Raw genomic sequence first — 285,576 nt, 5'->3', positions numbered from 1 at the left:
AGCCAGGACCGCACTCTCTCTGATTCTCTCATAGACCTGAAAGGGTCTACTACCAAGCCTTCACTACCCAATGGATGAGTCAGCACAGCTGGAGCCCATCCCTTCCTCATCACCCCAGAGCCTGCTAACATCCTAGCCTCTCTTGCTTCCCTCAGGTCTCAGTACCTCACACCCCTGTTCTTGGATTAGACCACGTGCTTCTCACAGCTGGAGAAGAAAGGAGATCACTTGGTAAGCACCCACTTCTGTCATATACAACTGTGAGCTTTTACCACTTCACCAGCTCACTCCTCCCTGGGAAAGCTAGGGCTCAGAGACATTATGTAAAACATACAACATCATACATGCATACCAAGGCCACACAGGTTCCACAACCTGGGAACCATACAGGTTACCTTTGCATCACCTGGGAAGCCACTTGCAATGAGACCCTTCTCTTCCCCAAGCCACAGGAGAGCATGTCGTATGGAAGACAGTAGCATGTTGTCCTGGGAAGTCAGGGTTTGCAACTCATGTGAGAGGTTGACAAGATATAACGGAAAATGTCACGAGCAGAGTTTAGAGATGCTTGCCCCAGACAATACTGGCTACTACAGTCCTCTGCTCCCAGTGTGCTTTTCCCAGTAGATGATCAGAGATGTGCTGGAGAGAGAAACAGGCCCCTGCTTTTTCTCACATGTGTGTATAGGTTCTATGTTTGTGTCCATGAGTGTATGTCTGCCTGTGTGTGTTCACATCTGTGTGGGTACATGGGTGCATGTGTATGTACTTGTGTACAGAGGGCCAAAAGTGGCATTAAATGTCTTTCTGGAAGGCACTTCCATCCAATTTATCAAGGCATGCTCTCTCACTGAATCTGAAACTGTCTGATTGCAGCTAGTCTAGCCAGCTCGCCCCTGGGATCTCTGTCCGTGCATCCTGAATGTGGAGATTACAGGTAGCCTCAGCTACCCAGCTTTTATGTGAATTCTGGGACCTAAACACCCCCGACCCCAGCCTCCAACGTGAGCAACTTACAACACTGGGTTTCTGATCTAGAGTGGATGGGCGGCATCTACCTAAGTATCACAAGAACGGAACCTAAGGATGCATGTAAAAACACCCGCTTGGGTATGTGTTAGGAGTCTCTTCCTGACAGCCTGACTTCAGTGGCTTTCAGGCTCAGTCCCTGCCTCTCTTCAGTCTTAAACACTAAGATGTAGACATGAATAGACTCACCTCAGCTAATCTCTCTCCCATAAAGACATGCTCAACCTGGTGAATTCTTCCTCCTCTTGCAGCGCATCGGGGAGTCACTCCAAGGCACCGTGGCCATGTTATATTTGGCAGCCTCTGCCTTCCTCTTCCTCAGCCTGGACACTCGCCATCGTCACACACTCCCTCTAGCCGACCATTGGCACACAGGCACCACAAGCCAGATGTTCAAGTTGTGTTAAGAGCAGCTTACATAGAGCCTTTAAAGCAAAATTCTTGGCTGTGTATGGGATGCCTCTCTTCTCTTCTGTCTTTTTTTTTTTTTAATAGAAGAAAAGCAGGAGAGATGCAAGCACCCTATAAAGTGGCTGGATCACCAAGCACCGGCTCTTCCATCATCTTCAAAGAAAGAGAAGGGGACTTTGAGTGAGAGCCAGTTTTCCCCAGTCCCTGCTGCATGCCTGCTGCTCCAGAAGGTACCTGGGGGAGCTGAGCAGTTGACAACCATCTGACAAACGTCATGAGCAGGGTTTAGAGATGCTTGCTTCAGACGGTATTGGCAACTGCAATCCTCCACTGGTCTTGGTGTGCTTTTCCCAGTAGACTGCACCATGGAGTCACCATGAGAGAGGAACCGCGCCCACACCCACCTCTGGAGACCAGGGCATCTGGAATAACCACCTGAGGCCAGATGCCCCAAGAAAGGTGACACTGAAATGTAGACAAGGCTGCCTGAAGGTTGTCACAGGCCCCACACCCCAGTGTTCCCAAGAACCACACCACTGCCGGGAGATTGATTCCCAGGGATGGCTGGGCCTGATGTAAGCCCAGGCTCTACCTGACCCAAATCATAGAAGGAGCCATCAACCCAAAGAGGACCGAGGCCTTTAATAAGAGCCAAGCAGTTCCTAACAAACCTCTCCACCCACAGACAACAACATCAGTTTTGGGGTGGGCTACAGGGGGGAACCAAAAGTGGGAAGGAAATGAACTCTTAGAACAGTAGTGGGGGCATCTCATGTTTATCCAACTTTGCTCCACACAAAGTAGCTGGATTTATAGAAAAACTATTAAGTTGCTGGAAGAATCAGAAAATGAGAGTGAGCAAAGGAGAGAGCAACAGGGAGGAAGCCCTGATCTCTGGGTATCAAGTCCACCCAGCCCGGGCCGCATCCTTCAGATGCCTGCACAGGTAAGCGTCAGTCAACCAGCTGAGACTACAAAACTGAACGGACTCTTCCAATGCTGCCTCCCGGGGGTGGGGGGTGGGGGGGGGGGAAATGGCTTGAAGATTTAGCTCAGCAAATTAAAATTTGGCTGTAGCTCAGCAGGCAGTGAGCTTGCCTAGGAAGCCCTGGGTTCCAGCCTCAGCAGCTAGCCTTGGCAGAGGAAAGAGAATCGGGAGTTCAGGGACATCCTCAGCTACATAGCAAGTTCAAGTCTTGGGATACATAAGAACTTGACTTAAATAATGAAAATCAACATACTTCAGGGGAATATAACAGAACCCAGAGTCCCTTCCGCATGGCACTTACAATAGTCTAAAATTGCTAGACATATGAAGAAATAGGAAGATATAGCCTTAAGAAAGAGGCCACCAAGGACATCAGTTATGGGGTAGCTTCAATGCCCACAAAACTGGATGTGAAATAAGAAGCCATTTGTTGGGAAAGTGTCCTCTGAGCACAGGAAACCCCGATTCCGCCCCAGTTCCACCACATGCAGGTGTGCGACCCCAGAAGTTTAGTGTCTTTATTTTTCAGAGTCTCAGTTTTCTCTTCTGCCATCCTGAGAGAGTGACACAGCTTGCCCTCTTATGGTTACTGTGAAGCTAAATTAAGTAACAACCTGAAAGTGTCTAAATAACGATTCCCCAAGTCCCCACCCACATCTCAGGAGTCTTTCACATCCTCTGCATTCCATTCCTGCCAGCTTTCTAAGATGTTTTTGGAGTGGGGCATGGTGGTGCATTCCTTGAATCCGAACACTCAGGAGGCAGAGGCAAGTGGATCTTTGAGTTTGAGACCAGCCTGGTCTACAGACCGAGTTCCACGAGAGCCAGGGCTACACAGAGAAACCCTGTCTCAAAAAAAAAGAAAAAGAAAAGAAAAGTGTTTTTCATCTAATAACCTGAGGTCTGTGAGGTCTGGGAAACTTTCAGACATTCTCACAGAGTGTCCAGCAATGAGAGTGTTTACGTCCAGCCACAGCTTCAGCAGGAGAAATAGGAGAGAAATAGAGGCCACACAGGCGACAAAACCACATTATCTCCTCTCACACAGAGGAAGGTACCTGGCAGATACATCTATAGCAAAGGACAGATCTACAAAGGAAAGGAAAATGTAACAGATGTGTTCGTTTTCAGTTCTACAGACCATGGGAACCTTCTGGAATGAAGGCCAAAGACCCAGGGAAAACTGGGCATGCAGAAGTCTGATTAAGGGCCCAGGTGTGGTACCCTGGTTAGAGAGTAAAATAAATTTGTCAAGGACTGTTTTGATTTTTCTTGGCTTAGGGCTGGGCCCTTCTGGGATGACAGAATTATCAACGGCCATCTTTCTGGGTTGGAGGCAGGAGGATGCCAGTTATCTTCTTGCTCCTCTGGGCTTTCCAGTTTCCCCTACTCAGCAGACCAAGGTACCACATGAGGTGGGAGTATTATGGCCGGACACCAGCACCTACCTAGCATTTGTTTAGTTCAATGGTTAGCTAACATAGTCTCGCTTCTTCCATGTCCTCACACTGCAGGCTCTGCCCTCAGCTGGGAAGTCAAGCTAAGAGCTGCTGTAACTCCGCCACTTCTGGCACTGTGGCTCAAATGCCCAGCATAGAGTGATAGGAGTCAATTCTCATAAGAAAAAAAAAATCTGGGGACAGGGTGCATGTTTAATGCAGAGACTCCTGGATCCCCAAGGAAGATTCATAAAGGAGAACTCCATTGACCAGGTATGGTGGCACATACCTATATAATCAGAGCCCTCAGGAGGCTTCTGGCCTCAGAAAACCAAAAAGAAAGAAAAACACTGGGGCTAGCTAGAGAGATGGCTCAGTGGTTAAGAGCACTGACTGCTCTTCCAAAGGTCCTGAGTTCAAATTCCAGCAACAACATGGTGGCTCATAACCATCTGTAATGAGATCTGACTCCCTCTTCTGGAGTGTCTGAAGACAGCTACAGTGTCCTTACATATAACAAATAAATAAATCTTCAAAAAAGAAAGAAAGGAAGGAAGGAAGGAAGGAAGGAAAGAAAGAAAGAAAGAAAGAAAGAAAGAAAGAAAGAAAGAAAGAAAGAAAGAAAGAAAGAAAGAAAGAAAAGACATTAACACCCCTTTAACACAGCTCAGCAGAACACTCCAAAGACATATTCATGCTTTTTATTTCTACCCGTATTTTGTTTGTGAGCTATAAGGAGGGTTACAGGAATGGAACGCTGGCCCCATTTTACAGATGAATAAATTAAGACCCTACAAGGGGACCTGATTTGTTCCACTGCCACTCTACTCTGTGCGCATCTTTGGTCAGAGGAGACAGGTGACTGGAGGCAGCCTTTGTTAGTTAACAGAAGAGTGAAGCCAGTCAGCTTTCCCACCCTGTGGGGCCCCTAAGCCTTTACTATCTTTCTCTTGGATATGACCTCTGTGTTCCTGCGTTCCTCTTGGGGTTAGACTCCCATGGAGGACCACTATCCACTAAGGAGCACGGCAAAGCTCCTTGAGCAGCTGAGCCCCCCCTCATACACACACACACACACACACACACACACACACACACACACACATGAAGAAGGCCTCTGTCTACCTTCCAGCAATGTTCTGGAAGTCCAGCCAGGCCTCTGGACTCTGACCTAGTGTTCTTCAAGGCTAGAGCATATCCCCTTACCTCTGTTTGTACTCCACCCTTTTGGTACCCAGCCAAGGCCCAATCTCCAGGGGCCAAATTCAGATCTCTGAGCTGACTCCTCTCTCCCTGAGGTCTGAAAGCATTTTCCCCCTCATTTGGCCCCCACCTTCCCAAGGAATCCAGGATACAACTTGCACAGTCTGGGTGCTAAGGAATGGGGTCCCTATGCTTTGTCCATCCCCACTCCCTTAGCTCCTCCCACAGGTGCCCCAGCCCTGCAGACCCGCCCTCCAATCTTCCCCAGCCCCAGCACTCTCTATGCTGCTATTCTGAGCTGCTCATAAATCACCAAGTTTGACTCATTTTTCTTCATAAATTCAGAGCTTCCAGACTCCTGTTTGATTTGTGTTCCTGAATTATCCATGAAATTTTCAGTGCTTTAGTGAACCACCAAGCTGAGGTCCCTTTGGTCCAAAGGAGAAGCTCTAGAGGCTGAGACAAATGACAGAAGGGCCACCCAAGTGGGGGAGACATGCCAATCTCTGAAGAGAGGACAAGTCTGGGTGGAAATTTCTGGAAGGCCACTGACCAGGTCTGAGGGAACCATGGTAAGCTGCCACCAAAGAGGTATAATCTGAAGGGGGTGCCCACCAAGCACACAGTCTGCTTCTAGGTCATGAGCCCCCACATTTCTCCAAATCCAAGGAAGCCATTCCACAGAACAGGAGTACTAGAAGGAAGGTCTAAGAGCATAACAGGTAGTGGGTTACAGCACACTGCCTAGCAGGCACAAAGCCTGGGGTTCCATCACCAGCACCCATGAACCCGGTATGATGGTGCATACCTAGAATGCTAGCACTGGAGAAGTCAAGGCAGAAGGATCAGGATGTTCAAAGTCATCTTACAAAAGTGAGTTCCCGGCCAGCCTGGTATACATAAGATCTCATTTTCAAATAAACTCACAAGCAAACAAACAAACAAACAAAAAACAAAGAAACTGAAGTGAAATCTCAGATCTAACCCTTTTTTTTTATTGCAATAAAACATGTTTGAAGTAAAACATTTTTGGTGCACCGTTCAGTGGTATCAAAGGACATCCATAACCTTGCCGTGCAGCCATTGTCATGGTCAATCTGTGGAGCTTCTGAGCTGCACCTGGCCCTGCAGGCTAAATAAGTCAGTGCAGAAAGAAGAATGTTCAGGGCTCACAGCACATCTGCGGCACTTTGACCAGACTCTCATGCGGACATCCTAAGCCTGTCCTCCAGGAGAGAAGGTCACCTCACGATACTCCCTATCTGCATGAAATGAGGAGCCTTCCTCCTCCCAGCACCTGCTCATCACCTTCCAGTGTGAGGCTGATAAACAGGACTCCAGCCGCATCTGAGCCAGTGAAAACAGTGGGGCTGGATGGAGCCCCGCCGCAGCCACAGAACCCAGCATCCCCAGCTGAAAAAGGAAGGCTTCTGTACCCTGCTCCCTCGTTCCTCTACCCACCTGTCATGAGACTCACAGTCCCTCACTAAGCCATAATCTCAACCCCCTCCCTTCTATATCAAAAACATCAATCCACACAGAACCATCCAAAAATGTTCCCGCCTGCTGCCAGCCGCAGCCCTTCTTTCTCTGTCAAGCAGAAGAAGAGTGGAGTGTAGTTGTGGTAAGACCCAGGTGCCTAAGCTGGCAAGAGGAGAAAATCACTCCCGGGAGGGACCGGTGAATAAAATACATCTCACCAGCAGGCACATCCCCCTGCCCCAGGCACAGGTGAGGAGGGTGTTTAACTATGAGAAGTCGCTTCCTGACAATAAATGCTCACCCCACACGCCGTGTGTGTGTGTGTGTGTGTGTGTGTGTGTGTGTGTGTGTGTGATTTCCAGGTTCCCCTCACTGGAATGGTATCCCTGACTTGACTCCTCAGTCTCCCTGTGAGTAAATCATGCCTGGGCAAAGCTGAGTCTCTAGACAGGTTAGGAGAGACAGGAAGAACAGACAGCTTGAAGTTCAAAAAAGCTTCCTTTAGTCAGATCTAGTAGCATAGCCTGTGATCCTGATGATTTAGAAGGCTAAAGCAGGAGGGTAGGAAGCACAAAGCTAGCCTGGGCTATAAAGTGAGTTCAAGGTCAACCTAGGGGATTTAAGGAGATGCTCTCTCAAAATTTTGTTTTGTTTTGTATTTATTTATTTATTTTTAATTTATTTACATTTCAAATGTTATCCCCTTACCAAGTTTCCCCTCTCCTGGAACCCCCCTATCCCATCCCCCAATCCCCCTGATTCTATGAGGGTGCTCCTCCACCCACCCAACCACTCCTGCTTCCCCATCTTTGATTCCCCTACACTGGGGCATCTACTGAGCCTTCATAGGACCTCTCCTCCCACTGATGCCAGACAAGGCTATCCTCTGCTACATATGCAGCCGAAACCATGTGTACTTCTTGGTTGGTGGCTTAGTCCCTGGCAGCTCTTGGGATTTTGGTTGGTTGATATTGTTGTTCTTCCTATGGGGTTGCAAACCCCTTTAACTCCTTTAGTCTTTCTCTAACTACTCATTGGGGACCCTGTACTCAGTCCAATGGTTGGCTTCGAGCTAAGGCTCTGACAGGGCCTCTCAGGAGATAGCTATGTCAGGCTCCTTCAACAAGCCTTTCTTAGCATTCACAATAGTGTCAGTTTGATGAGTGTATCTGGGATGAATCCCCATGTGGGACAGTGGATGACCTTTCCTTCAGTCTCTGCTCTGCACTTTGTCTCCATATTTGTTGCCGTGAGTATTATGCTCCCCTTTCTAAGACAGACCAAAGCACTCACACTTTGGTCTTCCTTCTTCTTGAGCTGCATGTTGTCTGTGAATTATATCTTGGGTATTCTGAGCTTCTGGGCTAATATCCACTTATCAGTAAGTGCATACCATGTGTGTTCTTTTGTGATTGGGTTACTTCATTAAGGATGATATTTTCTAGTTCTATCCATTTGCCTAAGAATTTCATGAAGTCATTGTTTTTAATAGCTAAGTAGTACCCCATTGTGTAAATGTACCACATTTTCTGTATCCAACAGAGCTAAACAGAGAATTCTCAACTGAGGAAACTTGAAGAGTTGAGAAGCACCTAAAGAAATGTTCAACGTCTTTAGTCTTTAGGGAAATGCAAATCAAAACAACCCTGAGATTTTACTTCACACCAGTAAGAATGGCTAAGATCAAAACCTCAGGTGACAGCAGATGCTGGCGAGGATGTGGAGAAAGAGGAACACTCCTGCATTGCTGGTGGGATTGCAAGCTGGTACAACCATTCTGGAAATCAGTCTGGCAGTTCCTCAGAAGATTGGACATAGCATTACCTGACGACCCAGCTATATTACTCCTGGGCATATACTCAAATAATTCTCCAACATATAACAAGGACACATGCTCCACTATGTTTATAGCAGCCTTATTTATAACATCCAGAAGCTGGAAAGAACCCAGATATCCTTCAACAGAGGAATTTGCTTTTTTTTTAAATGCTGGTGATATAATTCAGTAGCAAAGCACTTATGCAGCATGTACAAGGACCTACACTCAATTCCCAATACTGCACACATACATGCACATATGTACTTGTGCATGCAAGCACTCATGTGAGTGTGATTTCCAGGTTCCCCTCACTGGAATGGTATCCCTGACTTAAATCCTCAGTCTCCCTATGAGTAAGTCATGCCTGGGCAAAGCTGAGGCTGACACACATACACACACACACACACACACACACACCTTCTCTAGAGAGGGTTTCCTCTGTCCTGCTCACTACCTCATGAGTAAACAGCTGGACAGTCCCTCACAGATGGCAGTTACTCACAATGACCATGGCAGGAAGGTCAGGAAAACACGTTGGAATCATCCAGTCACTTCTTCAGTATCACACAGTCTGGGACAAGTCTCCCCTTACCCCACATACCCCATCCCCTGTCTATTCTATCCCCTGAGAGACCCCAAAGAAGCTGAGTGGAGCAGTCTGAGTCAGCACAAGTCTCTCCTGCCACACCTAGAACCCCACTGAAACACACTACTGCAGGCCAGCCTGGCCAGAAAGATATAGGCCCCCAGTGAATACAATGTAGACTCCCAGTCCCCTCAACTACCCTGTCCAGAGCACTTGACCAAACTCTGTTTCCTCATCTGTAAAATGAGCTCAAACACTTGCTTGGCAAGGCTGCTTTGTAGACACGTGGCACAGTGCTTATAGAGCTGACACTCCAAAACCCATCACTAACCGGACATGAAGGTACATCTGCTGTCCCAGCACCAGAGAGGATTGTTGTAAGTTGGTGGCCAATCTGGGCACAAAAGCAAGTTCTGATCCAGCCAGGAATATATAGACATACCATGCACACACACACACACAGAGAGAGAGAGAGAGAGAGAGAGAGAGAGAGAGAGAGAGAGAGAGAGACAGAGAGAGAGACAGAGAGAGAGACAGAGAGAGAGACAGAGAGAGAGACAGAGAGAGAGACAGAGAGACAGAGAGACAGAGAGAGAGACAGAGAGACAGAGACAGACAGAGACAGAGAAACAGAAACAAAGACAGAGATAGAGTAAACAAACAAATAAATTAAATAAAATAAGATTGGCCAAGCCAGCTGATGATAGCACACACCTTTAATTCTAGCACTCAGGAGGCAGAGGCAGGAGGATCTCTGAGTTAGAAGCCAGCTTGGTCTACAAAGTGAGTTCCAGGACAGCCAGGGCTGTCCCTTCAAAGAAACCCTTCTGAAAACAAACAAAAACCCAAATCAGAGTGGTCAGAGGAAAATTGGGGGATCTTATTTTGTCTGTAAAACAAGGCTCGAGCTGGAACGAGGCAGTTGTCTTGGTTACAGTCACTATTGCTGTGATGAAGTACCATGACCAAAGCCACTGGGGAGGAAAGGGGTTATTTCAGCCTCCACCTCCTGGTAAAAGTCCATCATTGAGGGAAGTCTTGCTACAAAACTCAAACACGACAGAAACCCAGAGGCAGGAGTCAATGCTGAAGCAGTAGAGGAAGCTGGTCACTGACTTGCTCCTCATGGCTTGCTCAGCCTGATTCCTTATAGAACCCAAAATCACCAGCCCAGGGGAGGGCCCAGCCCTTTGTGGGTGGGGTATTAAGACAGCATGGCCTCTGTATACCAAGGACCCCAGCACAGGGCCTCTGCTGATTAACCTACTCTTAAGCACCAGCCTCATTATCAACGGGCTGGGTCCTCCCCCGTCATTCACTAATTAAGAAAATGCTCTACAGGCTTGGTGATCTTAGGGCTGCATTTTCTTAATCAAGGTTCCCTCCTCTCAGATGACTTTCATTTGTGTCGAGTTGACATAAAACTAGCACAGAAGCAGAGTGCTTGCCTAGCATGTGTAAGTGAGCAAGGCCTGTGTTCCATCCCAAGCAACATACATACATGCACACACACGCGTGTTCGGGTACGCATGAGGAAAAGGAAGCACATACCACCAGTCATCAGAGTCACACTCAGCAGCTTCTTCTATTCTCCTGTTCCCCTTCAGTCTCATCCCCATGAATGGCCCAAATCTTGGTCTAATACTGCTTGCTGCAAGAAGGAAGCCCCGGGCCGCTGTGAGAGCCATTAAGACAGCATGGCCTCTGTATTCTAAGGACCCCAGCACAGAGCCTCTGCTTATTAACCTACTCCTTAAGCACCAGCCTCATTATCTGAGGCTCCTGGTCCCTGCTGGTCCCTCTGCTTCTATTTTTTTGTTGTTTGTTTGTTTGTGATCAAGGAGCCATACAGCTGCACCCTAAGTCACGAACAGACTTTGGCTGTTGTAATCAAATAAAACTTACAACAAAGCGAATTAGCCCCACATGGGCGCTGCGTGCCGTGATTAGCCTGCTCCTAGGAGATAAGCTCTCTAGTAAGCAAAGGCTGGGAGAACATACATTTGCTTTCATCCTTTGTTGATTCTTCCAAGTCTTGAAATGGTAAAGGCTTTAGATTTAATCCGTGCCCCAGACACACGTGTGGAAGTTCATTCTCAGTGAATTCCAAGGACATCCAGTGTGCTTTGGACCCCACTCCACCCCAACACACACAGGGTGAGCTGTCTGGACCTTTTGAGGGTCTCTCCCTATTCCTCTCCTCCAGGGAAGTGGAGAGCATGGGTTAGTCCTTTAGTCTCAGAGAGGGGTAGTTAAAGCAAACCAATATGGCCTTCTAATTAGTGTGGCTTGCATTCTGATCCTGTGTCACTAGCTAAGTGAAGCAAATCAGTCACTTAGGTTCTTAAAACCACCCTTCCCTTCTCTGTACCTGTGGTGGGTATAAGGATAGGTGGAAGCACTTTCACTTCGGGACACATGGTAATGTCTCCAACATCAGTCACACTGGGTCCCAGATCTGCCTCTTTCAAGCTGTATCCGTTGCTTTCTCCTAACTCAGAGCTCCTTTTCTGTCCAATCAGCATGGAATTGGTGCCTACCACATAGTGTTTCCGGTAGGGACTAAGGACACCCCACAGAAGGTGCAGAGAAGAATGCCTGCTGTGTGGGAGAACACAAAACCCATTGTGTGGTGATTGGCACTGCGGCTTGCCCTGTTTTTCAACCTGTAGGTTATCCTTCCACATCCATGGGGCACAGTAGTCTCAGCACCCCCCAACCCCCACCCAAGACATGTGGCTTGGAGGAAAGCTAATGTTGGCTTCCATCGGGGCAGGTCTGGGTCTGGGAATGGAATCAAGAAAGGGAAAGGTTGGAGAAGAAATGAGACTGGCAGGAGCCAGAGCTGAGGCTGAGGACAGACACCAAGCCTACAGGCTGCAACTGAATGGAACTGGTATACCTGAAAATGTGGGTCTTCGCCCTTGGCGGTTCTGGAAAGAAATACCCAGCAGCCTTGACTTTGAAATGTACTCCACTCAACTGTGAATGAATAATTTACAGCCTTTGATCTTATATTGCTGAGGCGAGGGAGAGAGAGAAGACCATGAGGGCTGTGGGTACAAGAGAAGAACACAGTACTTAACCCTCTCTGCCTACCTAGGCTTTCAAGCCTCCTATAGACCATTCTCGGGATTTGAGCATTAGAAAGCCTGTAGTTTCTGCCCCATTGTGGGTCCTAGGCTCCTGTACCATCAGAACAGGTTGAGGGTAGCACATCACTAAGACCAGAGGAGAAAACAAAAAGAAAGTTGTAAACATAAGACAGGTATTGAACTGTTCTCATCATTGCCAAAGACTCAGTTGGGTTGGGTTGCCCCCACTTAGACCCAGATCTTATGTCAACAAGTCACTCTCTCCTCATGAAGAAAACATCGACAAGTCCTTTCTTCATCAACATAAGTGTTAATGACACTAACAGCTTCCACCTCTGATAGAACCAGCCTCCAGTACCTATCTGCCAACTGGGAACTTCCTAAAACTTGCTCCTGTTTATAGGACCCCCGGGGGTGTCTCATCATGGACCGCTTAGGCTGTCACTCACTTGTTGCTCTGCAGGAGTCTCTCTTCCCTCCAGAGCCCGCAAATTGGCAATGACAAAAATAAAAATCACTAAATGAGCACTTTTAAAATCCATATGTAGCATTGCCTTAACTGAGTATTCAAGCACCACCTTCGTTGGAGGTGGAAAGACTCAGCATCCTCCTCTTAAGGAGGGTGAAAACAACAGGGCCAGAGTCCAACATAGCACTGCCTGGCCTCAAAGACTCAGGGAGCAGAACAACCCCTGTTCTACACACATAGACACACATACAGAATCACACATACTCATACACATGCACATGTATGCACATACACATGTGCACATGCATAACCACGAGCACACACCGAGTATTTCTCTCCAGGGACACATAGTCCACCAATGCCATTGGGTTGGGAAGGGTTTGATGACTGATCATACGTGTATCCCACAACCACTGCCTCCATGGTCCCCAGGCATTGTGAGCATCAGCTAGACCCAATGCCAGGCCTCTTCAGTTCCCACAATGACATCTCTCTTGGGGACACACCCTCTCTAGCATCTGTACCCCAGATGTCTTACTCTGCTAGGAATCAGTGTATAAGCAGGTCTTTAGGATGAGAAGAATCATTGTCACAAGCCAAGCAGAAGAGGCCCTCAGCTTAGGCTTGCTCAGACTGGACCCTGTCATGTCCTCCCTTAACACATGGCTCAGTCCTGACCGACTTCCCAGCCCCTCTGGGAAGAAGCCATGGAGCCAGATGTTGGTGAGAAAGGGCCAAAACCCCTGGCATTGCCTGTCCTGGGGATCTTGGCCATGGCTCTGCTCAGGCAAAGGGAGAGGGTCACTGGGTCTGGTGCTCCTTCTACCCCTCCTCTGTCTGCCTCTCACTTTCATTTGTTTAGGTAACTGTGCCACAAACAGGAGCCACCACCCAAGTCCCAGTTCCGTTTTCAAAGCTGACTTCCATTTCCAGGAATAGTTCTGCCTAACTCCACACCCCCTACCTGAGACCTGCCCCTCAGCATCCGTTGGACCATGTCTGTGTTCCTGGAAATTAGAGGTATGACCTAGGCTCTCCCTCCAACCATGTGAATGCGTTTTTTGTAGTCAGAGAAACCACTCCACCTACCCTGCCCTGAATTATATGTTGCCTTGATTCACAGCATCTGTGTCCTCGGAAAGCCGCCCATTCACACACCAAGAGTCCATCATTGTTCAATCAGGAACACTCCTCCCTGTGACTGAACTGTGGTCCCTGTGAGCAACCACAGGGTTTCATGTAGCGTGGTGCTATTGGCACAGAGGAACTTAGTAAAGGTTGGACGGAGACTTCAGGAAGGGTGGCAGACAAACCTCTGCAGATCTCCCCTGCCCCACGGGCAGTGTGTAGGAGGGAGCCTGGCACTCATTCGGAGCCTGGGTCTCCGCTGGGTCTTACCCACCAGTGGAGGGTGAGTAAGGCCAGCACCTAGCTGGGTGCTTCCAGGGGTGATGGGTGCTGTGCTCAGCACTTAACTCTCATCATCCTAGTTCCTCCTCACAATAGCCAGGTCACAGGGACACCATTAGCCAGCTTTCAGATGAGGGGAATAAAAGATCAGAGAGGTTAATTGAGCTGACCAAGGTAGCACAGTGACTAAGGGAAACGGAAAAGAAGAATGAGGTGTGGCTGGAAGCATCCTGATGCTATCTGTTGGCCGGCGGGCATTCACACCCATCACAGGACCTCTTGTGGCATTTGGTGTGAGGATGGAAAGGATCAGAGACTCAGCTGAGACCAAAAGTTCCCCTTGTGCTCCACCACATCTGGACTCAGACCCCTCCCCTTGTGCTCCACCACATCTGGACTCAGACCCCTCCGCAAAAGCATTAGAGATAAGCTATCCCAGGGAGTCAGTTTCCCAGCAAGAGAGGCTAGTCCTCACCTGATAGGTAAGCGATTTATCTTCACAGAGACATACAAACACTAATGTAAAGACTGGGGATCTGGACCTTGGGAGCTCTGAAGCTCCCAACAGGCCCCACAAGGCAGCTTTGTCTCCTCACTGCGGGCAGCCAGAGGAAAGGGATCAAAGAAGAGGATGATGGGAAGGGAAGAAAGGAGAAGAAAGTGGAAAAGAAACAGTGGGAGGAGGAGGAGGAAGGAAGAAGAAGACAGACTGTAGAAGACAGGGGAAGAAGAGGCAAGGAAGGAGGCAAGGGGAAGGGAGAGAAGAAATGAGGAGAGCCATCTTCTCTGGTTCAGTCAGCACTGGAGGCACCTGCCTGAGACAAGTGAGTACTCGGGACCTCACGCGTGCTGGAGAGAACTCAAGAGCCACTTTTAAGAAAAGGGACAGGACCCAGTGTAATGGCACATGCTTATAATGCCCAGCACTTGGAGGTGGAGGCAGGAGAGTACTACAAGTTTGAGGTCAGCCTGAGCTATATGAGGCTCCATCTCAGAAAGCCTGGAGAGAATGCCTAGAATTGGAGAGCACTTGTTGCTCCTGCAGAGGACTCAAGAGTTCAATTCCCAGCACATACAATAGGGTTCACAACCATCTGTAACTCCGGGACCAGGGAATCCAGGGCCTTCTTCTGACTTCCTCAGGCATCAGACATGCACGCAGTACACATACAGACAAATCACTCACACATAAAATAATTTTTTTTGAAAAAGCATACATTATAGACATTCTCTTTTTTTTACTGTCCTAAATAGTTTATTGGATATGAATTTTACAAATATCACGTGTATTAGCAGTAACGGTGGAGCTGGAGAGTACTGTGCCTTCTCCGGGCTGTACGGCAGTGAGAACCACCAATAGTGTGGTGGAACTTGTGGCCCTTTCCAAAGCCTCGGTTCTTTCAGCCAGCAGATGTCAGCCCACACATCTCTCTATGCTTGTGGACTGGTTTGGTGATCCACTGGGTGTCGGGACTTCTGATAGCTTTATGGAATGGATCAAGGAGGATAACCTCAAAAAATTTATATGGGGAATCTCCACCAACCCAGTAGGGATTCAGGACTCTTAAAGTGCTACAATAGTGCCCAGCTCTCTCCTTAGCAACAACTGAAGGCTTTGGGCAAATTTCACCTGGTTAGCACCACGGTGGACAGGCTTGCCATAAATTGCACCCTTAGGAACCAGGCATTTGCGACCACCATGGAGGACATGAATCCTGTAAATGACATAACCTTGTTTAGCCTTGTACCCCAGTCTTCTTCGTGCTCTACCAGGCTGGGTGGGCAGAGAGCTGGCGATATTGCCAGCAGCAGACGCTCAGAAGAAAGCACATCACGTCAGACGACTTCTTCTTCCATAGCTCCTGGTTGTATTTGTATGCACCCATCTTGGCTCACCTGATGGCTGCAGCCAGAGGAAGGACCATTATAGACATTCTTATGTGCATAAGAGACGCCAGGATTCTGAGCACTTCTGTATGACACCTGAGCCTCCATGTCTGAAGGTTCTATGTACCCATCCAAGGAGAGGCGTGACTCCTGGGGACTCCAGGTAGCTCCTCTGTAAGGAGCCCAGGGTGTGCGGGTATAAGGAACAATGACACTCTTTACAAGTCTGCAGCGCTACTGTAGGGATTTATGGTCCTTCCCTCGCCCTCACAATGGCCTTCTAAGTATGAATGATGTCCCTGACTCTCTAACAGAGGAAACCAAGGCACAGAGAGGGTAAGTGAATTGCCTGTGAGCTGAGCCAGCTGCAGCCATGTTGGCTAATCCTGCTTCCCTATTGCTTAGATCCCAACCTCCCCACCTTCCACACCTTACTCTCCAGTCGCCACCTGTCTTGCCTCCCCAGATCCCATGCCCCTCTTGCACTAGTAACTGGGCATGGGCAGAGAGCTGACACCCTGCCCTGTGTATCCTTGGGTGCACTTCCCTCTCTCCCGACCCAGTCAGCCATCTGCTGCTGCCATCTGCTTCTAAGACCATACCTGAGAGAGGCCTAATGTGCAGGCAGGCACCAGAAGCTCCGAGGTCTGGAAAAGAGCCTTTCCCTGGGGCATAAAACTGGACCTCAGGATCCCTAGATAATCAGTCACATGCCCAACACCCAGATCACCCTGAGCCCTAAAGGCCAAGATCTACTTCCTTCCCATGTGACTTGGGAAGGGAGTAAGAGACCCTGCCTGTCTCCCTCCACCTGCTAGAGCCCCCACCTAACCCTGGGAGCCAGTGGTCTCCACCAGAGGATCTGCAGAGGGTGCGTGGGACAAGGCTGCCCCCAACAGGCAGCCAGAGGAGGAGGTCTCTGGGCTCCATGGCTGAAATCTCTTCGGCATCGGGAGAGGGTGTGGGCTGTGTAGAATTTCTTTGCTGGATTATCTCCGTGATCCTCAACCTCACCCTGAGGCAGAAAGAAATCCATTTAAATGATGTCAAGAGAGAACTCAGATCTGGGGTGGGGCTGAGAGTTTCTAAGCCCTGCATTAGGATGTGGGACTTGGATGGAGTCAAATCTCTCACCCAGCAGTGTCAGGACACTTCCAGAGAAGACATACATAATACTCCTTCCCTGTCCTAGACTGCTGACTCTGTGGTCCGGTCCATCTCCTTCCATCTCATAGCCTCCAGTTGTCTAGAAGTACTTTCAGAGATCCAACCAAGATCTTTCCTGCTGCAGCTGAAGCTGAGTCCCAAAGCCTGGCTAGAGGCCTGGTTGTCCAGGGCAGAAAGGGATGCGTGTAGGGCAGGCACCGTTACAGGAGTACACAGGACAGAGCAAGTGCCAAAAAGGAGTCTTTGGGTGACAGACACTGGAAGCTACAGGCCAGAGATGCACAACACAGCACAGCACAGGGCGCATCTCTGCAAGACAAATGCCTGTGCTTCTGTTGGCCCAAAGCCTGGTTTCCTCAAACACAAGCCAGCTGCTCTTTTGCACCATTGGAACATAATCTGCAGCAAGGAGCGTGGGCCCAATCAACAGTAAAACCTCTAGCCCTTGCTTCAGAGCCAGCTCCAGTCTGGAGATGGCTGTCCCTCCCAGTGAGGCCAGCCAGGGTTTTTTTGTTGGTCGTGTATACTATTTATGTGTTTATTTATCATTGTTAGCATGGTGGGCATGCTCATGCCATATGAGGAGGTCAAGAAGAGAACTTCTGGGAGTCAGTTCTCTCCCTCTACCCTGCTGAACTGCCTTGGTATTTCTGTCATGGGGGAGGGGGGCGGGTCCAAGCTAACTGGTGCTGAGGCTCCAGAGAGATTCCCTGACTCTACCTCCCATCTCTCTAAATGTATGCTAGGATTACAGATGCTTACCACCACGTGCGGCTTTTTAAATGTGAGTTCTGAGATGGAACTCAGATAATCAGGCTTACATCGCACACACTCAGACCCACAGAGCCATCTTGCATGGTTGTGTTTTGTATTTTTGAGACAGGGTCTCATGTAGTCCAGGCTGGCCTGGAACTTGCTATGAGGCTGGCTCTGATGGACAGGGCAGGCAAATCAGTTTCCTTGTCTGAATCTCAGACTCCTCCCCTAGTGGGAGGGGATCTCTCTCCATACAGATTTAGGCACTCCCCTTGTATTCTGACTCTGAGATTCCTGGCACCAACCACAGTGTGGATCTAACTCCTTCAGTCTGGGAATCATACAAAAAAGACAAAATATATGGACTTTCTCCTGGCTCTGTCCAGGAAGACTCCTGAGAGCTGTTCTGCCCTTAGCTAAGGCAGGGTCTTTCAGAGCCCCCATATCTATGGCAGTAGGGCTCTGGCCAAAGACAAGCACCCCTTCTTAGGAAGAGCCATAGGATATCTGGTCAGCAGGGACATTCACAGGTTAGCAGGTTAGAGCCTTGAAGCCCAGCAAAGCCAAGGGGAGGGCCTAAGGTCAAGGAATGAGTGACAAGCTACTTGCTGAGAAACGACCAATGCCCAGTCCCTGTACCCACCTTTCTCCTGAGGCAACTTCCTCAAGCCAAGAACCCTCCCTCCAGAATAGTACCCAGTGCCAATGTATATAGAAAGACCTGAGTTCAAATCCCAGCTCTTATGCTTCCTACATAAACACCTCAGACATTCAAGCTCTCTGAACCTGTTTTTGGTTGTTTTGTTTTATTTTATTTTTTATCTGCAAAATGAATAGATAGGGGTGCCATATACCTATAATCCCAGTTCTTAGGGTACTGAAGCAGAAGGAGCACTAGTCTTAGTATAGCATTGGTTACCTGGTTACCTAGTAAGTCAGTCAGAAATGGGAAAAGGGGCTATAATTGCTGACCTCCAGGGGACCCGTACAGATTCAGGAAAATGATGGCCATGAGCAATGGTAAGGAGGCAGAGTGTACTTGGTTTGTGAAAAGCATGCAACAGGTAAGCCACCGCTGTCTTCACATGCAGGTTCATGGGCACTCTCATGTGTCCTCACACGAGATACTTCACACTCAGAAACTCACCCACACACACACAAACTGAAAATATCTGTAAAAGAACATTAAAATCTGCCAATAGCCTGAGACTTTGTCACATCTCTGCACACATGTAGTCTTGATGACACTAGATGAAGGGACACGGGGAGAGGGAGAGAAGCAGACTAGGATCCCCAGGAGACAGGATTCACCCTAGAATTAAAAAGATAGAGACCAGGCTCACCACAGTCTGGTACCACCTCTCCTAACCCGGCCCCTGCTGGTCACCTAGCAACAAGCATCTCTCCCAAATCCTTCCTAAATTGCCCACTGCCTCCTCTTCTGTAATTCAGCCACCCTTCCCCCACATTTCACTCATCTAGGGTGGGCTCCCAGGCCTAAAGACTCATGGGAGGCTTGCTGGGAACCTTGATGACAAGGTTCTGGAATATTCTATGTGGAGTCCAGAGCAGTTGTCCTAGAATGAGCAGAACAAAAATGTCAAAGGATGTCACAGCCTGAGCCACTCAGGCCGGATCCAGAGCCATGTAAGACTTTGTTTGAAAAATGCTGCTGTAAAATCCTAAAATTCCTTACCACTAGGAAGTGTTGGGGAGGCAAAGCAAAAGAGAGGAAAAGGGAGAAGAGGGAGCAGGTGCTGAGTCTAAACTGCCATAGTCTAAAAACCTATATAATTTCCAGAACTGAGGCCAGGGGAGATGAGCCCTCGGCCCACAGTCTGAGAGTAAACTGCAGTGCTCCCTAGGACTGGGTGTCAGATCTGGCCACCTCCCAGCACACTGCGACTCCATGGCCGGGGCTGGGGCTGGGGCTGGGGCTGGGGCTGGGGCTGGGGCTGGGGCTGGGGCTGGGGCTGGGGCTGGGGCTGGGATAAAGCTTGCTAGAAGGCCTTAACAGAGAGCCCAGCCCACACTTCCATGGTACACAGAATACACCTGCCAGGACCAGGGCATAGGCTGGTCCCTGGACCCTTCCCACGTACCCTCCACTTCTGTCTCCGCTTTGCATTTTGTGGTCCGCCCCTACCACAAGGTGCTAAGACCCTGGCTCTCTGGAGCAGAGATTCTGGCACAAGGATGAACACCTGTCTCCTGTTCTTCCACAGATAAGCTTCTTTAATTGCTTTGATAACCTAGTCCCCTTTTCCTAAGCACCCCATACCAGCTTCCTGGAGCTGGCCCACACAGGCCTGCATACCTGGGATGCCTCCAGTACCCAGAAAACTCCCCCTTGCTTAGCTGCTGCAGAAGACACGCCCACCTCAAGATTAACCAGGTGGACCCCTGGGGTCCTCCCTGACTCAACTCTCCAGCTTCCATTCCCAGGGCACTTCCACTCACTCCCGACCTTGAAGGAGCAACCCTGAGCCAACCTCACAAACTAGACTTGGGATCACATCAGAGACAGTTGAGAGACTTGGGTTCCTGCACCAACTTCCCATGTGATCTCAGGCCAGTCCCTCGCTGTGCCTTGGGTTTCCCATCTGTGAAATGGGTTTAATAATAGTGCTCTCTCCAAAGGATCACTGTGAGGGATTAGCAATGACAGGCACTAGAACCCGGCAGGACAGTCTTGTCCCCTTATGTAGATGGAGGGGAAGCTAACTACTGGAATAGAGCTACTCCTGCCCAACACAAGTCCCTGACCTGGGCTAGGCCGCCAGCAATCGGTTTGACCCAGGGAGGTTCTGCTCTGCATCCCTAACTCTTGTCTGGGGCCCACTGAACTCCCAGCCCCTTTATGTTCTGAGAGAACCCCTGCAATAGTCCAGAGTCAACCCCTGCAACTCCCCTCTTCTCAATCTGTGATGTCAGCCAAAGTCCTCCTGAGCACAGCCTCCATTCCTGCTGCGGGGCGGTGGGCCTCCATGTTCTAATTGAAGGACAATCTCCTTCAGTCCAGGTCGGAATTGTGCTCTTTGGAAAAAAAAAAAAAAAAAAGCAAGAAAGGGAAGGCACACCACACGGCTGCTCTTAGGGACAGTGGAGGGGAAGGTTTATTGTAGATAAAAAGGGAGAGCATAGCCAGGACAGAGACACGTGGAAGAGTCCAGAGTGGACATGACCCTGAGCCATGTCAGGAGAGGTGGGAGAGGAAGAGAGAGGAACAGCAGGTGCAGCAGCCAGGAAGCCAAAGGTACAAAAGGGCAGTGTCTTAGGTGTTACTGCTGTGAACAGACACCATGACCAAGGCCACTCTCATAAGCACAGCATTTAATTGGGGCTGGCTTACAGATTCAGAGGTTCAGTCCATTATCATCAAGGTGGGAACATGGCAGCGTCCAAGCAGGCATGGTGCAGGAGGAGCTGAGAGTTCTACATCTTCATCTGAAGGCTGCTAGTAGAAGACTGATTTCCAGGCAGCTAGGATGAGTCTTAAAGCCAATGCCCACAGGGACACACCTACTCCGACGGGGCCACACCTTCTAATCATGCGAGTTCCCTGGCCTGAGCATATGCAAACCATCACAAGCAGTAACCGAAATGGCTGAACTATATAGGGACGGGTAGCCCAGCCCTTGGCCTGTAGAAGTTTGGGGGTAGGGAGCAGGGCATGCCAGCGGTACCCTATAACTAGTAGAAACTGAGAGATGCTGGGGGAACCTAGTGGCCAGGTCCACTTTGATGTGTTAAATAGGCACCCAGAGTCTGAGACCTAACACTCAACTCAATCCATTCCCCATTTAACTCCCAGGATCCCAGCCTACTGAGATTCTGTTACTGTCCAGAAGTCTTGATTGGGTCTGTTTTCTCTGCCCGTTAAAGGGTTAAAGGGCAGGGGAAACCTAGAGTGGGACAGGTAGCAATCTCAAACAGGGCAAACAGTAGCTGACAGAACTAACGGTTACTCAAGGGGATGGAGTAAGGGGATGGGGGCGAGGAAACACTCAAATGCAGAAGACACCCCGAGGGAAAGACCCTCTACAGCCCAGAAGGGGTCTCTTTAGGGTTGCAGTTTTTAGTTTCTAAGAGTTTTTCCTTCCCTAATTTAGAGTTGGTCAGTTTGAAGAAGGACAGACTGATGGGCCCACAGCAGTTGTGTTACAACAGCAGGAATTCTGGCCAGTCCATCAGCAGGGGGCCTACTGGCAAAAGAAAAGATGTCTAGGAGGCCTTTGTTTTAAGCTGCCAGGCTTTTGTCTCAGGTTAGGAGAGTGAGGAAATGGCCGGCCATCTTGGAAGTTGACTACCTTCATTACTTAGCTGCGGCCCCTCCCCCACCTGCCCGCCTGCGGGGGGGGGGGGGGGGGGGGGGGAGTCTGTCTAACTCCTCGTCCCTCCGTTCTATGACTGTAGCAGCCACGAGCCCATCAACACCAGGACCCTTTTTGCAAAATGCCTGGGCAGTGGCTTTCCTTGCGGTACTTCCCTCCTCCACTTCCTACTGACCATAGCCTGGTTCCATTCCTTCTCGCTCTCTCCCTCCCCTCTCCCTCCCTCCCCTCCCCTTAAACAGACGGGAGCATCAAAGCGCGAAAAACATCGAAAATTGCCAAATGCAATTTCTCTCCGGAGACGACAAATTTGCTGCAATTTGTATTTCCAAACAGGAACTCCAGTTCCTGAGCGGCTCCTAGTCAGGCTCCCTGTCCCCCACCAAAGCATCCTCCCTCCCACAGAGGCCAGTGCAAACCCTACCTCTGCTGCAGGGGAAAGGGTACTGAGGGTTGGGGGGATTGTCTGGTCAGAACAAGAGCAGGAGACACCGCCTCTGTGGAGCAATCTCAGAGCTCCCAGCCCTTAAATGAGCTTCCAAGACCTGCTCTGCATGCAGTGAACAGGAACAGAAGAACCCCTGGGAAATGACAATCTGGACAGGGACTCATTACCTAGAAATCCTAGTACAGTCAGCCATCTATGGTGAGCTAAGTATTCTGCCTCCCCCCCCCCCCTTTTATCTGAAGAGACGCACTCAAGAGGAGTTGTGAAGCTAGACCGCTCTCAGGCAGCTAGTAGTAAGTTGTTACATTAAATTCTGGTTCCTCTGTCCAACTTCCTGTGACATTGGTGACCTTGGGTCCCTCCCACCAATTGAGTGCTCTTGGCTGTAAACTTGAGAGATTGCATGGATATTTCTTTTCCTTTTGTCTGTTTTTGTTTCCTTACACCAATGCCCCTTCAGCAGGGCATGCGGGTTAATTTTCTGTGCCAACTTTACTGGACAATAGACATTGCTCTGGGTGTGTCTCTGAGGGTGTGCATGGTTGACATTTGGGCCAGTAGACAAAGAGAAGCACACGGCCTCACTTAGGTTGATTGAAAGACTGAACTGCTCTGCTAAGGAAGACAGTGTGACAGTGTGTGTGTGTGTGTGTGTGTGTGTGTGTGTGTGTGTCCTCTGGCATTGTGTTGTCATGTCTGCGCCCCTGCTCCCTGCCCCTGAGCCCCCACCAGGCCCTGCCATCTCATGTCTGCCAGCAAAGTGGCTGGGCTTTTTGCTTCAAGGAAATGAGTGTTCCTGTTCTGGGCCTCCCAGCCTTCAGATGGGAGCCACACCATCCTCTCTCTAGGATTCTCAGGCCTGTGGATGCAGAGAGTGTGGACACAGACAGAAGAGAGCCCTTCAGTTCTCCTGAGTCTCTATCTGCCATCCCATCTTAGGTTTGCTTGAGTAATTAGGCTTCCTTAAAAGCTAGATCTTTACCTCATTCCATACACCAAAATAAATTCCAGCTTGCCAATCTTAGGTTTGCATATATATATATATATATATATATATATATATATATATATATATGAAAGTGAGCCAGTTAGTTCTATATGTTAAATGTCTGTGTGTAACAAACAAATGGAACTATGATCTTTGAAGCATCAGATTAGTGCACAGGAATGCACCTTACGATCTATGCCCTCTCTGTAATAGACAGTATGCTTGTTTTCCAAAGTAAAATTCAATTTTCCAAAGGGAATATTCATTTCCAAAGCTCTAACACTGTCTCAGCCTTTCATTCTGTGAGTCCCACACACATACTCCTAACCCCCCCTACCCCACCCCCCAGGAGATCCTGTTGTGGCCAAGCACTGGGTTGGGACCTCACTTGCTGGGGACTCTGGGATATGAGGGAAGCATTGCTTTGTGAGAGATCTGGGAGCTGGGAGCACCCGGCTGTTGTCAGAGCCTGACCTAGGGACTTTCCTCCCAAGGGACAGAGCCTTCTGGAAGGCCGTCTTTCTGCTTAAACACATCTTTAATGGCCCCCACCCCCACCCCCACCCTCCAGATTCCTTATTTGCTCTTAGAACAACAGCCAGCTTGTCCCATGGCTGGCTCCTGTGAAGTTAGTCTGTTGGCCACGCCCCACACTCAGGGCTAAGGTGTTGTTGGCCCTGCAATCTGTGCAAACCCAAACAAACTGCTGCTCTCTCCAGATTTTTTTTTCTTGGTATTTGAGGAACCAGCCATCTGGGAGGCATTTGAAGCTAGATCTTTACCTCACTCCATACACCAAAATAAATTCCAGATGGATCTCAATGTTTAAACATACACAATGAAACAACCAACGTCCCCACAAAGAGAGGGAAATCTTAATATGAGCAAAACTTCTAAGTAGGACACAATCCATAAGCAGAGAGAAGTTGGAGGACATAAATCCCAGCTCCGCAGAGAATTATTAACTTACGTGAAAAAAAATTGAAACAAAATTAAACGGCGAATGATAAATTGAAGGGTGATATTCATTAGTCCATAGTTCACAAATAAATCTGATTGCTTAAAGAACTGGAAATTAACAAGAAACGATCCATTAAAGAGACACGGTCCCAGCCAGGCATGGTGGTGCATGCCTGTAATCCCAGGACTGGGGAAGCAGAGACAGGCTGATTTCTGTGTTCGAGGCCAGCCTGGTCTACAGAGTGAGTTCCAGGACAGCTGGGCTACACAGAGAAACTCTGTCTCAAAAAACCAAAAGAGAGAGAGAGAGAGAGAGAGAGAGAGAGAGAGAGAGACGGTCCCATTTTAGAGATACATGGAGAACACAATCAGGTGGGTGGTTCACAGAGTGGGGACAGAACACGCCGAACATATCGTGAGAGCTGCAGTCTCATTAACAAGGGAGATAGGCAGACGCTGGAGGGGACCCCGGCATTGGTTACCTGTGATGGAAACCAGGAAGGCTGACACTGATGGCTACAGCTGCAGGTTGACAACATTTCTCTTTGGTACAATTTGGCAGGATTTGACTCTGCACACTCTCCTCTAGGATTGTTCTGTGAAGACAGAATAACCCATGTACAACATTTGCCTACTTTGAGCACAACAACCCACTACTGGGCCTCTGGGATAGATGCTTCTCTGGGCCTCAGTTTCCTCTTCTATGAAGTGGGGATATTAAGAGAATCTTGTCAGATTATATTTTATCATGTGTGTACGTAAAGTCATTAGGAAAGAAAGCTGGTGGTCGGGCTAGGTCTCAGGAGTGGTGAGTGCTTCCATTACTGTGATTAAATTACTGCCATGCTCAGGACCAAACAGAGTCTGAAGGAGCAGGTGAGGGAAGACTTGAGAACGAAGAGTCTCTATACAGCAAGGCCAGATGGCCAAGGTGACGAGGAAGTACAAGCCTACTGCAGTTGAGTATGATGTGAGCAGATACTTGGTCAGTAATGGAAAAGGCCAAAATGATCTTTTTGGGAGCCATTCCTGACACAGCCTGACTAGACAACACCCCCTGGGGGATGGGCCACTTTGGCAAAGAAGACCAGCCATCTTACCTGTCTTGGCAGCTCTTCCCCAGTGATGCCACACCCTGCTTAACTGTTTCTAACACTCTCAGAAGGGCTGACAAACTGCTGCTTGTTTTCTAAACGCCAGGTCTTGCTAAGCACCCGCAGTTCATTTCTCTCTCCAACAGCTTTGTCATGTGGCTGTCACATGGGTGTCGCGTGGCTGTCACATGGCCATCACTGTTTTGCCCATTTCACAGAAGAGGAACTGAAATGGGTGCTTCTCAAAGCAGCTCAGCATCAAGGCCACCCACATTGGACCTGAGCCTCTTGGACATCACCTGAGCATATTGCCCACCTGACAGTGGTATTTCTTTGTATGCCCCAGAGGGTCACCTCTAGAGTATGTGTACCTCCTTCTTAGAGCTATTTGTCAGAAAGATCCCCGGCCCAAAGGACCTCTCTAAGTATAAGATCAAACTGTGTGTGTGTGTGTGTGTGTGTGTGTGTGTGTGTGTGTGTGTAGCCCAAAAAACAACCTTGGGTATGGTTCCTCAGGAACTGTCTTCCACCTTTTTTTAAGACAGGGTCTCTCACTGGAACCTGGGAGTTATCAGTTAGAGTAGGTTGACTAGCCAGTGAACTCCAGGGATCTTCCAGTCTCCACCTCCCTAGTACTGGGGCAGCAAACACGCCCGACCACAACCAGTCTTTAAGGAACTCACTTCTCTCACTTGCACGGCTAGCACTTTACCGAGCCATCTCTCCAGCTCTGAGACTGGGTGTTTGAGTCTAGCACGTTATGGGACAGAGCCAGCCCATGTAAAGATTTTGTCTTTTTCTCTATTTTCAGACAGGGCAAGAAACCTAAGTTGGCCCACCCAGGCTGCAGTTCTGACATTCCTGTGTCTCCAGCCTCCTCTGTCCTCGGGGGCTTTGCTCTGTCTGCCTCTCCTCCTTAAGCTCCAGGTCCTCACTCTCCTCCCTTCCTCCAAATAAACCCCCTTTACAGCAGATCTGCTGCACGGTGTGATTTCTCAGGGGGCTCCTTGGCATGGGACCCACCAGGTGCTGTCCCTCGCCATGTTATATTTCATAACAGGAAGGAAGGAAGGAAGGAAGGAAGGAAGGAAGGAAGGAAGGAAGGAAGGAAGGAAGGCAGGCAAGAGGGAGTAACCAAGGCCCCTGCATGCCCTTACCATGCTGAGAAAGACCCTTGCAGAACCAGAATGCCAGATAAGGCCATTGACTCCCCTTCCTCCTTCACAGGAGCAGTGCATGCGGGCTCCAGCTATACCTGCATATTACCTTCCAAATGGATGAGGGCTCAGTTAGCACCCGGCTTCTGGGAATCTTTGCAGTCCCCTTTAGCATAAGATAAATTGTTGCTTCTGATTCAATTTCTTCCTCTCTCTCTCTCCCCCCTCCCCGAGTGGTTTCCTAAAACAATAAGAAAACACATTTCTCATTCCTGCATTCAATGCTTCAGGCCAGCAGCAGAATCTCTGCTTAGGGCTCCCAGTACAAGCAGGCTGGGCGCCTCAAGGCCCAGCCAGGGGTAGTGGAGAGCAGTGGGCTCCAGAGAGGACTTGGAGGTGATTTAGCTCCCCATGTAAGGCTTGGGCAGACAGGGCACAATTTGCCTGTCCTGAATTGTAGTAAGCTTACTGTGTTGTGTACTGGGGAGAAAGGCATATAGGCCCAGGTCATAATGTGAGTTTACACACCTAGATTTCATCATTACACTGTTCTGATAGAGGCTGTGCTGGGTCCCAGAGTAGTGGGATGAGAAGGTTTCAAGTGTGTAGGGTACATTTGTACTGCTCCTCCAACCCAATTCCCAGCCAGATGATGGGGGCAGAAACATGTCATAGTAATTATGACATTTCATACTCCAGTGATCTTTACAATGAGAATGTGGGGGTGGGGCTCGGCAGTCAACACAGAATTGTCACATGTCTCATGATTGTCACTGTGCTGAGAGTGAGGAAGTAAAGATCCTGGGAAGAGACACCAGCCTCGGTCTCTGCGGCCTGTGAATGCCAGAGCTGGAGTTCAGATGCACATCTGATGACTAAAACCTGTGTTCTTCCTCCATCCCTAGAGATGTCCGTGTGTCCCTCAGGAGAAGACTGCTTTAGGGAAAACATTGAAAGGGAACTGGATCCAAATCGAGATCGAGAAGGACAGGTGGACAGGTGACTCCCTGTGAGCCGCTCCTCTCTACACATGTGACTGGGTCTGAGCTAAGAAAACCCTTGCTCTCAGGTTGATCACCTTTCTCAGTCAGCCAGACATAGTGGAGTGTTAGGTCTCAAACCAGGAGAAATGACTAACCGATGTGTCAGTTAACATATCAAAGCAGATGCTGGCTGCCAGGTTCTCCCAGCATCCCTCTGTCTCTTACCTATTACAGGTTTCTCATGGCTGCCTCCTGCCCTGAACTTTCCAACTCAGGTCCTGGGTTGGGCTTTCCCCCACCCCATCTCAGCTTCTCTGGCCCCTATATAATTCAGCCATTTTGGACATGCCAGTCTCTTGGCAACTCTCATGGCACAAGCTACCCATCTTGGTCGGCAGAGAATCGGGGACAGAGAAGGACAGTTCCTTTCCCCACCTCTCCTGACCTTGGCTCAGGGTCATGTCCACTCTGGACTCTTCCCAAGGTCTCTGCCTCTGGCTGTGCTCTCCCTCGTATCTACAGTAAACCTTCTCTGCCATCCCTAGGAGCAGCCATGTCTTCCTTTTTAATTTCCCCTTTTCATTCAGTAAGATTTTGAAGAAGCGTGATGTCTAGTTGATACACACCTTTAGTCTTAGCACTCAGGAGACAGAGGCAGGGATATCTCTGAATTCAAGGCCCCTCTGGTCCATATTGCAAGTTCCAGGCCAGCCAGAGCTACACAGTGAAACTCTTATCTCAAAATAAAAAGATGGCTTCAAAAAAAAAATTTCTGTTCTGTTGACTTGTCTTTGCATTTGCCCTGTAGTAATGGAGTTCTATCTGTGCTTTGGGGGAGAGGGTTCTGTAATCAGTTGCCATTTTGAAATTTGACTGAAGAAATAGGAACATAACTTAAGCTGGCTACTAAGCAGCAATATTCATCTCTTCGACTTTTCTTGATACACTGTCCTGGGAAACATTTAAACTGTCACCATCTCCAGTTGTACAAATCAGGAAATGGTCTCCCAGAGAGGTGACACCACTTGACAGATCTCAGATCTGAACCTGAGCTGATTTTCCATCCTCTAAAGCAGTTGTTTTTAACTAGTGGGCTGCAACCCATTTGGGGGTCGAATGTCGGATATTCTTACATAGCAGATATCTACATTATGATCCATAACAGTAGCAAGATTACAGTATGAAATGGCAATGAAAATATGGTTGGGGTCACTACAACATGAGGAACTGCATTCAATGTTTGTAGCTTTAGAAAGGTTAAGGACTACTGCTCCACGGCATCAGTGTCAGGAAAGAGCAAGCAGAGGTCTGCAGGGCCCAAGGTGCCCAATAGCTACCATGTGACGTCCTCTTGGAAGTCTTTGGAGAGTTCCTTGACCACTCTAATAATATCAGGGTTAGGAGCAACAGTGATTAATGCTAATATTTACTTATGAAAACCTGCCTATGACCATTTGACTACAAAGTTAAACCGAATTGTAAGAGGTTACCCGATTCCGAATCCAAAGGATGCTATTTTTATGCCTTGGAAAGTGTGACTGAGACACAGCAAGAAGGAACTGAACCGTAGACTCCTCTCTACCTCCTCTCAGGAAGACCACACACATCAAGCCTGGTGTATGCTAGAAGCCTGAGAGCTGTGTAAACTGAGAAGTCAGCCAGGAGTAAGGACAAACCTCGGTTCCTGGGGCACTAGCTGTGTGCCGCCGCCGCCTTTAGTCTGTGGTCCCCTACAAAATATCAAGAGAGCCAAGCTCAGTGGGTTCCATCAGTGCTGCTGATAAGAATCCAGCATGAGCTCTAGCAGTTCTTACAGAACAACAGCTTTAGCCATCCGCGAAGGTGACCCCCAAACTACTTGGAAGTTATAATTATCTTTTTGAGGATAAGGATTTCTTTTCAGCCTTCAATATAGAAATGGCTGAAATATACAAACCTTTGAAATGATTAGATGTTGAAGAGTCTGGTTGTATTTGGTACTCTAAGTATTTGGGGTGTTCAAGAATTTGATTTATTTGAGGGACAGGTCTGCTCTCTCCAGCCCCATAAATCCCATCTAAGACATAACTGAGTAACTAACTTAGATTTTTCAATTGAAAAGAGTCATTTACCTTTGTACACACTTAAGGTTCTCTTAGATTTATAAGATTTACTTAATCATTTAGGAAGGCTTATCACTCGAGTGAATATACAGCTTAAACATGTTGAATTTGTCAAGTGCTCTTTTAAATATTTGAAGACGTTTGGCTAATTTTGTGCATGGAATGAACAGCATTCAAAAGTCCCTTAAAGAGATAACTAATGTTTGGTAGAATTGCAAGTAAAATAATAAAAAGTCATGGTGCTAAAATAAAAGAGTAGGAATTTTACAAAGTACATAACTTGATAAATTAATTTTGTTCTTTTTTAAAAAGCTTTGGATTTAGGGTGTGTGTGTGTGTGTATGTGTATACATGTTTTAGGATGGGAAACAATGCATTCCACATATTGAGAACTAATGCTTTAAATGAATTTTGTTTGTGTACTATCCTTATTCATTGTCTGGAACCTAGAGTTGGAACTCCTACCTAAACAGTCAGAATCTCAGAGCATCTGTCTTGACCCTTGTGAGAAGGCAGCTACCTCAGGGGCCAGCTTAAAGTACTGTTACCAACAGCTAGCTGGTAGAACCGGCCTGCTCCTTCCCGCAAAGGAAACACAGTGCGGCCAGTCATTCATCGGCATCCAGGCCTTGGCTCCTGTCCTCATCCCTGACTTCCTCCCATGGCTTTCCTCCTCGGTGCGGTCCAGCACCTGGGGACCTGGGCACCACCTGGGAGGGAACCCATTAGCAGTGCGGAGTCTCAGCCCCTCCACCTTTTTGCTTCAGCATCTGCAATGATGGGTGCCCAAGTGGCATGCTGCCCCTTACAGCCCAAGAAGCCCTGCTCCGTGCCATTCTCTTGGGCCAGACTGACCATAACTAGCCAAACAATCCTGTGTGCTCTGCCCCAGAGGCAGCCTCTGGAGAGAAGAGCATCAATAAAATCGACAGCATGGCAGGCACCCAGCCTGACGCTTAGTGAGCGAGGCTCTTCTGTGATTCAAAGTTCTTCTGAAACCAGCTGCTGAGAAAGGTAAATTTTGCTGAACTGCCCAAGGCCACGCTCATCTTTAATTATCCCGTTAATATCTGTCTCCCCCAGGTAGTCGTTACACCTGTAGTTATTACAGTGCCCAGGCTTGAAACAGCTTGCAGATTTCCTGACGGTATTAATGGAAGTTTTGCAAATTGATTTGGGGAGATGATGTGGTGAGAGACTGGCTGGCGTGACTTGATGTGGAGTCCATTCTAAGTGACTCAGACCCTCCTGACCTTGATCTCTGCTGGGGCAAAGGCAAAGAGCAAGAATCAGAAGATGAGAGTTCCAGGTCTGGCTCTCCTGCTGTGGCCTGTGGCCTTGGACCTGTCCAAGGCATCTTTGTCAAAGAGAGGCTTGGATGAGTCTCTATGCACTGGAGTCTCTTCTGGCTTCCACAACTCTACCCTCTCAAGCTTAGAGACTTTCAGAAGAGCTCCTCCCTCTCAGAACTGACTGGCCTCCTTCCTTCTTCCTCCCCCCCCCCACCACCCCATCCATCTGTCCCTCTAGTTTAAGACTGAGATCAAACCTCTTATGTTGCTCTACAGTAGGCGTTGGCGATAGATACGAATCAGCTACTTTGGGCTGTTAAAGTCAAAGGGCAGCAGTACCCTGTGGCTGGGCCAACTTGGCACCGTAGGCTTATTACAAGCTCCAGAAGAGGGGGAGGATCAGATGCATGCTGTAATATGGAGGGAAGAAGCCTGCCCTTGATGCCAGAGGCCCCGGTGTTTCCGCAGGCACCAGATCCAACTGCTGCCGGACTTTCAACATGCTCCCTTCTATTTCTAGCCATCAATTGCCTTCTCAAAAAAAAAAAAAAAAAAAAAAAAAAAAAACGTGGGAAACCACCAATGAGGATCCTGTTCCACCTTGCTGAAGGATAGCTCACAAAATCATGGCTATCAAGCTGGAGGGCCGTTATCTACAGATGGGAGAAAGCTACTACCTTTTCCCTGTCTGCTTCCACGAAATCAGACATGGGTCAACACAACGGAAACCGATCCAGAGTGAGAAAGCCAGAATAAAGTCAGAGCCAGTATAAAGGTCAGAAGTCTGCCCTGCTCCCTAAGCGGGTCCTCAGTGGAGAGTCCGGACCCTGAGTCCCCATCACGGGGCCACCCATTGCAGACAATCAATGCTGACTCTGGTGTCCTCTGGTGTGTCCCGGGGGCACAGGGCAGATGTTGTTGGTCCCACATAGTATAAGGCAGAGTTAGGATCAGGCCTCCCGGGCTCTCCAGCCCCTGAACTGAGCCATTCATGTGGCTGCCCTTGTCATCTGACTATTTCTACATCTCAGTTCCACTACAGTCTGAGCAGCCTGGCTAAAATCAAAGCTGCTAAATCCTGTTAATGTCACCATCCTTGACTCCAGAGCCTCTGTCAAATACAGACCACCAGATTCACCCCTCTCCCGTCACCATTGTTGCCAGAAGCTACAAGGAAGGCTCAGGTGCCTGGATTTTATTCTTCAAAAAATATATATAGTTTTCAATTACATTTTGGAAATAGGAGCAAATGCAGCCCGGAGCAGGCAGACCCCTCTCAGAGGCTTCCTCAAACAGATGGTTTGTGGCATTTTTAATTAATGAGAGATGGTGCAGATTGGGGGCCCTTAATAGCCTGCAGCAAGACTATAGACAATGGGGAGGGGTAGGTGGAGCTGGCCCTAAGCAGGTTCTAGACCGGGGAGCTGATGCCTGAACAAAGAAAAGGGGTGAACCATGTGTGCCCTCTAGCCCCGCCTCCTCGGTCGTGGACCTAGCATACAGCACCTGGGTCAGCCATGGCCACTTCTGAGCATGAGAAGGTTACATAGCTGAGATGCTTGGCTCTGCGCCAGCCTGTAGGAGGAGGAGGGAGGGCACACAGCTCTGTACAAATCAGATGAGCCTTCCCCAGATCTCCGTATTGAGCAAGTCATATAATGTCGCTAGGCCTTAGTGTCCTCCTGAGGAAGATAACGATAGAAGAGCCGTAAACTACAGGCTTGAATGGATCATAAAGTCCACGCAGTTGAACCACCAGGGCTTGCTCACCTACCACATTCTCCCACAAAGGGCTGCTCTCATCTCCAAGATGGGGATCTCAGGACCACACAGGCTTGCATCAAAATTGCACTTATCTGTAGTCGATCGACACTGCTACAAAACTGTCATTAGAATAAGGTCTGCCTCCCTGAGTAAATTATGAGAATTGTGCCCGGTGTACTGGTGCATGGCCATAATCCTGGAAGTCAGAGGCTGGAGGAGAGGGGGTGCAAGGCCATCCTTAGCTACAAACATGAAGGGAATATCAGAGAAAACAGCATATACAAAAGTTGGTCTGAAAACAGAGCCAGGAGAAGAGAAGGTGAAAGACATCTGCTTGCATCTTGCTATTGACGTTGACCAGAGGTCACCAGGTCCTCTCCACATCCCACCTCACCTCTGCCTATCGCCACCTCTGGGGGTCTCTACTCATCTTGTGATGGGAAAGCACGGCTAGAGAATGCATCCCTTCAGCAATAGGTGGCCATTCTGTCTGTCCAGGAGAGCTCAGCATCTCTGCTACGTGCAGGGACTGCTCTGGATTCAAGAAAGTATATGCTAGTATATTTAGGAGGAGGTGACGAGTACGCAAATGCAGGATTCTACTGAATGTCAGGTAGTGAGGGTCTTAAGGAACAGAAGGCAGGAGATAGAGAACATATCGAGCAAGGCTTTTATTTCATTTTTAAAGTCTAGCAATGCAAGGGTTTGCCAAAGGAATGCTGTAGGGGAGAAAAGCTGGGGGGAAATGCACAAGGCAGAGACAAGCTCGGCAGACAGAGCAGTGAGGGGGTCATTGGGGTTGAAGAGTAGGCAGGGGTTGGGGAGGATAAGAGATGAGGCTGGAGAGACAACGCAGGGCTCTGAGGACCACCAAGACGGGCAGGGAGGGGGTTGCAGAAGATTCCCCCCTTTCGGAGCCTTCCTCTCATGCCCCACAACAACCCCACTCCCATGCCTATGTTCGGTTGCTGCCCGAGGTCTAATGGGGACACAGACACAGCAAACTGTCACTCACTGTGGCATCCCAAAAGTGGACTAGTAGGAGAGAGCTAGAGGATGGAGGAAGGGCACATCGTTATTATGGGACAAGAGAATGCGAGTTCCTATAGGGAAGGGGACAAAAAGGAACTTAAAGTGTGGACAAGCCAGACAGAAGCTAGGAAGATGCCAAATGGTAACGGCAGCAAACACTGTGCCAGCGGAAGCCCTGTGGAATGGGTGCTCGAGGTTACAGATGAGAACAGCAAGGCAGAGCAGTTGGGGAACCAGGCAGGCAGATTTCGGTTTATATTTATAGCCGGGTAGGACATCCAGGACCAGAACCTGGTCAAAGTCGACTCAAATAAGACTGTGCAGAGAGGAAGGGCCAAGGATGGGGAACAAATCTTGGGTCATACTATTTTCTCCCCATAGTCCACGTGGGAGGCTGACAACTCTGTGGAGTGGCAGTTGCCACGACTACAGATGAAGATGCTGAGGCTGAAGAAGTCAGTAATCATACGGCCAGCTAGGTGAGCTTGATGGTGCACACCTGCAGTGCCAACACTCTGGGGCATGCTGAAGGAAGGGGGACTCAAATGCAGGGTGTGCAAAGCTGTGCTACTTTATGCATCCAAATGCCACTTACAGGCCTCTATTTCGTGCCGGGCCCTGAGCTAAGTACTTAAACAAGAAACATTGACCTTGAAGGGTCCCTTGGTTAGTTAGTGCCTCTGTCAGCTCCATCCTCTATTCAGCCCATAACTCCTGGCTAACGCACTACAGCAGGGGAGGAAGGTGTGGGAGCAGCAGCCACTGGCCGGCACCTGCTCCGAGCTTGAGTTTGCTGGTTTTATTTTTCCCATGTGCTCTATCACCCGACCCTTCCATCAACTCAGCAGGGAAGGTGTGGCTGAGACCTTCCCAGTGAACCTGTTCTGCAGCACAGAACTCTGTTTATTGCCTGTGCACCTAACTAAAGACTACATTTTAAAGCTTCTGTTGCAATTAAGTGTACCCACAGGGCTAAAGATTCTGCTTAAAGGAATGTCAGGAAATCACTCAGCGGGGTGTATGGGACAGTTCCCTAAGCGGAAGTATGAGGGCCGCGGAAGTATGAGGGCCGCTGAAGTGGGTCCTCTCTCTGCATCTCCCACCTCCTACCTGGAACTCAGTGACAGTAGCTGAAGCTTCAGAGGACATCGTGAATCAGAAGGCAACCTGGAGGATGAAATTCACATGCTTGACTGGGTGTGGCGGAGCACACCTGGAATCCCAGCTCCAGGGAGGCTGATGTAGAAAACTTGAGAGCTCTAGGACAGCTTGGGCTATGCAGCGAAACCCTGACTCAGAACAACCTCCCTGCTCCCAAGAAAAATATATGATCAGAACAGTTAGGAGCCTTGGCTCTAGGTAATGTGAGAAGTCCTATTCTCTGTGCTTCTGGACTTCTGCATCACTTAAAAGTTGATACTCTTCCTGATCTCAGTTGCTGCCCTCAGGTTGTTGGTATTAGCCAATACTTTAGCTAATCAGTAGTCAATTTTTTTGCTTTTGTTTTTTTGTTTTTTGACACAGGGTTTCTCTGTGTAGCCCTGGCTGTCCTGGAACTCACCCTGTAGACCAGGATGGCCTTGAACTTGAACTCAGAAATCTGCCTGCCTCTTCCTCCCAAGCGCTGGGATTAAAGGCATGTGCCACCACCGCCCGGCTGATCTTAAGGAAGGGTAGTCATTGAGTGAAGGCTCAATGCCCCAGTGTAGGGGAGGGTGGGAAGGCGGGAGTGGGTGGGTGGGTGGGAGAACACCCTCCTAGAAGCTGGGAGAGGAAGGAAGTGATAGGGGGTCTCTGGGGGAGGGGACCGGGAAAGGGGATAACATTTGAAATGTAAATAAAGAAAATATCCAATAAAAAAAGAATATATATATATAAAGACAATGCACTTCTTTTAATTGCTATAAATCTTTTGGCTACTGCATTTATCTTTAATGTATCTACAGATGAAAGAAAGAAAGAAAGAAAGAAAGAGAGAGAGAGAGAGAGAGAAAGAAAGAAAAAGAAAGAAAGAAAGAAAGAAAGAAAGAAAGAAAGAAAGAAAGAAAGAAGGAAGGAAGGAAGGAAGAAAGGAAAGAAAGAAGCCAGGCAGTGGTGGCGCACGCCTGTAATCCCAGCACTTGGGAGGCAGAGGCAGGCGGATTTCTGAGTTCGAGGCCATCCTGGTCTACAGAGTAAGTTTCAGGACAGCCAGGGCTATACAGAGAAACCCTGTCTCAAAAAAAAAAAAAAAAAAAGAAGAGAAAAGAAAAGAAAGAAAGGAAGGAAGGAAGGAAGGAAGGAAGGAAGGAAAGAAAGAAAGAAAGAAAGAAAGAAAGAAAGAAAGAAAGAAAGAAAGAAAGAAAGAAAGAAAGAAAGAAAGAAAGAAAGAAAGAAAGAAGCCACTCACACTAGAATCTGGCTGGGAATGGGAAACTTGAGCACAAGAGAGAAAATCAAAATGGCTTACCTTCCTAAAAATACTTTCAAACAAGGATATGGAAAACAAGCAACTGCTTTCTTGGGGCCAGAGTGGCTGTGGTCCTGAGTTCACTCCTCTCTCCTCACGAACTCTAAACAATGCACACTGTGAAACTTTACATCATGTTCACAAAAATAAATAAATAAAAATAAAAAATAAAAAAACCCACTCGGACAAATTTACTCAATTTTAATGTTGTAATGTTGTGGGGTGTGCCATGGCGCATGCGCAGGGGTCAAGGCCAACTTGGAGGAGCAAGGTCTCTCCTCCTACCACGCGGGCCCCAGGATCAAACTCAGATCATGCTTGGTGGCAAACACCTTTGCTCACTGAACCATCTCACTGTCTCTATTTTTGCTTGATTTTTAAACTTAAAGTGTTATATAGTCATTAAGCCTTGCTGAAAATTACATCCTTTGAGGAATGTAATTTAAGAAGTCACAAAAGTCATACATCACCATTGTAAAGACACCTAAATGTTATTCTTGCTGGAGAGGCGCACACCGTGTTTTAGATGTGATCTGTCCTCTCCTTGTATGTCTCTCTACGTGATTAACTTTTTGTTTCAGTTGCTGTGGGGGCTGGGCTCCTCATATCTCTTGGTACTGTCAGCACGCCCCTCCCACCGCGGGTTCCACCACCATTCCTGTTGGGAAACAAATCTCACTGTTTGGGGAAAGGAGAACGATTGAAACTTGAATCATTAGGACCTCAAAAGCCACAATCATTTCGTCACTTCAGTAAGAGACTACAGGACACTTCCCCCCCAGGATTCATGAGGTCCAGGAATTGTAGAATTGAAAATGGAAACAGTTTATCTACCCTCTTGCTCTTTTCTCAGAGAACTGCACCACAAAGCCAATGTGATGGCGTGGTGTGTGTGCACACACAGCTGTAACCTGAGCTCTGGGGAAGATCAGGAACTTGAGGCCAGCGTGGGCTCCACAGTCAGAGCCTATCTCCAAAAAGCTATTGAAAGGAAAGGGATGGGGAACTGTCTGTGACGTCTGCTTCTACCTACGTGCTCTAGTGAGTAACTAGGCACACACCAGGCCAGCACATTGCCAAGCCTCATCTACACCTCCTCCAGCTCTGCGCCCCAAGCTGCCACTTTCTGTTAGGGCCCCGAGAGAGAAGCCCCACAGACTCATTCTCACTTAAACTCAGCAACACTGGCACCTACGTAATCCTCAGAATGTTCTGGAGGCTAAATAATGTTGTCTGGAAAAGCCATGTTGCCTGTGCCCTCTCACAAAGTTCAGAGGGGGAGTTGTCCAACACTCTTACCTATGGGATGAGAGAGGGTCACGGATTTTGGAACCAGAAAGGTTCAAGCGTGAATCCTGCTTCTTTCTCTTATTTCCCTAACTGCACTGACTGAGACCTTCTGGGCTGTGCTGAACAGTGGATTTGAGCATTCTCTGTGTTCCTGATCTCCAGTGGGGAGCTCTGTTCCTTTCGCCCCTGTGTACAGCCCTCCTTCTTAGGGTTGGTTTTTGTAGAGGCTGTTGCTCAGGTAACGGTTTGAGATTTTTATCCTGATCTTTATGGAGGCTTGTGCATGTATATTTGAATGGCTTTGTGGGTTTTGTCATTCATTCTGTTAACATGGTATTTTACATTAGTTGACCCTTGGATAAATCCCATTAGGTCATGCTGTATTAATTTATGTCGAGATTTGGATTTCTAATATTTTATTAAAGATCTTAGCTCAGGTGTTGTTCATAGTTTTCTTCTCTTGTGAGAGTGAGATTCCCATAGACCACATTGAGATTGAAAGATTCACCAGGAAGGCTCAGGGTTAACACAGAGCACCTGTATGGCTACAGCTTGTTATAAAGAAATGATACACAAAGGAGGGTCTCCAGCAGGAACTGTGTCATGTGAGGTGTTAACAGCCAGGCATCACTAGGATCATGGCTGATCATATAGTTACTGTGGAAACACATTTCCTTAGCTTACCCATATGTATGTGTAAGGTTAGGCACATCCCATACCTAAGATGCACTCGAACTCCAAGCATATTAACAGTGTAGACACTGTGAAATGTTATTATCAGAATAGTAGAATCACTTCCCAAACCCAAGTTTCCAGATCCCATCCAAGGACCAAGAAGGCCCTTCACATGATAATAAATTTTCCCCACACATCTGCATTTAAAACAAAAACTTAGAAAGGAGATAACACTTAATAATATGAAATTAAATGCCAATGTCAGTACGTGAGCCTCGGGAGATGGGAGAGTTTGGCATTTCCTTAGCTTACATATATATATGTGTAAGGTTAGACACATCCCTAGAAAGTTTAAATTAGACTGACAGAGGTGCTTAGGAGAAAATGGCTTCACAGGTCTTGTGGCCTTTCTGCAATTTTAGCCCCGCTAACACAAGCTCACCAGTACCACTCCTGAGGCAGAGACTGAGAAAATGCCACTGATGAGGGAACCAGAGGGCTAACACTCTCCACTCTCTCCTACCTGCCTCCCCCTCCCCCCCCCCACCCCAACCCCACCCCCACCCCCACCCACCCCCACCATCAACACAGCCAACACTGAAGTAGAATTTACAACATCTCTCCACTCACCAACCACCTCCACTCCAACTCTCTCCATCACTGAAGCCCAGATCTTCAGAGCAACTGTCACTCACTGACTTTACCCCATTCATATTAAAAAATGTACATGTGACCCTTGTGCACACAATAGATAATTTAAAAAACTAACTTGTTAAGCTTAAAGAACAGGTTGAGCACAGTGAGAAGCAATTTCTGTGTGCTATTTCTCTCAACACTCCTTAAGATAAGTACATCATCTCTTTTGCAGAAAAGGGATGCAGAAACTGAGTAAGGGCCCTGGGAGTAAGGGCACAGAGAGTGCAGGGGAGGGATGAAGTAAGACCCCACATCCCACTGTGAGTGTTCTCAGCTGTGGACACCACCCTTCTCCACAGGGACAACTCCACGGCAGAGGGATTTCCGGCATTCTCCTCTTCCCAGGCTAGCCTATCACCTTCTCCCATCTGGACTGGGATGTAGTGTAGAAGAAAAGAGCTTTGGAGACTGAAGTGTAGTAGTGGAAGCAAAGAACCAAGCTAAGCAGTCATACACCAGCAGGAAGAACCCTGAGCAGTGAGAGGCATCTTCTACAAGACATCGGAAAACACAGGGGTCAGGGACTATTTTGCTTTTATAAGGAATGAAGGGTGGTACCAGCCTTCAGTGCCTACATTCCAGGAACAGGAAGCATCCTAGAGAAACAGAACAGTCAAACTCAGTGAATGACACTGTCCGATGCAATACACAGCAGCCCACAGACACTACTCTGCCGTCAAACGGCCCTGTAACAGCCCCAGAGCCACTGAAGAAAGAGGCCACAGGAAAGATCCTTTTAGGCTCTCTGCGTTCAAAGCCTTCTGTCTGTTACTCACCACAAGAGTTTTATATAGCACCTGCCAGGTGCGCATATGGCTCAAAATTTTTTCTCAACCTCTGTAACTAAATCTATCTCCAAGGCATGGACAAGAGCCAGAGTCAAGTGCGCAGGCTATTTGTCCAACAAGACACTGGGCTTTGTGCTGGCCTGGACAGTGGGAAGATAGGAGGCGATGCCATCTGATTCCTGGATCAAGCACTTAGAAAATGTTGACAAGGTTCCCGACAAGAGGAAACGGTCATCGTTTCTCATTGTGACTGTCATCATTTCAGTTCTGCATTGTCAAGGACTCTGCTGAGTACAGAGAAGATGGGGCGCCAAGCCCATGGGGGAGTACTCTTACCAAGCGAGCTCTAGGCATGGCTCTGGCTTTTAATCTCTCCATGTCCTTACATATAATATCCTTCTACAAAGGCCTAGGTCAGGTCTCCAGCTAAAGGCTAATATTGTGGCAAGAGCTAGAACTGCCCAGGAGACAAGCTTCTGGGCATGTCTGGGTAGGGGTCTTAGACTACATTAACTACGTAGCAAGACTCACCCTAATGTGGACAGCATTAGCCCATGAGCTGGGGTCCTGGACTGAATAAAAAGGGGGAGGAGTCTTGTGACCAGTGACTTCATGGTTCTGCCACCATACCTTTGTGCTGTGATGAACTGCACCCTTGTGAACCAGAAGGTTCCTTCCTTCAGATGTTCCAATCAGATATTATGTCACAACAACAAGAACATGAATACAAAAAGTTTATAAATTGCAAAGAAGCAGAGTGATTTGGAATCTACAATTTAACCCTATATAGGAATCACTCAGCAGGGTCCAGGTTCTGCTCTTTCCCTAGACCAAAACTCCTCAAAACACTATGGTTATATTCTGATAAACCCATCATAAATGGAAGATATCATAAGTCAAAATGCTGGAAAGATTCCCCAACAGTTAAAAGCACTGGATGTTCTTCAGGAGGACCCAACTTTGACTCACAGCACCCACAAGGCAGTTCACCACCACCACCTGTTACTCCAGCTCCCTCCTCTGGCCTCTGAAGCTACCAGGCAGACAGTGGTGCACAGACAGATGTGCAGGCGAAACACCCACACATATAAAAACAACATAAAATAAAAGTTCTTAATTAAAAGAATTAAAATGCTGAATTATTTTAAGGAGTTTACTATCCCTAACCTACCAACCAGTACACCACCCGTTTTTTACCCTCAGGCGTGGGTGGCTGCCTGGGGCCTGGGCCTCTCCAGCCGCTCAGCATCATTAGAAGGTGTTGCAATGTGTATCACCAGGCTTGAAAAAAGATCAAGACTTTGAAATCGAAGTGCCATTTCTACTAAATGCCTAAATGTGTATCACTTCCCAACACCTTAGAGTTGAAGTATCATAAATCGAACCATAAATCAGGGGCCATCTGTACAGCCTAAACATCTGGCCAGGAAAAAAATATGATAAGAGATGAATTCTAATCCATGGAGTACTTGGTTACCTCCCTGGTACCCCCAGTCTAGAACAGAGTAAGGAGAGAAAAGCTATTTACAGAGTCGCCTCGGATGCCCTTAATGACTGTATCCTTGTTCCCCTAGATCTCTTTGACAATTATATAGGCAGCTGTAAAGGAGGAGTGAATGGATTGTTACGAGGCCTTAATACCTAGAGATATTAAGCTGAATTACGTTCATGAGCCAAGCCCCTGAGGTGGCAGTGGTACTGGGGGAGGCTGGGAGAATGGTTATGTGTGACTATGAGGAAGGATCAAAGCATAAAGCCATAGTGATGGCACCAGTAAAGTGATCGCAGAGAAATAGTTATTGTTACAGAAAGGATTGTAAAAGGGAGAGAGAGAGAGAGAGAGAGAGAGAGAGAGAGAGAGAGAGAGAGGTGAGAAACAAACAGGAGATGGCAAGCAGGGGGATAACGATTCTCTGCTCCGTGATGCTTTAACAGAAACCAGGAGATTTATAAAACAATCTTAGGATAAAGGCTTTTTTTATTTTAAGAGAACTGCCATGAATTTTTTATGTACTTATAAGTTGGATATGCTCCAAAAGATAGAAAAATGAGTTAGACAAATTGCATTAAAAATACAGAGGTCTGGCAGTTCCAGCGCACAGCGACTCTTACTAACGGGGACTACCAGCAACCTCACCCCAATTTACAGACATAAAGATGCTGTGGAAGACAGACAGCTCACAATGAGATGCCATTTCCCATCTATTAAGATGGCTATTACCAGGAGTAGCTGCTGGTGTGGACAGAGAGGAACTCGGGCTTCTTGCCTATTGCTGCTGGGCCTGTGAAGTGTATGGCCACGCCTAAGAAAAATTAAAAGCGAAACTACCATATATATGATCTGCCACTCCACTTCTGACTTCTATGCAGGAGGACTGAAAGCAGAGGATGTACTCTGCTACGTCTGTGGCGAGCAACAGAAGAGCAAGAACTCTGCCATGCTCGCCATGCTTGGGAAATTCAAACCGGGTCCCTGTAGATGGGAACTTGGAGATGGATATCAAAGGGACAAAGAGTGTGGTGGCAGAAACAATGAACCGTGTCTTCAACACATTAGCACCTGAAAGCAAAGCACAGTAGAGACATTCTGAGAGAAGCACAGGGCTCTCCCACCTCAGCTGCACTCCAGGGTTGAGGAAGATGCATCAAATTGATCCCAGAAGAACGAAAACCACAGTAAGATAGCAGTAAGTCTTGTATTAGTGAACGGAGGGGTGAACAATTGTAGAAGTCTCAGCACTGATTAAGAACACACTTCAGGGGGGATGGAGAGATGGCTCCGCAGTTAAGAGCACTTGTTCTTGCAGAGGACCCTAGTTCAACGACCAGCACCCACATGGTGATTTACAGTCATCCATAACTCCAATTTCAGGGGATCCGGTGCCCTCTTCTGACCTTCAAGAGCACCAAGCATTCAAATGGTACACATGGATACATGCAAATGAAACAGTCACACCTAACATTAAAAAAATGAATACATCTAGTAAAAAAAATTTAAAAACATGTTTAAAACAGGGGTTGGGGTTTTATCTTTCTGGGGAGTTTTGTCAGAGACAGAGCACAAGCCCAGCATGCACACATACCCTGGGTTTGAGTTCCAGGAAAACACAAACACACACACACACATACACACACATACACACACACACACACACACACACACACAGTCTATAGCAAGCATGCATGTGTCATAAATAAATAAATACATGCTTTTTTAAATGTCCAAAAAACTTTTGGGAAGAACAGAGAATTATAGATCCAACTACCAAATATGCAAGTTTTAAATTCTCATTGTTTGTATATTTATTATACACAATGCCATATCACATGACTTTCATATAAATGTGTGTGCATATGTATATATGTATCTAGTGCATTGAGCATATTCCCTGCCACCCTCCCACATGCACACCCCCATGTTGTTTTTTCTATTGATTTTGGAATTGGATTACTCTTCATTTTTCAGGACCCTCAGGTCCACTGTTGCTTGAGACTTCCTTGAGCTTTTCATGTGTTTGTAACTAGGAACTTCCCTCTTGGGACTGCGCTCATTGTAATATGTTTTGGTGTGCTGTGTTTTCAACTCCAGCAATTTTTTGTTTCCTTCTTGATTTCTCCATTGACGTGCTGTTCAGTGGGGGTATGCTCAATACCCATGAGTTTTTATGTGTTCTGTAACTTCTCTTGCAGTGGATTTTTAGTTTCATTTTCTTGTGGTCAGAATAGATTAATTTTCCTGTATTTGTAAAGACTCACTTTGTACCATATCATGTGATCTATTTTAGAGAAACTTGAGCAAGCCGCTGAGTTGTGCTGTGTGTTTTAGAGTAGTATTCTATTGCCTGGTTATGAGGCCCATTTGATCTGCATTTACTCAGTGTCTCACTGGTCTGCCTATTGGTGAAAATGGGTGACGTCAACCATATGGTTATGCTAGGGTTGATCCATGTCTTTATTTCTAGCTATTGTTTCTTTTATAAAACTGGATACTGGGAACTTAATGTCCTCTTCAAAAGCAGTAAACTCTATTGGTGTCTCTGGACGTTAGAAGCAAGCATCAGAGCCTCCAAAACTGGGGGTAGGTACAGGGGATTATGAGCCACCATGTGGGTGCTGGGAATTGAAACCAGGTCCTTGTAAGAACAAGTGCTTTTACCTGCGGAACCATCTCCCCAGCCCAGTTTTCTGTTTTCACTATTCATTTACTTAATTAACTCCCTTCCTAGGGTGGATTTTTCTCTTCTATTGCTTCATCTATACGATTCTTTCAAGTGTTTTCTGTAGAGCTGTCCTAGCTGATCATGAATTCTTGTAGCCTATTTTTGCTTAAAGCTTTTCTTTTTCAATTATAATCGTTTTACTAAGCAATACAGTCTAGATGGCAGTTGTCTTGCAGATTTGGTTTTGTTTTTTAACTTTTTATTGTTTCTTTGTGAGTTTCACATCACACACCCCAATCTCACTCATCTCCCTGTCACTTCATATCTGCCCTCCACCCTTGCAATCTTTCCCCAAAAAGAAAACAAAAAATAAAATATTTTAAAAATCTTGTTGTGGAAGCTGTAGTATGTCACAATGTGTCCCACAGCGTACCCTCTTGTCTACACATCTTTACTTGCAAATGGTCACTGCAAGGCCTCTGGCTTCTGCTCCACTCTCAACAGTGAAGATATCATGCTGTTACGTTGAGTCATGAGGACCCTGCAGCTTTGGTTCTGGAGGACCAGCCCTCTTACAAGCTTCAACAGTTCATAGATGGGGCAGATGTTGGGGTGGGCCAACTCACAGCCCTGGCTCTGGGCCTGGCTGGTAGCTGAGTTGGTCAGCCTGGCAGTTCTCCTGCTGCCCAGGGAAGGTGGCCCCCACACACACACCTCCCGAGTGCTGCAGCTGGTGAGAGACAGAGGCTGCTCCCCTGCTCTCATGTCCTTGGGGCCAGTTTACCTGCTTGCTACAGGTAATGAGGGGATGGGGAGGTGAGTCTTTCAGATCTTCAAAGATGTCATTCTAAGCCCTCCCGACTTTTAGGGATTTTGTTGAGAATTCTGTTGTTACTCTGACGGGTCAGTCTTTATGTATAATTGGTTTCTCTTTTGCCGCTTTCAAAATGGCTTCTTTGATCTGTAAATTCGCTGTTTTTAACTATAATATGTATTCTAAATGCCCCCATACCTGGGTGAGCATCTCCACCCGTCTTAGTTAGGGTTTCACTGCTGTGAACAGACACCATGACCAATGCAAGTTTTATAAAAGACAACATTTAATTGGGGCTGGCTTACAGGCTCAGAGGTTCAGTCCATCGTCATCAAGGCAGAAACATGTCAGTATCCAGGCAGATATGGTTCCGGGGGTTGCTGAGAGTTCTACATCTTCATCTGAAGGCTGCTAGTAGAAGACTGACTTCCAGACGACTAGGGTGAGGGTCTTAAGCCTACAACCATAGTGACACACCTACTCCAACAGGGCCACACTTCCTAATAGGGTCAACTCCCTGGGCCAATCATACACGAACCATCACAACGCCTAAATTTGGTCAATTTTCTGCTATAATCTTACTGAAGAATTTCTTTTAGTGTAAAGTTATACTTTTATGCCCATGATTCATACATTTCACCTTTTCACAGTAACCCATAGGATCTCATGGGTTGCTTGTGCCACATAAATGTGGATGGGAGTGGGGGCAGGGGAGAGGTGGTACCTCCGGCTAAAAGGATAATTATAAATAAAAAAGAGGCAAATAAATTCCATTAGGTAAACTAAGCAATGGGCCTCCTGAAAGGCAGAGGCGCAGAGACCTCTTTCAGAAAATCGTCTCATTTATCTTCTTTGGGAAGGTCTATCAAAAGGAAAATGGAAAAGAAAGAATAGAGAACAAAAGAAAAGAGGAATCAGAACAGAGGGGGGCAGGGCTGGTCTGCTTAACTGGCACTGGATATTTAATATAGAAGAGATAAAAAATGAATCAGAGAGATCTGGACAGGGGCTCAGGGTCTGGATGCATCATTTTCAAACCTGCAGAGGAAGAAGAAGGGCACCAGACAAAATTGGATGTAATGAAGGCAGTGGGGTAGGGCAGAAAGATGCCTCAGCTGTCTGAGGGAACTTATAAACGAGGCGTGAGAGAACCAGCCCCACAGTTACCCTCTGACCTCACATGCTCACTGTGGCGTGTGTGTCTCCCCCACACACAATTATGATTTTAAAAAGTTAAGATGATGACTGTAAAGTTTATAATGTAAGAACACTAGAATTGCGTGTTAGAAATAAATTCACCGTGTCAGTAGTAAGGAAAAAAATTAACCAAAACCTTCAGAAAGATATTATCTACAGCTAGGGATGTAGCTCGGTGGCAGGTGCGAGCAACATGCAAGGCCCTGGGTTCGATCCTCAACTCATGAAAAGGAAAGACACAGGAGCTCCCCCGGACAGCTCACGCTATAAGCTGAACATGGGCGGCACCAGGCTTAGACCACGCCCCAGAACGGCCAGAGCGACACTGAGCACATTTGAGAATGAGAGAAATGCATTTGCTGTGGCAAGAGCAAGTCTGCCCGCTCGCTGCTTATTTGCTGCTGTTTGAGTTTTCAATTCAATAAAAATGCAGCCCCCCAAAAAACCTTTCTAAATAGATATTAGCATTGAGCTGGAAATGGATAACCTGTAATATTTCATCAAATCTAAAACGTCACTGCCTATGAGACGTGCCATCTCTTTATATACTAAGAGAAAAATATATTGTCACTTCAACCATGACAACGCTTTCTTGACACTCATACACTTTATTTATACTTACCAGAGGAGCTTTTAGGACTTGTTTATACAGGCTTTACCATAGATCACTGTCAGTGGATTCTTACTAAATAAAGCTTAGGCAAGATGAATAAGGCACTCTGCAAACTTTATATCTAGAGTCCAACTCTTCTAAGTCACCGTTCGACACAGTTGATATCATTCCTGGAATCCAGAGGTGGTGATGCAAGATTTCCTAGGGGTGGGGCTTGTGCGTGCACCTTGCTAGGTGTGCTCCAGCAGGCATTCTGTAAGCTGGCATGCTCAAGGCTTGGATTGCCAGAGATGACACTAGTGAGGCTTCAGTCAACCAAGGGTGATTTTTCTTCCTCAAATGGTCTGGGAAAGGTCTCTCAGGGATGGCAGGTGACCAAGTTTAAGTATAAGAAATTAGAAGACGCCATTGTCAGTAAAGCATGTTCTGCTTACAGAAATGTCAAAGTATGAAACATATGCATGTCACAGCTGATGAAATGGATACAAAATAGGGTTTATCCCAGGAATGAAAAATAGTTTACAAATGTATTAAGATAGGCCAAATGTAGTGGCACGTGCCTTTAATCTCAGCACTTGGGAGGCAAAGACAGGCAGATCTCTGAGTTCCAGGCCAGCCTGGTCTACCTAACCAGTTTCAGACCAGCTAGTAAGATCTGCCCCCCCCCAAATCCATTAAAACAAAACATTGACTAATTAAAAACATGGAGCATGGGGAAGACTACTGCTGTCTATATATTACAACTGTCCATTCTACCTGAAATAATTCATAAAACTGTTGCAATCTTAACAATTATAAGTTCCTCAGTGACCACATGGTAAAACTCATATGTAAGAGAGAAAAGGACAAATCCAGGAATAGCCAAAATGATTTTGAAGAAAATAAAGAACATGTCAACATAGGTATAGGAGTCACACCACTAAGTTTTAAGACTTTTTATGATGTTTTAAGAATTAAAAAAAAAAAAAATGAGCGGGGCAGTGGTGGTGCACACCTGTATAATCCCAGCACTCTGAGAGGCAGAGGCAGGCAGATTTCTGAGTTCGAGGCCAGCCTGGTCTACAGAGTGAGTTCCAGGACAGCCAGGACTATACAGAGAAACCCTGTCTCTAAAAAAAAAAAAAAATCCAAAAACAAAAAAAAAAAACGAAAAAAATAATTAAAAAAGAAGTGGTAATGGGTAATGGCATAATAGCAATCTGACAGAATTATGGAACAAGAGATTCAAGTCAAAACAAACTCAAATAATTAAAATGTAGCTTCCCCAGTCATCTCGTGGCTGGGACCTGATGCGCTCTTAGATCATGAGAGCTGGGTCCAGGTGGAGAAGCCTGTGGGTAAGGACACTGATGGCCTCAGAACCCAGGGTGGGAGGAGAGAACTGGCTTCCACATGCACGCTGTAGCACATGCGCACACGTGCACACACACCGCGGTATACAACAGAGGTATTATCACACATAAGTGGGTATAAGAACACTTAGTTGGTAGCACGACAAATATTTAAAGTCATACCATGTCATATACAAAAATATAGATAATATCTTTATTATTTAAATAGAGGAATTTCTTAAGGCAAAGGTTTTTTATATATATATAATTTATGTACATATTTATATATGTGAGAATATCACATTATATACAAACACATACATGTATATATTCCTATAGAACACCATTTATGATGATTTTTAAAAAATAAAATGGCCAAGAGTTTATGAATAACATGTTCAGTTAGACTAGCAGCCAAATAATTTCCAAATGTGTGATGCAACTGTTTACCCTTCACACTGGCAGAATTAAGATTAGGAGGACTATGAGATTGTACAGACATGGAAATTAAATATATTGCAGAAAGAATAAGAAACTTGTAGAATTACTTAGTAAATATATCAGAGTTTCAACTCTGACACTTCATTTCCCAAAAGACACGTACAAAGATCTTCACCATGAATTGAATAAAGTTATGTAGAATTAGAGAAAACCAAAAAGTCCATTAATAAGATGAATGTGTCATAGTGCAGAAGTGTACTAGGGCACTTCAAAATTGCTAAAATAAATAGATAAATCTCAAAACCATTTAGTGGGAAATAAAAACAGTAAAAATATATCTGCAGAATAACCTATTTATAGCTTTAAAGAGGTAAGAAGAATGTTTTATCTCACTACAGGTATGTGTATACATATTAAACATTTAAAAGACGCTGTATGGAATTCAAAGACTACATCTATGGAGACAGGATAAGAGAGCACAGGATAGGGAGAGTAACAGGTGGTTCTTCAGCATCCTCTTAATACATGGGTGTACATGTATGTGCCCAAGGGCACACGTGTTTGCACACGCATGTGGAAACCATAGGACAACCTCAAATGTCACCTTTAGGAATATCGCCCACCTCCCTTTGCTCTCTCATTGGCCTAGAAAGAGCAATCCCTGGGGACCACCCTCCTCCTGTCTCACTGGTACTAGGGCTGGAGAGATGGCTCACCATAAAGGGGACTTGCTACTCAGTCAAGAGTCTGGATCCCAGCACCCACATTACACAGCTTACAAATACCCCTAGCTCCAACTCCAGGAGAGCCAACAGCCTCTTCTGGCCTCCATCAACGTGCACACACTTGAATATGCATATGTGTGTACACACAAACACATGCACACATGGATAAATAAATAAATAAATAAATAAAATCTTCCCAAAATAAAATATTTCAGCTAGGCATTGTAGCAATTGGAAGACTAAAGCAGGAAAGACTGAGTTCAGGGCTAGCCTAGGTTACATAATTAGTCTAGGCCTCAGCTACTTTTCCCATGGCTTCAACATTTTACATAGTCAAAGTCTTGTATAGACGAGCATGGTGGCTCATGCCTGTAATCCCAACCCTGGGGAGGATGAACAGGAGGACTGCTGAGGATTCAGGTCCAACCTAGGCTATACTGTGAGACTCTTTTCTGAAATCTTCAACAACAAAAGTCTTGATGGACGTGCTATTTCATATGAAAGGCTTACATTGTGGGATGAAGCAGACCAAGATGACTGTTGATAAAAGAAGCTTAAAATGTAAATAAACTAAGTAGAAGTGTATGCTGCAATGAACTGTCATGAAAGAATGTTTAGAAACATTGGGTACTTACTTTAAAAGATGTTGACAAATATATTAAGTAGAAATAAAAACGTGTTTTTTAATGAGATATTTGCTTTATTTACATTTCAAATGGTTTCCCCTTTCTGAGTTACCCCTCCGAAAATTCCCTATCCCCTCCCCCTTTCCCCTGATCACCCCCCCCCCAATTTCCTGACTTGCATTCCCCAGTTCTGGGGCATCGAGCCTTCACAGGACCAATGGCCCCTCCTCATTGATGTCTGAAATGGTTATCTTTTGCTACATATGCAGCTGGTGCCACTGGGCCCTCCATGTCTACTCTTTGGTTGGTGGTTGAGTCCCTGGGAGCTCTGGGGGTGCTGGTTGGTACATATTATTGGTTGGTTAAAACAGGTTTTAAAATGGAAGGTTTTTCAACCAAGGCATGACATAGTCAAAGGAACCTTCTCCTTAAGCTATGAACGAATTCCAAGAATGCACCTGAGATATTTTATATCTTACCAACTTGGATCTGTGCACAGAAGATGAACTAAGAGCCTCCTCATGGTAAGTGTGATAGATTACCTAGACAGCTCTGGACAAATACGTATCAGGACTATATCTCTATAAAACAGCTACATATAGAAAGAACAATGATTTTGGCCACCCAGTCGCCCTAAGACTCCCAGGGATGGAACCATCAACCAAGGGGCACACCTGGTTCCAGCCAAAAATGTGGCAGAGAAATGCCTTGTTGGGCATCAGTGGGAGGAATGGTCCTTGGTCAGGTGAAGGCTCAACAGAGGCCCCAACAAAGGGAAACCGAGGTGGGGAGGTGGGAATGTGTTGGGTGGAGGGACATATAAGTGGAGGCAGGGAGAAGGAGGAGGGGGAGGGGTTGGGGGGTCTTGGGGGGGGAAATATTGGGAAAGGTTTTACCATTGGCAACGTAAATGAAGATGATATTCAATAAACAAACAAACAAAAAAACCCAGCTACATTTGAACCCAAAGCAGCGGTCTCATAGAGCCAATACCACTGAGCTCTGCCTTTCCAGAGGGGCTGCCTGGCCGAATAGTCAGGCCTAGCAGAGCCAGGGCTGAGTGCAGGTCTCTGAAAACAGGGCAGAGTTATAACACCAGCACTCAGAAGCTGAGGCAAAAGGATTCTAAATTCCAGTCCCAGCCACAAAGCCAGACCCCGCCCACATTTTTAAAGGCTAAGCAAACTAAATTAAACTATATAGTAATTAGGTTGGGTCAGGAACTGTGCATGAGAACAACCCAAACCTATATTGCAAGGGCTGCCACACGTGGAAGGGAGCAGCAGCAGGAAGTTTCCGAGGGCTTCTTGAAGAGAAGAGGACGTTTGTCTTGTTATAGCTATGATCTCCGATAAGCTAGACTTGGCTGGGATACTCTCAAGCCTGTGCCCAGAAGCTACAGGCATCACGACACATTTTTCTTTATGAAAACTGAAACAGCATATGTTACAGGGTGGGGAGTTAAGACTCAGAAAATATTACCATTGCTATTTCTTTACTGGGAAAAATCTGTGTGTTCTTTATGCTTTGATTAAGGGTTTTTCAAACATTTGAGACCAAAAGACATGCACGACCTTTATTTTCTAACAGTTAAGGCCATGTGATGCTGCTGGACACATATGGAATCTTGTCTTCTAGACGAATTGATTTCAAATTCAATCTCTGAGAGAAGACATCCCAGCTCGCATAATTTCATCAACCAGGAGGATGTTGGTGGCAATCACGGTGCTGAGGATGAAAGGACCAGAGTGAGCCCAGCCTCCTACAGCATGCCCGTCTCCCCAGCAAGCTTCAGCATGTGCTGGGGGAGGGGGGGCACTTCCCCTTCGGGCATGTTAGAGTGAGAATTCATGATAGCATGACCGAAGCACCCTCCTCACCCTGTAATGGTGACTGCTTCACTGACTTGGTAGAAGTCTAATTTGTACCCAGAAAATCTGCGCCAATTTCCACAGGTCGCTGCTGCTCCCTGCTACTCAGAGGCTGCTGTTACTCCTGCCCCCCCTTCCTACCCAAACACTGAGGGTAAAGCTAGCTTTGCTCTTGCCTTTCCCTGCTGCAAACACAATGTAAAGGGGACTGACACTATGAGGACTGTATGAGTCTCAGTAGCCGGGGACCACAATGTCATATACTTCACAAATGTTTCCCAAACAAAACTAACAGGAACTATTCAAAGTTAACAATTACATCCCTAAAGGTCTTTCTCTTCATTGCCAATTTACCAAGAGTGAAGAAGGTGTTTTTTCACACAGTAATTATCCCAAATTCCGGCTTCTGCTGCTGCCATCGGTTCTCCTGCAAAGTAAAGACAGGCTACTTACTTGAGCAATCTTGACATGCCCTGCGAGTGTCGAGTGGTGAATTCTAACAATATTAATCTCTTACAGAACTCCTTTTGTCAAAGCCACCACTGACACCTGTGCTAAGCCCTGTGGACAATGGCCAGCCGCACCCACCAGCACCCAACAGCCAGCTCATCACAGCCTCAGGCCGTTCCTCCTCGCCTTTTGGGCACCATGTTCCCCTTTCTTTTCCACTATTGGCTCCCTGTCTCCTAAGTGAGCTTACTGCTGGAGCACACATGCAGTCCAAGGCTCTTCTTTTCTCTCCCAGTACATGTCTTAGTCAGGGACACTACTGCTGTGATGAAACCATGACCAAAGCAACATGGGAAAGAAAGGCTCTGTTGGCTTGCACTTCCACATTGTTCATCATCAAAGGAAGTCAAAACAGAAACCCAAACAGGGCAGGAACCTGGGGTCAGGAGCTGATGCAGACGCCATGGAGGAGTGCTAACTTACTGGCTTTCTCCTCGTGGCTTGCTTGGCTTACTTTCTTATAGCACCCAGAACCTCCAGCCCAGGGATATCACCATGCTCAATGGGCTGAGCCCTCCCTCATTAATTACTAATTGAGAAAGTGTCCTACAGGCTTGCCTTCAGCCTGATCTTATGGAGGCATGTTCTCAATTGAGGTTCCTCCTTTCCGATGACTTTCAGATTGTGTCAATTTCACATAAAACTACCCAGCACAAATAATCCCAGGTGGTCTCACCCAGTTTCCCAGCTTTAAACTATCTACACCCTGATTACTCTCTTACCAACAACACATATCTGTTTCTTGAGCTCAATATATTGAACTACTTTCCCCCAAAAGGCCATAAGTACTTCAACCCTGACTTTGCTAAAACTGGACAGTCTCTTAACCCACGCCCCCTCTATCTAGTCTTCTCCACAGCTAGTGCAATTCTAACATGCCAGTTGTTCAACCAATGGCTCTCTGCAGAGTGGAGAGTAACCACAGCCATCCTTTTAAACATGGGCTATGTTGCAAAATTGCCCCTTATTTTATTACAAAGATTAATAAAAACAAAACTGAAGTCCTCAGCCCAGCCCACATGCCACTGTGTAATCTGATGTGTCACGCTGTCACCTCCTTCCTTCGCCCAGCAGACTACTTCCTGCTGTCCCCTCATGGCCGACCCCTCAGTCCCGTCAGGTCTTTAGTAGAACTCTCTTCCTAGTTTATACTGTACAGAGGTTTCCATTTTCCCCCTCCCCTCTCCTCCCCTCACTACTTGGCATTCACGATCATCCTTACAGATGCTAAATAATTTATTTGTTAAGATTGTTGTTTACTGCCTGTTTTCACTATAAGAGAAGTTCACAATTTTAGTCTATTTTGCCCAGTGTGAATCCAAATAATTAGCACTCAGTAAGTCTATCTTTTTAGATTAGCATTGGTGGGGGTAGGAAGACTAGAAATATAGCTAATTCAGTCATTGACTATTGTACAAACACAAGGTCTGAGTCTGAGTTTGGTCCCCAGGACCCACATTAAAAAATTCTTTTGTTTCAGGGCTGGTGAGGTGTCTCACCAGTTAAGAGCACTTGTTACTGCTGCAGAGGACCTGGGTTCAGGCCCAGTCCTAGGGGATCTGATGCTCTCTTCTGACCTCTACAGGCACTGCATGTGCATTATTCACAGACAGATATATAGGCAAAACACCTATGCATATTAAATATGTTTTGGAGTAAGCTGGATTCACTCAAGATTGATGTAATATAATGCTCTAATCCACCACTCCTAAGATTTGGGCCCTTGACCCAGCACTCTGAGAGGCAGAGGCAAGTGGATTTCTGAGTTTGAGGCCAGCCTGGTCTACAGAGTAAGTTCCAGGACAGCCAGGGCTATACAGAGAAACCCTGTCCCAAAAAAAAAAAAAAAAAAAAAAGATTTGGGCCCTTGAGAAACAATCTTTTGAGTAAATAGCCAGTTTTTTTTTTCAATTTTTCAATTTCTTACCTGTATTCAAGTCTATACCCACGAGTTCTTTTGATTCGGCATGTTTAGTCTGAATTTTTATCAATGTTTCCTGCAGGTCATAACCAGAATTCTGAGCAAGAACCTTTATGAAAATACAAAACATGTGTGGAATACCTTCATATATGGATTTGAAAATCAAGTACAGGGGCTGGTGAGATGGCTCAGTGGTTAAGAGTACTGATTGTTCTTCCAAAGGTCCTAAGTTCAATTCCCAGCAACCACATGGTGGCTTGAGATATGATACCCTCTCTGGTGTGTCTAAAGGCAGCTACAGTGTACTTACATATAATAAATAAATCTTTAAAAAAACAAAAACAGAAAATCAAGTACAAAAATGGGCACTATTCTTCAGTCTTGTTAAACACAACCACAATACAATGGCCATCTCCTATAGAAGAATCCCATTACCAACCTAAATCAAATTATTGATTTATCTACCTAACACATTTTACTCTTGAATAGTTCCCATTGTGAACACCACACTAAGTTCTAAGGATATCAGACTTTTCCCATCCCTAGATATTTTTTAGGCAAGGTCTCATATAGCCCAGGTTGGTCTCAAACCCCTTCTTCCCTTGTGTAGCAAAAACTACCTTGAGCTCCTGAGCCCTCAGCTTGAGTCTCCCTAGTGCTGAATGTTACAGGCACAGGCCACTACAGCCAGCATATTTCCTTCCTTATACAATGTGTAAGTCTATTCTATTTCCTCTGGCCTCCTGAGCCACGTGCCTTCCTGTTCTTCCCAGCACTTGCTAAAAAAAAGACCAGAGAATCCACAGCACCCTGCATTCCTAGCTTCAGAAGGACAGCCGTGACCTGTAGCAATTTGGACGGAAATGCCTGTACTCCACACTAGACTAATTTCTAAACTAACAGCTGATAAATAAAAGGGTCACTGTATACCAGGGCCACCAATTCCTGTCAACAAGAATGACTTTGCTGCTTGGAGGAAAAAAAAATAGACATCTGATTCACAAACAACCTACAAATTATGACTAACTGTGATATAAATTATTTAAATATCTGCTAGCTAGCAATGTTAATAATGATTGAATTCATGGTGATAGCATATGGGAAACACCTTTCTATATGTCTACACGGCTGAGGACTAACAGAGGCAAAGAGAAGGGAAGGGCAGCTCTGTCCCCTTGCTGCTTTGCTCCTTCAGTTACAACAAGTTCCAGCCAGTAGTGTTTGGGGACACTAAACATCTAAAGTCCTTCACTTCCCACGACTAAAGTAATAGCATCTTGGAGGCCACCAACAAAGCAAGAATCTCTGCTTAAAATAAAAAATTCAAACAAAACTTGAGTTCCAAACTGCTCATTAGGATTGGTTAGTACTGAACTTTCCAAAGGAGCTTTCGAGACCCAGGGAAAACTTGACTACTCCTGGAGCTCCCGAAAGTCTTGTAAGCTTCAATCCCCGCAGTTTCTCTGCTGGGTTCGTAAAATATTTATGCACAACAGGAAATGTAAATGAGCACATTTCTAACTCTGCGAACTGCTGGGCAAGGTGGCAATTTGTAATCAAACATCTTTAGGTGCACCCAGTTGTTATCTGGCCAGGAGACAGTTGTACCTTCGGGATGATGAGTAAGGCATCAGCAAAGGCTTGGATTCCAAGGCGAGTTCTTCCCTGCACACGGTGCTTGTAGTCAACAAGAGCTTCTGCTATTGCAACTTCCACTGCCCCAGCCCCTGGAACCACACAGCCTACCAAAGGCAAATAACAAAAATATGTCAAGCAAGGAAAAGGAGCGAGAAAAGCAATCACCTACAAAGGCAAGCCTGCTTGAGTACCTTGATGGCTTCTGAAATGTTTAGGACATATTCCGAAATCAAATAAATTCTACAACTCAGCAACTACTAGGCTTCCCTATAAAGCATTCTGAAATTAAATAAGCGCGGTATTCATACTGGCCACAGACATTTTGTTTCATTGTTTATCTTCTGGAAAACAGAAGTGGGATTTCTGGGGTCATAGAGATGGTTCCCAGCACCCACATCAGGCAGCTCACAGCCCCTTGTAACTCAAGCCCAGCGGCTCTGAAACCCTCTGTCCTATGCAGGCACCTGCATTAACACTGTGCTCATGAATTCATGCAGGCACACAGACACACAAATAAAAATAAATCTTCTTTAGGTAGATATTTCTTTTGCTTGCATCTTATAGTTATATGACCACATTGAAATGTTATTTGTAATTTATGGTTGCAAGTAGCCAAATACAATGTCTGATCTTAAAAAACAAAACAAAAACAAAAACAAAATTAAGAGTCCTTAGAATTTCAGCCTTTGAAAGATAATAACTGCTAATCCAGACTACTATGCCTGCAAAACCATCTCTCCTAACTGAAGGGCAAAGAAAAACTTTCCATGAGTCAGCCAGGAATTCATGGTCACTAAGCCAGCTCAACCTAAGAAACTCAAAGGAATCTTAGGGCTGAAAAGATAGACCGTGGTACGACAGGAAAGGGTAAGTGTTGCTAGAACAGAAGCCAAGCAAATGAGAGACTGGACTCACCAAACACCATAAAATCCACACTGTGACAGGAACCAGGGCACATTCTTCAATAACCCCCAACAGCAATGACCTCAATTCCCCACATAGAAGGCAGACTAAAAGACTAGATTTAAAACAGAATTTTTATAGTTGACAAAACAAACTCCAGGCCAAAATTAGTCAAAAGAAATAAATAACATTGCTCCATACTGTCTGAATGAACACTCTAAAAGACAATACTACTTTTGTATTATTACATATTGTAATAATGTACAATATATATGTACACTCGAGTGCACGCAACACTTCCAGAGGTCAAGACACAGATAAATCCAATACAAGGATACTGAGTGGTGGCAGTGCCCCAATCTCATCAATAGACAGGTCATCCCAATGAAACATGAACAGAGAAACATCTGAATTCAATACCTTAGATTGAATGAACCTTGCAGACATCTACAGAACATTCCACACAAATACTGCAGAATACATGTTCTTCTCAGTAGCCCATAGAACTTTCCCTAAAGTAGAACATATTTTAGGACAAGTCTCAAGAAATACAGGAAACCTGAAACAACTACTTGTATTCTATCTGACCACAATGAAATGAAGCCAAAAAACCAACAGTAAAACAAACAAACAAACAAAAAATACCTCACGGAGATGGAACAACTGGGTTACTGATGAAATCATAAAGGAAGTAAATTTTAGAGTTAAATGAAAATGAAGGCATAGCATACCAAAATTATGAGATACAATGAAAGTAGCACCAATTGAAGGTGGAGGGAGGATACTACAACAAAAGCCAATAGAATCCAGGAAGTCCTAAGGACAAACTTTGAAAAAGTATATTCTGCTAAATTGGAACACCTAAGAAAAATGTATGACTTTCTAGAAACGTGATCTACCAAAAAATAAACTGAGATAAGCAATTTGAATATTCCTATAGCAAGCAATGAATCTGACGTAGAAATAAAGCAAATACCTAGTCAAAGAAGCCCAGGCTGTGCAAGGAGCAGGAGCTGCCCATTAAGCCTGATCAAGATGACACCCTCCCAAACCAAGACTTTGTGGCAGAGCCCACTGCAGGGAAGGAGGGAGGGGGAGAGCCAGTGGGGAGCCTGGCCAGGAGAGGTGAAGCCCTAGGCAAGAAAGGGGGCTTTGACGAGGCTCAAGTGGTCCTTGGCCGCGTCTGCTAAACAAAGATGAAGACCTCTTCCAAGAATGGCTGAAAGACATATGCAGTGCCTATGCCAAGCAGTCCAGGGACTACTGCTCTGGGTGCTTTCAAGAAGTGTCATGCCGACTTGAAATGTTCTCTGGAGACCCCTCAGCCCCAGCATAGAGTCTCCAGAGTCTCCAGCAGGGCTGGGCTTCTCCCTGTCCTCCAGGAAGGAAAAGATTGCTCCTGTCGCACTCACCTCCTTTGTACTCCAGGGTCTTCTGGGAGGTTTCTCCCCTCAGCATTTCAACCTTTCTGGAATTCTTTCCTGGATGCCTTCCCCTTCCATCTCCCCCTGCAGTCCCATGGCAACAGTTACCAGCCTTCCTGAATGGATTTCTGGCCCCTTTTCCCTTCCTTCATGATCTGTTGGATGCCCTTTGGCTCCTTTTTTTTTTTTTTTTCCTGGCAAAAATCAGTCACTGTCCTTATAAAGACTTTTAGATTAATAAAGTCAGTGGCCTTCAAATAAAAAAGAGCAATCTTTCCCAGACGATTTCATAAATGGAAAATGGGGGAATGCTCCTAAATTCACAGCACCGTGAAGCCAGCACTACCCTGTACCAAAACCACACACAAAGGAAAAGTATAGGCCAGTCTGTCTTATGAACATAGAAGCAAAAACTTGCAATAAAACACTTGCAAACTGAATTGAATACATCACAAAGAACACCCTTCATTATCAAGTCTCTTTATTCCAGAGATTTAGGGATGGTTTAATATAAATAAAACAATGAATGTAATACAGCATATAAACAGACAAGTCTGAAATCACACAATCATTTCAATAGATGCAGAAAAGGCCGTGACAAAATCTCACATATCTTTTCAAACACTGAACCTGGCAAAACTCTGAAGAGACTAGGACTAGAAGCAGCATATCTCTGCACAATAAAGGCCATACACAATGAAAATACAGCCAACGTCAGGCAAAATAGAGGAACAAGCAGAACATTTGCATTCAGGAATAAGACACAGAGCTTGAAGGTTTAGCTGGACCGTGTAATAAGACAAGAAATAAAAGGGATACAAATAGGAAAAGAAGTCAAAGTAGCTTCATTTGCAAGCCAGAGGTGGTGCCGCATGCCTTTAATCCCAGCACCCAGGCAGGCAGATCTCTTGTGAGTTTGAAACCAGCCTGGTCTACAGAGCTAGTTCCAGGACATCCAGAGCTACACAGAGAAACTCTTGTCTCAAAAAACAATCAAACAAACACAAAAGAATAGCCCAAAATGTCCTTATTTGCAGGTGACTGAAACTATATACCATAAAATTCTCACATCTGATAAACACTGTCAGCAGGATGGGGATGATACAAAACATCGAGTACCCTGTCTGTACACCAATGGAAAACACACTGAGAAGCCAGGAAGCAGTATCATTCAAATTAGTTTCAAAAACTAGAATGAAATACCTTGGAATAAGCATAACCGAGGAAATTAAAGCGCTCTATAGTGTAAGTTTTAAAGCACCACTGAGGAGATAGAAAAACTCCCCATGCTTATGGATTGGAAGAATAGGGTAAAAATGGCTTCAAAAAGTAATCTACAGATTCAAGGCAGTTCTCATCAAAATCCCAGCACTGTTCTTCATAGAAATAAAAGCAAAATTCATGTGAAAACATAAATACCCAAGACAGGCACTGGAGAGATAGTTCAGTAGATAAAGCACTGCTGATCTTCCAGAGGACCTGGTTTTGATCCCCAGCACCCATAAGGCAGCCCATAGCCATCTGTAACTCCAGTCCCAAGGTATCTGGTACCTTCTTCTGGCCTCTGCAGGCACTCCACACATGTGATGCATAGACAAACATACAGGCAAACACTCATACATATAAAATATTTTTTAAAAGACTCCAGCCAAAAGCAATCCTTTGCAATAAGAATAATACTAAGGGTATCACAGAAATCACACAATAAATTCAGTAGACGCAGAAAAGGCTTTTGAAAAAAAATCCAATAACCCTTTCATGATAGAAACACTGAAGAAACTAGGCATATAAAGAACATATCCCAGCCTAACACAACAGAGGCGATATAGTAAACCTTTAACTAACATTATACTAAATGCTAGAAACTCAAGGCAGCTCCATTAGAATCAGGGCATGTTCTCCACTCTTATTCTTAGATAGAGCAATAAAATAAGAGAAGAAAATGAAGGAGATATAAATAAGGAAGATGTCAAAGTGACCTTATTTACAGATGATTTTATACATGAGGCCCTATAGACTCCCCCAGAGAACCCTTTCATAAATAGAAAAACACATCAGCAGAGAGCCAGGATACAAAATGAACAGACAAAAATCATCAGCACCTTCCTTTTTCCCAATAACAAACATGCTGAGAAGGAAATTAGGAAATGATCCCATCCACAATTGGCTCAAAAACTAAAGTACCTTGAAATAAACCTGATTAAAGAGCTGAAAGGACTCTGCGATGGGGACTTTCAACACTCAAGAAACCAATGACAACACTAGATGCAAAGCCTACTTGCATGAACTGAACTGAAGGAAATAATTTTAGAATTGTTACCACACCAAAAGCTCTACGCATTCAGTGCATTCATCAAAATTCCAGCACTATTACACACAGAAAGAGAAAAAAACTTTAAGGCTTCAAGTTGTAAAGCCATGTAGCAGGGGCTGTGGACTCTTGCAGTACATTGGCCCCACAGAAGTCTGCCAGGCTGTGCAGACCACATCACTCATCCCTTTGTCATGTGCGCCCCCCTGTTCCATGGGTGAGGATTGCAAGGAGTTCTGTGAACACGGAGGTCTGGACTGTGGTGAGGGGTGCCCTGCAGACTCTGGGCAACTCAGCAGCAGTCCAGCCGGCTGAGGCCCTAAAGTTCACCAGAAGGTCTTTTATTCACTAGAAGCTCAGTCTGGCCAAGGTAGAGAGGGTAGCAGATCTGATCCGGAGGGCAGCCCAGGGACTCAGAGGCAGCAGGTCCCAAGACAGCTGGATGGAAAGCAAAACCAACCGTACAGTGGGTGGGCAAAGATACTCAAATCAGGGCTCTGGCTCACACCGAGGCCTATATACCAACTTTGGGAAGGGAGATGGCTTGGAAGAGGACATCTTAGAGCAGGCAGATGGCCAAGTGGGGGCTCTGAGGGTGGTACCTGGTGCAAATGCCAGGTGGGCAGAAGCTCTGTTGTGGGGGTGGGGGATGGGGGGCTGTTGTAATCAGTGAATGACACTTAATGCACACAAAGAACAACCCAGTGAACCTTCTCAGTTCAAAGCCTGTGCCCACTGTGTCCCAGGAGCCAGGGGTGCGCTGAAGACCCCCACGGGTCTAGCCATGGTTCCCAGCATTGTGGAGAAATGTAGGCAGGTTGAGGGAAGGTACAAGGCTGCTAGAGCAGGAGTGTGCAGTGAGTCCATCCACAACAGGCTGGAGCAGGCTGGTACCATTCTGCTAATGTTAGATGCCTCCTTCCAGCTTGAACTCCCTAGATACCTTGGGTGTTCCTCTAGAAGCCAGTAGTTCAGATGACTGCAAATGGCACCTCTTGCAGACACTTAATGAACCCAACCTATAACCCTTAATCCTGCTCTATGCCCCGCCCACTTAACTACCCCTGTCATACCTAACTGGGAAGAGATGAACAGCCTTTTGAAGGCCCGAAAGAGGGAGCTGTCAGCAATGGGTGGGCAACAATTCACAGGCCCACCAGGTACTGCTGACCTGGGCAAGGTATCGGCATCACTTCCAGCACTGCCTGGATGCTCTTGACCTCTCTAAGTTAGCCATAGACTTGGCAGTAGTGGTTAGAGGGCATGAGTGACACAGGCACTTGGGCCACCTCACTGGTAGAGAAGACACTGAAAAGATCCTCAACATCACCCAGAACCCACAACTCAGGTCCCATGAGATCTTCACATAGAAAAACTTGATCCAAAATGGCAGAGCCAAGCCACTCCGACAAATATCCTGAGCATCTGAAGAGAGTTGTCAGGGACTCAGGACTTTTTGAACACTCTAGGGATATGAGAGGAAGGATGTAGGTCTTTTATTTTTTAGTGAAATACATAAAAAAATATTTTTCCATGATCATGGTTGCATTCGGGGGCCTCATACATGCTAGGGTGGTACAATCACCCAGCTGTAGCCCTGCCCACTCCCAAGCTAAGACTCCTGCTACTGAGCTAAATCCCAGCCCAGCCTCACAGCTTTCCTTCTCCTTCCCCTTTCCCTTCTTTCCCCTTCCCCTTCCTTCCCTCCCCTTCCCCTTCTTTCCTTCCTTCCTTCCTTCCCCTTCTCCTTCCCCTTCCTTCCTTCCCCTTCCCTCCTCTTCCCTTCTCCTTCTTTCTCCTTCTCCTCCTCCTTCTCCTCCTCTTTCTCCTCCTCTTTCTACTTCTCCTCTTCCTCCTTTTTCTCTTCCTCTTCTTCCTCCTCCTCTTCCTCTTCTTCCTCTTCTTCCTCTTCTTCTTCCTCCTTTTCTTCCTCTTCCTCCTCCTCTTCCTTCTCTTTTTTTATCCTCCACCCTTTTCTCCTCCTCTTTCTCCTTCTTCTCCTCTTGCTCTTCTTCTTCTCCTTCTTCTCCCTCCTCCCTCCTTCTCCTCCTTTTTTTCAATACAGGGTTTTTTCTTTGTAGCTCTGGATGTCCTAGAACCTACTCTGTAGACCAGGCTGGCCTCAAACACAGAGATCTTGCCTCTGCCTCCTTTCCCCAAATGCTGGGATTAAAGGCATATAACACTACCATCTGACAGCTTTTATTTTTCAAATGCCAATGGAATGTGAAAAGTTCAGGTCAATGGGAATGTCTGCATATGAGAACATGCTCTACTTCCATGATCCCTAAGCAGTCAGGGTTTCACATGAGCATTCCCAGAACTTCCCATCTCCCCAGATAAAAAAATCTTAAAATTCTTATGGAAGCACAAAGCTAACTGAAGCAATCCTGAGCACAAAGAATAATGCTGTAGGTATCAACACACCTGACTTAAAGTTATATTACCGAGCCATAGTAACAAAGGCAGCATAGTGCTGGCACAAAACAGACACATAGATAAGTGGAAGAGAAAGCAGAGATATTAACTCACACAGCTACAGCCCCTGGGTTTTTGGCAAAAGAGCCAAAAAGTATGCTTTGGGGGGAAAGATGGCCTCTTCAGTAAATGGCACAGGGAAAATTGAAGATCGTCATGTAGAAAATTGAAAGTAGATCGCCCCCCCCCCCTGTCTGTACACAATTTCAAATGGATCAAACACTGTAACGTAAGACCTGAAACTCTGAAAGTATTTGAGGGAAAACACTTTAAGATAAAGATATAGGCAAGCTGGGGGATCCCAGGGAGGATTTCTGAGTTCAAGATTAGCCTGGTCTACAGACTGAGTTCCACAACAGCCAGGGACACAGAGAGAAACCCTGTCTCAAAAAACAAACAAAACAAAACAAACAAACAAACAAAAATCCCCACCATAGCACTAGATTCCATCTCATGCCAGGAAGCCTAGTAATCATTAAGAAAACAATATCAAATGCTAGTGAGGATATGGGCAAAAGGGAATTGTATACACTGCTGTAAACTGGTAGTGGTGATCCTCAAAAAACTAAAAGTAGAGCTACCATGTAAGCAAACACGTTTGTATCCTCACTAACAGTAGATATTTGTTTTCTTAATGATTACCAGTCTTCCTGGCAAGAGAAGAAGTCTAATGTGGTTTGGTGGGTTGTGTTGTTGTTGTTGTTGTTGCTGTTGTTGTGTTTGGACATGAGTCTGGGAGCAGGTCAAGAAGCGACACGGCTCCTCCATGGTTTCTCCATCAAGTCCCCGCCTTGAGTTCCTGCACCTGCCTTCCTCAATGGATGGTAACCTGTAAGATGAAATAAACCCTCTCCTCCCTGAGTTGCTTTTGGTCATGGTGTTTATCACAGAAACAAAAAAGCACAGTAGAATAGTGTGCTTGCTTCCATGCCTAACAACCTGAGTTCGGTTCTCAGAGGCCCCATGCTGGAAGAAGAGATCAAGACCTGAAGTCACCCTCTGATCGCCATGCACGCATGTCATAACATGCATATGCCCAAGCATGTAACACTCACATATGAATACATACATGTGAAAGGTTAATGGGGAACATTTAACACATATTTAAGCATGGGGTCAATAGTAGGAGACGTGCTAGGGAAGAACAGACACGGCTTCTCAGAAGAGAGCCCTGCTTACATGTCTCAGCAGTAATATCTGAGACATGTGGCTCAGAAATTATAGCTCTTAATGGTTCCTTTCAAAAACCTTTCCTTCTTTTTCTTTATTATATTTATTTATTTACATGTGCACATATGGTGCATGCATGCCACAGCGTTCACTGGAGGTCAGAAGACAGTGTTAGGGAGCCAGATCTCTACATCCACATAAGGATCCCGAGACTGAACTCATCACTTACTAAGCAATCTCGCCAGCCCCACCACGCTCTTACGATAAGTGAGATTATAGGGTAGTGCCAGAGGTGCCTTTGGCTAGGGTTATGATCTCATAACGATAAAATCACCAGCCATGAGGGCTACACAAAGGGATTAAGACATGTGTTTTCTTGTGAAGATTCTTAGGAGAGTCCTAGAAATTTTCAGGTCGGGCTGGAGAGATGGCTCAGTGGTTAAGAGCACTGACTGCTCTTCCAGAGGTCCTGAGTTCAATTCCCAGCAACTACATGGTGGCTCACAACCATCTGTAATGGGATCCAATGCCTTCTTCTGGTGTGTCTGAAGACAGCTACAGTGTACTCATATAAATAAAATAAATAAATAGATCTTTTTTAAAAAAAAGAAAAGAAAATTTCAGGTCTACAGATAGAAGGGGAAAAGGTCACCTATACTTAGGCTTCAGGCATGGTTCACTGCTCTTTAAACTTTCTTATTTGAATCTCCACTAAATAAAAGAAAGACTGTCTCTGTGTAGGTAGCCTTCACAGTGACTGTTGTTAGCAGTGCTGGAATGCTAGCTGGCAAGAAGCTTTAAGCAGACCCCAGGGAAAAGGGCTTCCTTTCCTTCCCATAATTTTCCCTGGCTTTCATCCTGCCTCATGTATGACATAGAAGTCTAAGTAACATTGGCTGGGGGAACACAGAGGATTAATAGGAAGGGGAAAGCAGTAAGGGCTGTATGGAGGGAGTCATGTTCAATAGTCATTACATAGTGTATGGAATGCACTTTTGTAACATAGTACCATGCACAATGAATATGCACAATAAATTAATTAAAAAAGAATGCTCCAGAGCTTGCTGAGCCAAGGCAAGAGGTGACAGCTCTGGACGGCTCTTCCTGTTTCACCACAGCAGCTCAACAGTGACATCCACAACGTGTCCACACTTCTGTTTAATCAAAGCAATGCATAGAGCCATGCCACCCTGAATGTCCCTCAGCATGTGGATGTCTTTGGTGGGGACAATGGCTCGTTAATTTTGTATCATGTTTTTCGTTATGCTTTGGAGGGTGATTACACAGTTACATACATATGGAAACTACTCTATATGTGCAAGATTATGCAGTTCTGGTTTTGCTTTTCTTACTCAGTTTCAAAGTGTGACTCTTAGGACCTTTCCTGGGGTTGGCTGAGTAAAAAATCTATTAAAATAGAGTGGGGATTGGGGCAAGTAATGTGGCCAGAGGTTTGGTTTGAAATTCTTAGGACAAGAATCAGCCAAGTATCTGTTTTTCTATATTGGAACAGAATCTAAACTGTTACCCAAGAAAACAGGTGTCTTTTTAGTCTAAGCCAAAAGATTTTTGTTACCATATACCAATTTTCACAGCTAGATAAGAGCTTTACATCTGTCTGTATAGTTTTGGGTAGCTGTGTACTAGATATTAAACTTAGGGCCTTGATCATGAGAGACAGAGTCTCTACCAATCAACTATGTATTCCCAGCCATGCTTGTATAATGTTATAATGCTTTGGACTTGTTGAAAAATCAATAAACTTGCTTTGGAATTACCTATAATTATAGCTAAACAATATAAAATCAATTACTTCTCAGCTCAGCACTCTTTATGCCCACTTCCCTTCTCTGAAACACTCCGTGGCAAAAACACTGAGGAGTTAGTCATCTAGAAGCTGAGTATATATCTAATCACATTTTTAAACAGCTCCTTCCTAAGAAGCAATACACTCAAAATTTGCATGTGAGAGGTATAAAGACTAAATGTGCAAACAGTCACGTGTACCATGCGCCTCCTGCCCCACCCATCTGAGCACAGACATTAGCGTACCTCTGACAACTCCGAGCCCACTCCTTGTGAAAGCACAACATGAAGTTACAGAATGGTGTGGAAGAGAAACTGATATGACCACCTACATTAGAAAAGAACAAAGTCCTTACGTGTGCAGAGGGATAACATTAGACCTTATCTCTCACCATGTAGCAAAATTAATTGAAAATAGACCAAAGACTTTAACAGTAATATTAAGACCTGGAACTTGAAAGCTACTATGGAGAAAAAAAAACCTCTTCAGGATACAGGCATCTGTCAAATATGATGATACACATATTTGATCCCAGCACTAGGGAGGCAGAAGCAAGTGGATCTCTGTGAGGCCAGAAAGTGATTCAAAAACGTAATAATAATAATAATAATGATGATGATGATGATGATGATAATAATAAATGAAAATAAATACGAAATATAAATAAACAAATAAATAAAACAAAACAAAACAGGCAAATCTTTCTAAATAGGTCCCCCAAAGCCTAACCAAATAGCAAAGCCTGATGTTGCTGTGTGACATTAAAAAGCTCCTGTGCAGCAGAGAAAACAGTGAAGAAGGCTCCGAATGGGGGAAAGACTTCCCTAGTTACTCCTCTGCTGGGAATTAACACCCAGAATACATAAAGAAATAACACCCAGAATACAACAAACAACTCCATCACTAAAGAGGGAAATAGACCCTCCAAACAAATGTAAATGGACAATAAATACCTGAAAATGGTCACTTGTCCTTATCCACACTGCAAGGCAAATTCAAACTGCAGCAACACTCCCCCACCCCACCCCCACCCCAGTCAGATGGTCTCATCAAATGAGGATGTGGGGAAAGGAACCCTTAAACTCTGGCAGTGATAGGAGCTAGTACAGGGATAAGCATATGGAGACTCATCAAAACTAAAAGACGTCAGGCGTTGGTGGTACACGCCTGTAATCCCAGCACTCTGGGAGGCAGAGGCAGGCGGATTTCTGAGTTCGAGGCCAGCCTGGTCTACAGAGTGAGTTCCAGGACAGCCGGGGTTACACAGAGAAACCCTGTCTCGAAAAACCAAACCCAAATAACCAAAAAAACCAAAACAAAACAAAACAAAAACCCTAAAAGACAGAACCGCTGTAGGTTCAGCCAGGAACCACCTGTCCCTCAGCAGCTATTGCCAGGGTGACTCCAGTTTCATGTCTGCCAAAGAAGGACACTTATGCTGAACTTTGGTATTACAGCTTCTGAGGAGTAAGACTACATCTCCTTGTGCTTTCCATTTCCTTTTCCTTGATGCAGCTGTTGAACATCCTTTCATATGACTATGACTCTACATCAAAGGGACGCTTCTATGGAATTACTTCCCTTAACTCCATTTAGATACAAGCAGGTTACAAATTATCAGTAAATTTAAAATTTTAGCTTTCCTTCCTAATCTTTCTTACGATTACACTACACCTGAGGCAAAGGAGCAAGTTCCAAGCTATAAGAGCTCTCATGGTTTTAAAAATAAATTCCTAAATTTGAAAATTAACAGTATATTAAGTGGTTTTCATCTCTTAAGAAAGGGACTAATCAGTGGGGCAGCCTACTACCTTATCTTTACCCTTAACGGATTAAGGAAAGGAAAATCAATCTATAGTGAAATGAAAGAATAATCCTTTGGACCTTAAAATACTATGCCCACCATGACAGACTTATTAGTACTTAAGAAGCATAGGGTTCATTCCCACCACAGAGAGCTTGTTTACCGTCTTCAATAGCATTTTTGACCGCACGAAGTCCATCTCTTAAGGCATCCTTGATCTGTATGAGAGTGTGCTTGTTTGGTCCTTTGACCAATAAGGTGACAGAGAGAGGGTTTACACAGTCCTCAATAAAAGTGAACTTTTCTTCACCCTAACCAATGACAAGAAAAGATGTAACTTTAAGGTCTGGGATAACTTAGGGTTACAGGTGAACACTTTGCCTTGCATGCATGAGTTCCTGACTTAGATCCCCAGTAGCATACACACACACACACACACACACACACACACACACTAACATTTGACACATTGTATGGTTACATTCATAAAATGATGTCATCATGAAATTCAAATCTATTTTCTATTAGAATTCAATCTTCATGTACATTTTTTTATCAAGTATAACTAAAGATATATTTTAAAGTGGTTAAATTATCCCACCATTTGGGGAGGTTGGGTTACAAAGACAGTTCAACTCCAGCCTGGGTCACATAGCAAAACTCTTAACATTTAGGTAAATAAATTGTAAACTCTGTCCTGTCAGACCTCAAAATGTAAAATATGGATTAAAAGGTATAAAATGTCAAAAAGGGGTTTAAGAGTCAAGTTATAGCTGCTATACATAGAAAAACTCACCAATGTGAAAGTGCTTAGGAATCTAGTTAGAGCTGCTATACATAGGAACACTCACCAATGCATACTCAAATACAAGGCCAGCATGACCCAAGCAGTCTTCACTCAGGTCTTCAAAGGAGTTGACAGCCAATCCTCCACAAGCAAGTGTAAGCCTGGAATCACATTATGTCACTCTCACTTTGATTATGGAAAACATAAAGGCTAATATTGGGGGGGGGGATGTTCTGGCCTCAAATTCATAGTTACGCTTCTACTTCAGCCTCTTAAGTGTGGGGACCAAGTACAAGCCACTGTGCCCAGCTAAAGCTAACTTCTAAAGGATGAAGTGTATCTAACACAGACTACAACATGATACAGCATTGTCTGTGTGGGAGCAGGCAAATGAAATGATATGTTTGTCAGGGTTTTGTTTTGTTTTGTTTTTAATATTCTTCAATAATACACATAGTGGCCAGGCAGGCAGTGGTGGCACACACCTTTAATCCCAGCACTTGGGAAGCAGAGGCAGGTGGATTTCTGAGTTCGAGGCCAGCCTGGTCTACAGAGTGAGTTCCAGGACAGCCAGTGCTATATAGAGAAACCCTATCTGGAAAAACAAAATAAAAACAAACAAACAAACAAACAAACAACCTCATAGGAGAGGAATTGAAGAAACAGCTCAGTAACTAAGAACATTCATTCTTCTCCCAGAGAATATGAAGTCCTAGCATCCAGTCAGGTGACTCACAACTACCAGAGGACACTGCTAGCCTCTGGGAGCACATACACACACATGGCAGGCATGCACACATGAAGGAACACACACAAATACACAGGAAAATAAATTGTTTGGTGGGGGTAGTTTTTGTTTTGGTTTGTTTCAGTTTTGATTTTTTTTCAAGACAGGGTTTTTCTGGCTGTCGTGGAACTCACTATGTAGACCACGATGGCCTTAAAGTCTCAAAACTCAGAGATTCCCCTGCCTCTGCATCTGGATTAAACACATGGGCCACCATGTCCAGCAATTGTTTTTTTTTTTTTTTTAATTTTAAAACAAAACAAAATTTTGTGGGTTAAGTTCCTGGAATTACAAACGAAAATTATAGCAATGGCAAGAGCAGCAGAAAGCTCTTGACATACACGGTCTGCACTCACCTTTCAAGATTTCTTCTTTTTGCCCTGCGAAGAGCTACGATGTTATGTTTTGCAAGCATTTCTAAGGAAACTGGATCGATGCCCTGTAGTTAACACAGAAGTTATGTGGTTTTAGTTTCACACCAGGCAAGTGCTCTACCACCAAGCTCTACTCCTAACCTCTAAAAATGTAAGCCAATATTCCTCTAGTGTTTCTGTCTAGACACCACTTTACATTCTTAAAAGTCAAGAAGAATCCATGCTGGGCGTGGTGGCACACACCTGTAATCCCAGCACTCAGGAGACTGAAGCAAGGGGGGTGTAAAGTCCCAGGCCAATACAGACTACAAAGTGAGTTCCACGTCAGCCTAAGCTATATAGCTAGTTGTATCTGTATCAAATCATAAAGATAGGGGCTAGAGAGATGGGTCAGTGGCTAAGAGCCCTTGCTGATCTTTCCAGAGGACCCAGGTTCAGTTCCCAGCACCCACATAAGATGGCTCAGTACTGCCTGCAGCTCCTGTTTCAGACACACACACTCCTAAACAAAAATAAAAAGGAAAACATTTTAAGGGGTTCTTATATTTTAAGAGGACTATTTATTTATTCACACATGGCTTTGTAAAAGTGTATGGTTTTCTGTTGTTTAGAAAGTCCTGGTTCGTTAAGCTGGCCTCAAGTGTCACTGTTGGCAGCACATTCTGTGAGGTGTCTTCCTTGGAATGGTACGATTGCTAAATTTGTTTTCCAGTAAAACAAATCCAGTGAACATCCTACTCTAATAACTATAGTTTATCTGTTGGTCCTTCTTTTAACTAAAAATGGCCTTCCATGAAAAGGTAGCTAGTTTAGCTCAAAATCCAGTTACACAAAGGCTTTCTTCATGTTTTGCTGCACAGAAGCGATTCATGTATATTTCATGTTTTAATCATACTAAATTATAAAAGAATACTTGAGTATTAATGTTTTACAAAAGTAATTACAGTTAACATTTCAAAACATTCTTTTCTTAAAAACTTATGTGTATAGTACATCTGTAAATGGGTATGTGCACCTGAGTGCAGGAATGTCGAGGCCTGAAGACATGAGGTCTCCTGGAGCTGCAGCCCCAGGTAGCTATGAGCCACACAACCATGCGAGCACTGCGAGCTGAGCTCAGATCTGCACTACACGCCGCCTTTCCAGACCCATCATCAAGACATTATTCTTAAAAAGAACAGGGTGGAGAACACAGTTTGGCGCTGCTCTCCTGATCTTCAGGAAGAACCCAGCATCTTTCCCTTCCCTTACAAATGTCAACATGGTACAAAAGGCATTATTATAATGAAAAGAGTTTCCTCCCCAAACTCCCTGAAAATGTTGTAAGGTCATTGAGGGTCAACAGGTCACGCTGAGAAATGCCGAGGAACAGTGACAAGCACTTGAGCTGCCCACTTCTCTCTCACCTTTTGATTAATGACAACAAATCCTTTATTGGACTCAGCACAGACTTTCTGCTTTAGGTCTATTATTTTCTGCACTCTATCTTCAATAAATTTTCTTTCAGCTTTTACCAATTTCTCTTTCTCTTCTACAGTCTTATAAAAGAAACCAGAGCTCACTTCTCTAAAGGATTAATAAGAACAAGTTAGTAAACCACAGGTATGGAGGCTAAAGCAAGAGGTTCACAAGTTTGAAGCCACCCAGGGCAATACAAGTCCCTTTCTCAAGAAAATAAACACAAACAAACAAACAAACTAACAAACAGGAAAAGTTAGTAAAGGAGTAAATAGGAAAGAAAAAGTTTATTAGACACATCCAGAGAAAAGAAAGCTGGACATATTGGCTCATATTTGTAATCTCAATAGTCAGAGACTGAGGCAGGAGGATTGCTGCATGTTTGAGACCATCCTGGACTAGAGAGATGTGGGTGGAAGGAGGAGGTGTGGGGGAGGAGATGGAAATAATAATTTAAAATAATTAAGGTTAGAGAGATGGCTCAGGCTAAGGGGACCTGAGTTCAGTTCCCAGCGCCCATGTCAAATGGCTCACAATGTCAGCTCGAGGGGATCAGTGCCCTCTTCTGGGCCTCCTTGGGCGCCTTCACTCATGCACATACCCACCCACAGATACATACGTACACATAATTAAAAATAAAAATAAATCTACAAAAAAGAAATGTTAAAAGAATTCCCAGTACTGCGAAGACACGGACACGCACGTCTTTTCATACTCCAGGGACACGTTGCAAATGAGGATGTATGCATCTTGTACCTGCTTCCTCATCCTCGGATGGCGGGCGCCATGGTCCAGGACCAGCCCTCGGACCAACCTATCAAAACACGTAATGTTTCATGGAATACAGATTCTCAAATTACAATGCCATTCAAAGCTGGAATCAGCCAGGTCACACATTGTTTCCTTGTATAGCTTCAAACCTAACATATAATTAGCAAAATTGGGAAAAGAAGCTGTTTTAACAGTATGACAGTAAGTCAAGATGAAAAGCCAATCCAGAATTATTCTCTAAGTTACACAGCTCAAAAATAGGTGTAGCTGATCAAATAATAAAAGGTAGGCACACAATGAATTTTTCATAATAATTATATAGAATAACTAATAATTGCTAACCTGAATGTCCAGCACAATAGGATATTGTTCAGCAAGTAATGGCCCAGCTATTCAATGGTTATAAAAACTATGCAGTAACATGGAAAATATTTTCAGCAATAACCAATAAGTACAGAATAACCCACTGTATACTGTATGTAAAACATGATTACAACTATTTTTTTTTTTAATGTTGGCAATTAAAGGGAAACCGTATACTTGGAATGTAGCTTGGTGAATACAGTACATGTGTGGCATGATTGAGATTCTGCATTCTTTGATTCCCAGGACCATAAAAATAAATACATAAGGGCTGGAGAACACTTGTCAGTCCTGTAGAGAACCTGAATTTGATTCTTAGAACCAGGTAGTAACTTACAACCACAGGCTCTGATGCCCTCATCTGGCCTCTCTGAGGGCACTGGGCATGCATGTGATACGCATGCAGACCTGCAGGCAAAACGCCCAGATACATAAAACAAATTTTTTAAAAGTTTGACTAAATAAGTTGGTAGGTAGGTAGGTAGACAGGTAGATAGGTAGGTAGGTAGGTAGGTAGGTAGGTAGGTAGGCAGGTAGATAAATAGGTAGATAAATAGGTAAGTAGGTAAGTAGGTAGGCAGGCAGGCAGGCAGATAGGTAGGTAGGTAGGTAGGTAGGTAGACAGATAGGTAGGTAGGTAGGTAGGTAGGTAGGTAGGTAGGTAGGTAGACAGGTAGATAGGTAGACAGGTAGGTAGGTAGGTAGGTAGATAGGTAGGTAGGTAGATAGGTAGGTAGATAGGTAGGTAGGTAAGTAGGTAGGTAGGTAGGTAGGTAGGTAGGTGGGCAGGTAGATAAATAGGTAAGTAGGTAGGCAGGCAGGCAGGGAGGCAGGGAGGCAGGCAGGCAGATAGGTAGGTAGGTACGTAGGCATGTAGGTAGGCAGGCAGGCAGGTAGGTAGAGGATTCAGAGTATGATTAGATTTGGAAGGTAGAAATGCAGACCATGGGGCTTTTTTCACTTTTCCAAATATTTTTTTCTAGAGTAAATGTTTTCATATCTTTATAAAAGTTACTTATACATATTTAAGTGGTAGCATTTCTGCTTAATACTCTCTTGGAAAGTTTTTTAAAGAATTATTTGTTGCATGTGTGAGTGTGGGCATGTATGTGCCACGGTGCACATGTGGAGGTCATAGGACAACTCTGGGAGTCAGTTCTCACCTTCCACCTTCATGGTGCATGGTCTCTCCTGTTGTTTCTTCCACTGAGCAGCATACTCCAGGCTAGCCCATGCATTCAGCCTTTTACATGAGTTGCAGGGATCAAACACAGATCATCAGGCTTGTTCACAGCTAACATTTTTACCCGCTAAGCCTTCTCTTTGTCCTGGAAGACTCTTTTATGAGTATGTATGTTGCCAGGGATTGAACCAAGGTCTGTACATCTTAGGTCAGTCCTCTACCATTGACCCTTAAGAATTGTTTATGCCCAATTATAAAAGTGTCTTTTGTTTGACTGATCTAATTGTCCTGGATACTTCCAGCCTCCATACAATCTTGTCTAGGCCTAGAATGTTTTCAGCCTCTGAGACTTACTGCTGAATAAGCTCACCCTTTCTAGCTCTTTCTGGATTCTGGCTGTTTTGGCTCAAAATTACTTTCCATGCTGACTGACTCAAATTGGCTCCTTTCCGCTTCTGACTGAATCGTTCTGTTTGGCCTCACACTAACTTTGGTAATCAAATCTTCTGGTCCCTTCTCATTCTCAGGCCCATTGTGTCTTTACCTCTGTCTAGCTTGTTTTCTCTGTAACCTGTCTCCATATGACTATCCAGATAAAACCTCCCTCTCTCTTCTCTCTCTGTGTTGCTCTCTCTTACAAAGCCTCTTTTCTCTGTCTTTCTGTCATCTTTCTCTGATTTGTCACTTTGTCTGCCTCTAGATAGATATCACTTTCAAACATGAGTGCTTCCTTCTGCAAACTTTTCTTTTATTGTTTAAGATTAAAGCTGCATGCTAAGGGAGCGTCTGTAGTCCAACCAGAGTAGCCCTGATGCTGGATTGAAATTCCTTTACACCCAATATTTTCTAAGTACTAAAAAAAAAATGTTTTTACCAGGCATAGCAGCTCACTCCTATAATCTTAGTACTTGGGAGGCATAAGCAAGAGATTTCCACAAATTTGAAGTAAGCCTAGTCTACATAGTGAGTTCCAGGCCAGCCTGAGCTTCAGAGTAAAATCCTGTCAAGAAGGAAGGAAGGAAGGAAAGAAGAAGGAAGGAACGAACAAACGAACAAACGAACGACCGAAGGAACGAAGGAAGGAAGGAAAAAAGGAAGAACATTTTTAAAATGTCCAACATAAGCTGGGCAGTGGTAGTACACGTCTTTAATCCCAGCACTTGGGAGGCAGAGGCAGGTGGATTTCTGAGTTTGAGGCCAGCCTGGACTACAGAGTAAGTTCCAGGACAGTCAGGGCTACACAGAGAAACCCTGTCTCTAAAAATAATAAAAAAATAATGTCCAACATAAGATATAAAGGAGCTTTCAGGTTTTTAATCTGACTAGGAAATCCTAACTTCCAAATGAAGATGAAGATACCTTACTTAGGAAAAAAAGAAGGATATGTTCAATGCTCTCTACTTTTCAAGCTTCTGTCATGCTTACTCCCCTCGTCCTCAGAGAATAAATATGCTGGCTTTGAGAAAACAGGAATTAAGCCAGGCTGTGGTGACACACACCTTAATCCCAGCATTCAGGAGGCAGAGGCAGGTGGATATCTGAGCTTGAGGCCAGCCTGATCTACAGAAGTTCAGTGAGTTCCAGGACAGCCAGGGCTACATGGAGAAGTCCAAAACCCTGTCTCAAAAAAAAAAAGCAAGAAAGAAACTGCCACATCACCACCACCTCCATCACCACCATCACCTCCATCACCATCACCACCACCGCCATCACCACCATCACCACCACCTCCATCACCACCACCACCTCCATCACCACCACAGCCACTGCCATCATCACCTCCATCACCACCACTGCCACCACCTCCATCACCACCACCACCTCCATCACCACCACCACCTCCATCACCACCACCACCTCCACCATCATCACCACCACCTCCATCACCACCACCACCTCCATCACCACCACAGCCACCGCCATCATCACCTCCATCACCACCACTGCCACCACCTCCATCACCACCACCACCTCCATCACCACCACCACCTCCATCACCACCACCACCTCCATCACCACCACTGCCACCTCCATCACCATCACCACCACCACCGTCACCACTACCTCCATCACCACCACCACCTCCACCATCACCACCACCACCACCTCCATCACCACCACCACCTCCACCATCACCACCACCTCCATCACCACCACCACCTCCACCATCACCACCACCTCCATCACCACCACCACCTCCATCACCACTACCACCTCCATCACCACCACAGCCACCTCCATCACCACCACAGCCACCTCCATCACCACCACAGCCACCTCCATCACCACCACCGCCACCTCCATCACCACCACAGCCACAAGTCCTCAGCAGTCCCTCGTTCTTTAAAACAAAGCATCCCTTTCCTCACCCCATTCCCAATCCCCTTGCAGCACAGCCCATCCTATTTCCCTGCTTCTCCTTACAGCTACTCTGAACTGTCTCCATCTGCAATTCCACCTCGAACTAGTAAGGGTTCTCTAGAGGGACAGAACCATGGGATGAGTCTATTATTTAAAGAATTTATGAAGTCAGATTTAAAATAGGAACAAGAGCAGAATTATACCTGGGAGCTGAAAACCCAGGAGTTACTTAAGACTGGGTGCCTTGGTAGTGGTCCCACAGGGGCTACCTCTCCCTGAGGGGAGGAGCGCCCTGTAGCGGCTCAGTCCACAACGTTGGGCACCTCAGCGGTTCAGATCTGGTAGAAGATCAGAAGGGATCTGGGAAGTCACTGGCCCCAGTCCAGGATGAAAGCATAGAAGCAACTTCTGGTATTGACAACGAATCAGAAGCTGAAGCAACAGAACGACAACTGATTCAAGGCCAGAGGGAGGCCGAGCAAGGGCTGGATGCCCTCCTCCTGACACATCCTTTCATCTCTGCTGCTCCCACACGGCGCCCACAGTCAAGGCCAGTCTTGCCAGGTCCATCACGGCGATCAGGGCAGCTTCTCAGGAGGGGCTCACAGCTGGGGTGAGTCTAATTTGTGGCAAGTTGCCATCAGAACCAGCACAATACACCCCTCCCTTGCCCTTCTCTTTTAAGCTTGCCTTCAATCAGGCTTTCATCTCTGCCTCTCTGCTGAAGGGATACGCTGATCACGTTTCAGTTCACAACAATATACTTAAATTTTTTCTCTTTCTGCTTGGGTGCCGAGACGACATCCCTGATCACCCATCCTCAGTCTCCATTGGTAAATTTTTAAAGTCTTTTCCATTTCTAAACAAGTTTCCAATGCTCGGGAATCTTTTTTCCTTTTTCTTTTTTTCTTTTTTGGTTTTTCGAGACAGGGTTTGTCTGTATAGCCCTGGCTGTCCTAGAACTCACTCTGTAGACCAGGCTGGCCTCGAACTCAGAAATCTGCCTGCCTCTGCCTCCCAAGTGCTGGGATTAAAGGCGTGTGCCACCCCCGCCCGGCTGATTCTTTTTTCTTAACTGATTAAGTCAATTTATTACAATAGTTGACTTAGGCAGCCACAATACTAACTTTGGCCTCCACTCTCGGCTCAATGCTGATGGAAGTAATCACTTAATGATCTCAGGACGGTATAAATCAATGAGTGGCTCACAGACTGGGTGAGTCAACGAGTTGCTCATAGATTCTCATCTGGAAACAATCCTCCGTCTTAGAACCCTCACTGCAAGGTATTTTTCCTGTAGTGATTGCTAGCATCGTGGTAGGTGTGTGAACTGGCCCTTTTCCTTTCAGATTCTTTTCTTTTTGCACCTCTGATCAAGGAAACACAAACCAGAAACTTCACATCATGGCTGGTGAGATTGATTTGAATTTGGTTGATCAACAATTCCAATTCTTGCCGGGCATGGTAGTGCACGCCTGTAATCCCAGTACTTGGGAGGCAGAGGCAGGCGGATTTATGAGTTCGAGGCCAGCCTGGTCTACAGAGTGAGTTCCAGGACAGCCAGGACCACACAGAGAAACCCTGTAATGGAAAAAAAAATTCCAATTCTCCTGGCATCTTTCTGGTATCTTTTTTATAAAAGATATGCATGTGGGTTTTTTGTTTGTTTGTTTGTTTGTTTGTTGTCTTGTTTTGTTTTGTTTTGCCTGCATGTATTTTTTCCCTGTGCACCACGTACATGCAATAACAGAAGAGGCCAGAAGATGGCGATAAAGAACCTAGAACTGGAGTTACTGATCGTGAGTGATAGAAATTGAACCCAGGTCTTCGGGAAGCCCAGCCAGCACTCTTAACCCCTGAGCCATCTCTCCAGCCCCCTTTCTGGTATCTTTAAAGGTCATGGTTGAAGCCTCATAATAATAATTCTCAGATATGTATTTCTCATCCTGCCCTCTATTCTGAACACATTCCAGGATCTCAGTTCATGTCATCTACATGTAGAATGAATCCACTCTCATTTAAATCTCTTGATATTCTCTCACAGGTATGCCCAGAGGTTTGTGTCCTGGGCCATCCTAAATACCACCAAACTGACCATCAAAATGAACTATCACATGGTTACATTCCAATATACCATCATAAGTTGAAACTACCAAGTCAAATGCATTTAATCTCCCTAGACTTCCCAACATCCATCATCGTCTATAAATGCTGCATACAGCAGAGTATACACTGGCTGTGTCGTGTCGTGATTGCAGGGTTAGCTGTGAGCTACTGCTCACTCCCACTGCTCGGGGTCACAAGAAAGGGTCGTACAGCATGTATTGCTGGGGGTGGAGGGGAATCAAAATGTTAAATTCAAAGTACAGGTGCTCCTGAATACCACCTTCACACCACTGTAAAGCTAGTGAACTGTATGTCGGGAACCATCTGTAACTGTAAGTCTACTTTAAACCACAAGAAAAGCACCAAAAAGTGAAAATGAAAGCAAACCATTTGACAGGACGCTCATAGAAAAAAATCTATAGGCTACAGCGTAAGCAGAGGAAAGTACCTCAGTGGCCGTTGTCGGAAGGAGGCGCCTTGGTTTCACCTCTGGTCTCAGTAACACACTGTCACATAGAGAACCGTTAACTAAGGAAGCACAGGAGCTTGCAGAGTCATCCACAGAGGGAAGGGAGGGAGAAAAAGAGCAAACTGAGCTCAATGTGTTGGCCCCCGGCATGCTGCAAGGACCAGGAAGAAAGAAGGTTGAGTACTACTTAGCATCCACTGGGGAGCCCGGGAAATATCTCCAGTTGATAAGTGGGAGAGGGCTGCAGTCCCAAGTGGGGCTGAGATGGTAGAAGCCATGAACATCAAACCAAGTTGAACTTATGAAGATATAGCTCACAAACTCGATATGAAATAGCAGTAGTATCAAGTGGGATTTTAAAGAACAGTAACAAGATCATGTTTCAAGAAGAAGTAAATGGGGATATTATCCAGAGCAAAGATATTCCAGCTAGACTCCTATAAGCTACTATAAATTATGTAATTTCTACTAATCGAAAAATAGTAGAAGTGTGAAATTTGCAAATTAGTAGAGGAGAAAAATATAATGATAAAACCAATAAAATGAAAAGTCGATTAGAAGAAACATAGGACAATGGGAAATGAATAGAAAGCAAAAAGACAGGACATGTCAAATCAAATATACTCTTAACAATGCTAAATGTAATAGATTAGCTATTTCAATTAAAATATAAAGACTATCTGATTAAGAATTTTTACTTGCCTCCAAAAAGTAAAACAAAATAAAAATGTCACTTACAAAAAGCAATCTTCCAAGCTGGGCAGTGGTGGCGCACGCCTATAATCCCAGCACTCTAGGAGGCAGAGGCAGGTAGATTTCTGAGTTCGAGGCCAGCCTGGTCTACAGAGTGAGTTCCAGGACAGCCAGGGCTATACAGAGAAACCCTGTCTCGAGAAAACCAAATCCAAAAAACCAAAAAAAAACAAAAAACTTAAATGAAAACATATTCATAGCTGGGCTGTACAGGCACACACTTTTAATCCTAAACACACCAGTGGATCCCTGAGTTCAAGGCCAGCCTGGTCTACAGAGTGAATTCCAGGACAGCCAGGCCTACACCTGTTTGAAACCCTGTTTCAAATCCTGCCTCCCAAAAAAAAAAAAAAAAAAACAAAACAAAACAAAAAAAAAAAAAAAAAACTTAAAAAGAGAAAACTGGAATAGTAACTGTATCAATGTGGGATAAATTATACTTTTTAGACTTTTCTAACCAGATCTGTACAGGTCTGTAATCCCAGATACCTTAGAGGCTGAGTCAGGAGGATCAGAAACCAAGACTTATGTTGCCTACAGAGCGATTCAAGACAAGCCCTGGTAAATCGGTAAGACCCTATCTTATGAGGAAAAGTCTGGAGTTATAGCTCAGTAGTGAAGCATATACCCAGCACGAGCAAGGCCTTTGGTTCAATCCTCAGTACTTGTTCTGGCTGGTTTTGTGACAAGCTGGAGTTATCACAGAGAAAGGAGCCTTCCTTGAGGAAATGTCTCCATGAGATCCAGCTGTAAGGCATTTTCTCAATTAGTGATCAAGGGGGAGGGCCCATTGTAGATGGTGCCATCCCTGGGCTAGCAGTCTTGGGTTCTATAAGAAAACAAGCTGAAGCCAGGCGGTGGTGGTGCATGCCTTTAATTCCAGCACTTGGGAGGCAGAGGTAGGTGGATTTCTGAGTTCAAGGACAGTCAGGGCTACACAGAGAAACCCTGTCTCAAAAAAAAAAAAAAAAAAAAAAAAAAAAGAAAGAAAGAAAGAAAAGAAAAGAGAGCTGAGCAAGCCAGGGGAAGCAAGCCAGTAAGAACATCCCTCCATGACCTCTGCATCAACTCCTGCTTCCTGACCTGCTTGAGTTCCAGTCCTGACTTCCTTTGGTGATAAACAGCAATGTGGAAGTGTTGCTTCCCCAACTTGCTTCTTGGTCATGATGTTTGTGCAGGAATAGAAACCCTGTCTAAGACAGTACTGGGAAAAAAGTACCCTTTCCTCCCCAACTTGCTTCTTGGTCATGATGTTTGTGCAGGAATAGAAACCCTGACTGGAAAAAAAGTCATTATTAGAGAAAAGATAGTCACTTTATGTTGGTACAAAAAGTTCAGAGTTTGAGGGAAAAAACTATATTAAAAGTTTGTCACCAGGCAGTGGTGGTGCACGCCTGTAATCCCAACACTCTGGGAGGCAGAGGCAGGTGAATTTCTGAGTTCAAGGCCAGCCTGGTCTACAGAGTGAGTTCCAGGACAGCCAGGGCTACACAGAGAAACCCTGTCTCGAAAAAAAAAAAAAAAAAAAAAAAAACAAAAGCAAAAACAAAAACAAAAAAAAGGTTTGTCACATCTAAAGCTGGGGAAGGTGACAGAAACCTATAATCTCAGCATTTAGGAGGCTCAAACAGAAGGATCCTAAATTAAAGGCTAGGCTAGGCTATTTAGCAAGACCATATCAAAGAACAAACACAAGAACAATCCTGTATGCACTGAGTAAGACAGTTTTGGTTTTTTATTTGTTTTTCTTTGAGAAGGATGGAACTTGAGGCCTTGAAGATATTACTCAAAGGGTCTGTGCTCAGATACATCTCTAAGCCAAAAGAGTCTCAAAATCTATAAAATATCCTGGCATGATGGCATAGCCTTTAATTCTAGGATTCAGAAAGTGGTAGATCTCTGTGAGTTCAAGGCCAATCTGGCCCACAGAGGGAATTCCAAGCCACCCAAAGCTAGATAGAGAGACCTTGTCTCAAAATAAATAAGTATATGTGATATATAGGTGTATGTTTGTGTATTTGTGTGTTTCATATACATTTAACATTTATTAAAGCTGTCGAAACTAAATGAGAATATAAACAAATCCATGATGATCTTGCTATAATATTAAAAAATGTTAACATGTCTCAGTAATTGACAGACTAAGCTGTCAGAATATTAATAAGGATACTGAAGTTCTGAAAAACAGCATTAACAAAATTGGTCCCTTGACAGAAAATCTACCTCACAACTCCAGCATGCCTTCTTGTCAAGTACATAAAACACTACAAATAAATTTTCCCAAGCCAAGTTCACACCCCAGGACTCACAAGACTGATGAAAAAGGATTACTATGGGCTGAAAGCGTACAACTCCAGAAAAAAAACAAAAACAAAAACAAACTAATTAATTGATTCTATGCTTAAGCCTACAAGCAAATCTCAACAACTTTCAAAACAGTAAAATCTTATAGAATATGTCCCCTACATTATATAATTGAACTAGAAATCAATAACTACGTTCTCCTATGTATTTTGAAAATAAGATACATGTTTAAAATAGAAATTAGAAAATATTTTAAATGGATTTCATTTTCCAGCAAACCTCAGCCTGTCTGTCTGCCAGTGGGACAGACTCCACAGTTATAGGAGAACATGCAGACAAACAAACAAACAAACAAACAAATAAACCTTCATTTTTTTAAGCCAACTTCTCCTGACAACAAGAACTTCTGCAGATATCCAGAAAGAGATACTGAAGGGGGAGTGGAGGAGAGACTGCAGGCAGCCTTAACGGCTGGCCAGAGGAGCAGAGAGAACAGGTCAGCTGAATGGTCTCAAACCAGGTGAGGAACAGAAGGCTCTGTCTCTACTGTGCCTTCACCGGCTGGCTGCACAGGGCTGGGCATGACTCACGCCTGTAATCCCAGAACGTGGGAAGCTGAGCAGAAAGACCGCCACCAACTCCAGACCAGGCTGCGCGACAGAGACATTGCCTCCAAAACGTAAAGCAAAATAAAAATTAATGAGCAAATAAAGAACGCAGAAAATGAAAACAGCTGATGGGGGTTGGAGAGATGGCTCAGCGGTTAAGAGCACTGACTGCTCTTCCAGAGGTCCTGAGTTCAAATCCCAGCAACCACATGGTGGCTGACAACCAACTTTAATGAGATCTGATGCCCTCTTCTGGGGCGTTTGAACACAGCAACAGTGTACTTACATATAATAAATAAATCTTAAAAAAACAAAACAACAAAAAAAAAAACTTTGAAAAAAAGAAAACAGCTGAATGTGACCATCCCAGAAGAGAGATTTTTTCTCTCTATCTAATACTATCTTAAGGGGAAGCTTCCCCTTAAGATAGTATTGTTATACCCAAACCACTCTTCAATGAAATCTTTAGAAGGAAAAAAAAAACAGAAAATGTTTTAAAAGTCACAAAGCACAAGCTTGCCGGGTGATGGTGGTGCAGGCATTTGATCCTAGCACTTTGGATCTTTGTGAGTCTGAGGCCAGTCTGGTATACAGAGCAAATTCCAGAATAGTCAGGGCTGCCTGTCTCAAACAAACAAAAATAAACAAACAAAAAACCTGCACATGCTTGTAAGTAATCACTGCGCTCAGGAGGCCGAGATGGGAGGGTCAGAGGTCCCAGGATGGCCTGAGTTACGCAGTGAAAGCCAAGCCGGCCTCAAAGCCACACCCAAGTAAAAAGGGTGGTGGTTAAGGACTACACAGAGGAAAACTGAAAGCCTCAAATACTGTTTACAAAAGCAGACAACTAAAAAGGAACAGCCTGAATGTATTCTAATGAGAAGGCAACCCCCCATCCCACCCCCACCCCTTAACCAAACATTAATGAAAAGGGCATTAGGAAACAAAACACAAACAAACAAACAGAATGAGTAAAAAGAGAGAAGTTGTGGGAAGAGAGAATGGAGGTGGGGGTGGGGAAATCCTTCAAACAAGATCTTTAGGACCAGTTTGTTCCAAAATTTGAAGATTCAGATGAGATGGACAAATTCTTAGAAATACTGATTTTCCAAAAAGTTTGTGGAAAACCTAACAGATTCTAAGAAAATGGTGTAGGTTGTAAATAGAATATGTAGATAGTGTTTGCATACTAATCAAAATTAATTCACTGAAAAACCCAAACAATAAAATTGAAGTATAAATTAAATGCATAATATATTAATGAGTTAATATTATTTTAAAGGTATATTCATTAATATTGATAATATTTATATCTATTTCTAGATAAAGTATTTTTTAAGATGTCTTAATTTGGGTTTGTATTGCTGTGAAGAGACACCATGACCATAGCAAGTCTTATAAAGGAAAACATTTAATTGGGGCTGGCTTCCAGTTTCAGAGGTTTAATCCATTTTGTCATGGCAAAAAGCATGACAGCGTGCAGGCAGACATGGTGTGGAGAAGGAGAGGAGAGCTCTACATCTTGATCCCCAGGCAGCAGAAGGAGAAGACTCACTGGCCAGACTTGAGCTTCTTAAGACCTCAAAGCCCGCCCCCACACAGTGACATTTCCTCCAGCAAGGCCACACCCACTCCAACAGGCCTCACCAACACTGCCACTCCCTGTGGGCCAAGCAGCCACTCCTATTCAAACTACCACAAAAGTGAAATATTATTTCAAGATTTGCTTCAGAATAATGTAGGTTAGTCCTAGCAGTTGGGAGACAGGAGAATCTCACATCCAGGTCTAGGCTACCCAGTGAGGTCTCAAATATGAGAAAGACTCTCTGTAGGGAGGAGGCTGAAGAGGAGGAGACAGGGAGAAGAACTGTAAGGCTGAAATTAGATTGAAAACTGAGAAGGATAAAATCAGAGGTTGGGTGAGAGATCTCTTGCTTTGTATTTACATAGACTTGGAGTCAAATATTCTAAAGAACTAAATATGCTAAAGAACTGTCCTCATGGCCTCTGTTAGCCCCTGGCCTCGGCCTTTTGCTTTTTCTCCTCAGTTGTGCTGTAGCTGCAATGAAACCTCCAAGGCCTCCCTCCCTCCCCCTTCCCTCCCTCCCTCTGTTTCTGTCTCTGTCTCTCTGTCTCTCTTCTCACTCCCTCTCTCCCCCTCCCTCCCTCTTTCCCTCCTTCCTGCCCTCTCCCTTTCCCTCTCCTTCTCCCTCTCTCTCTCTCCCTCTCTCTTTCTCCTTCTTTCTCTCTCTCTCTCTCTCTCTCTCTCTCTCTCTCTCTCTCTCTCTCTCTCTCTCTCCCTCCCTCTCTTTCTCTCTCTCTCTTGACATAGCTAGATCCTGTTTCATTAGAGGACTTTTAGCTTTGAAGTTTAGTTTCTTATTAGAATGGTTTTCTCTGAAGGCTATAGACCTGCACAGGTGATTGTGCTTCACTCTCTAGTTTGATTAAATGTAAGCTTTCTGAGGAGAGTGTTCTGCTTACTCATTGTAGCACCTAGAAGGGACAGGCTCACTGTAGCTAACTACTGTGTTGAAATGAATACACTGCCATTGAGTAAGAAATCAATGAACGCCAAACATTTTCAGAACTTATGGATTGCCAAAGTGTGGCTGCCAAGATGGCCCGGCAGGTGACACACAGGACAACCTGAGTTTGATTCCTGGGATTCACAACTCACTGAGGGAGACCTTCGAGCCATCATGTAACTTCCATAAGCACAAACATGCTGTGGTGTACACACACATACACAACACACACTTGCTCACATACATTCACACACATACTCACATAGACACACACAGAGACATGCACACACGCATACACAGTCCTGTGCACACATGGGGAAGGGGGATTTTTAATTGTAAATTTTATGCTATTTACTGTGTGTCTGTTTCTGACTTGTGCCTCATCTCCACGATTTCCACCATGAAGAGATCAATAGGAATACCTGGTCTTCTAATAGCCAAGACAGAATCCACCACAGCCTGAAAGAGAAGCATACAAGAGGCATAGTACCTGGACTAAAAGAAACTCCTGGTCCAAGTGACCTATCACCAGACTAGGTAGGGAAAGCGATTCAAGCTTCAGAGTCAAAGGCATGGTCACCAAGTACCACACTTGTGTGTGGCACACTTGTGTTTCTTAAAGTAAATTAATAATGCAGCATTCTCCTTCATATGGCAAAGCCTGTGACTTCCATTATTATGACTTCCTCATTTCAAGTTTCAACACCAATATCAACCAAATGATAACCGCCTGAAACAAGTCTTCTGGAACTACCCAGGCAGTTCTGTCTTTATTCCATATATAGTTTACTTTTAGAAGTAAATCAAGAGCCGGGTGGTGGTGCTGCACACGCCTTTAATCCCAGCACTTGGGAGGCAGAGGCAGGCAGATTTCTGAGTTTGAGGCCAGCCTGGTCTACAGAGTGAGTTCCAGGATAGCCAGGGCTACACAGAGAAACCCTGTCTCGGAAAAAAAACCAAAAAAAACAAACAAAAAAAAATAGAAGTAAATCAAATAAACATGCACATCCCAGATGGGAATCATATATATGTATGTGTATATATATACATATATATATATATATATATAGAGAGAGAGAGAGAGAGATCGATATAGATATATAGATATATAGATATATAGATATATAGATATATAGATATAGATATATAGATATATTCAATCATGCCTCATTAAAGCAGGAACCCTAATGACAAGGCACTGCCAAAATGGCCTGCTCATGTGTCACCTGATATCATCAAATATGGACTTCTAGGTTTAGCCAAATACACTGTCTAAGAGGTTTCACAAGAGATAAGCCACAGGAAGCTAAATTCCCTCCAAATTCCAAGACAGGTAATTGCTACTGTGACACCTTTGGGACGGTTAAAAACATTGTTGTGATCAATTGAATTTTAAATGCTTGCCTTGTTGGTTTTAAATTGTTGTTGGTGGTGGTTTTTAAATTTAATTTATTTGTATGGTTGCTTTGTCTTCATGTATGTCTGTGTACTATCCACACCCAGAGGTATCCTCAGAGGTAAGAAGGTGGCATTGGATCCCCTGGAACTGGAGTTAGAGATGATTGTGAATCACCATGTGGGTCCTGGGAATTGAACCCAGGTCCTTTGAAACAGCAGCCAGTGCTCTTTACCACCAAGGCATCTCGCCAGCCTGCCTTCTTGTTTACATATATTTCTGAAGTCATGTGCCATATTTAGTTGTCTTATAGAAAAAAAGAAAAGTATCACCATGTGCCTGAATTATTCCAGAAAGATGACAGTTTAATCACATACCTCTGTTAGTATGTCGGCCAGCTCAGTATGAACTTTCGTCCGCAGGGATGTTCTAGCCACATCTAAGAGGATATCTCTTTTCATCTCCTTTTGTACTTTAATTTCATCCAAAACTTCAAGTGCTTTCGTCTTTGCAACATCAAATCCTTCAGCTATGATTCTAGGGTGCAGGCCCTGATGTAGCAACATAAATACACAAATTACACAGCAAGCCATGCAGAGTAAAAGGTTGTTATGTTCTCCGAGTAAGAAGTATGTTAAAAATAATGTGGCTCACAGTGATGGTACTAACATAAATGTGTCATTCATAAGTATCTCTTTCTCACACTTCATATCTGAAATAATCTTTTAAAATGTATGTGAATATCTTGCCTGTGTGCACATATATGTACCATGTGCATCCTGGCACCCACAGAGGTCAGAAGAGGGGGTCGGATCCCCTGAAGTTGGACTCACAGATGGATTTGAGTTACCATGTGGGAGCTGGGACCCACTGAGCCATTGCTCCAGCAGTCGAGCTGGAGCCTAGTAATAAGCTCACAGAATAGTTGCAAGTACAAAAAAAAAAAAAAAAAAAAAAAAAAACCAAAACTATAAATTCATTCATTCATTTGCAGATAGGGTCTTGCTACATGCATAATTCAGGCCATTTTCAAATTCCTGACTCAGCTTCCCTAATGCTGAGATAAAAGATGTGTGGTAGAGTGCAAGGCATAACAAAGTCTTTTTTCTAAAGCTACAACTACATCTAGGCACATGGTATTCCTTTCAATGCCGAGGGACAGGGCAGAACAGACTGAGAAAAGCATATCACAGTAATGTGCAGGACAGTCGTCCTATGCCCCTGATAGAATACGTTCAGATCACCACAGAACTCCTGTTGTAGCCTTGCCCAAAATCAATAACCTGAGTCTAATCATGAGGAAATAGACAATACCAAGTGAGGGGCTTTCTACAAAATAACTGGCCTGTGCAACGTAAAAGTAGCAATGTCAGCCAAGCATGATGACACAAACCTTTAGTTCCAGGACATGAGGCAGAGGCAGGCAGACCTCTGTGAGTTTAAGGCCAGCCTAGTCTACATAGTGAGTTCTGGGACATCCAGGGCTATGTTGAGAAACATATATCTCAAAAAAATAAAATAAAAATAAAAAAATAAATTAAGCCAGGTGGTGATGGCGCACGCCTGTAACCCCAGCACTCTGGGAGGCAGAGGCAGGCGGATTTCTGAGTTCGAGGCCAGTCTGGTCTACAGAGTGAGTTCCAGGACAGTCAGGGCTACACAGAGAAACCCTGTCTCGAAAAAACCAAATCCAAAAAAAAAAAAAAGGAAAAAAAAAATTAAAAAAAAAAAAAGAGTAATGTTAGGACTGGAGAGATGGCAGCTCAGCAGTTAAGAGCACTTGTTACTCTTGTGGACAACTTGGGTTCAGCTCCCAGAATCCACATGGTGGCTCACAATCATCCCTAACTCCAGTTCCAGGGGATCTAATATCCTCCTCTGAAGTCCAAGGTTACCAGGCAAATACCTGCTTGTCATACATACATGAAGACAAAAGATGCACATACGTAAAATAAAAATAAATAAATCTACAATAGCTTTTAAGTAGGCCAGTGAGACGGCTCAGAAGGCAAAGTTGCTTGCCATGAAGACGGACCAACATAGTGAAGGAAAAGAATTGACTCTCCTAGGTTGACCTCTGACCTCCACATGTACCCCCCCACACAACTAATAAGTATAATTTTTAGAAGTAGCAATGCCACAGACTATTAAAGACACTTCAGGAACTGCCTCAGCTTCAAGGAGACTCAATGGGCATTGACATCTCAACACAACACATTGACCTAGATGGTCCTTTTTCTGTAAAAGACACTTACGACCAATGGGGAATCTGAAAGAAATCTGCAGACTGGATTACATACATTCATGAACTGTTGATGTTAAGATTAATTTTATACATATAGTGACTCTATATGAGAACGCAGTGATTCTAAAAATTATACGCTAAGAGCTGGGAATACATGGCTGTAACACCAGCACTCAGGAAACTGGGCAAGAAGGCAGTGAATCAGAAGTCAGCCTCCGGACCTAGGCCTCCCGGTATAAATGTAGCAGATATGCAGTGTGGTCTTCATGTGGGTCCCAAACAACTGGAGCAGGAGCTATCCCAAAAGCTGTTGCCTGTACATGGGATATGTTTTTCTAGCTGGGCTGCCTTGTCTGACCTCAATGGGAGAGGAAGCACCTATCCTCGCAGAGACTTGGAGTACCAGGGTGGGGAGATACCTAGGGGGTCCTTACCTGCTCAGAGGAGAAGGAGAGGGTGAGGGGAAGGATAGTGAGAGGGGGTGAGTGAGCTGGATGTAAAGTGAATAAATTTTAAAAAATTAAATTAAAATTTTCAAAAAAATAAGTCAGCTCCACTCACATAACAAGCTTGAGACCAGACTGAGATACATAGTAAAACCATGTCTAAAACCAAAAATAAACATGTGTGTGTGTGTGTGTGTGTGTGTGAGAGAGAGAGAGAGAGAGAGAGAGAGAGAGAGAGAGAAAGAGAGAAGGAGGGAGAGAGAGAGAGGCAGAGAGAGACACAGAGAGAGAGTCACTGAAAAAAATTAGGATACAGTTGCAACTTTCACCCATTTGGAAAACGTTAGACACCTTATATTAATTATGACTCACAGACAGCATAGCAGAGGTGCAGCAATGCACTTATAACCCTGGTGATTCTTTGTAATATTCTTGCAATTTTTCTGTGGACCTAAAATTCTAACCAAAATAATTTTTTGAGACAATGTCTCATTATGAGCTCAAGCTGCCCTCCAAGGTGCCATCTCTCTGCCTCAGCCTCCCGAGTCCCAGAATTACAGACATGGGACACCATGCCTGGCTTGCAAAATTAAAGGTTTTCAAATGCCGTTGAGACAGAGGATGTGGTGCAGAGGTAGGTCAGTTCCCTAGGATGAACAAAGTCCTATGTCTTCGAAACAGTCAACAAAAGAAGTGGTAGCACTCTTTATTCTCTCTTTTGGTGCAGTTATCTGTGTTCTGTCTTTTATGTGTGCTGGAGGAGGTTGGTGAATGTGCATGCCAGAGCATCAGGGCGGAGGTCAGAAGGTGACGTTGGAACCTTAGGTGTTGGTCCTCGCCTTCCACATTGCTCAGGGCAGCATCTTTTATTGCTGTATGTTCCAAGGACATTCTCCTCTCTCTGCCTGACTCTCTGTAGGAGCCCTGGGGTTACAGGCATAAGCTGCCATGCCTAGTTTGGCAAGGGTCCGATGATTTGAACCCAGGTCCTCACACTTGAACAGCAAGCACTTTACCCACTAAGCTATCTCCTGCACAGTATTGCTCATTTTGTAAAATAATGCACAACATTGTCAATGCTGACATGAACCATGGTTAGTTCACATCATTTCTTTACGCCACTCCTAGAAAACTTAAAGGGTGGACATCTGTGCTGGGCATAGTTCTAAGGGCTCTATGTGAATTATTTAATTTGATCCTCTCAACAACAGTATAAAGTGGGCATTATTACTGCTCTATGCAGATAATGCAATTTGTCTTACATTGGCTTTACTGCTTAGAAATGGAGCCAAGACTTATACCCATAAGACCCAACACTCTGATCCAACCTGTGCTATCTATTATTACCATTTGCAAAAATTTCCTTTATCTCAGTTCTCATAATCACTCATTTGGACTACTAGGAGAGCCTCTGACTGTGCACTCATTAACATTGTTCCCAGATATTTAAAATGCCAATCTCTTCCCATCAGTCATTAATATGCTGGTCTTTGGCCTGTTCACTACAACAATAAAGGGCATGCTTCCTGACCTGCTGGTGCTCCTCACCCTCAGAGACCGTCTTCCACTTTCTCCCACAACCTCTTCCCTATCACACACGTCCATCAACTCCAGTAATACTAAGTGCTTGTGGTTCTATACCAGTGCTAAGTGGGGCTTCAGCCTGGAACACCATGTGCCTCACATCCCATCCTGAAGACTTTGTATTCAAGCTCCTGACTACTGCAGGCTAATTTAGAATCTCCATGCTTTCCTGGCATTTCTATCATACCCTGTGTTTCATTTTATCATTGTTCAGACACACACACACACACACATCTCACAATTGCCAGTCTCCTTCCTTACTCCCCCAACCCTAATTCTTGGGAAGCACACCTCTTTCATCTGTGCTTTAGGGGAACACTAATCCTAGCTCAAGCAGTGGGGTCTAAATTAGCCTAATCAATTCCTCTGACAATGGTATTCAGTTTAAAATGAGCATCAGACTAAGGTTGGCCCAAGGAAGAATTCATATGCTGTAGCTGGAAGAATTTCTTTATCTTACCCACACCTGCTGAGTCTTACCAAGAAAAACAAGTAGCACTGGCTTCCTCTGATGGTCTTATCTTCAAGATTCATTTTAGGATGAAGCCTTATTGTGAGCAGAAGAGCTAAGAGATCAAAAGGACCTGTGTACTTGATGGGTGGTTGACCTTTTAAATTTACCAGCCACAGACTACACACCGTTCTCTTATGTATAATGATCATTGATATCTGTATAAGTGAGTTTTGGTTGTTTCCACGGTTTAAGTTTAAATCTAAGTGAGTAAATTACAGACACTGAATAGATAATTCTCAGAAAACAAAGAAGCCAGAATCTCCACCTCCACCAGGTTATACTTTGCTGAGATAGTCTCTGAGGAAGACAGAAAATTCAAATAATTGTAGAAAAGACATAGTTAATGTTGAGAAAAGAATACAGTTAAATAACAGTACAGACAGAAATGTGAATGATGATTTCACAGGCTGAGGAAGAGAGGATTCAGCTAAGTGCTTTAGGAAACAGGGACTAGAAAAAGGCACTCACAAAGTGAAAACCCTCCAGCCATCTTTCCCCAGTTACTTTTAAAGGAAGAACATATTGTTTTAACTTTTATTAGTTACATTTGTTTTTGTAAGCAGGATTCATGGGTACATCGGAGGTTTCTCTTTAACCTTTCCATATATCATTAAATAATTTATATTTTTAAAGGTATATAATTGCAATAAAAGCCATTACTTTGCCAAAAATAAATAAAAAGCACTTTCCATTTACAACTTCCTAAGGTTATCTTAATTAAAATTAGTTCTTATTCTCTAAAATTAAATTTAACAAAATTTGCTCTGTGTGAAAGTTTAATACCTCAGAAATGTAAAGATCAGCTTGCTTTAGCAATTCTCCAATGATCAGAACGTTTGAGGTAGTGCCATCGCCTGTGACATGGTCCTGGGCTGCCGCCACTTTTGCTATGATAGAAGCCGTTGGATGTTGAATTTGCTGGAAAAGGTAAACATCAGATTTAAAAGGACAGAAACCGTGATGAAGAAAGCCACTAAATCTGAGACAGCCCAAGGGTCAACAGTAAAATTAACAAATAAACAGCAAGCCGCATGCTTACAAGGTCTGCATTATCAACATTTAGAAAATGTCAAATCCAAAGTTCTAAAGTTGAGAATTAATGAGGTCTGAACATTGTATGAAAATCTTTGCTTCAAAATGCAATGACATTTCCAAGAAGAGATTAAGCCCTTCAATCTCTAAGAGGAATATATTTATGAACACTGCAAAGGACTTTTTCTTTTTGCATGATTACAGAGTCTATAATGAAGTGCTCAGAAAAAGATATTAATTTGTAAGTCTCCCTAAGCTATCAGACTTTATAAACATTTGAAAACAGCCAAAAATCATTCTTTTGAGGTTTAATCCAACAGCCATATCTCAAGACTGAAGTATTTAGCTGGAAACCTTAAAAATACAAATTGTGGTCAGGTGGTCTTGGGGCAGGCCTTTAATCAAAATAAAAAAAAAAAAAGAAGTAAAGGAAAAAAAAAGAAAAATGTTTGGGTTAGAGAGAGATAGCTTAGCCGTTAAGAGTATGTTCTGGTCTTCCAGGAAGTGGAGTTTGGTTCCCAGCACCCAGAGGTGGTTCACATTTGCCTTAAGGCCAGCTCCAGGGAATCTGACATGCTTTCCTGGCCTCTGCAGGTACTAGCATACTTGCAGCATACACTCATAAAGATATACCCTTATACACATAAAATTTAAAAGTCAATAAATCCTTAAAATTATAAATTGTAAGGTTGAAGGTGTAGCTTAGTGGTAAAGAACACTTGCCTAGCATATGAGGGCCCAAAGTTCAATCTCTAGCATTGCAAAAAAAAAAAAAATTTTTTTTTTCAAGACAAAGGTTTCTCTGTGTAGCCCTGGCTGTCCTGGAACTTGATCTGTAGAACAGGATAGCCTCAAACTCAGAGATCTGCCTCCCAAGTGCTGGGTTTAAAGGCATGTACCATCAAGCCCAGCTGAAATAATTTTTTTCTTTAATTTATGTGTATTGGTGTTTTGCCTGCATGTGTGCTTATATGAGGAACTGGAGTACAGAGTTGTGAGCTCCCACATGGGTTCTGGAAATTGAACCCAAGTCCTCTGGAAGAATAGCTCTGAATCACTAAGTCATCTCTCCAGCCTGCAATAAACAAACAAACCTGAAGCCGTGTACCTCCTCCCACCCCAGTGCTGAACCTAGAGTTTTGCAGTGCTAGGGAAGTGTTCTACCCGTGAACTGCATTCCCAGCCCACGTGCCATTTTTTTTTGTTTTTTGTTTTTGTTGTTTTGTTTTTTGTATATGGTTTTTTTGTTTGTTTGTTTGTTTTTTGAGACAGGGTTTCTCTGTATAGCCCTGGCTGTCCTGGAACTCACTCTGTAGACCAGGCTGGCCTCGAACTCAGAAATCCGCCTGCCTCTGCCTCCCAGAGTTCTGGGATTACAGGCGTGCGCCACCACCGCCCGGCTGCCATTTTTTTAAATTAAGGCTTATATGATCTATCAAAGCCAGCAGCAGCTGGGCACTGTATCTAATACCTGAATCCAACACTTGGGAGGCTGAGGCAGGCAAGAAGGGAGTGGGGATTGTGAATGTGTGGCCAGCCAGGGCTACATAGGCAGATCCTGTCTGAGAAAAGAAAATGAAAAAATAGCATTAGCTCACCATTTCATGAAGCAGTACATTGCCGTCTTTGGTGAGTTTGATGTCACCTGCCCCGGAAACAAGCCTGTAGAAAGAACAATGGTACTTAACTATACCAGTCAAGAAGCAAAGAACACCCCGAGTTCTTGCCATTCGTGGTCCTAAAAACAGATGACTGGGCTTGGAAACTGGACATGGAACCATGGAGTGATATGTGGTAGTGACTGCCACTTGCATCTCATGGAATTAGTTGACCAGATGACCTCATTGTAATCGCATTCCAAATGGAGCATTTGTGGGTTTAAAGGGCAGCTGGTGAGTTATACACATTGGCTAATTAAAAGTATAAAAAGGGCTGAAGAGATGGCTCAGAGGTTAAGAGCACTGGATGCTGCTCTTCCATAGAACCTGAGTTCAATTCCTAGCAACTCCGTGATGGCCCATAACCATCTATAATGAGATCTCGTGCCCTCTTCTGGCATGCAGGCATACATGCAAGTAGAACATTGTAGCCGGGCGGTGGTGGCGCATGCCTTTAATCCCAGCACTTAGGAGGCAAAGGCAGGTGGATTTCTGAGTTAGAGGCCAGCCTGATCTACAGAATGAGTTCCAGGACAGCCAGGGCTACACAGAGAAACCCTGTCTCAAAAATACTAAAAACAAAAACAAAAACAAAAAACCCATTGTATACATAATAAAAATGAATATTTTTTAAAACTATAAAACAGAGTACCAGGGGCTTGAGAGATGCCTCAGCAGTTGAGAGAACTGACTGCTCTTGAAGGTCCTGACTTCAAAAAATCCCAGCAACCACATGGTGGCTCACAACCATCCATAATGGGATCTGACGACTTCTTCTGGGGTGTCTGAAAACAGCTACAGTGTACTTATATATAATAAATGAATAAATCATTTTAAAAAACAGTACAAATCTACAAATTACTTTAAGTTTTTATCTTGGTGAATGTCATGATTCAGTCACTGAATTTAGTTGTCTAATCCTTTGCATTTATTAAATCACCAAGCTCTGTCGATTCCACAATTAGAATGCCTTTGGACCTCTTCTCACCAATTTTATTGTTATCCTCCCTAGACTGCTTAGACAGCATCTTGTCTCCTAATTTGAATCAACCCTCCATGCTATGTCTTTCTAAAAGGCAATGGGATCCAGTTTCCTGATCACCAATCCTTCAAAGATGTTATATTCTCTACCATCTTCAAGATAAAAATCCAGGTAATTTAGCAGTAACATACTTGGCCTTTCCCAAACTCTCGTGTTCCATCGACCATTATTCCCACAGTCCCCTAAGGCATTTCAGTTCCCCTAAGGAATTATAATGTTTATTTCTGATGGATTTACACCATTGGGAGACTTTGATTCCTGTCACTCATTCTTCTACAACTCTGATCAAACATCCCCTGATATCTGAGAGACTTCTCCTTCGATCATCAGTAATTGGGCCCTTTCCTCTGTAAAATCATTAGCATCTATACACAATTGGCATACTTGTCACTGTCATGTCACTTTGAGAACAGATGCCATCTCAAGGGCTAGAAAGATGCTCAGCAGTTAAAAAGCACTTACTGTTTTTGCAGAGGATCTGAGCTTGGTCTCCAGCACCCATATCAGATGGCTTACAACTGCCTATAACTTGAGTTCTAGGAATCTGTCACCCTCTGATCTCTGGGGCATTTGTACACACATGATGCACTTTAACTCAGACAGATATACACACAATTTTTTTTTTTTTTTTTTTTTTTTTGGAAAGAACAGAAACTATCTCATCTGTTTTTCCAGCATCTAATGTTAAAGCGGACTCGTTTACTATTAATGCTACTTTGCTCATTCCTCTCGGGGTGTCTCTTTCCCAAGAGACCTTTTGATCTCCCCTACTCTTCTTCCTTCGTAAAACAGTGGTGCTGGGCTGGAGAGATGGCTCAGCAGTTGGGAGCATTGACTGCTCTTCCGAAGGTCCTGAGTTCAAATCCCAGCAACTACATGGTGGCTCACAACCATCCGTAATGAGATCAGATACCTTCTTCTAGTGTGTCTGAAGACAGCTACAGTGTACTCACATACATGAAATAAATAAATAAATCTTTTTTAAAAAGTGGTGCTAAATAAACATATGTCCAAATAGATGACTAAACATGAAGAGCTCCAGGTGCATTGTAGGTTGCGCAGAGTCGCAACAACTTGGCTAAGTACCAGCAGCTAGAATAATGGAACTTGAATTTGAACCTATGCCTGCCTAGCTCCAAAGCCAGTACCACACTCCGCCACGTCAAAACAATACTGACTGCAGCGGAGCTGCAGCCCAACGTTTGCTGAGCGCGCGCTCAAGGCTAAGTTCATCCCCCAACAGGAGTGGGATGGAGGAAGCATCAGAAGCGTTTTCAACAACGTTTCTAGAGACCCACAGTATGAATAGACTGTGTGGATCTTAGTGAAAAGAGGATGGTGTCACAGCTTCTATTGATGGAGTCTTTTCTTCCGGGAGGCGTTCTTTTCCTCGACTAGAGAACACTACGAGCAGGAATGAGAGGGAGGAAACCGGGTGTCTAAGTGTCGCAGCATTGCTCACAGGTTTTCACTGATCAGCATCAGAGGGAGCCGCGGCACCCCGCACGCCCTAGCGGCATCTCACATTTTTAGCGCGCCCTTAGGACCCAAGCTGGGACGCAGCACATCCTGCAGCCCTCGGGCAGCGCATATATTCACAGCCAAAGCCGCCTGGCTCCGCGTCACTTCAGCCCCAGGGTTGGCGATTTTGATCGCAGCCATGGCTCAACGGTCCAGCCCCAAACTTGCCGACTCCGAACCCTGGCGCCACGCCCACACTCCTGAGTTTCGGCCAATCGGCGCCATAACAGGAAGTGACGCTATCACGCCGCGGAAGCTAGAATCGCCTGAGCCCCGGGCGTAAACATGGCGTCCTCCACCTCCGCTCGGACACCGGCAGGGAAGCGAGTGGTGAATCAGGAAGAACTGAGGCGGTTGATGAAGGAAAAGCAGCGCCTGAGCACCAACCGGAAGAGGATAGAATCTCCATTCGCCAAGTACAACCGTCTGGGGCAGTTGAGCTGCGCGCTGTGTAACACCCCGGTCAAGAGCGAGCTCCTGTGGCAGACCCATGTTCTGGGAAAGCAGCACCGGGAGAGAGTAGCGGAGCTGAAAGGCGCCAAGGGAGCAACCCAGGGCCCATCGACCGGCACTGCACCTCAGCCCATCAAGAGGAGAGCGACGGATGTGGAAAGCCAAGACGCCAAGAAAGCCAAGGCCTCCGTGGGGCCTCAGGTACTGCCGTCCACCTCAGCCTCGTCCGCCAACTTTGAGAAATCGGGAAAAGAGGCCGCTAGTAAACCTGGACTCGGTTTACTCCCTGATTATGAAGATGAGGAAGAGGAGGAAGAGGAGGGAGGTGGAGAAGAAAAAAGGGACAGCAGCAAGCATCTTGCCGATGCACAGGGCAGAGAACACTCGCTTGCCTCTCCGAGGGAGACAACAAGCAATGTGCTGCCAAACGATCCCTTTAATACAAATCCTCCCAAAGCCCCCTTAGTTCCTCATTCAGGGTCAATCGAGAAAGCAGAAATACACGAAAAAGTGGTGGAAAGAAGAGAGAACACCGCCGAAGCATTACCAGAAGGGTTCTTCGACGACCCTGAGGTAGATGCAAAGGTCCGGAAGGTTGATGCCCCAAAGGATCAGATGGACAAAGAGTGGGACGAGTTTCAGAAGGCGATGAGGCAAGTCAACACTATCTCTGAAGCTATCGTCGCTGAAGAGGATGAGGAGGGACGGTTGGACCGGCAGATTGGAGAGATTGATGAGCAGATAGAGTGTTACCGTCGAGTGGAAAAGCTGCGGAATCGCCAGGATGAAATAAAAAACAAACTTAAAGAGGTTTTGACCATAAAAGAACTTCAGAAAAAGGAAGAGGAGAATGTGGACAGTGACGATGAAGGAGAATTACAGGATTTGCTGTCTCAGGACTGGAGGGTAAAGGGGGCTTTGCTGTAAGGCTTTTGAAGACCCAACTTTCCATCCGTCTCCACTGACCCTTAAAAAGTTCAGGGTCCAAGTTCTTGGGTTCCTCTGTCCTTGGGTACCCTTAATTGTTGGGATAAAGTATGCCAGTGAGCAGTAATACTTTGGGGGTGGTACTGCTTGCGGTGCTATTTATTATAAAATGTTTGAGGTAAAAGTGTTTTTGACATTTTTGAAATTATAACCACAAATTGCCAACGTTTTCATCTTTACAGGTTTAATGTGGTTTTTCAGTTGTAAAATCTAAGTTGTAAATATTGCACATAGCTAAGTATATATTTATACAAGAAGTCAGATAAAAAAGACACATGTTTATATGATCTCGATGTATATATATTTTCAAGCCCCAAACTCCAAGGGTTGGAGTTTTGGGAAGGTTGTTTTTAGAAGGCTACTTATAAACACATATTCTTCATAAAGCAGTGAATGAGTATTCTGTTTTCTGGTTTTTTGCTTAAGATTTATATTATGTATGTGAGTACCCTGTGCAGACACACCAGAAGAGGGCATCAGATCTCATTATCGATGGTTGTGAGCCACCATGTTGTTGCTGGGAATTGAACTCAGGATCTCTGGAAGAGCAGTCAGTGCTCTTAACCACTGAGCCATTTCAACCAGCCCGAGCATTGTGTTTTCAAAAGCATACCAATGTCCAGTCTCCTTAAGCACAGTGTTTCTTTTGACAAGACCAATAATTGTTAAGTTGTACACCAATATCACCTGTGAAACTTGATTGTTCATGGAATGTCAAATCGCCTATGAAGCTTTATAGAGTCTGAGCCCTAACCTTAGATTCCATAAATCTAAATGGGATCCAGATGACAATATTCTTGAATATTCACAGGTTATTCTAATATACAATTTGGAGAGGCAGCTGCCCTAAGTGTAAAAGCTATTTATATATTTTTTAAGGCTTTGTTTTCCTTGAACAGGTTCTGTAGTTGCTGTACTCCCTGCCCCCAAGTGGCGTTAAACAGATAGGGCTATGGGCACGTTGGCAAGTACTCTACCACCACCGAGCCGGATTTAGAATGAAGGAAATATTACCTTTCATTACTACCCCATTGAGCCTGAAATTCGATTTTTGTGGTAAATTAGGCTTGTGCTTACAGGTTCTTTCAATGGCAGGAAGATATTTAAGTTGCTGGGAAAGCAATGCCAGTTGCCTTATACTAGTTATTGAAAGTTTAAGGTATTCCTTGCTTTGTAGGATGATGTGTTCAAAAAGGAAGATAATTAGCAGTGTTTTATATGCAGCATCTTCCAATTTACTACTACTACTACTGGCTAAGACATACTGTTCTAAACCTAGGCCAGACAGGATCCTAAGTACTTGACATATATTAATCCATTCTGGTTAAGGTTTTATAAGTAAGGGCACCTGCCAAGCAGAAAACCTTGAGAACTGGATGTGGTGCCTCACACCAGACATCTCAGCTTTTGGAAAGCTGAGGGAGATGCAGCCTGGACTGTGGAGTGAGACCTTGTCTAAAATGAAGGAGAAAAAAATCCTTGGATTCTAAAGAATGGTTTTTACAGGCAATGTGGAACTAAATGGAGGATTTGTTTTGTTTTTAAAAGGAAGAATTCTGTGACAATTAGTTGTTATTCAAGTTGTAGTATATGGTATGGAAGGAGCCTAGGACAAGGAACTGGGAAATCATGTAGATACTACAAAAGTAAAGTGACTGATTAGATGTGGACTAAGGGGGTGGGAAATAGCAAAATTTCTCAGGAAGAGCTAACTTTTTTTTGGGGGGGGGGGTTGGATTTGGTTTTTTTCAGACAGGGTTTCTCTGTGTAGCCCTGGCTGTCCTGGAACTCACTCTGTAGACCAGGATGGCCTCGAACTCAGAAATCCGCCAGCCTCTGCCTCCCAGAGTGCTGGGATTACAGGCATGCACCACTACCACCCGGCGAGAGCTAACATTTTAGTAACTAGAAGTAGAAGGAAAAAATGTAGAAGGGATAAGAACAGGATGTCAAAGGATTTTCTGTTTGTTTTTTTTTTAATGATTTTTTTCATGTACATTGGTGTTTTATCTACATGTATGTCTGTGCAAATGTGTCAGATCCTCTGGAATTTATAGGCCATTGTGAGATGCCATATGGATACTGGGAATTGAACCTGGATCTTCTGGAACAACAGTCAGTGCTCTTTAACCACTAAGTCATCTCTCTGGTCCTGGGATTTTCTTTTAGGTATGAATACCAAGAAGACATTGTCTGACTTGGTATGTGCCACACATAATTAATAATCTTGGTGCCTATGACACATAGTCTGAATTTTTTCAAGACAGGGTTTCTCTGTGTAGCCCTGGCTGTTCTGGAACTCACTCTGTAGACCAGGCTGGCCTCAAACTCTCCCTGCCTCTGCCTCCCAAGTGCTGGGATTAAAGGCATGCACCACCACTTCCCCGGCTCAAAGCTGAAATCTTAACTGGCCACTGATTAGCTATTTCAGTTTTATTAAAATCACAAAAAGAGCGCACCTGCCTCAGATGTCTGTCCTACACTGAGAATTCTGAGTCATTTCAGCATGTAAGGAAGAACAAAGGTGTGCTGAGAGGTGAGTGATGATCTGTAGGAGCACTTTCATTACAAAGCTGGGACTGGGGTCATATCTGTAATCCTAACACTAGGAAAGCAGAGGCAGGAGAATGGTTATTTGGGGGGGGGGGGGGGCATACATATGACAATAAGACCCTACCTCTTAAAAACTAAAGCACAAAAATAAAATACATATTATATTTTAAATCTTTTCGTAACCAGTTTTTTAGGAACAGGTGAAGTCTTAATGTTTTTAGTTATTCTGCTATATCCAAAATAGAGAGGAAATGTTCTGTAGGCATCCCTAAAGGACAGCACCAACCTAAAAGTTACATAGGTTAAAAAAAAAAAGAACATGCAGAGGAAGTAGTGAGCAGAAGGTTCATTAACCACTTGTAGCAGGGGAGGTTAGGAATGGTTAGGTGTGATTTATCACTGGACATGTCATGATGTAAATAAGATTTGCTTTTATTTGTGTGTGTATGTACAGAGACCAGAGAAACAGCAGTAGGCAACCCAGCATGCTTGCTAGAAAACAAACTCAGGTCGTTTAGAAGAGCAGCGTGTGCTCTTAACCATTCAGCCATCCATGCCCTTCAGTTAGTTAACATTTTATTCTTGAATGATTCTTCTAAAGCCATAAGGAATGTTAGGTGTGTAGATGCACATGAACTATCAATACCTTTTAAGAGGACCAAGAATCTCAAAATCTGATTCAGTGGTCCTTATTAAGAGCAATAGAGAAGGACCCATGATTATATCCAGTGCTCAGTGGATATAATCCTTGTTAAATTTGAGATCTAAGGAACAGCTATGGGAGTGAGCAGCTCCAGAAACTTCAAAGAGCTGAGTCAGGTTTGATGTTCAACTGTGCTGTTCCCTATTTAAAACAGACCAGTCCACCCTAACTTGGAAGATAAAGAATGCTACCCAACTGGCCTTCAAATATACATTTATTTGTCCAGTGTCTTAGTTATGAAATGCTTTCACATGTGTTTCACTTATGATGACAATAATAGCTGCCTTTCTGCTACTTGTAGGGGGAAAAATATAAAATTTAGAACTAAAACCTTTAATAGTAGCAAATACCAGATTAATATGGACTGATAAAGCAAGTGGACTGAAAAAGCAAAGCATTGGCAACACAAAGCCCAGTTTAAGCTGTTGCACTTTATTTTGCAGTACAGGAGCTTTGAACCCAGGTCCTTAGACGCTGAGTGGAATCCTGAGCCCATTCCACCTTTCAGTAGTTAATGATCTTAGCTGAGTCACCTCTCTAAACTTCAGTTTGCTCAAATATCAAATGAAAATACATAATCCTCACAGGGATGCAGTGAGAATCTATGAATCATTCTAAATATAGAATAAAATCATCTTAATGAAAAATAAATTTTCTGTCAGAAAAGCACCAACTGAGCCGGGTGGTGGTGGCGCACGCCTGTAATCCCAGCACTCTGGGAGGCAGAGGCAGGCAGATTTCTGAGTTCGAGGCCAGCCTGGTCTACAGAGTGAGTTCCAGGACAGCCAGAGCTACACAGAGAAACCCTGTCTCGAAAAAACCAAATCCAAAAAAAAAGAAAAGAAAAGCACCAACTAGCTAGCAACTTGGCAACAGCAGAAGATTAAGTTTATCAATGGGAATGATGGTTGGATGGACATCAGTTGTCCTTTTAAATGTCTGTGATGGCAGGAATAGGTCTTTTTGTTTTTGGTTTTGTTTTTTTTTTTTTTTGGTTTATTTTTTTATTTTTTGGTTTTTCAAGACAGGGTTTCTCTGTGTAGCCCTGGCTGTCCTGGAACTCACTCTGGAGACCAGGCTGGCCTCAGAAATCCGCCTGCCTCTGCCTCCCAAGTGCTGGGATTAAAGGCGTTCGCCACTACCACCGGGCCAGGTTTACGTTTCAACAGGAACAAAAATCAGATTCATTGAGTTTTTCCTTGTATATTTTACTGTGTCTGCCTTGTGTTTCTACTTGCATTTCCACCTTCAGCTGACCTGATCCAATCATGTGGATTTAAATATCACCTTTGTATTGAAGGCTCTAGGTTTATACCAACCTTGATGACCTTACCACTCTCCCAAGCCATGTCTGGGTTGTATGAGCTGGTAAATGACACTGCTGTCTAAGTCCTTGAGAAGTAGATTTCCATTCATAGGTTAAGATCCTAACTAAAATGGTGGTTTTCTGCCTCTTCCAGCTTCTTTACCTACCTGCCTAACACTGCATTAGAACGTTTAATAAATGTTCTAAATTTAATGAATTTCAAAAAACTGTTCTCAAATGGAGCCATCAACCTATCCAGGAGTTAAGGCAGCCCCTGGGAATTACCCATGCCCTTCCCACCCCTCCAAGTCTAGGGCGTTAGTTAGGTCCTTTTCCATCTCTAAAATATGCCCAGAATCTCTACTTCTGTCTGCCTTGGTTCTAGCCACTAAAGTCTCTTAGTCCATGTTGCTACAGTTGCCCAGCCTCTATCTTTTAACAAAGTATAGTAGTCCTTTTTAAATGTTCAATTGTAGCCAGGTGTGGTGGCACACCCCTGTAATCCCAGCACTTGGGAGGCAGAGGCAGGAGGATTTCTGAGTTCGAGGCCAGCCTGGTCTACAGAGTGAGTTCCAGGACAGCCAGGACTACACAGAGAAACCCTGTCTCAAAAAAAACCAACAACAACAACAACAACAACAAAAAAAAGTTCAATTGTTACTCAAAAGCCCTCATTACCTCATTATGTTTCTATGACACTGAGAAAAAAAGACCAAGCCCTTACTTAATAAGACTACATGTCCTTAAGGGGGTAGGTAAATAGTCCTTACAAGCTGCCTCAAATGAGCCCCACTGAGGACAGAAGGGGATAGGAAAAAATCCTACAAAACAGTAGTGCAGTGAAATTGAATATTTGTGTGTTAGATGGTGTGTGGCTGGGCACAAGGGGTGGGCAAAGAGGAGATTTAAAATGGGAGCTGGCTTTGGGGAAGGAGAAAAAAGTGGACCAAGACAGGCAAAACGTAGACTTCTCAGGAAATAGTACCTTCCAGTAAATGGAAAGAAGTGTGTGAGGTAGGGCAGGTTGCCTGTCGGGGTTAGATTATAGCAGCTTTATACACCACCCTGAGCTTAAACTCCTATTCAGAACCAGAATTCCAGCGTGGCAAAGAAGAGGGCAAAACCACAATTTTTGTCCTTACTCGGAAGACAGTAATACTGAGAAAATGGAATGCTCTCTTCATCTGGATTTTTCTTGCAGTTAAGGATTGCTTCTCTGGTCACAGCTTCTAGAGCCATCCAAAGGACATAGTAAGTTCCTCTTTAAAAACCTTAATATGTGATTAGGGAAATACCTTAGAATTTGACTTCTAGTTCCAAAAACTATTGAAGTGTTGGTAATGAACGTGACCTTGTGCCTTGGGTGAGGATAATTTTCTTGGAATTTTTAATTATGAAATTTAAGCACACAGAAAAGTACAAAGCTAGGCATATGATCCCAGAAGGGGGAGGTAGAGATAAACTGATTAGGTGTCCAAGATCAACCCTGGCTATATGAGTTCCAGGCAAAGCCTCGGCTACATGAAAGCCTGTCTCCAAACAAAACAAAAAAAAGTTTAAAAGCACAAGCCTTAACGAACACTGAAGTTTTAAAATGTGAGATAGGCAGGTTCTGTTTTGCTTTATTTATGGTGCAGAGCCTCAAACCCAGTGTATCATGCCTGGCTAGACAGACACTACCACTGACCTACAGACCCAGTCTCAGGGTCTGCTGGACTAAAGCCTCTTCACATCTCGGTGGGGGCTCTGGAAGGGAGTTCCAGGGGGCTGGAGAGGTGGCTCAGTGATGAAGAGCACTGGCTGCACTTCCACAGGACTGGGTTCAATTCCCAGCAACTACGTGGCAGCTCACACTAATCTTTAACTCCAGTTCCAGGATTTCTGAGAGCCTCAGACATTAATGCAAGCAAAACACTAATAAACATAAGTTCCAGAGGATCCTTTGCTACGGGACACCTAGGTGGCATCTGTAGCATCAGACATCAATGTTATGCTACAGATAATGGGCTGTCTAGTAGTTCAGCCTGGCCTAGATTGCTCGTCATTGGCTCTTCACAGGTTGTGGGAACAGCCCTGTAAAGTCCTTCAGACAGTTCGGCAGTGTCAGAAACCAGTGACTAACATGACAGAGGAACCTGTCAAACTAGGCTACCTCATCATCACTACAAAGATGGAAGCAACACATCCTTGCACACACATAGGAGAAACACTCGATAATACTAACAATAAGCACTGAGTATTCCTTTTCTGTCAACTACCAAAGAGCGATACTGGTCTTGTCAGGGTTTTTTGAAACCTCAGCACCCAAGCCCAACGACATATTTCCTCCCACAAAGCCCTCATCTCTCATCCTTTCAAATAGTGCCAGTCCCTGGTGACCAAGCATTCAAATCTATGATTCTATGGTGGACATTCTTACTCAAGTACCACCAAAGGGTGTTTCTTATTAATTTTAATTATTATTTTGATTGTGTTTGCTCCATATGTGAGTGCAGATACATGCATGTTACTACAGCTTGTATGGAGGTCAGAGAACAATTTGTGGGAGTCTGTTGTCTCCTGCTATGATTCTAGTGATTCAATTCAGGTTGTCAGGCATATGCAGCGAGTGATTTTTTACCCACTGAGCCATCTTACTGTTCCTCTGCATGTGTCTTTAAGGGCATTTTCAGAGAGGTTTAACTGAGGAGGGAAGGGCCCTTCTGAATGTGGATAGAAAGAAGGGGAAGGAGGAGGAGGAGGAGGAGGAGAAAGTAGTAGAAGAAACAACCTCTGCAGCCTTCTGACGGTAAAGAATAGAGCTGAGCTGAATTATTACTATTATATCCCTGCATGCAGCTCTCTTTTAAATACTTATCCTGGCAAACACCTCTACCATATTTCTTTAAAACTTCTTTGTGCCGGGCGGTGGTGGCGCACGCCTACAATCCCAGCACTCTGGAAGGCAGAGGCAGGCAGATTTCTGAGTTTGAGGCCAGCCTGGTCTACAGAGTGAGTTCCAGGACAGCCAGGGCTATACAGAGAAAACCTGTCTCGGAAAAAAAAAAAAAAAAGTTTTTCTTTTGTGTGACTATTAAGCAAACCAAAGTGTAAGATCGGATCTTGCCCTGAGACTTATATGATTCATAAAGCAGAACTTATTAAAAACAGAATCCACTGAGACCAAATCAACTTCCCAAGTACCTGCCCTCTCCAGGAAGACAGGAAGTGTTTGTTCTAGCACTGTGTGGCTTCCAAGTGAGCAACAAACACACTCTATACATTGCTCTGGGGTTTTTGCTGTTGTTTTCTCTTTTTAAGATCCTATGTTTAGCCAGGCAAGGTGGCAAATCTCTTTAATCCCAGTACTCGAGAGGCAGAGGCTGTCGGATCTCTGTGAGTTTGAGGCCAGCCTGGTCTACAAAGTGGGTCCAGCACAGCCAGGACTATACAGAGAAACCCTGTCTTGGAAAACAGAAACAAACAACAGAAGGATCCTATTTTTATTTGTGTGCATGTGCATATGAGTCAAGAGCCTGCAGAGGCTAGAAGAGGGTGCCAGACCCCAGCAACTGGAGTTACAGGCACTCGAGAGACTGCTTTGTGAGGGCTGGCATTGAACTCAGGTCCCATGCAAGAGCTCTTCACTGCTGGGCCATCTTTCTAACCCAGTTTCTCTTAAGAGGATCAACACCCTGGAGAATGTGTGACTAGGGTCTAAGGAATGGAGTTAACTGGAGTTTTAGGTAGCCACAAGGGTGGGATATCCTGATTACTCATCACTAAGGGACTTAGTATCTCCTGATTTGGCTTAGAGAATTACTTTAAGACTTTGACCAATGTCCTCCTTGCAAAAATGTTTTCATGCCAAAACTTTTATGTTAAAATATTTGGAGATTCTAGATGCCCAAGGCTACCCACAGATCCTCTAGGGCAGCAGTTCTCAGACTTCCCAATGTTGTGATCCCTTACTACAGTTCTTTATATTGTGGTGAGCACCCCCAACCATTAAATAATTTTGTTGCTACTTCATATTTGCATATTGATGTTATGAATTGTAATGTAAATATCTGATGTGCATATCTGGTATTTGACCCCCCAAAGGGTCACAACCCACAGGTTAGAAAGCCTCTGCTCTAGGGCTCAGGAGCCTGTTACTTCTTCCTCTCACTTTTGCTAGTGAAGCTGCCCCCCTTTCTCACATAGGTACTGTTGGCTGCCTGTCATCTCCTGCCTTCTCCACAGAGCAGCTAAAGTTGAGAGATCTTGTTAAAACCGAAGTCAGGAGCTGGGTGGTGGTGGCGCACGCCTGTAATCCCAGCACTTGGGAGGCAGAGGCAGGCGGATTTCTGAGTTCGAGGCCAGTCTGGTCTACAGAGTGAGTTCCAGGACAGCCAGGGCTACACAGAGAAACCCTGTCTCAAAAAAATAAAAAACAACAACAAAAAAAACCCAAGTCAGATCATGCCTAGTCTGCATGTACAATCCATTAGCTCTCCCTCTCGGCTGGAATAAAAGCCAATCCTTTATGATGGCCTGCAAGGCCCTACAGGATATGTCTGCTTGCTGACCTCACCTGCTGCTCTTCTCAATCTTGAGCTACTGTAGCCACAGGGCTTGCCTTGCTGCTCTCCTAGCAGCTCTTTGTTGCACTAAATAAGGTATCTGCAAGTGACACTTCCATTCCTTTGAGTCTTCTTCACCTGTCACTTGGTTGCTGAGACCCTGACATCTATTAAAACCTCCAACCCTCCTTCCACTGCCCCATGCCTCTGATCCTGCCTCTCTTTCTTCACGACACCTATTCATATTTTATAGCCTACATATTTTGTTGGTTTTTTTTTTTTTTGTTACCCACATTAACCAGTTAACTCCATGAGGGCAAGGGGATTTGCTGGAATCCAGAAGTCCTGGAATTTTCTCTGACACACAGTAGGCATTCAGTACGCACTGAGTGCCTGACTGAGAAGATGATTCGAGACACTGATAGGAATGTGTAAAGGAAAGAAACTGAACATTTTCTGAAAGAGCTACCACAAACATTGTACAGATCAATAGCTGTCATTTTATTTGCCATACCCAATCCTGGAAGGTATTTTTCTTATTTTCTTATTTCATCAGACCTTTTGAGTGAAAATTTAAGGTACAAATCTAACAAAATATGAAGGCTATTATAAAACTAAAAAACAGATGAAAAAATCTAAGAACAAATTAAAAGAGAAGGCTTGGGAAATAAGTACCTGCCTTGTAAGTGTGAAGATCTGAGGTCACGTCCCTAGAATCCCCCACCCCCACCCTTCAACACACACATACCCAAGCAAGCCAAGTGTGAAGGCATGTAATCCTAGAGCTGGCCTGATGGCCAGCTGCCTAACCTTGTTGGGTCTAGGTCAGTGAGAGGATGAGTCCTAAATAAATAAATAAATAAATAAATAAAAAAGAAGGGTAGCACCTGAGATTGTTCTCTGGCCTCCACATGCGTAGTTGCAAATGCATGAATGCACCTGTGCATGAACACACACAGCAGAAAGCTGGACCTTTATTTTCCTCACCACACTTTACATCTCCTCGATGGCTCAGTCCTTGCTTTTATTAAAGCAAGCTTGGCATGGGTCACACACCTCAATCCTCACTATTACAGACTGAGGTGAGGGGCTGCTGCGCTGGAGATAAGCCTACAGCTACACAGTGAGACTGTCCTCCCCTAAAAAAAAGAAAAATCACTGCATTTAGATTCATGCTAAATGAAAGTTCGGTGCTTTTACAACAAAGAAAGGAAAGGAAAGGAAAGGAAAGGAAAGGAAAGGAAAGAAAGAAAGAAAGAAAGAGAGAGAGAAAAGGAAAAAGTTCAATTGTCAGTTTTCATATCTAGTTATGTTTCATATCAGGGGATCTAAGTCAGAGATCATTATGGATACCATGTAGTTCTAATCAAGCAAACCAAATACTTAGGGCCTGAGTCCTTTTATAAACTTATATCATTGACAAAGACATAATAAATTTCCTTCTAAGGGGTTTAACACTCTTTATTAACCATTGATTTCATTAGCTCATGAATTTCATTCATTTAGAAGTAAATGCTGGCAGAATGGTGGTATCAGATGCCCTTAATCCCAGCACTTGGGAGGCAGGTAGGTGGATCTCTGAGTTTGAGGCCAGCCTGGTCTACAAAGTTGAGTTCCAGGACAGGCAGCGCTACACAGAGAAACCCTGTCTAGAAGTGAAAGCCTTTAGAATCCGGGATGCAGTGGTGCTGATCTATCTGTGGAGAAGTAACAGTGGGAGTCAAGCATGCAGCCTCATTGTTTCTGATGCTCTATTTCAAAGAAAGTAAAATCAAACAGGTGAGTGACAGAGTATCTTTTTTTTTTTTTTTTTTTTTTTGGATTTGGTTTTTTCGAGACAGGGTTTCTCTGTATAGCCCTGGCTGTCCTGGAACTCACTCTGTAGACCAGGCTGGCCTCGAACTCAGAAATCCGCCTGCCTCTGCCTCCCAGAGTGCTGGGATTACAGGTGTGCGCCACCACCGCCCGGCCAGAGTATCTTTTATTTAACCCAACACATCAAAAATTAGGCCAACAAACAACTGGAGTATGTGCACTATTACTATTAATGAGGAATTTTACTCTGTGGGAAGGGTTGGGTGCTTGTCAGTGTGCAGCGTTCACTTACAGCACCTGTCACTTCAGACTGCTCACTTTTCCAGCGCTCGACAACCACTGTATGACTTGTGATGAAAGGGCTGGCCAGCACAGGTAAAGTCAGCGGGGCTAGGATTCTCCAGTCAAAGTGTTCATGCTTCCTCAACTGGAGCCCTTGAGCCAGACCTTCCGAGTCTCAAACCCAGGTTTATCCTGTTGCAAGTTAAGAGAAGACTTCACCTCATTTCAAACACCAGGATCTAGCTGGCCTCAGTACAGCAAACAGCACTCAATCTTTAACTCCAGACAGCCTCTCCCAGCTCATTCTCCAGTTCTGAGAAACACCCTAACAGGTCTCTCTTTGTCATTTTTATCAACAAATAACTGAGCATCTATCTAGTTTTAAAAGTAAATGATTTCAAATATATGCCTTTCTCTCCATCCCAAGACCACTTTGATACAGCCTTTTAGTGGGTTGTCTTGTCTTAAGTCTCTCCCGGACCAGTTTCAACTGTAGTTAACTATTCCCTAGACCTCCTCAAAACGTTCTTTCCCTGTGGAATAAAGGCTCACTTCGCTCCAAGACCTGCTCTTTATTTACCTAACAAAGCCCAATTGTTTGCCCTTCCCAGACTGAACAAGGTCACTTACTTCCCAACCTGTATACTTTTATTTTTTGTAAAAATAGTCATCTCGCCGGGCAGAGGTGGTGCACGCTTTTAATCCCAACACTTGGGTGGCAGAGGGCAGGTGGATTTCTGAGTTCGAGGCCAGCCTGGTCTACAGAGTGAGTTCCAGGAAAACCAGGGCTACACAGAAAAAACCTGTCTTGAAAAAAAAAAAAGCAAAAAAAAAAAAAAAAAAAAAAAAAAAAAAGAACCCAAAATAGCCATCTCAAACTCACAATGCCTACTTGAGGTTTAGAAGCATCAGTACGCATTCGGGGCCACTGTCCCTGTCGCTCCTTCACATTGCCTAATTACCTTTTTAATTCAGCAAAACTCATGTGGATCGGAGAAAACACAGGTGGAACGACTCGAGCTTTCCTTCCCCAGGATCATTGCAATGATTTTTCAATTACTACCTTCAATATCTAAAAATCTGAGAAACTCTAGAAAGTCCAGAACCGTAGCGCCCCAAGCCGCCACTCTAACCTAACAAATACTCAGCTCAAGGATTCCGGACCGGAACAGAACAGCGAGACACGTGGCGACCGAGGGGGCGGGGCCCAAAGGCGCAAGTCGGTTGCTGCGCCTGCGCACTGCCTCCGGCTCAAGGACCCGTATTTAAAGAGACAGGCGGTGTAGTCTTCGTGCGCGGCCCGTGGCCTTGTGGGCTCTTGATCTCGCGGCCGGTGCGGAGCGTCAGAGCCTGGACAGCCGAGAAGGCAGGTGAGGGGCGGCGCGGCAGGCTGCGATGCGCCGTGTGTAGAGGGCCGTGGCCGAGCTCGGCGTGGCTGGAGTGGCCGTGGCTCCTCCCCCGCCCGCCGCTCAGCCTGGGGGCACACCCTCCGTGACGTGGCGGCCCCACGGGAGCCCACGGGAGGCCCGCGGCCCCCGGGACCCCAGGCGGGCACCCGGAAGGGCAGGATGCGGGAATGGGCATCCACAGTGGGTCGAGGCCCGGCCGCCGGCGGTCCCTCCCCGCCGCCTTGTTGCGCCGCGGTGGCTCGCCCGCACACCCGGTGGGCAGAACGGCGTGCTGCTTGCTCTCCGGGCCGAGCCTCTCCGCGCTGGTCTTCCCTTGTAGTTAATTGTCGTAACCCGGGATGGGCGATACGACACCCTACCTACGCTAATCTTCGGAAAGTTGAACTACTTGCCCCGAGCTCCTTCCCAGCCCTCCCGGCCTTCACTCGCCTCTGATTCTTAACCGTTAGGGCTTGTGTGACCCACTGAGTCTGCCAGTTACGGACCTCCCCTCCCCCAAGTCGAACATTGTCAACTACTTAAGTTTGGTGTACATCCTCAGGGACTTCAGAACTCCACCTCCGGCTTGCCCACATACTCGTTGTAGTTTTCCTAACCACCCCATGAAGTAGTTCTAATCTTTGGGGGTTTTGTTTGTTTTCCTTTTGAGCCAGTCTTGATGATATACCCCTAGCTAGACAGAAATTTACTAAGTAAACCACACTGTCTAGCTTCGAACTACAGCAATCCTGTCTTTGCCTTCTGATAAGGTTGTGGGCGAGAACCACCATAACTAACTCTTAGTTCTGCTTTGTTTTGTTTTAAGTAAAACGGGCCGGGTGTGGTAGCACACGCCTTTAATCCCTGCACTCAGAACACTAGCATGCTCTACATAGTGACTTCCAGGACAGCCAGGGCAACATAGAAAGATTATGTCTCCAAAACCGAAAAATAAATAATAGAAAATAAACTGAAGTCATGCTTGGCTCACACCAAGGCTAAAGTGGCTGGCTAGGGGTGGCCTTGTTGGAGGAAACCGAGTCACCTGATCTGCCCCACCTTCCAGACTCCCATTCCCCTCACCCCCTCCCCAGATGGGTAGTCTTGGCCTCCAACCCCTTCTTCTATAGTACACCTGCTGTGCTCTGCTCTTTGTCGTACAACAGCAAGTGAAGTTTGGTGTTCTGACACAACATCAATTTTAATTCTCGGCAGAGTGGGGACTAAAAATAGTTTCCAGTAAATTGGAAATTAAAACTAAAGCCACTTAAATAATTACAAATATAAGAAGGGATAGGAATTCTTACGGTTCTTCTTAGATTCTTCCCTGATTCAGGTTGCTGAATTAAACAAGGGAATTGCTTATTCTGTTTCTAAGGACTTTTACTCTTAGAACAACTACCCCTTGACATGGGTACTACTGTGAGCTGCATTTTACAATGAAATAGGAAGCAAAGTAACTGAACAAAGGTCACATAGCTGATAAATGGCTAAGTAAGGTTTTGAACTCCAGCAGTCAATCCGATTATATACTTGCCTCTCAAACGGGGCCTTCTTCTGAAATCCCAAAACTATTATAGTGGCATCATTGTTTTCTGAAAGTGTCTCGTGTGTTATATTTCACAGGGAAACGTCATAAACATAATGTAATTTTTCTTGGTTTTTAAGACAAAATATCAGTATTGGTAATATTTAAAGGTCACTACCCATTATGAGTCCCTTTACAATCAGTCTCTACAGTGCTGGTGTTGCACGCCCCTTTGGAAACTGGTTTTTCCTGTATCGGAACTCGGTGGTAAATATTTAATGCATTGGGAAGTGCTTGGTTAGTCACGTGCTCTGTATGAGATTCTAGCCATTGAGAAATTGGAAGCTTGGATTCTTCATGTTTGTCTGTCTGTTTCTACCCTTTTATGCAGCTATATGACTTTGGCTTTCAAGATCCTCTTCCAGAGAAACCTTTGTGCTCTTGGCAGAAAAGAACTGTGCCTAATCCCAGAACAGAATCACTGGGCTGCCATAAGACAGTTCAGCCAGTGGTCAGCAACAAATCTCCTTTGTGGGTGCTGCCGCCTCCAGAGAAGAAAGCCTGCCCTATCTCCCCAGAGAGGTCATCTAAGACCACGTGCCACTCATCTCATTTTCTGGCCAGGATTGCATGTGGAACTCTGTACTGGAGCCTGTGCGATGGCGGAACAGCGGTTCTGTGTGGACTATGCCAAGCGGGGCACAGCTGGCTGCAAGAAATGCAAGGAGAAGATTGTGAAGGGTGTATGCCGCATCGGCAAAGTGGTACCCAACCCCTTCTCAGAGTCCGGGGGTGATATGAAAGAGTGGTACCACATTAAATGCATGTTTGAGAAGCTGGAACGCGCTCGGGCCACCACAAAAAAAATTGAAGACCTCACAGAGCTTGAAGGCTGGGAAGAACTGGAAGATAATGAAAAGGAACAGATAAGCCAGCTCATTGCAGGTGAGGGAGAACCTCTCAGCTTGCTGATGCTGCTAGGATAGGGCGCCAGGAGGTTTCTTTGTGCATCTTTCAAATTCACAGAATAGTTATAAGAATAAGAACACTCAGGCTCTCTATACAGATTTCCTTCTTGATAACAGTCGGTTTGCTTTATAATTTCTGTTTATGTGCTCATCGGTTTGCTTTATAATTTCTGTTTATGTGCTCATTCTCTCTTTCATATCAGCTTGGTTTTTATTGAGCCATTCAGAGACAGTTGTTTCACCAGGCCCCAGAGGTACCCAGGGTGGATGTTAAGAAAAGGATCTTTTCTTCTGAGATCGTAGTTTACCTGTCAGCCTCAGTAAAGTTATATGTATATGGTTCTGTTAGTTGACTGAAGGCTATAATTTTGTAGTGCATTTTCCTTCATTGCAGGGTTCAGGTCTAGGATCAGACTGGGTATTACATTTAATTGTCATGTCTCTGCAGCATTTCCAGAGATTTTTTTTTTTTTTTTTTTTTTTTTTTTTTTTTTTTTTTTAGTTTGGGCTGGCCTCAAACTTGGAGCAATCTTCCTGTCTTGTCTTTTCAGGACTAAGATTACAGGCTTGTGTTACATGCCTGTACTCCATGGTCTCTCTTTTAGATACTGATAGTTTAAAGAATACACACACTACCACCAATCTTTTAGATGTCATCTTGTTAGCTTTATGAACTAGTAGATTACTACTTTTCCCAGAAACTTACAGGTCAATATTATACTCAGTTTGGTACTTAATTGTCCCATGTTTGGCCACCTTGCACACCCTGGCTTCTGTATCCTACTTTGCTTATTCCCTCTCTCCCTCGCTCCCTCTCTCCCTCCCCCCCCTCTCTCTTTCTTTCTCTTTCTCTCTCTCTCTTTCTTGAGACAGACTTTTAAGTTTGACTTTAAACTCTCAGTCTTTTCTGCATCAGCCACTCAAGTCTGAAATTGGACGTTTCCCAACTACACCTGGCAGGCACATCCTTTTCTGTGAAAGTTGTAGACGGTGAGATGGTGGTGTGAGCCTCTATCTTAGGTATTCGGGAGTGAGTTTAAGGCTAGTAAGACCCTGTCTGAAAAACATCTATATGTACTTATACTTTAGGTGTGAGAATGCCTTTACCAAGCCTCGGAGGCAGCCATTCCTCTAAGGCGTCTGGATTCCCATTAATGGAAAAACAATTTTATTAGAAACTGAAATCTGGATGTTGTATGTCTCATCATCATAGCATATCTTTGATTCTAAGTCCTATGGAACAGACAACTAGAAAGATAAGCATCAGTTCAGTTTCTAATAAAATTGTTTTTCCATTAATGGGAATCCAGACGCCTTAGAGGAATGGCTGCCTCCGAGGCTTGGTAAAGACATTCTCTCACACCTAAAGTATAAGTACGTATAGATGTTTTTCAGACAGGGTCTTACTAGCCTTAAACTCACTCCCGAATACATACATATATTTCCTATGTCTACACATACATGCATGCTCCTTTTATATGCATATTTGAGGACTCTCAGACTGATAGATCTAAAGGCTGTGGCTCTAAGGACAGGCCTCTTATTATTCTTGGCCTTCTTACTGACTTGCCTGTCACTAGGAAGGAAGTGCAGTGAGCACTCCGATTTCCCTACCTGTGCAGACAGACATGCTCTGCTTTCTCCATTTTACTTTGTTGTTTCTATATTTTGGGGCTACTCTACAGAGCTAGCTCCAAGTTTTATCTATCAAAATGTGATCACCGGGGCTGGAGGGATGGTTCAGCAGTTAAAAGCAAAGGTGGCTTTTCTAGGGGACCTGGGTTCAATTCCCAGTACCCCCATGGCAGCTTACAACTGTCTGCAACTCTAATCCCAAGGGATCCAACACCCTTTTCTGGCCTTCCTGGGTACCAGGCACATATACATACCCAGACATATATGTGGGCAAAATACCTATGCACATAAAATAAAAATCTTAATAAAAAGCTATTATTGGTTTCTCCAAACTCTGTACTAATTCTTATATATTAGATAATAGGTGGGCAATTTTGATGAAAATTCAAGTTTCTAATAGATGTAAATGGTCCAAAATACCTGTTTCTTTGTTTTGTTTTGTTTCCTTCTCTCTGACCTTACTCACCCTGAGTGTAGAAGCACAGTTGGGGGGGGGGGGGGGGTGAGAGGAACCTAGGCAGCCTGGGGTTAGAAATTTACCAAACAAGGTTTTGAAAACTGTTGATAAAATCTCTGGATGCCTCCTTGGCAGTCTTTGTCTGAAGGGTACTTTTGTTCTTTGTAGACCTGTCTTCTAAGGCAGCTGCTACACCTAAGAAGAAAGCTGCTGTCCAGGCTAAGCTGACAACCACTGGCCAGGTGACATCTCCAGTGAAAGGTGCTTCGTTTATCACCAGTACCAATCCCCGGAAATTCTCTGGCTTTTCAGGTAAGATGTGTTAAGGCGACGTACCCTGTTAAGGGCCTCTATTTGGTGTCTTAAGTTCTGGCTCAGTGAAAATACTGCTTTACCAAGCCTCCATAACTGGCTTCTCTCTGGGCAGTCTGGCCATGGTTGACTCTGTTCCACTTGGATAGCATTTCTTTGTGTACTTTAATCTCTGCTATAGCAAGAACATGTTGGTTTCAATACTTCTTCCACTTAAAGTTATTACCTGGGTCAAAAAGTTTTTTTCTAACCTGTTCCTCTTATATTTTTAAATGACAGAATTCTGAGAAATTGTTTGCACAAATTTGCCTGAACTGAGGAGAGGTCATGCATAAAACGTTTTCCTTTGATTTCTCTTGATATTCTGTGCCCATGTTTTCTTAAAGTTGAGCTGTGTGAGCTTGAAGCCAGAGGAAACTCTAATGGAGGGGTTGCGTTTTGTTGGGAGATAGTAGAGCCCAGTGATAGAACTGGATGACGTGGGATTCCTTGGGCTCAGGATTCAGATTCCATCTCCTATCTCTTGCTTAAGTCTTGCCAAGATAAACAGTAATTTGTTATTATGCACATACATATGTAAGTTGTTTCCATTGTATAACAAACTACTGTTTGTGGACATGGAATCTGTGAATCATTGCAAGAAAGTATGGTACATTTAGGACTTGAGAGGACTTGGCTGTAGGTAAGAGAAAGCATTGGCCTAGGGGCTTTGTTCTTCACTTAACCTGAGGAGGTGCTTTTCTGTTACTCTCCTGCTCAGGCTGTGAATGGACTGAAGTTTAGGCTGACTGTGGAGTTGGTATTACATTGATGTCTGTTTGTCCCAGTAGTGTGTTATCTACCCTTTATTGTTTGAGATAAACAATTCTTATGGCTGGCTCAATTAAAGAAAATAACCAGATGAAACCTTTGGACTTGAGCAGTCTGGAGATTCAAAGAAGCCTAGATGTGAAGTCAGGAGAATTGAGGATTAATTGGTCCATGCTTGAATATCTATGGCTTTATCAATGAATCAAGACATTAGTCCTGTCAGAGGACTATGGGAGATAATGTTACAGAAATGATGACTGGTTCTGTAGAAGTTTTATCATACACGCATGCATACAGTTTGTTTTGTTTAAGAGACAGTCTTGGGCTGGAGAGATGGCTCACCATCAAAGGCTCCCATCAAAGGCTGCTCCAACTCAAAAATATAAGAGAGAGGTCTTCTTGTCCAGCCTGTTCTGAAACTAAGATCCTCCTGTCTCTGCTTCCTGGGTGTTAAAAGTACAGGCATATGATGCCGTCTCTTGCAGATTTTATTATTTGAAAAGTCCAGTTTGTGCTTGGTAGTGGACCAGTGATAGGAATGAAGGAGAATCCAGGTGGCACTGAAGATGGCACGGGAGGACCTTGATCTTATACAGGGTGTTCTCCTTCATGAACCTGGCTAAATACCAATGCTCTGGAAAGGTCTCCATCCCAAAGAAGGTTCCAGGTCAGAGATAATGACAGACTTACAGTGTATAAATCCAAACAAGAAGCCTTAGTCAGCAGCTCCTGTGATATACCAACTCTACCTTGCTCTTGAAAATGGTCACAATGGCCGGGCGGTGGTGGCCTGTAATCCCAGCACTCTGGGAGGCAGAGGCAGACGGATTTCTGAGTTTGAGGCCAGCCTGGTCTACAGAGTAAGGTCCAGGACAGCCAGGGCTATACAGAGAAATCCTGTCTCGAAAAAACCAAATCCAAAAAAAAAAAAAAAAAAAACCAAAAAAAAAAAAAAAAAAAGAAAGAAAAAAAGAAAATGGTCACAATGAAGTGAGAATCACTGAGGTTTCTCTCAGATAAACAAGGTACTTTTTATTTTGACAATAGAGAAGATGAGCTGGGGCACATTGGTGGGCCCTGACTTTTTTGCGGGCATCCCTGTCTTCCCTCTTCTTCCAAGGAGGTAGGTGGTCTTGAAAGCTGTCTGCTCTCAGGCCATGGTCTCATCAGTCATAGGACAGCGACTTGTGTAACCCCGTCAGGTTTGCAGTAGTGCTGACAGTCCACAATGGCAGTCATTTGCGTTTTAACAGGTCCTTTGGTTTCTACTCCCTGTTCATCCCAGTCTTTGTGGAGTCAGAATGACAGTTAGTTGCTCTGAGATCCGCTTGATGGCTTGTGGCATGAAAGCAACCTGTGTTCCTACGTAAGGTACTCACATATACAGGTGCTTCTCGGTGCAGTCTTCGTGCAGTGGTATTTGTACGGATTCCTTGGCCTCCATATCTGTACCTGATACACAGATCCACCTCTAGTGACTCTTTGAGGAACTTGCATGAAATGACATATAAACCCCCAGCAAAATGTTAGTGTTCTTCCTCCTTTTTGTGCTTCCCCCAAAAAGAAAAATGAATTATCTGTGTTGTTTCTCTCACCAGCCGCCAAACCCAACAACTCTGAGCAATCCCCCTCAAGCCCTGCTTCTAGGACGAGTCTGTCCGCAAGTAAATGTGACCCTAAGCACAAAGATTGTCTGCTACGAGAATTCCGGAAGCTGTGTGCCATGGTGGCTGAAAATCCTAGCTATAACACCAAGACTCAGATCATCCACGACTTCTTGCAGAAAGGCTCCACAGGAGGTAGGACTGTACTTACACTGAACATGCCTTTCCTCTGAAAAGCCATGGCCAGCCTGATGTGCAAAAACCTTAGATCGCGTAATTCCTGATCATCTTGAAGTGGATCCCACAGCTGGAATTATCACCAGACCCTCTCATATGGCCAGTTCTGCTTGGGTGCTTGTCCATTTTCTTCCTCTGCCTTTATTTTGTCCCCAGGAGGCAGAAGAGCCCATCACATGACAGAACAGAGCAATGTCCCACTAGCATATGTGATTAGATGAACCACATGCCCAGTGTAGAGTAGACTCCCTTGGCTCTAGATGAGCACGTTGTCATTCAGTATCTATTATTTCATCACAACGTGAAAATCGGGCCTTTGCCTGTGAGAGACTAAGAGTAAAGGTGAGATGGTTACACATGCAGGGAGCTTTTTCCTCCTCCTCCTCATTATTATTACTACTATTATTATTATTATTTAGATAGGGCTTCACTGTATATCCTTGGCTGTCCTAGTACTTACTATGTAGACCAGGCTAGCCTTGAACTCACAGAGATCTGCATTCAGGCTTGTCTCCTGAGTGCTGGGTGGAAGATGTGCAGCACCACACCTGACATCTCCATTTCTTAATGGGAGTGTCTTTGCTTTGTTTTCAGATGGCTTCCACGGTGATGTGTACCTAACAGTGAAGCTGCTGCTGCCTGGGGTCATCAAGAGTGTTTACAACTTAAATGATAAGCAGATTGTGAAACTTTTTAGCCGAATTTTTAACTGCAACCCAGATGATATGGCCCGGGACCTAGAACAGGTCAGAGGCGGGTGTAGGGGCGTTGTAACATAGGTGGGACTCTGCCAGGATAGCCTTCCCATAGCCACTTTAAAAAGTACTGAAACTTTTGTTTTTTGTTTTTTTTTTATTTTATAAAATTTTTTAAAATAAAAAAAAAAAAGTACTGAAACATAGTGAAGAAGACTCTAGGCTGGGAAGCCAAGTGTGAAGATACAGCTGTTCCTTTCCTAAGTTTGGTAACTGAAAACAGCACTGCCAAGCCACAAAGACTTTATCTGAAAAGTCAGGGCTTGAGACTTCTCTCTGTCTCTCCTGGGACTGGGTTGGGCTTTATTTGCTTGCTTGCTTTCCCCTTCTTTCTTTGGACTTTCTGTTCATCTTTAGTTTATTCATGACTCTAGCCTTGATGCCATGAAAACTTTTTATCCAAGCATCTACATGTACTATAGATGGACCATGTCTTTTGGTTCAGATTCTTAAACAGGAATCAGATTGGCTGGGTCTTAGACTAGTGCTGTGCTCCTGCTCAGCTCCAGCAAGGGAGTTGATAGATGGGCCCCTCCTAAGAACTGGCTGGGAGAGATTCCTGAGAACGATGACCTAGGGACAGACACTGTGCTGGAACTCTTGACTTTGCGTTTGTCCCAAGTTCCCTGGGGTTGCAGCAGTGGCGTTTTGGTTTTTGGAGACAGGGTGACGTGTCAGAGACGATCAGAGTCTTCTTTGAGCAGAGCAAGTCTTTTCCCCCAGCTGCCAAAAGCCTCCTCACCATCCAGGAAGTGGATGCATTCCTCCTGCACCTCTCCAAGCTCACCAAAGAGGATGAGCAGCAGCAGGCCCTGCAGGACATCGCCTCCCGGTGAGAGGTGGCCCCATGCAGAGCAGACCCCATGGGCATGGGCAGGGAAGGGAGGTTTGGGGGATCAAAGTCCTTGAGAGGTAACGTGGAGTGCCTTCTCTCTTTAGGTGTACAGCCAATGACCTTAAGTGCATTATCCGGCTGATCAAACACGATCTGAAGATGAACTCAGGTGCAAAACACGTGTAAGTGCCATAGCCTCTCACAGCCCAGACTGCCAAGACTGGGGAGTCCTGCTACAGATTGAACCCTCATTATTACTTATTCTGGACCCTGAAAATTTCTGAAAATGGTCCACATCCACTTTCTCACAAGCATAGTGGAGATAACTATCTTTTAACACAAGGCTGCTACAACTGAAAGTCTGGAAAGGGCAAGAAGTCCATTCCAGATCCATGCTCTGCCAAGGCTGAACTATGTAAGGCATGGGCTCTCAAAATTCTGAATTTTCTGTTTTGTCTTTGCCTGTGACAGCTTTGATTTCCAACCTATTGACATAGCAAAATCTACAAAATTGATGTTTAAGAACTGTTCATTCAAGTTACCAAAAAAAAAAAAAAATAGGGCTTTAAATAAATTTTGTGTTGGGATACGTTCATAACTATCTGTGGCTCCCTGTGACTACTGCTGTAGGTTAGTCACATCTTCAAGTTAAAGGAAGAAACAAGGCATCCCCAGCATCTCTCCTGTCTGGCAGACTGCTGCCCTAAGCCATAGTGTCAGATGTAGAGATTTGTTTCCTTGCTCCTGTTCTCCTTGACAGGTTGGATGCCCTTGACCCCAATGCTTATGAAGCCTTCAAAGCATCACGCGACCTGCAGGATGTGGTGGAGCGGGTCCTTCACAATGAGCAGGAGGTGGAGAGGGACCCAGGCCGGCGACGGGCTCTCAGTGTCCAGGCCTCACTGATGACACCTGTGCAGCCCATGCTGGTGAGGAACACTGCCTTGTCCTTCTCATCCATGTCTCTTCGAGTTGCTAGCATCTGATAGGGATGAAAGGCAAGAGCTCTGGTAGGTTGCCAGGGAGGAGTGGAGGTGAGCAGAGGTGCTAGGCCAGGAAAGGACGGTCCAGAAGAAGGTGGGCGATCTAGTTCAACCTGAGTCTGGCCTCTTGCACTTTACTGTCCCTGTAAAGTGGACATGTGGGAGCATGTGGGAGTGGCATGTGGGACCGAGTAGTTTAGCATCACACTTGAAGACTGGCCTGTGACCTCCTGCAGAATAGCTCAGAGCTGGCAACAGAGCCAGGCTTCCTGTGACAGGGAGAAGAAGCTGTAGGAGTAGAGCCTCGCTCTAGGACATAACTAGGTTTCTGGGTCTTCAGTGAGGATGACTGTCCCTTCTGGCTTTATGTGGAGCAGACTCAACATCTAGTGCTCTGCCACTTGCTATAAGTGGGCTTTACAGGGAAAGAACTTAAAAAAAAACATTTTTTTTTCCAAGACAGGGTTTCTCTGTGTAGCCCTGGCTGTCCTAGAACTCATTCTGTAGACCAGGCTGGCCTCTGCCTCCCAAGTGCTAGGATTAAAGGCGTGCACAACCACCGCCTGGCTAAAAAAATGTTTTAAGCTATCTTGTTATACTAAATCCTTATGTTATGTTTCTATATTTGGAATAGGAAAGAGTTCTCTTGCTACCAGAAATATAGATTAGCTTGCTAAAATAGTATGATCTCCATGCCAGGTGAGAACCTCTTTCCTCACCTGGAATCAGGCCTTTTCTAGCTTCTGTGGGAGTTCTTCCTAGAGTCCTTTTCCACAGCCTTGTCTGAAGAGTGCTGTGAGTTGCATGCTTAGTGCTTTAGCACACAGGTTTGGGATGGTGGCTTAGAAACACATTCCATATCCGACTCTGCCTGTTGACTGACTGGCTGACCTTAAGTAAATACATAGCCTCCCTGACCTTCAGGTTTCTCATTAGCACTTGTTCTCTAAGGGATCGTATCAATCAAAGATGAGTTGACATTATTTTGTGGCCTGTCAAGAAGCCCCAGAATGGTAGTTACTGTTTGGGTGTGGCTGCTGCCAGTATGTGAGTGGGTCTGGGTCTGGGTGTCCTGTCAGTCTCTGGTTCCAGTCCCCCTGCTAGCCCAGCTCCACTGTCACTGGCCCTTTCCACTTTACCTCCACCACCACACTGTGATAGCAAGTGTGCCTAATAAGCCAGGTGTCTGGTAAGAGCCTACGTTACTGAAAAAAGTAAATCCTATTTCAGAAGAATTTTATTCTAGGATGGATAGCATTTGTCTTTTTCAGAATATAAACTGTTAAACCAACTTAGGTGATGAGTCTTTTTGTTTTTTATATTTGAGACAATCTTGCTATGTAGCTCAGGTCATATCAGCTAATGATTTTATTATCCAAATACAGCATTGTCCAGCAATACATCACCCCTTCAACACTCTGTCCTGACAGTGCCAGAACCCAGTCAGTTCTGTCCTGACAATCCCAGCCCCAGGTCTGCTGAGGAGCCCCTGTTGAAGGGTTCTAACACTTGCTTTCTCCATCCCAAGGCTGAGGCCTGCAAGTCCATTGAGTATGCAATGAAGAAATGTCCCAATGGCATGTTCTCTGAGATCAAGTATGATGGTGAGCGAGTCCAGGTGCATAAGAAGGGGGACCACTTCAGCTACTTCAGCCGCAGTCTCAAGCCTGTCCTGCCTCACAAGGTAAAACCCTCTCAGCAGGACGCCTTCTCTCTGCCTCTAAAAACTGCCAGGCTAGAACTGCAAGGCCTTTCAAGCTGTGTTTTACAGGAAGAAATTCATTTTTTCTGTAAATGAATGGAGGGAATCTATCCCTGCACTCTTCTAGTAATTAAAAACTGCTTAGCTGGGACAGCCAGTGAGCTCAGACTTGGGTTAGTCAGGTAGGAAAGAGCTCCCTGAGACAATGCAGTGCAGACAGCTCAGTGAAAATCTTGGGTGTGTCCCTGCCCCCTGTGCTCCTGGGCTAGACTAGGGTTCTTGTTCAAGGAAATGTTGGATTATCATTCATTAGTTTGTACAAGTATTTCCCAAATGAGGTGCACTATTGGTAGCTTGTGGACATAACATAGAACAAACAATAGATAAAAATTCTGACCTTCATGGACCTTAGAGTTTGATAAGTGCGCAGTATTGTGGGGCTGTCTGGGATCCTGATCCCTGCCCTGCTCAGAACTGATGGCATTCCTCAACCCCTCAGCTTCCAGGGCCAGTCCTATGAGGTCTGTGGAAGAGAAGCCGCTGGGATATCTGGCTCCAGTAGCTTCTGAGTAAATGGAATTCCTGGCTTTGCTGCCCACTTCTTTCCTAGTTCTGACACAGTTTATCAGAGTCTGTATATTGGGGGATGTATTGTGTAACCCAGTAGAGACTTGGTGGCTGGGCCACATGTTTTGTATGTTGAGCAAGAGAGCTGAGCAGAAGTCTTGCATGGACCTTTAAGTGAGGTTCTTGTTCCAGGTGTGCTAGAAGCTGATCAGGAACTGCTGGGATAGGGATGGTGTGAGACAACACCTCTTGTGATCCAGGAATATTTGAACACAGCTTTCCAGAATATGCTTTCTTTACTTTTCCAAATACTGTGGATTGAACCAGGGCTTACTATATCATCATTCCATGTCTGTTGGTTCTTACAGGGCTGGGTTGGGGATGGAAGGGAGTAAGGATGGTCAGTCAGGTCTTTCCTCATCCTGTTCCACACTCTAGGCAGTGACTCAGCTGCTCTCAGCAGAGGCATTGTCAGGCTCCCTAGACCCCGCTGCTGATACCATTCTTGGGACTTCTTCTACTGAGTATCAGAAATTAGGGCTCTGGCTCTGTCCCAGTGCTTTTACTCTGAAGACAGCAGGGGCTTCAGAGCTCCTACTGGGGGAAAGCCTGTTTTCATTCCTTGCTCTTCCCAGGGCTTTTCTCCTTCCCCACCCCAGCTCTCAGCCTGATAATACCAATTCTCTGAATTCGTCCCCACTTCTGTCTTCCCTCTTTGTTTCCCTCATATACTTTTCTACCTCCAGGTCCTTCCTGACCAACTCACTGTCTCTTCCTTTTCCTATAAGCCTTCTGTATAGCCCATAGAAAATGACTCAGTAGGCTGAACATTTTCTGAATCTAGACAGAGGTAATAAAGCAGATAGCCTGATACTCTTTGGGGGACTGACACAGCCTAGTTGTTCACTTTACTCATTGCTTGGGCTTGCAAGGTTCTCTGTGCTGTTTTTCCTGAGCCTTTATCACTGTGGCTTAGTTTTAGGTCTTACTACCAAGTCATCCTTGCCAAAGCTGCCTTTCCACTTCTAGGTGGCCCACTTCAAGGACTATATTCCAAAAGCTTTTCCTGGAGGTCAAAGCATGATCTTGGACTCTGAGGTGCTCCTGATTGACAACAACACAGGAAAACCACTGCCCTTTGGGACTCTGGGAGTGCACAAGGTATACACTATGAGCCCTGTGTGCACAAAAAAAAAAAAAAAAAAAAAAAAAAATTGTGCTGTCAGTCTGACAAAAGGATGGAGAGGAGATCTTAGACTTGAGTTGGTTTCTGTTGAACATGTGTTCCTTCATCACCGTACCAAAATACCAGAGATAACCATTCTATAAAGGAGAAAGGTTTTGTATCTAGAAGTTATAGTCAGAGAATACTGGGGCCCATAGCTTTAGATCATTAAACATGTGGCAGCGCAAAGTCATTTATATCATGAGCTGAGAAGCATGGCGAGGGGAAGGGGCCAGTCGCACAGTTCCTTTAGGAGCTGGTGACTTAAGTCCTTCCCCTACTTCACCACCCTTGGGAACAAGCCTTTAACATTTGGGCCTTTGGGAAACACTTGGGATCTAAAGTTTAGTGATGTACGGAGTGCTCTGTGGCCCTGCAGAGCACTCACAGGACTGTCCACAAGGGGCTTCTGAAGTGGACTGCTATTTCCCTGATTCCGTGCCCTCTGTGCCTCCTGCCTCATTTTCTCTGCAGAAAGCTGCTTTCCAGGATGCTAATGTCTGCCTGTTTGTTTTTGATTGTATCTACTTTAATGATGTCAGCTTGATGGACAGGTGAGTTAACTTGTATTTTGACATGTTTTGGAGTTTTTTGTTTTTTTCTTTTTTTGCAGTACCAGGGATGAAATCCAGGGACTTACATGTATTAAACATAATCAACCATTGGATTTTACTCCCTGGCTACCATCTTTAAACTGAGATTCTGATTTTTACTGGGAATTTATCTGGGTTGGGTCAGTAGAGGCTTCAGTTAGGAAAAAGATAGGGATAGGGCTAACATTTTTGCACTCTATCTATGAGCTTATAGGGCTTGCCATGGGTGAACCATCCAGGGAACTGGCCATCTAGAGTGAGCTACTCCGAAAGCTTGGACCTACATAGCTTAAAGGATACTTGTCCTTTATGCACTCAGGATTTTCCCTAACCTGTTTCTATAGCTACACCCATGGTTCTGAAATTAGAAAGACTTGATGGGGCAGGATCCAAGGCCTGTGCCAGACAGGGGTGTGAGGGATAACATAAGAGTTGTCACATTGTTCATGTGGGACGGAACATGTAGTCTGGGCTGGAGTCTGGTGTTTGCTTGGCTCAGTAGAGTAGAAGGCACAGCTATGAACTGGCTGTGGGCCAGAGCTTCTAGTGTTTATCTCTAGTGTTGATGGAGTCCTTGCAACCCTTTACTGTTCATAAGGGAGCTTGGATCCATAGCTGTCCCTCTCCTGAAGCAACAGTTCTATCACTGGGCACTGTCCTGTGTCAGAGTTCCTGCTAGGATGGGAAAGAGGCTCTTTACTTCAGCTCTGCTGTTCCCTTAGGCCTCTCTGTGAGCGACGGAAGTTTCTTCATGACAACATGGTTGAAATCCGTAACCGGATCATGTTCTCAGAAATGAAGCAAGTCACAGTAAGTGAAGTTCCTATCCTAGGCAGGGATCCAGTGGTTTGAAAACAGCAGAGAACCCCATGGGTTGAGAGGATGTCCCTTAGGTATTATCTGCTGGGGTGCTGATAAGCTTGCTGTTGGCTGCTGCCAATGTTGCCTAATTGTCTGCAGCCTGCCTCTCAAAGGCACAGCAGCTCCAAGTTATACACACTAGTGTATAGAAATGGACAGTCTAGATTTACATGATCCTACACATTTCTCCTACCGTCCCTCAGAAAGCTTCAGACCTGGCTGACATGATAAACCGGGTGATCCGAGAGGGCTTGGAAGGGTTGGTGCTGAAGGATGTGAAGGTAAGATAGCTGCGCCATCCGTCCTTTCCTGCTGGAGGTGAAGGAGGCGTTGGCGGTGGGAAAGAGGGAGAGCTGTGTAGGAGTCTTTCCCACTCAACTGGGGCAGGCTGGTTCTGGATCTGAAAATGGCTTTGTCTGTCCTGTAGTGCCTTGACATTGAGATTAGCCCATAGTGGTAAAAAGACGTACCCACCTCTATGGCGTTTCCATTATCTCTGGTCTGTTTTTGTGTTCCATCAGGGTACCTATGAGCCTGGGAAGCGGCACTGGCTGAAAGTTAAGAAAGATTATTTGAACGAGGGGGCCATGGCTGATACAGCTGATCTGGTGGTTCTTGGGGCCTTCTATGGGCAAGGGAGCAAAGGTTAGTGGTGGTACTCTATCAGAAGACATGCACACTGGCCTTCTTACTAGCTTGATCTGCTAGTCATGACTTCCTTGGTTCTGGGATCTAGGTACCTCAGGCAGAGACTTCTGGGAGCTTCAGTCTTATACACAGAAGTTGAGTAAGAAAGACTGGTGAGAGGTCAGTGGGTTTAAAGGCCTGCCTCAATCCTTCAGACCTAAATTGACCACTAGTATCCACTTGGTAAAAGTCTATTGTGGGCCTGGCTCCCACCCACAGGCACCCTGTAGCATGTATGAAGACTGGATTATGACTGCACAAAAGGATGCACTCAGAAAAAAATAACAAAAATGTTTTAATAAGAAAGGAAAAAATAATAGTAGTTAAAAGAAAGTTGATCAAGGCCTCACGGCTTCCTTCTCAGAAAAAAATCTGTTTCTTTTATTTATTCATTTAATATAAATGAGTACACTGTTGCTGTCTTCAGAAACACCAGAAGAGGGCATCAGATCCCATTACAGATGGCTGTACCATGTGGTTGCTGGGAATTGAACTCTGGACCTCTGGAAGAGCAGTCAGTGCTCTTAACCATTGAGCCATCTTTCCAGCCCAAAAACTCTGTTTCTTGACTGGGGAGAAAGACGAGGTCTGACGAACACTTAGGCAGTATGTTAGGTTGTGTCTGCTCTGTGTCAGATCCTGTCCAGTTCCTGGAGCCCAGTAAGTTTAATGTGATGACTCTTGATGGTGTGGCCTTGGCTCTTTCTTCTCTAAGCAGTTTATTGTGGGCCTGGCAGAGGTGGTTCCTTCTATCCCACAATCAACTCATGTCCCCCTCCCAGGTGGAATGATGTCCATCTTCCTCATGGGCTGCTATGACCCTGACAGCCAGAAGTGGTGCACTGTCACAAAATGTGCTGGAGGCCATGATGATGCCACACTTGCCCGCCTGCAGAAAGAGCTAGATATGGTGAAGATCAGCAAGGTGAGGAAGGCACCTGGTTGACCCTGGACAAATCATCCTTCCTGAAACAGGCTGTGCTTTGAGGACTGAGATCTGCAAGTCCCAACTCTTAATTCAGAAAGGAGCTTACTTCTTGGACATAAAAGCAGGATTAGGCTTTTAAATCTCAGAGAACCTATCTTATAGAAGATGGGCCACAGCCTTTCTGAAGAGGGAAGATCACTTGGGGTGAGAGGTCATCCTTTTTAGCTAAGTCAGTTCACAGTCTTATTACCAAAGACAGGGTTTAAACCTTGCTCCAGCATGATAGGACCCCAAAACAGTGTCTTTTCTCCTTCAGGATCCTAGCAAGATACCCAGCTGGCTGAAGATCAACAAGATCTATTACCCCGACTTTATCGTCCCAGACCCAAAGGTATCGTCACCTGATGCTTTGTGGCCCCCACCCAGAAGCAATTTGTAGTTCTCCAGTGCCACAGTAGGCCAGCTCTGCTAAGGGCCACCCAGGATGGGACTTGGATATTTAGCCAAATGACAGGCACAGGGCTAACCAGCCAGCCCTGAGGAATTGTCCTTAGTGGAGGGGAAGCAAATTTCTTTCCATTTGTAAAAGAGACCTGTTCTAGAGCGAAACCAAACCAGGCCTGCTTAAGCAGACAGGGTTCAAGAGGGGGCATATATAACTGGCACACAGGCCTCCTGTCTGCCATTGAGAACCTCTGTGCTTTCAGATGCTTGACACTGTTTCTGTCTGCTGGAGACTTCCTTCCTGGCCAATGATAATCCACCTGTTGTATTTCTGACAGAAAGCTGCTGTGTGGGAGATCACAGGGGCAGAATTCTCCAAATCTGAGGCGCACACTGCTGATGGGATCTCCATCCGATTTCCTCGATGCACCCGAATCCGGGACGACAAGGACTGGAAATCTGCCACTAACCTCCCCCAACTCAAGGTGCCAGCTCCTTGGCTTTCTAAGTGTCATCAGCCCACTGTCTTGCTCTTGGAGTGTTGGGCATCTTAGCCTGTTCACATGTCACCTGGCTTATTATCTCCATTCTAGGGAGACAAAGCAAGGAGAGCAGTTAAGAATTGAAACTGGTACCTCTTCCTCCAGTGCCCTGAAGAACCTAGCTTACCACAGTCCTATTTTACTAATTAAGAACTGAGGTTTAGGGACTGGAGAGATTGCTCCGAGGTTAGAGCACTGGCTGCTCTTACAGAGGACCCCATTTGATTCCCAGCACTCACTGCAGCTCACAACTCTATAATTTCAGTTCCCAGAGATCTAGTGCCCTCTTCTGGCCTTGTAGTCACCAGATATTTACACATTTACATGGTACACAGAGAGGCATATACTTTTTTTTTTTTTAAAGAAAAAGAACAAGGGTTTAGACAGAATGTACTATTGTACACCTTTAGAACTCTAGCACTCAGGAGGCAGAGTCAAAAGTTTCTCTGAGTTCAAAGCCAGACTGATCTACTTGGTGAATTCCAGGCTAGACAGAGCTATAGAGTGAGGCTCTGCCTCAAAACTACAACAGCAACAACAAAACCTGGTTCATCTGAGCACCAGAGAGGCTGAGACAGGGAGATCTTAAGTTTTTGGGTTTTTTAAAGATTTATTTATTATAAGTATACTATAGCTGTCTTCAGACACACCAGAAGAGTGAGTCATCTTATTATGGATAGTTGTGAGCCACCATGTGGTTGTTGGGATTTGAACTCAGGACCTTTGGAACAGCAGTCAGTGTTCTTAACCACTGAGCCATCTCTCCAGCCCCAGGAGCTCTTAAGTTTAAAACATGTCAAGGATTAAAAAACTTTTGTAACAGAAAGTAGCTTATATCCAAACTACTCAGGTTCTAGGGTGCTACTCTGTTCCTTAGCCATATGTGCCAGGTCATCCCATACATAGTCAGGTAGGTCAGTGAGTGACAGCACCCAACTCACACCCCCTCCCCCAACACTTTTTAGGAACTGTATCAGCTGTCCAAAGACAAGGCAGACTTCGCTGTGGTGGCTGGAGATGAGGGGAGCTCCACTACTGGAGGCAGCAGTGGCGAGAATGAGGGCACTGCTGGGTCTTCTGTGCCCTGCAAGGGCCCCAAGGGCCCCCCCAGTAAGTCCTCTGCCAGTGCCAAGAAGACGGAACAGAAGCTGAGTAACAGCCCCAGTGGCAGAGGTGGTAAGGAAAGGGGCCTGGGGGGATGGGAGGGCTGTGGGTAGGCCTGAGATGAGAGGACACAGATATCCACTCCAACTCTGATGTCCTGTGACTGGGTGCTCTCAACAGCAGTGTGCTCCTAGCACGTGACTAGCTAGGGGCCAGAAACTGGTTTACCAGGCACCTCTTATCTACTCAGCAAACCTGGATAACCACCCAGGCACAGCCAGTCTGACTGGGAAATGGGCCACCTTGGAACTAAAGGATCCAGCTGATAGCCCTGCTCCCCTTTCGTTCACCGTTCCAATAGAAGTACTTGATCTCTGTGTTCTCCCTGACACAGAGCTGTTCCCCTACTCTCTTCCTTCTTGTTCTTGGTTTTGTGGTTTTGAGACAGGGCTTTTCTACACCAGGCTGGCCTGTGTAGAACTGTGTAGTTGGCCCTGAGCTTCTGAGCCTTCTGTCTCCACTTCCTTAGGGCTGGATCATAGCCATGTCCTAGTTTGTGCACTGCTAGGGATCAGACCTAGTGCCTTATACATACCCAACTTCTGCCATCTTGCAGGCAACAAACTGATTCCAAAGCCTTCCCCTATGAAACCAGGAGAGAAACTGGCTGTGAAGTCGCCTCCAGTCCAAGTGGGAACGAAGAGGAAAGCTACTGATGAGACCCCATGCCTGACAAAGGTGAGGGTAACAATAGCGGTGCTGGACACAGGCCTCTTTGGCTTAGGATCTAGGGATCCAGGCTCCTGTGTGTGAATGTGAAAAGCTGTCCATATTGATTTGGGGGAAGACTCCTGGAGCCCTTTCCCTTCCTGTTCTGGACAGGTGAGCAGTCCTGCTGCTCCACCCTGTGCCCTTTTGTTGCCTTGCAGAGGCGGCGGGCCAGCCAGCAAAGAGGAAGGAGAGCTATGCGGACAGGCAGGAGATAGAGCCGGCCTAGCAGGAGAGGCTGCAAGCCCACCCAGCTGCCAGTGTTGTTACAGTTCACATTAAAGAACGAAGCCCACTCTGGCGGTGGGGTGTAGCATGTTTGTGTGTCTGTCTCTTGGAGCAGGTCTACCCAGCAAGGAGAGGGAGACTGCCATGGCATAGACAACTCCCAGCTAAGGAGCCTATTTCCCTTTTGTTAGTCCCTGGTCTGGCAACAGGTCTTGAGATCAGGACGTACTAGCTAGTCTATGGGACCCTGGATAGCTTCTGCCCAAGATTAACAGATTGCACCCATGCCCAAGCATATGTACAAAAGTTGATATCTCAACTGGGTCTGCACCCAGTTCTCTGCAGAAACCACTCCCATCTCTCTGCCCTCCCTGAAGCCCTTGAACTCATCCGCACTGATGGGCAAGACTCCCAGGCCCCCTGACTAGGTAGCTTGCTGTGCAGAACACACTTAGTATCTTCCAGGGTATTTTGCATTGGGTGGCTCTTGGAGAAACATTCTTTTTCCAAACACTTTAGCTGGATCTCCAATGTTAGAGCCCATCACTTTCCCCCTTTTTCTTAGCGTCATGAAGAACTCTAAGACCAGGGTCAGTTTAAATGACTGAAAGAGAGGATAGCAATGCCTCTGTCTTTTCTACAGTCAACTATGTGTCCTAAGTCCCCGGCTCCAGGCATCCCTAGTTGTCCTGTAATCAGGTGGGAGAAGTCCCACTGTACTCAGGCTAGGGCTCACTCTAGATGAACCACTCTGTTCGCAGGTGCTGCTGGATGTCTTCACTGGGGTGCGGCTCTACTTGCCACCTTCTACACCAGATTTCAAACGGCTCAAACGCTACTTTGTGGCATTCAACGGGGACCTGGTACAAGAATTTGACATGGCCTCAGCCACACATGTGCTAGGTAACAGGGAAAAGAACAGTGATGCCCAGTTGGTCTCCTCAGAGTGGATTTGGGCATGTATCCGGAAGCGGAGGCTGATAGCTCCCTGTTAGGACTTTGGGCTGTCCTCTCCTGCCCACTCTACCACCACGAGGCTCAGCCTGAAGGGTAGGGGCTTCTTCGTCCAGCGGTGTACCTTCTTGCACCCTCCGACTCGTCATAGTCTCTTCTGCATCAGGAGTTAGCTGCTGTGGACACAAGCAGGGTAACTGCAACTTTCAGGTCCAAGTGCTAGCTTTGTCTTGTTAGTTGTCTGAGGTGCTGATAACCAACTTAGACCCTTATTCATGCTATGCACAGCACTCTGCCACTGAACTAGTTTTATAAATAAGAAGTCTTAAGCTAGGCATGAAGAAATCACGGAGATCAGAAGTTCAAGGCTAACCTGGGCTAAGAATTTAAACAAGAATAAGCATCCTTTCCCCTACTGGTTCCACCTACAGTTTTCCTCAGTAACTAAGGAATGAAGGCTGAGCAGAATCTACTTCCTGTGCTCCTTCCTCACTTCTGTGTGCATCTTAAAAGCTGTATTTAACTTGTTCTCAAATGCTTCTTGTATGTGGCAAAGCCTTTATTATGCCTAGTTCAAACCCTCATGTGAAACAACAAAGTGATCTCCAATGATTATAGTTTCCAGGTCTGCTGGAGGGAGAGGCTGACATCTACAGGAAAGTGGCCTTCTTGGAGACAGAGGCTCCTTGAGGGTGAATTTGCCTCCTCACAATCTGAGTACTCTCAGGAGCACAGGTCCATAGCTGGGAAAATGTTTACACCCTGCTTACCAAGGCAGGCCCCTGTGCTGTGTGTGGCAGATGCACTGAAAGGGTAAAGGATGATTTCTCTGTACAACTGCACACAAGGGATATTTTGCAACACTGGAAGTGTCCTAAATTAGACTCATCTGATTACCAAGACCTTGAAATGTGGCTATCGTGACTGGGGAAAACCATAAACATTTCAAGACAACTTCAAATGGTCTCAAGTTGCCAGTGACATCACATATCATCTGAGCATCAGCTCAAGAGGAATGGGCAGAATCACTGTTGTTGAATCACTGGGCAGCTGTCACTAACCTCAGACACCTTGTTTAAGGCATGCAGCGCACACCCTGGTACAGACGTTATTCAGAAGGAGGCCTACCTTACCACCATTTGGGCCTACGCATGGCTTCGCCAGGAACTTAGACTAGCCTCCTTGTCTATGCAGTGCCGCCTCTTGAAGATGAGCTCTTCTCACCAACTCAGCAGACTTATCATCCACCTCCTGTGAGCTAGGTTACTATGAGGGAGCCTCTTAAACACTTAACTGAGTCTCAAAGATACACACCCACTGCCCCATGTAACTTCTGAAGTCATGTCCCACTAGGAGGCTGCTTGTCTGGCTCTTGTGTCTCACCTGTTGAAGATGTGAGTGTAGATGCTCTGATGAGGGCAGAGTAGACAACACTCAGTCTGTAAGTAAAACACTTCAGTCTCAAGGCAGAAGCTGCTTTGTGCTTTGAATACTTGCCTTCCTTGGACCAAGCAGCTTGGTAGAGCATCAAAGAGACTCTTCCCCATCACACAGGGCCAAAAGTTCAGCCTGTTGTTCCTTTAATGCCTTACCATAGATTTACTCCAACTCACTGTCAGGTCTTTGTACATTTCCCTTGGCAGAGAGGCTAAACTGTAGACCTTTGTGTTTTTTCCTTTCTTTCCACACAACCCTAAGCACCATCACCTGAGCCCTCCGAGGCTGGAAAGCTGCCCTCTGTGGCCTTTGTTTACATGGTGACAGTTGATGGCAGGCATTGTTCATTACTGGATGCTCAGCATGGCTGGTCATCAGCAAGAGACAGGAGAATCCTTTCATCCAGTTCTCCCAGAGGTGATCCACTCCCCTTCCCTCAGGCCCCTGGTCAGGTAGGTGGGCACAAGCCTATGCTTACTCTGTAGTCTCTGCTCGTTAGGATGGGCCAACCTTTGTGCCACACTTTCTCTGTATCCAAGAGCTACCTGCTATCAATCTTTCAGGGTAATTTGGAAACTTACTGCCTACCTAGCTGTCTTGAGTTTACTTTCCACCTAGCTCTTGAAGGCCCCTCTACAGTGGGACTGTAAGTAACTTTACATGGTGCTTCGCATTTGCTCTTGAGAATCGTCCTTACACTCAGCTTCACTTCTACCTGTTCCACAATTTCTCCAATGGACTCCTGTGATCTTGGGCAAATCACACACAGCAGGGGTTCCTTGACCAAGACCAGGTGACCAAGCCCCTCAAGGGGGCTGAAGTCTGAAGAGCAGTGCTTCTGCATGTGGCCTGATGTTTGCATACATTTTAAGTTCCTCGGGGACCTCTGGCACTACCCCCACACCAGATGGGACAGGCATCTGTATTTGAACTTTATTACAAAATTATAAAGCAGAGCTCTGTAACAAAAAAATACACATTTGGGTATGCTTTCTAACACCCAGGTGAGAAATCTTACTGTAAGCCACTTGGAACTACACATTTACATCCAAGAGATCTCAACAAATTTGTACAACATAGACTATTAATTTCTTTACAGCTTATTAGTTTAGAACCGGCTATTCCAACCTATGAAATACCGCCTTTGAAAACGAAGTCTCAACTGAAATCTTGGCGCAATCAGCAAAATCCACAGAATAATTGGAAGGATTAGGTGTTTCAACGTTAAGACCAAGGATCCGTGAAGAACAAAAAAAGGGGCTCCGGGTATTTAAAAAAAAAAAAAAATCAGGTTTTCTACCTGAGATGTTAACTAGAATGGGTTCTAACTTTCATTTGGTTTAACAGGTTTAACAATAAAAAGGTTGTTTGACATGTTTTGTTTCCCTCCTCCCCCTAAATGAAAACATGAAAGGTAGAGATTTAAAGGTAAGAGCTCCAAAATAAATGACATGGGTTCTGGTTGTTACTTGGGTTGCTAACCACAGCCATCAGTGTGTTTTCTGTTCCTGTATAGGAGGTAGGGAGGTAAGGCCTCAGAAGAGAAAGCAGTCATAAAGGAGAGCCGGCTTTAAAGTTACTGTTAGGTCTTACTGAGCCGCATGATCAGACCTGTTTCACAGTGGAGTCCAGGAGCAGCAAAATCAGTGGGCCATGCTAAACTGAAAACATTGTAAACTACAGTACTCACTGTTCAGGGAGGGAGGGCAAGGTAGTCTTTGTGGAGGGATCTGAATCCCTGATACCCACAAAAGCTTTGACCCAAAATCTGGTCATCTGAACTTACAATGCAGAGGTAAGTAGGCGTGGCATCTCTGACAACAGCTTCATGGAACTACTTGATCCTCTGAAGGAATCCAGTGGAGAAGCCTAGCCCCTAAGAGGTGTACCTCTACTTTCCAGAGTGGTTGGTTCTTCCAGTCTCATGTAGCTACACGGTGAAGGGTAGTGTTAGCCAAGTTGAGGGTCCATCCCACAAAGGAACACACAGCTCTTCTGATACTATGTTTTGTGCTTTGTTGAGCTGTTCTGGCAAACATTACTCAAACCCTTCAGTTGTATCAGTGGTGTAAAGACCCTGGGAGAGCTGGAATCATGATTTAAAAATGCTTCGTCCTGACCTGCCCAAGCAGCTGAGAAGAGTGCAATCATGACTTTTCAGCAGTCAGAGGCAGAGTCCAACACATTTGGCGCCTTCCAGTCGCATACAATGTCCTATATGCCTGCTCTCCCAGAGTCCCATGTGCAACCAAGCTAGAGGACAGCAAAGCTCTTTGCCGAAGTTCCTGTACCTTCGGTAAGCAAGATTAAAACCCAAGGGAGAGAAAGTATTATTAAAGTGTTTTTTTTAAAAAGAGTTTTAGCCTGCTGGAAAATGACCAGAAGCCAAAGATAAAGCCACTGCCTCAATTCCTCATAATCCAAAGTGAAGGATAATGCAAAGTCAAACCCAAAGAAAAGCAGCAGAATCTCTTCCCAGCAGTCAGGTCCTCTTCCCAGCAGACTGGTCCTTTCCAACCCCAACACTAAATAGAAGTGACTCAACATAGAATTTTTTTTCTATATCACTTAAGACAATTTCTCACTAGAAGTCAGTTTCCTGATCCAAATTCTGACCTAAAGAATACTATTGGTCTGATTAGCATATTTTTTGGTCCATAGAATCAAACAGGTTTTAGGCAAATGAGAAGATTTAAAAGATATGTTAGCACACAGAAAGTCAGAGAGACCAGAAATTTAAATCCAAATGTGCTGGGGGTAGGGTGGGGGAAAGAGACCATTTCCAGTAGGATTTCTGATTGACAAAACAGGAGTGGTATACAGATGTGTGAAATGTGTCTTAGGCTCTTAGGACGGGAGGAAGACTGGTCCACATTCTGTAAAGACCTCTTCATTGATTACCATCACCACCTGACGATCACAGAAGCAGGCTTTCACCCATGTGATCTGAACCAGTTCCCACTGGTTTGGGGCTCTGCCATCTAAAAGAGGCATGCTAGGCAAACTCCTCTTGTCCTAGTCTTAAGAACACTGCCAGTTTCTCACAGTAGACTGCCCTTTGTGCATTGGACCAACCCTGAGCCCAGACATCTTGGACTATATCCTGTAAGGCACTGAAGAAGCCAGTGCTAGCCCTCAGGACCGGAAGACATGCACTGCTCGGATCACATACTGCCGGCAGATAGGACATTCGTTCATGCGTTTGCCACACTTGGTACAGGTCACCATGTGGCCACACTCCAGCAGAACACAGTCAATGGGTGAGTCCATGCAAATCTTACACAGGTTTTCCTCCAGGCCAGAAGGCACTGCTCCCCCTGGACAAACAAGGCAGAAAAGAAAAGATCATGTCTCTGTATATAATGGCGTGCAGGCCCAAAACCCCTGAATCCACACTTCCCCTCAGGTACAGCACCATCCAAAAAAAAAAACCAAAACCTCAGTAACCACCCCCAATTGCTTGTTAACCACCCACTCCTACTAACAGAACAGAAAGGTTTAAGTCTGGTAATCTCAAAAATATCCTAGGACTCAGGACAAGGAGGCTGTAATTCAGTGAGTGAACAATGCTTAAGTACCACATCCCTTGAGGTAGAATATACAGAAAAGATAAACTGGCTCAGAAAGTCTGGATATAAACAGAACTGTTATGAATGGTTCATTAAGAATCCTAAGGCTTATCTATAAACATAGACTTGATTTAATAAAGCTGAGAATCATGGGGGACCCCATGTGCTATCCAACAATCTACCTACCTCTAAGCTTCTGAAAAGACTTGCTAATAGAAGGACATGGGCAGATACACTGCTTGGTTTTCTGTGTTATAACCACTGAATTTTATTCACACCCCTGACTGCTTATCGTACTGCTAGATAATTCACTTATCTCCCAATGAAGACTAAGAGCTTCTAATTCAACCTATTCAGACAGTAATCATAAGCTTAGCATTTGCTTTATGCTTTGAGGTCAGATACTTATCTTTGAATTCCCAAAACATGAGTCACATGGTAGGTATCCTTTAAACATCTGATAACGAGCACTCCGCCCAGGGAATGATAACTGCTCACACAGACTAACTGCTGACCACGTATCAGGCAGGCTCCTAAGAGCTTTCTGTGCTAACCCAGAGGTGCTAAAGTAGGTTGTACAGAGATGAGACAACTTAGGCCAGAGTTAAGTGGCTTGCCCACGGACACAGGGCTGCTGAGATAGCCCAGATTCAAATTAGAGGCTCATAGATATAATGGCCATCTAGATAAGGGCTCCAAGAGCAGAGACTATCAAGACACGATTAACTGCCCATTATACAGAATTCTCAATAAATACTAACTTTAGGCTTAGTCTAGTGGTGAACACAGTGGCTATCCTACTTCAGCTAAGAAAAGCCTTCCTAGTCAAAAGCCAACCTATCTCCTGTGTGTCAAAGTAGCCTAAACTAAGCAGTCATAAAAGAAAATTGTTCTAATACTAGCTGTCGCTCCCAACTGGACTTGGCAACTCTCCAAGGGAATTCTCCATTTCTCTGTTGCTTTTAAGTCCTTTTTTCTGTTCTGGACTAGTCTAAAAAGTCAAGTCACTGAATGCACAAGTTCTCTCCTATATGTTTGTTTACTGCTAGTTTGGTGGTTCTGAAAATTTTTCATATAACTACTCATACATAACTATGAAACACATCAAGTCAAAGGACACTTCCCACAGCAGGTGGTGGGCTGAGAGAGTTCAGCCTATTTAAAGTCCCCATGCCCTTAATACAGAGGTTAGAAGGGTACATGCATATCTAAAGCAAGATGTAGTCATTTACAGAATTTCAGTCATTCATTACTTCACTGAGAAACAAACACATCAACCCAGTGGTCAGCACTCTCCAAGGAAGGGGGAGACTAATCTCATCTTAATATTACTGGTGCGAGGTAACCCAGATGATTACAGAGACTAAGTAGAAAGCTCAACTCTGCCCATTCTGCACTGTGGACCATTTTACTTGGGATAAATTCTGAAAAGTTTTAAAGTGCTCTCCAGACTGGAACATTACTGAGAATATTCTCTCTTGGGAAATTTACAACCATGCTCCTCAAGGCTTTCAAAAGGGTACAATATCTGTGAAGATATCCTGCAGGCAACCAAGTTGTACAGTGTGCTCTAAGGAGACCCCCAGTGGTGGTCTTTAACACACTGGCGGGAGGAGGTAGCCAGGCAGGATATGCATTTTGTGCTCAGAGAGCATCCACAAAACATCTCTTTTGTCCCCCGAGCTACCATTCAAAAAGGGCTCTCAGGTCACCACCCTTGTGCTTTTTGGTTTGGCTGGCAAACACCCGAGGCCAGCTTGATCTATGCGAGGCCAGCTTGAGTTCCCAGCTAACTAGAGCTACACAGACAGACCCTGTCTTCAAGAAACAAGAACATACAAACTTAAATGTCTCTGAATGTGGAAGACTCCAGACAGACTGCTCAGAGAAACAGCAAGATACAACCTGGGCTGCTGGGAACTTCCCTCACAGGGTGGGGCAAGGACACTGCGGGACTCCACTTTCCTTCAGCCTCCTGGGATTCTTTTTTTTTTTTTTTTTTTTTTTTTTTGGTTTTTCGAGACAGGGTTTCTCTGTGTAGCCCTGGCTGTCCTGGAACTCATTCTGTAGAATCTCCAGCGATTCGCCTGCCTCTGCCTCCCAAGTGCTGGGATTAAAGGCGTGCGCCACCACTGCCTGGCCTCCTGGGATTCTTAAAACTAGGAACAGCCGCCATCAGAGTTGAAGTCAGGACAAACAGCTAAGAGCCTAAGCTCTTAACAGAAACAATTACATACCGTTTTGGTCTTCTTTACCAGACACTGGAAAGGAAAGGAAAGGATATATAAATAGTCTAGTGGCACAAAGGTTGTCTCCCACCACCCTGCCATCACTAACTCCAGTCAGCTCCACACTGAGAACAGGGCCTGGCTGGAGTCCAGACACACACTTGCCTTCCTCACTCACTGTGTGCAGAGAAGTCACATGGAGGAACCCTTGCCATTCCATCTTCTTTGTTCTGAGAAAAACAGATCTACTGGTCTACAGTGACTACTGTGTCAGCTGAGAGGACACCACACACACATATATACACACACACACACACACACACTATCCTTTAAATTGCTGCCTCTGGAGCAATTAATAGGGTAAAAAAAATGTAGAATTTGACTCCATATGAGCAGGGTACACACACCATCCTTTAAATTGCTGCCTCTAGAGCAATTAATGTGGTAAAAAAAAAAAATGTAGAATTTGACTCTTTCTATATGAGCAGGGATTCTGGACAAAGCTCCCATACGGAGTCATATTATTGCCAGGCATGGTGGTGCATGCCCAGGATTCCAGCAGAAGACACAGAGGATGGATCGTGAGCTCCAGGCCAGCCTAAGCTACTAGGTATTGAGACCATGTCTTTAAAAATTAGTAACAGCAGCAGCAGCAGCAGCACAGGTCAGGGTAGTGCACACCTTCAATCCCAAGCATGTGAAGAGACACATGCTGGTGGATCCTCTAAGCGTGTCAGGCTAACCTAATATTCATACATAATGAGTTTCTGGCCAACTAGAGACAGAGTGAGACCAAGAATTTAAAAACTATTCCCAAAGTCTTTGGGACTGGTAGGTAAGTCTTGAGATTATCCCAAAGGGAAAACAGACTCCTTGTCAGGCCCCAAGTCTACAACCACCGCAGTGAGACTTCCCTTAACTTGGTCAGTTTTGTTAGAAGAAGGCCTGAAGCTTGGCTTTTACAGCCATTTATCATACAAGGAATCAAAATGCTCAAAGAATGAAAACCAGCTGGTGATGAGAAAAGAAGATGAGGGTTCTATGTTAAAAACAAAATAAAACATGGTGGCGCACGCCTGTAATCCCAGCACTCTGGGAGGCAGAGGCAGGCGGATTTCTGAGTTCGAGGCCAGCCTGGTCTACAGAGTGAGCTCAGGACAGCCAGGGCTACACAGAGAAACCCTGTCTCGGAAAAACCTAATCTAAAAACAAAACCAAAAAACCAAAACAAAACAATAATTGAAAGCTTACTTAGCACAGGGAACAAGACCCTGGGCGGCTGGTCCCTAACACCAGGGAAGAAAGCCCAAGTTACTGCTATTGTTCTGGGGATGCAGCTCCATGGAGAGTGCTTGCCTAGTGGAACAGCCAGACAAGTTTTTCTTCTGCAGGATGTCATCTAATAGAAAAACATCTACAATGAATCAGTATGAGATGCCTGAAAGGACACCATGTAAAATGCTTTGGGAAGTAAACACAAGGGAAGGCCAAGTGCACTACATGCCTCAAGAATTTGCTTTCCAACCCCAAACTGATTCAAATTAAACAGTGTGGTGGTAGGAATGCGGATGGAGTGGGTGGCAGTGGGAAGACACTGGCCTTAGGAGTTCCTCCATTGAAATCCTGGCTCTCCAGTGAAAGAGTAACAGTAACAGTGCCTTTTACATAGGCTGCTCTGAGGACTGAACTGGGTAGTCAGTGCCTGTCCCCAGTCTTGGTGCTCGAGAAGTACAAATGTGCAGGCTGGCTTCCCCTGAGGCTAACCACATGCGGGATGGCCTGGGAGAGGGCTCTGTTCACCCTGACAGTCCTCACCCAGGTGCTGGAGTCCTTTCTGATCCTTGTAGAGCCGAGTCACCCTCTCCATCAGCTCCCACTTCTCACAGCAGCCCTTATAGTTGACGAAGTTGCGAGCCAGGATCTCCTTCAGCTGCCGCACGGTGAGGCCTTCAATGTCCTCCAGGTGCGTCAGGTCAGACAGGGAGGCCCTCCGGCCTGGGACGAAGCTGTCCTCTGAGTTAATGGACTGCAATGGCAAAGATGTGATGAGGTAGTTCAGCCGTGTCCTTGCACGCTCTCTTCGAGGACCCCAGAGCACTCACCAGAAGGCACTTTCTTGACCAACATCAAGGAACATGAAACAGAGGGTACCTGCTTGACTCAGCAAAATAAACTGGTCTTTGCCTGCCCCATCATGTGCTTTATGCAGACAGCCACACTCTGGCATAGCAGTACTATGCATACAGGGTACACTAGCTGGCCAGAGGACGCCGATTCTCAATGCTGCTGCCTCCACTAAATATTTTTCAAGTTGTTCACTATCCTGAACCTGTTACCCTTCCACAGAGGAGACAACTGTCCTGCCACTCAGGGTTCCTGAGGAAACCCCAGATGTGGTACTGCCTCTCGTCAGTACTGACTCCCTGGCAGGACTCCATGCATGGGCTCAACGAAGCTCTCTGACCCTCCAGAATCGTGCTCTGTACTGGTCCCTTGTGTGGCTGAGGCCAGAAAGCCTTGTCATCTTCCTTCCTTCTCCAACATTTGCTACTGCACCCCAGACCACAGGACAAGAACAGGGCTTTCACAGTGTACCCTCTGGCAGCTCTTAGAAAGTCAAAGGCCTGGGACCACAGCATGGCCCGAGGTTCCCCAGCCTCTACTGTAGACTCAGGTCTGCCTGCTTACACTGATGGCAACAAAGATTCATCTGGAAGGGCACTACTAGATTCAAGGACTCAGGACTATCCTCACAGACTGCCCTTCTTGTTGCACTTGAGTGCTGAGGCTCCTAGGAACTTCCCGAGAAGACCAGGCAAAGAACAAAGGTAAAGTGCAGACTGAGCAGAGGCCCCACCTGGGTCTCCTCCTCAGTAGGTACTCTGGCTGTGCTCTCCAGGAAGACGGGCTCCTCGTGGTCCTGAGACACATGGCCAACGGCCTGTGGGAAGAGAAAAGCGCCATCACATCCACAGGGATGTCCCAGTGACTTACAAACCATGGGCCACTTTCAGTTCATACCAATGTCCAAAAATACATTCCCATCTCCCTCCAGAAACAGGGCTCCCAAAGGAGGACCACAAATGCCTGCTCTCTAACAGCCAAGTCTCACAGCCAGAGTCAAGACACACAGATTTCAATGGATGGAAGCGGCATCAAGTACAAGGATGTGCTGCCTCTGCCCAGCAGTGAGGGCGCCATTAGCCACCACCTATCACCAGTTTGTGCTCAACTTGGACGGTTGAGGTGAAATGTTTCTCTCCAGCAAGTCTCTTAACAGTACGCCAAAGCCACCCCCAGCCTCCACCCACTACTGTGGTTCTGCCTCTGGACCAGTGCCCACTAGTTTTTTCAAACACCTCATTCATGTCTTTATTAAGATCAATCTCGGGCTAGAGAGATGGCTCAGTGGGTGAGAGCACACTGACTGCTCTCCTGAAGGTCCTGAGTTCAAGTCCCAGCAACCACATGGTGGCTCCCAACCATCCATAACGAGATCTGACAGCTACAGCATACTTACATATAATAATAAATAAATCTTTGGGCCTGAGCAAGCAAGGTTAACCAGAGCAAGCAGGGCCGACTGGAGCAAGCTGAGCTGACCAGAGCGAGCAGAAGCCCTAAATTCAACCCCCAGCAACCACATAAAGGCTCACAACCATCTGTATAGCTACAGTGTACTCATGTACATAATAAATAAATAAATCTTTAAAATCAATCATCCTGGCCTCCTCAACTGGCCATCACCCGCCTCCCCACCACACACACACAAACACACAAAGTCACATTCTGCATTCTCTCACATTCTGGAAATGTGTTCTAACCAGCAGGACATGCACGACACCCTCCGGAGCTGTGTAAGTGTGTTTGATGACCATAAGAACCTGCCCCTAAGTACAGGACACAAACGCCTCAGCTGGGGTTCCATTCTGTTCAGCATTCTACCCTCTCAAAAAGGCCCACCTTAACCAGACTGCTCAGAATTGTGACCTCCTGACTCTATTAACCATTTCTGCCATAAACCCCCGCCCTAGCTCCTCCTCTTCACTCTCAGCGGCCTCCAGGCAAAGGGCCGGTGTGAACTCAGAGCAGCAGGCATGTCTGCGTGCACAAGCCTTTCCCCTAGAACTTGGATGAACAGTGAAGAGACAACCTGGGGAATTAAACTGACTGACAGCTCCAGTCATTCGCCAAGAGGGCAAACAGTTACAATGGAAACGAAAAGCAGAGCTTAAGATACCCTAAGCGATGAAAGTCGCACCTCTGGGGTTGCAGCTGGCAGTCTGCACGACAACTCCAGCTTCCTCCTAGCTTCGGGTAGACTGGCCAGTTGCATACTGTCACCTTGGTATTACCTTGAGGTCTTACCTGGCTTGTTCCTGAGTAGACAGCTTTTGAATGTCTTTTGTTCCCTAGAAAGAGCAACTGGAATCCATGTTGCAAACTCTCTTATCTTCCCAGTCTGCCTGCTGGCTAAATAAAAAATCTACAACTAGCATCTATCTGACTACTGCTCAGCTTATTACACACACCTCCCTCCCTAGCAAATACTGCTAGCACATCAAAGCAGAAGGACAGAACCTAGCAGGGCTAGAACTGTTAGCTTTGCATCTGGGGTACAGCTCACTGCGACTTATGCAGCACACAGCCTTGCCCAAGTTAGTTAACTTCCCCATGCCTGTTGTTTCCTGTTTCAGGTATCATCGGAACAAAAGCTGACACTACAGAGGAGAGATACCCAATAAATAACACATGGTACAGCATGACCTGTCAGTACAGGAAAGTTCTGGTTAGTGACAAAATGATGTTTATAATCTTACAGTGAAAAAAAAATCTCCTGGAGGTTTGTTCATTTGCCCCTCCCTCTTCCTCTTTTGAGACAGAATCTCATGCAGTCCCAGGCTGGCCTTGAACTCACTATGTAAACGAGGCTAGCCTCAAAATCCTTACATGCATGCTTCCGTCTCCCAAGTGCTGAGATTGGGGTATACAACACCATACCTGACCTGTCTGAAGGTTCTTCATGAAAAAATATTTCCTCTGCTTCCTGTCCTTGCTCACTGTATTACACATTAGAGTGCCTCCCAAAACCAAGCAAAAAGGAACGTATAGCAAGAGGTAAAACCTATGCAACAGACCAAGCAAGAGTCAGAGCTCACGAAAGCATTAATGACCAGTTGAGGAGAAAAAACAGACTTCAGCCAACCCCCAACCCCGGAGGAGTTAAATGACTGTTTTGTAGTTAGATTTTGCCATCATGCTGGCCTTTAGATGTGTTAAGAGCTGAATGAGTGGTTGGTCCTGGCAAAGGAGGTGACTGTAAACTAGGAGCACAGCCATCCATGTCATAGGTGAGAAAGGACATGCCAGGTCTCAGCAGTTCTGTGCGTCACACACATGCTATGATAGCTGAACCTCTCTAAAAACCAGCAAGCCCAAAGGGGTTTCTTTCACTGTTCTAGGCTCAAAATGTGCTCTAGATGACCAAGGAGTCAGAGACAAAAAAACCTGTGGGGTTGTGCTAGAGCTCAATGGGAGAGCCTTTGCCCACCACGCTGAAGACCTAGCACCAAAAGTAAAAGAAAATGCAGTCAGGCATAGTGGGGCACACCTTTAATCCCAGCCTCAGGAGGCAGAGCCAGGTGGATCTCTGAGTTCAAGGCCAGCCTGGTCTACAGAGTGAGTTCCAGAATAGCCAGGGCTAAGAAAGGGGGGGGGTGCGGTTGGGGGAACCAGTGGATAGAGATCTAGGTCCTAATCTTTCTATGCCCAAGCTCCGTGACTTGCAGAATCAGTGAGGGACTTCTGCAGATCTGTGTGACAACACCACTTCTGACAAACCCCAGACAAACCCCAGAGCGGGTCTCATGCTTAGCCTGTCTGTCAGGGCTTCCTAAGGGCGGAGACAGGGCATACTGAGTATGGACTCTCCACTCAACTTGCTGCTCTTGGTTTACAATTTCCAGGCACTACTACGCAACAAGGAGGCAGCTTACAGCCAGCCCCACAGCACACTAACCTACGCTGTTCACACCCAGTGCGCGGGACAGCAGCAAGGCACTTCCCAATGCTTCCCATCTCTCCTCTCCCTCACCAGCTAGATAAGCTAGATCAGTCAAAAGGGCAGTAAGCTGGAGGGCAACATGGAACCAAACTAGAGATGAGAATGATTTTCCTCACACTATTTCTGAAGCAATGGAAAAAAAAAAAGTTTAAGTCTAATTAGGGGATGAAGGTATCACAAACAAACTGCACAAAAACATGGTATTAGGCCTACCATCCCTATAGCCAAAGCTTTAGCCTAATGATCAGAAAACACCACTTCTAGAATCAATAAACAAAAAGGCTTTACACCATCTAGACATTATACTTGACACCCCATTCCCAAAATGCAGTCGGGGAGGAAAAAAGGGTCCCAGAGGAGAACAGAGGCAAAGGCTGCATGGTGGCTCCTACCTGCTGAGTTTCCTGGTCCTGGGCTAAGGGAACAGAGGTGACTTGTGCGGGTGAAGAAGGGAGGCCAGGTGAGGTAGGAGGTACTGTGCTGGTTTGAGACTGGGTCAGGAAGGCCTGGGGCAAGGTGGGAGCACGAGTCCTGTCCGCCTCAGAAATTACAGGCTGCTGGCCAAGCACCAGAAACACCAGCTCTTCTTTCTCCCGGCACATTTCGGTAGAGATGTCGTGGAGGCTGAGATAGTCCCTCAGGTCCTTCACCTTCATCTTCATGAGCTCCTCCCGCTGAAAGGCCGTGGCTCGGAACCGTAGGCAGAGAAGGCAGAGGCGTGGCCCATTCCCTTCTTGGCTGGAACAAGTCATGCAGAAGTTTTTCTTACAGTCCAAACAGGTCTGCTGCTTAGAGCAAGAGACAGAAAAGCATGTCAGCTTGAAGGAACAAGGCAGAAAGCAGTGGGGACCGCAAGGCCACCAGCAGCCAGCAGGACATCCCACAGTAGCTCTTGCTCTACTCAACTGTTGCCTAGATCCAAGGTAGGAGCCATGCTACAGCTTTTCAGATTAAAGGCCACTTGGAGGTGGCAGGCCCTGTGCCTGCATCCACCAACAGGAAACCTGACATTTATATACCGTGTGTATACACAACAATCATTTACATTTATAATTTCATTTAAGGCTTATGTGATTTCTTAATTCACACACACACAAACAAACCAGGAGCTATTAATAGCAACTCCATATTTGGAATACAATTCATTCACACACACACACATACACACATACATACACACACACACACACACACAAACCTGGAACTATTAATAGCAATGCCATATTTGAATACAAGAGCTCTGACTTTTTAATCAAGTCTCCATGTCAAATGCCTCACAGAGTCATCCTGGGTATGTGGGGGGAGGCGGGGCTCTCTGCTGCTCAGTTTCCCTTCTGTAAGCAGCAGGTGAAAACAGGCCTTCTCTCCCAAGGCCATTGTGGAGATGGCGAACCATGCACTGAGGCACACCTGATACACAGCAGGTGCTAAGGAGGGGAGCTGGACTCGAGCTCCTACCTGTGCCCCTTTCTCTCTCACTGATGAGGAAAGTAAGCAGGTGCATGAGGTGAGTTTCCGCCATTGGCTGGACTTGGTTGTTTAAGGGCCCTGTGCAAGCTAGGCAAGTGACCTAGCACTGAGCTACATCTCCAGAGTTTTTGCAATAGGGTCCCACTGTGCAGCTCAAGCTGAAATGACAGGCGTATGTCACCATGCTCAGCAGGCAGCTGAGCATTGTTAACACGGGTGTCAATAGAACACATTGTGATGCTACAGTCAGATTGGCTTGTCATCTCATTCTCAAGCCCTTTATAAGGTATTAGCGTCCTTCCCTGACTTAGAAACCAAGAATCAGAGGATGGAGAATGATATTCAAGGTCAGGTAGTAAAGGCAGCTAGGACTTGTCCAATGGCCTCAAACATGCCTTGCCAGGTGGGCCACAGTGTCTTGTTGAACCCCACACAAGCAGCCAAGGGGACCGAATCAGAGCCCCAGCTTTTTACTCCCTAGTCAGCCCCCTGTCCACAGAGGCTGCTGGCAGGTTTCCCTGCCCCAGCAAGGCCATTCGGAGTGCTAGGAAGTAGATGGTTCACGAGGTCATTTCGAGATAAATATTTGACTAGGACAAGGGACTGGGATGCTAGCTTCTCTGTGAAAGCATACAGTGTCTCAGTTTAGAGACAAGTGTGACTGTCCCACAAGCTGGCACGGCCTGGTGCAGCCACTCCCACAGTCCCAGACAGCACACCAAGCTTGCTCAAGCTGCAGGCTGTGCAAGCACACTGACATTTGAGCTCTGCTGGAGGCAGTGACAGTGTCCTAAGAGGTCATTCCTGAACACTGTGGGCACGCGCTCAAGAGGTTAGGAACTTCTCATTTCATGGTCTTAGCTGTGACATTAGTGTTCATGTTTCTGCATCTTTTCTTCTCAATGTGGAAAGGAGACAGAGGCTCGGAGGCAGGGTCAGGGCAGCCTTTGTGTGGGGCTGAAGAGTCCACATAGACAAGAGAGTTCTCCTTAGTGTTTGCCTACATGCCATCCACACAGTCCAGACAACGCATGAAAACTTGGAGTTGCATGGTGGCACACACCAGCGCCTTCTCTACTCTGCTATGACAGGACAGGAAGAAAGCGGTGCAGACACTTAAAAGGACATGTGGCCACACCAGTAAAGAACAGGTGTGTCTGGCAGCCATGCAAGTGGGAAATGGGAGTTCCGAGTGCTAGGGGCACAGAATGCCTTGCTGAAAATGAGGCTGCAGTGGCGAGAAGCTGTGGTCCCCGTGTGGAATGTTACTTAAGTCAATGCAGTTGACAGGACCCTGCATGACACAGCTATGAAGCTTGTGTTGCTCAATCAGCCAGATCCAAATATCTCTAAGCAAGATCAGAAGGTAGGGATGACAACCAGTTTTCTGCTGCCCCTACCCACCAAGGACTCCGAAGCAAACCTGCCTCTGAAACAGCTCCAAAGGTGCAGGGAGGAGGCACTTGAGGCTGAAATCCTGGAGTGTGGTGGCAGTGCCATAGAGACAGACAGGGACAGAGAGGGGAGGGGGGGGGGCTGTCAAGAAAGGAGAGGAGAATGAGCAAAGGAAAGGCCTGTGTGGATCCTAACGAATGTGTCATGCCAGAGTAACAAGGAGAAGGCTCTGGGCCTGTCTTCATCAAGAGCTAGCCAGTGCCAGCCTTGGCCAGGCACCACCCCTTTGGCTTTTCCCCTTCACCAGGCTGGCCTGAAACAAATTCCCTGGCAGTGCACTTTCATCCTGCTGGCTCCTGAACCACTGAATATCAGAGATTGTTTACACACACACACACACACACACACACACACACACACACACACACGCACGCACGCACGCACGCACGCACGCACGCACAGTGCATAAGGCAGAGGAAGGCACCGTCCGCTATTTTTCTCTTTCCCCTCTGGTCCATCTCATCTCAACACCAAAAGGCCACTCTTCTGCTCTGAATCTGAATACTATGCCCAAGTTCCAACCAAGTACAGCCTCCGCGGCAGCTGCATGCTTGTCAGGCTGAAGAGACTGGACGCCAGAACTCACTCTGAAACTGTTAGGCCACTGCAACACTACAGCCAGGCATCACCAGTACAGATGGGACAGCTAGCTGCTTACAGCAAAATTGCCCCTTCTTTCCAGGACTGGGGACCCAGGGGGCACGCCTTACCTCTATTCTCTCTACAAGTCTTTGCTGTTGTCTGTGTTTTACACCCAGTGAGCATATAGAAAACAGTGACCACAAAGGGAAGGAAAGAAGGAAGGAAGAAACAAATAAACAATGGCAGGACTCATGCACTCAAGGCAATTCAACTACTTGCAGAGAAGTTATCTTAAAAGTCTCTGGCTAAGAAATGCCAAACCTGGGCTGGAGAGATGGCTCAGTGGTTAAGAGCACCAACTGCTCTTTTGGAGGTCATGAGTTCAAATCCCAGCAACCACATGGTGGCTCACAACCATCCATAATGAGATCTGATGCCCTCTTCTGGGGCTGTCTGAAGACAGCTACAGTGTACTTACATATATAAATAAATCTTTAAAAAAAAAAAAAAAGGAACCTATAGGCTGGAGCTAACAGGGGCGGAGCCAGCAGGGCTCAGAATGAGTGGGGGCCTGGAGCAAGAGGGAAAAAGGGAAGGGAGAAGGGGGAATGTCAACCCCTTAAGAAGACTGATCCTTAATTAAGCATGAAATTATAAGTGAAAAACACTTGCAGCAGAAATCACCCCTAACATTCACAAAATTCACTGTAAATTGCACAAAATTAATTCATAATTTAGAGCAAGAAAACATTGTACCAATAACGTCTTTCATCCTCTAAACTGGTTTCTGTCTTTCTCCCCCAGGGAGTGCTTCAGGCCACGTTGGCGTCCACGGTGGCGTTTCTCTGTCTGACTATGTGTATCCTGCCTTGATCTCTGTCCTGCTGCACACTCCCTAAGCAGGGGCAACCTCTCTTTCATCCCCGGCCACCTAGACTTTAGCACATATTTCCAGTGTGGGAAGAAAGCAATTTCAAGCGTCCTCATGTTCCTGAGACCCTGGGTCCGTTCCCTGTCATCCTCTGCTTACCATTCCAGATGCCACTTATGGGTCTGCTTGAAGTCTAGCATCTGGGTTTAAATCCTAGCTCTAGTACTTAAAGCATGGGATAGTGACGTATTGTTTATGGGAAAAAGAATGACTACGCTGATGTCTCTTGCTGGTTACCAGGAACCTCACATGTACAGTTTTCTTTTTTAAGGTTTTTCTTTTCTTTTTTTTCCCCTTTTTTTGTTTTTTTGGAGACAGGGTTTCTCAGTATAGCCCTGGCTGTTCTGGAACTCACTCTGTAGACCAGGCTGGCCTTGAACTCAGAAATTCGCTTGCCTCTGTCTCCCAGAGTTCTGGGATTATAGGCGTGTGCCACCACTGCCCAGCTTAAGTTTTAAACTCTAAGATTTTGTCACTTGTAAAACAGGCTTTGGTTGTTTCTTCCTCCTTCTCCTCCTTTTTAAGAATTTATTTTATTTATATGAGTACACTGTAGCTGTCTTCAGACACACCAGAAGAGGGCATCAGATCCCATTACAGATGGTTGCTGGGAAACTGAACTCAGGACCTTTGGAAGAGCAGTCAGTGCTCTTAACTGCTGAACCATCTCTCCAGCCCTGGTAGCTTCTAAAGCCACTATAGTTACTGTGAGGATCAAATGAAACAAACAAACAAACAAAAATCTAAATTTAAAAAAAAAAAATCTCCAGCTAGAGAGATGGCTCAGAGGTTAAGAGCACTGATTGGCTTTTCCAGAGGTCCTCAGTTCAATTCCCAGCAACCACATGGTAGCTTATAACCATCTGTAATGGGATCTGGTGCCCCCTTCTGGCCTACAGGCAAACATAATAAATAAATCAGAAAAAAAAAATCTGCTGGTTGGTGGTAGTGCACACCTTTAGACCCGGCACTCAGGAGGCAGAAGCTGGTAAATTTCTCTGAGGTCAAGACCAACCTGGTCTACAGAGCAAGTTCCAGGACATCCAGAGCTATACAGAGAACCCTTGTCTCAAAAAACAAAAACCTAAGCAAGGTATAGTGAGTGGTAAACCACACTCCTGTAATACCAGCACAAAGGAGATAGATACCTTGTGTCTGAGGTCAGCTAGATTAAGACAGTGAGGTCAAGGCTATCTTAGATTACAGTTATGACCCTGTTCCAACAACAATAAAACACAAAGTCTTAATAAAATTACAAGTCTGAATTTTTTGTTGTTGTTTGAAATAGGGTTTTACTACATAGCTCAGTGTGGCCTCAAAAATCACGACACCAGGTAAGGTTCACCACCATGCTAAAACCTTCAATAGTCTCTCACACACAGTAGAAAGCTTAAAAAGTATCACTTCCCCGAGCGGTGGTGGCTCATGCCTGTAATCCCAGCATTCTGGGAAGCAGAGGCAGGTGGATCTCTGAGTTCGAGGCCAGCCTGGTCTACAGAGTGAGTTCCAGGACAGCCGAGGCTATACAGAGAAACCCTGTCTGAAAAAATCCAACCCCCCCCCAAAACAAACCAAAAAACAAACAAACAAACAAACAAAAATAAAAAAAAAAAAAAGAATCACTTCCCCATGGCTTCCCATTGTCACCATTTCAGTGCCGACTCCTACCAGCCACTCTGCGTTACAAACCTCCTTTCCACAGGACATGTGCTGCCCGAGGGCACTTGCAAAGGGACAGCCATACTCCAGTGCAGCCCCCTGCAGTTGGTTATGCCAGTGAGCAGCCTCCAGATTCTCTGCTAGGGTTTTCCTGTCTCTCAGGAAGCTCTGACAGGCTTCTGATAATGAAGACAGGGTTAATCTGCGGCAAGGTTTGTATGTGACAGTTAAGAGCCAACCCCTGCTGTGTTTCCAGGAGAGTACTGGGCACTCAGCGACCTTGCTTCACAACAGGGTCCAGTCATACAGTTAGTGAGCAGTGACGCCACTGTCTGAGTTCAGGGGTCTCTGCTGAGATGCTTTGCCTTCACTTGAACAGTTGTTCTCGAACATTCTAGGACAGACCTGGGTCCCCGGCACCACGGAGGTAGAGATCTGGCCTGAGACCCTTGGGTCATGGTGCAATGGCACTTACCTTCCGGGTTGTGCTTGCGAAATGGACCCCACAGGCCTTACAGCTAGGTTCCGAGCCTGTGGGGGAAGGGAAGGAGCTGTACCCAGGGTTGGAATAGGCTTGTGTCCTGGCTCCCTGTGGTGGTGGTGCCTCCTCAGGCTGTCCATCCAAGCAGAACCAGTTGCAGCAGGATGCCCACATGATAAAATCTGGCACAGGAGAGGAAGATGTAAGAGGTAAGATGTACCATTCCTGCACTTTCACCCCTGTGTGCACAGGCAGGGCAGAGCACATGCTCCACACTATGAGGCCCTAGCTTCAGGGGCCATGGAAGGCTTGCATCACCATCTGCACCAGAGTTAGTGTTCCAAATGCTGAAGACATTCCATCTGCCAGAGCCGGTGAGACACCATGCTGGTATAAAACCTCATCCTGACTAGTTTAATCTGAAATCTCGCTTCATTAAAATGTATTCTTGCCTTACAATTACAACCAGCTTAACACCCACTTTATTCAAGGGCACTGTCTTGCCCTGAAGCTCAGAAAGAACTTTCCCTCTCACACACACTAATCATTGGAGGGCATGTATTGTAAATGGGCAAAGCCAGATGCAGTGACATATACCTGCAGTCCCAGCTACCTAACTAGTTGAGACAGAAAGGGGTAACTTGAACCTGGGCAACATAGCAAGTTCTCTGAAAAAACAGTATATAGACTGCATGCCTTTAATCCCAGCACTCAGGAGGCAGAGGCAGAGACAAAGACAGGTGGATCTCTGAGTTTGAGGCCAGCCTGATCTATGAGTGAACCAATGTTACACAGAGAAACCCCATCTTACAGCCAGACTTAAAGAAGCATATAGCTAACACCCAGAGACTAACAGGAAAGCTGAGACTCGTGAAAGCCCAGCTCTCCGACCCTAAATCCTCAGTCTTATCCTTAAACCACGTTCTTTTTTGACTTTCCCTCCCCCTAGTCTATACAAGTAATATCTTAATCCACACTCCTGATCCACTAAGCTTCTATAATTGCACTATTCTTTTAAAGATCCATCTTATTTATGTGTACATGTGTCTGTGTGAGTGAATGGCACATGTGTGCAAGAACCGTGCAAGGTCAGAAGAGGGAACTAGAGTTACAGGAGGTTGTGAGTGGCCTAACAGGTGAGAAGAACAACTCAGAAATGACAAGAGTTCCTCTTGGAGCCGAGCTATCTCCCTAGCCTTCCGGTGGCACTTCTAAAAGTTCTCACACAGATCATTTACTCTCTGCTCACACTTTAGCTCATTGAGGGCAGGGGATACTACCTGGCGCCCAGTAGAGCTCTGCATGTAACAAATGTCCAGTGATGTTGGGTACTTGTCAATCAGTGCCTCTGTGGTTTAATTAAGAGTGTTTTAACTACTTAGGTATTGAGGGTAAGGTTGATTTTTAAGTTCACATAACCAAACGTATCCAACCCCTCAAATGTTAGAAGGGCCTGATGAAGTTCTACTAAACACTGAGCACTGTGGGGAAACCTGAGTGTGTCCCACAGCAGAGCAAGTGGTCAGCTGCACAGACATTTTGAACCTGAGCTCTTTGCTTAAAGAGATACTAGATGAAACATCTAGTGTTGTTATCCAATAATCCACAGACACAAATGGATATTTCCTGCACTGTCTCTTTTTAACAAAGGCATTTTCATAGTTCAAAGACAGAAACGGGAAGGAACTAAGAGGCAAATCAGTCTAACATTGGTCATTTTTATAAAGGAAAAAGCAGGGCACAGCAGGGAAGGGAGGGTGCAAGGTCCCATGGGTCATGACTTTAGGCGTCCTGACTTCTCCAGAACGTTTTAAACTTTCTAACACAGCCTCTGACACACTTATGATGTAGGTCACTTTCTTCTATAGGCACCTTGGATTAGCACCTGACTCCTTGACCACCACCCCTATGATGTGACAGTGTCCAGGCTGTGCCCCGGTGGCTCAGTAAGGGTTTCTGACTAGTCAAGCCATCTTGGCTAAGCACACACCAACACCATCTGTCCTTCTGTCTGTCACTTACCAGAGGAGCTAAGTTACCAGGTAAGAAACCCAATCTGCCTTACTGCAAATTCATAGCACACATGGTGTGAGATGGTAAAGACCATGTCGTGCATGCATCGTAAGTTAATGAACTTCTGTGGAGTTTGTTTTGAGGCAGCTCTTGAACTCGCTACATAGCCAAGATGTCTTGGAACTCCTCAAGCTCCTGCCTCCACTTCCCGTGTGTACCACCACAAACAGCCTAAAAGGAGTTCTTTGTTAACAAGACCATGAGTAGCATTCCCCTGTAAAGGGAGTTGTATGGTTCTTTAAATCACATGTTAACATGTCTGAGTGCATGCTGACAGGGAGGGCACACGTTCTGCCCTGCCCTGCTGCCTGTGGGCTGTGCTGTCCACCTTTAACCTGTGTCACCTCCTCTGGATTTCATGCCTGTCCTCTGACAAGGACAGTAAAGCACTCAACACATATTAGTTGCTTCTGTCTGCACTGTAAAAATACCTTTTACTACAGTTTCCTCCGGGAAGGCAAAGGAAGACTATAAACCTAGAGGCTTCACTAGCTTACCACGTGGCTTTCTGGGCCTGTCCATGGGACAAGGCCATGGGTGACTCAGGAACTTCTGTTAAGCCCTCACCTGAGCCAGGCATACAGTACACGCTTTAATTCCAGCACTCAGAAGGCTGAGCAAGGCAGAGCTCTGGGAACTCAAAGCCAGCCTGGTTGATGTGGTTAAATCAGAGCTAGTCAGAGCTCCCTATAAGACTCTGTCAAAAACTAAACCAAGAACAGAAGAAGATCCCTGCACTCATACACACGTGTAACTGTTCCTAATGCCAATCCCTTTGTCCTTCCCTGTGCTCAGGAGCCATCCCCAGGGAGTTAATGGTCTACCAAGTTGACAGTGCTCTAAGAGAGGTTTGAACAAAGTAAGGGGGTGGGAGTGGGGAGTGGAACTAGGACAAATATGCAGAGGCAAAACACGGAAAGAGTTCACTAATAAAGGACCATATCCTGATGTGACAGCAGGGAGCGTTTACCAGCCAGTCAGGAATAGGAGCATTTTCTACAACAAACAATAACAAATAATATATACCACAGAAGAGAGAGAACTACAAGATGCTTAGTAAGGTTGTGGGCGGTGGGGGTGGGGATGAGGTAAACAACTTTACCAGGAGCCATGGGGAAAATCCTGTATTCCAGGGGAAGGAAGCAGGACTTTATGGGGATATCCTTACTTGATATGTGAGTTAAGTTGATTAAGAATTGAGTCTTAGCCGGGCGTTGGTGGCGCACGCCTGTAATCCCAGCACTCTGGGAGGCAGAGGCAGGCGGATTTCTGAGTTCGAGGCCAGCCTGGTCTACAGAGTGAGCTCCAGGACAGCCAGGGCTACACAGAGAAACCCTGTCTCGAAAAAAACAAATCCAAAAAACCAAAAAAAAAAAAAAAAAAAAAAAAAAAGAATTGAGTCTTACACCTGTGGCACATGTGTGCCCATGTGTGCACATCCAGGTGGAAGACAGGGATTTAGGAGTGTCTGATGTACTGGAAATACATAGAACAGAGTGAGGCAAGAGCGTGATTAGATGTTCTGGGGCATGTGAGGCTTTCAGAAAGGCAATCGAGGAGAGGTGACCGACGGGGGCAGGCAGAAGATGCTCACAGGGGGCAGAACCGGAAGAGCTTTGCTTCAAAGTACTGAACAGTGCTGCTAAGTAGCCCAGGGAGCGGAACACAGTCAGGATCTCAAACTCAAAAAAACGCCTGAAGTCCTTTGCCTTAACAAAGTGCGTGTGCTCTGCTTGAGCGGTTTGGAGGAAAGCAGCTGACTAGTGACCACGGGAAAGAGAAGGAGAAATGAGACTCTGAGGTGCTGCGAGGGTAAGCTATCTGGAAGGAAGGGAGAAGGCAGCGGCTGGAGAGGACCCAGAGCCGCTAGTGTAAGTGCAGACAAACAGGTCACAGATGAAGAGAAGCCATCAGCCATCAGTGAGGGGAACAAGGGCTAGGGGACAAGGAATGTGACCAGGCCAGGGACTAGCACACTCTGGGACAGGGTCAGCCATCTTCCACCACTCTGGAGTGGAGATGAAGGCAGATGGGACCAAAGAGAAGCTGGTAACACTGATGGCAACAGAAACGTAAAAGAATAAAAACCGGAGTCCAGTCTTGGCTACTTATTATTTCTGGGGATTTGGAGCAGAGGCAGGGTATTTAGCCTGCACAAGGGCCTAGGCTCATCCCATCTCCATCATGACAAAGAAGTAAGGAGTCCTAAAAACAAGCAAAGGAAGAAAGAGGTAAGGGCTCTGCCGCGTGAGCTCAGAGACAAAGGCTGCACCAGCCTGATGAGCCCTTAGGAGGAAGCAGCCTCTGTGACGAGGCATTGGGACTGGACCAGGCCCTCCTCCACAAGGACACTAGAGCTACCATCAGCCACTGTGCTACAAGATCAGGCCCACTTCTGGCTAGGAGACAGGGCAGCTTAGCTTCCTCCACAGCCTCTCTTTCCAACCTCAAGGGCCTCTTCTAAACATCTTGGAAAAACAGCCTATTCTTCTGCTCTGAAAGGAAGCAGATGGCCCCCTAAGAAGACTTAACTCTTGACACACCGTGACCCACAGGTCCATGTTCATCTGGGTATGGGCATTCAGGGAGGGTTAACTATGGAACAGAGGAGGCAAGTGACAAGAGTGCCAGTGTCAAAATACCTCAGACCTGGGTCACTCTAAGAGAACAAATCCAGGCAAAGTTTACTGAGAAATTTAAATATCAGAAAAGGACCATCTGCTAGTGTGGTCAGTTAACTAACATACTCATCTAACAGCTACATTCATGGGAGGCTCCCAGGGCAAGAGGCTGTCAATGCTAACAATGCTAACACCATCACTAGAAAGCTAAACTCTCTTCTTTTGGGAAGGCACTTCTGATTCCTTAGTCCTAAACAAACATCATCTGATTACATTGCTAAATGACTAACCAAATGACTAACTGGGGGACCAGCTTTGGGGAGTGGGTAAACAGGACACTTTGAAAGCTCCATTCTCTGTCCTTTCTAAATCTTAAAAAGAAAACAACCACACCTTTACTGAGGGCTCAAAAACTCCTCCCAAACTCCTCACCCTACTCTGAGAAGGATTTTGGGCAAACATGACGTTCACTTTAACTGTGCTTGGCTGAGACCTTCCGCCATGCATGAAGGGCAGCAGGTAGGGGATGAAAGGTGGGAGTGAATGAGAACACCACACCGTTCGTTCCCAGAGGACCTACAGGAGAGGCGAGTGTGGTTAATGAGCAAACGGACTTTATAACTTTGTGAGATATGCCGGCATTTAATGCTGAAAAACTATGGTGTTAACAACAGAGCAGAATATATTGCCTATTCCAGGTAGGTTTGGCACACCACCAAAGAGGCAAGAAGGCAGATAATATGTTTTTTTTTTTTTCTATAGTCTTTGTTTACATTCCAAATGATTTCCCCTTTCCTGGTTCCCCCTCCCTATAAGTCCCATAAGCCCTCTTCCCTCCGCTGTTCCCCAATCAACCCCCTCCCACTTCTCTGTCCTGGTAATCCCCTATAGATAATATGGTTTCTAAAAACAAAACAAAACAAAACTACCTCCACTAACAAACTAGATTCCTAATTTTAAAACATTCCTCCATTGTGAACACCTCTCCAAGGCAAATAACTTAAAGTAGATCACTGGCTGTCAAGGGCCTGGGCTTAAAGGGAGTGGGGATAGAAAGGGAGTTCTAGAGCTAGAGAGATGGCTCAGCAGTTCTGAGCACTGGTTGATCCTCCAAAGGACCCAGGTTCAATCCCCAGCAACCGCATGGCAGCTCAGAACTGTCTATAATTCAGTTTCTAGAAGCTCTGACACCCTTGCACAGACATGAATGACCCCAAGGTTTGCATGCAACCTGTTCTGATTCTAACTAAATGTTCAGTGCACTGAAGTGGCTCTGCAACAGCTTCACAGATGCAAAGAGCTACATCTAGGAATTAACACATTCATAGTATAGGACCTTACAAAGAGTCCTTAAAGATACCCAGTTGGAGTGCCCCCACCACCACCTCCAGCCTCAGGGAGGTACCTTTTGACACAGCAAATCACCAAATGGCTGAATCACCAGGGGTGGTCCACCTATGGCCACTAATGTATTCCTGGAACGGTTGACAGCATCTAGGCTCTAAGTGCATAAAGCAAAGTATCCGGTGTTATGGATTGGATCGTTAATACAGGATGGGTTGAGTTTCATCTTGTATGCTATCCTTAAAAGGCAATTAAAGTACAACTGAAGAGGCTTTGGAGGGAAATGCTGGGGAAGGCCTATCAATATGGCAGAGTCGAGGCTCTCTGAAGTAACTGATAAGTAAGTATGTATTTGAGAAGTGAAGAGAGAGTAGTCATTTCTTCCTCCCTGCCAGACACGGAGCCAGGTGCTTCATCTAGAATTAGCTCCAGCAAGTCTAATACGGCAGATCTATTCACTTTCAGGTAAGAAAGCCAAGGTTCAGAGAAGTACGTTGCTGAAAGTCACAGAAAATAGATAGCAAAGTCAGGCCCTAACCATGGAGCCACAGACTTAGAAGTCAGTCTACCCTGTAGCCCGCCACCCTGGCTCTGACTCTACTAGAACTTTTTTGTCAAAGTACAGGCATGTTTCAGGATCCCCCAGGTTTTAAAAAACTTTTTCTTGTCATAAGACAAGTACCAATTACAGGCCCAAGTGTTGCCACCAAATTCCCACCAGTACAGCAAGAACCGGAAGAAAGACTAACAAATGTTGGTGAGGCTGCAGAGCAAGTAGGATTCTAACACTGATGGTAGAAGGAGGACCCTGAAATGTGCGTCAGTAATGGGGGCAGTGGGGGTGTGTACAGACAAGTGAGAGTTTGTGTGTGACACAGACAAACACACATTTATTTCCATGGCTTTGAAATTCTGCTTCCAGGCATAATACGCTCACCAAAAGAAATGCATTCGCCAAATAAAAGTACACAAAAATATCCAGGGAAGTCCTGCTATAATAGCCCCGAGCTAGAAACAGCCCAAATGCCATCAATAGCAAAATGGAGAATTATGTTTAAACAGCAGGGAGATATATACAGCAGCACAGACAAATCTTATATAGATCTGATGCTGACTGAAAGAAACAGGTGCCAGTGTATATGTCCTAAATGATCACATTCAAAAGGTGTGGAAATCAGGATAGTGTATTCCAGCATGGTGGCATATCTCACAGTCCCACCGACTAGGGGGACTGAAACAGCTAAATCACTTGAGCCCAAGAGCTCAACCCAGCAAGACGGAAAGAAACCAATCAGCCAGCAAAATCTGGGACAGAGGTGGTGCTTGTGGATGACAGGCGGGAAGAGGGACGGGGACTTCAGCTAATATTGCTTCTTTTTAATTTTTTATTTATGTGTAGTATGTGTACCTGTTTTGTCTGTATATGCACATGAGTGTAATGCCCACAGAGGCCAGAAGAAGGCATTAATTTTTTTAGGACAGGGATTATAGGCAGTTAAGAACTGCTGGACATGGGACATAGGTGCTGGGACTGGAACCCAGGTGTCCCATAAGAGCAGCAAGAGCTCCTAGCCTCTGAGCCATCTCTCCAATCTCAATGCTTCCACAGACAAGTAATCACACAGATATTAGAATTCATTCAATCATATGTATAGTTTGTGTGTGTTTCTCTTGTGATATGTGGTGGTTTGCTTTGTTTTGTTTTTTAATTCTTCAAGACAAGGTTTCCCTGGGCATGGTGGTACATGCCTTTAATCCCAGCACTTGGGATGCAGAGGCAGGCAGATTTCTGAGTTCGAGGCCAGCCTGGTCTACAGAGTGAGTTCCAGGACAGTCAGGGCTACACAGAGAAACCCTGTCTCAAGTATGGAGCAGAGACTGAGTAAAGGGCACCCAGAGACTGCCCTACCTGGGGATTCATACTATAAACAGTCACCAAACCCTGACACTATTATGGACAACAAGAAGTACATACCGAAAGGAGCCTGTTATGGTTATCTCCAGAGGGGCCCTGCCAGAGCCTTACACATACAGAGGCAGATGCTAGCAGCCAACTATTGGTCTGGGAGTGGGGTCCCCAGTGGAGGAGTTGGAGGACGGACTGGAGGACCTGAAGGGTTTACAGCCCCATGGGAAGAACAATGATGTCGGCCACCCAGACGCCCCAGGACTCCCAGGGACTGAACCATCAACCAAGGGGTACACATGGTTCCAGCCAAAAGTATGGCAGAGGAATGCCTTGTTGGGCATCAGTGGAAGGAGAACTCCTTGGTCCTGTGAAGGCTCTCAATAGATGCTCCAACAAAGGGAAATTAAGGAGAGAAGGTAGGAGTGGGTGGGGTGGAGGGACATATACTTGGAGGCAAGGGGTGAGAGGAGGGGTTGGGTTTTTTTTGGGGGGGGGAATGGGGGTAGGGGGGAACCAGGAAAGGTTTTAGCATTTGAAATGTTAATGAAGAGTATACTTAATTAAAAAAAAGAGAGAAAAAGAAAAGCCCTGTCTCAAAATACAACAAACAAAAAGACAGGGTTTCTCTGTGTAGGTAGGCAGCCCTGGACTATCCTGGCATTCACTGCACATCAGACTAGCCTTGAACTTACAGTGATCTTCCTGCCTCTAGGCCTCCATATGTGGGGATTAAAGCCATGTGCCACGGTGCAGATGCAGTTTTATTCAGGACTTGTTTTTGAGATGAGGTCTTTCTATGTGGCCCTGGCTGTCTTAGCATTTGCTCAGTAAACCAGGCTGGCCTTGAACTCAGAGATCCGCTTGCCTCTGCCTCCTGAGTGCTGGTATTAAAAGCGTGTACCTTAATACCATCTTATATGGGATTTCTTAAGCACCTACTAAGATATATACAATTTGAAAGGACAAAAGAGAAACCATCTTGACGCTCACCCCTCTAAAGTTCATTTTCTTTACTTCAAAATACCTTTCAAATTTTTACCACAGTTCCCTAACAAGCTTCTCCAAGCTCCTTGGCCCAGGTGCTCCACAGAATCTCTCCTAAGTCACCAAAGCCTACTGCAAGTGGCCAGATCTTACTGACACCTCCATACCTTCATCCCTCAGGCTTCCAGCATTCCAGGACACAGTTCCCCTCCTCCCTCCAGCCCCCTCCCAGCCTGGGGCTCAGCACTGTCCACTCTTCTCTCGGGCCAGAGCTCCCTGCTGGTTCCCAGTGTCCAGGCACTCAGCACTCCCACCACACCTCAGGCGGCTCTCCACAACACTGCAGGTTCCCATCAGCACGTCCTCCACTCCAGCCAGTCTGCTCTTCAGCTCCCACTTCCCTCTTCTCCTGGGTTCTTCAAGTTGGTGTGTCATCTGCCTGGACAGCTTCCCCTGGTCTCAAGTGTGACTCTGTCTCTGGAATCCCTCCCCATTTAAACACACTGCCCCCATGCCCCTGCTTTCCTTCATATTCTTTGTGATATGTGACTCCAGAGGCCCAAATTGCCAAACAGCAATCATATTTTATCAGCACAGCTGAGACATCGAGTCAAAAAGACCACATTAACAGCGACAATGTGACTGAGAAAGAAAAAAAACCCTTCTTGAGATAAATGCAGGGCAGCTAATTTAAGCTTGAGTCTGTTCTGGGTATACCTGTTGTATGGGTGTGTGCACAAGTGGGGGGACTACAATGCACATGGGTACCAGTGTGTGTAAAGGACAGAGGTCAACATCCGGGGTCTTCCTCAATCACTCGCTACCCTACTTTTTGAGACAAGTTCTCTCACTTAACCTAGAGATCATTGCTTTTCGCTAAGCTGGCTGGCCCGTGAGCTCTAGAGATCCGCCTGAGTCCACCTCTCCGGGGCTGGGATTACAGACGCATACAACTCTACCAGGGCGTTTCTGAGATGCTGACTACCTAAGCTCCTGGGATTTGAAGCAAGCACTATACCAACAACTAAGCTGTCTCCCCAGCTCCTACTTAGTCTTAAGTCTGTATACTTCCCAGAGGTAGGTAACTGCAGGGATGAAAAGTGACATCCAGAAGTACCTGGCCAAGAGACAGACATCCGACAGGCAGCACACTGCAGACATTACTAAACTGTGCTATGATTCTAAAATGGCAGCGGCCTGTGTGTTTCAGTGACTCCTTGTCTTCCTGGTCACCTGGCATTGTGTTTCAGGGCTGGGTCACAGCTGGAGGATTATACGGCCCACATGATAAGAAGCCCTGTTTCTTAAGAACTCACCTGAAATTTAAAATCATCTCTCAACTTGGAAGACTGCTCGCTTTTAAAAATAAGTTGATCAGGTAAGAGACTTGAACTCCCTGAAGCTGTTAAATTTAGAATCTCAGGGTTGTAACTGGAATTTTCCAGCAAACCTGCCTGGGGCATCTGACCCTGACTTGGAAGATTTAAGATGCTGGTGACACTCCCAGTGAACATCAACTAGGTGACTGTTGCAGTCGGAAGCAAGCAAGCTGCAGTGTGAACCATAGTACCAACTGGCCTCACGTGCTGGGTGTGCAGCAAAGGAGCATGTTCTTTCTGAGTCTGAAACTATCTCTGCGATATTTATTTCAGAATAAAGAACTCAGAACCTCTAAGTCACAGAGGAAACAAGAAGATGGTGGAACTTTAGAACCCAGGTGAATAAAAACCCCACTGAAGTGGTGCACAGGCCAGACACAAACAAGACTTCACAAGGTAGGAACTGCCTTCCAAGTGCTTTAAATCCTAAGGGGCATACATACCCCCATCCTTCAAGGCAGTACTCGGAATGTACTTGGGTAATAGATAATATAGATTCATAGATGGAAATTGTACCTGATAGATAAATTTAAGAAGACAAAAAAACAGTATTGGGAGAGAGAGTTGTTCCCAAATGATGTGTTTTAGTTTGGTTTTCAGTAAAACTGGTCCTTAAATCCTGGCTGTCATGCTAGTGTACTTGAATGTGGTCTCTGGGCTTCAAATTAACAGGAATGAACATCTCTACACAGCACAGGCTGGCCCCACAGGAGGCGCTCTGCATGGAGAAATCTTACTTGTACTAAGTTTTCCACCCTTCCATAAAGCCTAAGCCTGTAACCCCAACACTTGGTGGGGGGAGGGGATCAAGAAGAGTGCAAGGCCTAAGCTATGTCTTACACACACACACACACACACACACACAAACACACACACGCGCACGCACGCATACATGCACACATGCACAAATACACACACACAGAGGCACCACAAGCAAGCAGAGGTCAGTGCTAGGCATAAACATTATCGTGCAAAGGACTGTAAGAATCAAATGTCTGCTTCTTCCACAATAGCTTCCCAAGCCTCCATGCCTACACACTCCTGAGTCTTTAGGGAAGTTAAGATTAGCAGCTCCTTTTCCTACCAAGCTAGAGAATTCAATACAAAGAATCGGAGCCTTAGCAGAGAGCTCTCTTGTGATACTGTTTTGAGTGGCAAAAGGAAAACCAGAAGAATTATTCACATTTGAGGTTCCTCAGTGATCCTGGAAAAATCCGATCTGTCTCACACACACACACACACACACACACACACACACACACAGGGAGGGAGGGACGGACAGAGGAGGGGAGAGGAGGGAAAGGGGGGGAGAGAGAGAGAGAGAGAGAGAGAGAGAGAGAGAGAGAGGGAGAAAGAGAAAGAAAGAAAGGAAGGAAGGAAGGAAGGAAGGAAGGAAGGAAGGAAGGAAGGAAGGAAATGTCCAGGAACTCACTCTCTAGACCTGGCTAGCCTTGAATTCACAGAGATCAGCTTGCCTCTGGTATTAAGTGTTGGATTTTTTGTTTGTTTGGTTGGTTTGGTTTTTGGTTTTTTGGATTTGGTTTTTTCGAGACAGGGTTTCTCTGTATAGCCCTGGCTGTCCTAGAACTCACTCTGTAGACCAGGCTGGCCTTGAACTCAGAAATCGGCCTGCCTCTGCCTGCCAGAGTGCTGGGATTACAGGCGTGCGCCACCACCTTCCGGCAAGTGTTGGGGTTAAAGGCATTTTTCTAAGAACAAAGTAAGAATGTTCCAAAACACCTAATACATGTTGAGTTATACCTGCATCTAATGTCTCATTGAGAAATTAATCTTACACAAATCCAAGTTAAAATTAAGAGACCAGGCTATGCAGCTACTGGGTAAGAGATGTGAGACCAAATTACTTGAATAATTTAGTGTCCTACAGAAAGAGGTGCAGCCTGCACAGTCCATTTGCCTGTAGTCAGCACTAGTAACTCAGTGGGTTCACTGTGAGAGAAGAAAGACAGTGTTTCCATCTGAAGCAGCCTGCAGGAAAGAAGGAAAGAAGTTCTTCATTAGAGGCTCTCACCACCTCTAAAGATAAAAAAAAAAAAGCTACCCCCAAGCCAACCTTTCAACACTCGAGCACTGTCAAAAGAACAAAAAACCACTCCTGAGGATGCAGCATTTTAACTTACATATCTTGGAGGTCATGTGCTTTTCCTACTGTATGCTTATGTATGGTTATGTATGCTCTGGCATGTTTCTAAAGATAAAGCCTTTAATACTCACGATGCCTCTCGGCTTCTATTGCTACACATCTTTGTTCTGGGAGGTAAGACAGGGAGTCAGAGAGGGTCTCTCTCACAGCTTCATTCCCAGTCTTAGTGCCTGCTGTATGATACACATCATCAAATCATCCACTCTCACTAAGGATAACAGAACCTTCCAAAATAGTCAGCATTTCATGTTCCACAGTCATGATTCTAAAATGACCGGCAAATTAAGAGGCATAACTCCAGGTAACAGCAGCGGTGCCTTTAAGGGGCAACCAGAGCCACTAATTTGAAGATTCTTCTTCCAAGTAAGTAGTGTCCACTTATCACTGAACAGAGAAAACCATAGCAGGCTGCCCTGAAAGGCACAGAGCAAAGTTAATGTTGGAGGTTGTTCTAGCGACAGGAGACCAGAAGCGGGTGGGGAGTGGGAGGAAAACAAGGCCCTCACTCCTGTTCCTTCCCTGCCCGGAAAGGCTCACAGGCATCCAAAGTCTTGGTCATAAAGCTGTGATGGAAGCTGCAAAGAAACACAAAAACAAAATAGAACATCAGAGAAACTAGGAACCTGAGAGCCCACCTCTCCAGCGAACATGGCGGGGCTTAGGCTGCCCCACTCAACACAGCCTGCACAGGCCGGAAGAAGCAACAGTAAAGAACAGCAGTGGACACAAGAGGGTCTTGGGACGTAAAGGGTTAAAACGACACTGACTAATGAGCATCGCAGAGAGACCACACTTCCTGCCAGCATCAAGTGAGCTCTATTCCTGAAGTGGGAGCCATTGTAAACAACTGAAAAACATACATAACAATCACAAGTTATAAATGTTCTTGGAAACTCCCTGGTTTCAACTAGTCTATGACAAATATCTGCAGAGGGATCTCAGCATCTGCTCCAAGTTCAAGGAAAAGTAATTCCTACCAATGGAGCTGTGCCAAAATATCACCCCCGGGGTCTGACCAATTAAATGGCTGCTTCTTAGTGTGGCGTTTAGGAGAGATGACAGATTGAACGCTGCAGCATAAACCCACACATTCATTTCAGCCCAGGCACTCTGCCCCAAAGGGGAAGTCAATCAGAAAAAGAAGTAGTTTGGAGTGAAGTCTTCTAACGAGTCTGAACACAGAATAAACGGACCCACAGTTTAATTACTGCAGAATCATCTTCCATCAAAACTGATGACACAGCTCATCAGGACTAAAGAGACTCCTCTCCCTCTAGTCCTGTGTGGGAATCAGGACTCATCAGATAAACTTTTCAGGACTTTCTGCCTTGAGAAACTGCTTTCACAAAATACTATCACACTGGCAGACTACAGGTGAGCCGAGATTAAAATAAAGCCACAGGCTATCGGGAGAGGACCCTTGGTGCCCAGGAATAGTCAATGCACTAATTCTGATTAGGATCAAATACTGCAATTTGCTTTTCTTCTAAGGTCGCCTGCACAAAAGTTACTGTGGCCAAATGTAATGAACAGAACCCCTTTAATGAATTAAAATATGTATGTCAAGTATTTACCCCAGAGCTTAATAATAAATGTACACCCAGGGAAAGGTGGCTATGAAGAAGGTGGGTTTTTTAAACTTTGTATTATATTAGAATTTAATGTTATTACATTTGGGACGGGCATGTGCCAGGGCTCATGTACAACCGGAAGCTAACTTCCCGGGTCAGTTTCTCCAACCACATGGATCCGGGATCAAACTCAGGACCCCAGGCTTGGCAGTGAGCACCTCTGCCTGCTGAGGCTTCTTATTGGCCCTCTACTTTATTTCCAGGCAGCCTCTCTTGTTTTTTCTGCAGCTGTGCCTTTGTGGGGCTCGATCCTTGGGTTTCACTGTCCCATCTCGCTGGAGGAATGCTGGGACAGGAGGACAGGCTTCTTAAACACAGGCTGCAGGGGCCTGAACTGTCTTGCTGGCACATTGCTAAGCACATTGCTTAAAGTGTTTTACTTTTTTTTCCCAGCTGGAACCTATGTTCCTGAGACTGGTCTTGAACTCATGGATTCAGCAAGCCTCCCACCTCACCAGGTACGCACAGTATTCCTGGCTTGGCTTTTGCAGGTTTTTAGAAGACAAAGTGTTAGCATTCTATCTAAACTCCACCCCACAGTTACCTGGCAACAGCCAGGTAGGCCTGACCCACTATAAAAGGGGATGCTAGCCCCCCTCCCCCCCCCCCCCCCCCCACACACACACGCACACACTCTCTTGCTTCCCTCTTGCTTCTCTCTTGCCCTCTTGTGCTCTTACCCTTCCCCCTCTCTCCACGTGGTCATGGCCGGCCTCTACTTCTCTACTCTCTCCCTTTTTCTGCCTCTACTACCCTCTTAACTCCCCTCCCCATGCCCTGAATAAAATATATTCTACACTATTGTGGCTGATCCCACCAGGGGAAGGGATGCCTTGGCATGGGCCCGCCGAGACACCCCCTTCCCCCACACCTCATACCCCTCCACAGAACATATTTCCCTATCTCTCTTTATCATTTTATAAACACGTCACAAAGATTCCTTTGTTGGTTTGGGGTTTGTTTGTTTGTTTGTTTGTTTTTACCTCCATTAGACAAGCCAAAACCTTTAATCCAGTTCAATCTAGTTCTTAGCAAGAGGCTCAAAGATCTCTGTTGTCTTTCTCACTGGCTCTAAATAAGTGTGGAACCCCTTGAAGAACTTCCCAGAGCTGCTCACAATGGCTGTCCTTCTGCAGGCTAGGCTGTGACAATACTTCCCCTTTCTATTCCACTGCAGTAAGTTTCCACTTGTCTTCCTCCCCTGCAGTCCTGCTGACTGAGAACTCCTCTTCCTCTCGGTGCCTGTCCACCAGGTTGGGGTAGAGGGTGCATTCTCACCGTCTGACCCAGGGCGGCAGCGGAACCAGCACCACACTGCAGCTGGATGCCCGGCAGTGGTAAATGAAGAAATTCAGACCAAGCACCTTCTTCCTCCCAAACTCTTAGCTTGCTCTGATGTTTAATCAATCTAAAACTTACGCTGACTCTCTGCAGCAACTTCTGATCCAGCTATGTGGGACGTGCCCAGAAACCATCCCAAAAAGCAAAAGAAAATGAACATGTCTAGTCTGCTAGTATCACAAAAAACAAACCACCACCAACAACTGCCCTCCTTCATATTTTACCATATTCTTTCCTACCAAAGAATGCCTGTGCTTAATCTGGCCCTTGGATATTACTTTGTCGTTATTTCACAACAAAATACAAAATAGTTACTGTTCACATCCGTGATAATATTAAGGCCCCAGTGCTGATTTTAGGAAGTTTTGTCCTCTCTACCTTGATTTGCAAAGCCACTAGCCCAGCACTGACCCCAACACTCACTCCCCGCCCACTAGACTTCTTTGCAATGTGGCTGGGATACTGAATGTGGGGGGGGTAAAATGTAATCAAGACCTTTACCTAGAAGGCACATGTGCTCTGAGCATGTCAGTTCAATATACTGAACCAAGTTTACTCTGTGCATAAGGAATAACACACACGGGGCTGAAGAGATGGCTCAGAGGTTAAGAGCATGACTGCTCTTCCAAAGGTCCTGAGTTCAATACCCAGCAACCACACATTGGCTCACAACCATCTATAATTGGGATCTAATCCCCTCTTCTGGTGTGTCTGACAGCTACAGTGTACTCATATACATAAAATAAATAAATCTTTAAAAAAAAAAAAAGCTGGGCGGTGGTGGCACACACCTGTAATCCCAGCACTCTGGGAGGCAGAGGCAGGCCGATTTCTGAGTTCGAGGCCAGCCTGGTCTACAGAGTGAGTTCCAGGACAGCCAGGGCTACACAGAGAAACCCTGTCTCGAAAAAACCAACTCCAAAAAAAAAAAAAAAAAACCACACACACACACTGTAGCTCAGTGACCTGAGCTGGTTCTTAAGTGTCTCCAAACAACTCTACAGTGGAACAAAAAGAAACGACAGCTTTAAAGGTGTTAATAGGACTGCTCAGAGGAGGTGCCTACTTTAGTAGCCAACAATCCCAATGACTTAGGACAATAAAAATATATTTCTTGGGCTGGAGAGATGGCTCACCGGTTAAGAGCACCGACTGCTCTTCCAGAGTTCAATTCCCAGCAACCACATGGTGGCTCACAACCATCTGTAATGGGATCCGATGTGTTTTTCTGGTGTGTCTGAAGAGAGCAATGGTGGTGGTGTACTCACATGCATAAAATAAATAAATCTTTTTAAAAAAATGTGCCTCTTAGTCAAATGATAATTTAAAAGGAGACCTTTATGTGCCCCTAATTATAGCTCCAGGACAGCCGAATGGACCAGTTCTGAAGCAACTCAGCAGTTTTAATAATCCACAAAGATTCCAAGGTGACTCCCTGCAGGTGGCTATCCCACAGCCAGTCTAGTCCCCTAATGAAGGCAATAAAGCAGATTTCACAGTAGGAGGCAATGGAAGGGCGGGTTGGGTTTAGAAAAGGGGGGCTGTCAAGATTGTTTACCAGCTGAGTGACCCCAAGGCAAATTACTTATTTAATAGCTTCTCCAGAGACTGGGGGGGGGGGGGGTGGGCAGATGAGTAACTAGCATTAGAGTCAACCTCCAGTATGCAAGGAAAGTCTCAATTCAAAGATGAAAGATCGTCACAAAGGCCCACAGTACTTTGTAAACCACCATGGTCAAAACATACAGAGAAGGTGCTAGGAATCCTGGAGCCTCACAAAAAGAACCTGTTACTCAAAAGTCTGGTGAATTAAGTGCTAAAATTTCCTATTGTTATTTAAAAAAAGGAGTAGAGACAATCTTCCACCTATCAAAAGAAGCAGGCCAACAGGAGTCAGCCCAGTGCCATTTCATTTTTTATAAACTGTAATATTGTAGAAACCAGGGAAAACACCATGCCTGTGACCCCAAAGAATGGCCTGGGTCACAGAAGAAAAACTGCTATGTACAGAGAGAGGCAACAGCTGTTTTGTGGTTGAACATGAAATGTCCCCATAGGCTCCAGTGTCCCCAGGGGATGGCTCTGTTTTGGAAGGCTGTGGAACTTAAAGGAGATGGAGCCTAGGAAGGGGAAGTCGGCAGGCACTCTGGGTGTGCCATCAAGTTTTAGGGCCAGGCCCTACTGGTCTTACTCTCTGCTTCCTTATTTCTACAGACACAGTTCGACTAGGCATGTTCCTGGCACCAAGCACTTCCTGTCATGGTAGACTGTATCTTACATGTATCTTACAGGCTTACACCAACTGTAAGCCAAAAGACAAGAACAAAACCAAAGTTTTTTTCCCTAAACTGCTGTGTGTCAGGCACAGACCACAACTTTGGGAAAGAAACTCCTATGTATATTAAATGGCTACTGTATTACCTCCCTCTCACACAAGGGACAGATTTCTCCAGGCAACATTTCAATATTAAGTCTTGGCCTCCAAGATGCTCCTCCCTTAGCCTCTTGGATGCTGGAAAAATTACAGGTGTGCACCACCACATCTGGTTCAAATCTTGACTTTTTACCCACAGCAAGTTTCAAAGTGCAAACACTCAGGCTGCAGTGAAGATCAGCACATTCTGTTTGAACCCAGCTTCCTGTCCAGGGTTAGCTGACAGCTCCACACGGCAGCTCTCCAGCTCAGTGTTAAACCCTGGGCACATAGGGGTAACTTTTCATAGTTTCTGACAACTGGCTCACTGGACAGGAACATCCATTACTATTTAAAGTTGAAGATTTGCCTGGTGAGCACTCCTTTTTTTGTTTTTTTGTTTTTTTGTTTTTTGTTTTTTCCGAAACAGGGTTTCTCTGTATTGCCCTGGCTGTCCTGGAACTCACTCTGTAGACAAGGCTGGCCTGGAACTCAGAAATCCGCCTGCCTCTGCCTCCCAGAGTGCTGGGATTACAGGCGTGCACCACTACTGCCTGGCCTGGTGAGCACTCTTAACAGTCTCAGACCTCTAAGACATGTTCTGATTTCCTGTGCCTCATTCTGCCATCTGCCCTGCAATGCAAACTAAAAATGTACCACAAATGGTGTTGAGATAAGGAAATGAAGTCCAAAACAAAACATGGAATATGAAGGCTGGAAAAAAAAAAGAAGTTGGAAATATTTTTATAATTAAATGTTGGCCCCCATTCAAATGCAGAAGAAAGATTTCTGACAGCTGGTTCCCAAAGAGCAGTTCTTTAGAAAAGAGTGTATGAGACAATTCAAAGGGTCCTTGTGGTACACACTGCCCTGAACCAAACCTGCCACCACCCCGGCAGCTACTGTGGAACACTGCAAGTGACCTCAGCCATGTGACAGGCCTGCGGCCTGCACGCCAGGTCTGGACCACGGCCTAACTCCACTGCTTTCCAGTGCTAGACGTCCCCCAGACGACATTCAGTGTCAGGAGTAAACACCGGGCACAATATCTTGGCTTTTCTGGACAAGCCATTTAAGGCTCTTACAGGTCTGTCTCCTCATCTGGAAAATAGGAGGGCGGGACTCCACTAATTGCTAATGTCTCTTTCAGCAGAAGAAAAAAACCTCAGGGATTCAAAATTAGCAGTTGGTGGAAGCGCCTGTGGCTTCCTGAATGGCTTCTTTGGTTTAAAAAAAAAACTTCTAACATCCCACATCCCATAGTGGGACTATTACATGCCTGGATCTAGTACCCAAAGATCTAGTATCCCCTCTTCCCTTTCAACATGAGTCAGAAAATTTCCTGCTTGAAAGCAACTACTGACAACCCTAAAGGACTGTTCTTCATATATAGTCTTTTTATTAGGATTTTAATGTGCTCACACTTGGCTCCCATACTAGATGTAGAACTCGTGGATGGGGTGGGACAGAGGATAGAGGGCTGGTCAGCAGCAGGCGGAGGTGAGCAGCAGGGAGGGCACCCACACCGTGACTGGGAGAAAGAACCAGGCAAAACCTGGATGAGAAAAGGGGAGGGGGGTGAAGACAAGTGTGTGCGTGACAAGAGGAGATCGCAGCAAGGTCTCGGAAAGGAAAGAGACAAATGTCAGTCAACGCTCCACTTATTCATGTGACAGACACTGAATGCCTACTGTGTGCAGGGAACAGAACTGGTCACCAGGGGATAAATCTGCTCACTGGGATAAAGGCGAGGCCACGGCTACTGAAAGAAAAGGCAGATAATGCACCGTGACATAAAGGTGCCACAAAAGAGGCTCTGCGGCTAGAAGACTCAGGGGAGGATGTGAATTCCCAGTGACAGGCCAGACAAAGGAGGCTTGGTAGGAAGGATGACACTAAAGTCTTAAGCAGAGCAGAGACAAAGGTGCCCAGGGAAGAGATCAAAGATTCGAACATACAAGTACCGGGGCTTGATACGAGACACGGAAAGGCAGGGAGAGAAGGGAGGTCTTACTAATAATCCTAGCAATCCTGAGGGATATGACTAAACTGGATTGCTGGATTGGAGCCAGACTGAGAATTCAGAAATCAGCCTTAGAAACTGAATTTAAATGTCATGAGAGGAGAAGAGGAAGCCGACAAGCTAGGAACCAGAAGAAACTAAAACACTGACCCATAAAATTAACATAAAATCTGTATCCACAGCATATAAACTCTCTCCAAAGACACATAATCTTCCAAAACAAAAGCAAGAGGTGGACAAAGAGTCTTGGATGGTGGCATGATATGACTACATCAGACAAAGGATGTGAAGCTCTTGGACCGAGCAGCTGAAGCGCAGCACAGCCATGGCTAAGATCAAGGAGGCAAGGAGGAGGGTAGGTGGAGCTGTCCCAGCTTCCAGTTGCCAAGGTGACAGTCAGTGCTGCATCCAGGCTCTCCAAGTCATGCACATCCACCACTGGTGTCCTCCCCGTCCTAGTCAGATTCAAAAGGAAAACCTCAAGAAATTCTATCAGAGCAAGAAGTACGCACCTCTGGACTCAGGAAGACTAACACCATGAGCCTCCTGCTCACCAAGCAGGAAGAGAAGGTCGAGACCTGAGGTGGCCACAGCAACAGAGCACAAGGCTGGCTGAGAAAACAAATACAGGGACTTTGACTACATCAAAGAGTGGGTCAAGAGAGAAACTTGGAAAGAGCTAGGGAAAAAATGTTCTTAGTGCACACACTGTGGTACCTTGCCCATCTGCCTCCTGCAAACACTTCCCTGAAGTTCCCTTCTTTACCCCTGGGATCATCGTTGCCAACTTGACTGGATTTGGAATCACTCAGCAAACATAGCTGTGGGTGTGTCTGCCAGCATATTCTGGAGAGTGAAGACCAACCCCTCAATCCCACGAGCAGGAGTGGGGGGCTTGTGTGAAAGACTAAAGCAGGGGGAGCAGAGAGCACCAGCCTCCCCTGCTACCTGCTCCCCAGGTCTCTGTAGACCCTAGGTGCTCACCACAAGCTCCAGCCACCCTGAACTCTGCCATATTGTCCCCATCAGGTCAGACTGACTGTACCTTAAAACATGAGTCAAAAGAAACCTTTCATTGCTCTGCCTCAGGTATTTTGTCACAGCAAGGACAAAAGCAATACATCCAGCCACACTCTATTCTCTAAAGTGGTTGCAGCTAATGCTTAAATCGGCTTCAAACCTTCAGTGGTCTCCCACCAGGATCCCTGTGTGGCCCCACAAAGGCCCTGAGGGACTGTGGGTCGCCTGCCTTCCCATCTACTTCATACTGGCTCCCTCATTCACCCCACTCTGACCTTCTCACCCTCTAGTTTCAATTTCTTACAAAACAGTATTCATTTCCTCAGGCCGACACACTTGTGTTCCCTTTCCTGGCTGGACTATTCTTCCCAGCACAGTTCGGAAGGAGGCTTGGTATCGGTCTTGAGTTCACCTTCCCTGTAACACAGTTGTCTGGCACAGAGCAGGGGCTCACTGTATAGGCTGAAAGAATACAGTCCATGGTTTTTCCTTTCTGGCATCTGTCTCACACACACACACACACCCACCCCCCACCTCACCCCCCCCACCCCACCCCCCCCACCCCCCCCCACCCCCGTTTCAGGACTATACTCCTGAAAGCCTGCTAGATATCCACTGCTCAAACGTGGCATAAGAAGTACATTAGAATCCAAACCTTCAGCATTTCCAGACCAGTTCCTCCACCTCCCGAAAGCAATATGATCTACACTGTAGACTTCACAACAATGAGTTTCTCATTCATTTGCTCCACCTGTCCAAAATTCTAATCACCTTTGAAACGGAATTCGAGTATCCCTTCATTCATGAATGCATTCAATCAACCAATTACTCATTCAAAGAAAACACAGAGCCTCTTACAAGGGAAAAGCACTGTGTTAAATATAGGAAAAAGAAGATCATCAGTCAAATCATCTCACAAATATTTAGAAAGTGAAACTGTGAGGTGCTTGACACTAGGAGAAAGAAAGAATTGAGTTAAGCCTCAAGAAACAAGCTCTGGTGATGAGCTGACTGAATGAGATGAACCCTTACAACGGAAGCTCAGATAAAAGTGGGCGGGGCAGACGGTCAGCCAGATGCAGGAAGCAGATCAGGGGTGGCCCATCTTAGGGTACGGAATGAACGTGCTGCCTTACATTAAACTTATCTGGACCTGTCCCCCGCCCCCATACTCATGTTGCTGGTTGTTACCTGAGAGGACACAATGTCTCTTACAAACCAACACCCCCCCCAGGAGACGCTGAGTCACATGTCTGGTACCTAGGAGTCCAAGCTTGTAAATTCCCCCAGGTGAGCTGGATGTGCTGCCAAGTCCTAAGTCATATGCCTGTCTCTCCAGTCAGTGACTACACACTGACCGTTCTCTCATGAGAAATCACTAAGGACAGTATGGTATACTGTCTCAAAATTAGCAGCAATAATCCTAACCACAGTTAGTACATGTCCTTTTTGCAGGGTGACTTCAACACTATCTTCCGAGGAGTGGGGCTCACACACTAGCCTGTTGGCTCTGGGCTATATGTGGCCAAAACAATGGGGGCAAAAGTGATCAGTTGGAAGATTCTCACCCTGCAACTTCCTTTCCAGCCTAGGAGCTTGATCTTGCTCAATAAGGAGCAAGATAGACAGACAGACAGACTTCATAGAGGACAGCCAAGAAGTCTCAAACAACAACTAGCAACAAGACCCAAGCAAGTGAATAAAGCCACGCGATAAGTGCTGGCATCACGTGGAGCAATGGCCCGTGCCAGCCTCTCTCGGAGCACCACGAGCCCTCAGGGCATAAGCAACTGCAGGTGCCATCTCTCGCTGCCAAAAGCTCTGGGGTAATTTATTCTATGTTAATCGATTTAAGTGGGACAACACAAAATTCAAAACTCTCAATGGCGGTCATTCAAGTCTTTCCTAATTTTGATGATCTAAAAACCTTTTCCTCATAGTCATCGAAATAACTCCCTCCTTTAATTTAAGGCCATTTTCACTCTTAAATTTCTGAAGTTTATTAGGAAAAATTAATCAAACTCCCCTGGCAAGCTATACTGAAGATGGGAGTCAAGCTATCCCTGAAGCTCTTGATTCTCTAGGCTAACAACTTCTTCACAAATCAGACGTGTTTTTCAATTTTTTTCCCCTCAAGACAGGGTTTCTTTGTCCTATCCTGGATGTCCTAAAACTTGCTCTGTAGAACAGGCTGATTCACCTGCCTGAGCTCATAGATTCACCTACCTCTGCCTCCCAACTGCTGGGATCAAAGGCATGAGATCAAAATGACCTCCCTGGTTATTTTTCAACGTGTTTATTCATCTCTCAAGTATGATGGGACCAAAATTGAATGTCATTTGTATCTAACAGACATTATTTCCAAGCCTCGATAGGTTTTTCTATGATCTAATCTCACAGTCCAAGTATAAGAGTACCCAAAAGTTATACTCCACAAATGTCTATGCTACCTTCTCTGCTTCTCACACAGTTCATTCCTCCTCATGCTTCCTCTCCTAGTTCACAGCACCACTGACCAGAAGCTGCAATACTTAGAGAAATGGCAGAAAGCCTGATGACAGTCTCATTTGGCATAAATGAGACACCCAATCCCCTGGCGTGTGTGTGTGTGGGGGGGGGGGGGGCAAGAACACACACACACAGCCGAAGAAGTTGAAGTAGGGAGTCTCTAAGCATAATAGGGTCTTGCCATAGGTCAGGAGACTGGATCCCTGAAATTGCTCCTCCTCCTACCTTGATCGGAAAGTGATATAAAAGAATGACCCTTAGCTCTGGCCTTCTGAACAAAGGCACCAATTATGTAGAACTAGACAGGTGCTTATTTAACTACAAAGACACCAGCTAGTTGCTTAATGATTAAAATACACTTTCCCCACCTCTGATTTTTACATGAATAAATGCTTCTATATGAGAACTAGTTTTATAACTACTAGTTTAAAAAAAAGGGTAGGGGGAATAAAGCCAACACAACACAGGGTTATATAGTACGCATCAGATAAAATACAGAAATCATTTTGTAAAGCACTATAGAAACTTTATGCAATGAGGTTTAGATGGCTCTGCTGCTCTTGCAGAAGCCCTGGGCTTGTTTTCCTGCACTCCTATCAAGCAGTTCCCAACTGCCATTAACTCCAACTTCACCATCTGATGCTCTTTTCTGGCCTCTGAGGACAGCAGGCATGCATGTGACGCACATACGCACATGCAGGCAGTCAAACATACAAGGCAACATGGCAACCTGCTGGGTCAAGAGCTCAGCAAGTCCTTTAATCTTCAAATGGACTTAAGAGTGACCAACCTAGACTTCAAGAGAAACACACAACAAGCAGCCATGAGTCTGCGTCCATCCAACAGGAACCTACAGCATCCATCTGACGAGAGCATATGGATCTTACAACACTTAAAGAGCAATAAAAACATTTAGAATGGTGGGTTGACCCCTAGGGACCCATTTCAGCCACTCTGCCTGATATAACAGGCTCCAGACTGAGGACCTGAAGTCAGTCAAGGAACAAGGAGATGGGGAGGAGGGGGGAGGGAGAACAAGAAAGGGGGAAGGGAAGAAGAGAGAAGAGGGGAAGGAGGGAAGGATGTGGAGGGAAGGGAGACAGAGTTGTGGAAACCCAAATAATGAATTATGAAACCAGAGAGGGTCGGCGGAGCCTTCATAGATGTACAAATCTATGGGGGATGAGATGTTGTCAGTCACAGAAGGGATTGCTGCCAGGGAAAGGATTAATCTTTAAGGCAGTGCTTCTCAACATTCCTAATGCTGCCACCCTTTAATACAGTTCCTTATGACCCCCAACCATAGAATTATTTCCATTGCTATTTCATAACTGTAAATTTGCTACTGTTATGAATGTAAATATCTTTGTTTTTCAAAGGGTTGCTCGACATCCCCAAAGGGGTAGCAACCCACAGGTTGGGGACCACTGTCCTAAAGGGTTATGTCACGGCCAGGAATGGAACAATTCGGTGAAGGCAGCTAAGGGAGATGAAGGCAGGCTGGTTATCAGTAACCACAAGACAGGGTCAAGTCTGAAGTCCTGGTAATGGTTTAAGAAATATTGGGCAACAAGTGGAGAAGATAGGGGCCAAGCCCGTCGAAATTTACAGCTGAGTGGCAGAGCAGAGGCAGCGGAGTTCTGAGTAGGACTCCACCAGGCAAAGCCGGTCTGTCTTTGGTATGTGAAATCTTAGGAGAGAGTAGTCTCCATGTTTGAAGAAGGCGGGCCCTGTCTATAAGTATTCACAAAACAAAACTCTAAAGCCAGTAGTAGGGTGCTTAAAGAAAACAAACCACAGTGAAAGCACTGTCCTGGGGCTGGAGAGACAGCTCTGCAGTAAGGAGCACTTACAGAGGACTGTGGTTCAATTCCCCGCACCCACACAGTGACTCGCTACAACTGCAGTCCCTGGGGATTGGATGCCCTTTTCAGGCCTTGGCAGGCACCAGGTATGTGTATGTGTGTGGTGTACCCCATACACAGAAAAATAAAGGGGGAAATGCTCATCCCTTACCACCACCAGCCAGGGTCTCACTGTGTAGCTCTGACTGCCTTGAACTCACTCTATAGACCAGGCTGGCCTTGAACTCAGAGATCCACCTGTCCCTGCCTCCCAACTGCTGGGATTAAAGGCGTCCACCACTCTGCCTTGTTATGGGAATTTTGTTTTATCTGTAATTGAAAGCAGTGACAGGATAAAAGCGGTATGAACAATACTCCAATGTAGTCAGCAGGATTTAGCAAGCACAGGTCTACCACATTTAGAGGATGTGAATATAATAACGAATGAAAGGATGACAGGTGTAATTAACATTGTTTAAGCATACAGCAATACACACGGCACATAAGACAGCAGGCACGCCACATCCCTTTTATACAACCACCCGTCTGCTCAGGTCCAACACACCCAGATCCTCTTAAGGACCACTTTGAAGAATGGAAGAGCAAGCTTTGGACTCCCACACTGAGATCCTTTGATCCACATCTGAGGGCCAAGGAGGGTTCTCCAGTTTCTACACCCAGCTTAGTCTGGCTTAAGGAAACCAAGAAAACCATCTGGGGTTACCTGCTTTTGCCTGTCTCATCTGAGAAGATGAGTTCAGTGTACACAGTGACCTTATGCAGTTTTTGATAGCGGAGGTGGGGCGTGGGAGGGGGCTTGGCTATGTCTCTCACACACACAGTTCGTCAAGGTTTGCTCAATTGCCAATAAAGCTCAAGTCTGAGAAATACTGCTAGGCTAGAAAGATATAATGAGGCTAGCTGAATTTATGGACATATTTGAGGGTCCTGGAGGGAATGGGAGACGACAAAGCCTTCAACACCTCGACATTTATGATAGTGAAAAAATGAGAGGATACTGGGAAAGGGAAAATGAAGCCTGCTGGGGGAGCCGCAGTGCAGTGTGCCAGCCAGGTGGGAGAGGAAGCAGGGTGGGGGGGTGGGGGCCAGCTGGCAAGTAGGGGCTCCCTGCTGAGGTTCAGGGAAGTGTAAGCAGAAAACCACACACCTCCACACCTCCCTCACAGTTTGAACAAAATACACAAGTCCCCACATTCCTGTCTGCTGGCTGCAGCCAGGGCACACTCTCTGAAGGAGGCTCCCCCAGGCTTGGGAAGCAAGCAGCAGCTTTCAGGAAGTGACTGCTGGGCTAAATCAGCTGGCCAGGTGTTTCTAAGAAACACTGTGGAGTCTGGAGTAAGGAGAAGCATGGCGGGGGAGGGGAAGGGGGAGGAGCAGAGTGTCCAGAGAGGACACTGCCGGAGCCACTTAGAGTTTAGAGGCAAGAACAGGAAAGAGGCGTGCGTGCAGGGACCTGAACAGAACCAGGGATAAGAGGAGGATGTTCTTCACAACGGGTCAGGGGAAGGATGGTGGGCACAAAGGATGGTAGGCACCGCGGCCCACAACTCAGCAGCCAGTTACTAGGAAGGGACACAAAAGGACCTGCCGGCCTGCCTTTACTTTCACCCTAACTTAGCTTGAGCAAACTGTTGCTCATAAGACACAAAAGGAACAGAAAAGGGGAAATAAAATATGACTATAGCTATACAGCTTTTAAGCAATCATTGGTTTGCTCAGGCCGAACATACCCAGATCCCCTTAGAAAGGACATTGGTCCCCTTAAGGACTTCGAAGATGGAAGAGCAGGCTTTAGATCCCCAGACTGAGAAGGCTTGATTCACATCTGAAGGCACGCTTCTCCAGTTTTTACATCCAGCCTAGTCTTGCTTAAGGAAACCAAAACCAAAACACAACAAAACAAAACAACCCATCTGGTGTTACCTGCTTTTCCCTGTCTCAAAACACTGCCACAGCAGACAGCAGGCTGCCCGAAGAAGCTGCGGCTGGAGCCATGTTCTGATGAGATCATCTCAGGGGCCAACAGCAGCTGCTTTCAGGGACAGCGGATGGTGCCGCCTGGGGACGGGTCTTTGGTAAGCAACGCAGCAACAGAGCACAGGCTTTACCCAGGGCAGTGCTGACTCACGCCAGCTAAACTCCTATTTCCCAAACAGCCCAGCTGAGCCAGCAGCCATCGACGGCAGCCTAACAAAGAGACAGCCCGCTGACTGTTTCACTGACTGAAAGGTGGATTCACCTGGGGGGTGGGGGAGAGCCAGGTAAAGCTCATTCCCCCACTGCTGGAGCCCCTACCTGGAAAGCTCTGGTGGCCAAGTTTCTGAAATTTCATCTCACAACAGCCTGAGGCTCCCCACAGCCAGCTGCTGCAGGTAGCAGGCTCACAGCTCTGAAGATTTTCCCAGGAGGGTGATACACAAGTTGCTTTGCCTTTGTAAAGGGTGACATTGGGGTCATCTGGCTGGGAGAACTAGCCTAGTCACCGGGGCTGGTAGAATCCTTCTGCTGACTTTTATCAGTCCTAACCAGGCTGGCTTCTCTTTTCCCACTCAGCCTCCTCTGACCCCTTTATTTCCTTAGACAACCAGACTTCTCTCATTAAAACAAAAGTAGCAGGATCCTTTTCTTCTCCCCCAGTTGCCACACTCGCTGCTTAAGTGACATCGGCTACTGTCATATCTTTGGGATGCCCAAGGAACATAGGAGGTTGCCTTAGCATTCGTCCTGAAAAAGCAAAGTCCTTAAATGTGTATCAATTCTTTGTTATTAGCCTGTTTATTTAAAAATCAATTTGAGAATAACTGGCTCATCAAGAGCTATTCATTATTACTGAATTAACCCTGACAGGCTAGAATTGGCATTGGTGTTACACACATACACACACACACACACACCCCAACAAAAAAAAAAAGATCAGGCTGGAGAGATGGCTCAGCAGTTAAGAGCACTGACTGCTCTTCCAGAGGTCCTGAGTTCAAATTCCAGCAACCACATGGTGGCTCACAATCATCTGTAATGAGATCTGACACTCTTCTTCTGGTGTGTTTGAAGACAGCTACAGTGTACTTACATACAATAATAAATAAACCTTTTAAAAAAAAAAAAGCCGGGCAGTGGTGGCGAATGCCTGTAGTCCCAGCACTTGGGAGGCAGAGGCAGGCGGATTTCTGAGTTCGAGGCCAGCCTGGTCTACAGAGTGAGTTCCTGGACAGCCAGGACTATACAGAGAAACCCTGTCTCGAAAAACAAAAACAAACAAAAAAACCAACACCCCCCTAAAAAAAAGAAGAAAAAAACCAAAGATCAAGTCCTTAATGTGGGTGCTTTAATCTTCTGTGACGGGCATCTGCCTGAGTGTGTCTTGCACATGATGCCTGAGAAGGCCAGAAGAGGCTCTCAGACCCTCTGGGACTGGAGTTAATGAATGGATTGCCGTGAGCTGCCATCTGATATAGGTGCTAGGAACCAAGTCCTCTGGAAAAAGAGCCAGAGCTCTTGCCCACTGAGCATGTCCCTAGCTAGCTTCTGGAGGCTTTAATTTGACAAGAGAGAAACTGAAGTTCCTATCAGATCTTTTTGTTCTCTGGTGAAGAAATGTGAGTGCTCCCCTTGAATCCAACAGTTGTGCTTAGCAATGACATTCACAGCCCCCACACCTGGCCTCCACCTTTCAAGGTAGATTTCAGATGGTGTGAACTCTGCATGGAGCTGCTAGTGAATAAATGCTGGTTTATAACACATTGGCAACCCTGCCATGGTGGTACACGACTTTAACCCTAGCACTCTGGAAGCAGGAGGGTGAATTTCTGTGAATTCAAGGCTAGCCTGGTCTACATAGTGAGTTCCAGGACAGCCAGGGCTACATAGTGAGGCCCTGGGTCAAAATACCAAAACCAACAAACGAAATACATGCAGATAGGATCCAACTTTAAAACCATACTCCTTTACCCCCTCCCAACAACCAAGTTCTGATTGGTCCATTCTCACAGTTCTGAAGAACTACAACATTCCAGAAGGGCAGCCACTGGGAAGGATTATAACTGCTGGCTGCTTTTCCTCCTGGTCAGTGTTGCCCATTCAAAAGCTGGAGGTATTGAAAGGCAAGTTTCCCCATAGTGTGTTAATTAGTGCTTCTCAAAGGATAAGGCTGTAAAGCGATGTCCCCCTATTATCTCACCAGCCACACTCCAGAGAATCCTCCTGTAGCTGAGGATAAGCCCCACACAAACTAAAACAACTCTCGGGGGTCACATACGCCCAGCCTCTCTTAGCGGTGTTGTTCCAAAGCTATTGCATTAGCTCCTCCTCCTCTGGTAAAAATCTAGGCAGAGGGACGCATGCTAGAAGTCCACAAGAACCGCCAACAACTAAAGCACGGAACTCAGTCTGCTAAGATATCATTCGGCTGTGGAGGGCCAGCCTTCTCCAGATTCTGACAGCCTTCATCTATTTCTCCAAAATACAGTCTCACTCTACCCTAGTACCTCCTTTTACACTGGAAAAGAAAGAGCTCATAAAAGATGCTAAATTTGAACCAATGGTTTCAGGCACAGGGGGTTTTATGAGATTATATAAAAATTATGAGACTGTAGAAATAAGAAAATAATACTCGTTCTATCATTTAAGTTCTTTCAATTTTAAAACTTAAACCCACCTCCCAAAATTATTAACAGAGTTTTTTTTTAATGGGTAGTTGCAGTATATATGTACATATAAATGAGGGGGCTGGAGAGATGGCTCAGCGGATAAGAGGACCGGCTGCTCTTCCAGAGGTCCTGAGTTCAATTCCCAACAATCGCATGGTGGCTCACAACCATCTGTAATAGGATCCGATGCCCTCTTCTGGTGTGTCTGAATACAGTGGCAGTGTACTCACATATATAAAATAAATATTTATAAATAAATAAATAAATAATAAATGAGCTGTGGGTGTGGTGATTCCTGTCTATAATCCCAGCATTCAGGAGGCTGAGATGGGACATGATTTTGAGACCAGCCTGGGTACACAGTAAGCTTTAGACCAGCATGAAACCTCTCTTTCACACACACACACACTTAAAAAAAACAAAGCAAACAAAAACAAACACCAGGGACCATGGAGATGGGTCAGTAGGTAAAAGTGCTTGCTACACCAGCTGGACAAGCTAAGCTGTTCCTGGAGGCAGTAATATGCCTCTGGATTCTCAGCACTCAAAGGCAGGAATGGGAGGCAAGACAGGACAATAAGCTAGAAGCTTATGGGCCAGCTAGTCTGGAACAGTACAAACCACGAGATGTTGCCTCAAAACTTGGGAGACAGGTGAGAACTAACTTCCAAGAAGCTGCTGTCTTGGCTCCTCTCTGCCCCCACTTACTACACATTAAAAATTGTAAACCTGCTGCCTTAATCCCAGCACTCGGGCTGGAGAGATGGCTCAGCGGGAAAGAGCACTGACTGCTCTTCCGAAAGTTCTGAGTTCAAATCCCAGCAACCACATGGTGGTTCACAATCATCTATAATGAGATCTGATGCCCTCTTCTGGGGCGTCTGAAGACAGTCACAGTGTACTTACATATAATAAATAAATCTTAAAAAAAAAAAAAAATCCCAGCACTCAGGAGGCAAAGGCAAGTGGATCCCTGTGACTTTGAGGCCAGCCTGGCCTACAGAGAGAGTTCCAGGATAGCCAGGACTACACACAGAGAAATCCTGTCTCAAAAAAAACAAGCATGCATCTATCTCACACACTGTTTTGGACTAAGCATATATAATGACATTTCTTTCTTGCAATAGGGCCTAACAACAAACAACTATGAAAAATGAAAATTAAAATATTCATTCCTCAAGATTCTTTCGCTTCCTAAGTTCATACAGAATGAACAAGCACATGTGAGAAGGCTGGAGGGACAGAGCTGCAACAGGCACAGGATCAAGGAGTCAAATTTAACTTTCTTTTGGAGACTTCTTTTGTTTGTAGCACAGACGGGCTTCAAATGAATGATCTGCCCCTCTCTGCCTCCTACTGCTGAGACTGCAGGCAGGCCCACCACTTAGTCTATTTCTTCTTGACAATAAGACTAATCTTACATTCCCATCCTTTCTCTATTGTTTTTTGGTTTTTTTTTCGTTTTTTTTTAAAGATTTATTTATTGTTATGTGTAAGTACACTGTAGCTGTCTTCAGACACTCCAGAAGAGGGAGTCAGATCTCATTACAGATGGTTATGGGCCACCATGTGGTTCTGGGATTTGAACTCAGGACCTCTGGAAGACCAGTCAGCGCTTTTAACTGCTGAGCCATCTCTCTAGCACCTTGTTTTGTTTTTTGAGACAGGGTTTCTCTGTGTAGCCCTGGCTGTCCTGGAACTCACTCTGTAGACCAGGCTGGCCTCGAACTCAGAAATCCTCCTGCCTCTGCCTCCCAGAGTGCTGGGATTACAGGCATGTGCCATCACCGCCCGACTTTAAGCATACCATTTTATAAGGTTTATCTTTATTATTTTTTAAATGTGCAAGAGGAGATATATGTGTATATAAATGCAGTGCCCATGGAGGGCAGGAGTGGGTGTCAGATCTCCTTGAAGAGAATGCTATGGATGACATGGGCGCTGGGACTCAAACTCAAGTCTTCTACAAAAGGAACAAGTGAAACCCACTCAGTCATCTCTGCGGCCACTCCCCTTTTCTTTTTTTCTTTTTTTTTTTTTTTTAAGATTTATTTATTTATTATATGTAAGTACACTGTAGCTATCTTCAGACACCCCAGAAGAAGGCATCAGATCTCAATACGGATGGTTGTGAGCCACCATGTAGTTGCTGGGATTTGAACTCAGGATCTTTGGAAGAGCAGTCAGTGCTCTTAACCGCTGAGCCATCTCTCCAGCCCTCACTCCCCTTTTCAAATAAGTAAGAGTATCTGCTATTCTAAAAAATAATATGGCTACCACATCATCTACTAAATCATAGAAATTAACCAGGACAAAGGAAGGAAGTTGTAGGGGAAATCAACTACAGTACTGCCTAAGAACCACAAAGAATGCTCAGGGATAACAATGGTTTCCATCCCAGCCCCTCGGCAGCTCTGGGGGAACAGAAATGGAGGCACGACCCAGAATCTTGTTGCAGGTGGTTCGTCCCAGAATCTTGTTGCAGGTGGTTCGGACATAGACCAGCCTGAGACAGTGTCTGGGGGTTACTGCTGTACGCCTAGGCACGCACAGAGTAAAATGAAATTTTCTTTTCAAAGATCATTGAGTTGAACAGTAGTCACACAGGTCCTTGACATCAGTCCTCCTACGCACAAGGACTGCGGGGAATATAACTGAACTGCTGCTACTTATTTTCTCGGTTGGGCTGTTATTTTTCTCAAGCTTCCAGAAGACAGTTTTCCTAACTGCTGTCACCCGCAGTCTGCTTATATTGAGCCACTCTCACACCTGGGATGCAGTACAAGGGACTCCATCGAATTTTTATTGCTGAGAAAAATGCAAGTTCACTTGACTCCACAGAACAGTCAAATGAAACAAAGGAGACCACTTCCACACGGGGACAGGCCGAAAGCTGACGCTTTTGACTTCCTGATGAGGCAGTTTTCCCAGAAATTCAAACCATGGATGCTATAGAGCTCATATGTCTTGAGAGTGCCCAAATGTCAACTTATCGACACTGTATCAGCCAGTGCAGCTCCCTGTAACATTTGGAAGCACAAACCTGCTGTATAAAATGGCCTCTCCTGGGAAAGAGAAGCTGTCGCCATAGCAGAGATCATTCCATCTTGGGGCCAGGAGGACCAAGCAGTCCTTTAATCTTTAACGAGCCACTTTCATGTTCAGACACAGGAACTGGTACAGCTGAGCCTCAACCAGCTTTTCAGTTCAACAAGCTCAAGCAGAAGGAGGGTGTGCCACCCCAGCCTGTTCCCCCATTATAGCTCCCAGAATCTAGCTATAATGTAATTGTGGGCACTTTATTATTCACTATGGTCTAATACTTCATAGCTCAGGAAAGGTATCCGATATCAAGATATCAACCGATATCAACCACCCACCTCAGGCACAGGAAGATGCTAAATTCCTGTAATAGAAAATTTACCAAGCACACTGCACCAGAAGGAGCTGAAGCCATCAAGACACAGTCGGAGGACCCGACAAGGGGCTGGGAGGGGGGTCAGCAATGGTATTGAATTGCTGTCTTGGGCAGCTCATTTCAGAACCTGCCAATGGAAATCTTAGAGCCATTTGTGGGTGTAATTTTCTACACAGGGCGATTTCTTAGCCTTCTTCCTGAGCTGTTCACACAGAAAAGGGGCAGAAAAGAAGCCCTGACATCAAACTCCATCACCCAAACGACTCAAATGGCTGCATAATGAAGTGATTATTAGACTCCAATCTTATTACTTGTCTTGCCCCAATAACCTTCCCTCTCAGAGCACGATAACTCAGCACTGGAGACCATCTGAATCTGCACTTCCTTTCTATACATCTTTGGATTCTTTGCCTCCCCAAAATCAGATGTGACTCTGTGTTTGTGCGCATGCGTGCACAGACACACATATAAACACACTCTCACACAACACTCATTCTCTCTCCCTTGCCTCCTCTAACACACACTCACTCTCACTCACTAACTCACTCACAATGTCTCTCCCTCCTCAATACCACATCCTGCCTCATTAAGTCAAACTTCCAAAACTTTCAGCCCGCTTTCCACTAAAATTCCATAGGACCCAGTTACCTTTGCTCACATTTGCAAGCCTAGGGGGCCTTTGTCAACAAGTGCTTCCATCTTTAAGGGTGAGTTCCAGCCAAGTAGATACAATTCCCTGCTCACCTACAGTTAACCATCAAACTGGCTTCTGTAGGCTATGGAAATAAAGGGATACGACCGCACAGCTTGGGTGTCTCATCAAGGTAATCAAAGTAATGGAGGAGGGAGAGAAGACGGAAGAATGATTTCAAAACAAAGACTGAACTGTACATTCTGGGTGCATTAAGCAAACACTCCATCTGCCCAAGCAGCTGATGACAAGACAAACACCCGAAGGACTGCACACTCTCTGAAGCCAACTGTGCTCGGTCCCCGCCTCCCCAGGGTTCAGCAAGAGGGCTCATCATCACGAGTGAGGCTTGCATTATTTATAATGAACGAGGGAACACAGCCTAACATCCAGATTCTATCGATTTACTGGCAAATAAAGCTACAGCCTTATTTCAACCTGAGTCCATGGATCAAGGAATAAAATGTAGCTTCTTCGGCTTCTTATAGGTAGGGGAAAGGGGGATGGATAGAGCCTAATAAATAGGTGCTAAACTAGAGATAGATAGCAGTAAGAGGCAAGGTGACTGGACATGATGATATTATACTATGTATTTCCCAACAGCTGGAGAGTTTGATGATGACTGAGAAGACAGATAGGATGGAAACACTACATATTGTATACATGTTGAAACAGCACAAGGCACTCCATAAACATGTACAATTTTTTATGTATCGGTTTAAAAGACAAATTTAAAACTGAATTGTTCTGAAAAGGTACCTTTCCTATGCCTTTTATAACAGAATGTGAGTTACAGGAAAGATGCTTATCCTCTAACCTAACAAGGAAAATTATCACCATACTTCCGTGTGGGGCCACGTGGGGAAAGCAGTGTGGCCGGCAGGCACGCAGACACGGAGCTTTGTGACAGACACACTGGTACACATCCAGGAGCAGAGAGAAATACAATTGCAATCCACAACTGGCTCGCTTCTGTGGAGGTGGAAGCTCACCTTCTGTCTATGTGCTTTTTGTACCATTGCACTATTTCTAAATAAGAAGTTTAAACGACTTGACCTTAAGGTCTTAAAACTACTTGACAAACAGTTTGAATGTTTCGTTTTTGAGACAGGGTTCTCTGGGTAGCCCTGGCTGTCCCGGAGCTCACTCTGTGGACCAGGCTGGCTGATGAAAGCTGGGATTAAGGCACCACCATCACCCCACCCGGCCTACTGAAAAACTTTTATTTGTAGTCAAATTTTGAGGGCATAGTCACAGAGGCAGATTTATAAAGAAGTCACTAGAAACTCCTAGTCTGGACTGCATGCTCCCAGGCAGGCAGGAGAGTGAATTAGTCTTGGTTCCAACTCACAACACACAGCAGCAGGGTTCTACGGTGAGTCTCCAGAGCCCAGCACAGAGGCAGAGTCATATGGAGGGCTAAAAACACACAACTCAAAACCTGTCTTTGAGCCAGGCGGTGGTGGCGCACGCCTGTAATCCCAGCACTCTGGGAGGCAGAGGCAGACAGATTTCTGAGTTTGAGGCCAGCCTGGTCTACAGAGTGAGTTCCAGGACAGCTACACAGAGAAATCCTGTCTTGAAAAAACCAAATCCAAAAAAACAAAAAAAGAAAAACAACAACAACAAAAAGACCCTGTCTTTGTTGGCCAAGTCAATTTACTAAGTAATCTGATGAATTTAAAAACCAAATCCACCAGGACCAGGAATACAACAGTTGCCAGGAGCTTGCCCAGGTTATAGGAACAAAAAGAAAAACCCACAAAAACAAAAGGTTTGAAGGCCACCTGGGCAATACAACCACCTTGTCCCAAAACAATAAAGAGAAAGAAATCTGACCACACGTCACCATAAGGCCTGTCAACTGCATTCCGAGCATTTAACCCAGAGAAATTAAAACCAGAGAAATTAAAACTTGTATCCAGGGGCCAGTGAACCTGCTGACCAGAGTTTTGTCCCTAGAACCCACATGGCAGAAGGAGAGAACCAATTCCAGCCAGGCCATCTTCTGACCTCTATACATGCACCACGCAGGGCACATGCATTTCTTTGATGCATGCACCTGGTACTACCTGTTTGCTTACAGAGGTCAGAGGATAACTTCAGAACTTGGTTCTCTCCTTTCACAATGTGGATTCCAGAGATAGAACCCAGGTCATCAGATTTGGCAGCAGGGGTCTTTACCCACTGAGTCAGTAGATGGATATATATATAAAAAAAAATTGCAATGTTTTTGTGAAGCTGTAATTATCTCAAAATAAGAATGTGTTCAGGGACTAGGGAAGGCTTGTGGTTAAGAGCCCACACTGCCCTTCCATAGGGACTGTGTTAGATTCACAGTACCACATGGCAGCTCCGGGGGACCTGACGCTCTTCTGACTTCTGGGCACTAGGCACAGATATGAGACACATACAAAGACACAAGCAAAGCATTCATATAGACAAGGTTAAATAAATAAACACCCCTTTTAAAAAATAAAAGTTTTTAAAAGAAAAATCAGTGAAGGCTGGGAATAGTAATCCACACCTTTAATCCCAGCACCCAGGAGGCTGAGGCAGGAGGATCTCTGTGAGTTGAGGCAGTTCCAGGACAGCCAGGCTACATAGAGAAACCCTACATTAAAATAAATAAATAAATAAATAAACAAATAAAGCACAATTGTTAATCAGTCCACCGACTATGGAGAACTAGAAATGGTAAAGTTTCTGTCTAGCACAGTATATTTCAGACTATGTTTCAGGCAATGCTATGCAAGGTGGGGATTTAAAAAAAAAAAAAAAGACTTGAAACAAGGAATCAGTGCCGGCCCAAATGAGATGCACTGAGACTGGACCTGGGTGCTCTCCCTCCCTGGCAGTTTTCTCTGTTTCCCCTATACTAGGAACAATGGCAGAAGCACCCACAGAGCGTGAACTCCCAATGCTGTTTTGGCTCAACAGACAGAATGCCCGTCCTAAAAACTGGGTACGAACCAGAGCAGTCAGACAAGGCGACTGTACAGGGCGTGGTCAGCAGACAAGCCGACTGTATAGGGCGTGGTCAGCTGACAAGCCGCCTGGAGTGTAGGGCAGGGCACTCAGTTGCTGCAACAGGCTTACTTATTATGTGAGACTGAAGGCACACTGTGGGTAGTTGGCTGTGGGTAGTTGAGGTTGTGGAGATAAAGATAAAGCTGTCATTTCTCTGTCCTCGGACACTCTCCCCTCGGGCCACACTCTATTCTACGTGAGCAATGCTTCTCGGCAGGACAGACCAGCTCACGTGGAATTTGTGAGGAGGGCTATTCACGAACAGGATGATGTTCAGGAAAAGAAAAGAAAATGGCCTGAAAATCCACGACGCAATCTCCCCCAAACCAAAGCTTTAGGTAGTGAGCCAAATATGCTTTTAAGGATGCCTGGTTTATACATTTAAATTTCTAGGATTAGGAATAAATGATAAAAACAATTCGTTAGTAGTAACAAAAGTAAACTGGGAAGATAAAGAGCAAATACTTCATTTTAAAGTAGCGTTCCACAGGAGGAGGCCCGTGTACATCTCAAAGAAGCTCTAAGCACACATGACATGAAGTGGGTGGACTCTGTCTGGAGAGAGCCGTCTGAAGAGTGTATGCTTTCGATGAGCTGAGAGCCTGGGCTGCGAGAGCAGCCTGGTGCCGGGGACTCGGCCACTACACTCAGCAGGCTCAGTTTCAATGCTGGCAGCCTCCAGCCAGCTGTTTTGTGTGTTTTCACATCTGTGGAACATGGGCAATACCAGCACCTGCCATCCTGCTTTGGCTGGGGGGGTCGAATGGGATAATATGGTAAAATGCCTGGCACATGCTGAGTGTTTCAGCTTTGTTCTGTTTGGTTTCTGTGGTGCAGGAAGAAGGCCAGTGCCTGGCATGAACTAGGGAAGCAGAGCGCTCTGCCGCCAACACCCCTTCGGCCCACAGTGTTGGTTGGCGCTTTTCATTCAAGGAGAAGACAGCCCAAAGACACATGTTCCACATAGCAAGAGAAACACCAGTTTTTGTTTGTTTTTTTTTTTATCGGTCGTACCCAAAGTTTCCTCGTATTTTTAGGTGGGAATAAGCCTTCTCCAAACACCTACTTTAGAATGCATACAATTTCATTCTGAAAAAAATCACCATACACAATGAGAAAAATAAATCCCACTGAATACCCCCAGCTCTCCAAGCTCCTGTGGCCAGCATGTAATTCCAACAGGAAGGAGGCTGTTTGTAGAGGCGGTCTTACTACATCTCTCACAGAGGAAATGTTCAAAGTCACAATCCAAGACTTCACAGGGCTGGCAGAGCGACTTTCAAAGTCATCTGTACTCTTACTCATGGGCACCCCCATCTTTCCTAATGGAAGTTATACTAGCCAAGCCCCACTGTAAGACGGCTCACAGCCTGACTGCAACAGGCTAGCCTACCAACCAGTCATTAACAGGAAAGAAAGGCCCAAACCAAGGTCAAGAGTGGTTCCTTAGTTGGCTGGGGGAGGATGTGTTTCTGTGAGAAAGCCACTTGCTGTGAATTACCTGGACACAAGTAATGGCCTCCTCCCCTTCTAGCTTCCTCATCTAGTCAGAAAAAAACCATAGTCATTCTTAGAAATACAAACCCAACATGACTGGTGGTGGCACACACTGTTAACCTTAGCACTCAGGAGGCAGAGGCAGGTGGATCTCTCTGAGTTCAAGGCCAGCCTGGTCGACAGAATGAGTTCCAAGACAGCCAGGGCTACACAGAGAAACCCTGTCTCGAAAAGCCAAGCAAACAAACAAACAAACAAAAGAATCACAAACTCTCTCCAAAAGTGTAGAGCAACATTTGTACAAAGGCCCCAGCATGGCCAGAAGTCTGGACAGCTGTGTCAGGCCGCAGACAATGCATTTTCTAATCAGCTACGCCTTGGAACAATTGAACCCATCTCCGGTGCAGAGTGCAGACACAGGAAGCTGTGTTCCCTGCAAACATCCAAACAGCTTCATTGTTGTTTAACTACCCAAAGAATGCGCCAACAATCTTTCAAGCTCGGAATTTCATAAGACTAAACAATCAAACCCGAATGAAAGGCACACATGAAAAGAATTCTACCCTGCCCCAAACAGACACCGATTTCAACATTACAGCCGTGCAAATGACTAATGCTTCTTCACAATTCTTACGCAAGACTGCAGGGAAGCAGGCACAGGTGAAGCACCTCAAACTACACAGACCACATTTCATTTTCTGTTCTCTCTTTCAGTATCTTTGTCAGCGGTGAGTCCCATGACAGGCCTCGGTGCTATTTAGTCAAAGGAGCTGAATATGCCTCCTGATATAGCTCTACCAACTTATTCTTAAATACATCAAAGGCAACATCCTCGAACTGTAGTAAAATTATAGTTCTAACCTAGGAGTCCCCAGCGGGTGGATGGCCTCTCCTGGGGAGGAAGGGCAGTTTCACAGTTGCTACAGTTAGAGGTGGCACTAGAGAGGATGGAAGACCTGCATCCATCGTTGAATTCCTGAGATGCCCTCAAAGCCACCTAGAACAATGCTACTCAAAGTGTGATCCAGATCCATCAAGGAAGACAGAAGATCACCTCCGTACACTCGGACATCTTCACAGCACCGTGACACTGCAGTCACTCAAGTCTGAGCTTTTTCTGTTCATTTTTCCTCTTATAATTCAGATGAGGGTTGGGGGAAGGTGGGAATCCTTTACAGAGCTGGTCCTTCACCACATTTTAGGACACGCTAGCTTCTCTTTTCTCTGCTTTTTTCTCAAACATCAATTTTTTTTTTCAAAGATTTGTTTTTATTTTGTGTCCAGGTGTTTTGCCTGCGTGTATGTCTGTCCACCACGCGCATGCCCGATGCCCGCGGAGGCCAGAAGAAGGTTTCAGATGCTCTGAACTGAGTTATGGAGGGCTGTGAGCTGCTAGGAGTCCTGGGAACCGAACCCAGATCCCAGGACTGCAAGAGCAGTCAGCACCTGACTTCGGCACCACCTCTCCCACACACGCCCTAACTTTTTACACCACTGAGTGCCAACTGGTCACTCCTGTTATGAAGGAATCGAAGCACCCTTGCTTGCACAACCCCGGGGATTCTGGTTTAAAGCACAGCAAGCAGGGCGCAGGAGACCTGACTGGAGCTCCTCCATTCCCCGGAGTCTTTGGCATCTCCTCTACAAAGTAAAGGCAGCAGCATTCCTCAGCCTTTTGGGTTCTCTTGTCCTGTCTTCAATGTTTTTCTCACAGACATACTTTCTCCAAATTGGGGACTGCTAGCACCCCGATTCCACACACACCTAGATTTCACAGAGGCCTGAAATAGACACCCAGAATCTTCTTCAGGGTCTCATCATGTAATCCCAGCTGGCCCGAAACTCCGAGATCTGCATGCCTCCACCTCTTGGGTGTGCTGGGATCAACGGTTTGTGCCACCACGTGGAGCTGGAATCTGAGTTTTTAAAAAGACCTGATGAAAACTCAAAATTTGAGCTACATAACCCCACAACAGCTTTATGAATAAAAAGAAGTCACAGTATCTGGGCTGTCTCCAATAAATACGGGTGCTTCAATACTTTCATCGAGGGTTCAAATGAGGCTTAAATGAACATCTGTAATCTCAGTGCTTGGGAGTCTACAGCAGAACAATGGAGCGTTAATGGTCAGCCAGAGTGAGACCCTGTCTCAAAAACAAACATTTAGCTACACATTATAGCATTGAAATCTGCTTTCTTGATACAATGTTCAGAACTCTTTAAATTTGTTCTCTCAAAAAAGTCTTGTGTGTGTGTGTGTGTGCGTGCGCGCGCGCCTGTATATATACATACATGGGCACTTCTGGCAATCAAATCCAGGGCTTTCCACATGCTAGGCAAAGTATTCTGTCTCTGAGCCCAAGTGCTTGCAGCTTTTTTTTTTCCTTAAGAAATTTCATTTTAAGTCAGTCAGTGGAGGCTTACAACTTTAGTCCCAGTACTTGGGAGGCAGAGGCAGGCAGATCTCTGTGCGTTTCTGGTCTACATAGTAAGTTAGAGGACAGCCAGGGCTACAGAGAGAAACCCTGTTTTGAAAATAAATGAATAAATAAATACTCATTTTATTTGTTCACTGTGAATGTTTCACCTACATGTATGTATGTATGTATGTATGTGTGCCACGTGCATGCCTAGCACAGTTGAGAGCCACCACAATGATGGCTTGGTGCTGAGAGCCAAACCTTGGCTTTCTGCAAGAGCAGTAAGTGCTCTAACCACCACCAAGCCATCTCTCTGGTCCCTGCAATTGTTTTTCTTTTCTTTTCTTGTCTATTCCTTTTAAGTATTTGTGTTTGTAAAGATATTTTCACTTTTGAAACTCGTCTTGCTTACATACGGCTATGTTGAAGCCATGTGTGGTGGTGCACATCTACCTGATCTACAACAAAACCTGTCTCAACAAAGCAAAACAAAATGTGGTGTTTGGGGGGAGGAAAAGGAAGGGGTAATAGGACTTAGGGGTCCCATGAAAACCACCTTCAGGGACAGCAGTGTGCACCAGTCACTGCTGGCTCTGTCACAGTTCCCCAGGCTGGTCTTGAACTCACAGAGATCCAACTCCCTCTGCCTTATGTACTGGTATCAAAGACTTGTGCCACCACCAGCCAACAAAGTTCTTCTTTCCCACCCCTTGCATATAATTTTAGACTCTATTCCTCTTTATTCCAACAAAAATTCAAACTGTCCAAACAATGGCTGCATACCTGCAAAGACCAGAGACTCATTCTTAACTATCCCTCAATACAGCAGACCTTGCCCTGCCCACCCTGTAGAGCACTAGAAGACGCTATGCTCTTTCCCCAGCAGAGCACTTACCTTTTCAAATAAAGCTTATGGTCCGGTTCCCGGTTGAGAGAGGCTACAACCTAACTGCAAGGACTCAAGGAGAGCCTGGCAACCTCCTGAGGGTGAGGCTCAGGGAGGGTGAGGCGTGGCTATGTACAAAGCAGGTATCTTAGTCTCTCAAGGGGTGAGGACACATTGTGTGATACCGTGTGTTGCCTCACGAAGTCACTAAGGTCAGTGTGTTCAAGGCATCAGCCCAAGCCTGGAAAGTTCCCAAGACAAAGGAGGTAAACTAAGAAAGCGGGGTGGGGGAGGGGAGCTCTACTTAGGAAAAACTCTTTCTTTTCCCTCAGATGTATTAGCATAACCCAGCAAATAATGGTGGGCAGGCTACTAAAGAACTGGCCCTTGCCATGCAGTGCCCCCAGCTGGCCTGACTTCTGGGCGCCCGTAGGGATGGCTAGGCAGCAATTCCTTAAGGGGGATCCAGACAATTACAATGTCTGAGCAAAACCTACTGGTTCAAATGGGGGTAATTTTTCCTCCTTTTGGAGGGAGCCAGGTTCTAGGAGAGGTGGGAGCAACCAGTCCTGACCACTCCTCCTCCCAGGGGCAATGGAGGTGCATCTCCCCACGCCCTTCTAGACAAGGGCAGAGGTTAAACCAGGAGACAATAAGGGTGTCAGGAGCCAGCGAGACAAAATCAAATGACACCCATCCAGGGAAACCCCAAATTCACAGCTACTCGGAGTCACAGCTGCAGGGGAGTCACCTGAGCCCACAAAGTGGAGGCCCCCCCTGGCCACACCATTACAGCCCGCCCCTTCCACCCCCCCACCCCCCAAAACCCTATTGTACTCTTATGGAAAGTCAGCCCAGGCACCAGGAACCCTGTGTCTCACCTCTCGGTAGGAGGGGACAATGGAGAAATTACCAGACCAAAATCACTTTTCATGTAAAATACATACATACATACCTACATACAAACATAAGTGAATGAATGAATGAATAAATGAATGAAAGGTTGGTGCCTTAACACAGATTAAAAAGCATTGTAGGTCATAGCCATGATATCAGCTTGGTGACAATCTATCTATAAACCCCATAGGAAATTAAGTGAGGATTAGAATAACTGGATGTAAAGCCTCCTTGAGAGCAAGTTCAGTTGCCGAACAGCCAAAGCCATTCTGTGAAACATACAGGAAAATTATGAAAGGATTTCCGAGGTTTCACAGTCTTCCCACTTCTGCATCAACCTTACAAGGGCTATGATCTAAAAGGACCAGATGGACCCTTTGGGAAGAGAATTATACTGCGGCTTATCAGAAAGAACCACTCTGGTCTTCAGGCTGTGAGACTGTTCGTGTGCTCATGTAACTGTGATATACTTAAGAGTTTCCAAAAATTACATACATTTCCTCAAAAGAGATGTAGGAAAAATATAATCATGGGGTAAAAGGCCAAACACTGTCTCTGCTGAATGCTTAAATAGCCAATTACGGGTCTTAATACATTAATTCTATACAGAGGAGACTATTATAGGCACGTTGAATAAGACATCTTAAAAAATGTACCCTGGGGCCTAAGTCCATTCAACTGACAGTAAAATCACCCTCAAAAAAGCAGTTTTATGCAACATCTAGTATTTTAATTTTCTGGCTGCCAACAGGAACGTATAAAGGAGCAGAAATTAAACTAATTATGTCAGCGCTCAGTGAACAAAACTTTAATTGTATTACACACTAGACATCGACTGAACAATACAAAGGCCCTTAAGGGTAGAGACTTCTACAGAATATAAATGATTGCCAGTCAATATGACAGAAATTAGTATGTTTAGGCAGTGAACAGATTCATAGGTTACATGCAAAAATTTGGCTGGTATGATAATCCAATATAATATATATATATAGTGTAAGGAAAAAACCCTTTATCATGGTTCTAAATCACCCCCATGATTTCCATATGCTGTGTCATTAGCAGGCCCTCGGAGCCAGCACTGTACTAACCAGCTTCTTTGACACCCCGCCTACAAAAGAGCCTATTCATTTAGCTGGGAGACAGGTGTTAGCAACCAGCCATCTCTTTTAGCCTCAGGTCCAGGGGCCCAGCCTGGAGTCATCAGGGCACCATCAGCAAATGGAAAGGAGGGGCAGCTTGGAGGAGGAGGAGGGAGGGAGGGAGGAAAATGACAGAGGCCAGAAAGAGGGAAACTCGGACACACGAATGCCAGGCACTCCTGAACAGGGCCACCCTCAAAGCTTGCTAGCTTAATCTGGAGTTTCTGGGCTACCGTCCAAATATACCAAGCAGAATTCAGATAATGTTATTAATTTATTCCTGCAGGTAGTAATTCTGGGCATATGCCAACACTCTACTCATTCTGAAAATAATTTTAAAGCATTGCTAATTATCCTGTGGTTCATTTCTCCTCGCCCTGTTCTCTGGTTGTTTAGTCCTTAGTCTTCTATATACTTTCTTTTTTTGTTGTTTTTGTTTTTTGTTTTGTTTTTGTTTCTGTTTTTTCGAGACGGGGTTTCTCTGTGTAGCCCTGGCTATCCTGGAACTCACTCTGTAGATTAGGCTGGCCTTGAACTCAGAAATCTACCTGCCTATGCCTCCCAAGTACTAGGATTAAAGGCATGTGCCACCACTGCTTGGCTTCTATATACTTTCTAGAAGAGCTAAGTGGGCAAGCATTCCTGGAAAGACAGAAAGGGAGGCTGGATTTGAACAGGCAATCCCAGCTATGGAGAGGCTGAGACAAGAGAACAGCAAGTTCAAAGCCAGCCTGGACAACTCTCTCAAACCAATAACTGTCCCAGTTGGGGTTACTATGGCTGTAATGAAATGTAACCAGAAGCAATTTGGGGAGGAAGGGGCTAATCTCTCACAGTTCCATAAAACAGTTCATCATCAAAAGCAGTGAGGGCAGGAACTCAAGCAGGGTGGGAACTTGGAGGCAGGAGCTAGTGCTGTAAGCATGGAGGGATGTTAAGCACGGTTACTGACTTACCATCATGGCTAGCTCAGCCTGCTTTCTTGTAGAACCCAGGACATCCAGGCCAGGAGTGGTCCCGCCCACAATAGGCTGGGCCCTCCACCAGGAGTTACTAATAAGGAAAATACCCTATAGGCTTGCCCACAGCCTGATCTAAATGGAGACATTCTCAATTGAGGCTCCTTCCTTCTTGGAGATCCTAGCTTATGTCAAACAGACATAAAAGCAGCTGAGGATGAGGAGGAAGATAATGGTGGCTCAGTAGTTAAAAGCATGTGTTGCTCTTACAGAGTACTTCGGTTTGGTTCCCAGCGCCCATATGTGGTTTACAACCATCTCTAATTCCAGATCCCACACCTTCTTCTGACCTCCATGGGATTCCGACACATCAGACATGGGGTACATGGTATACATATGTATATACATAGAGATGAAGTTCAGCAGCATAGCACTTGCCTAACATGTCTGAGACCTCAGGTTGACGTTCCAGATGCCTCTTAGGAGGCAGAGGCACAAAAACCCAGCTTGAGCCGGGCGGTGGTGGTGCACGCCTGTAATCCCAGCACTCTGGGAGGCAAAGGCAGGTGGATTTCTTAGTTCGAGGCCAGCCTGGTCTACAGAGTGAGTTCCAGGACAGCCAGGGCTATACAAAGAAACCCTGTCTCGAAAAAAAAAAAAAAAAAAAAAAAAAAACAAATCCAAAAAAAACAAAACCCAGCTTGGGTTATACAGTGAGACCCTGCCTCTATCTATCTGTCTGTCTCTCACACATAACTAAATAAAGTTTTTGTAAAGCCAAGCGTGGTATAATCCTAGCACTTATGAGGAAGGCCGGAGCTGAGGGGTGGAGAATTGGAGGCCAGGTGGTATATACCTTTAATCTCCTCACTAAGGAGACAGAGATAGATGGAACTCTTGAGTCTAAGACCAGCTTGGTCTACACTGCAAGTTCTAGACCAGCCTGGCCTACAGCGACTTTCAGGAAAACAGCAATAAAAGCCATCCTGGGCTATGCAGCAAAACCTTACAAGCTGTATTTTCAAACCATCCTTTCAAACCCAAAGACTCTCCAAAGGCTTCTGGCACGAAGCCTAGCTTGGGAGTCACTGTTGTATTGTATTAATATGACTATATATATTTATGACATAAGCATATATAATATGTACAAAAATGGTGTTATCGTCTTTACATCAAGTGCTACGGAACCTTGAAAACTTGGATTTACTCCTGTTTTCTTAACATTTTAAAAACTGAAGTGGAATCCAATGAAGTCTCAAGGAATGGCTGCCTTCTGGGACTTTCCTATAATAAACAAGCTACCAGGTTGAAAGCTCCACTAAACACAATATGACATTCCTTCAAAGACACAGGAGACTTCAGGATCTCACAGTGCCACTGGATCTACACTCAATTCTACGAACTAGTTTCATTTATTTTGCACTGGCAAAAAAATGAAAACTACATACAAATCCAAAAAAGAAAAGAAAAAAAAAAGAGCTGCCTCAATATACAAAGAGCTTATCTTCTCTTTTAATCTTCACATGCATAGTCCCCAATTTTTTAATCCACAGAACAATCCTACCAGATGTTTTCATTTTGTAAATTAAGGGGAAAAAAAGCTCAGTCAAGTGGTAATGGTGCACACCTGTAATGCCAGAGCTTGGGAGGCAGAGGCAAGTGGATCTCTGAGTTCAAGGCCAGCCTGGTCTACAGAGTGAGTTCCAGGACAGCCAGGGCTACATAGAAAAGCCCTGTCTCAAAACAAAGGAATGAACAAAAGAAAGAAGGACAGGACAGGACAGGACAGGAAAGGAAGCTCACCTAGGTTCAGTAATTTGCCTAAGCTCATGCAGCCAGGAAGTGAAAAGCCGGGTTTCAAAACTAGGTTAGTCTGCTTCTTACATCCAAGTTTATGTCTCTGCTATCTAGTGCTTAATCCTGTTTGAACCCAGACTGGAGTGATGTTTCTTCCTTTCATGAACTCAGTGAAAAACCCATGACTAAAACGGTCTGATGATTTACTAAGCATCTGTTAATTTCATTAAGGGATTCAGTTATGAGAAACTAAATAGCTAGCACGTTGGTTTTATTTTAAAATTGTACACAGAAAATCCCCAGGCATCTCTCCTATGCCACCCTGATCATAACTACGTCCACTACCTACTCAAACTTCCAGTTGTTTCCACAGTATCATTCATTTGTCCACTCGGGATAAAGGAAGCTACTTTCACCAAAAACCTTCCCTCATGACTCCCAGTAGAGAAAACAGCAGAGGGGCCTTGCTGTGAATCAGTGAACAAAGTCATAGAAGCCTTTTGTTTATCTGTCACAGCTAGGAGATGGGCTATTCTAGCAAGCCAAACATCCCGGACAACATCACTGGATAACATCACAATGTTATCAGAGAGACTGTCAATTCATAAAGAAGTCAGTGTATCCCTTTTCAATTTTAAACATTTTAAGAAAAACTGGGCTGTGAGAGAGCACACGTTTAATCCCAGCACTGAGGAGGCAGAGGCAGGTGGATCTCTCTGAGGTCAGCCTGGTCTACAGAGTGAGTTCCAGGACAGTCAGGACTACACAAGAAAACCCTGTCTCAAAAAAAAAAAAAAAAAAAAAGAGAGACATGATCTCCAACTTTCAAAGTTCCATACTGACTTGAGGTACAGATGATGCATTTTTATTGTACATATTTATATACTTAACAAATACAATGTCCATGCAATACAACGGTGATTCCCAAGTTAGGCTGCACTACACCTGAGAAGCAACTGGAGAGTCTTTTGGAAATCAATCAGATGGTTTCAAAATGTAGGTCATGGTCATCACCAAATGAATCAAAATCTCCAGGAGGTGGGCCCTAAGGTCAGCATTTTTCAAGAATGCCTGGGTTACAAACAGAACCTAGCAAGAGGTGGCTGGCCTCTGGAAACTTCTTACAAAAAGCCAGGGTGAGAGCTACACCCTGAATATGTGACCTCCCCTTGATGACACAGGAGACTTCAGGATCTCCCAATGCCCCTGGGTCAACATTCATCACTACCGACTAGTCACCGTACTGGAAAAATCAGAAAGTAAGGAGAAGCTTACCACAGATGTCCTAATGCCAGAAAGCTGGAAAAACCAGCTTTTGTTTTACTATCAGATTCAAAGAGCTGGGTTTCTCCCAGGAGAAATGCAGACTTTATGCTTGCTTTGTAAAAGGGAAATGTTTTAAAAACATGCAGAACTCTTTAACGAACTGCTTAGCTCTGCTTCAGTTGTAAACGAGCTCCAAAAACGTGGACTAATCAGCCTGAATACGAAAAGCAAAAGAGAAACACTTCATTACCATGTTAAGGGAGAGAGAAGATAATGGGTTTAGACTAAGACCAGCTTAACAGAATTAGATGTGACCACTGTCCAGTGCACAGCAACTGTTAAGTCCTGGGGACAGGGCGGACTACAGGCTACACAAGAGGTCAATTACCTGTTTGAGGTGGCATTTATGAGACCTGAGAGCCCAACTAGTCTTAGGATTTTAAAATCCCATGGCTAACACAAAGCCACAAAGAGAGAAAGTAACCCGGACATTCCCCTAAGGAATGGGAGTCTGAGTTTGCATACGGAAGGAGCACCCTTTCAATTGCCAAAATCATAGATGTAGGATAATTAAAATGACCAACCCAACGTACTACGGTTGTAGTATGGGCAAGGCCCTCAGGTCCACCCCTTCCCACCACCATTCCCAGCACAATGCTAAGGAACTAGCCACCACCAAGTACTCAATTCCAAAAATAAACAAGCAAAGCCGCCCCTCCTTTGAGATTTAGCTACCAGCAATCTAAATGGTCTAGTCTCACCAAACTGAATGATACGCCAGCCCTAAACTAATGAGACAGACTGTAAGGAGCAGCAGTCAATCCTTCTCTCCTCCCCAAACATAAACTTGTTACCAGCACAAATTTGGCAATAAAAGTCCCTAATCTCCCATTAAAATAACAGCAGTATTAAAGACTCTATGACAGGAATAAAGCCAGTGTACCTAACTCCCTTCCCAGCACTTCTTAGGTTTATGAAGATGATGTCAGAAAGTAGCAGGTGTGGCCCACACAGCCAGGTGTGGCTGCTTTAAACTTCACAAGGCTCTAGGAACTGGAAAGGAAACCATCTTTTTGTTAAAGTAGCTATTTGTTAAACTTGTCAATGAAAATCCCTTTAAGAGGCTTTTCTATTAAATGGTACTAAATACTTAGGTCAACTAACTTGGTGGATAGAAAGTTTGAAAACACTTAAGCTTTCTGAGAACAGCTTTCTCTTTTTGTTTTTATTTTAGCACTTGGTTAAATTGGTCAATGTGGTAGATTTACAACCCTGGATCCCAATGTCAACAAACAGGCTAACAGCTGATCAATATAAGAAGGTTTAATGTACTGGGCTTTGCAATTAAACATTAAGGTGAGTGTGTGTCCTCTATTACATGGACATCTTTGGACACTATCAAGTTATTAGTTAGCCTGCCACATCAATCTGCTACTGTCCTCCCAATAAACCCCAACTATTTAACTGTACTCTGGAGTTCAGAATTAGCAAATAAGCAAAAAGTTTTACAAACACTTGCCACCATCTATTTCTTTGCATTCGAAAGAATGGGGGGTGGGGACAGGAGGGAAGGATAAACAAGTGACCACAAAGGAAATATGGCCAGCTTCAGTCTTAGAACTCTACAAACTGGACCCAGAACAAAGTCCCCTCCCATTCCTAGAAAAAACGCCACAATATTCGAACAGCCTTACCCACATTTCAGTACACTGAACTGTCATGGCAAGTACCACCATACGGCTCTCAAACGTGGGGACAGGAAGTCTCTCCATTCTCCAAGCTACCAGTCAAAACATACATAAGGACCTTACTATTTTCTTAGAAGGCCACATGCATCCCGGGGTATTTGTTCATGCGTCACTCTGGCCTTTAACCAGGGTACAGGGTGTGAGTTGTGGGTAAAACCCCATTTCCGAGCTAAGAATAATCCTCCCCCATGGTGGACTGAGAGGAATGTGGAACTCTTCCTCGATTACACAACAGCACACCCCTATCCAAAAAAAAAAAAAAAAAAAAAAGACAGCCTAAAAAAAAAAAAAAGGAGGAATTACGCTGTTGGTTTTTCTACGGGTCTCAAATCAAGCTCTGAACAGACAGATGCCAGGAAAGGCTGCGGGCTCCCCTGATCTACCCAGACTTCCCCATGCCCGATCAAATGTCTCCTGGGCAGCCAGCTGGAGAGGGGCCCCACTTCCCTCTGAGTCTCAGCCAGGACCACACAGTGGCGACCTAACACACCTCGGGGACAGAGGTCGACTCCCAAGAGGCAGACAGCAGACTCTGGCAGGGAGGAGGGGAGAGCAGCATCCCAAACTTCCCATCTAACCTCCAAACTCCGAATCTCCAGGGTCCTCCTGGAGGAAGAAAGCCAGGGCTGCCAAAGCTCTGCCTCTGTAGACAGTTTTCTGTCCTACAGAAATGCATCCTTCCCCAGGACCTACCGAGCTCTTACGACACTTGGGTACAAGTTGAGGACACACGTCCCGGGTTACGGCGCACACAGGCGAAATGCTTTGCGGCACTTTCAATGGGACAGGTGTGGGGTGACCTGGCGGTGGCGAGTTCCTGGAAGGGGCTACCCCAACCCCGGAACGCAGCCGGATCTTCACATTCCCCAGAGCACAGCCTGGAGCACCCAGTCCTCCAGCCCAACCCGCCACAGCCACCGCCTCCTCACCTGCGGCGGACGCTGCCGGGCCACACCTGGGACGGCAGAGACCAGTCCCCGACTGCGGCCGCTCAGACTGCGGGGCTGCGGGGTCGGTGGCCGCCGCAACTCCGCGGCTGAGGGGTGCCCGGGTGCACGAATCACATCCTCACTGGCGGCCCCAGGAAGTCCACCCCCACTAACCCAGTCCCCCACGGCTAGGCATGAGCCACGCCCTCCCCGGGTGAGGCCACGCCCTCAGCCCCACCCCCACGGGAGCGCGCCCCGCTCCGCCGCGCCCGCGCCACCATAGAGAGGAATCGGGCGCGCGGCGGACTAGAGTGCAAGCCTCCGCGAGCGCCCTCTATGGGAAGCCGGGCTCGTGCGCAGGGCCGGGACGGGATTCTAACTAGATGTGGAATCCAGTCTTGACTGAAACAACCAATCCCATAAGTGGTGACCTTGAGCAAGTCCCTTAAGAACATCATCTAGCTTTATAATAAAGTTTGAGTATTGAACCCTTGATTTCAAGTTTCATCATACCCGAAAAACGACAGATTGCCAGAACCTCAGACTCACCCAATGTAGTTAGTCTCTTGGAAAAATTAAAAGCCAAGTCAGTGGGGCATCATAACCTGTCTTTTCCTCCTTGGATAAGCTACTTTCACGTTAAGAAGGTGGGGACATAGCTGAGAAAGGGTGCAGTACAATGAAAACGACTGCTAAGAAACCATCCCAGTCATCGTTCATCACCTGGGCACCTTTTGGCAGACACTTAAACTTTCCAAATTCTTCCCCATCCCAGAAAGGCAGGTTGGGCCCGCACATTAAATGAGATAATGCACAAAGGTCTTAGTAAAGCATAAAACACCAGGGTAGCATAGGGCATCATTAGCCAGTGTTCTAAGAAGATGCCTAGTCACGGAAGTCATATAAATGCTAATTCTTTTGGCTGGTATCTAGTGACATCATTTTCTTATGCTTCAGATTCCTATCAAAGACCTCTCAGAGTTTTCCTGAGCAATTTGTATTTCTATTTATCCAATATTTTGGTGCTTGGGATTTTTGTACATACGAGGCAAGTGCTCTACCACAGTGCTACCCTATCAGAAGAGAGCCGGAGCTAAAATATGGGCATCCGTATCAGGCTGTCACTTTAAAAGCCCTTTGCTATTTCCAGTTCTCAGAACACCCCAGCACGCTCTGTACTGTGATTTGTGTGTTATCAACAAGGATCTATATTTTAAGTAATTTTCGAGCTTCCACACAGAGAAAAGCAGAGTTGGGATGCGAATTTGTTTCTTTCTCCAACCTGGAGTGTGTAGGGAGCCCTGCTTTCTAGGGACCCCTGGCACATGAATTGGATGTCCGCCCCTTTCCTCTTTCTCCTGCCTGCCTATCTCTGCAGCTTCGCTTTGCTGCAGTTCCCTGTGGTCTCTGCTTCTCTTGGGGCTTTTTCCTCCATGAAGGTGTATATCATTTTCTCCCTTCCCTCTCTGGTTCCTGTTCCCTTGACGGGCCAACCTTGTCCACCCTCTCGTGTTTCTGAAGTGGGTCTGAGCGTTGCACTGGAAGCGCACGTTCTTCACCACACTGTCCGTCTCTGGGTATGAATTATACACAGAGACATGTAATAATAGATCCAAAACAGAAGTGAGAGGAGATCCAGACCTGGGATTTTTTTTTTTTTTTTTTTTTGGTCAACTTAACTCATAAGCAGAGTGACCAGTGCTGAAAGGAAGTGCACTTACACCCCCACCCCCTGGTGGGGCCCGATAATCAGGGGGTTCCAAAGGGTTTGGATCCAGGGCATCCGAAGGAAATCTTTTTCTCAGGGCCTGCCGGTCCATATTTTGGCTAAATCATCCAAGTGCTGCTAAGTAACGAGCAGTTCACCAGAGCGAGGCCTCTGAGCTCCTTTACCCACACCCCTCCTTTCTCCACCTTAGGCGTTATCACCATCACAATTTTTCATCTTTATCGTGCCCTTCCGCGGAGGCATTCAATAATGTACCCATTGTGCGAGTAATCTGAAATCCTTTTCGGCAAGCAATAGTATTTAGTAGTAATAAAACACTAATTTGTCTACCAAGTGACATATTTATAGGAGCTGTTTCCTTTGACATATTTTTGTTATTTCTACTCATTTGCTAAGTACTTTCCAATACATATTTATGAAGCACACGCCTCTCCCCAAACAGCACTGAAAAATAAATCACATTATTTCTTTTATTAGTAGCAGCAAGGCTTCTAAGTCCTAGCGCCCTGATTCCTGTTACTTCTGTCAGGTACCAGAAGAACTAATAGTGATGGAGCACCTACTACGTGCCAGTCTCTCTGAAAGGCACTTTCCATAAATCACCTATTTAACTCCCCCGAGGTACACATTTTACCAATAAGGAAAATGTAACTCCGTATAGCATAGATTTCTACCAGTACAACAAACACATTATCTTGTTCGAGGGACTCTGCCAGGAAGAGTGCAGCAGGGTACTGAACCTGGGTCTTTCCTTGATTCCAAAGTCCTAAATCACCAGCCATGGGCCACTTGAACATCTCAGGATATAACACTCCATAAAATCAGCCAGGCATGGTGGCACGTGCTTTTAATTCCAGTACTGGGGAGGCAAAAAGCAGGTGGATCGCTGAGTTCCAGGACAGGGGGGGGGGGAAATATGTGTGTGTGTGCGTGTGCGTGCGTGTGCGTGTGTGTGTACATAAAAATTTATATATATATATATATATATATATATATATATATATATATATATATATATATATATATATCAAACTACTGTCAACTGGTGAGGGCACATGCCTTTAATCTCAGCACTTGGGAGTCAAAAATCCTACTCTTTTACAGAGAGAGAGAGAGAAAGAGAGAGAGAGAGAGAGAGAGAGAGAGAGAGAGAGATTAATGGTGAATGTGTCTGTGTGTGTGGAGCTGGTGTTCTTGCAATTAAAACCAGGACCTTAGACATGCTAGACAGTGCTTTATTACTGAACAACACCTGACTGATAATATACCTTGCTCTTATTAAAAATAAGGAACTTGAAGGATGGCTTAGCAGTTAAGAGCACTTGTTGATCTTGCAGAAGATCTGGGTTTAGTTTCGAGCACCTATATGGTGGCTCACAACTACCTTTGACTCCAGTTTCAGGGGACTCAACACTTTCCTCTGGGTTCCATAAGCACCAGGAGAAAACACACACACACACATACACACACACACACACACACACACATACACACACACACACACACACACACACACACACGGTACACATATCTACATACAGGCAAAACATCCATATACATAAAATAAATACATCTTTTAAAAGATGAAATGAGAAAGCCGGGCTGTGGTGGCGCACGCCTATAATCCCAGCACTCTGGGAAGCAGAGGCAGGCAGATTTCTGAGTTCAAGGCCAGCCTGGTCTACAGAGTGAGTTCCAGGACAGCCAGGTCTACACAGAGAAACCCTGTCTCAAAAAAACCAAATCCAAAAAACAAAACAAAACAAGATGAAATGAATAAAGCAAGCAAAAGAAAAACAAATCCAGTTGAGTTGACACAGACCTATAATCCCAGCACCCTGGAGGCTAAAGTAGGAGGTTCAAGATCTCACTGGGTCTGACACCCTTCCTCCAAAAAATAAAAAATAAAAAAATCACATGTGTGTAGGTATGTATATTTTGGTCTCTGACCTATTGCTGAGAAGAGACACTATGATCAAGGCAACTCTTAGAGAAGACATTTTATCGGGGCTGGCTTAATGTTTCAGAGGTTTAGTCCATTTCATCATGGTGGGGAGCATGGTGGCACACAGCCAGACACGGTGCTGAAGAAAAAGGTGAGAGTTCTACATCTGGAACCACAGGCAACAGGAAGAGAGGGAAACTGGGCCTGGCTTGGGCTCTTGAGACCTCAAAGCTGATCCCTGAGGACACGCTCCCTTCAACAGCACCACACCTCCTAATCCTTCTCAAGAAGTGCCACTCCCTGATGACAAAGCATTCAAACGTATGAGTCTCTGGGGGCCATCCTAATTCAAACCACCACAATATGGTGTACAAAGTATACACACATATATGTAGTACGGAAATATACATATTTTATAACTTCAGCTGTACATACACACCACCAACACATAGACCGGACAGCTGAAACCCTACCCAGACACCTCCAAGCCAGAATACAGCCAAAGCCTAACAGGCTCTGCATGCCTCTGAATCCCCCATTGCCTCCGGGCTCTCGTCTCAGGCAAGCGCAGAGCCTGCTGTTTTTCATTCAGATTACTTCCCCTCTAACCTTTCAGCTCTCTTTCACACACACACACACACACACACACACACACACACACACACACACGCTATCTGCCTTCTCTTGAGCATTTGTCATTCTCTCTTCCCTGGGGGAAACCAGGAAGAGCTGATAAAGCGGATCTGTGATCTAGCTTTTTACGGCGAGCTCAGCTGAAAAGGGGGTTGAGATACGCAGCCTCCGCTGTTGGGGCAAACATATGAAAAAGAATTTTGTTAAAATATTTACATATTTTCAGCTGAAAGCAGCAAGAGGTTGAGAAGAGAAAGTCTGGCATCAAATGGGTTCAAGTTTAGATTCTCATGCTGTCGCTTAACGAAAACATGTCCTAAAATCTCAGCGAGCGTCTGTAATGGAGAGATTCCCAGTACCACTCAGCTTGTCCTAAGCCCACAGAGAGTCCTGTGCTAACGCACTGAGCACACACACAGGACCACCCACCATCTAATTCCTCCACAGTCTATCCCTAGTAGGACCACAGCAAGTGCCTCCATGGCTGTTTCTTGGTTGGTCTAAAACTACCTTTGAGGCACTGTGGTAGTTTGAATAGGTTCGGCACCCCTATAGGGGGCCACAAGGAGTGATACCATTAGGGGGCGTGGCCTTATTGGAATAGGTCTGGCCTTATTGGAGGAAGTGCTTTGAGATCCTAAGTTCAAGCTCCGCCCAGTGTGGTAAAGAGACCCTCCTTCCAGCTGCCCTAGGATCAGAACAACTCCTCCAGCACCGTGTCTACCTGGTGCACGGTTGTCATTCTTCCCAGCACGATGATAATGGGCTGAATCTCTGAACCTGTAAGCCAGCCTCAATTAAACGTTGTCCTTTATAGAGTTGCCTTGGTCATAGTGTCTCTTCGTGGTAACACAAACTTCACTAAGACAGGCACCATTTCTTTTTCCACTACTGAACTAGACACACCACTTAAGATACAGACATTAGGAAGCTCTGAGTTTACCTTGTTCTTCAAACGACACAAGGAGAGGATCCCTTCCCTGCCCATAGATATTGTCATATATGGCCTAATGTTTAGAATGGCTACAGCCAAGTTTTAATGGCGGCAACAAGCTTGAAGACAAAACCCACGGAGAAGACAGAGATAGAAAAGCCATGGCTTTTCCACAGTGGGCCATTGCATCGATCAACCTTGGCATCACATTCTCAGGGATGAGTAACCTTATCATTGATGCCCAAGTGGGGTTTTGTTACATGCTATGGAAAGCAGCTTCAATAATACATGGACTTTTTTTTTTATATCTTGTCAGGAAAGCTCAGCTTCCTGACGTGAAACCATCAAGCTCTGTTGCACAGTAGGTATTTAACATTAATTTTGTGTAGTTTCAAACAGACATACAGTGACCTCCTTGTGTCATGGTGAAAGAAGACAAAAAGACTATGGGGACCTACTGGCTATCCACATCAAGAAACAATGCTACATCACTCTCTTAATTTCGTCTAGTTCTGAGGATCAAATCTAGAGCCTTGCCCACACTAGGGAAGCATTCTACCACTGGTGTATACCCCTAGGCCACCCTTTGATATCTCCAAAATGCATTAAAGCTACTCATTCACAAGCTCCCTCAAATGCAGAAAGAATAAGAGAAGAACAGACACAGGAGGCCTTTAGTTCTGCCACCAGAACTGTCACATTTAAAGCCTTAGGTTCTTTCTCTTAACAAAATGAGATGGGTCTTGCGTGTGCGTGTGCATGTGAGTGGTGGAAGCCTTGCTTAGCACACGGAAGGGAGGGTCCTGGATTTGAGTCGTCCCACTGTGGGGGCTGGAGGAGACAATCCAGGCTAAGTGATCCTTAGGGGTCTCTCATACTGCGTTGTTGTCCTACACTTCTCCGTCACGTCGTCACATCACGTATGAAGCATTTGGAATCACAATGGGCAGGTCCACACAAGGGCAGATCCACCCAGGGCAGAGCGGGCCACCAGGCTCCTCCTTGAACACCAGGGCCCCTGTCTGTCTGTTCAGTGGTTCCCCGCAAAGCTGCACTGAGAACCTGTGAAGCATCCCGAGCATGCCCTTGGCTGACTGGTACCAACTGCTATGAGGTCTCAATGCCCAAAGAACATCAGGAGTGCCCAGTATCTGCTTTTCCTGATTTAATGCATTGCTTCTCACTAGGGCTGCAGGAACTTATCAGCCAACCAACCAGCCCTGGGGTGGATACCCGAGGCAGGTCTCCTGGGGTCTTCTATGGAAGACAGTATGAGAGTTAAGTTCACGCACATTGTTGTTTGCACAGACACCCCATACCCCTTTATCATTCACTCCGCCCCCATCCTTCAGACTTATGTCTATCCATCACCTGTAAATGTCTTTTCTTTTTTTAAGTATTACTTTTTTTTTTTTTTTTTTTTTTTTTTTTGGTTTTTTGGAGACAGGGTTTCTCTGTGTAGCCCTGGCTGTCCTGGAACTGACTCTGTAGACCAGGCTGGCCTTGAACTCAGAAATCCGCCTGCCTCTGCCTCCCAGAGTGCTGCAATTACAGGCGTGTGCCACCACAGCCCAGCTAATTGTTACATTTTTATTATCAGGTGTGAGGAGGCATATCGGAGGACAACTTGCAAGAGACACGTCTCTCCTTCCATCATGTGGGACCCAGGGATTGAACTCAGGTTGTTGGGCTTGGTGGCAGGTGTCTTTATTTGCTGAGCCTTCTCACTGGCCCTAAATATCAGATCTTGTAACTGTGTTCCCTCTTTCCTTCAGCTAAGACACAGGCTCTCTAACCAAGCGTGACCTTCCGGTAAAAACTGGTCCATAAACAATCCAGGCCATTTCTCTCTGCCTTTTATTTCCCTGGTACCATCCTCCCCTTTCAGCAGAGTTACGACTCTCAGATGGATGGCCATAGTGCTGGTAACAGACAGGGGGTTATTTTATTCACTACGACACGAGGCTGTGGTACAGCTGGCAGGACGAGAGGTGTAATTATACTGCATCTTAGAGCCACCAGCAATGAATTTCTGTATAAAAGACTAGATTTGCCATGTATTATTTACGCCGGCATCAATTTTCCCAGCTGGCTCTATTTACTGTGCAAATTCTCCTGTGTCTGTTTATGGGTTAGGCCACGGTTCAGCACCTCTGGTTACTCTATACTGAGGAAGCACCCCACAGGGCTTCATGCATATGAAACAAGTGTCTGGTTCACTGGGAGCAGGTCATATCCTTTCTCCCTGGTAAATTATATCCCTGGGACAGCAGCGAGCTGTGTTCTCACCTATCAGGGTGAGGTATGCAGGTGTGTGAAATCCAGTCAGCGAGCAGGGAAGGAAGCACTCTCATTCTCTGGGAGTCCCACTGCACGGACTGAAAAACAACCTTCTTGAGGGAAATCGGGTGGCTCTAGGGCTCAGAGGGCCTCCTTGGTATATATTTTAAAAGTAGGATATGCATAATTTCTGAAATTAGTTGTTTCTACTGGGTAACTTGCAGACTAAGAAAGTGCCATCTTGCACGTGGGAAAACAGAGGCCAAAATAATTGGGGGGTAGAGGTTGGATGGGTAAGCAAAGGCTCAATTACTGTGTGAGGGATGGATTTAGGAGCCAATGGTAACACACAGGATCAGGAAGCTATTCATGCAGGTACTGCTGTGTTTCTTCAGTGAGGCCCCAAGCTAGGTTGACCTCAACAAACGCTGGAAACATTGGGTGGACACAAAGGAAGAAAACTTGAGGCCCTGATGGACTTCTAGGTCCTTCCCACTGCAGCATCCTCTGGCCAGTGGCTCCAGGAGATCCCACACAGTGAAGCTGATGGAACTAAGGCTTGTCTTCTGAGGAGCCTGAGACATCTGCACTGCCAGGTCTCATGTGGCATCATCAGACAGCAGCTGCTCTGGGAAGGAAAGCTGTAAGGGCCTTGAGGCTGTCCCTTTCCCAATTAACAGTGTCACGTCTGTTTGCCAGGCAATTCTGGGTTCTGCTCCTCAGTCCCCAATGTCCCGATGTCCATCATCTCCTGCAGACCTGTTGGCTAGAAGAAGAGATAGGAGAGGGGTAGGTAGAATTCAGCAATCTAAGTGGCTGGCTTTTGTTTCAGGGTTTCAGCATCAAAGATTCCTTCAATGAGATACACTTGTCATGGAAAGTACTCTCACCAGGGCCCAAGATCCCTGGCATCTCCTGGGTTGGCTCACCTGGCGGGGAGACTTGGTCAGACACACTGTGCGTTGGCTGCTACCTAATGTTCCAGCCCCCTCGGGGAGATCCAGGAGAACCCGGGTGCTGGGCACAAAACTCCAGGAGCGCCCAAGGGCAGGTTTGAATCTTCTACTGTCTCTGTCTCGAGTCAAGTGGTTGGTCACCTGCAGAAATGGACATGGATCCACGATGGCAGGACCCAGGACACCTGTTCCCACAGCTTCCTTTTACAGACAGGATATCTGACTTACGGCTCTCCCTGGTACTATAACGTATAGCTGAATCTAGAACTACAACTTAGGTTTCCTGACCTGCACCCAGCTTTTCATAAAGCCTCAGTGCTTTATGCCTTACATCAAGTATGGCATTTGGGGTCCCTTTATTTACTCTTTGCTAAAGTCGAGCCAGTACTGTTCTTGGGCCTTTCACTGGCATCCTGAGAACAGTGTAGCCAGCCCTTTGGGTCTAGAGTGTGTTCGTGTAGGGGATAGAGGGAAAGTTTGATGAAGAGTCCCAATATGTGGGACTAGCCTTCTTTTTCCTTTTTTTAAAAAAGATTTATTTAAGCCGGGGGGTGGGGGGGTGGGGGGTGGGGGATGAGGGGGTGGGGGGTGAGGGGCGGGGTGGTGGGGGGTGGTGGTGGTGGCGCATGCCTGTAATCCCAGCACTCTGGGAGGCAGAGGCAGGCCTATTTCTGAGTTCGAGGCCAGCCTGGTCTACAGAGGGAGTTCCAGGACAGCCAGGGCTATACAAAGAAACCCTGTTTCGGAAAAAAAAAACCAACCCCCTCCCCCCCCCAAAAAGATTTATTTATTTTATGTATATGAGTACACTATGGCTGTCTTTAGACACATCAGAAGAGGGCATCAGATCACATTACAGATGGTTGTGAGCCACCATGATGTGGTTGCTTGGAACTGAACTCAGGACCTCTGGAAAAGAAACTGGTGGTCTTAACCTCTGAGCCATTTCTCCAACATCATCCCCCTACCCCCGCCCCTCTTTTTCTGGGGCTAGTCTTAAGCAGACTTGCCACAGAAGCACTCAAACCACAGCCTCCGGAGGATAGCGACTATGGCTTCCTTCCTTTCTATGCCAGAGACTGAGCCCTAAGTACCCACAAACACCCAGAAGCCAGAAGATGGAGGCCCAGGACCCTGCATTTGAATGAGCAGGAAACAGGTCCTTCCACAGTGCTAGCAGGTACACAAATTAGCATAACACTTCCTCAAAGTAGGGCTAGACCCTTAAGGCCCACATAGTTGGGCGTGGAGGTATGTGTCTGCAGTCCCAGCCCTTCAGGCACAGTCTAGTTTGAGGGCAGCCTGAAAGCCTAGTAAGACACTGTCAAGAATAGAAAGGCTAAAGTACAGGTAGCCCTGACTCAGCAATTATACTCCTTTAATTCCAGGGGCTGGAAATTAACTAACCAACTAACTCAGTGGTTAAGAGCACTGACTGCTCCTCCAACGGCCCTGAGTTCAAATCCCAGCAACACGTGGTGGCTCACAACCATCTGTAATGAGATCTCACACCTTCTTCTGGTGTGTCTAAAGACAATTACAGTATACTTACATATAATAATAAATAAATCTTTGGGCTGGAGAGAGCAGAGGTTCTGAATTCAATTCTCAGCAACCGCATGAGGGCTTACAACCATCTGTACAGCTACAGTGTACTCATATACATAAAATAAATAAATCTTTAAAAAAAATCCAGCACTCAGGAGGAAGAAACAGGCAGATCTCTTGTGAGTTCAAGGCCAGCCTGAACAAAGTCTACAAAGAGAGTTTCAGGACAGTCAGGGTTATGTAGAGAGACTTTCATTAGCTTTAATTATGTTTTACACGTGTTTGCATTTGAGTGAGTGTGTGTGTGTGTGTGTGTGTGTGTGTACAGGTGCCTTGTAGAGAGGAGGAAAGGGCACTGGGTCTCCTGGAGCTAGAGTTACAGGCGGTTGGGACCACCAAACTTCCTTTTTAAATTTTTGTTTTCAATGCTGGTGGTGGTACGTACATGCCTTTAATCCCAGTACTTGGGAGGCAGAGGCAGGGGGATGGATTTCTGAGTTCCAGCCTGATCTACAGAGCAAGTACTAAGACAGCCAGAGCTGTACAAAACAAAACCTGTCTCAAAAAGCCAAATACACACACACACAGAACAAAAAGCAAGACAGTAACACCTTTCTGACCTGTAGAAGCTGGGTTCTGTGTTCTGTCCACTTAAGAGCTATTAAATTCCAAACTAACATTTAGGAGAAACAGAGAGCTAGAAATTACCAGCACCGCCACACCCAGTTCCCGGGCCAGGATCTTGAGCTCTAGGGCCAGCTGCATCATCAAGGCCAGGCCTGGGGGAAGGAGCAGACAGGAGGGGCAGCAGAGGGCCAAAGGGCGGGGCTGGGAGGTGAAGTCCCCACCCTGTCCCCAGGCTTTCTTTCTGGTCCTCACCTTCCCTCTGCTGACCTCCCAGAAGTGGGGCAACCACTGCAGTGACAGAATCCACAATCACAACCTTCACAGTGCCTGAAGAAGTTGCCGCCTGTAGGAATTGGGAAAAGCAGATATCACTTACAATGACCCCTAGGGCCCCGCCCTGGGCAAGCTCCTCTATTAGAAGGTGGAGACCAGTGGGATGGCTCAGCAGAAGTAGGCGATTGCAGCACAGCCAGATAACCTGGGTGTGATTCCTAGAAAGGCGGAAGGAGAGAATCGACTCCAGAGAGTTGGCTTCTCTGACTCTCTATCCATCTTTCTCTGTCTCTCTCTCTCTCTGTCTCTCTGAAGTTTAAGATGGTTGGTAGTGGTTGCACGCCTTTAATCCCAGCACTTGGGAGGACGGCAGAAATGGGAGAGGGTGAAACCAACCAGTACAGTCCCCCATTACCCCGTCCCTCTAAATGGCACAGCAAGTCCTTTGCTGCTCTTGGAGAGAACCTGGGTTTGATTTTCAGTGCCCACATGATAGTTCACAACCTTCTGTAACTCCGGTTCCAGTGGAATCAAATGCACTCTTCTTGCCTCCAAGGGCAACAAGCAAGCCCACTAGGCATATACTATACATTCATACACATAGAATATAATTTTAAAAAATCTTAGAACAATTTTCAAAAAAAAAAAACAGTAACAACAATAACAAACCAGCCATATGCCATTTAAAATCTCCTTCTCCTTTTCTTCTAAACATTAGTCTGGACATGTTCAAGCACTGGGTAGAAATCTCCTGACATCAGTGATTACAAGCCCAGCCCCTGGTTCAAAATAACTATAGAGATGACTGGTTTGGGGCCAACTTTGGCTGCAGGGGTACCTCAGGTGCAGTATATATTTGCCTAACATGTATAAGTCCTGGATTATATCCCTAACATCATAGTTTAAAAAGTCTGTTTGTGTGTGTGTGTGTGTGTGTGTGTGTGCGTGCATATATTCATGGACAGCCTGAAGAAGTTAGTTTTCTCCTTCCACCATGTGGGTCCTGGGAATTGAACTTGGGTTGTAAGAATTAGCAGCAAGCACCTTTATCTATGGAGCTTCCTGACCAGGTCCTTAGTATTACAATTTAAAAAAAAAATCAAACTGGCTAACTAAATGTAAGAAGAGAGAGTCTACTAGTAATCCTAGAGTATGTTTTTCTTCTTCTTCCTCCTCCTCCTCTTCTTCCTCTTCGTTTTGTTGAGACAGGGTTTCTCTGTGTAGCCCTGGCTGTCCTGGAACTCACTCTGTAGACCAGGCTGTCCTCAAAACTCAGAAATCCGCCTGTCTCTGCTTCCCAAGTGCTGGGATTAAAGGCGTGCACCACCACTGCCTGGCCATATGTTTTTTTTCTTAATAAAATGGGGGAAGAGATAATAAAAACAAAATTTATCACTTACTTGCTTGACTATGAACCTAAGTGGATGTGTACAAAATGTTTAGGGCTACAACAGTCATTTGCCAATTCTGAGAGGAAAAGCAGGAGGATCAGACACTGGACTTAGTGCCAACCTCCAGTCTCACAAAGGACAATCAGGTTGCCTCAGGAGTCTCCTAGCCAGATGCAGTGAAGCAGGTTCCCTTAACCTCAGCACTCAGGAGACAGGGCAGGGGGATCTTTGTAAGTTCCCAACCAGCCAGAGCTACATAGTGAGACCCCCATCCCCCATCCCCCATCTCTCTCTCTCTCTCTCTCTCTCTCTCTCTCTCTCTCTCTCTCTCTCTCTCACACACACACACACACACACACACCATTTATGGAGGTTTTTTTTGTTTGTTTGGTTTGTTTGATTTTGAGAGTGGGTTTCTCTGTGTAGTCTTTGGCTGTCCTGGAACTCACTCTGTGACCAGGCTGGCCTCCAACTCACAGAGATCCACCTGTCTCCGCCTCCTGGGCACTGAGATTAAAGGTACGTGACACCACACCTGGCACAAAAGTTTTTCTAATTGATTTCAGTGAGTAATGCAGAACTGAAGACAATATAACCCCGGACTCAAGGCACTCACCGTGCTCCCGGCTGGTGAGCCTGTAAACTAGCAAGGAATCGCACCTGGGGGCTAGGGGCGTGCATGTGCAAACACAGCTGGAGATGCTACACTCAGTGGACACATGCATTCTAAATATAGACTGTGGTCAGACACCGGCCAGCACACAGGCAACACCTGGCCAGCTGGATAAAGCGGAAACAGGCAGCTCAGCAGCTCACCTGCTGGGCTATGGCGCCCCGAAGGTCCTGCAGCATATTGAGCATCTGGAAGATGTCAAATGAACGCACCACCTGTATCCTCTGGAGAGCACTTGCCTGAGGGGAAAAGAAAGAGGAGTGGGGACTTGCAGAGGGAATCCAGGAAAGCCGAGGAGAGTAATCAGAAAGCTGAAAGAGGCACTTAGACACAGTGCTGGCATCCAGAATGACAAATGGATTGTGCCTAATGGGCTGGATCTCACAGTGGTGACTAACCTTACAGTGGGCTAAGAGATTCAGAATTCAGCAGGAAGGACGGATCTGATTGATTAGTGATGCCTGCCATGCGCAAGCAAGAACTGGGCTGGAAACACAGATGCTAGGTGTTTGCTTGCTCTGGTCTACAGTAAGCGAGGCCTTAAAGTTCCAGGAGAGTCTGTGTGGGAGGCAGCCAAGCTGGGATGGTGACTTTAACATGAGCAGCTTTAGGGATGCAAAAGACTCTCGAGGTTCAAAGTGAAAATGATGATTCCCACAGACGATGTAAACCCTTACAATGTACAGGGTCAGGAGGTCCCCTAGCCTCAGGACTTTACGGGACCCTGGCTACCCTGCCCCCTACCTGTTTCTCCTCATCTCGGGTCCTAGCCTGTAGTAGCTGGAGGAGGCGGGACGCTGTTATTCCTCCACTGGAATCCACATACAGTACACTCTGCTGCAGGCTGTGGGCCACGTTTGCAGCCACACAGAGACACACCTTCAGAGACAAGATGGGGTGCTGGGTAAACCTAAACCTTTGGAGAAGAGGGGGAGGCCACCAGGCAACTCCCCGTCCTGCCCAGATTCCAACATCACACACTTGCCAAGATCATACCCATTCTCAGCACCCATCTGGTCTGGTCTGACCTCGAAACCCACAAGGATACCCGCAAGTAGCCCCCCCACCTCAAGGACTCTAGGACCATGCACCCACCTCCCCAACCCTCCTCCACTGTTGGACCCATGGGTACCTGGGTTTTGCCGCTACCTGGGCCACCCACAATTTCAGTCACCTCCCCAGTATAGAGGCCAGCATCAAGTAGTTTGTCCAAGCTAACAGCAGAAGAGGAGAGAATGGGGGATGGGCAAAGAGAGGAGGGAAGAAACTACATTAAACCTGCAGATAAATTTGGGAAGTAAACCAGGCACTTCGATCCCACCCTGCCATTAGCAGCAACATAATGAGACCCTGGCTCCCCAAACAACAAAACAAAACATATATATACATATGTATGTGTGCATGGTCTGCCCAGGACTGGGGCTGAATTTTTGTGTTAAAGCCTGGACCAATGCCTGACCATGCACCTCTCCACTTAACTCTGCTCCATCCGTGTGTGTGTGTGTGTGTGTGTGTGTGTGTGTGTGTGTGGTGTATGTATATGGTTTGGTTTTTTTCTTCTGGAGAGACAGCTAATGGTAATGGTAGAGTGCTTGCCTAGCATATGCAAAGCCCAGAGTTCAACCTCTAGTATCAAGTAAAAAAAAAAAAGAAGAAGAAAAAGAACAAGGTTGGGTAACGTTGGCATCACTAATGTAGAGTCTTGTAATCCATGAACACAGAACGTCTCTGCATTTATCTGGGTCACCTTTGATCTTCTTCATCAGCATTTCTAATTTTCAGCAGACAAATTCTACACGGGCTTTGTCAGATTTAGACCCAAGTATTTCCTTTTCTTAGACGCAGCAGCAAATGGCGCTGTGGTTTTTTAATTTCAGTTTTCACGTGTTCATCATGAATTCAGAGAAATGCAATTGATTTTTATGTGTTGATCTTGTATCCCCAGACCTCGCTAAACTCGCTTATTAGTTCTGGGAGTTTGTAATTATTTTTTATTTGCTTGTTTTTGTCTGCCTCCCTCATCTGGTAGAATCACTCTGGGGCCTTTGCCCCTGTTATATCTCCAGTATTAGCACAAAGCCGGAAAGCCCCTGCAGGCACACAGTAAATGTTACTGAAGAAAAGGACAGTGGTCTGACTGTCAAAACTCTAGTGTGGGAGCTTTGAGATGAACCTCAAAACATGGCCACTTCCTAAGCCGAGTTCTACCCCTGAGCCACCAGGAAGTAGGTCGCTACCCTCCACATTCTGCCCAAGACTGGAGCTGAAGTTTCTATGTTTTAGTCTGGACCAATGCCTGACCACGCCCCTCCCTCGGCATTACCAATCACAGACTGCAGGCCTCTGAAGAGGTTCCTGATGACCAGGCACGATCTATCAGCACATGACAAGCACCAACCAGTCACTACTCCACCTATTTTAACTCAGGAGCCACAGGTTCCTTTTGTGCTCTGGTTCTTACACCACTCTGTGGCTTCTTGGAACACGTACATTCTGTGTCTGTTTAATAAGAATCTACTTAATAGGTCTCTAGTCTTAGCCTCTCCTGATCCCATTCTCCTAGAGTCATGGGAAGCCTGTTCTCCGAGGGTTGGGCTCAGATCAACTGCATCAGCAACACGCTCAGAGATTCTAGAGTTAGCTCCTGCCTCGGAAGTTTAAGAACTCCGTCCAGGTGGGGGCTGACACAATAGCTCATAACAGTGCTTGTCTTGCAAGGATGGGGACCTTAGCTTGATCCCCAGAACCTATATAACAAGCTGAGGGTGAGGGGCTGGGGAGGTGGCTCATAACTACCCCGGGCATCTGCTACCTCTAGTCTCTCCGGGCCCCTGCATACATGTGCACACACTCACACACAAGATACATGCTAATTAAACTAAGTAAATTTAAAAAGGGGGAAAAAAGCCAGCTCTGGCTGTTCTGGAACTCACTGTGTAGACCAGGCTGGCCTCACACTCAGAGGTCTGCCTGCCCCTGCCTCCCCAGTGCTGGGGTGGCATGCATTTCTAATTCCAGTGGTGGGAAGGCTGAGGCAGGTGATTCCCTGAGGCTGACTGCCAGCTCACCTAAGCTAGTTAACTAGTCCCAGGCCCTGCATCAAAACAACACACAGAGACTAGAGATGGTTCAGGGATTAAGAGCACTGGCAGCTCTTACAGAGGACTGGCACCCACATTGTAGTTTATAAACATCTGTAACTCCAGTTATGGGGGGACGGGGAGTCTAATACCCTCTTCTGACTTTCAAGGGCACCAGGAATGAATGTGGTACACAGATATACATGCAGCCAAAAGACTCATACACATGAAAATAAGAAATATAAAATAAATAAGGTGGATGGTCTCTAAGGAATAATATCTGTTGTCTTCTGGCATTCATGTTTATATGAACAGATACACATGCACACAAACAGAGGGATAGAGAGGGAGAGAGAGAGTGTGTCAGAGACAGACAGAGAGAAAGAGCCAATTCTGTGTGATTTGGATGCATGCTCAAGTTTGAGAATCAATTCTGCCTGCACATTACAAGGTCTTTCTGCTTTTTGTCTTTTTTTCCCCTCTCTTTCCTTTTTTGTGACAAGGGTCTTAACTCAGGCTGACCTTGAACTCCTGGCATCAGATGGTCTTCCTATCTCAGTCTCTTTGCCCCTGGGACTAGGCACACACCCCTGCAGCCAGCTTCCGGGCGAATTTTTAAAAAGTAGCTTCTATCAGCAATTGTCTGGAGTCACCCAGGAGCATCAAAAAACATCAAAAAACTGCTTGTATCCCTTCCTTAGTGACCCCAGTCTGCAGACAAATTTGGGGAACACTGTCCTTGATTGAGTAAATAAGTTCTATCGGCAGGACCCAACTTAAGAGCCCATCACATGATGGCTGTGGTGGTGCACACCTTTAATCCCAGTACTCAGGGGGCAGAGGCAGGTGGATCTCTGAGTGCGAGACCAGCCTGGTCTACAAAGTGAGTTCCAGGACAGCCAGGGCTACACAGAGAAACCCTGCCTTGGAAAAACAAAACAAACAAACAGAGAACCTATCATATAGGGAGTAGGCTGGAGATGGCTCAGCAGCTAAGACTGCTGCTCTTGAAGACTTCAGTTTGGTTCCTAATACCAAGGTGGCCTCGAACTCACAGAGATCCACCTGCCTTTGCCTTCCGAGTGCTGGGATTAAAGACATGCCCCCATCATGACCAGCTAAAGCAAAATCTCAAAAAAAAAAAAAAAAAAAAAAATCAACCACACACTGGGCTCTGAGGCCCCACCTCCATAAGGTACTTCCCAAACTGCCTGTTAAACAACTCCCTATTTGCAATTCCATCCCTGGCTCCTCCCACTGCTTCTGGAGCAGGACCCCCTACCAGGACATCCCCAGTTACCTCTGAGCATATCTATATGCAGAAGGACTCCAACCAGGCCTGCCTAGAAGGCAGAGGCTTCTGGGATTTCTCCCCACCTCTCCCACAGAAGTTCCCATCAGTTATTCTTCAGTCACTCATTCAGACACCTTGCCTCATGTTTCCTGAAAACCTTCTTCCAAAAGAGATGAACAGACAGAAGCTCTGGCTTGCAAGGCATAACCGCCCCTCCATCTACCGAATTCCCCACGGTGAGTCTATGCTCTCCTGCCCTACAAAGATTGACACTGCACCTCAGGACTCCAAGAACGCCCACAGCAAAGGACCCAGTTTAACAGGTTTAACGCATGCAAATCACAAGTTTCACTAACTTTGTCTTACCTCCAAGGTTTCAAAGTTATCCATTAGGTAGGCATAGCACACTGGAGGGAAGTCTAAAACCTAGCAAACCACCTTTGTTCCTTAAGATTTTTACACAGGTATGTGAGTATGAGTACATTGTCACTCTCTTCAGACACACCAGAAAGGGCATCGGATCCCATTACAGATGGTTGTGAGCAACCATGTGGTTGCTGGGATTTGAACTAAGAACTTTCAGAAGAGCAGTCAGTGCTCTTTTTTTTTTTTTAGATTTGGTTTTTTCGAGACAGGATTTCTCTGTGTAGCCCTGGCTGTCCTGGAACTCACTCTGTAGACCAGGTTGGCCTCGAACTCAGAAATCCGCCTGCCTCTGCCTCCCAGAGTGCTGGGATACAGGCGTGCTCTTAACTCCTGAGCCAACTCTCCAGTCCAGCAAACCAACACCTTTGACTCTTCAAATCTACACCCTATCTCATGGTTTCTTCTCACATCTCTCTTACACAACCCAAACCAGCAGCACCAGATCCCTGTTTGGCCTCTCCGGGCTGGCCTGTCTGGCCTGCACAGCTATGCCCTGTAGCTTACAAATGCTTTCACAGTGGCCACTCACCTTCAAGTATACCTCGGAATGGAACTAAGTGAAGAAACTGAGCCCCACTCCTGCAGAGAGCATCTGCATGGGCCTGGCACCCAGTAGGCACTCAGCCAACGTTTGATGGATTACAAGCACAGACCCCCAACCAGCGAGAGCAAGCACCCAACTGTGCGGACCTTGCCAAGAGAATGTGTTATGGAAGCAGCACGAGCCAGACCAATCTAAAGACCTTTGAGATGGCGGTGTTATTCATCAAACTCTGCACAAAGAGGCCAGGAGAGAGGTCAGACTCGCTTGGCCAGAAAATGCCAGTTGTCTTCCAATTCTTTCCCACCCCAACAACAAACAAGGCACAATGTAGCTTTTTCAGAGAGTAAGCCCCTCCCTGCTGCTGCCTCAGATGGTAAAGGCAGCAGGTTCTGAATGAGACAACCCAAGGCTCACCTCTGCCGGGCGCTTTCTTAGCCTAACCACAAGGGAGGTCAATATTTCTAACATCTATAACCGAGGGCAGCAGTTCTCAACCAGTGGGTCACAACCCCTTTGACGACAACCCTTTCACAGGGGTGGCAGATCCAACTATCCGGCTTATTAGATATTTACACTATGATTTATAACAGTAGCAAAATTACAGTTACAAAGTAGCAAAACAATAATTTTATGGTTGGGGTCATCACAACATGAGAACTGTTATTTCAGGGTCACAGCACCAGGAAGGTTGAAAACCACTGGCCAAGTATCAGCGAGAAAGTGTAGACTCCCAGGAACTCAATCCTTTCCTGGGTTTCACTCGTTTTATTCTGAAGTCTCATGGACTCTACTGAATAGTGGGGTTTTAAGGACATCTTATGTTACAGGAAAAGTTAGCTTGTTGGAGATACTGAGTCATATCTGGAGACATTTTTTGATTGTTATAACTGGGGGCATCTTGGCATCTGGTATGTAGAGAGAGAACAGGAATGCTGCCAAATGTCTCTCAATGCACAGGATATCTCAATCCCAGCAAATAACTACTTGCCCCGCCCCCAAGTATCCATGGTGTTGAGGCTAAGAAATCCTATAGTTTTACTCTAAGGAAAAAGACTCAGGAGCCCACATGCCTGCAGATTCCTCTACAGCTCCAGACTGCCCTCACCAGCCCTGTCCTCGGTAGCCTCAGCACGGGGCTCTGCTTCTACCTTGTCCAGGTTCACATACAAACCTTCCGATGCCAGTGGACAGGATGGCAGTGGAAGTCTTCAGTTCCTCATAGAGATCTGCACCATTTAATGGGAAAGCCGAGAACTGCGCCAGCAACACCCTCCTCAGGGCAACCAGGGCCTGCCAACAGGGTGGACACTCAGGCTCCAGGGCGGCCAGACTGACCTAAGAGCAGCTGCCCCACAGAGCACTCCAGGTCTAGCGCCCCCCTTTTATCAAGTCCAAGGAACTCTGATCCTGCAGTGTGGGAAGCAGACAGGTTGGGATGGAGCTTGCAGATGGCGAGCTCACCTTGTAGGACAAGCCACACTTCTGGGCTACCTCCTCCAAGTCGGCAGCTGCCAGGTCGGCCACTGGAAAGAGAGCAAGTGCAACTGATTGGCAGCAGGAACGCCTTAGCCTAGCCATGCTTGCCCTTTTCTCTGTAGTGAAATGGGATTAAGGTCTTATTCTACTTCCGATCTCGAGCAAACAAGCCCTGATACAGGACCCGGCAAGGGGCCCAGCACTCAGTAAAATCCTCTGCTTCAACTACTACGAGCCCAGCTTCCCCAGGAAGTCAGGAGTGCGGCCGCAAAAGGCCCCGTACGTGTACCAAGATCACGGCGCCAACCCCCGGGGTTGTGTCCATGAGGTCACCTGTTTTGATCTTTCGGCCCCTCAGAAGCTGGACGATCTCCTCGGTCAGGCCCGGGCACAGCCCTGCCCTGAGCATGCCCATATTCCCTGCAAACCCAGGACGTCCTGGGGGCTGTATGTCACGTGGGCGCTCGTCGAGTCCCCTACTCCGGGCATTCCTCAGTTCTACTTAAGGAAAAGGTCCTGGCGTGCCCGCGCGGGACGAAGGGGCGGGAAGAGGATGCAACTTCCCAACTCGCAGGACTCCAACGCCCTGGGCCCGCCCCCTCCCGGCCGACGCTTCCGGGTTCCGCGTCTGGAGCATCTTTTGTGAGCCAGGCCTGCAGCGCCATCTGCTGACCATGTGGGCAAACGCGGCGGCCTTGCGACTCGGCGCCAGCCATCTGCAAGTCCGCAGAACTGTGCTGGGTCCTAGTCACTGCAAACACACATGCACAGAGACATAGACACACAGACACACATACACCGACACACAACACACCGACACACACACACACATCCTTCCAATGAGTCTTGTGTACACCAGCCTCTATTTGCAAAGCTCAGGGACGTTCTCACTCTACCTAACTCAATACTCTCAATACTTATGAGTGAAGCACCCCTGACTTCTAGTGGCATTCATGTTAGGGAAACAATGAAAAGAAGCCAATTCAGATCATTACAGATTGTATAATGGAGCTGAGAGCCAGCAAAATTCACAGAGGGCACCTGTGACCCTGTATTTTCCAAATGTATCAAATTTTATCATATATATGTGTGTATGTGTGTGTGTTTGTTTTTTTTTTTTGTTTGTTTGTTTTTTTGAGACAGGGTTTCTCTGTGTTGCCCTAGCTGTAATGGAACTCACTCGGTAGACCAGGCTGGCCTTGAACTCAGAAATCCACCTGCCTCTGCCTCCCAAGTGCTGGGATCAAAGGCGTGCACCACCACCGCCCGGCTGTGTGTGTATTTGTGTGTGTGTGTGTGTGTGTGTGTGTTACCTGCATGGATGTCTATGTACCCCTTGCATGCCTGGTACCCAAAGCAGCCGGAGGGCGGGGTCATATTCTCCTGGACTGGAGTTACAGATGGCTTTGAGCCACCATGTGGGTACTGGTCTTCTGGAAAAGCAGACAGTGCCCTTAACCACTTAGCCCTTTCTCTAGCCCAATATTTTCCAAAGGTTTTAATGGGAGTAGGGAAATGCTTGATATATAAAATATATAAAGTATATATAAACCAATATATGTTTTTTGAGACAGGGTTTCTTTGTGTAGCCCTGGCTGTCCTGGAACTCACTCTGTAGACCAGGCTAGCCTCGAACTCAGAAATCCACCTGCCTCACTCCCAAGTGCTGGGATTAAAGGCGTGCACTACCACTGCTTGGCTCAAGTTTACTCTTTTGAAATGCCTTTTTTTAAAAACCACATCTAGCAGAAGAAATAAAGCAGTTTCTTCACAAAACCTTGAGTGAGGTTCTATTTCTGCCTGTATTTTGTAGTTGAAGGAATTGGGGCTCAGTAAAATTGCTATTCTCTGAGTTACACAGCTAGGAAGCACAGAACCGAATCTCAAGCCACACAGCTGCAAAGCTGGGGTTATACAGCTTTTTCCCTCCTCGGAAGCTGCGGTGTGCTTTCTAAAACCTGTACTCAGGCTCTCTAAACAGCAGAGACGTATGGCTCGTTTTTAGAAATAGCTCCCCATGTTCACCACTGCCTCTCAGTCTTTCAAGGTGTTTGGAATCCTAGCCCTGAAACTGGCTACTGTGTGAGCCACCACCCGCAGTAAGCTTTTGCTGTGCCTATGACACTGGCTACAGTGGGATTTGCTGCTTAGATGCCAGGACAGAGCATCAGTGGGCAAAAGCCTCCTCTTCAGAGTCTGTGTTGGTTCAGGCCAAGTGGGGTGCTACCCCTTCCTGGACAGCTCTAAGGGGACACAGGCATCAAGCCTTTTGAAGTCCTCTGAAGAAGGCCGAGTAGCTGTGACCACAAATGTGGCCTAGAGGGGCCGAGTGTGCCGGAAGAGGCCATCAAGTTTGTTTCTTGGCTCATGTCCACCGAAAACCCAGGCCTTTGGTCTGTCCGGCTGCACAACAAACCTCATATCCAGGAGAGGTTGGCCCCTGATTGTTACACTCTGTGGTGATTGTGAAGTCAGAGCATTGCAAACCCATCTCACCCAAACCAAGGGTGGGACCTTTGCCTCAGTTTTTCTCTGCTTCCTGCCAGCTGGTTATCCTGCAGGGTGGTGGCAACCCTGCACCCCACCCACACCAGATGGCAACGGTATTCTGTAAGGTGGGGGGTGGGGAGGAAGCTGTACCGAAGAAGGAAGCCCTCAATGTTGTGAATGTGATCGACCAAGTGCCAAAGCCCTGTCCAAACCCTAAGTTTATTAACCGGTCCATGGCTACCAAAGGCCTCCTGCTTCCCTCGAGACGCAGCTTGGTCAACTGCTCAGAGGATGAGCCCACTGATGTCATGTAAGATACAATTTGGGGTCCTCTTTTCTAAGGCTGGAGAAGCTTTGCAGCCCACAGTGGCTGGTCCCTCAGGGAGGAACATATCAGGAGGTTCCCCATGCATCCGCCCTGAGCCACACATCAGTTTTTGTTTTGTTTTGTTGTTTGTTTGGTTGGTTTTTGGTTTTTCGAGACAGGGTTTCTCTGTGTAGCCCTGGCTTGTCCTGGAACTCACTCCATAGACCAGGCTGGCCCAGTCGCACATCAGTTTTGAGAGCATGTGGGTTGCCTGCTCTAGGAGACCTTCCTGGACTAGTCAGAGGGTGCTGCTTAGCCTGCTTGCCGGTCTATGCCTTCCCTGTGTCTCCTTCATTTCTCTCACTTTAATGCCCCGCCCGTCTTCCAGCCGAGGTTCACCGGTCTGCTGAGTAAGTCTCAATTTTCTCTATCTTACACCACAAAACTCTTTTCCTCCCATTGAGAAATATGACCCAGCATCAAGTTGGGGGACGCAAAGCTGGGAAGCATAGACCCTGCCTCCAAAAACTGTCAGGCCTGGTGCTAGTGGTGTCAGAGGTGGGGGGGACATCAGGCAGTAAAGGAGATACAGTAGAGCCTGGAAAATACCATCACAGGGCAGCTTGAGAAGCCAAGGTCTGGTCTAGCTTGGGATAAGGTGCAGAAAAGGGAGACTTCTTAGAGGAATAGCTCCAGGGAAAGGGAAAGGCGTACAGGGTGGTTACTGAGAAAATTGTGTGTGTGTGTGTGTGTGTGTGTGTGTGTGTACACATATTAGATTTTATTTACTATGTATATAGCATCCTGCATGTAGGCCAGAAGAGGGCAACTAAGCCAGGCGTGGTGGCGCATGCCTATAATCCCAGCACTTGGGAGGCAGAGGCAGACAGATTTCTGAGTTCGAGGCCAGCCTGGTCTACAGAGTGAGTTCCAAGGATAGCCAGGGCTACACAGAGAAACCCTGTCTCGAAAAACCAAAAAAAAAAAAAAAGAAAGAAAGAAAGAAAGAGAAAAAAGAAAGAAAGAAAGAAAAAAGGAAGGAAGGAAGAAAGAAAGAAAGAAAGAAAGACAGACAGACAGACAGACAGAAAGAAAGAAAGAAAGAAAGAAAGAAAGAAAGAAAGAAAGAAAGAAAGAAGAAAGAGAGCAACCGATCTCATTACAGATGGTTGTGAGCCACCATGTGGTTGCTGGGAATTGAACTCAGGACCACTGGTCTTAAGCTCTGAGCCATCTCTCCAGCCTGAAATAGTACAGTCTTACTGAAGTGACCCATAAATGGGCCCTGGGCTTAGTACAATGTTTTGTCATTACTGTTTTGAGCTACTATCATCTGGATTCTGGGAACTAATCTCAGGACCTTTACAAGAGCAGCCAGTGCTCTTAACCACTGAGCCATCTCTCCAGTCCCAGACATGAATTTTTTTTTTTTTTTTTTTTTTGAGACAGGGTTTCTCTGTGTAGCTTTGGCTGTCATGGAACTCTGCTCTGTAGACCAGGCAGGCCTCAAACTCAGCAATCCACCTGCCTTTGCCTCCCAAGTGCTGGGATTGAAGGCATGCGCCACCACTGCCCAGCTATAATTCCTTTATTATTGTTGTTGTTGTTGTTGTTTTTCCAAGACAGGATTTCTCTGTGTAGCCCTGGCTGTCCTGGAACTCACTCTGTAGACCAGGCTGGCCTCGAACTCAGAAATCCGCCTGCCTTTGCCTCCCAAGTGCTGGGATTACAGGCGTGTGCCACCACCAAGCAAGGAGTCCTGAGTGCAAATCCAAGTTCTACCACTCGGATAAATGGCCTCGACCAACTTCAGGGGCTAACAGCCATCCAGCAGGGCTGCTGCAGATATCAGGGAGGAGACATGTTCAACAAGCAGTCCAGGGTCCAGTGGATTTCTGTGCCTACTTCAGCACTAGCTTTTCCAGTAGGGGAGTCTGTTTTGGTTTTGTTCATGTTGTTGTTGGTTGGTTGGTGTTTACTTTTTTTTTTTTTTTTTTTTTTTTTTTTTTTTTGGATTTGGTTTTTTCGAGACAGGGTTTCTCTGTATAGCCCTGGCTGTCCTGGAACTCACTCTGTAGACCAGGCTGGCCTCGAACTCAGAAATCCGCCTGCCTCTGCCTCCCAGAATGCTAGGATTACAGGTGTGTACCACCACCACCCAGCTGGTTGGTTGGTTTTTAAGACAGGATTTCTCTGTGTAACCCTGGCTGTCCTGGAACTTGCTCTGTAGACCAGGCTGGCCTCTGCCTCCTGAGTGCTGGGGTTAAAGGCATGTGCCAAGGCTGCCCAGCTTCAGTAGGTGACTCTGAAATATAGATTCTGAGGATAGTCTAAATAAACACTGGCAGCGTCCTGACACGTCAACCTACAAATACAGGACTTAAAGAACATCTGCTTCAACTGTCCTTCAAGGGCCAGTGTGGGCTGGGAGGGGGTGAGAGTTCTAGACTCATCCAGCTGTCTCAGGAGTTGGTGGGTTGGAGCCGAGGGAGGGCGTATGGACCGCGAAGCAAATGGGAAGTTGTAAGCCAAAGTGGACTAAGAAAGGTAGAGAGGGACCTGTTTACATGCCAGAAAATCTTAGCTGGTAGAAACCAAAATGAAAATAATATCTAGACACAGATTCAGAAGCCACAGAGCACATCATAGGCCAGGATTGATCGGTCTGTGATACTTAGTTTTCATTATAGATATGTATCAATCAAAATCATTCTTAAGGATTTGAAAGCTATTTTTTGTTTTGATTGGTACACTTCATCGCCAAGACAATGCAGAGTCATGTATTTCTTTTGTAATAGCAAAGAATGGCAACAATACACATTTCCATGCGGGGACTGGAGCGATGGCTCAGACCTAAGTGCACTGGCTGATCTTCCAGAGGACCAGGGTCAGGTTCCCAGCACCCACTTGATGTCAGAACTCTCTGTATTCCAGCAGATCCAATGTCCTCTTCTGGCCTCTGCATGTATGTGGTGTTCATACATACATGTAGGTAAAGTGTCTGCGCACATAAATGAAAAAGCAACAAATATTCATGTCACATACACAAAAACATGAAACAGACAAAATGGGCGAGGCCTCACGGCATGTGGTGTCAGTACAAACAAACCCAGGCTTTAGATCGGCATTGCTGGACGATACCTTTTATTTATATAATCTTGAGACATGCAAAACATGCGAAGGAATAGGTCTTGCCTTGGGTTAGCATACATATGCAGAAAGCCTAAGACGACACACAGTGAATAATAAACAGGTTTAAAAAAACCTTACTCCTTGCCAGCTAGAGGATATGTAGTCTGAGAGGAGGGGTGTCCAGAGGGTCTTAGTAAAGCCAATATATCTTAATTTCCGAAAGTGTAACATGTTTCTCATGGTGTGTGTCTAAAATATCCCCTAATTTAAAAAAAAGGGGGGTGATGTTTTAGTTACTGTTCTATTGCCATGACCAAAGTAACTTACAGAAGGAAGCATTTAATTGTGAGCTTGTTTATAGTGTCAGAGGGCCAGTCCTTTATCATCATGGCAGGAAGCATGGTGGCAGGCAGGCAGGTGTGGTGCTAGAAATTCCTGAGATCTTACATCTGACCCGGAAGCTACAGGCTGGTGATGGGGTGGGGTTGGGGGAGGATAGTGCTAGCTTTGAAACCTCAAACTCCACCCACAGTCACACATCTCCTCCAACAAAACCTTGCTTCCTTCAATAAGGCCACACCTCCTTCAATAAGGCCACACCCCCTCCAACAAGGCCACACCTCCTCCAACAAGGCCACACCTCCAAATCCTTCCCTAACAGTTTCACTAACTGGGGACCAAGCATCCAAACATATGAGCTTATGGGAAATTATCACTCAAAACAAAACAGGGGAACAAGAATTTTTGTTTGTTTTGCTTTGCTTTTTACTCTTTTTTTGAGTCAGGAGTCTCATTATATAGCCAAGACTGGCTTGGGATATTGGAGCCTCCTGCCTCAGCCTCTGGGGTGCTAGAATTACAAGTGTGTTTGTGCCACCATACCCAGTGGAACAAGAGAATTCCTCCAATATATGTATCACACATAATACAGACTATTAATTTCACATGCTTCATAATTAATAGTGTTAGATGTCATTAAAATCTAAGTAAATAAAATCACATTAAACATGAAGTCATAGTAAAAAAAGCATTAGCAAAGAAATGAGCTTAATTTATTGCCTTCTTATGAGGTATTTGCAGACATTTCCCTTCACCCTGGCCAGTTGGCTGTGGTCATTTTCTGGGACACTTGCACCCCATTTTGGTGGGAGGATTCAGCTTTAGTAGTTTCTAAAATTGTTTCTTGGAACACTTAATGCCAGACACACCTGAAGATCTTATTTAAAATGCAGCTCCTGTCCCCACTGGGGAGCAGGGGTCAAGAATGAGCACCCTGTGAAATCTTAGGCCCAGCTGCTGGTGAGCATGCTTCAAACTATCTCACAGTTGGGGATACAGGTAAACTGTGTCCCCAGAGCATGTGCTCAGGGTTCCTCAGGCCGGACGCGTTGGGGTAGTTCCGGGTGACATCTGACATCCTCCGTCTGACATCCATATCCTTCCCACTCCAGGATGCAGATGCCAGTGGAAGACTCTGAATACAGCTCGGATGACACTAGTATGTCCCCCGTACCATCTACCCTCATGAACCCCATCAAAATGGCTGTGACCCAGCCCAATAGCAGTTTCTTTGCCGGCATCCTGGAGGGCGAGCTGAACAAGCTCAGTTTATCATCACTGGTCAAGACCACAGAAAAGGATAATCTGGCCCTCTGCCCCCGTTCATCTAAGTCCCAAATGGCCACCAGGGGCCTGTTGGACCTTGACAACCCTGCACTGGACACAGACACCTCCTCAACACGCTCTGAGTCTTCCGTGGTCATGGATGTGCCCGAGCCTCCGTTCATTTGTGAACACACTGTTGGCGACTCCACAGCTGTGGTATGTTTTTCCTCTGGGCAATGGCTTTCTGTGTAGACTCTGAACCCAGCTCTGTGGGGAGCGTGAAGGACTCACCCCTGCATTCTGTCCTATAGTTCATGGTTTAGGAAGGGCGGCAGGAGAGCGTGAGTCTACAGAGCTTCAGCACGAGATGAAATGGGCTCGTTGCTTCCCTGTTCAATGCAAAAGAGCTGGATCAAGTTTGTCAGGAATTCAGAAAGAAAGGTTACTTTCAGCCAGTGCTTGGTTGGAAATAGGCAGGAACAACAGCCTCAGTGTGTCCCAAGGGCTTCTGGCAGGGATGTTCCTATAGTCCACCTTGGTAATACCTAGACTCCATCCCTAGAGGGTTCAAGGCCTGACAATATGCATTGCTTACACAGTCCCAGGTAATAGAAATGTTATGGTAACTCCCGGAGATACTCAGATTTCTAGTCTGTCCTTAGTTGCTGCGTGCTAACCTCTATAGTTGTTAAAGATGCTTCCCACAGGTAGTTTTCAACTGACTCCTCTGTGCCCGTGCTGCAAGGCATGTGGGTGCACCTCCCTCTAGACCCGAGTGAGCTCCAGTAGGAAGAGGACTGGAAGGGCCATTGTGATGCCCCCCCCCCACACACACACACACATACATCATGGGCCAGGCTAGACCTGAAGAAGCCTGGGTTCTCTCTTCGCCTAGATTTCCTGGACTTATCCTGCAGGCAAGCAGCAGGTCAGTTTCTACCAGGTGCTGCTGCAGGAGGCAACCAGACCAGGTGACAAGGAGGTGCCCAGGGTCAAGAACCGCCCCTGGATCTTCAACAAGATCCTGGGTACCACAGTCAAGCTGATGGAACTGAAGTCGAACACGAGTTACTGCCTTACCGTCCGGGCCGCCAACACAGCTGGGGTGGGGAAGTGGTGCAAGCCCTACAAGGTGAGTCCTGGAAGCCAAGGCAGAGGACTAGGGAGGGGCGGCAGGTCAAGAGATGGCCAACTGAAGGTCAAAATCATTGGCCCAGATGGGTGAGAAAGTACAGGGGTGTTGATGGGTAGGAATTCCCCACGCCTCTTATCCTCGCGTGCTTTCCTCATGCCTGGGCCAACACACATTAATTCCAGACTGCTGTTCCCTGAAAGGTTTATGGGTTAAGCAGTTCAGAGCCCATTAGAAATGCAAATGGATAATTATAGAAGTATCATCATGTTCATTTCCCAAAGCCACAAGTTATTGTGTTCCTTAATTCCAGTAACTGTGAGTGGACCAAGAATTGTGAAGAGAAAATGGGAGAGACCATAGGGAACAGCTTGTAGATGTCAAGGGTTAGGGTAGAGAGAACCCCACAGGGACCATGTGGCAGGAGGCCACAGTCTCACTTAGCAGCAAGAGGGTGACGGAGAGACGAGAGAGCCAAAGCTAGTCCGGGCAGGCATCCTGAACGGGTTCGTTTTATTTCAGTTTGCAACCGTGTCTACCGACTTCAACAGCTTCCCCGAGAACAATCCCATCCAGGTCACCGTGCAGCGCAAGCAACCTCAGCGGAGAACCGTGTCCATGACAATGGAGGAGATGCGGAGGCTGGAGGATCTGGAATACCTATATCCGTATTAAGGGGTGTGGGTTGAGGCTGTCCCTTGCCCACTGTCTGCCTTGGTTCTGGGTCCTCAGGAACCAGAACCATGAGATGTACTGTACTATCAAGCACCAAGCCAAAGAACCACTAGTTATCCACCAGCCTAGGGCCTGGGGCAGATGAATTGGAACCTCACCCCTGGGTTGGGGCCCTGGATAGACAGGAGTCCCGTTCATCTAGAGACATCTTGGGCTGGGCCAGGCTCAGTCACTGCCCGATAGCTGCTAGGTACTACCCCCCTTCCTCCCTGACCTGGGCTGGTTCCAGGTCCCCATTAAAGAACTGAAGGCCCATACAGCACCCTGAAACTCTGCTTCCTGTTGCCACAAGCCTAAGTTAGGCCAGAGCACAGGCCTCCTGTCAGGACCAGCAGTCTGGCAGGTAGAATAAGGATGGCTGACACTCAAGACAACTGCCAGCTTCAGGGGAATGTTCTGGCTAGTTTATGAACCCTTCCCTTATGAGTACCAGGCCATTGTCTCCTGGGGCTCGGAGCTAGTTCATCCTAATACAAGGCCTTTTGGGCATGGGTGCAGATCACTGTGACACACATGCCTGACACTGGGCACATCTAACTGCTGGTTCCCGTGCCTCACACAGGCCTATTCTGATGTTGAGAGGGGAGGCTGAATACTCAGCTAGGTGGTATGCAAATGGAGGTTGGAAGCCTAAGGCTCTATCACCAGGTGGACACAGATCTCCCCACAAGACTATGACCAGGCAATGCTGAACCCGGCTAACCATTCATTCTGCAGGAGGAAACGACAGTAGGTTCTTACAGGGCAAAGGTCTCAGCCTGAAAGCCTGGGATACCTTTCATTCCTTCAAGGTCCCTCAGGATACTGTGCCCATGTCAGAACTGGCCCACACCAGCTGCCTCCCTGCTGGCCATCCCCTCTAGCCCAAGGGTGTGGTGCAGTGCTGGGGATCTGGCAGGGCCAGGACAGACACACTGGCAAGGCTGTCATCTAATACCAGAGTCCTCATGAGCAGGCTGAGAACACGGCTGCTAGATGCGTGTACTTTTTAGTTTGTGCAAATAGACACGTGGCAGGATGGCTACGGGCAGCCCACCTTAGCCTTTCCACTGGCCGCTGGCCTCTCCCTTACTGTGAAGCACGGAGGGGCAGCTTCCTGATCAGCCCGGGCTACCGTCATCCAGTGCGAGCCAGGGGCCTTCTCAGAGTCACTGACTGAGCGAGGGGGTTCTAGGACAAGAAGCTGCAACATGAACACAAAATATAAGTTCTTTATTTGGCCACAGACATAGCCTAGGGTCTGGGCCTGCTCAGCTGACCCTTGGAAAAGGACGCGGGAGCCAGAGGTCTGGCTTCCCCATTGCTGTTAGCCAGGAGGGGCCCGTGGCTTGGTTCCACGTTGTGACATCCTGACTGCCACACACTGGAGACCTGTCTTGGGCAGGTGGCCATGTGCATCCCTTGGTCTCTGGCAGGGCAGGCGGAGGCTGAATCCAGCAGGGGGCAGGAAGCTGGGGACTCATCTTCTCCATCTGCAGTGAGGAGGAGCAGTGAGGGAGGGATCCATGCTGCCTGCAGCCCTGTCGAGAGCCTGGCGCCTGCTCTAGCTCTGAAACTCAACTGTGTACCCACGACACACCTCAGTCAGGAACCCTCTCCTCCCCTCAGCCCTGCCCAGTCTACCGCCAAGCATCAAGTTGCAGTCACAAGCAGGGTGCTTTAGGTGTCAGTGTTCACTTCGCCTGTGACCCTCCTGTCTAGAAAGGTGCTGAGCCTGCACGCGGCCAGGGAGATCTGAACCCAGGTCCCACGACTGCAAAGCCTGATACCTTAACGACGAACTACTGCATTGTGGAGACCCACAGGTTCTCCCAGAGTCTCCCATAACCCCCTATCTCTACCTCCCATGGAGGAATCTGGCCCTTGTGCCCGAGAGTGTCCCTCTGAATTCCAGGCCATGGCAAAGAGCACAGAGGAGCTGGTCAATGTGGGCCAGGAGAACGGAACACCCGTTTATCTACCATACTGGCGCTTACATCCTGAGGCACTTGTCTTTCCCGCCGCTTGCTACTCTCTGGCCATCTGGACTCCAGTCAACAGCATACACCTAAACAGAGGAAGGGGTCAGACAGCAAAGAGCTGAGGGCCAGGGCCAGGCACAGCCACCATGCAGTGAGCCTTACCTCATCGGCATGGCCAGGCAGGTCTGTGGCCAGTTTCTGGGCCTTCACATCCCACACCTTCAGTGTGCTGTCACTGCTGCCACTGACCAGCAACCGGCTGTCAGCTGACCAGGCAATCTGGTACACGGCAGCCACGTGGCCACGCAGGGAAGCTAGGTACCTGGGGCAGGGGAAGCCAGTGATGGGTATTAGATCTTCGACATGTCCTCCGTATCCACAACAGCGGCGCTCACCTTGGCTACCTGCTAGCATTGCCTGGGTCCTATGCTAGACCATTTTGATCATTATTGGCCATTACTGTTTTGTGAAACTTCTCCAGCTCCCTCTATCGAAGCCTCCAGACGCACATGACGCTGCATGCCTCAAAGTCCAATGTGCCACCTGCTTAGTCCATCTGCCTGGTGTCCTCCAACCTAACAGGTGCCAACTGACAGGTGGCGTGGAACTAACCATGGGCCAGGCCCAGCTGGTGCTTTCAAGTTAATGGAGTCTAGCTGTGATATCTGGTTAAGCCATTCAGACTCAGTTTCTTGGCTTTCTAAAGGATCTGAATTACCACTTTAAAGAACTGCTGTGTGAAAATGCACACCGACAGATACTCCTCCTCTTTTCCCACACATCATGTCTCTTCACCCAATAATGGCTGGTGCACCCCACCCCCTCACATCAGGGCCTCTCAGACTTTAGCTGACAGCACGATCATGTGACCCAAACGAATCAGATGCTGATTTACAAGGTTCACACTGGAATCTGTACTTGCATTTTTTTTTTAAACCGTTAAAAGAGATTTTTTTTTCAGGGCACGGTTTCTCTGTGTAGCCCTGGCTGGCCTGGAACTCACTCTGTAGACCAGGCTGGCCTCAAACGCATAGATCCGCCTGCCTTTGCCTTCTGAGTGCTGGGAATAAAGGTGTGAGCCACTACTGCCCAACACAGGTATATTTTCATTATTAAATACATAATTGCAGGGGCCTGTGAAGGCCAAAGGACTGGAACTTGAATTACACGAGTTGAGAACTGCCTGACGTGGGTGCTGGGGCTTGAACGTGGGTCCTCTGCAAGAGCGGTAAATGGTAGCTCTTTAAACCCCTGCATTCTGCTTTTCTGTCAAGAGATGCTGGTGCCACTGGTGTGTGGAGCACCCTCTGCGTGTGTGGACACATTTCTAGCTACTGTTCACCTTCTCCTCGTCCCTGGCCCTGTCACTAGCCCTAAAGATGCCATTTTGCCAATCCAAAATCAGTGCTGAGGTGAGGGGGTCTATGTGTCAGAAGTGTGGGTGAGGAAATCAGACCCAGCCAGTGCCACACAAAGAGCAAGCAGTGTCAAGTTCATGCTAAACCCCACTGCTGCTAAGGGCCAGCCTCCCCCCTCCACTCACTTGCCCGTCCTGCCATCCCACAGCTTGATAGACTTGTCGAAGGAGGCGCTGGCCACGACACGCGAGTCGGGAGAGAAGAGCACCTGGTTGATGAGTGCCTGGTGTCCTGTCATCCGGGCGAGGGGCTTCTTGTCCTCTGCTGGGGACCACAGGAATAAGGTGAAGTCGTCTGAGCCAGAGACCAGCCTCTCTGGGCCTTGGCCCTGGGCAAGAAAGCACACTGCGTTGGATGTGGTCAGATACTGGCTATGCAACAGCGACTGAGGTCAGAACTAGGGAAATGAGGCCTGGCAGGGACACAAGCTGACATGAAACTCCAGGCTGGCCCGTAAGGAGAGGGAATTCTATACCTAAATGGAAGGAGTCCTAAGATACAAGCTAAGGTACAGAATGGTGCTAAAAGGGGGATGGTTTTCATAGTCGAGCTGTACTGCACGCATTCAGTCTGTGCAAGCTGATACTATGGATTAGATCAGATATTGGTAGCACTGGATTCTTTCCAAGGGAACAACGCAGGAATCTGTGAAAGATGGAAGACGTTTCATAATCGTTTTTGTATCTTTTGAACATTAGACCATGTAAACGTGCTCCTTAGACAACAAAGGAAAGACAAGACGATAGTAGTAAATGAGATTCTGGTAAATGATGCCTGGCGTGTTAAGACTTGAAGATTAGGAAGGAGGACGCCCAAGAACAACTTTTTGGAACAGAATCACTGAGCTGGGGCTAGACGGGAGAGAGGCCCAAGTGGCGGGAGTTTCTGTGACCAGATGACAAGAGCCCAGAGCCGGGCTGTTTGTTGGCGGCACACTCACCCGCACAAGGCTGTAGCGCCTCGATGCCCTCTCCTTCAGCTCCTTCACTGCGCAGGCGTGGGGAGGGAGGGAGAGAGAGAGAGAACGAGACTGGTTAGACATCCACCCACTAGGCAGGAGAACTGGCAGCCTCCCTCCCCCCCTCACTCACAGGACCCCTTCATGTCTTGGGCATTCACTGTGGCTTCAGCAGGCTCAAAGGCCCCCGTGCGCAGGGCATAGTCTGTGCTAAGTGCCATGGTGTTTACCCAGTGGCCATGACCTTGAAGAGTACGGCACAGCACACCCTAGGGCAGAAGGAGACAGGTCAGACATACACAGAAACAGACATACATACCTAGCACCAAGGGGAGAGATCGCAGCCCATACCCCACCATTGGACGGGTGACTTAAGGCAAGAATCAGGAACCTAAGAAATCATTACTGATGCATGGTCAGTCATCTCATCAAACTGCACCTGGAAGCCTGGTGCACCTCTTCAGGGAATAAAAGGGTTTACCCAGTCAAATGGGTTTGAGTGTGGTAGTTGGCAAACAACTAAACAGGCTCTAAAAAAACCCCAGAACCCCCACATCATTGCACCAAGCTGCTTCTCCAGAAGCACTGGCTGGACTCCTGGTACAATTCTGGAAACACCAGACCCTCTGATAACAAGCTTGTAACGGGCAAGGCACCGGCACCCATGACCCATCAGACTGGCTTCGGAATACTCCCAGCCCTTACGTCATGTGCCCTCCAGACTTTAATGGTGCGGTCCTGGGAAGCAGAATACAGAAGCCCATCTCCTCCCCATCGGAGGCAGGTGACTGACTGTGTGTGCCCGGTGAGGATGCGTTCACAGCGGCCTGCAGTTGTGTCCCAGACTCGTATACTGCCGTCTTTGGAGCTGCTGGCCACGTAGCGGCACTCGGGATTCCTGGTGAAGGGGAAATGTGAACTCAGGTCTGCCTGCAGCACCTGTCTGCACATACTGTGTCTCAGCCTGGACTCAAAGAGGCTGGGGACAACCCCCCCCCCTTTCTCTCTCTCAAAGATTAATTTTCTTTATTTCATGTATATGAGTAGACTGTAGCTGTCTTCAGACACACCAGAACACCAGAAAGGGACATCGGATCCTGGTACAGATGGTTGTGAGCCACCATGTGTTTGCTGGGATTTGAACTCTGGAAGAGCAGTCAGTGCTCTTAACCGCTGAGCCATCTCTCCAGCCCTGGGGACAGCTCTCTGACAGCATGGCAAGGCTGTGCTCAGGTGCTCTGGTGAGCCACCTCCTCCAAGCAGCAGGGGGCGTGGCCATGGTAGGCCAAGCTGTCACTGTCATCTGGAAGTTTCCTTCACTCTCACCAAAATATGTCTCTGTACTGAGCAGGGGCAGTGGTAGCATTGATGTCGCGGGTGGGTGTCACTTACATGTGAAGGGGCTCCCAGCTCAGGCCTGTGATCCACTTGCTGTGGCCAGTGAGAGGCCGGCCCACCTGCATCCCCGTGCTTGGGTCCCACAGGAGAATCTGAAGGACAGAAGCTCATAAAATAACTTTCTTCAACCCGTCTCACCAAGATCTCCCAGTTGACCCCCCCCAACACACCCTACTAAAGATCTCAGAGCCCATTGTCTGTCCATTTATCCTACCTGGCCATTCTTGCAGCCTGAGGCCAGTTTCTTGCCATCTGGGGACCAGGATATGCTAAGGACCCAGTGTCGGTGTCCTAGGAAAGCAAGGGAGGGAGAAAGGAGTTCCATTTCACCTTTATCTCGAGCCAGTGCCAGGCAGTGCATGGTGCCACAAACCCTCCCTAACCAACGGTCAAAGGAACCGTTGGGAGAACACAGCCTAAGGCTACGGCTGCAGCTGACAGCAGATAACACCGCCATGCCCTAGTTAATTCTGCACTTGACTGGAATGAGGTGTTTCTACACCTACCATCCCTTCTTACATCAGGTCTAAGAGGAAAAGCAAGAGTTACCCTAAGTGTTCAGATGCAAAAACTAAAGCTTAGATGAGCCGTGTGCCACGCACTGAACTCTTGGTGGTACCCAGGCCCCACCCTAGATCTGCTCAAACAAAGCTCTGGGGAGTCCAGGGTGTGGGTGGGAGTGGCTAAGGACCACTTGATTTCAACAAGCTCTCCAGGTGATTCTGATCTCTGTTAACATCTGGGAACCTTTGTGACAGAGGCTGACTTAAGTCAAGTTGTCCCTATAACCAGTGGTTCAGCTCCTCCCCATACCACACACTTGCTTCTTTCCAAGTGGCTGACTGGCCTCAAGGAACAGACAGCTGGGAACAGGATGCTAATGGGCTGGATTCTTCAGAGCCCTACCAGGAACTACTGAGCTACCCACTTGGCATGCACTAGGACCCCTTACGTGGTTAAAGGCACACTCACCTTTGCATGTGAAATGCGGTGTCTCAGTGTTGAGATCCCAGAAGCGCACAGTGGTGTCTCCGGAACCACTGGCCAGGTACCTGGGGAAGAGAGGAGGCTTGACTGCTGCAGTGGGGGGGCCCCGCCCTGACAATGCACATGTGCATTCCTGCAGCCTAGCCAACCATCTTCTGGGAACAGACTCTCCATTCCCTGAGGAGAAACAGGACACTAATGCTACCTAGGAAAAGACCCTAGGAGGTCACTTCTCTCTTCTTCCTTCCCAACAGGAACAGCTCCATCCATCCATCTGTCCGTCCATCCATCCATCCAATCATCCACCCACTTTGTGTTTCTAATGTTTTTTAACCTTTATTTTACATGAACAGACATTCTGCCTACACGTGTGCCTATATGCAATGTGCATGCTGGATCCCCTGGGATCTGAGTTACAGACAGTTGTGACCTGTTATGTGCGTGCTAGGAATTGAACTCAGGTCTTCTGGGAGAGCAGCCAGTGCTCTTAACCCCTAAGTCCACCCCCTCCCATTTATTTATTTATTTATTTATTTATTTATTTATTTATTTGTTTGTTTGTTTGTTTAAGACCAGGCTGGCCTCGAACTCAGAAATCCGCCTGCCTCTGCCTCCCAAGTGCTGGGATTATAGGTGTGCACCACCACTCCTGGTACCCCCCCCCTTTTTTTAAAGACAGAGTTTCTCTGGTTAGCCCTGGCTGACCTAGAACTTGTTCTGTAGAACAGGCTGACTTAGAACTCACAAAGACCTGCCTGCCCAGTCTCTGCTTCCTTGGAAATTTCTGGAAAAAAGCTTTTGAAACTTTTCATATTCTTCTGTTGTTTGAGGCAGGGTCTTTCTATGTAGTCCTGGCTGTCCTGGACTCACTATTTAAAATCAGGTTGGCCTCAAACTCACCTGCCACTGCTTCCTGAGTGCTGAGATTAAAGCCATGTACTACCACCACCTGCTCAAGTGTTCATATTCTTAGAGTACTATAAGAAATGATCGTAACAGATGCAGAAATCTGACTTGTTTAAGTAACACAGCTTGGGAAGGAATAGCTCCAGATGACCAAGATAAGCTCTTCCGAGCCAGGTACTGTCCTTAGCCTTTGGGACCGAACCCCAGTAAGAAAGTCTCTTACTTGCAACTTGAGTTCAGACCCCAAGTCTATGACAGGCAGCCTAAGACCCCCATGAATAACTCAGGAGGGTCCTCTCCACCTGTTAGAGGCCACCCCGCCACATCCCAACAATTCTGCCAATGTCCTTACTTTCCTGTGGGGCTGAAGGCCACAGAAATGACGGCTTCACTGTGACCCTCCAATGAACTGGTGCATCGTGTCACAGCGCGGACCTTGAAGACAGCTTGGGGCTGGTAGATGATGTTTATGATTTTCTCTGTCTCCACAGACTGTGACTCCAGCGTCTTCCCCAGTGAGGACACAATCTCAGCATCATGGACATAGAAAGCAAGGGGCAGGGGCTCCTCCTGAGGGCAAGAACAATGGAATAATGGAGAACTGTGCTATAGAAGGATGAGTGGCCGCCCTCAGTGGGGGTGGGGTGAGCTAGCTCCCCACTGAGCTGGGGGGGGGGGGGGGAAGAGGTGAGGCTGTCTTCCAGCCACCTTGCTTGGGATGCACCGAGTATGACCTGTTTATTTTTCTAGACAGGGTTTCTCTGTGTAGCCCTGGATGTTTGGGAACTCCCTTTATAGTCCAAGCTGGCCTTGAACTCACAGAAATCTGCCTGCCTCTATCTCCCGAGTGCTGGGATTAAAAGTGTGCACTACCACACCTAGAGGGCATAACTTATTTTCTTTATAAGATTGAGAAGTATTCCCAGGCCGCTCGCAGAACTTTGGAGCCCCTTATCTGCATCTCACAATACTGGGAATTAGACATTAATATCTCCACTTGATGGATTAAAAAAAAAGCCTACTTCATATACTTTATATAGGCTCAAAGCCCTAACCCTGACGACTAATTCAGGTCTTTGGTATTGTTAAGGTCTAAGATGAGAGTCAATACACAAGCAACATAAACTGAGAACCGCCAACATTGTGTTGCAATTGTAAAACGAATATTCAAAGGGCTGGTTAAAAATGTAGGCTAATGTAATCAACTGCGTCTCCGCCCCATCAGAGGGCGACACTGGTAGAAAGGTTAAGAGCACAGATTTTGAGTCTAGCTAAATCGATTTGGGCTCCAATGCTCAATCCCAACAACCGTATCCACCATGCGATTAATTTAATCCCGCTGGGCATCTCTGTAAAATGGGGATGCTTATGTTGGGCTGTGACAAGAAGTCACGGAAATACTGCATCCGATGAGTTCAAAATACAGTCTATCTGCAGGTGAATCGGCATGGAGAACACTTTTCCTGGGGTCGACCCACGCCACCAACACTGTCGGTGAGCAGCTGGGTCCCCAGAACACCGTGGCTTCGTTTTGGGGTGCTCACCTGGGCCAGGAGCGCGTTACACACGAGCTGCAGCTTGTCCGGCGTGATGTCGACGGGCACGTCGAACGGGGAGCCCAGCAGCTGACCGCCCTCATCCTGGAACTGTACGAGCAGCCGCTGCACGTCGCCTGGCGCCGCATCGTCCTGCAGAAGCAATCCGGGAGGCTGTCAGTCCCCTCCGCTTCCCTCCAGCCTGGGGACCCCACGCGGAGAACCGGCGTCTCCGCCCCGTGCGCGTACACCTACCGCCACGGCCGCCGCCATCCTGCGTCCCCACGTGGAGGAGAACCGAGGCGGAAAGACGGAGCGTCACGTCCATGTCGGGCCGGGGCAACCGCCAGCCACAGCGCCCTCTCGTGTTTGGAGGAGTCAGGCCGCTCCAGAGGCCGTGATTGCCAATGGGGTCACCAGGTGTCCTCCCTCGGCGCCTTCTACATTAGCCCTTGTGGGATGTGGTCCTTCATACTTTTCACAACAGCGACTCTGGCCAAAACCCAGAGAAATTAATTTGCCCGCCTAGCTGACAGAGGCGGGAGATGGTTGAGACCTCCAGGGTCCAGGCAGCAGGGGTGTAAATACAAACCAGGAAACTTTTGGATTGAGGCAGAAACTTTATTTATGGGTTAGTTTGTGGGTTTTACTGTATGTGTGTGTGTGTGTGTGTGTGTGTGTATTGAGATAGGATAAGGGTGTGTAGCCTAAGTAGACTTTGAACTCCGTGATCCTCTTGTCTGTGCCTCCTAGGATGGGATGCTGGGCCACTGTACCCAGCTGTCTTGGCATTTTTCTGAGTTCTTTCAAGGTGTGGCCCTTTCCAGCATCTGCTTTTGCATAGGCTATTTGTTTGTTTGTTTGTTTTTTCGAGACATAAATAAATGTGCCCGGCTTCTTTCTTTCTTTATTTATTTATTGGTTTTTCAAGACAGGGTTTCTCTGTGTAGCCCTGGCTGTCCTGGAACTCACTCTGTAGACCAGGCTGGCCTCGAACTCAGAAATCTGCCTGCCTCTGCCTCCCAAGTGTTGGGATTAAAGGCGTTCACCATCGCTGCCCGGCAGGCAATTTATTTTGTCTGGAACTGTTATGGACAGATTTGAGTCTTTGCTTTCCTCATGTGTAAGTCCAAAGAAAACAGAGCCTATAAGGAACTATTAAACTGGGTGTGGTAGCACATGCCTTTAATCCAGGCTCTCCAGAGACAGAGACAGGCAGACAGATCTCTGAGCTCAAAGCCAGCCTGGTCTACAGAGTGAGTTCCAGGACATCCAAGGTCTAACAAGGAAAACTGACTCAAACAAACAAACAACAAATACTAAACAAACAAAAGAGACTAATAAAAGTTGAAGAAGGCCAGAAGGAGCCTGTGTGCTCTTTGGAGACTTTTCCTCTTCTGAGGGCAATGACTCCATTTGCTAGGGACTCTACCTCTGGCCTTCTTTTTTGGGGGTGGGGTGGGGGTGGTGGTGTTTCAAGACAGGGTTTCTCTGTATAGCCCTGGCTATCCTGGAACTCAACTCAGTAGCCCAGGCTGGCCTCAAACTCAGAAATCTGCCTACCTCTGCCTCCCAAATGCTGGGATTAAAGGCATGCACGACCACACCCGCCTCTGGCCTTCTTCATGTTGTTCATCTCTTGGCTGAAATCTATACTCACTCCTATGCATACATTTATTCATCCGACAAAATGAACTGAGCCTCTATTCTTTGCTGGATAGTGTTTTCAGTGCTTTGCATGGATTAATTCAATGACTTAGGGAAGCCTTTCTCAGAACTTTCCCTGTCTTTCTTGTTCTGTGTTTTCCAAGCTTTCTGGAGTTCCTCATTATCAACAGGTCCGCGGGTATATAGGAGGCACAGAAGAAACGCTTGTGGGCTGAATTACTAAATCAGGAATTGAACGTCTCCAAGTACCACAGAACCAAAGCTCCTGTGCTAGTAGTGGGATCCTTTGTCAAGTACCTCAGTGCTTGGACCACAAATGAGGTTCCAGGCTTGAGATCCATCCCGTGAGAGCAGGGAATCTGTCTATCCACTCACCCACCTACCCATCACTATCCAAAAACTGTGTGTTAGGATGGACATGGTGACCCACAACTCTGGTTCCAGCTGTAGAGGTGGCTGAGGGAGGAGAATTGCTTAAGTCTAGGAGTCTGAAGCCAGCTAGGAAAACAAAGGTGAGAGAATCAAAGCACCAAGCTCACGTGTTAGGACTGGGCCTTCTGTTCAAGGGGCAGGGGACCTGTCCAAGGCCACATAACTCTATATCTGTATTCTAAACCCACAGTCGCACCTGCAGAAGCTATCGCGGCTATCCCTGTGTGGCTCTTCTTTGGCATCTTTCAGGTGTGTTTTGAAATACATTGGAAGTATGGCGAGAATAAAAGGAAGGAGGGCAACGCTTAAGAATGAAGATGCAGGGCTGGGGAGATGGCTCAGTGGTTAGAGCACTGGCTGCTCTTCCAGAGGTCCTGAGTTCAAATCCCAGCAACCACATGGTGGCTCACAACCATCTGTAATGGGGTCTGATGCCCGTTTCTGTCTAAAGAGAACAATGGTGAATACATTAAAAAAAAAGAATAAAGATATATCTATCCCTCCACTCATTCATTCATTCATTCATACATAAAAAACACTCAGGGCTCCCAGCACTCTGGGAGGCAGAGGCAGGCGGATTTCTGAGTTCGAGGCCAGCCTGGTCTACAGAGTAAGTTCCAGGACAGCCAGGGCTACACAGAGAAACCCTGTCTCAAAAAACAAAAACAAAAACAAAAAAAACAACCCCCCAAAACCAAGCACTCAGGGCACTGTCTGCCAGGCTCTGTACCTGGGATGGTGACAGACGTCCCAAACAGCAACCCTGACCTCCTGGAGCAGATACTGAAGGACAGGAGAGTTATGAGTCTCCGTGAGGACAGGCTTTTAAAGTTGGCTGAGGAGAAACCAGCAATGCTGGCTCCCAGAGACTCACCCACCACGGCGATGGGCACTTTTGTAGAGGGAGTCTCTTCTTGTCCTGGGAAAGATCTGGATCAAAGGAAGGTGGGTTACTGTCCTTGAGCTCAGGGGATTCCAGGCCTGACTTAGTTCTTGCTCTAGGAGAATGAAATCTACTCCGGAGGAAGAGAGCCGACATCCAAGGGAGTCCCAGCCAGATGGGGGACTGAGTGGCTCATCAACGCAGCCAGGGAGGGGCAGGAGACAAGCCCTCGCAAACAGCAACCCGCTCACACCTGAGCCAGCAGGTCCTGCTGGGCTTGCCAGAAGCAGGTGCTGTGAACAAGTATGAAGAGAGGCAAGAAGGGCTCTCCCTCTTCTCTGCTCTCCTCTTCCCTCCAGAGAGTCCTTTCTGGAAGACTCCAGAGGGACCTGGGCAGCTGCTGTGTGTCCAAGTCTATCAGCCCCTCAGCTGTCACTCTGCTCCCAAAATAGCAGTGGCATTCGTGGTGGTGGGGGAGGGTTGTTTATCTGGGGACGGAGGTGGGGAAGGGGCATTATAACTTGCGTAGGCGGGGCAAGTCTCCAAGGGATATTCCTGTCTCTTCTGGATCTTTCTTCCACGCTTTGAGGTACAAGTCTAAAGTCTTGTAGGACTGCCCCTGAGCGAGGTGCTCGAGGGCCAGAGGGTAGTCAGCCCCTTCACGTGGGCATGGATGTCCAGTCCAGGCAGGGGGAGGGCCCTGTATCAATGACAGCTCCCAGGAGCACCTGCCCCTGTGGCCAAATATAGTCTGGAGTCACTGCCTGGGGTGATAAAGGCTGCAGGGTGGGGGCTGGGAGCAGCAGACGGAAGCTGTCTGAGGTGGGCTGCAGAGCTCAGGAGCGGTACCGAGGAGAGGAGGCGGCATCTCTGGGAGACTGTGAGCAGGCTGGGAGACTGGGCTAGGAGAAGGCCCGAGGACTTCAGGCCTGCAGGCCTGCTTTGGTTGAAAGAGACAGAGGGAAGGCTAGGGACTCTGACAAGGCTTTCAGTGGGAAACAAACAAACACCAATGTCCTTTGGAAGGGGTGGTCAGTGGATTTAGGGGTGCTGGAGTGGATAGCTTCCAGGTAGAATTCCTACCCTACTCTGTGGAGGAGAGGGAAACCTGGGTCTTTAGCTATTAGGCCAAGAGCCCCGTCCTGGGTATCCAGCAAAAGGCTGACCACGCAGGGCTGTTGGTGTCCCCACAGATGGCAGAGGCCGAAGCGGCACAGCTGAAGGAGGAAGGGAACCGGCATTTTCAGCTCCAGGACTACAAGGCGGCCACCAAGAGCTACAGCCAGGCCCTGAAGCTGACCAAGGACAAGGCCCTGCTGGCCACACTCTACCGGAACCGGGCAGCCTGCGGTCTGAAAATGGTCTGAGGACAGGACAGCTGGGGTGGGCTGAGGGCGGTGAAGGCTGGGGACAAGGTTCTGATGACCTGATGATGTGAGCTGGCATCATCCGCACCGTGCCTTCTAGACCCCTGGAGTTGGCAAATGTGCCTCCTGTTACCTGGGCCACTGCTCTAGAGAAGCAGGAATCCACAGTCACAGTTGGCCCAACAGGCACTTTTCACCTGTTGGGCAACTTCTTTGAAGAGCAGCCCTGTGACAGCCATTGTTCTCATTCCTGTATCACAGTCAAGAAACCCAAGGTTTCCCCGGTGGCAGGGGAGCTGCCATTTAAACCTGGGGTTGCCTGACAGACACTCAAGCCTGGACTTTTCTGTGTCAGGCACGGAGTGAATCCTGAGCGTCTGATAACCCGCAGTTCTGCCGCTAACTTCTCCCCTCACTCAGGGAATGCTGACTGTCTCCACTGGGCCCTCACTAATGGAGTCTCTTGTTCCTGTTTCTCAGGAGAGCTATGCCCAGGCAGCCTCGGATGCTTCCAGAGGTGAGCCCCACACTTCACCCTCCCCCCGCATGGCCGTGCTGGGTGCTTCCATTGTTATTAGGTGCTATGTTAGTCTGTGGGTTCTGAAGGTCAAGAAACAGCTGGAGAAAGAAATGAAACATCTGGCAATATGTAGCTCGGGGAAGGCAGCTCCCAGGTAGAATAAGGAAGGTTTAGTTTCATCTTGGGGACTTCAGGGACAGACCTAGGACAAAGAGCCAAAAAAAAGTACAGGAAGGAGTTTGGGTAGGAATAGGGAAAGATTTTTTTGTTTTTGTTTGTTTGTTTGTTTTTGGGAGTCCTGGAACTACCTCTGTAGACCAGGCTGGCCTTGAACTCACAGAGGTCAGTCAGCCTCTGCCTTCCACGTGCTGGGATTAAAAGCTTCCATTACAACCATCTGGTCATCTGGCTATGAAAGATTTTTTTAATGGAGTTACCTGGCTGCCTCAGAGAGGAGGGGAGCACCCTATTTTTGGGGATATACAAGCACTAGTAAGATGGAACCCTGACAGGAATCCTGTGGCAGGGGAAGCACTGGGGATCAGATAGAAGTTGGGAAGGGTTTCTGGGAGGGATGCAGAGGGAGAGGACTTTTAAGCTTTCTGCCATCCTTGAGGCTCTGGGTCTTTCTCCCTATCCCCCCCCTCCCCCCAGCCCCAAAATGGCATGAGCCAGCTAGTTCAAATAAGGAAGCCATCCTTCCTGGGCAGTAGATTAGGGAGATCAGCCTTGTAGCCCAGCCCCCCTGAGGATCTGCCTGTCCCCCTCTGTAGCCCTTGACATCAACTCTGCTGACATCAAAGCACTGTATCGGCGATGCCAGGCACTCGAGCATCTTGGCAAATTGGACCAGGCATTCAAGGATGTGCAGCGCTGTGCTACCCTCGAGCCAAGGAACCAGAACTTCCAGGAGACACTGCGGAGGCTCAACACCAGCATCCAGGAGCAGGTAAGCCCGGCCCTTCCGGAGGATTTCGGCTGCCCCCATCCCATTCTGAGGGGGAAATGCGCTAGGGAGGTTGAGATGTGAGGACAGAATGAGCCCTGCCTCTTCAGCCGCAATCCAGAGTCAGCACAGAGCTCGGGCAGTGTCTGTGGAACAGCTAGGCAAGTATGGCAGCCGTGAGTGATGGAGAGGGCCGTGTGGGGGCGAGGGCACAGTCCACTCATGGCTCAAGTCCTTTTACATTTCAGATGGAAACCTTGAAAAGGAATTATTATCACCTAGTGAGTCTCTATTATTATGACTCTAGGGGGATTGAGGTAGCTAGGAATCCTTGGGAATCAGGAAGACCAATGGGGGATAGTCCGTGGGAGCATGAGATCTTTTCAGGGTAGATGGACAAGGATGGGGAGCCTGGGCCAGAGGGGAGGAGCCCTGAATCCTCCCCCGGCTCAGCTGCTTTCTTTCTGGTTGACCCCATTACACGCGTGGGCTTCCTCCTGTGAGAAAGCGCAGGAGAGCAGTGGTGTATCCAGCCCTGGGTTCCAAGCATCCTGTGTGGCTGGACCATGTCACACTCAGACTCAGTGTGGGGGCATGAAGGGTGGGAAAGGAGGGGGGAATAGAAAAGGGGTGGCTGGGAGGAGCCTGCCCACCCAAACAGATGAGCCCAGCAGACTCCCAAAGCAGGAGAGCGGAGCAAGAGCTCTGAACTGCAGGAGGCATGGAGGGAGCCGGCCAGATGACCGCTTAGACCACCGTAGGAAAGAGTCAGAGTGGCCCAGGTGGGCTGTGTGAGGGCCTAGATCCCCAAACAGAATGCTCTCCACTCACCGGGTGAGGTGTCTGAAATCTACTTCTGGTTTATTAGCCTGGAGATCAATTTCTAACTTAGTCTCCAATTTAATGTCTAATAGTTGATTGCTTATGAGATTCTTGTTTGGGACAGGATCTCTCTATGTAGCTCTGGCTGTCCTGGAGCTCACTGTGTAGACTAGGTTGGCTTTGAACTCACAGGGATCTGCCTGTCTCTGCCTCCTGAGTGCTGGTATTAAAGGCATGGGGCACAGCCAGGCAGTGGTGGCACACACCTGTAATCCCAGCACTCTGGGAGGCAGAGGCAGGCGGATTTCTGAGTTTGAGGCCAGCCTGGTCTACAGAGTGAGCTCCAGGACAGCCAGGGCTATACAGAGAAACCCAGTCTCAAAAAAAAAAAAAAAAAAAAAAAAAAAAACCCATATCCAAAAACCAACCAACCAACCAACCAAACAAACAAACAAAAAGGCATGGGGCACTATCCGTGCCTGGCAAAAGTGGTCATTCAGTTAACGTTAAAATTATTATTATTAGCACCATCATCACTAATTGTTATTATGAGGGGGAGGGGGAGGGGTCAGAGGAGGTGGAGGTTGGTTTTCTCCTCCCAACTTTGAGGCTTTTGCGAATCAGTTTAGGTCTCAGGGCTTGCTCTGCAAAAGCCTTTACCAGCTGAGATATCTCATCCCCCCTCCCCCGCCCCTTTTGTTCAATGAATAAATAAACGGATGCCCTAGGGTCCAGAATAGGTCTATTTTCTGAGTTGAATATATGAAGAATAGGTGTGCGCCAGCTTCCTGAGTCACGTAGTCTCTCTCCTCAGCTCCGTGTGCAGTTTTCTACAGACTCCAGGGTTCAGACGATGTTTGAAATCCTTCTCAACGAAAACAGCGAGGCTGATAAGCGGGAGAAGGTGAGTGATGCGTCATTCTTGCCAGCAGAGGGAGCTCTCTACACGCGGCTCCTGTTAAAGGCGTCCTTGGCCTGGGAGGTAAGAGGGCGGTAACCATGACTATGGAGAAACCTTGGCTCTGCTCCGAGTTAATCTCATTAGGAAACGGCACTACACATATGATCATAATTACATATTTTGTACATACAGTACATACACTTAAGTCAAGACATCCAGGCAGAGTGGAGCCTGCGACCTAAGTCTGGTTGATCATGAATTCAAGGCCAGCATAGGCTACACAGTAAGATCAAGATAAACCAAGGGAAAATGTGAAATAAATAGGAAATGTGTTCCCGGATTGCCCTGAACAAACTCTAAGTGTGTTGTAGCCACAGGTACAAGCAAGACAGGCACCCCAGCCACAGAGAGCATTCACCTTGCAGAATCCCATCAGAGAGCCCTAGTCTAGGCTTGTTCTTTGGCATTTTAATTTTCTACAACAATTCCATAAAAGGAGAAGAGAGTGTCTTAGAGACATCAAGCCTCCCAGAGAGCAAAAGGCACTAAGTCTGAGTCAGGCATATGCCTTTAACCCCAACATGTAGAATGTCGAGGTAAGAGGATCAGGCATTCAAGGCTAGCCTTGGCTACCTGAGGCCTCTGAGGCTAGTCTAGGCTACCCGAGGTGGCCAGTGAGATGGCCAGAGGGTAAAGGTGACTCTTGCCAAGTCTGACAACCCGAGTTTGATTCCCATGGTGAAAGAAGAGAACCAAGTTCTTCAGGGTATCTTTAACCTATAACCGTCCCATAATACATAAATTATAAAAAATAGAATTTAAAGAGGAAAAGAAAAGAAAAAGAAAAAAAGAAAGAAACTGTCATTAACCATAAGAAGGGTCAAGACTGGGGTGAAGACATTGTGGCAAACTGAACGGCAGGGTCAAATGATGTCTTTGTTTAAAGGCAGATATTTTATTTATTGAAGTTTTGGCCTTGATTTTGATTAAAAAAAGTATTCCATTAAACATTACTTATCTGGGTATTAGGCTTTTTGTTGCCTCCTTAAGTTTTGCACCTACAAGGAATATCTAACTTGCCTCGTTGTAATTTTGATCCCAAGACACACTGATCATTCAAATAATGCTTCCCTTCACTTAGAAACACTGCAAAGAGGGTACGCTGACACATTAAGAAATATTAAAATATGCACTGGTAACAGTCATCTTAACCACACCGTCTGTCTCATGTTTCTCTCCAGTCTTCCAGTGAACATTGAAATGTTTCGCATTTATTTATGTCAGAACTTGGGTGACGATGCCCAAGAAAGGGCAGTGTATTCATTTTGTAGCCAATGAAGTCACATGATACAAAAATGTACTTTATGACTTCTCTGAGGACCTGATGAGTTGTCACGGACAAAGTGGCCTTGTCTGGAAGGGCACAGAGCCCTAAGCTTATAGTAATGTTCAGGTCACACTTGCTTGAAGCCCCAGCCACTTACCTACTGTCTTAGGTAGGGTTTCCAAGGCAACTCTTTTTTTTTTTTTTTTAATAGATCTTTATTTATTATGTAGTGTTCTGCCTGCATATATACTTGCAGGCCAGAAGAGGGCACCAGATCCCATTACAGATCGTTGTGAGCCACCATGTGGTTGCTGGGAATTGAACTTAGGACCTCTGGAGGAGCAGCCATCGCTCTCAATCTCTGAGCCATCTCTCAAGCACCCCCACCTCCAAGGCAACTCTTACAAAGGAAAACATTGAATCGGCGATGGCTTACAGTTTCAGTGCTTTGGTCTTTTATCATCCTGGCAGGAGACACAGCAGCGTGCAGGCAGACTTGGTGCTGGAGAAGGAGCTGAGAGCTCTACATCTTGATCCACAGGCAGCAGAAGGGGGCTGTGTCCTACGGGCAGTCTAGAGGAGACTATTTTCTGCAGGCAACCAGGAGGGGAGAATACCAGCGTTCTGAAGATACAGTCTGTGTATTAGCCCCTGCACTGGCTTCACGGCCAGAGCCTCCTCCGTCTTCCTGACAGCCTCTTTGCTTCTTCCTCAGGCTGCCAACAACCTCATTGTCCTGGGCCGTGAAGAAGCAGGAGCTGAGAGGATCTTCCAGAGCAATGGAGTGGCCCTGCTGCTGCAGCTTATGGACACTAAAAGGCCTGAGCTGCTGCTAGCTGCCGTGCGGACCCTGTCTGGCATGTGCAGTGGCCACAGAGCTAGGGTAAGGGCCTGAGGCTTGGGATAGGTGGTGAGCATGGCAGCTGGTCCAGGGACGCAGAGGGTGGCATGTGGTTGGGGCTGAGGTTGGCATAAATAGAACTTGAGACAGAGCCTCCGGGGTCTCCTGCCTTCCAGCCTGGCTCACGTGAATCATGGCTCAAGAGTCCTCTGGGCCTTTTCTCTGCAAGCTGGAGGTGGGCTTAACTAAGCAGAGGTGTTTGTTGAGAGTTGATTATAGACAGAGCTGAATGCAAATGCAATGTAATGTGTATTTCTTCATATTCAGCCTTTGAGTTCAGTGTGTCTTCTACACTTACACCTCACTGAGGTCCTGCCACAGACATGGGCTCAATGCCCCCAGGACTCCAGGATGGGGTGACATAGCTCAGAGTCTCCTGGAGGAAGTTTCCCAGCCTGTGGGCCCCACTTCCCCATAGCATGAAGTGGGTAAGGCTGTCACTGCCCACTTAACCTGGATGCCAGACTGATGAGAGGGGCAGGATTTCTGACTCTGTTCCTGCTGGGGTCTAGGCCACAGCCATCCTGCACGCAGTCCGCATAGACAGAATCTGCAGCCTCATGGCCCTGGAGAATGAAGAGATGTCCCTGGCTGTCTGCAACCTGCTCCAGGCCATCATTGACTCCCTGTCTGGGGAGGACAAGAGAGAGCATCGTGGGAAGGAGGAGGCCTTGGTTCTAGGTAGGAGATCTTCTTCTGTTCTGGTTCATGTGGACTCCAAGGCAGAGCCAGTCACCACCTCACACTGGCAATTTCCATACGCACAGGGGGCCTGCTTTGATGTGTGCTGGGTGACAAAAATGAAAGCGGCTTAGGCTGCCGAGTACAGAGTTGTCCATTTTTCAGCCTGGCAGGAGCCATGGTGGCGATGGCTCATATCAGCGTGACCGTGTTCAATACCACTTGATTTTGTACTTAAAAATAGTTAAAATGGTAAATTTGAGTTATTTGTATCTCATCACAATGTAATGGGGGCTCACTGGGGAGACTTGGAAAGATACAGAACTCTGTAAGGAAGAGAAATATTCCCCCAAACAAACTCTGTACTCATTCAGACAATCCACTGGATTCCTCCTATCTCTTCCTAGTCATGTAAATATATTTACACAAATATCAATTAAAAACTGGAAACTGAGCTGGGTGGTGGTGGTGCACGCCTTTAACCCCAGCACTTGGGAGGCAGAGGCAGGAGGATCTCTGGTCTATAGAACAAGTTACAGGACAGCCAGGGCTACACAGAGAAACCCTGTTTCAGAAAACCAAACCAAACCAAACAAAAGCAAAACAAAGGTTATTAAAACCATACAAATTGTTCCTGGGTCACTGCCGGCCAGTCATTGCCTGGCAGTAAGGGGCTTTCCAAGAGCAGGAGCTGTTTGAAGACAGAAGGGTTGGCTGTTGGATGACACAATGTTTAGTGGCCAGAGTGACCCTTTGGGTGTTGCTTGGGGATTTCTTTGCTTTTGTGGGGAAGATGTGTGAGATGGACAACACTGTCTTGGGAAATTCACATGCTCACTGCACCAGCTACCTTTGTATGACCAGACCCTGTCACCAGACGACGGCCTAAGGAAGGATCTATTTTGCTCGAATGCTCAGAGGGCTTATCCAGTGGTTGCTTGGCATCATGCACTTGGGTCGAACATTAGACATCATATTGTGGGAGCAGGTCTAGGAGGCATTTATGGTGAATAGGAAGAGGAGGGGGAGGACTGGAGAGATGGCTCAGAGGTTAAGAGCACAGACTGCTCTCCTGAAGGTCCTGAGTTCAAATCCCAGCCACCACATGGTGGCTCACAACCATCCATAATGAGATTTGACACTCCCTCTTCTGGAGTGTCTGAAGACAGCTATAGTGTACTTACACATAATAAATAAATACATCTTTAAAAAAAAAGGAAGAGGAGGGGGAGAGGGAGGAAGAAGAAGAGGGGAAAGAGGAAGAGAAGTAGAAGTAGGGGGAGAAGGAGTAAAAGGAAGGAAGGAAGGAAAGAAGGAAGGAAGGAAGGAAGGAAGGAAGGAAGGAGAGATGGGAGGCACTGCCTGGAAGAAGAAATGTCTCTCAAGGATGTGCCCTGAGTGACTTCCTTCAACAGGATCCTACCTCCTAGAGTTTCTGTTTCTGGAAGCCCTCCAAATAGCACCATCAACTGGTAAGCCCTTCTGCAGGAGGATGTTTCATATTTGAACTGTTAGCACTCAGAAAACAGATTCAAGACTTCCAGAATCCTTCTAGATGTTTCTGCCATTCTTGATCTTCTCCATGTGAAATTTCCTCTCGTCTCTTTTTGCTCTTCTTTTCTGTTCCTCAGATACCAAGAAGGACCTGAAGCAGATTACCAGCCACCTGCTGGACATGCTGGTCAGTAAGAAGGTGTCTGGGCAGGGCAGAGACCAGGCACTGAACCTGCTCAATAAGAACGTCCCCAGGAAGGACCTGTCCGTTCATGACAACTCACGCACCATCTATGTTGTAGATAACGGTGAGATGGGGGATGATGGGACTTGGGGTTCAGTCATGCTACTGGGGTAGGCTCAGATACTCATCTCTGTGCAGAGAGAATGGAGGACAGTTGTCTGGAGTGCATCTTCAGTCTCAGCTGAAGGTGGTGGCAGGCATTTGTGTAGTAGAATTTATTTCCCCAGGGTCTCTTGAAGCTGGTAGGTCAAGGCTCTGAATTAAGAGCAAGAACACAGCCAGGAAGTGATTAGCACCCCCAAACATTGACTAGATCCACCTGAAAAACAGGATTAAGTGTTCATAACAAACAGGACCACCAACCATATAGTCCCCACACACCCATCCAACGCAGTGCACATGCGCGTGCTTACACTTTGACACATGACCCGGGTGCCTAAGGTCTGCTATCACGCTCCCCCACCCCAGTTCTGGTCCCTGTCTATATTCTGGAAGCCAAATAGCAGCACTGGCCTCTTTCTTCTCTGCAGTAGGATCAAATATGTGATTTATGGGATGGATGAGGTGGGGAGTGTGTGGTGGGGGACCATTTCTTATTCTCTTTCTTGGTTGGAAGGCACTAAATGGAATAGCTCTCAGGTGAAAACCAAGTGGATTTAGAAGCCCCAGTAGGCCGGTGCAAAGCCAAGCGTGAGGCCTGTGTGTCACTCAGACAGGGCCAGTGAGGGTTCTGGGCGGGGATCAAACCGAAGTAAGTTCCCGGCTTACAAGGGGGAGACCCTGAGTGTTCTAATAGGAGAGAAGTGGGAGGGGTCCAGAGGCAGGATGGAAGGGGAAAGTCAGAGGTGCATTTGGGTGGGTGGGGCAGGTACACTGCGGGGAGTCTCTGCAAGCCAGGCTTCAGTGTCTGGGTTGGCTCATGGAGGGGGGGGGCACCTTACCGAACCCCTTTTGGTATGTGAGTCTGTGACATAATAAGAACCGTGTGTTTGGCCTCTGCACTCCCCTGACACACAACTCACACCACTGTCTTAGTGATCTTCACTAAGCATTGTTTATAAGCTGTTGAGACTGGGTGTGGCTGGGGTGCCTGTGAAGAGCTTGGAAGGAATATGAGGAGGTTTCCGGGAGGGAGGCTAGCTGTGTGATTAGAGATTGGGAACTTCCTCTCTGTGTCTGCATCTCCCACTCCCACCTTTGACCTCAGGGTGAGAGCCCAGAGACTGAGGTAATCACTAACAGCCGGTGACGCAATTAATCATGTCTACATCACGAAGCCCCTATTTCAACAAGGGAAAATGCTAACCCACCCCTAACTGAGGAGGCCCAGCCTTCCAGGGACAGGAAGGGGCTCTGGGAAGGCAGCACCTGAAAACTCTGGAGCCCTCTCCTTTCCGCACACCTCCTCCTGCATCCCCCCCCCATCCAGCCCTTCCTGCCTCATCCTTTCTTTAAACTGATGGTATAGTAAGGAAACTGTCCCTCTCAGTTCCATCAGCCGTTCTCGAATATGGGATCCCAAGGGCCTCTGTTTGTAGGCATGCTGGGCTGAGGATGGGGGAAGCTAGGACCATTTGCAGTGGAAGCCATCTTGTGGGACTGAGCCTTCACTCTGAGGGGTCTGTGCCAACTCCAGGTGGCGTCAGAGTAGAGTTGTAGGATACTCAGCTGGTGTCAGGTGTGCCAAGAAGAATAGAGAAGTGGAAGTTTTCCTTGAAGTGGTAAAATATGGGCAGTGCAGCATTGCTGTCAATCACTTTCAGCTCCCTCCCAGTACGCAGAGCTCCGCCCCTCCTGCATTCGCCTCTGCCTTTCTTCCTTCCTCTGACAAGTGTCACTCAAGGTCTCTCCACCCCAAAGCTACATTAAATATCCCAGAGGCTTTATGGCATGAGGGTTAACACGCTGGGCTTGACAAAAGACTTCACAGGGAAGGTGTCCTCTCTGTATGTCCTTTGGCTGGCTACAAGATTATGAGTAGCATCCTTGGCTTCTCCAAATTTGAAAGATTGAACTGATTGCTAAGCAGTAGGATGGTTGTTAAGCCCGAGTCAGGGAATAAGCCCGAGCCCCTTGGCACGAAGGAAAAGAAATGCTCGGTACAGTCTGGAGAGGGAGCAGGAAGCCTGGTCCTCCATCTGATTCTGTGCCTGTCCAATCACCTTTTGGAGAAATAAGGATCAACCCGGGGCCTTGGATATGCCAGGGAAGCCCTCCCCGTCCCCGAGCTCTGTCCGAATCCCCGGCTTGTAGCCCTGTTGGAGTCGGTTGCCTCATCTGCACTGTTAGCGGTCAGTACCCATAGAACCTTCCTGCCATGTTTACGTGCCCATTTCCCACGCCAGGCTAAAGGTAGGACAGATAAGGGGCTCGTTTATTTGTTAATCTACTTGCTTAACAATCTTGTGAGTCTTGAATTTAGTCTGATGGAAGAAGCCACTGGAGAAGGTTCCTCCATAAGGTAACAAGAAGAGATAATGATTAATAACTACTATAGAAATGATAGACATTTGAAGAGTGATTTTGCCTCTGGAAGGGTGCTAGGCTGTTTCTGTACATCTTCTGACTGAGTCCTTGAGTCTATTAAATAGGTCGTGTTTTTTCTCCTTTGTAAATGATAATACTGAAGTCTGGGGAAAAGATAATATGAAGTCATATGTAAGAAAGATCAGACCCGACCCATGAACTGAGATCAACTGTTGTTTAAATGTGCTGGAAATATTGGCCATGCAACAGGTGGCTTGCTCCACAGGTGCAGAGTCAGATGAAAGACTTGGGCCTCTTGTCCCCTCTCTAGTCCCCTGAACTCTGGAGAGGCCATGTACTGTCTGCAGCCACAGCTGGTGGGGACCAGCGATGAGACATTTTTTAGGGGGACAGAGACCTTGGCAATCTCACTCCTGCGGCTGTCACCCCATAGGTCTGAGGAAGATCCTGAAGGTGGTGGGGCAGGTCCCAGACCTGCCCTCGTGCCTGCCGCTGACCGACAACACCCGCATGCTGGCCTCCATCCTCATCAACAAGCTCTACGATGACCTGCGCTGTGACCCAGAGCGCGACCACTTCCGCAAGATCTGCGAGGAGTACATCACGTGAGTTCCCAGGAGGCACCAGCCACCAGTGGCTGTGTAGCCAGCCAACCCCACCTTCTGTAACTTACAGAAATGATAGCAATTTATTAGCTCTCAGTAGGATCTGGGAGCCGCGTCGCTGGGTGATTCTAGCTTGGTGGTCTCCCAGCGAGGCCCAATCAGCTGGGCTAGGCTGCCGCCACTGGATGGTTGAATGGCTTGAGGGTTTGGCTGGGGTTAGAAGATATTTCTAGGAGGCTGCACTCCCGTGACGGTGCACTGGTCACGGCTGCTGGCCGAGGTCGGCAGTTCCTCCCATGTGGACCTCTCCATCAGCTATGATGAGTCTTTCTCTCTCTTGCACGCCCCCCACTGTTTCTTTGTCGCAGTTCTTTGACTGTTAATTGCAGTGATTACAGTACATGGTCCAGATTTCTGGAACACTACCCATGTCTCAGAACTCGGAGTGTGGCTTAGGAAGCTGTACTCTCGATGGGTCCTAGGTGGGGAAAGACATCACCTTTTCCTCTGTGTCCTTTCTCTCCTCCTAGGGTGGCACACTGGTTTTGTACAGGGCCAGGGAAGAGATGTTTTAGATTTTGTAGGACAAATTACATGTATTTAATTTTTAAAATATTTATTCTTTTTTTTTTTTTTTTTTTTTTTTTTTTTGGTTTTTCGAGACAGGGTTTCTCTGTATAGCCCTGGCTGTCCTGGAACTCACTCTGTAGACCAGGCTGGCCTCGAACTCAGAAATCCGCCTGCCTCTGCCTCCCAAGTGCTGGGATTACAGGCATGTGCCACCACGCCTGGCTCATATTTATTTATTCTTTAGAACAGATCTCATTATATAGCTCCTACTGGCATAGAACTCTTTCTGTAGACCAGGCTGGCCTTGAACTCACAGAAATCAAGCGCCTCTGCCTCCCAAGGGCTGGGATAAAAGGTGTGAGCCACCGTGCCCAACAAATTCATACATCCCTGTCACATATGTATCTATGTTTTTCAACTGTCAAATGAAGAACTTTTCCGAGCTCTCCCGTTCACTTCTGTTCTCCTGCTAACCTCCACCCTGACTCTTAAAGCTCCTCATGGCTGAAGCTGCCTCAGAGCCTCAGCCCATCCTGCTAATTCCAGGAGCACCTCCGTCCTTGGAGCTTAAGTCTTAGTCTCATAAGCCTTAGAAAGAAGTCTGGGGGGCTGGAGAGATGGCTTAGAGGCTAAGAGCACCGACTGCTCTTCCAGAGGTCATGAGTTCAAATCCCAGCACCCACATGGTGGCTCACAACCATCCATAAAGAGATCTATGTCCTCTTCTGGTGTCTGAAGACAGCTACAGTGTACTTACATATAATAAATAAATAAATCTTAAAAAAAAAAAGAAAGAAGTCTGGACCTAGAGAGCTACAGGCAAAATGTTTTTTTATTGAGATACAAGCTCCAGCTAAGTAGAAGAGGGAGCTCTGAGCAAGCTTTGGTCAGGCGTTGGCTCCCTAAACAAATGAACGGGGTTGGCAGATGCAGGAAGACTTGCCGTCCAAAGTTCCCATGTAGGTCCTCCATGCACGTGCGGAACTCATGCTTGTAGAGTGTCCGGTCCTGATTGACCAATGTCCCTGAGCTCAGAGGAAGGCAGCTTGCTGATCAGCTGGGACTCCCGGGATAAGGCAGCTGTCAGGAAGCTATTCTGCTTGCATTGGTGTCTGTAGGACACATCCACTGTTTTTAACTTTGGGGCTCTGTGTGCACCCCGGACCCGATTTATGTCCTTGGGTTATTCCAACCCCACTTTTGGATGCTCCCCTCACTGTCTCAACTCATGAGATCCCAAATTGAATTCCGCACCCTCACCGGACAGAGGGCAGCTCCTCAGGTGCTCACTGGGCCTGGCTGTGGTTATGTGCTGGTCCCCCAGTTGGGAAGGGCAGAGCTGTTGATGGCTGATAGTCATCAGCCGAGCTCTCTTATTGGTCCTTGCCTCAGCTGACAGGGCTCTCCTGCCTTTCCCAGTGTAACCAGCATCTCATGACCTGTCACTCACCTCAATGTGAAATGACATTTTAGCGTGCCCCAGCTCATCAAGGGAGAAACTTTAGGGTGACTGCATTGCAGGCCAGTGCATTCCTCGATGCTGCTTCCTTCTCTGCCCAATAATTTAACTTCTTGCAGGCCAATCCCAAAGGTTAATGTACTGCCAGAAGGACCTAGCCTGCAAGCAGCCGTGATGTCATGCACCCTTAAGAAATAACAGCACTATGTTATCTATTTATAGACCAAAAAGCTGAGACTCAGAAAGGTCCAGTAAATTGCCCAGTGCCACACGGTTCACAAGGGAGGGCAAATTTAAATCTTCCCTCACTCCACATTTTCCACCTCCTTGGGTTGATTCTCTTGACCATCCTTGTCTTCTGTTTTAGGAGCAAGTTCGACCCCCAGGACATGGACAAGAATGTGAATGCCATCCAGACAGTGTCGGGCATCTTGCAGGGGCCCTTTGACCTGGGCAATCAGCTGCTGGGCATGAAAGGCGTGATGGAGATGATGGTGGCTCTGTGTGGCTCGGAGCGCGAGGCGGACCAGCTGGTGGCTGTGGAGGCTCTCATCCACGCCTCCACGAAGCTCAGCAGGGCCACCTTCATCATCACCAACGGCGTGACGCTCCTCAAGCAGATCTACAAGACCACAAAGAATGAGAAGATCAAGATCCGCACGCTGGTGGTGAGTGGACTGGGTGCCGAGTGCCAGGGATACCAGGGTGAAAGACGTGACCTCTATGGCGGAGTGTCTTAGGGGTCCCATTGTTGTTGTTGTTGTTGTTTTCCGAGACAGGGTTTCTCTGTGTAGCCCTGGATATCCTGGAACTCACTCTGTAGACCAGGCCAGCCTCGAACTCAGAAATCCTCCTGCCTCTGCCTCCCAAGTGCTGGGATTAAAGGCATGTGCCACCACCGCCCGGCGACCAAGGCAATTCTTATAAAGGACAACATTTAATTGGGGCTGGCTTACAGTTTCAGAGATTCAGTCTGTTATCGTGGTGGGAAGCATGGCAGCATGCAGGCAGACACGGTGCTGGAGGAGCTAAGAGTTCTATATCTTGATCCACAGACAGCTAGGAGGAGGCTTCCTTCTGCACTGGGTAGAGCCTGAGCACTAGGAGACCTCAAAACCTGCTTACACAAGGCCACACCTATCCCAACAAGGCCATATGTCCTAATAGCGCCACTTCCAAACATATTCAGACATATTCAAACCACCATAGGGGTTGAGTGTGTGTGTGTCATGGCACATGTCTGGAAATCAGTGGACACCCTGGGGGTTGACCATTGTCTTTTTACCTAGTCTGACACAGGGCCTGTAGTTGTCTGCCACTGCAGTACTCACCAAATAAGTGAATAATTATCACGGCTGGCCTCACCGAAGGAATGCTTAGCATTCCAGACCTATGCATCCTCATCCCAACACAGCAAGTGCTTCACTCAGTGAGCCATCTCTGCAGCTCCTCATGTCAGTCAAGTTTCTGCTTGTGTAGCTTTGGCTGGCCTGGAACTCATGCTGTAAACCAGGTTGGCCTTGAACTCCCAGAGATCCACCTGCCTCTGCTGCCGGTGTGCTGTGATTAAAGACGTGTGCTACTACGCCTGATCCTCATGTCAATGTTTTAGAAACTTTTTGCCACGGGCATGATAGCTTTTCTGCCCCAGAAGACATCTCTCTTTTCCTGACAAGAGTCCATTTCCCGCCCCCCCCCCCCTCAGTTAGACTTTGTGTGTCTGAATTTGTTGTTGCCCACGTGATGTGACTTCTTTGTTTTCTCACGCCATCTTGAGGTCTCTCACAGCGGCTGCAGATATTTAGTATGATTCTCTTGTGCAAATTTTTCAAAACATCAAAGAAGTCAAAATGCTGAGGACTTGAGGCTTTGTGGGTATCTTTCCACATTGGGGAATCGGGGAGGGCATCTCAGAGGAGGTGGCATGGCATAGAAACATGTCCAGGCAGAGAAAAAGGGACAGAGTTGCTGAACCGCAGGCCTCTCTGTTGCTGACCCTTCTGTGTCCCTTCTCCACAGGGGCTCTGTAAGCTTGGCTCCGCTGGGGGCTCCGACTACGGCCTCAGGCAGTTTGCTGAAGGGTCGACAGAGAAGCTAGCCAAGCAGTGTCGAAAGTAAGTATTTTATGTTCCCAGGTCCGCTGCATCCTCATGGGCCTCTCTGAGGGATTTCTGGGATGTGCTTCAGTGACCTCAGGCTGGAAAAGACCCCTCACTGGCTACCTGTTATCCCAAACCTGAGTCACTGTTGGTCAGAGCCCTGGCTCCTTCTCCAGTGGTTTCCCCACTCTCTACTTCCAGGTGGCTGTGTAACACCGCCATAGACACTCGGACACGGCGCTGGGCAGTGGAGGGCCTGGCCTACCTCACGCTGGACGCTGATGTGAAGGATGACTTTGTCCAGGACATCCCTGCTCTGCAGGCCATGTTCGAGTTGGCCAAGGCAAGAATGATCCAGATCTCTAAGCGCAGGAAAGGGTGACAGGGTGACAGTTTGTTGGCTCGGGTGCTTGGGGCTCAGATGGCTGTGGGCTCACCCTGGCTCCACCCTCCCTGGTGAGGCTGGATTGGCTCTTTTACTCAATGACCTTCATTTGGTCTGGTTGTGGGACTCACAGCTCTGTCCTGTCAAACAGCATGTCTGTCTGGGACCCTTAGGCAGTGAGATCCCGAGGAGCAGTGTCTGGATTCTTCTGGAAGTGGCGTGGGGTCCACTAGGATCAGCGGAGAGACTTCCACTGGTCTAGCACTCCGGTGACTCCTTTCTGTTTTTTCCTAACCTGGGGCTTCCAGACCAGTGACAAGACCATCCTGTACTCAGTGGCCAACACCCTGGTGAACTGCACCAACAGCTATGATGTCAAGGAGGTCGTCCCTGAGCTGGTGCAGCTGGCCAAGTTCTCCAAGCAACACGTGCCAGAGGAGCACCCCAAGGTGGGTACGGGCGGCAGCTCCGCAGGTGTGCTCAGGAAACAATGTTGAGAAGTGCTGTGGGGTTTGACGATGACAATAGTAGATTTCCCCACTAGGTGGCGCTCCTGATTTCTGTCTTAATTTTCCTGGCTGGGGTGAGGAGGATGGCTGACAGTTTTGTAATCTGATTAAACGGAGCCAGATGAACATTTCACAACATTTGTTGTTGATTTCATGGATACTTGTGTTTCATTTCATGACCCCTAGTCATAGAATTTCGATTTTTATGGGGTATCTGGACTTAGGGATATGAGTGATAGGAACAGAGGAGGAACACAGGTTTCCTATGCTCAAATGTCACAAAATCCCTGACACCCGCTATGTATGGTGATTACCCCTACACAAGGATGTATTTGCATGTGATTTGCATACAAATGAATATTTAAAAGTACTCCCAGCTAGTGAAATCCTTTGGATTTTTGAAAATGATAAAAATCATACCTGTATATATATATATATATATACACACAATGGAGTACTATTCAGTCATTAGAAACAATGAATTCATGAAATTCTTAGGCAAATGGATAGAGCTGGAGAACATCATACTAAGTGAGGTAACCCAGTCTCAAAAGATCAATCATGGTATGCACTCACTGATAAGTGGGTATTAGCCTGGAAAACTGGAATACCCAAAACATAATCCACACATCAAATGAGGTACAAGAAGAATGGAGGAGTGGCCCCTGGCTCTGGAAAGACTCAGTGTAGCAGTATAAGGCAAAACCAGAACAGGGAAGTGGGAAGGAGTGGGTGGGAGAACAGGGGGAGGGAAGGGGGCTTATGTGACTTTCGGGAGTGGGGGACCAGAAAAGGGGAAATCATTTGAAATGTAAATAAAAAATATATCGAATAAAATAAAAAAAATAAAAAATAAAAAAAATCACCTGTGCTATAAAGTGGGGGTGGTGGACAGTAGGGCGAACTTAGCCACACACTGATGCCTTCTCCACAGGACCGCTGTTGGTGGTTTCTTTTGTCACTCACAGAAAATCCTTTTTTCTTTCTTTCTTACCTCTATTTTTTTTTGTTTTTTTGTTTTTGTTTTTTGTTTTTGGAGACAGGGTTTCTCTGTGTAGTCCTGTCTGTCCTGGAACTCCCTCTGTAGATCAGGCTGGCCTCGAACTCAGAAATCCACCTGCCTCAGCCTTCCAAGTGCTGGGATTAAAATTGTGCACCACCTCTGCCCGGCTCTCTCCTCTATTTTAACAGAGTCCGGGAGTCACTTTGAGCCAGATGTTGGGAACATGCTCTTGCCACCAGCTCATTCTCTTCACAGTTTTCATTTCCTTGTGATGTCATGGGCATGCTAGGTGCTCTGCCACTGCCTCCCCAGGCCTCCATCCCTCTTACACTCTGGGTTGTGTTCATCCAGGCAGGGGTGTAGCACACGCACGTGCCCCATGGCCGTGTGTGAGACTTAAGCACATTTCCAGAGATTATGCACCACGCCCTCAATCCTTCCGCTCCCCACTCTGAGCATCTGTCGTAATGACTCAACCTGGGGCTGACAACTGGTCCCTTCCCATGTCTATCCATTTGTCCCCTTCAGGACAAGAAGGACTTCGTAGACTTGCGAGTGAAACGGCTCCTGAAGGCAGGCGTCATATCCGCACTGGCCTGCATGGTGAAGGCAGACAGTGCTATCCTCACAGACCAGTCCAAGGAGCTGCTGGCCAGGTGCAGTGAGGGTGGGCTGGGGAGACTGGGAGGCAGAGGCCAGGTGGAGGGATTGGAATGGTAGACAAGCCAGGGGGTGGAGAACAAGGAGAAGGGACGTGACAAGGCAGGTCACCACAGTTGAAAACGTGCATCGGGAGGTCCCTTTTAGTTACTTTTTTCTCAAAGATGAGGGATAGCCTAGGGGGCAGGCAGCCAGGTTACAGCACAGTGTAAATGCCGTGACAGGGAAGCCCAGTGGTTGGAATCTAGGCAGTGGGTCCTAACAACCCAGACTAGAAGGTAAGTAGGTGGGCATCCAGGAAGGCCTCCCAGCAGAGGTGATAACTCAACAGAGTCATGAAGGAAGAAAAGGGATGGAAAAGGCATCAAGGATGTAGAGATAAAGAGTATAATTTGTTTTTTTTCCCTGTGGTATGTCTTAGTGTTACGAGTGGTGGTGGTATCAGGTGGCACCAGGCCCCGGAACAGGATAGACCCTGTCTACCCAGGGATAGGGGTAGTCAGGGACAGTTTCTCCTGGACTGAGGATAGCAGGGAGCTGTTGGCTGACTCCTGAAATAGGAATGAGATGGATATTTGCTTGGTCTTATTCCCACCCCCACTTCTGGCCACAACAGTATCCTGTAAAGATGACTCACTCCAGGCAAGGCATACAGGCTGCCTTCCTTGGCTTCTACTGTTGTTCTGGGGTTTCCTGGCTCCGACTGGCTTGTGTGTGATTCTGGAAATGTGATACAGGGATTGTGAATATTCATTCTCTCTTATCATTGGCTCTGCAGGGTGTTCCTGGCACTCTGTGACAACCCAAAGGACCGGGGCACCATTGTAGCTCAAGGTGGTGGCAAGGTAATTAGGCAAGATGAGATCCTTGCTGTCTTGGAAGGTGATATACTGGGAAGGAACACACACACACACACACACACCTGTGTCTATGTGTGTGTTCATGTGCCTGCTAATATTACATGCACATGCATATACATGAGCCCCTCTTCTTTCACTCCAAAATCATGTGTTTCAGACCACCCTAACTTCACGAAACATGCTTACTTAGTTATCTGCACCATCTAATTCACTGGCCCAGACTTGTTCCGTCTTGATTTAATAATGTCCTGGTATCTATTTTGGAATCTCATTCGCACTCCTTGCTGTTCTAGCTGGATGACAGACCATGGGCTTCGCCACAGAAATCGAAACCTCCCTTGCAATGGGAGTTTGCTCCCCTTTATTTTAGCTGTGTACACCTGGGCACATCACTCTTTCTGGACTGTGATTTCTTCCTCTGCAAAATGGAGAGAAGAAATCATAGTTTAACTTTCCAGATAGTCGTGGGAAGTAGATTAGATACATTTAGTTCTCAGTAGCTGCTCAATAAATAAATAGGATTATATTTAGCTTGACCAAAATGTAAAAAACATAGTTACTATTTATCACTATTATTGTTATTATTATTATTTGAGACAGGGTCTCACCTTGTAGCACTGGCTAGCCCAGTTCTTGCCATGTATGCAATCCAGGATGGACTTGAAATTGTTGTAATCTTCTTCCTTCATCCTCCTGGGTGCTGAGATTTTAGACCTGTGCCACTACACCCAGCAAAAGTCAATCTATTGATTATTTATTTTTTTCAAAATGGAGTCAGGAGTGAAGGTAGAGACCTTGGTGGTCCCTGGGAACCAGGCAGTGAATCCTTGATCAGTATTTAATTGGTTTATACATATTTGGGTTAGTCAGACTCTTGTCTCTGTGGCAAATATCTGAGATGACAACTTTAGAGAAAGAAAGATAGGTTTGGGTTCATGTTCTCAGAGGTTCCGGTCTACGCCAGGCTCACCGTGGATCAGTGACAAGGCAGAACCTCATGGCAGAGTGTGAAGCCAAGCAAACTTTCTCACTTCATGAGTCAGGAAAAAGAGGGAGGAAAGAGAGGGAAAGGGGAAGAGAGGGAGAAAAGGGGAGGGGGAAGGAGGAAGGGAAATGAGACACACCCTTTTAAAGGCACACTCCAGTGATGTACTTCCTCCAACCAGGCCTTTCAGTCCCACTGCCCCTTCGATGCTCATCGATGGATTAATCTGAGGGTTAGCTCGGAGCCTTCAGAGTCCAGTTACTCCCTCATCACCATGACAGCTGGAGACCAAGCCTTGCACACATGAATCTTTGGGATTTCGTCTAGATAGGAACAGTTTTTTGTGGTTGATTATTCTGTGGGTCTCTGAATGGCAGGCAGGCAGGCAGGCAGACAGACAGACAGAGGGCAGCTGGAGCCAGAGAAGTGAGAGGCTTCTGGATGTCTGTTGCTGGCAAGTGACTATGCTCTCTCTTGCAGGCCCTGATCCCCCTGGCTTTGGAGGGCACGGATGTGGGCAAGGTGAAGGCAGCCCATGGGCTAGCCAAGATTGCGGCTGTCTCCAATCCGGACATCGCCTTCCCCGGGGAGCGGGTGCGTATTTGAGAAGAAAGGGAGAGGTTGATGAAGGAGTGACCATTGCTCTTACGGTCCTGCCCCTCATCTCCTCTGCTAAGAAGGGGTCGTGGTGCTGTCAGAGGGAGGATAGTGATTCGGACACCTGGACACCAGGCCTGGCTCTATCTTTAGTGAGCATGATTGTCCTCCCAGAAATTCAGCTTTCTCATCTGCACAGTGAAAATGAGCAGCCCAGCCTCTCAGGATCACAGATTAAACCAGACAGAGTGTGGGAAAGAAAGGGCTTTGGAAATGTAAAGCTTTAGAAGCAAGAGACAGGGAGATACCTGTGTCTCATCTGACCCATGTCTTCCCCGCAGGTGTATGAGGTGGTGCGGCCCCTTGTGAGTCTCCTAGACACACAGAGGGATGGGCTTCAGAACTATGAGGCTCTCCTAGGACTCACTAACCTGTCTGGGCGCAGTGACAAACTCAGGTGTGTGGAGCAGGTGGGGAGGGCAGAGAGACATAGAGGTCTCCACAGTGTTTGGTTAAAACTCTGTATGTGTCAAGTACTGACATCTCTGCTTGTAATGCGTCAAAGATGAATCAGGCATAGGCGGAGTTTGGGCTGGTACCCCATAAAAACACACAAGGATTATATACAGCCGATTTCCCAAAGGCACCCTGCCTCTTAAAGTAGGGAGGAATTGGCAGGTGGATGGAAGGATTGGTAGGTATCCCTTCTTGGAAGCAGAGGGCCAATGGACTGTGCTGTGCTGTGGTTTTAAGTGGCAGACAGCCTGGTCTAACTGGCTCCCAGCATGAAGGAAGTTTATTGACTCATGCAAATTAAGTTGGGGATAAACCAGTCAGATGTGGTTTGATGCAGGGATTATAGAGTTATCTCCATTACTGGTCAACCAGTCCCCTCCTCCCCCCTCCTTTCTGTTGTCTTAACTTTCAGGAAGACTTTTCTCCTCTCTCACGTCACATGCTAGTTCTCCATCTCACCTACAGCAGAAAAAGAGAGAGAATTTCCTTCTTCAATAATGAGACTCTCCAGTGGGGTGACACATTCATCCCAGAGCCTGACACTGTGCCTGGGAGACAATTGTCATATCATTTAATTTATATCCATTGGTGGTGCTTCTGGAGGTGGACTCAGTGCCCTGTACAGGCTGAGGATGTGGAAGGGACCTCATGAAGATGGAGGAAGGACCCTTCATGACCAACCTGACATGCTCACTGCTGGGGACTCAAGGTCCCTTCTTCCTTCCCCTTCCCCTCCATTTCAGGCAGAAGATCTTCAAGGAGAAGGCCTTGCCAGACATTGAGAACTACATGTTTGAGAACCATGACCAGCTACGGCAGGCAGCCACCGAATGCATGTGCAACATGGTACTCAATAAGGAGGTAAGGCTGGAGCTCCAGAGGGACAGGGTGACTAAAGTGTTTTCATCAAGCTAGGGGTTCGAAGGGATAGGGTGACCAAAATATGAGTATTGGCTTGGGACGAGGCTGGTGCCCAGAGATGATACTAAAACAGCATCTTGGTGGGAGAACCCAGGAGTCCCCAGATCAATCAGATTATTGCCCTATTTCCATGTGGGAGCCCTAAGGAAACATTTTCACAGCATTCTATCCCAAGCTGAGCTGTGGTCTGAGTGAGGTGGACGGTGCCATTTCCCTAAGTTAATTAAGTCTACATAATGTCATAGCAAGGCAGGGCTCTTGGAAGTCAAGGGGCTAGACCGTTTATAGTCATTAAAGATCCACAGGACAGTGAAGAGATGCTAAGGTACAGTTCTGAATCACTTTAGAAAACCTCACTATGAATGTCACCAGGTCCATGGAACCTGCAATGCATTATGGAACCTGCAATGCATCATAGCTGTACTGACCACTGAATAATCACAGGATATAAAGTGAAAATGAATTAGGGGTATACTATAAGGCTTCAGAGTTATGAAACAGGAAAAATTATGAATCTCTAGTGGATATCTTCTTCTCATGGTGACCAAGCATCAGTGTGCTCACAGGACATATCAGAGATGCAATAGTTCCAGGCCTGAGGCACTTCTGGACATTATAAGGCCTGAGATTCTTCACCTATATACCTAATACAAGTCTTAGACACTCCCCTGCTACCAGAGTATCTTACCTACTTTACTATGGCTGTAATAAAACACCAGGACCAAGGCAACTTATAAAAAGAAACTGTTTGATTTGATGTACATTTGGAGGGTTAGAGGCCATGATGACAGGCCAAGGGAACAGCTGAGAACTCACACCTTGATCCACAATCATGAGGCAAAGGGAGAGCCCTAGGAATCACAGTAGTCTTTTGAAACCTCAAAGTTACCCTCAGTGACATATCTCTTCCACAAAGCCACACCTCCCAATCCTTCCCAAGCAGTTCCACCAACTGGGGCCAAGTATTCAAACATGACTCTGTGGGTCCATTCTTATTCTAACCACCACATAGGGGAAAAGCCAACTTAGGAGAGCTTGCTAGAGAATCAGCAGGGACTGAGGTACTAGAGTCTGCCAGGGGATGGCCTAAGGCTGAGCTAGGACATGGGAAAAAAGGTGTGTCCAAGGAGTCAGGGATGATGTTGGGTATAAAAGGGCAAAGTGAAAGAGGAGGTTGTAGCCTTTCCTGGGGAGTGCTTGCTGCTGCAACATTAGAAACAATTCCACAGTGGTCTTAAAGGAGCAGAAGTTCATTTCTGGTCATGTCAAAGCACCATTGAGTTGGAGGCTTGTCTGCACAGGGACTAGGAATCCATGCCTTTGAGGGCATCAAGAAAAACCTCCTTCCTACCAGCTTAGAGTGGTCTCTGTTTGGTAGCAATTGGGAATGAACATAGAAGGAGAATCTGTACCTCTTATCCCAGGTGACCTGGGTGACAAAACTTACCTCTGCTTCCAGTCCATCTGTGATAACTAGACCATGGGCACAGAAGAAGAGGGCTACCATCCTCGGTGGGACAGCTACTTCCAGCCACAGCTGGTCCCCACAAGAGAGGACCATAATGACTTCTTCTTCCATCCCCTCCCCTCTGATAGCTACTGCTCCAGATCCAGGGAGATGCAGACGGAGGACCTTACCTGGGCATCTGTAATGTTATCCTCTTTCAGAGACCCATGTTTTGGATATTTGTTCCAATAGAATGCCCTTAAATCTGACTGACTAGATTTTACTGTCTTGTGTTGAAGGATGGCAGCAAGTGCTATGTGGTCTTAATACCTCTCTGTGACAGGTCAGGGTGCTGAAGGAGCCAGGGTGCTTCTGTTTTCAGGTGTTGGGGACACTTTAGTGTCACCTGGTGGAGACAGGACAATCACTCCCCAATACCAAGCAGACTCCTCAATTGCCCCTGCTCCTGGGCAAATCTCCATGCAAACTCATTGCACAGCAGACCGCAAAGGCCCAGGACTGTCATGGAAGCAGTCTGTATTCCCCAAAGAGAAGTTACATTTTTCCTGGTGTAAAGATGCAAACAGAAGAAACAGAGCACACAATATAGAGAAGGTGGAAATTGCCCTCTATTTTTGCCTTAGTCTTTTGACTGTGAGGAGCTATACCCCCTTCATGCAGGCAATCAGGGAAGCGCTTTGTGCAGGACTGGCTGAAAGCAAATCTTTCAGAGATCCTGGGTCAGGGAACTTTAGCTGCCTCTGTCCCTCCTTGGGAGGTGCAGGTGTGGGGTATCTTTTACTGAGTCACACATCTGCCTGGACCAGGTTCAGGAGAGGTTCCTGGCGGATGGGAATGACCGTCTTAAGCTGGTGGTGTTGCTCTGTGGGGAGGATGACCACAAACTGCAGAACGCAGCAGCTGGAGCTCTGGCCATGCTGACCGCAGCACATAAGAAACTGTGCCTCAAGATGACGGAGGTGGTAAGGACTGGCCAGGGATGGGAGGGAGCTGGGTAAGGTATATAGCGTCTCGCAACTCTCAGACCCCACTATCCTGGCTCATTTAGGGAGGTTGGGGAGCAGGGCAAACTTTCCCAGTTGGAAGTTGGTTCCCAACACCTAAAGAGAGGAGACTGTGCCTATTGGCCATTACCACGACTGTTTGACTTCCTGGGTCCATTAGCTAAAGTCCTCTCAGAACAGTGCATCCCAATGCCTTTATGGGTGTGTATAACTCCTACTGAAAAAGGGTAACAACACGATGCACATTACTGTTGAGGGGCTCAGGAGTTCCTCAGTGAAGCCTACAAAGGGTTGGGTCAGCACAGGAAGCTGGTGGTGATTTGGCAACGAGGCTGTAGATTCCCTGCCATGGGCAAGTTGACTGGCTGTTATGGTAAGACTGTGGCCACCTCAGCAGCTGTAATGGGAATAATGCTGTCAGTCTCAAGCACGAACCTCTTTCATCTCCCCACATAGAGTCTAGCTCAAGGGCATTCATCTGCATTGGAGTGAATAGGTTAGCTCAGTTCAAATGTGCTTACATCTGGGATAGAGGTTGGCTCCTTTACATGCTCAGTTGAAAGGGTGTGTGTGTGTGTGTGTGTGTGTGTGTGTGGTCTCTGAGTTCCATGTAAATTTGTTTGTTTGTTTGTTTGTTTGTTTGTTTTTCCTGCCATGGAGGCCTCTGCTGGATACTGTTCATCCTGTATAGACTTTGGACTTCAGTTTCTTTAGCTATGGCAAGCTCCTCAAAATGATAATGCTTTTAAGTATCACCCATGGAGACAGAACAGTTTCCCTTGGTGTTCTCATTCAATAGACTGGGGTCTGGGAGGGACCTGTTGGCCTGGGGAACTACACTCAAAAACCATTGTTCTAGAGTTGCTTCTCATGGAGAAACTAGACTCCAGTGGACACGTGGCCCACCAGGACACTTTGGTGACTCTGCACTTCTCATATGTGGGATGCTGTCCTAAGGAGATGTGTATATGACATATACACATAATACATCATTTAATATTTCTGATCACCCTGGAGTCTAGGGCATTATCTCATGTTCCCACTGGGAAGACAGGTTTAGAAATGTCCCTAGTGGAAGATCAGTGACAGATGAGGCTCTTGAGGCACATGAGTTAGGTGAGGTCATGCAGACAGCAAGGCTGGATGTGGCCTGAGGCCTGCTGCCCTCTGTGAATCCAATCACATACAGAAGATGTTTCTTCTACTATGCTACCTCCTGTATGTCTGTCCAATGGCAGGAGTCAGCTCCTGGCTGTGCTGTCAGCTTCCTCACTGTCTCATAGGGTGATGGGAGCAGCCGAGCATCCAAACCCAACAGTCAACTGTCCTCAAGATAGTGGATGGTGGATGGAGGAGGAATGAGGAGAGACTCGCCTTGGATTCTTGTGTTTAGTCCAGTCAAGGGCTGGAGGCATGTGTGCGTGCCTGGAGCGCTTGTTTCATAGGGCACCTGACTTGGTGGAAGCAACCATGATCTGTGTTTCCCAGATGAGGACTCTCTTTCCTTAGTGATCTGGATCTTCATTCTGCTGAGATGTTCAGTGGGTCGGCCTTTCTGTTTCTCAAGATGCTTAAAAAAAAAGGATGGGGGCTGGGGAGACAGCTCAGTGGATAGAGCATTTGTTGTGAAAGCATGAGGACCAGAGTTTGGATCCCTAGCAACCATGCGAAAGCCAGGCAGGCATGGTGGGTGCCTGTAATCCCAGCATTCTAGAGACAAACTGACTAGCTAATACAGCTGATCAGTGAACTCTGTGTTCAGCTGAGAGATGCTACCTCTCCAAATAAAAATGGAGTGTGCTTGAGCAAGACACTGGACATCAATTTCAGGCCTCCAAACTCATGCACACCAAACATGTGCATGTGCACCTACATGTGTAAACATGCTTACATTCATGCACATCACATACACACACACACACACACACAGGCAGAATGAATCAGTAAATCAATCAATGAACGAATAAATGGATGGGTTGTTAATCTATTTTAGTTTAGTCTATTACTGTTTATAGGTATGTGGCTATAATCAAGTTATTTAGCTGTGGGCACAGTGATAACTTTTTGTTTTTCTTGTTATCAAGTCTTTTCTCTGCCTCCTCACTGATTCCTCAAATCCCTCTTCACCCACTTCCACTCTGCAGACAACCCAGTGGCTGGAGATCCTACAACGGCTTTGCCTGCATGACCAGTTGTCAGTGCAGCACCGGGGCCTGGTCATTGCCTACAACCTGCTATCAGCGGATGCTGAGCTGGCGAGAAAGCTGGTGGAGAGCGAGCTGCTGGAGATCCTGACTGTGGTGGGGAAGCAGGAACCAGATGAGAAGAGAGCAGCTGTGGTCCAGACTGCCCGGGAGTGTCTTATCAAGTGCATGGATTACGGCTTCATCAAGCCGGTGTCATAGAGAGTGGTCCACAGGGAGGCTGGGGTTGGTCCTGAACTGTGAAGAGTCATGATCTGGGTCCTCCCAAAGTGTCAGTTCAGCTAAGGCTCACAGCAGTGCCAGTGATGTCTCAATACAAAGGAGAGACTTGGTTGTCTCCTGACTTGTGATTCTTCCTCTTGGTCCTGGGAAAGTTTGAGCGTTCCTAAATTTGTCATATTCCAGAAATTTCTAGGGTAAGTTTTCTTTGTGATCAGAAAGCAAGGCGGACAGTTCTGTCTATCTCTGTTCTGCAGGCCAGATAACAGGCTGTAGAATGATATTTTGTTTGTTTTGTATTTAAAAAAATACTGTGTACTGGAAAGGAAGGAACTAACAGGTGTGTGACCATAAAGATCAATGCTGTTGTTCAATTTGGATGTTGATTTGGTTGATTTTCATGACCTTTCTCCTGCACACTGACTATGCATCTCATCTGCATGTGCCCTGTCCAAGCCCCATGCCCACCCACCTCTGTCACCTGATTTCAATGGTAACACAGTTTATGCTCACAGTGGGACATGGTTCATTTCAGAAAGTCTTTCATGCAAGATGCATATGGCAACTACTAATGAGATCAACTCAAAGTCTCCTGAGCAAAACATAAAGATTATTGAATATATGTTAGTCACCCACAGAGAGGTCTGACCTGCTAGACCCGCTCAGTTCAGTGTCATTGCCACTTTTATTTTATGTCTGTGTGTTTTTCTTCCTCTTAATTTCATATCTGCTCTCTGCATTCCTTCACGTTGACCTTATTTTGTGGTGCGCTCTCGGCATGTGCTAGTAAGAGCAGACACTAGCAGCTCTGGACTTACATAATTGTTATGGTTCCTTACGGAAGAGAAGAGGAAGGACTAGTAGCCTCGCAGATCCCCACAGACAGGTTGATTAGGGTTACTAAGGAATCTGTACTTTGGACAAATAAAAAAAGAATCATATATCTCTGTGTTATGCTTAGCCACTATAGAAGAGTAGTACACTTGTAGAGATCAGTTTCTCTGTTAATACGAACTTCCTAGGATGATTAAGAATGATATATAAGGGCTGGAGAGAAGGCTCAGTGGCTAAGAGCAGGGCTGCTCTTCCAGAGGACCCAGGTTCAATTCCCAGCACCCACATGGTGGTTCACAGCTATCTGTAACTCCAGCCCCAGCAGATCTAATGCCTCCTTGGACATTGCAGAGATGTAGTGTACAGACTTACACACAGTCAAACCACCCATAAACACACAATTAAAATGAAGCCAGGCTTGGTCACATATCAGGTATCCTGCATATCAGATATTTACCTTGCAATTCATTAACAGTAGCAAAATTTCAGTTATGAAGTAGTAACAAAATAAATGGCTGGGTGGGGGTGGAGCATGCCTTGAATCCCAACACTTAGAAGGCAGAGGTTTGAATTTGAGGCCAGCCTGGGCTACAGAGTGAGTTCCAGGACAGCCAAGGCTACATAGGGAAACGATGTATCGGAAAAAGAAAAAAATTAAAATGAAAACAAACAAACCCAGATGGCTATTGTGAAACATCTTCACTCTACTGTGTCTCAGTTCTGCTCACACTTAATGAAGGGTCAACAGTTCTGAAGCCAGATGTGGTGCCACATCTGAACTAGCAGCTCACAAGAAGCAGAGGCAGGAGGATCATGAGTTTGGGGCAATTCCCAGCTCCACAGCAAGATAGTGACTAAAACAAACAAGCAAAAACCACTTCTGACATCAGCATTGGGTAGAAAGTGACATTCAGAGTTTTGGCCCTTGATACAATAATTAAATTATTTTGGCACAATAAATATAATTGTCCAATATCCCTGGGATATCAGATGGAAGGGAGTGGGCATGGCAGAGGCAAAGACAGAAACATGGAGAGAGACAGAAAAACAGAGGCAGAGATGGAGATGGAGACAGAGAAACAGAGAGATATTCATTAACTGATTGATTGGTTGATGATTGACTATTGGAATGTTATGCTGTCAGGATATGAGTACCACAGTATTCCCTTTCACTCCCAGAGATCCCTCTCAGATGTAAAAGAGAGGGCTATCGTTCAGTTAGATTTCAACTCACTATGAGGGTCGAGGTCTGTGGAAGGTTTCCATAACTGAGAAGTTTCTTTAACACAGGAGTATTTACTAGATAGACTCTTGAAAACTGAGAGCTGTCACCTCCTCCTGTTCCCTAGAGGTGCACACAGCTGCAACAGGTGCTGACATGACAACCAGAGTTCCTCAGATCTTTTCTGCAGTGAGGAGCCTCACATGCACACTGATGCACTCTGCCTGCCCTCACACGGGCCGCTTCCTGTAGGAAACTGTGCTTATTAGACCCTTTTATTCTGACAGAATGACAGTCAACATTGGGCCCTGGCCTTTAAAAAAAATACAAATTAATGAGCAATAAATGGGGTGTTTAGCCTCTGCCCAGACTCCCCTTGTTCTTTCCCCCTTTCCCACACGCAGGGCGAGCGGGGCCAGTAAGCTACTTACCGGAAACATCTCTCAGATGTAGGCTCACAGCCCAAACTACTTTTAATCTCATGAGGCTGGTTGGGCAAATCTCATCTTTGCAGGGTGGAGAGTTCACATTCTTTAGTGTGAGCTTTCGGCTGTCAGTCCAAGAACAGCCAGGGAAAGCCAGTAGACTTGCTGAGGAGAGTGAATTCCCGAATCTGATTTCTGCTGCCTCCCACTGTCTGGATGAAACATCTTTATGTGAGTCAGTCAAGATGTGCTATGGGAGGGACCTGGAGAGATGACTCAGTTAGTAAATCCCCAGGACCTGAATTTCATCACTATGGTGCACTTATGAATCTGGGTGTGGTAGCGAGTGTTTGTGACACATAGTACTGCTGCGGGGTGGAGACAAATGGATCCCTGAGAATTGCTCTCCAGTCAGCCAATCCTGATTGATGAGCCCTCCATATCAGTGAGAGAGCCTGGTAACAAAAAACAAGACAGGAGCTGGAGAGAGGGTTAGGGTCAGGGTCAGGGTTAGGGTCAGGGTTAGGGTTAGGGTTAGGGTTAGGGTTAGGGTTAGGGTTAGGGTTAGGGTTGGGGTTAGGGTTAGGGTTGGGTTGGGGTTGGGGTTAGGGTTAGGGTTAGGGTTAGGGTTAGGGTTGGGGTTAGGGTTAAGTTCAGAGCACTTAACTTCTTTTGCAGAAGACCTGCGTTTTGATCCCAGCACTCACGTGGTGGAAACTGCAAGTAATTCTGATCCTAGGGTATTCAATGCCCTCTGGCCTCCTCGGTTACCAGCACTCATGTGGTGCACATAAACTCACGTGGGAGTACACACAAATGTTTTAAAAATATAGAAGCAAACAAGTAATACCGTGGTGGGTGACCCTCGGGGAGAAATGACTCTGGAGATGAGTCTTTGATTGCTGCATGCATGCACAGTAGACAAGCACAGTCAACCACACACATACCCTCTTCAAAGCAGAAACAGTCATTGTTTATGGCCTGCAGAGGTGGCTCAGTGGTTAAGAACACAGCCAGTTCTTCCAGAGGACCCAGGTTAGATTCCTAGCACCCACATATACATACATACACATGCATACACACAATCACATACACACAATCATACACATACATACACACAGATAAATACACACAATCATACACATGCATATGCATACATACATAATACACATACACATATGCACACATAATCACAACATACATATGCATACATACATAATACATATACACACACAATCATACAGATACATACAGATAAGTACATACAGTCACACACATAAGTATGAATACATACATAATACATATACATACTACCATACACACATGCACATACAATCATACAGATACATATACACAGATAAATACACACATATATATGCACACATACATAATACATATACATAATCAGACACACATATACACACACAATCACACACAAACACATACACACACACACACACACACACACACACACACACACACCAGTAACTTTAAAATGAATGAACGTCATCTGGAACAGTTTTACTTTTTTTTAAAGATTATGTGTCTGTGGGAGCACAGTATGTGCACATGAATGTGGGTGCTGAGAAGACTTGAGGTCTCAGATCCTCCCGGGCTGAAGGTAGTTCTCACCCACCAGAGTGGTGAGGACTGGGGTCTTCTGGAAGAGCAGTATGCTTTTCCTGCTGAACCATCTCTCCAGCCCTCTGGAGCAGTTTGAAGTTCAAGGAAAAGCAAACCAGGGTTCCCACATACCCTTTGTCTTCACACAAGAATGCCTGCTGCTCAGTAGCACGTTTGTTACCGCTGATGAGCCTACACTGGCATCACATAGTTATTCACAGTTCACAGGCAATGGTAGGATTCCCTCTGGGTTGTGTGGCCTGTGGATTTTGACAAACACTGCCATTGCGGTATACACAGAACAGGCTCTCGCTCCTGCACCCTCTGTGAGCACAGGGCCAGTGAGGAGGCTTCTTGCCTTTCAGTGGCACACCCAGGAAATGCGTTGGTTAAGAAGCTGGTTTTCTTGTTATTGAGAACTCGAAAGTTTCTCCAGCTGTTACTGGGCCTACCTTTTGTTTTGTTTAACAACCTCAGCGTGAAAGCATGTGTGCAGGAAGTGACTGGAAGGGCAGGTGAGGGGCAGTCTGGTCCGAGATGACTCCTTGTGTCTTCTGCTGCTCGAAGCAGACTCCTCTGGTGGTGATTCAGATCCCATAATACCTTGAAAGTAGGTTTTCCTTCAGGTTCTAAATTAAAGCCTGTTTCCCTTAATCCAGTCATTTCTAGTTAATGTGCTTTGGCTTTATGACTTTGGTTTTTTTGTTTGTTTGTTTATTTGTTTGGTTTTTTTGAGACCTGTAGTCCTGGCTGTTCTGGAACTCACTCTGTAGACCATGATGGCCCTGGAACTCAGAGATCTGCCTGCCTCTGCTTCACGTGTGCTGGGATGAAAGAAGTATACCACCGCCCGGCTATGAACTTCTCTTTTAAAATGTGTACTTCACTGCTGAGTGATTTCTTCATGCTTGATAGGTTATAAGAAGAACCACCTTAGTTATAAATGTTCATTATGTATACTTTTTGAGATCTTATTTATTTTTTCTTTTATGTGTGTGGATGTTTGCCTGCTACTGCATCTGTGAACCAGGCACACTCGAAACCCTCTGAGGGCAGAGAGGGCATCAGATCTCTTGCAATTGGAGCCGCAGAGAGTTGTGAACCATCACGTGGGTGCTGAGAATCAAACCCATATCCTCTGGAAGAGCAGGGAATGCTCTTAACTCCTAGCCATCTCTTCAGCCTCCCAAGCAACTGTTCTTAAAATGTAGCATGAAATCTCAAGAACTGCCAACATGTTTCCCTGAGATAGCCCAGAGCCTAGGGGGCTTAGACCTCCAGGACACCCCGAGATGCTCTCCTGAAGGTCCTGAGTTCAAATCCCAGCAACCACATAGTGGCTCACAACCATCTGTAATGGGATCTGACGCTCTCTTCTGCTGTGTCTAAAGACAGCTTACAGTGTACTTACCTATAGTAATAAATAAATCTTTTTAAAAAATAAAATAAAAGGCTGTAAAATGCTTTCATTACAACTGGCTTGCATTTATTTGTTTTATATGCACGAATAAGGATGTGTGTGTGTGTGTGTGTGTGTGTGCATGTGCATGTCATGGTGTGCAAATGAAGGTCAGAGGGTAACTTGTAGGAGTTGGTTCTCTCCTTCCACCATATAGGCCTTTGGTACTGAACTGAGGTTGGCAGGCTGGGCGGCAAGAGCCTTTACCTGCTGAGCCATCTTTGCTGGCCCCAGACTGCTTTTCCAGTTAAGAGCTATGTTATGCTACCTTCCACTTCCAAGGACAGCAGCTGCCGGCGAGCCTTTCTCCCTATCAGCGTCATGTCGCCTTCCTGGTACTGACAGCATCCTTGTGGCCATCTTAGGCAGCCAGAATGACCTATTTTATTTTATTTACATTATTTTTAGTTGTTTTTTTGTTTTTAATACATCCAGACCACGGGTTCCCTTCCCTCCATTCCTCCCAGTGTTATCCCCCCACAGCCTACCCTCTCCTTCAGATACACTCCTCCTCTGTTTCCCTTCAGAAAAGATCAGGCCTCCCAGAGTTAGCCACTGAACATGGTATAAAAAGTTACAATAACACCAGGTACAAGCCCTCTTATCAAGGCTGGGTGAGGCAGCCCAGTAGGAGTAAAAGGGTCCTGAGATCTGAGAGTATCAAGAGGTGCCCCCTACCTCAGCTCCACTGTGAGAAGTTCCACAAACCACCAGGCTAAGCAGTCAGAGCAAGTACTCAGAAGACCTAACACAGACCGATACAGGTTCTGTGATTGCTGCTTCAGTCTCTGTGAGCCCTGGCGAGCCCTGCTTAGTTGATGTCTGTAGGCCATGTTCTCCTTGTCCCCTCACCCCCTCAGGCTCCTACAGTTTTTCCTCCCCCTTTTCTGTGGGGTTCCCAGAGTTCCAAGGGGAGAGATCGGATGGAGATATCCAATTTTGGTTCTCTCTCTCTCTCTCTCTGTCTAATCTTTGGCTCTGGTGACCTCTTCATTTTACGGTTAATTGATTTACAACCTCTGGTTCATCCACTGCCTTTGTTCTCTGCCCGGAAACACCACAAAATGTGCTTTCCGGTTTGCTGGAGTAGGAAGTGGGCGTCTCTGGAACGTCACTCCTCTCTGTGGCAAAAGTCATTCTCAGTAGATGAAAAGTTGTCTGCTGGAGATTTGGGGTAAAGCCTAAGCCTGGCACCCCAATAAGTTGAGCTCAGCCACCTGTCCTTATTACAACAATTAGAGCAATAAGTAATAATGACAAGCAGAGAAAGATTTATTCAGTGTGGCATCACTGGGAAGAGAATCAAACAAGGAGACCCAGTGACTCACAAGTCCTTCTAGGCACTGATGTGAAGCTTGGGGTTAAACAGAGGCTGAGGGTGTGCAGAATTAAGTACTCCTGGTCACGGTGTAGTCTTGCTAGTAAATTGGCCCGTTGCTGTCTGAGTTCTGTCTGTTCTGCAAGATGCTCTGACAAGCTGTCAGAGCTGTGGGAAAGCTCTTCCAGAGAGTCAGCTCCTCCTCTGGCTGCCGCCTCAGGGCCACAGCCTCAATGGTCTGACATCCCAAGGGAGGGCACTCTCTAGAGTATTTTTGCTTCTGTCAAGGTGATTGCAATCTGAGGGAAAGTACAGAAAGAAAATTCCAAGCCACTTCTGTTTCCCTGTTCCCTCAACAGGAAATGGAGAATTGATTGAAGAACTAAGTTTCCTGAGAAGACACCTGCCCAGTGGATCAGGAAAAATGTCGGGGCACTCTTGAACCTCAGTGCAGGTGCTCCGGGGGTCAGAAAGCAGGATGGATTCTTCCTTCATTAACTATGCTGTGTATTGTTGACCTCAACAGACGTTGATAAAACTTCAATCCTACGACCGAGCTCCTTTTATTTCACTTTGTCAAGTGGCGAACATTGTAAGGAGCGTTGTAAGCACGGTTATGAAGAGTTTACTTCTAACTCGCTGTTAGGAAAGGTTAAAGAGGCCTATTCGTCTCTCCAAACCATGTGCTTGCAATCCCAGTGCCCGGAAGGCACACGGGAAGCTCCCCGGGGCTTGCTGGCCAGACATCTTGGCCTACGTGGTGAGATCCAGAACAATGAAAGAGGTCATCTCAAAACTCACAGGTAGATGGTGTTTACAGCAGGGCAGATGAAATGTCCTCTGGCCTTCTTGCATAAACACATGTGTATGTATAGCTGTACATATGTGTGTACCTGCACACACATGACCACATATGGAGAGTGAGAAACATATTTTTGCTTAAAGGGGAATATTTTAAATTAGTTATCTAGATTTCAAAGAGAAAATGTAAAAGGGCTGACCAGGCTCTGTGCTCCTGGCTGCTATGAAAGGGTATGGCCGCCAGGTTCCCCCACCCCAAGTCTCATCAGTCACAAGGCTACAGAATTCCAACATAAATCTCTCTGTGACACCCTTGAGCATTTCTTGGATGAGGATTTACTCACTGCAGCATCCCACTGTGCCATGCTGACTGGAGGAGGGGGACAGTACTGGCGGCTGAGTCCCTGACTAATTGAGGGATTAGTCATGGCTTTAAATCTCTTTAAAAGCACCGCCCCCTTTCTGCTTCCTTTAGCTTGCTTCTTTAGTCTGTTGGGGAGGAGGGAAACTGATTTGTTCCCCCAGCTCCAGGGGTTCTGGGGGTGTCCATGCCTGAGTTGTTGTAAAAAGTAAGAGAAATATGCACTCGCCAGAATATTAAGAAACGCAAAGGGGGCAGGAAAGGCGACAGTTGGCGTCAGGATTGGAGGAATGTTTAGGAGTTCCAAGGGTCACAGGGTCGGGAAATCTGGGCTGGAGTCAGCCCCCAGGGAGCACGTTCCTCTTCCGCCTCCACCCCCATCCCCAGTTGCAGCATCTCCTGCTCTGGATACTTGCGAACTACCTTGTCCCCCCAATTCAGCCCCCAAGCAGCAACTTGTCCTGCAGGAACCGGCGCCTGGAGGGTAAAGGCAGAGGAAGGCAGATGGAAGGGAGGGGTGAGAAATCAACAATCTCGAATGTTTGGGGAAGTGGAGACAAAAGAGAACTTTAACTTTTTGCCTCTTGTGCTTCCCTACGCCTCCACCGACCCGCCACCCTGAAGATCGCTGTCCTTGGTGAACTGAAGACCTTGACGTGAGGGTTCCTGCAGAAACCGAGGAAACCGAGGAGAGGCACTGAGGAGAGGGACCCTGGAGCAGTGGAGTCCCGAGAAGGGTCAGGTAGGGTTGGGGAAGTTTGTGGGACGTGGGATTGCGCCAGGTTTCCTTCCCTGAGTGGCCGTAAGAACTATTAACGCCCCTTCGAAATGAAAAATAAGAAGAAAAAGGCCCCTCCTCTTTCTTAAAGTTAACCAAGGTTATTGGCAGCACTAGGGTTTCCTGGTCCAAGCGAACAAGACTGTTTTCTGCACAGTGCCCCGCCCAGTGAGGAGATGTCCCTGTGCTCAGCTGATATAAGGACAAGAGACCGCAGGGTAGAGATCTCCACTCTGGACACCATCTCTGACTCCAGGAGGCGAGGCGGGCTCGCTGCGGAGGACAGACGCCATCGGGTAACGGGTCCCCCATAGTCTTTTGCACAAGTTTTATCAAAGTCAGGGTCATCAGGTCCCCCCCCGCCCCCCCCCCCCCCCCGCGAGGTTGTGGGGAGGAAGGGTGCCGCACCTGAATTCCAGAGTTCGCTTCCCATTTGTTAACCTGTGTGGTAACGTCTAAGGATAGCCGTCTGGAGAGCATCTAGAGCCCATAGGCTTGGGCGGCAGAGGGCGGGGGTGGGGAGGTGTTGAAGACTTGGGAAGGTGAGTCCCGGGGAAGGAGGCCAAGCAAGGTCCTATCCCGGGGAGGAGACCAGAAGTGTCCAGTTTATCACCACAGCCACCTCTAAACCTCTGGCTTGGTGCCCACTGACCCAGGTGAGCTCGCAGAGCCTTGTTGTATCGATAACTGATAAGACAGTTAACAATTCAATGGACAGTCCAAAGAAGCAGGTCTGCAGAGCGTGATTCCGTGACTTTGTTTCCCTTTAAACAGTGGTTCTGAAAGCAGAAGTGTCAGGGGAAGAGATAGGAGATATGAAAGTCTTTGGTAATAGCTCCTCGGGTCCTAAAGTTGGGGTGAGTTGGTGGCTGGTGGTTTAGAGGCAAGCCCCTAAGAGGAAGCGGGTGTACTGTCTGAAGTTCTCCAAGCCATGCTCCCCCCCCCCCCGGGTTTGTCGTGCCTGGGAAATAGAAACTGATCTCTATTGTGTGTGTGTTGGGGGGAGAATGGGGGGAGTAGGCAGGAACTGAGGGTTTCTGTGTCTGGACCTGTACCAGAGCAGTGACTTAGTGCCACAGCATGCTGAAGCAGAAGGAAGGGTTTAAATGCCAGAAGGCATTTAAAATTTAAATGCCGCTATCCTTGTGAAAGTGAAAGAAGAGATGGAGTGACCATGGGCTTTCCTGATGGGGATAGGAGTTACACCCATCAGAAAGCAGAAATCCATTTCAGAATTACTAACATAGCAAGAGGACTTTCAGATGTCGATGCTGGACCCAAATGGCAGTCTCTAAGTCCCAGTGTCTGGGAGGATTACTTTGTCGGTGAAATTATGAAACAAAACGAAAAACCACTCTCAAAGTTCTCGAGGGTATTACTTCCTGCTGTTACATAACCGCAAGGGAGGATAGGAGGCTTCTCTTAAGTTACACACAGCTTGGAAAGCCTGCTGGTCTCCTCACTGCACAGTAGGTTTCCACAGAGAGGGCACTTGATGGGTCTAAGAAGTCTAAACTTATAACAAGCAAGGGAAAAGGAAAACAAAGATTAGAGGCTTCTAAAAGTCTTAAAATGCCAGGTGAGACCCACACCCTTTAACCCCAGCACTGGAGAGACAATCGCAGGAGGATCTCCAGAAGTTCAAGATTAATCTGGTCTACACATAGTGAGTTCTAGGTCACCCAGGGCTGCATAGTAAGACTTTGTCTTAGAAAGCAATGTCTCAAAATGCAATATGCAGAATTAGAGCCACCAGTTTTATCATAGATTTCGTTTCTACAGAAAAACAAAAAACAAAAAAAGAACCAGCAGACAGATGGTTTTGGTTTCCAGCGGTGCTGGGGAGAAAACTCACTTGCAAGGAATGCTCTGTGCTTAGTGGTTGGGACTCTGAGAACCCCAAGAGTCCATGTTAGTTGATTCTGTTGGTCTTCCTGTGGAGTTCCTGTCCCTTTAAGGGCTGCAATCCAAGAAGGAAAATTCTTACAGTTGACTGTGTTGGGTTTTTCTTTTCTATCTTTAAGGAAGCTCTATTTGCTTGGGGCTAGAGAGGTGGCTCAGCAATCAAGAGCACCGATTACTCTTGCAGAAGTTGATTCCTAGCTCTCCTGAGGCAGCCGACAGCCATCAGTAACCAGCTTTAGGGAGTCTAACGCCCTCTCTGGCCTGCACAGGCCCCAGGCACACACATACATACATGTGGACTCAACACCCAGACACACCAAGTAAAGATTAATGAAGTTTTAAAAGGACACCATTATTTTCTTTTATGTCTTGGCGTTTAGCCTGCATGTATGTCTCTTTACTATGTGTATGCTGTGCCCTTGGAAGCTAGAAGAGGGTATCAGATTTCATGGGACAGAATTACAGACAGTTATTCCCCATGTGGGACTGAATTTGAACCCAGTTGTGGGGAAGAACAGCCAGTGTTCTTTCACTGAGACATCTCTCCATCCCTTTCTTTCCTATATTATGCATTTAATGTCATGTATAAGAAATGTCTGCCTAACCCAAGGGAAAGATGTTGAGAGAGAGAGAGGGAGGGGTGGGGGAGAGAGGCAAAGAGAATATAAATCTGACCACACACACCGTAGCAACCAAACCATAACCTCTGATTATTTAAAAGTTGGTTGGCTAATAACTGGCAACTTTCCTAATTTTGCCTCCACTTCCTACTCAGGAAGCCAAATATGCTCCCTAAATTAATCATGAAGGATGCTCTATTTCTAGCAAGTGGTCTGTTTCCCTAGTAATAAGAATCTCAGTCAGACCCCACCCAAGCTTAGCAGGCTTTTCAGCTCTCCTTCCTGTCATTGAGATCCAGCCAATGGTGGTTGACTCTAGTTATAGCAAGCTCAGAATCAGCATCACATTCTCAAGTGAGTGCTCTTAACAACACCCACAGTTTCCTGGAGGTTCCTGCAAGACACCTTGTCACCATTGGTCACTCTAGAGCTCAGCCTTCGGCCAGGTGAGTACCCATCATGCCGCTTGTTCTTTGCAGATGGGAGCTTGTTGGTTCTGCACTGATGTGGTGAGTGGAGACTCAGTTCTCTCCTCAGTTCTCAGGTGCTTGCTTTCAGGCCGCGTCCTGGACATGTACATGTGTACATGTGTATGTACATGTGTATGTGTACATGGTACATGTGCATGTGTAACTTTTTTTTTTTTGAGACAGGTTTTCTCTGTCTGTTCTGGAACTCACTCTGTAGACCAGGCTGGCCTCGAACTCAGAAATCCGCCTGCCTCTGCTTCCCAAGTGCTGGGATTAAAGTTGTGTGCCACCATTGCCTGGCATGTATGTAACTTTTTTGTGTGTCAAAAAAATAGAACCCACTTGGATCAAAAGAGGATTCAAAATCATCTTTTCAATAGTAACAATGATAAATTCCTAATAAAATCACATTAAACTAAAAAAAAAGAAATCTTAGGAATTTCCTAGTCTTGATCCGTGGAGATAGACAAAAAGCATGAAGCAAGACAACAAACACCAGCATACTACACAGATTGCTTTTGATCAAGGAAGCTTCCTTCCTGGAGTCTACAAGTACTCTTAGAAAAATTCCCAGGTTTTACAGATGGTCCGAGAGATTTTTACCATTCAGAGAACTTGACCAAAATAGTCCCCCCCCACCACAGCATATGCTCTGGTAAGATGGCTCACTGAGTAGAGCTACTTACATGTAGGCCTGACAACCTGAGTCCCATCCCAGATCCCACAAGGTGGGAGAGAACTGACTCCCCATCTGTGGCCCTGTGTGCATGCTGTGGCCCTGGCCAGGGTGTGCACACAATACATTTTAAAAAAGAAAGCAAAATCAGATAAGGAGTTCCCTGTGGCTATTTCTGTGATGAAAGTGGTCATCCCCCAGACTTAGCCTCTTTCATGAAGCTGGCCTCAAGCTATGTGGGATAAAGGGCCAACTTCAGAAAAGCATCCTTAAACTTCATTTCCCACCTGCTCGGTCTTGTTCTAGTCTAATGGTTCTATCTTTCTGGGTTTCAGGAAACGTTTTCAGCTACAGGCAAAGAAGATGAGCTTCCTGGCAAATTTGGATCTGAACTTTGCGGAGTGTGTAAGAGATGTAGGAAAAGCCACCCTTGGGGTTAGGCAAAGGGAGGGAATGGACGCCACACACCGGATGAGACAGAATGAAATCATCTCACAAGCTGTGTGCGCTCTGCTGAATTCTGGAGGCGGTGTGGTCAGGGTTGAGATTGAGAACGGAGACTATGATTTTGAGAGGGATGGAGTAGGCCTGGAGCTGCCACCATTGTTCAGAAACCATTTAGATGAGATGCTGCATGGAAAGTTCTTTTTAATGTATGTGAGTTCGTGGGATGTGGCGGCCTCACATGTGCGGATCGCTACCTTGTGCTCCAATTTGTACCACAGATGTGGAACATTTACTGAGGTCATGAATCCTGAAGAAGCCCTGATATTCCTCAGAAGGGTCCAGGCTCTTAGGAATCTTGGTGATCCTGACTCACAAAATCTACAGGAAGCTCTTGTTGATGATAATCAGATCTTAGCTTCTTATTTGTTTAATGGCCAGCAGCTCCAGTACCTGGAAAAACTCAACTTTACAGCATCCCCACACGTTGAATTTCAAAGGTTCTCCACAGACCTTTCACAGGGCATTAGAGAGAGACTTCCCAAGTCTGTTTCTGCACTTGCCAATTATGAAGGGGGCTATGTGTTTTTTGGTGTGCATGATGAGACCTGTCAAGTCATTGGATGTGAAAAGGAAAGAATAAATTGTCTCAACTTGAGTACTACGATTGATGCCTGTATCAGGAGGATGCCTGTCTATCACTTCTGTGCACAGAACCACAAAGTGCAATATGCCCTCAAATTCCTTGAAGTGTACGATAAGAAGGCCCTTTATGGGTACGTCTGTGCAATCAAGGTGGAACGATTCTGCTGTGCAGCATTTGCCAAAGCGCCCGATTCCTGGGAGATGAAGGAGGATAATATGAAGCAGCTAACCGCAAATGACTGGGCCTCTTGGATGCTAGAAATCGATCCAGGTCAGGGAACAAGACAGAAATGATATGCTTGCTGGGTGGGGTGGAGTGGGGGTGGAGTGAGGCACATGGCAGGGTTGGGCTTGGGGTGGGGTGGGGTGGGGCAGGGGAGGATATAGAGAAAAGAGAGATGTGAAATTCTTTGGAATTTGGGGAAAGAGATTAATTCCTACAGATGGTAGGTCACTGCTCTTCCCTCTGAATACTCTGCATGGATCAGAATAGCAGTTCCATTAGAAGTTGATGCAGTGGTAAACGGAAATAGTCACTTCTGCTCCACATCTTTTCTTGTTTATTTTTTGAATCAGGTTGGCCTAGGCTGGTCCCAAACTCAAAACTCTCCTGCTGCAGTCTTCAAGAGTGTTGGGTGACAGGCGTGAACCACCACGCCTGGCACAGCTTTCCTCCTGTTCATATTAAGACCTCTTCCTTTCCAAATACCAGCTTTCATTTAACTCCTCAGCAAATCCCCACTCCACACCGACAGATGTATCCTTTCTAACTTTTTGACAGTTTCCCCTCCCCAGTTTTTAAAGTACTGTTTTAAACAAAAAATAATTTTATTTTACATGTATAGATATTTTGCCTGCATATTTGTGCAACATGGATGTGCAGTGCCTGCGGAGACCAGAAGAGGGCAACAGAACCCATGGAACTGGGGTTATAGATGGTTATGAGCTGCCACATAGGTGCTAGGAACAGAACCTAGGTCCTTCGGAAGAACAGCAATGCTCTAAAGCGCTGAGTCTCCGCCTAACCTGCAGAAAACATTTTTTAATCCTTTCTCTGAGCTTTTCAGGAGCAAACCATGATTTCTCCATTTTCCCATTTCAGAAGCCTCAATATGACTCTAACCTACTGAAAGGCACAGAGCAGGGATGTGATAGGCATCTGCTTTGGAAAAGGCAAGAAAAATTAGATTAGATGAGAGAAAGCCAATGATAACTTCAAAAGTAACAAAACAGGGAGGGAGGAGGAGATGGGGGCTTGTGGAGGGGAAACTGGGAAGGGGGATAACATTCGAAATGTAACTAAATAAAATAACCACAAAAAAGTAACAAAGGAACAAATAAGTCAACAAACAAAAAGGTCCATTATAAATTATTCAGAATTCTATACCATCAACCGTCATATTTTCTATTCACATATACTTAAACTAGTATTCTAAAAATATAAAATAATTTTATTTCAATATGATTAAATATTAAAGATTCGGAGAGGTGGCTTAGAGGTTAAAAGCACGGGTTGTTCTTGCAGAGAACCTGGCTTTGGTTTTCAGATCTGCGCTGGAAATGCAAATATCTGCAAATGGCAGCTTTGAGTTTAACCTGACTCAGCTAAGTGGGGTCTGTCCTCTTCTACTCAACTGCTGGTTCATGTTTCCTCAGAGCTTTCCAGTTTCCCTCAGATGATTCCCAGCAGGAGTATGTTAAACACCACACCTCGCAGCAGGACTGTGTTCATACATAAATATTTGAAATGTGTGGAGGAACTGCAGAAGGATTACTTTCCAGGTAACTGTCATTTCTGGCTACTTTAGAACATGTTGATTGTT

At 46.4% G+C, this 285,576-nt stretch overlaps 9 protein-coding genes, 1 long non-coding RNA gene and 1 pseudogene across 27 annotated transcripts in view; 6 read left to right on the top strand and 5 right to left on the bottom strand.

Annotated features, from left to right (window-relative positions):
- Positions 1–15,220: 15,220 nt before the first annotated feature.
- LOC127694370 (60S ribosomal protein L15-like) lies at positions 15,221–15,817 on the bottom strand (annotated as a pseudogene).
- Positions 15,818–50,606: 34,789 nt separating this feature from the next.
- Positions 50,607–95,985, bottom strand: Cct6b (chaperonin containing TCP1 subunit 6B). The gene is made up of 14 exons (XM_052195360.1): positions 95,832–95,985; positions 93,205–93,268; positions 91,358–91,492; positions 86,163–86,336; positions 84,745–84,848; positions 71,647–71,757; positions 70,892–71,051; positions 69,468–69,550; positions 68,389–68,485; positions 67,701–67,848; positions 55,611–55,744; positions 54,009–54,111; positions 51,926–51,998; positions 50,607–51,428 (listed from the first exon to the last, which is right to left on the bottom strand). The coding sequence occupies exons 1-14, from the start codon at positions 95,966–95,968 to the stop codon at positions 51,356–51,358; spliced, it is 1,596 nt and encodes a 531-aa protein (XP_052051320.1). The 5' UTR covers positions 95,969–95,985; the 3' UTR covers positions 50,607–51,355.
- Positions 95,986–96,089: 104 nt separating this feature from the next.
- On the top strand, positions 96,090–97,656 carry Znf830 (zinc finger protein 830). Its single transcript, XM_052196771.1, has one exon. It carries the CDS (start codon positions 96,113–96,115, stop codon positions 97,205–97,207), a length of 1,095 nt encoding a protein of 364 aa, XP_052052731.1. The 5' UTR covers positions 96,090–96,112; the 3' UTR covers positions 97,208–97,656.
- Positions 97,657–109,733: 12,077 nt separating this feature from the next.
- On the top strand, positions 109,734–133,394 carry Lig3 (DNA ligase 3). 3 transcript variants are annotated; one of them, XM_052197260.1, is made up of 20 exons: positions 109,734–109,840; positions 111,778–112,331; positions 114,615–114,758; positions 117,167–117,367; positions 118,004–118,155; positions 118,830–118,996; positions 119,104–119,181; positions 119,760–119,928; positions 121,511–121,666; positions 123,281–123,412; positions 123,951–124,030; positions 124,792–124,879; positions 125,134–125,211; positions 125,452–125,575; positions 126,400–126,542; positions 126,862–126,936; positions 127,328–127,474; positions 128,497–128,707; positions 129,252–129,373; positions 130,393–133,394. In XM_052197260.1, the coding sequence occupies exons 2-20, from the start codon at positions 111,782–111,784 to the stop codon at positions 130,624–130,626; spliced, it is 3,051 nt and encodes a 1,016-aa protein (XP_052053220.1). In that variant the 5' UTR covers positions 109,734–109,840; positions 111,778–111,781; the 3' UTR covers positions 130,627–133,394. The 3 variants fall into 3 exon arrangements, with proteins under 3 accessions (XP_052053220.1, XP_052053222.1, XP_052053221.1); XM_052197262.1 differs by lacking the exon at positions 130,393–133,394 and adding an exon at positions 129,565–129,719; XM_052197261.1 differs by having other exon boundaries at positions 109,735–109,836.
- Positions 132,942–201,253, bottom strand: Rffl (ring finger and FYVE like domain containing E3 ubiquitin protein ligase). 8 transcript variants are annotated; one of them, XM_052197269.1, is made up of 7 exons: positions 201,063–201,253; positions 150,456–150,643; positions 144,276–144,671; positions 140,677–140,760; positions 139,635–139,845; positions 137,829–137,852; positions 132,942–135,339 (listed from the first exon to the last, which is right to left on the bottom strand). In XM_052197269.1, exons 2-7 carry the CDS (start codon positions 150,633–150,635, stop codon positions 135,158–135,160), a joined length of 1,077 nt encoding a protein of 358 aa, XP_052053229.1. In that variant the 5' UTR covers positions 150,636–150,643; positions 201,063–201,253; the 3' UTR covers positions 132,942–135,157. The 8 variants fall into 8 exon arrangements, with proteins under 8 accessions (XP_052053229.1, XP_052053230.1, XP_052053231.1 ...); XM_052197270.1 differs by lacking the exon at positions 201,063–201,253 and adding an exon at positions 200,712–200,816; XM_052197271.1 differs by lacking the exon at positions 201,063–201,253 and adding an exon at positions 200,624–200,684.
- On the top strand, positions 163,929–166,670 carry LOC127695255 (uncharacterized). Its single transcript, XR_007979927.1, has 3 exons — positions 163,929–164,309; positions 164,960–165,024; positions 165,774–166,670. It is a non-coding gene; the product is annotated as an uncharacterized LOC127695255 (long non-coding RNA).
- Positions 201,254–208,142: 6,889 nt separating the features above from the next.
- Positions 208,143–221,467, bottom strand: Rad51d (RAD51 paralog D). 2 transcript variants are annotated; one of them, XM_052195385.1, is made up of 10 exons: positions 221,205–221,467; positions 220,857–220,918; positions 220,567–220,685; positions 215,184–215,265; positions 214,796–214,930; positions 214,195–214,290; positions 211,967–212,057; positions 211,796–211,866; positions 209,513–209,680; positions 208,143–209,349 (listed from the first exon to the last, which is right to left on the bottom strand). In XM_052195385.1, exons 1-10 carry the CDS (start codon positions 221,284–221,286, stop codon positions 209,266–209,268), a joined length of 990 nt encoding a protein of 329 aa, XP_052051345.1. In that variant the 5' UTR covers positions 221,287–221,467; the 3' UTR covers positions 208,143–209,265. The 2 variants fall into 2 exon arrangements, with proteins under 2 accessions (XP_052051345.1, XP_052051346.1); XM_052195386.1 differs by lacking the exon at positions 209,513–209,680.
- A 1,998-nt stretch (positions 221,468–223,465) lies between these two features.
- Positions 223,466–230,520, top strand: Fndc8 (fibronectin type III domain containing 8). Its single transcript, XM_052196451.1, has 4 exons — positions 223,466–223,671; positions 228,252–228,621; positions 229,301–229,537; positions 230,060–230,520. Exons 1-4 carry the CDS (start codon positions 223,466–223,468, stop codon positions 230,210–230,212), a joined length of 966 nt encoding a protein of 321 aa, XP_052052411.1. The 3' UTR covers positions 230,213–230,520.
- A 950-nt stretch (positions 230,521–231,470) lies between these two features.
- Nle1 (notchless homolog 1) lies at positions 231,471–239,788 on the bottom strand. Its single transcript, XM_052196574.1, has 13 exons — positions 239,691–239,788; positions 239,445–239,588; positions 238,253–238,470; positions 236,980–237,059; positions 236,222–236,298; positions 236,002–236,099; positions 235,315–235,507; positions 234,743–234,878; positions 234,592–234,638; positions 233,777–233,979; positions 232,396–232,555; positions 232,249–232,319; positions 231,471–231,744 (listed from the first exon to the last, which is right to left on the bottom strand). The coding sequence occupies exons 1-13, from the start codon at positions 239,706–239,708 to the stop codon at positions 231,732–231,734; spliced, it is 1,458 nt and encodes a 485-aa protein (XP_052052534.1). The 5' UTR covers positions 239,709–239,788; the 3' UTR covers positions 231,471–231,731.
- Positions 239,789–242,270: 2,482 nt separating this feature from the next.
- Positions 242,271–271,063, top strand: Unc45b (unc-45 myosin chaperone B). The gene is made up of 20 exons (XM_052195925.1): positions 242,271–242,480; positions 243,612–243,779; positions 244,206–244,302; positions 245,079–245,254; positions 246,888–247,066; positions 248,938–249,184; positions 249,715–249,883; positions 251,515–251,685; positions 254,542–254,713; positions 257,110–257,410; positions 258,762–258,856; positions 259,043–259,186; positions 259,531–259,675; positions 261,267–261,394; positions 262,177–262,243; positions 263,724–263,837; positions 264,182–264,297; positions 265,100–265,217; positions 267,552–267,707; positions 269,894–271,063. Exons 1-20 carry the CDS (start codon positions 242,271–242,273, stop codon positions 270,152–270,154), a joined length of 3,234 nt encoding a protein of 1,077 aa, XP_052051885.1. The 3' UTR covers positions 270,155–271,063.
- A 7,537-nt stretch (positions 271,064–278,600) lies between these two features.
- LOC127695111 (schlafen family member 5-like) overlaps positions 278,601–285,576 on the top strand; it is a 20,806-nt gene continuing 13,830 nt past the window's right edge. For 2 of the 8 annotated variants that reach the window (XM_052197019.1, XM_052197018.1), the window contains exons 1-5: positions 278,794–278,957; positions 279,151–279,289; positions 281,899–281,964; positions 283,000–284,024; positions 285,410–285,535. In XM_052197019.1, the coding sequence (XP_052052979.1) occupies positions 283,028–284,024; positions 285,410–285,535 (1,123 nt within the window). In that variant the 5' untranslated portion in view covers positions 278,794–278,957; positions 279,151–279,289; positions 281,899–281,964; positions 283,000–283,027. Of the gene's footprint in view, positions 278,700–278,793; positions 278,958–279,104; positions 279,290–281,898; positions 281,965–282,999; positions 284,025–285,409; positions 285,536–285,576 lie in introns of those variants that run through there. The other 6 variants (XM_052197013.1, XM_052197012.1, XM_052197016.1 and 3 more) reach the window with 6 other exon arrangements.

This window comes from Apodemus sylvaticus, chromosome 10, assembly GCF_947179515.1.
Source record: "Apodemus sylvaticus chromosome 10, mApoSyl1.1, whole genome shotgun sequence".
Lineage (NCBI taxonomy): Eukaryota > Metazoa > Chordata > Mammalia > Rodentia > Muridae > Apodemus > Apodemus sylvaticus.
Note: the sequence above shows the minus strand (reverse complement) of the source record. Positions and strands in the feature narration are given on the sequence as shown.

What these genes read in the sequence shown, in the direction of transcription:
- Cct6b (XM_052195360.1), bottom strand. Translation starts at nt 95,968, where the DNA reads ATGGCTGCGATCAAAATCGCCAACCCTGGGGCTGAAGTGACGCGGAGC. An exon ending in CCTTACTCATCATCCCGAAG is followed by an intron (nt 54,112 to 55,610) that starts GTACAACTGTCT and finishes ATTTTCATAAAG; the next exon opens with GTTCTTGCTCAGAATTCTGG. An exon ending in GGGTATAGACTTGAATACAG is followed by an intron (nt 51,999 to 54,008) that starts GTAAGAAATTGA and finishes TTTACTTTGCAG; the next exon opens with GAGAACCGATGGCAGCAGCA.
- Znf830 (XM_052196771.1), top strand. Translation starts at nt 96,113, where the DNA reads ATGGCGTCCTCCACCTCCGCTCGGACACCGGCAGGGAAGCGAGTGGTG.
- Lig3 (XM_052197260.1), top strand. Translation starts at nt 111,782, where the DNA reads ATGACTTTGGCTTTCAAGATCCTCTTCCAGAGAAACCTTTGTGCTCTT. An exon ending in AACTCAGGTGCAAAACACGT is followed by an intron (nt 119,182 to 119,759) that starts GTAAGTGCCATA and finishes TCTCCTTGACAG; the next exon opens with GTTGGATGCCCTTGACCCCA. An exon ending in CACCTGTGCAGCCCATGCTG is followed by an intron (nt 119,929 to 121,510) that starts GTGAGGAACACT and finishes CTCCATCCCAAG; the next exon opens with GCTGAGGCCTGCAAGTCCAT.
- Rffl (XM_052197263.1), bottom strand. Translation starts at nt 177,747, where the DNA reads ATGATCTCATCAGAACATGGCTCCAGCCGCAGCTTCTTCGGGCAGCCT. An exon ending in AGGACCAGGAAACTCAGCAG is followed by an intron (nt 140,761 to 144,275) that starts GTAGGAGCCACC and finishes CTCTTCCCACAG; the next exon opens with GCCGTTGGCCATGTGTCTCA. An exon ending in CTACTGAGGAGGAGACCCAG is followed by an intron (nt 139,846 to 140,676) that starts GTGGGGCCTCTG and finishes TTGCCATTGCAG; the next exon opens with TCCATTAACTCAGAGGACAG.
- Rad51d (XM_052195385.1), bottom strand. Translation starts at nt 221,286, where the DNA reads ATGGGCATGCTCAGGGCAGGGCTGTGCCCGGGCCTGACCGAGGAGATC. An exon ending in AGTGTGGCTTGTCCTACAAG is followed by an intron (nt 220,686 to 220,856) that starts GTGAGCTCGCCA and finishes CCCTGTTGGCAG; the next exon opens with GCCCTGGTTGCCCTGAGGAG. An exon ending in CTGTCCACTGGCATCGGAAG is followed by an intron (nt 215,266 to 220,566) that starts GTTTGTATGTGA and finishes TTCTGCTGTTAG; the next exon opens with CTTGGACAAACTACTTGATG.
- Fndc8 (XM_052196451.1), top strand. Translation starts at nt 223,466, where the DNA reads ATGGCAACGGTATTCTGTAAGGTGGGGGGTGGGGAGGAAGCTGTACCG. An exon ending in GATGAGCCCACTGATGTCAT is followed by an intron (nt 223,672 to 228,251) that starts GTAAGATACAAT and finishes TTCCCACTCCAG; the next exon opens with GATGCAGATGCCAGTGGAAG. An exon ending in TTGGCGACTCCACAGCTGTG is followed by an intron (nt 228,622 to 229,300) that starts GTATGTTTTTCC and finishes CTCTTCGCCTAG; the next exon opens with ATTTCCTGGACTTATCCTGC.
- Nle1 (XM_052196574.1), bottom strand. An exon ending in AAGTCTGGAGGGCACATGAC is followed by an intron (nt 234,879 to 235,314) that starts GTAAGGGCTGGG and finishes CTTCTGCCCTAG; the next exon opens with GGTGTGCTGTGCCGTACTCT. An exon ending in TGGGATGGCAGGACGGGCAA is followed by an intron (nt 232,556 to 233,776) that starts GTGAGTGGAGGG and finishes CCCCTGCCCCAG; the next exon opens with GTACCTAGCTTCCCTGCGTG.
- Unc45b (XM_052195925.1), top strand. Translation starts at nt 242,271, where the DNA reads ATGGTGACAGACGTCCCAAACAGCAACCCTGACCTCCTGGAGCAGATA. An exon ending in CTAGCCAAGCAGTGTCGAAA is followed by an intron (nt 258,857 to 259,042) that starts GTAAGTATTTTA and finishes CTCTACTTCCAG; the next exon opens with GTGGCTGTGTAACACCGCCA. An exon ending in TAGCTCAAGGTGGTGGCAAG is followed by an intron (nt 262,244 to 263,723) that starts GTAATTAGGCAA and finishes TCTCTCTTGCAG; the next exon opens with GCCCTGATCCCCCTGGCTTT.